The sequence below is a fragment of the Lacerta agilis genome, chromosome 16, assembly GCF_009819535.1.
Source record: "Lacerta agilis isolate rLacAgi1 chromosome 16, rLacAgi1.pri, whole genome shotgun sequence".
NCBI classification, from domain to species: Eukaryota; Metazoa; Chordata; class Lepidosauria; order Squamata; family Lacertidae; genus Lacerta; species Lacerta agilis.
This window is the reverse complement of record NC_046327.1, coordinates 22,708,919-22,944,853: the sequence shown is the minus strand read 5'-3', so window position 1 is coordinate 22,944,853 and position 235,935 is coordinate 22,708,919. Positions and strand designations below refer to the sequence as shown.

The window sequence follows — 235,935 nt, the reverse complement described above, 5'->3', positions numbered from 1 at the left end:
CCTAGCATATATTCGAATTCAGATATCTGTTAATGGACCAAGTGAAGGACTGAAGGATTCATATATACATGCACGCATTCTTTCTAACAGCAGGGCTTTCACAAAAGCAATAATAAATAAAATAACTATCATTTAGTTGATGGGCGTTGCTTTTCAAATAAATAATCCCAAAGTCTGCTCAGATTCATTCTGGGTGGGTGTCACCGAAGTGAAGTCTAGGAATAGTGTGATGTGAGCTTATTTTTAATCTTCTTAAAACCAGACTCTAAGCACATTAACAGTAAAATGGGACTAAAATAGGTAATGTATTTAGGATCGAGTTGTTGGGACTGCAGTTCTAAAAATATTAGGGTGAATATATTCCACCGAACATACTGAGATTTCCTTACAAAACCCGAATTAGAAGCGTATTTATTGGGTATTTTTCTGTTTACTTGGAAATCATTCCCATTTCTTTCTAGATGTATTTACTTCCAAGTAAGTGGCTTGAGGCAGGAATTCTGTATCTATTTCCAGAGACGAAACTCCACTGTGCTCCACTTTTGAGTAGATAGGATTGTACAACAGTCTGATCCTATCTTTGCATGTTCAGCCCCACTTGGATCAATGGAGTTTATGTCCAAATACTTTTGGATAGGATTTCAGCCCAAGGCTTACGTATGCGACAAAATACCTTGGAGGAAACTTACTGAAAATATGTTTAGGACTAGGATGCCAAGGCAATCGACAAATCCAACAAAAAAAGCACCCGCCCCACAAAAAGGTACTGGGATTAAGACATTTAAATTCCTGTTCCAAATACTTTTCCTTGATTGGTTTTAATGGCATTTTCTTCCATTGTTTGCTGAAAGAATACGCCTCATTGTACTCAGTACTGATGTCAGGGGACTAACGTTAGAGACGCCGGATCAAAGCCGCACTAAGCCACGAATTTCAGGAGGTAACTCTCAGCCTAACCAACCTCACAGGTTTGTTGTGAAGATGATAAAAATCTAATCATCATCATAAGCAAAGTTTCCCCTACATGGACAGGACTTACTTCCAAGAAAACATGTCGAACCTCAGTCTGTTAATCGCTTTAAATCTCAGAGTGATCCTAACCGTGTTTACTCAGAAGTAGTCCCGCTAAATTCCACGGGGCTTAAATCCAGGGCTCAGTGTGCTCTAAAGATCGAAGTCTTTAACTAAACAATTTATTAAATCCACCACCTTGAAGAAGAACCACATTTATGGCAAGGGAATTCGCATCCAGAGGAAAAGGTCTTACTAAAATAATTTAAAAACCAGACCAATCCCTTTTAAAGCAGATTTACCTATGCCTTAGTACGAACTTTACATAGAATTGAACGGAACGATTGGGGGGGGGGGCGTTTTAAAATTGCAGTATGGCTTGGCTGTTTGAACCCATACTTACCTCGAAAGTCTACTACACTCAACGGGGCGTGTCGGTAACTTTCGGGCAAGATTGCGATCCTAAACACACGCGCACTCCCCCCCCCCCCCGCAACTCACACGGATATTTTGGATCTGGTGTGCCTAAAAAAGACTGCTTTCTTCCTGTTTCTGTCTTTCTTTTTAAGAGAGTAAATCCTATTGAAAACGGATGCGATTGCTGGTCAGGTTTCGCCGTGTTTACTCGGAAGTAAGCTCCTTTCATTTAAGCAGGACTTACTTAAGTACGAGACGAATTGCAGTTAAAGGCAACTTTAGGAAATTAAGCTGTAGAGTCCTACTCCTGACCCTTTTACTCTGGTGCATTTGAAAAATCGCATCCTGTCGGCTATCCATTATTTTAAATTAAATGAATTTCGTTTCCCGCGAATCCACTTCCGCCGTCGCCCCCGTCACCCTTTTCGGTTTCACAAAATTTGTCAAATGTGCAGATGATTATTCCACTAAAACAGATTAAGCGGGTTGCCTTTTGGTACAGAACTGATATTTTGAAGCGAGGGTTTGTTGTTGTTGTTGTTGTTGTTTTTGGTTTTTTTAAAAAAAGAAATTCATTGTGGTGGCAAATAAAAGGGAACGACAAGACTGTATGGAGATGCCTGCCGGGTCACTCTGTAATCTCAGCTCCTGCTTTACCCATAAGTAAATCCGCTAAATTGTTCTATGGGATTTACTTAAAACGTCCCTCATGTCACAGCCATGGGCACACAACCCCCAACCTGAATCTTACGTTGTTGTAGTTTTTTAAGCCCCGTTTGTTTAAAAAAGCCCTATGGAGTCCAAAGAGACTTACACTCGAGTAAAAAAAAAAAGTTTAGGATCAGGCTGCGCGCGGTTATTTGATCCATCTACGTTCCGTTGGAAGTCACACCTGACATTCTAGCGCGCTCCATTGGGAATCAATCTCATTGGAATCAATAGGACTGACTCCCGAGTAAACACGGCTGAGTGCTAAGAGCTGCGATACAGTGCTGGGGAACCTCCTGGGTCGCGTTGCAATGTGCAGAGACCACCTGGATGTTCTCTTGCGCAAACCCACTGGAATGAATAGAGAGTAATATTAGGTGGCAGCTTGCCTACAGTGCGGGTAGATTTGCCCAATATTTTTATTAGGGGAAATCTGGTCAGAAGTGGCACAGGAGGGCAGTCTAAATAGGCTTATTCAAAGTACTTAAATCGAAGTGCATTGAAGCTTTGGGCAGCAGGATGAACACACTTTATAGAAGAAAGTGGGAAGAGTTAAAGTAAAACAAAACAAAACAACTTTTTTCTTTTTAAGTGCACTTTATTTATGTTTATGGTAGGCTACTGTATACTGTTCAAAGAGCTTCGGGCACATTCGCAAGAATCCTTGCTAGGGCTGTTAAGTATGGGCAAGTGTACTTGGAAGTAATCCCATTGAACTGTGGAGGCTTACTTCCTTGGAAAGGATCGTAGGCTCTATAGTGGCTGGGGAATGGTCGTTGTATTAATAATAATAATAATAATAATTTATTATTAGCTGCGCGAATCTTTCTCCCACCGCGTCCCGATCCATTTCACGTTTCTTCGGGAAAAAGCCCAGTTGCTCTCAGTGGGATTTCTTAGGGTTTGGAGCATTGGTTAGAAATGTTCTTCCGCTCCCAATCTCCTTAAATCTTGCTGCTCTTACTTCTGTTTTTTCTTCTTTGAAGTGTTTCAAGCACCCTGATTTTATACTACAAACAGGCTCAGAGGAAAAAATACAGTAAATCCATTCTTGGACCGGACGTGTGGATTTTCCTGGAAAGACATGCAACTCGCTCGAACCTGCGCCGTGTTAACTTCTTCAAGTGCCCAAAGGAGAAGAGGCGACCCTACAGACGGTCAAGGCAGCGACTTGACTGCGTAAAGTGAGCAAGGAGGAAGGGAGGCAGGCCCCAAGGAAGCTCGTCTTTGTGCGGAAGGATTTGGTGACTGGCCAGAGCTCAGTGGAGGCTAGCGAGAAGCGAACCCCAGGCAGCAGGAGGAAAGTGGGGAAAAAGAAATAGGACCGGCGAGTGAAAGAAAGTTCATTTTCTACAGCAGAAACCTATAATGCACTGCAACTAATCTCGCTAACTCTCTGAAGCTGAAGAGCTCAGATTTCACTATTTTCTGTTTTCAAATTCTGCACTCTGACAAGCCGGATTACAAAAATGGTTTTGGAAAGGCAGGATCTGAACCTTGTTTCTGGCAAACATTTTGCTATGTCCATATCCTGGATTATCTGGCTAATGCTCTGGATTATTATTATTATTATTATTATTATTATTATTATTATTATTATTATTATTATTATTAAATTAGTTTCCAGTATGGGTAAACAGCAAGAGAGAATCAATTGGGGGCGGGATTCCATAGTTTTGGGACCCCCATGGGAAACGGCCTGTCCCTTTGAAGTGAAAATGCAAAGCTTAATTTCTGCCATTACAGTACTTATTCTCTTCATTTCACTTCCCTTATTTAGTTTGTATTTATTCATTTAAAATTATTTTAGACTGCTTTCTGTTTAAAATCTCAAAGGTGGCTTACAAAAAAATAACATAAATAAAACAAAACAATTAAAACATCATCAGTATAACAGTGAGGGCAATTAAAACTGACACCAGTGATTAGGAAATGTTTGGGTAAAAAGGTGGCGTAGAAATATGAAATGATAATGATAATGATGTGTTTTTAAAAGCCCCCCCCCCAACAGACAATCATTGGTGTTTGTTGTGTTGTACTGCGGAATTTCGTAGGAAGGTACCACCCAGGCCCATCTCCATGTTCCTAGAAAAATAGGTGCCAGAACTTACCATAAACACCTCTCTCATTCTCTTAGAATGGCAATGGTGCCCACCAGAGAGGTGCTGGAACTGCGTTCCGGTGAGTTCTGACTGAAAAAAGTCCTAGCTTTAGATAATATAACTGGGTAATGAACTTGTAGTTCTAATATACAGGGAGGGGAGTTTCAGGGGGGGGGGGAAACACCATGCAATTCTCCTTCACCCTGCCTGTGAAAGTTATCAATTTTGCTTCACTAGATGCCCAAGATCAAACACCTGTTGAGCTGAATGACTTGCAGTAAAGCAGCAAAAGGCATATTAGACACCTTATCCATCTAAACACGAGTTATTTGCAAGCTATGGGCCATTGACTGAGTGGACCTTATTTCCATGTATTCGTCGCAACCAGTTAGGTATATTTTTATCCTCATTGACTTCTACTTAACTTTTAACTTCCCCTCATAGGGTTGCCATATGTCCGGAATTTCCTGGACATACCCGGAATACTGTTGCTAGAAGCAGTGTCTGGGCAGAAATCAGCAAATGTCTGGAAAAATCCAGATGTCTGCAGTGCCATTTTTTTCGATTTTACTTAAACTCAACAACTAGGTCAAAACTGAAAAAAGCTGAACAACTTTTGTGTCCGGATTTCCCTTTTTTAAAATATGGTAACTCTACATCTGGTGGTTGCAATTTAGAACCAAGTGCAGATTTTTAGACATTTTAAAAGTGAGATTCAAACTGTGTGTTGGTTTGCAACCCTCAGTTCTGATAACACAACAGGAAAGGTGTGTGATCCTTGCACATTGCTTGGCTGTTTAAATCCTGTTGTCTTCAGCAGGATTTAAACAGCTAATTAGGTGAAAAAGTTTCAGACAATGGACACAATCCAGCCCAAAAAAAAGCATTCTGAAATCCAAATAGTTTCAGCAGGAGAACTGGGCAACAGACTCCTAAGCAAGTACACTTTGAAATAAGCACCAATTAGTTCTACAGGAATTACTTCCTAATAAGTGTACCGGTATTTTGAACTGCAGCCTTAAGAATGTGATTAACTCCCACACAGAAATCAATGGAATTTAAAAGTGTTTAAGTGAGACTGGCTAACATCATTTGCCTCTAGGATCAAGTGTTGGGTGATTTATTGTGGTACAAATGACTTTCCCCGGGCAGTTTTATTGACTGTTGTTTTACAGACTTCAGTACAATTGGCACCCTCATTCTCAATAAATCTACTAGGAACCAAGTCCTGTGGATTTGAATGGAACATACCTCCATGCAAAGGGCACGCCTACACTAAATAGAAACCCCTTTCAAACTGGGTAAACTGATGGTTCATATCCAAGGAACTCTGGGAATTCTGTGAAGGTTTACTGAACATTAACCAAGCAGTCTTTCTCAGTGAAATGGTTTCAGGCAGCTGAATCAAGTATGTGTATAGTAGGAATTAAGTCCCACTAAGTTCAACAGGTTTATTCCCAAGTAGATGTGTGTAGGCTTGCATCTTAACAGTGCAATTCTACACATCTGCTCAGAAGTAAGTCCCTTTTAAGTCAATGCTATCTACTCCCAGGTTGGTGGTATAGAATTGCAGGTTTAAAGCTAAGAGGTCTAAAATTGAATCTATCACACCTACTGTACTTGGAAAGTTGTCAGTGGGACAGACTTTCAAGTGGGACAGACACTAGGAATGTGGTGTCAATCATAGCAGGGTTGTGGATTAGGTTGAGAATTTAGGATCATCTTACTGGAAATATTTACATAAAATACATATTGAGTACAAGAAACGTATTTTACATCCTTTTTTTGCCCCATAAAACCTTGCTTGAATTAGACACAAGCTATTCTATCTCACTTAACCCCTTATTTCCTATGTTTTCAAAGCATCACTCACAATAATTCCAGCACTAAAAGCAAACATGTGAAGTTGCTTTGTTTTTTGTAAATATAACTCAATGGGGTGGGGGTGGGGAGAATTGTGCCGCTTGAGAAACCTGATGATGTTTACAGATTCAGGGACACTTTTCTCGTGGCCTAACTAATGGCAGGCTGTTTAGATGGCTCTTAAACCAGGCCTGACCTTTTGTCTTTTGACCTCCCATGCATGAAATTAGGTAGCAAAAGAAAATGTGGAGGAAAGGATAAAAAGACACTTGGAAAAGCACAAACACTCGACAGTGCTCATTGTATCAGCTCACAGTCAAATGACTGGCAACATCCAGCATTATTTGTTTTGTTTTGTTTTTCAAACATTTGACTCCCCAACTACATGCTTGCTTTCATGCATAGGAAATTTGTATTCATTAGGAGGGATTATTCTCCCTTAAGGAACGAACAGCAATATTGCACTGGTGCATCGGCAGTTTAATGCCATTTTCAAAGCATTTGATTTCACTAATTTTCTTGGGAATGTTAGGCTAGTCGAGAGGTGCATGGATAAAACATGGCCACAGGATTATAGGATCTGTCTCACATTTGGAACAAGTCTGCACTTTTGTGTGTGTGTGTGTCCTCACAAGCCACAGGAAATCCAAGCACAGGAGACATTAGTTCCCCCTAGCCCAAAGTCTGCACAGAAAAACAAGGGAAATGTGGAATATGAATATTATCTTGCTGCCTCAAAATAAAGGTCCAACTAGTTTGGTTCTATCTCTTCAGAGGAATATGCCTTATACCAAGTCTGTTCATTAGTCCACCTACTGTAGCTCAGTAATGTCTACATTGACTAGGAATTATTCTCAAGGGTCTGCAGAAAATGATATAATTTGCAATGCTGAACATGAATTTCCCACATTTACTGACACAGAACTGAAATTCTCTTGTATTCTCAAGGGTCTTTCCCAATCCCAGCAGGAGAATACAGGGAGAGGGTACCTTTTGCATGCAAGGTACATGGCCCGCCACTGGGCTGTGGTCCTTCCCTAACCTTCAGTGCTGAAAGCTGGATGCCCCCAGAAAACCACAAGGAAAAAGCAATGGAGATAGCCATTCCCTCTTGTTGTTCTTCCAGCATCAGCAATGGCACAGCCCGTGCAAGGGAAGAATGTATCTATTCTTGTCCAATATGTTGTTGTCCGTCTGTCTCAAGAGACAATGGAAGAGTGCGCCTTTGGGGGTGAAGTTAAACCATTGAAGAGTTACATTGCCTGCTGTGGCTGCAGAGACCATACACAAGATACATGTTTTATTGCAGGTGGGGCAAATGAAGGTGTCTGGTTTTTGGTGCTACAGGTGCACCATGGCATTTTACTCTCTGCATTCCTCCCAGCAGTCATTCCTCTTCTGGTCACTGCTGTAGATACATGACCGACCTGTCTGTCTGTCTGTCTGTCTGTCTCCAAGCACTGCAATCATCTGCAAGGAATTCCCAAATGGCAGGGTTGATGTTGCCAGCCTCCATGTCATGTCTGCAGATTTGTAATGCCGTATTGGTCTGCCAACAGGCCTAGTGCCTGCCAAGATTGTAAAATAATTCCAAGTACTCCTGGCTGCACTTCTGGCTTTAAGGGAAGATTCCTTGGAGACTTGCCCTGGGTGCAGTTATCAAAGTAGACAGAGAAAACTTTTTCTTCTTCGTCATCATTGGTGCCATCCAATTAACTGGAATGTTGAAAGATTCAGGAGAGTCTAAGGGAAATAATTCTTTACACTGCACATAGTTAAAACTATGGAATTTGCTTCCACAAAATGTAATAATGGACACCTACTCGGAGGACTTTAAAGTGGATTAGGCAAATCCATGGAGGAGGGCTAGGCGATATCTGGTTTTCAACATCAGGATATACCAATATATCACGATGTCTGTGTCAGGGACTGGACACAGGAGGAGGAATGGAGGAGACAGCCCCTCTTTCTCCTGAACCTTCTCGAGAAGAGGAGGGCAGTACAGTGGTACCTCGGGTTACAGATGCTTCAGGTTACAGACTCCGCTAACCCAGAAATAGTACCTCGGGTTAAGAACTTTGTTTCAGGATGAGAACAGAAATTGGGTGGCGGCGGTGCAGCGGCAGTGGGAGGTCCCATTAGCTAAAGTGGTGCTTCAGGCTAAGAACAGTTTCAGGTTAAGAATGGACCTCCAGAACGAATTAAGTTCTTAACCCGAGGTACCACTGTATAGATTTACAACAGTGATTTGCATAATGTTATGCTTAGGTTTGACTTGTGGGCTTACCATGGGCATCTAACTGGGTACTGCAAGAACTCAATGTTGGACCAGATTTACCTTTGGCCTCATCCAGCAGGACTCTTCTTAACCACTAAATACCCTTTTCCTTGCATTTATACCACATTCAACAGCCAAAAGGGCTCCCAGAGCAGGTTATATGCAGTCAATCAAGACAAGACAGCCCCTGTATGCAGGTTTACAATCTAAAAGACACAGTATTAAAGGCAAAATAGAAGAGAACAAGCAAACTCAGACACAGCTTCTTAAAGTAAAATAGCAGTTCTTAGCTAGCTGGGATGAAAATTGACTAGCTGGAATGAAAATTGTTCAGGGATAGACAGAGGTGTCAAACAGAACTGGTCTCTCAGCTGAGCTGATAGAGTAACTCTGCTTCCCATCTCTCCCTCTGCTGCAACCTAATCCAATGGTTGCTACCAATTATGGAAGATGGAGGCTTTGGCTAGTCAAGGTAAACTGACCAAGGTTTATAAATCCAGACAATACTGGTCACTGCCACCATACTTGGTCTCTGCTTCCTCTCTTTGCCTTTTCTTTTACATTTAAAATATGAAACGTAGTAATTGCCTTTAATATATCAAATATATTTTGCTGCCTGCTCATCTCTTACACTTCTGCATGTTCAGCTGCATGCACAGCTTGATCCTAAGATTTGCCATACAGTATTACAACAGGCAAATGGTAGATTGGTAATGGACACTGCATCCTGACCACTGAACATGCCTGATATCCCAGCTCATGATAACTTTGTTGAAGCTGTAAGGGGTGTGTGTGCATAATTACACTGTTGCAGGTAGGTATCCCAGTGTGAATGTTGAATAATGAGATACAAGTGACCAGGACCCAGTACTACGGCAGGCATCCCTTTCAGCCAAGTCCAGGGAATATAATAAGAACCAGGCCAGTTGAGAAAGGCCAAAAATCGAGGACTTCCGGTGTGAGCGCCATTCCGCACAGCAGGGAGCCAGATCGGCTCCGGTGTTCTCAGGGATTTGGAGTGACCGCAACCGTGCTGCAGGCTCCATAAATCCTCGGGAGGGGCGTCCCGAGGGCAGGTTTCTTGCGGGCACTATTTGCACTGACCTGACTCTCGAGCAACCCTTGTAAAAGGGAGGCTCGAGTGAGACAGGCTCTGGTGTGGTGCTGAAGAGCCATCGCTAACTGAGACACTGAACAGCGGACCAACTGTCAGATTTGAGCGCTCCGCTTTTCCTCTTATTTGGACCTAAACAAGGACTCTGTAAGTACGGAGCATAATTTGAACCCTAAAAGTTTAAAATTTAGCTTACCGAGAGAGATTAAAATGAGGAAGTCCGTCACTCTCTGACAGCGGCAATATCACAGTAACGTCAAAGAACTGCTGCCGTTTAACATTTGCTTTGAAGTTAAGTGCTGATTTCAGAGACTGCTGAGACCCCGGTTGGGGGGGAAGACTAAGATTAAGATTGATTGCTTTTTATGGATTTACAACTTCGTTAACTCTCTGGCAAGGAATCTGGGACAGACTGAAAATGGTGGATACCGGGAAAGATTGGTATGTGTAGATGGAAAAGTACTGAGACCCTGTAACTCCCTGCCCACTCAATTCCCACGGTCTCCTAGACTTAACAATGGAAAGAATTTGGTTCCAATTGAACTTACTTCGACAGAATGTGGTGGAAAAGTTTGTCCAGATTGATGCAACTGTTTCAAATATCCACTTGTCAGAAAGGAGGAATATAATGTTGATCCAGTGGAAATTTTTGAAGAGGACTGTGCTCAAGTTGATAAACAGGAAAAGTTTCCCAGGCGTGAGAGGCGGGAAACTTTTATTTTGGAAAGTACAAAGAGCTTTTGGGGTGGCAGCCCAGGGGCTTATGAATTGCATTGGAATGTGCAGACTTTGTGAACTTATTATAACTATTTGCCAAGAAGACTGCTACATTCTGGAGAAGAAGAAGTTATATTTCAAGTTATATCAAGAAGAAAGTTACAATTTGAAGAAGAAGTTACAAAGAATGCCAAGTGCTGAGTTGGACATGATGGAAATAATAGAATTTCAAGAAGGAGCTGGAAAGGATGGATCTTGGGGAGGGGAAACTGTGGGGGAGGGGAAGGGGAAAGGCAAGGGTGGAGATGGTTAGGAGGGGTGTGGGGTAAAGGAGGAAAGTATAAAGGGAATGGATAAAAAAAGGCTGACCACGGATTTCCGAAACCAGAGGGAAAACGATGTTTATGAAATAGAAATATATAGATTTTTGTTAAGATAAGATTTATTAATAGATGTATTGGAATCAGAGGATATATTGGCTTCAGTAGTAGAGGTTAAGTAAAGAGAGGATATAAGAGGTTGTCTAGGTAATATGATGTTTAGTTTGTTATATTAAGATATGAAATTTGAGTATGGATGTAAGATTTAGTTTAAGCGTGTGAAATAAGATTTTACAATGTTACAAAGTTACTGAAAGAAGATTAGAAATGAACACAGAAGAGAGAACGAGAGGAAGTCCATTAATTAAGTTTAGAAATAAGATTAAAATAGTTAAATTGCTGTGTTCTTGTAGTAGGTGTATTGTCAGGTAATGTATTTGTCTTTCTTTGTTTGTATCTTGTATTTTCTATTGTAGTTTGTATGTATTTTTGTAGTATGTAGGTATTTGGTTTTTGTTTGTTATTTGTCTAAATACCAATAAAATTTTTAAAAAAGAGAAAGGCCAAAAATCAACAGAATTACTCGAGGCCTCAATGTACAAATATATAACACTATGTTTTCCAAAATGCTTCCTTAATTAACAGATATGCATTTGTTAACCCATAAACTAGTACAGTGCTACCTCGGGTTATGTACTTAATTGGTTCCGGGGTGCAGGCCTGACCTGGAAGTCAATTTAAGCTGCAGCAGAAGCAGAGTTATGTGGGTAACTGCAATAAAAGTATTTATTACAATGCAATCCTAATCATATCTAGTCAGTAGTAAATCCTACTGAATTTAATGGGGCTTCCTCTACGGCAGGGGTGCCCGAACCTTTTCCAAAGAGGGCCAGATTTGATGAGGTGAACATGCATGATGGCCAACCAAAGTTGTTGAGCTTTTTAGCAATTTTACCCCAAAGTTGTATTTTTAGGATTGAAGTTGTTGAGCTTTTTGGGGGATTTTACCCCAGGAAATATACTGCTACAGAGGCCAGATTAAACCGACCGACAGCCCCCAAAATAAACTTTGGACTTTGGGGGTTAGGATTGCCACCTGTGTAGCATGAACTGGCAGGACTACAGGGAGGAGGAAGGGGATCGTGGCAAGGAGTGTAGTCAGGACTGGGACACACTGGGGCAAGCAGGGGATGGGGAAGGAAGTACTCACAGGGTGATGGAGGATGGTAAGGGGTTGAAGGTCAAGCACAGGAACCAGAGCCACAGAACCCAGAGCCAGAGGGGCTCCTATCCCCACAAACATGGCGAGCTCTGCACTGGCAGAGGAAGAGGGGGGAGCACCCCACCCCCGGCAGTGTGATCCCAGCAGGGTGTCATCGCAGCTCCTACCCCGCGCTGGGCACCCCACCCCCACAGGAAGCGCCCCCGGTCCCAGGACGCGCGCCGCCCCCGCCCCCGCCTGCTCTCTGCCACTGGGGCTCTGAGGTGTAGGGAACAGCCGGGAGTGGTGCTCTAGGACGCTAAGGCAGCCAAGGGTGCATAGCCCAGCTCCCTAGCTGACTAGGTGGGGAAGGAGGGATGTGATTCCTCAGCTGGAGTAGGCTTGGAACAGGTGAGGGACACATGCCTCATCAAGCACAGATGCTGCAATCAGCATGCAAAGTACACAAGGGGACCAGAGCTGAGGTGCTATGCCTGTTTAACTGCCCATTGTGGATGGACTTTGGGTTGGATGCTCCTGGACATCTATGGGACTGTGCTTTGGGTTTGTATTCTGACTGCTGGACTACAGACTTGGCTACTTGGCTTGACCCTGGACTGTGTTTCCTGACCTTTGGACTTTGCTTGTCTGACTTGACCTCCAGACTTTGAACTTGACATACTGACTTGCTGCCAGGTAGGCCAGGGGTTCAAGACACTTAGTCTCTGTCTTTTTTATTAATAAAATTATATCCTGCCGTAAACTGCAAGCAACCTCAGGCTGGATCACATAAAAATAATACAAAAACATAGAATAAAAGTGGCTAAAACTATCCTATAATATCATCTGCTCCCTATAGCAATGCCAAGGGGCTCAATATCTCAACCCCTATCCCCACTTAAGCCTGGTGGAAATGAAAGGTTTACAGCTGGTGCCAAAAGGTAAACACTGCTGGTATCAGTCACACATCAAGGGAAGATCACTCTGCAGCCAGGGTGCCACCAACAAGAAGGCCCCATTTCAAGCAAAAGCACATTGGACTTCGCTCTGTATGGGATAATAAAAGGGACATCCCTGGCAGATCATTAAGCCTGGGTAATGCTCCTTCAGATAACTGGGTCCTGAGGCATTCAGGACTTTGTACATAAGCATTAAAACCTTCAGCTGGGCTTGGTAGCAAATAAGCAGCAATGTAAACTGTTTAGAACTGCTGTTACATGGTTCTGACAACCGTATCAGTCAACACCCTGGCTGCTGTATTTTGCATCACTGGACTACTGTGATCAGAGGGCAGGAGCCTGTAAAAAGTTGGCGACCCTATGCCAGAGCCGTCTCATCCATAGAGGCCGGTGGCGCGGCGCGCCAGGGCGCAGGGCACCCCAGGGGCGCCCCCGTGAGCCCGCCGGCATACCGGGCTCCCCCTCCCCAACCCGCCCCCGCCCCCATGGGCAGGCAGGCACTCGCGCGCCGGCGGGCGGGCTGTAAGCCGCCCGCCCTCGCCTCCCGGAGCCCCAGCTGGAACGCTGAAGCGGCACGGGGCTTTGCGCGACCTTCCAGCACTCCAGCTGGGGCTCTGGGAGGCGAGGGCGACCGGCTTGCAGCCCCCCCCCCCGCCGGCTTGCAGCCCGCCCTCCCGCCGGTGCGCGAGCGCCCGTCCGCCCGCCCCTCATCCTCCGCCCGCCGGAGCGCAGGCGCCCGCTCCAACGCCACGCCTCTCATCCCCCGCTCGCCCACCCCCCTCCCGAGGGGCGGCCAGCGCGGGAGGGAGGCGGGCGGAGAGGCGGCAGGTTGGGGGCGCCGAGGGATTGCTGCGCCAGGGCGGCAGATCCCTCTAAGACGGGCCTGCCCTATGCTTTAGTTCTGATATCCTCTAAGAAACAGAGCCTGTTGCTATCCTGCATAACTGATTGCCTTTAAAGTGGATCAGCTCAGAGCACAAAACCAAGTTACTTTATGAACCTTGGAAAAAGGTTTGCAGCACCTGCACCATGGGGTGCAGGATATTTATCTGCTCAGATAAGATGCAAATAGTGTTCCACCTCGAAGACAGCTAAGCTAACTGCTTAGGGATCACCTTTTCATATAGAAACTAACAGATAAGAATGCAGACAAATTTAACCATGCTGACTTTTAGCCAAATGCTGTGTTTCTCGTGGTTTCATGAACCCAATTAAAATACACAATTTGGATACAGTCCATTCTGGCACACTTCCTCTTTGGATACCATGTGTGTTAAAGTTGATTAGTTATTCATATTGAGGGGATTATGAGTCAAAAATTCCACCTTCCCCTGCAGTAAAATGGAAAGATGCAAATCAGCACACCACCCTTCAGAACTGCTTGTTCATTTGGCTGCCAACACAGTGGGTACAAGGGTGGAATTTTCATTTGTCTTCAGACTCATTAAGAGGAGATAAAAGGAAAGATTTCAGAATACAAGCAGAGTGTTTGAATGTCCATTTCCTTTCATCTTTTCCATTGTTGATGGCTACATGGTTGGATTACACATAAATATGGTTCAAAATTGTAATATATTTTTAAAAATAGCATATTCCCCAGCTTTGTACCACACGTTTCATGTACTGCTTCTCCTGTTTCCCCAAATACACATAGACAACCAAAGCTATTGCGCAAGTATTGTTTCCTCAGCTATTTTGAGACAATGGAGCCATCCTTGTCACAAATAATGCCCACAAATTCTAACACACTGTTGAGGGTATTTCTTGATGCGTTTTTTTTTCCAGGGGAGACCTAGGATGTGACTAAACAATGAATCCCTTTTCCATTTCCAAGATCAATGCAACAACAAGAGGAAGCAGAAATGAAAGATTTCAGCTCAAGAACATTCTGCACTTGAACTTTTGTTCCATCGACTATTATCACTCTGAAAAGGTAAAAATGAATTCCTTTGCTTCATGGGGGGAAAAAAGAACGATATGAAGCCAAATCTCCAAACAGCCTGCCTCAGAAAATGGCAGGCAAAGTGGAAAATACTCATGAAGAAAATAGAGTTTTGATTAAGGAGAAGTTTTGCTGTATTGATCAAAGTGAAAATGCTAGTAAAAGAAAAGCACCTGGAAAGAAGAAATACAAACAAAATCTAAGTTATTTACAGTGTCATTTGTGTATAGACCTATATTTACAGTTAAAGCTACTCCAGACTAAAGGACTTTAGCTGATTAATTTCCTGCCTTTCAATTGATTAAAATTCATTGATCTATTTAAATGTATTTGTAGATCACCAGAACCTCCTGCCCACCTAGCAGTTCAAAAGCACGTCAAAAGTGCAAGTAGATAAATAGGTACCGCTCCGGCGGGAAGGTAAACGGCATTTCCGTGCGCTGCTCTGGTTTGCCAGAAGTGGCTTTGTCATGCTGGCCACATGACCCAGAAGCTGTATGCCGGCTCCCTCGGCCAGTAATGCGAGATCAGCGCCGCAACCCGAGTCAGACACAACTGGACCTAACGGTCAGGGGTCCCTTTACCTTTACCTTTAGAACCTCAATACTGGCACCTTTTCAAAATACTGAAGGAGTACAGGATAATTTCTAACTGAGATGACAAACCTGTCTCTGGGCTGTACCACTTCAAACTGAAGCTGATGGCTTGCATGACTTTTCAAGCAAAAAATAAAAATATCCATCCACCTAGAAAACTGGCATGGTAGGGGAAATGGTACTAGCCTAACCTTCTGCCTGACATGTCAGCTTTCTATAGGCAATAAGTTTTGTTATGTTTATCTGAAGAAGCAGTCAGTCAAATAACTTCCTACTGTAATCTCAAGTCTACATTGGTATACATCTCTGAACATTTTAAAAAAGATATCATGGCTAATAGGTTATCCTAGGAGTGGCTATGAACTTCAAAGGCTATCGTCTTTAAAATTCTGAAAAAATAAAAAAGGCACGTTTTTTCCTTTGCTCATTCATCTTATGATTTTTGCAGCACATGTTACAGCCATGCATTCCAAATGTTTCTGTGCAATAACCAGAAGTAGAAACTTAACCTCTTCAAATTGAAATTTCCATAATGTTTGTGGTAGTGAGGGACTAAACCACACCTGGGCTCAGATATCATACAGTGGGGATTCTTGTTTCACTCAAATATTATTATTTTTGAAAAACACAAATGGTTAATTAAAATGAACACAAAAGCTGATTTGGGCTGTAATCCTAATCCAATTTACCTAGGAGTAAGACCACTGAATTCAATGGGATTTACTTCTGAGAATACATGGTTAGGTTTACAACTTTAGTAAGGCATTTTATCAAACGATTAGTAGTTTTCCAGATATGTATACCTAAGGGCAAAATACTTTTTTGTGGCAGTTTAATTTTAGCATAGAAACTTCGGTATTCCTTAAAAATTAAGAAAAACGTACATATTGATAAAAAGGAAAGACTTCTATATTTTCAATCCAGACAGCCAAGGTTTTTTTCAGTGTTATAGCATAATGTCAGAAGGGGCTTTGTGCTGCACAGCTGAATACTCAGCCAAACTGTGACTGACACATTCAAATGTATTAAATATTATTATTTTTTGTCATGAAGCCAAGTGATTAACCACACTGTTGCTAGAAGGCAAATTAGACCTTGGCAAAGAAGATGGCAGGGTTGATGGTAGGTCACTGAGCAATGGTTTCACCTAGAATTAGAATATTTCTTTTTTGTTTTATTCGCATGATGTGATAGGTCTCTGTGTGGTTTCAAGAATGCATTTGTACCAAGATCTTGTTTTGCTTTATTGCATCATTTTCAATCTTTTCAAATCCTTTTGGTTTACCGGTATATTGATTTGCTCATGTGAGTGTCTGTTGTATGTATGCTCATACAAATCTGCACGCATGTTTACTGCCAAATGATTGGAAGGAAAATATCACACTTTTTTTTTTTGGAATTCCAGTTAATCAAAGACTTTAAGAATAATGTAGTGAAGCGACACTTAACAAAAATCAATTTCATTAATTCCAGATCCTCTTTAGCCCCATTATACAGCTGTATGAAAACTACTAACTGTGAAATATAAAAAAGATTATTCTGTAATTGAAACCTTTTTTGTTTTTAGTTAAATTTTGAAATCAATAAAATTCAAATTAAAATACAGCAATTTCATAACTCTTCCCCTGTTGGCTCAATATACAGTCATAATTGCTGTGAAACAAACATATTCAGAAGAGGTGAAAAATGATCGTGCTGGCTTCTTAATAAACTGTTATGAGTCTTGCTTTCTCTAGCGAACTCTGAACTCAAGCAAACCTGTAAAATAATATGGCAAATAGGACACAACCATGGCAAATAGGAATGTAATGAGAAGGGGATATATCCCCTGGCCCTGCCAAATTGACATGAGCAGACAATGAAAGGCAACACATAGACCAATAAATAGTAAAGGCGCTAATTCTTTAAAAGCAACAAACATAACATAATTTGAGGCCAAAATGTAAAAAGGTAAAGGGACCCCTGACCATTAGGTCCAGTCATGTCCGACTCTGGGGTTGCGGCGCTGATACATAACACAAAGTCTCTGAAAGTAATGTAAGTCTTTAAGTAGCCATCAAGACAATATTCGTCTGTCGATAAATAAATCAGTCTTTAGATGCACGTAGATACACGTGGAGTGGTGCCAAGGTGGTAGTGTGCAGGACAGGACAGTGATCCAGATAATCACACAGTTTCGAAATAATATTCCTCAGCACAACTACAAAAAGAATAACAACAATGACCTGCATATACATAAATATAATACCAACCACATCCATTACAAACCATATCTCATAAGAATAAGAACAAAATACGTACCACAACAATTAAAGGAGTGAATTTCTATGGAACAGTGGTAATAAGCATATGTAACCACTGCTACTGGTTCCAAGAAACCCAAGGTATAAAAAACCAATCAATCAAACAAACAAACCCAGGTGGCACTCATTACTATAATACAAATTTAAGGGAAAAGGATTTAAAGGTACAGTACAATCACGGTGTTAAATATTAAATGAAACAATTAAGATCAAGTTCAGAATTGAGTCCATCCGGATGGATTGTTTTAAACATAAAAATAATTTGGGATTCTTTCTGTCATAGCCGTCTTACATGATCTTGTCTAACATTAATGACTTCAGTTAACCCACAACACTGTAAACAATAAATCCATATCAGAATGGTTTTTAGACAAAAAATGTTCAACAAGAGGTGCTTCCAAAACTGCATTCCGGATGCGGGAACGATGTTCCCCTATCCGTATACCAACCACACGGGTGGTTAAGCCAATGTACAATAGTTTGCAAGGGCATCGTATTAGATATACCACATTTTTAGTTTGGCAAGTGCTAAATTGATTGATGGTGAATCTAAAGTTGGTCTTTTCGTTATAGCTCTCCTTAGTTTGTAGGGCTAAAGGGCAGGAAGAACATCTGCCACATCTAAAATGTCCCATGGGTCCAGAAGGTGCAGAAGTACTGATTGTACGAGAGACAATGTTGGAAGGGTTTGTGTCAGTGTGTATTAATGAATCCTTAAAGGATCTGGTTTGCCTAAGGCCTATTAAGCGGAATTCCAAACACCCTGGAATGTTCCAGAGGACATGCCAGTGTTTTTGTATTAATCTGATGATCCTGTACGCATAGGGGGTGTACTCGAAAGAACCTGTAATCCGATTGAGTGTACGTGAGGTGTAAGTCGGGTTGAGGAGCGTGCACCGATCCTTAGTGAACGATTTAATCTTAGATCTATTAACTGCATCAATAGGATATCCTCTGGCGAGTAATGAATCAGCTAGCAAGTTAGCATTCCTATGAAAATCATCATCAAATGAGGAATTCCTCCTGAGACGTAAAAATAGTCCATAAGGCAAATTATTCCTTAGACGTTTAGGGTGGAAAGAGGAATAATGTAAAAGCGAATTACAGTCAGTGGGTTTTTTGTGAGGTTTAACAGCTAAAAAGCCATTATGTTTAGTAACCTCAACATCCAAAAAAACACATGATACAGTACTGTGATGACCCGAGAAGGACAGGGAGAAATATAAAGTGTTAAACCAAGTAGAAAACCGCAAAAACTCATACTCATTGGTAAACAGAAAAAATAAATCATCAATAAATCTGTAATAAAGCAACAAAGCAGAAGCGAAGGGATTGTTGTTTAGAATATGCATTTTTCAAATTCACCCATAAAAATATTTGCTACAGAGGGGGCTATAGGGGAACCCATAGCCATGACTTGAGTCTGAAAATAAAATTGATCCAAAAAACGGAAATAATTCTTTTCAAAAATGATGTCCAACAAATCCAGGAGAAAATCAGAAGGGGGAGTAGGATCAGTACGGGACCGTAGCAGGCGGCAAATAATAGAACGTGCCTCATCCAACGGAATATTGGTATATAATGAGGCAACGTCCAAGGCAGCAAGAACCATGGAATCAGTGACTTTTGTGTGTTCTACGACTCGGATGAAATGGGCCGTGTCACGTAAGTACGCAGGTGAGTCCTTCGCAAACGGTTGCAGAAAAAAATCCAAATATTTAGCCGAGGGTTCCAAAATGGACCCCGAGCCAGAGATAATGGGTCTACCCGGCAGGGAATGAATATTTTTATGAATTTTGGGAAGACAGTAAAAAATTGGAATGCGGGGATAAGGAGGTAATAAATACTCAAAAGTTTGTTTATTAATATATCCCACACAATATGCTTCTTGTAAAACCGTCTTCAAAATAGTAGTTATGGAGTCCGTGGGATCCCTGGTTTTCTGATAAAACCTACCGTCAGATAACAATCTCTCAGCTGAGTGTTTTGAATAACTATGCCACCCCCTGCAGGCTTGATGGTAATACTAGGGCAGGCATAGGCAACCTTCGTCTCTCCAGATGTTTCGGACTACAATTCCCATCATCCCTGACCACTGGTCCTGTTAGCTAAGGATCATGGGAGTTGTAGGCCAAAACATCTGGAGAGCCGAAGGTTGCCTATGCCTGTACTAGGGTCATGTGACAAAGTTTTCAAACTTTGATTGTTAGTAACTTAAAATTGAGATGAAGCAATTTAGATTTAGGGACACCAATATTGTATTGGCTCTGAATAGCAGGTCCAGTTTGTATTGATGGAGGAAACATCTTTCTAAAGATAGTTTTCTGTTTAAGTTACATTATAGTCCAAAGGCTATTCATCAGGAAATAAGGATTTGTTTTTAATTATGTAGCATGAGGCTTTATATGCAATGTTTAAATTTTTTGGTAAATGAATTCCATTAATCCATTCACAATGCCATGCCTTTCCAGAGGTTTCTGTAAGATTATCTGGGGCAGTTTTTCTAACGAGAAGATATCACAGATGCTTGTTTTTGCAGTTCTCAAAAGTGTGAATTTGTGTCTGCAGAGATAACATGCCTTTTCTTCACAGCAAAAATGTTATAAAATAAACATACAGAGTTGAGGGAAAAACCTTAATCCCATTGTTCTTTTGCAAATTTATATACATAGAATCATCCCCTTACCTCTTAATGCTAAATTCCAAGAGGTTTAATGAATAGATTGTTTGGAGTAGATTAGATCTGCAGAAGTACCTAAGTAAGCAGTAAAAATGAAAGTGCAATCTTGTGAGCAGAATACTCCACAAGTCTTGGGATCTTTATGTAATAATTGTGAAAGTCAGTTGAATGTCTGTGCAACTCAGACTTGAGGCAAGTGCTGAAGGCACTTCAGGGCTGGCAACCTCTTCCCAATCCCAGAGGTGTAGCAAGCCCAGGTGCTACCCAGTGCATAATTTTTTTGTCACCCCCCCCCACCAGGGGCGTCGTAGGGTGGGGGCGGTGGGGGCGGGCCGCCCCTCGTGCCGCCCCTAGGCGGGTGTGTGCGGTGCTGCTGCTCCCGGGGTGACGGAGGGAGCGGCGGCGCGTCCCACCACTCCCATGCGCCGCCGCTCCCTCCGTCACCCCGGGAGCAGCAGCGCTGCACGGACGAGGCTCCCGAAGTGGCGGCCCGGCATACCCCAGGGCCGGGGGTGTCGCTGCGCGCGCGTGCGTCATGACGCATACGCAGCGATGCCCCGCCCCCTGGGATGCCGGGCCGCCGCTTCCAGAGCCTCGGTGGGCTGCAAAGAGCTCCGAAGCCGCAGCCTGGCAGCCCTTTGCGCTATGGCAGCGGCTTCGGGGCTCTTTGTAGCCCGCCGATGCCCCCAAGCCCCCGCCCGGCATACCCCAGGGGCGGGGGCGTCGCTGCGCGCGCGTGCGTCATGACGCACACGCAGCGATGCCCTGCCCCCTGGGATGCCGGGCCGCCGCTTCCGGAGCCTCGGTGGGCTGCAAAGAGCTCCGAAGCCGCAGCCTGGCAGCCCTTTGCGCTATGGCAGCGGCTTCGGGGCTCTTTGTAGCCCGCCGATGCCTCCAAGCCCCCGCCCGGCATACCCCAGGGGTGGGGTCGTCGCTGCGCGCGCGTCATGACGCACACGCAGCGATGCCCCGCCCCCGGGGATGCCGGGCCGTCGCCACGCACGTCATGATGCACGCGCGCGCTGCGATGCCCCGCCCCCAGGGGTGCCCCTTGGCTTCCGCCCCGGGCAGCCAAGGGGCTAGGAACGCCCCTGCCCCCCACACACACCGCTTTGCTGGGGCGCTGGCAATGCTGCACCCTCTTGGGAGCCATGGCTCCCGTCCATCCCCCTCCCTCCCTCGGGCAGGACGAGACAGAAAGAGGAAACAACCGTCAAGCAGAGGAAGCTCTGAGAAAGAATGGGCACTCTTTCTGTGGAATATGCTCAAGGTCTAAACCCTCTCTCCCTTATTTAAACAGTTTAAAAACTCTTCTTAGAAGGTGTTTGCAAAAAAAACAACACAGTGCCATTTTCCTCCAAACCCGGACCCCACTCCAGAGCTATGCCATAAAAAGCCGTTGGGCGCGCGATGCAGGGAAGCCTCCTCTGTGGTGGGAAAGGGAAAGGGCTTCCTTCCCTCACCCTCCGAACATCCTTGAGAGGCGCCTCTTCGCCTCTCTTCCCACCTTTGTCTTGCTTCCTTGGGTGGGGGAGCCATACACTGCGGGGAGCGGCACTTATTGTACCCGAGCCTTGTGTTTCACCCGGGAGAGACGTGGTAGCTTGAGCGCCTGCAGGCTCTGCACTGCCCAAGAGGGCACCATGGTGCTTGCATCTGCCCGCTGCCTCTTCCTCAGGCTGCAGCCCTACAGCTGAGTGGGAGGTGGCGGGGCGACTCCCTGCAGGCTCCGCGCCACTCAAAAAAGCAACGCAGGCCCTAAAGGGCGTCGGAGTGGAATGTGGCTCGGGCACCGGGATTCTGGCATGCCCTGGCCCATCCTGCCCCGAGGGCACCTCACCCCAGCCCCCCCACACAGGGAGCCCAAGCGGGTAGCTACACCACTAGGGGCGGTGGGCACCGGTGACATGGAGGAGGCCCCTCAGGAGCCGCTCCCGCCACGGGCGGCGACTGAGGGCATTCCCGTGGCCAAGGGAGAGGAGGCGGCGGCGGCAGAGGAAGAGGCGCCACAGGGTGCAATGGCTGCTTGTGTCGCCGTGGTGGGGTGCCGCCTTGTCACCCCTGGAGACGTGTCACTGGGAGCGCACCGTCCCCATCACCCGCCCCATTGCGACACCACTGCCCAATCCCACTGGGTTTCAGCAATTGCACTAACACTTAACTGTACAAAATAGACACCTGAATGTAGAAACAAATACAAAGAGGGGTGTGTGTGGAAATAGTAACTGGGATCTGTAAGTCCTTGGCGAGACCTTGAAGTGCTTGCCAGTCAACTAATAAGAGTTCACTGGTTCCAGGCCCTTCTACCCAGGGCTCGCCTGACATTGTCCAAACAATAAAGTTTTTACCTGGAACTTCAGTCCTGCAGCAGGAATCCCTGAAGTTCTCTGCTCCAGTCCTTGGTTCCCCTTTTCCAGCTTTCCACCAGCCTGTTTCTCTTTGGCCTGTTCCAGCCTAGGCCTACCAACTGTATCTCTCCTCTCCCCTCCTCTCTAGAAAAAGTACAGCAGAAAAGTTGTCCAAATATGAACAGTTAACTTATCAAACCTCACAAAATAATCTCATAATTATCTCTCTATGTATTTCTTATAGTACAGCCAAATCAATAATTTTTGTCAGCAGCCACTACTTCTCGCTGCGAGGACAGCAGACGATCCACAGCCCCCGTGCCTCTGACCTCGCCCGTCACGTCAGCCCTTACTAGGGCTTACCAGAGAGCAAGGAAGGCGCCCCGGGGGACCAGCCGGATCCCATGTCTCCAGGACACTCTACCTGGAGTTTCTTGGGGGGGTCGAATCGCAGTTTCGACTCCCCCCTCCCCCGCAGCGACGGAGAAACCTCGGAGCCAAGGTTTCTCCTGACCGAGCAGAATGGCGCCAACCGGAAGTCCGATCTCTGGGTTATTTGTGGGGCATAGGAATTCGTTCATTTCCCCCCTCAAAATATTGTCCAGCCCCCCACAAGGTCTGAGGGACAGTGGACCGACCCCCTGCTGAAAAAGTTTGCTGACCCTTGGTCTAGTCCTTCCCTTGCCTACCCCCCTAATATTCTTAAGAGTGTCTCTTCTCCAGTTTTCTGAGAGTAGCTAGAAGTGGGGAGGCAGAAAAAGGTCCTCCTTTCCTTCCAGTCTGCAGTTTTAATCTGAAATCCTAGGCACAGTACTACACCCAGAGCTCAGAAACTACTCACGCTAATGAAATTCCCTGTTGCAAAATGCACCTAGAACAATGTGAGTTTTGAACACTGGGTATGGGAGAGGGCTTTGGAAGAAGGAGAAGGTGGCAGAAATTGCTGCCTCCCTTACATGAACTTAGAATTAAAATTCATTCACAGTAAGGTCCAATACCACATTTTTTAAAAACCAAAAACTAATAACCTTAATTTCCTGTGACCGGACACACACGATGTAGCTGTTAATCTAACCTTCAAAATGTTAATTGGAAATTTCTTTAGAAGATACAAGAAAAGTCTTCAGATAAATTCTTCCTACATGAAAATTACAAATGATTTTAAAGAGGGCCTTATATGTATATCAGATACCATTTGAAGCAATGCCTGCATTTGTTTAATCTTTCTGGTGTCAAACTAACAGCCCATTTGCAATATCATGCATAATTAATTTGTTTTCCATATAGTAATACGATTAACAACTTCACATTTTACACGGGGTACTGAGTCATGTTCAAATAAAACAAGTTCTAATGAGAAAAATTGGATGTGGCAGCAAACCAGTGTTCCACTAAGCAATCCAGATTCAGATGTGTTTGCCTCTCTTTTCTGCATGTATTTTTGTCAGGATTCCACTGTAAACAATATAATTTCTTTTGTGTCAGGTTATCCAGAGTAAATGTGTTTTAATGAACAGCTCTTTCATTGTAAATATTGCAATATGTTGAAAAGGTATTTACATATTATGTTATGGATATTAAGTACAATCTGCTACATATGAAGACAGATATGCTCAATGAGGACTGCTAATGTTAGCCACCTATGTTTTTAATTCTTAAAGTCCTATATGCCAAATACATCGTTCATTATTTCAACAGAATGAGTCAATGTTAGCCCTTCTTGCTTGCCTAAATCTCTCCTAGCTTCCTTTCAAATGTCTCACCTTCATGCAAGTCTTCTGTAAGAGAACACCACCTTTCAAGCTTGCTTTCATAGGCCCTGTTTCTTTCACCCCTCTTTTGTAGGATCTTCTACCTACCTGGACTTCCTAAATTCAGACCATCCAATCTACTGCCAGAGGCTTATCTCACTGGTGAGCCCCTTTGGCACAAGGCTGGTAGGTTGCACCTACAACTGTCAGGGAGCCTTCTGCTTAGCCAGCCAAACTGAACCAAATCTCTTCCAGAGGTTTAATCACCACAAAGTGCCCTAGTGTCCCACAATACGGATGTCAAAACAAAACACAAATGATGTGTTATTTAAGGACACGCAACGTGGCAAGGCCAGAAGATAAAAATAGATGTCAAGAGCAGGTGGTGAGCAATTCTGTTACAGATGTAAAGCAGGTCTCGCCTTTCTCATTTAATCCCAACAACAACAACCCTGTAATGTAGGTTTGAATGAGAGGCAGTTACTGGCCCAAAGTAACCCAGTGAGCTTCATGGCAAAGTGGGGGATTTGAACCCTGGTCTACCCAAGTCCTAGTCCGATGCCTGGTCTAACCGCTACACCACACTGACCACAACACATTATCTTAGAGCAACAGCTGAAATAAGTCACAGCAAGCAGGGCCAATGTCAGGAAAGTGCATTGATGGACACCTGCCAAAGCCCCTCGCTGCAGAGTCACCCACTGTTAAACCACAGAACCTCCTGACCCTGCTGCTCCTCTTCTTTGCTGTCTCTGAGCTGTAGCGATGTATTGAAACCAGGAGAGGATATATTAGTTAGATATTAATTAGATATTATCTTCCTCACACATGTTTGTGAGTTTAGCATACGTCCCTTTGCAGCTCAAAATAAAGAAGCTGTTGATAAACTAGCTTTAGCCTTTTAGTTAAGTAATCCAGGATGCTTTAACGCAGACTACATTTCCGGGTAATTTGCCTTTTCTCCCTTAAAAACAATAAACACGCAAAACAGTCTTCTTATAAGTAAAGAAAAATTTACTCATTCAGTTTCACAGAAGCAGTCTTGAGACAGGCCTAAAAGTAGTTGCAGACATATATTGTACTCAGGGTCGTCTTAAAGGGATAGGCCGCCCTGGTGCAACGATCCCTCGGCGCCCCCGTAGGCCGCCTCTCCGCCCACCTCCCTCCCGCGCTGGCCGCCCTCGGGAGGTGGGGTGGGCGAGCGGGGGATGAGGGGCATGGCGCTGCAAGCCGGCCGCCCTCCGGAGCCCCAGCTGGAGGGGCGGCCAGCACGGGAGGGAGTTGGGAGAGCGGGGATGAGGGGCGTGGCGCTGGAGCGGTGCGGGGCTTTGCGCGCCATTCCCAGCGCTCCAGCTGGGGCTCCGGAGGGCGGCCCGTTGGGGAGGGGGCGCCCGGTATGCCGGCGGGCTCGCGGGGGCGCCCCTGGGGGGCCTGGCGCCCTGGTGCACCGCGCCACCCAGTCCCTATGACGAAACGGCCCTGATTGTACTTTAGATTAAAATGGAATCTGAACTGACCTACATCCTTAGTTATGGATAAGCCAAGAGAAGAGATCTGAATATCAAGAAGCAGAGAAAAGAGAGAGCAGGCCAGGAACGTAGCCAGCTTTTAGAGCATGGACCCCACTTACCTGGCAGTACACAATGCGAGTGGCTCTCACATGTAGAACTTCCAACTTCCTTTGTGTGTGCTTTTCTAGTGAACATGTCTTGTTGGTTTGAGTGCATTGTAAATATCCCACATGAGCAAGCAGTGGCCATACTGAGGAGATGGATAAGTTTTTGGCCTCACACAGGGTGCCATATTACGGAAGATTACCAAAGTTTGCCCCTGAGGAGGTGGAGCTACTCAGAAAGGGTGGCCTGAGCACCTGTTCCAGCACTGATGACAGGCTGTATCTGACCCCTCTAAATTGTGCCCAGTAATTTCCTTCTAAACAATGTGCTACAGAAGAAATCCCAGTCCTTATTGTCACATATAAACAAGTATTGAGTCAAGCTTTCCTACCCTTTTAAACCACCACTCTCTCCCAAATTGGGTCAGATACCCAGCTGAGTTGTAGGGAAGGAGCAATGCTTAATTTACTGGAGCTGTGCCAAGGTATACCAGCTGAAGATCCTGTACAGTATCTTTGTTTAAAATCAAAATACTTTAAAAAGCAAATAGTAATAAGATAAGGAAAATCTGCTTTAATGTTCCTGCAGTTGGAGAGAGGAATAAGTTTGCATTAAACATTATCATGAATGGAGGTTCTTAAAGCGGTGGCAGTGTGACGGTGCAGCTGTTGCCCTTTGAGATGCCAAAACTTAATGAAGTAGGATAAACCTTGCCGAGGAGACAAACACATAAATGAGATTTATCCCAAGAAGGATTAACTTCTGTACTTACACATTTCCAAGGACAAATAGCGAGGAAAGCTTTCCACATGCCATCAGACGGTGGGCCTGTGGGGGGTGATTTGAGTTTCACACACGCTGAGAATGTCACAAATCCTCTGGAACATGTTAGAATCAATGTTTCTTGTTGATCCAAGCAGAAGTCTCCAGAGCCCCCAAGTGCAAGCATGTTAACAAAATCCTCCGCTAAGGGGTCATTCAAAGAAGCAAGTCACACATCTAGGGGGAAGGAGAAGGTAGCAAAGTGGTGAGAATTTGCAACAAGCAAGAGAAATGTGGTGGTCTTTCCAGCACAGTCACTTAATGTTGGTCAACATGATGCAATCAGAACAGGGATAATTCCAAGAATTGCATCATCAGTGGGAGCTCCCCACTGTGGGAGGAATTACCCCCCCCCCACCTTAGTCCTGATCTTTCTTGGAATGCAGCTGCAGCAGAAGCTGCTTGGGTTTCCCTGACTCTAGCCTTTCAGTAGCTATTGAACAGGAGGTTGTCAGAAAGCTGTCCACAGCGCCAGTTAGGGGCTCCCTGACTTCACTTCAAGCATACTGTGTTTCAAACATAAAAAACAGCAAAAAAGCAAATCTAATCTTTAGGGCAGATGCAAGGCTTTTTGCTGCCCAAGACAAAGAACAAGATGGTGTCTCCCTCGATTCCATACACAGAAGCCGTGGTAGATTATGAAGGGTTGGTTTTGACCTATAAATATTAATAATAATTTTATTATTTGTACCCCACCCATCTAACTGGTTTGCCCCAGCTTTAAATGGTTTAGGACTGCAATACCTCAAGGTCTGCCTCTCCCTATTTGCACTGACCCGGACCCTGCAATCATCATCTGAGGCCCTTCTTCATGTGCGTCCCCTACGAGATGTCCAGAGGGTGGCAACATGGGAGCGGACTTTTTCCTGCAGTGTCTCTCTGCTTGTGGAATGCTTTCCCCAGGGAGGCTCACCTGGCACCTTCATTACATATCTTTAGGTGCCAGGCAAAAACGTTCTTATTCCAGGCTTTTGGCTAATTAAGCAGTATATGACCTTCTAAAATGTGTATTTATATTGGATGGGGGATATAGTTTTTGCTTGTTACTATGTTATGTATTTTTGTATTTTTATATTGTAAACCACCATGTGATCCTTGGATAAAGGGAAGTATAGAAATGTAATAAAAATCAATAAATGAATGCAGGAATGATAACATCATATACTTTTATTGGCTTTTGGTGGGTCTTGTTGTCATTTACTAATCATGAGGAATGCACCATTTCTGGGCAAGGTACTGGAGCCTGTGGTAGCATCTCAACAACTAGGATCATTAGATTGAGCATTTTCTTATCCTTTTTCCGCTACCCCACCATCCCCTGGTGCTACTTTATTTTTAGAAATACTAATCCTCCCCCAAGGTTACAGCATTCTTTCATGGCAATCAACATAGAATAACACACTTGTAAACTGTGAGCAGATTTGATTTGGAACATGCTGATAAATTTGGCAGTAGAAAATAGGTCACTGATTATATTTCCAATTTGCATTTGGCTCTCGTTGACTTTCTGCTAAGTGTGCCAGACACACAGGTGCTTAAACGGCGTGTTGCAGTCTTGGAGTGATATGGTCTATCTTGCTTTCATCACACCATGCCTTAGAGTTACCTTGTGCTGTTTTGATAGAGCTATTAATTTAATTTCTTTATTTAAGGTTTGTCTCTCCTTAAAAAAAAACCTTCAAGCAGATTTTCGCATATGAATGGAGTGAAACAAAGAATATAATCTTAACCCCAGTGAATGGTTTTCAGACTGACATCTGTACATTAAGAATATGTAAAAATACCAATTTCATGCTCTGACAGCTTATTCTGCATTGGTGGTGGTGGGATAATACCATGGGAATGCGAAATGTCAAAGCATTACATAATGTCAGCCATTCACATGTTCGCCTGATGAGCTATCATGGAGTGTTCCTTAAGGGACATTTCCCATCCTGAAAAATGAGAATGAGGGAGGAAAAGAACCAACAAAACAACAAGAATAAAAAAAAACTCAAAACATTCTCCAAGCCTGGGCAGTGTGTATGGTGGTCCTGGGCTGTCCAGATGACAAATCCCCCCTTAGCCTTGCTGATGTGGTTCAAAGTAAAGCAGAGCAATGTTTCGCTGCAGCTTGGCTGCAGGAGTTGTCAGAAGGAGGCATACAAGGCAACATCAAACCATTTTAATGACTCCACTCCAGATTTGTGTAGGGTTTACTCCTTGGCCTTTTCTTTTCCCGATGATCTCCCCCAAAGCAGCAGAGGTTTAGGATCAGAGTTTCTTCTAGACTGGCTTCCTTCTTCTAGACTGGCTTCCTTCCCATCTGCCTCTCATTTCCCTTTACAGCACATGCACTTCTCGACCACGATACCCACTATTGGTCTTTTCCACACGATCTGCTGGAGCCTGTCTTTGCATGCAGAGGAAGTCCCTAACTCCCTGAGGGTTTGAGACCCTTGGCTACCCCTCACTTGCTTTAGCCATCCAGCCAAAGCCGTTTCATAGGGTCTGGCTGCTGTCACATGCTAATAGCTTATAGGAACCACAGATGAGAGGTGAATGCAGGGTGGGGACCAAAGGTGGACAAACTACCCCAGAAGGAGCATGATGTGTTCCCCCCACCAGAGATACTACCCCTTCCCTAATACTCCATGCACCCCTTGCACGGACTACCTAGCACTTCAGAATATTTGTCCAGGCTAGTACTGGGTGCTTGCACTGTGGGAAACTGCTGAATCCTTGCAAACTCGACTAAGTTGAAGGTGTTTATTCCAAAACAGCAAATTTACCCCTTCAATCTGAAGTGTTTCCATTTCACTGCTTTCTACCTTGATTTGCCTTGTTTTAAGTTTGGTGGCGCTTCTTTTATTACTCATCAGCCACTGTTAATGGTCATAAAAAGTGTGAGAGTGAAAATAAATCCTAAAGAAATGTACCGTAATTGTATTTGACTACATAGTAAAATACAACTGCAGGTCTCTGTGCAGCTGCTGCAGGACAGTGATTCCCTATCCCTGCAATAGACCAATTTCCACAACTCCACTCAGCCCAATCCTCCTCCTGTAGCAGTATTTAAAGGATTTACTAAGGCTTGTGTTTCATTTAGTTACTTTAAATAGGGTTACTGTTCCTTTATTTTATTAAATTTCTATACTACCCTTCATCTGAGGATCACATATAACCATTAAGAATGTAGTTATGGACAAAGGACGATGGCAATAATCTCTCTCTACACACCAGGTCTGGGAACAGAGTGTTGGAAGGTCTACACACACGAAATGGATTTTTATATGTTTGGGAAACAACAAAGGTGCTGATTGTAAGGAAACAAAAAAGGCCAGCTATGAAAATGGATTAAAATTAATAGAAGGATGAGAAGGTGATTAAAGAAGAATGAAGTGGCACCAGGAAGCATTTGGCCTTATGTTTGTAAGAGGAACGGGAAACCTAATTATTTTTTAAAAAAATTGTATTAAATTTAAATAATTTGGATTGATTTGGAAAACATGTATATACTGGTATATAGGTAGGTGTGTGTGTTTGTGTGTGTATGTATACCAGGTTAGTTTTTCCCTCTATTCAAGCCATGGCAAATTACTCTCCCTCCCTGGTTAACACACAACTCACTACACCCAGAGACTTATACAGTACAAGTAGTTCTTTAACTTGGCACTCACGTCCTTCACTCTTGGGTCCCTTCAATCTTCTTAGGGTTCCTGTTCACAACAACCAGCTGTCATTTGGCAATAGCCACAAAACCTTGCTCTCCTCCTAGCAGACCTTCAGCTCTTTGCCCTGGCAATACCAGTTCCTCGGTTACATCTCTAACTTCCCTTCAGAAACAAACCTCTTCTCCTAGCTCCCCTAAGCCCTCACTGTTCCACTCCAACAGCTACTCTAGTCTGACCAGTACTGAGCCTGGCTTTTTATCACTACCATCTGAGTGAAATCCTGTCCTGATTGGTTTGTAGTTATGGGCCAATGAGATGAGGCGGAATGTCCACTTACTGACCAGTTAAAACAGCCCCCCTTTGGTTTTGAATATAAAGCCAGAAACCTCCCCCAATATAGCACCTGGTTGACAGTTTAACTGAAACTTTGCTGCTTGCATGTCTGCATTCAGTTCAGTTAACTCTTTACATGCCTCACAGAATCATACAATAGTAGAGCTGGAAGGGATGAGAATAATCTAGTCCAACCCCCTGCAATGCAGGAATCTTTCATCTAACATGGCGCTCAAACCCATAACCCTGAGATTAAGTCTCAAGCTCTACCAACTGAGCTATCCTGAGTTAGCCTCATGTTGTTTAAAAATATATGGGCATTTTAATAATAAAACTTTCCTACATTGGAGGCTGGTTTGGGTAGAAGTATTGATTCCAGTCCAAAACGCAAATAGATTCCAGGCTGGTGTGCAACAGGTACTTAAAGTGAAACTGATGAAAGGTGTAGAAAAAGTGGCATTTCCCAAGTGATCCTGGATTTCAACCAGGAACTTCACGATCCAAGACCAAGGCTAGTAAACTAAGTGGGTCTGTTTTTGTTGAGGCCTCACAGGCTTTAAAATAATATAAGTAAACAACATCAGTTCCTGTGACTGGCATTGTTGTTTAGTCGTTTAGTCGTGTCCGACTCTTCGTGACCCCATGAACCAGAGCACACCAGGCGCTCCTGTCATCCACTGCATCCCGCAGTTTGATCAAATTCATGTTAGTAGCTTCGAGAACACTGTCCAACCATCTCGTCCCATCGTCCCCTTTCCGTCAATCTTTCCCAGCATTAGGGTCTTTTCCAGGGAGTCTTCTCTTCTCATGAGGTGGCCGAAATATCTAATACAGACATGCCTGGTTTAATTATAGAAGCCTCACTTTCTGTCCTTATGTGGACAACAGGGCAGAGCTTTCAGATGGTTTCACCTCATCAAGTAAACCCAAAGACTTTTCTGGATCCAGCTACAAATGTCCTGCTTCTTGAAACATCTTACATGCACTTTTTAAGGTAGAATGTCATTAAAACAACATTGTCAATTTGATGATCAACAGTTTATTAAAAACCTTTCAAAAATTTAAATGTCCACTCAACATGCCAAAAGGTCACTTAAAAAGCATAAAAAAGAGGGCAGCTTCAAAGTTAGGTGGCAATATGGTCTGCCATTTAAAATGCCCACAAAGCACACAAAAGGCTTTGCACCTGCCTAGTTTTAGTTCCTGGCCTTTACTATCATGGGGATGTTTATGTACATGTACTTGTTACATCCCTCCCCTCCCACAAAGGATCATTGCCCAAGCAAGCCTCCTTCTTCATTAGCCATTGCTAAAAGGTATTCTGGTATTGTATATTCTTTTTTTTTCTGCAATAAGCCTAGTTAGCATTGGCTTCAGAAGCAGTGTATGTTCATAAACTGACCATCACAACCATCGCTTTCAGCTCAGGATGATGCAAGAGTGTAATAATGGCTGTGACCTTATGCACACTTACTTTGGTGCAAGTTCCATTGATTTCAGTAGGCTTCTCTCCAAAACACAGAAGGTAAGGACAGTCCCAATTACAGAATTAATGTAATTTGGCCCTCACTTGCCTGGTTCTCAGATCTGTCCTTCTAATTCTATCATGCATTTTTGGTTGTGTTATTCTGGTGTTCTGAGAATATACACTGCACAATTTCCATGAGGTTCTGTCTTGTAAAGAATAATTAGGTGAGGGTTGGGAAACCTTTTTCAGCCTTTGGGGGAAACATTTTGGGGGGTGCATGCCACTGGTGGCTGGAGCAACAGATGAGCTTATCTTTGTGCAGTAGACTGCAGTCCAACCATGCAAACATCAGAGATCTCTACACGCGTATCTCTCAATCCAGGCAAGCAACAGGTATTTATACATTTCAAAGACACATCCCAGCCATACAAAAGTTCAAGGTGGATGTGGAGCAGGGAAAATGACATGTGTAGTCTGAGGAGAGTCTCAAGACTCCATAGAGGGGCCTGGTGCACCACATTTGGGGTTCCAGGGCTGAGGTCCCCTTCCCCAATGTAGGAATGCATCAGGACAAATCAAAGCACGTGTAGTCATTCAACCAAATGAGATCAACCCCAAATTCTACCTTTAACCCAACCTACAACTTATATTTCTGTTTTCCCCATACTAACTTATTGCCTAGATTTTCTTTCATTCCTTTATTTTTTAAAACAACAACAACAACTAAAGTCTTTCCACTGGTCCTTTGTGGATGTGACTAATACACGGGTTATAAAAGGCAGGTGGCTGTAGGCAAAGCAAGCCAAAATGTGATCTGCTGAAGTTCCTCCTCTCAAGAAGATTGGGATCTGATGCCCCCCTGGATCCTGCTGCCTGAGGTGTTCTGAATAAAGATCTACACCGTCATCTCCTGCTGCCTGAGTCGGTGAGATAACCTTACCCACATGGGTGGGACGGCCTTGCATGAAGCACAAGCGCCAACAAATTTTCTTAAAGCGACAACTCTGGTATCGCTCCAAACCCCCAAGCGCTACCTTCTCGTCCCTTTTCACGATAAGGCATCCATGGCGCGCCCCTGCCCCTCTTTTCACCTCCAGGCCGCCCAGCCCTTCTCCTTCGGCCGCTTCCTTTCACAAACAAGAGCGCCGCCACCTTCTCCCTTCCACCCCGCCCTCGGCTTCAAGGCAATGACCCGTGGGGGGGGGGGGCTGCGTGTGTGTGAGAGATACGGGGCGCCTGCGCTCTGGCCTCCGTGGCAAGACGGGGCGCAGGCGCGGCCATTAGCGTCACGCCCCGCCCCCTTCTTTGCCTCCGCGGGCGGAAGCGCAGCTCGACGCGAGGGGCGGGAGGAGGAGGTCGTTGGAGGCGCCTGTTCCGGTCGTGAGGGGCTTCCTGGTCGCAGCAGGCAGCGCTAGTGAGTAACGTGCGCGAGCGAGCTCGAGGAATAGGTGGCCTTGACCCCCGGCCTGGCCCGGTCAGCTGTTGGCGCACCCGCTTTTATCTGGCCCCACCTCACCCCCGCGCCGACGTTACCCAACTATCCTTTCCTCAGGTTGCCCGCTCGTGTGTGTGTGTGTGTGTTTTGTTACGTTTTTACTTTTGTAAAGGATGGTTCTCTGTGGGGGTGGGGAGCACTCTGCTCATGTTCGAAGGCGTCGGCATCCTTAACGTCGTTCTCTCCCTCCTGCTTCCCGTCAGGAGGTCAAAGCATTGATTAGCCACAGCCTCTCTCAAACTTGGGTCCCCAGATGTTGTTGGACTACAGGTCCCATCCTCCCCGACCGCTGCTCCTGCTCGCAAGGGTTGATGGGAGTTGTAGTCCCAGCAACAACAGCTGGGAACCCAAGTTTGAGAGAGGCTGTAGGAAGGGATACCATATCGCAGCACTGTTAGGTCTTGTTTGCCTGTTGCAAGTTGAAGCTTTGTTCTGTTCAGAGAAAATGTATTTTTCACATGCTCTGAGGGGGACAGCGCCTGGGATGTTGGGATGCTTGAGAAAAACTATTTGTGGTCCTGTTCAACTAAAAAGTGTGGAAAGATTGTGTTGGCCACCTGGTCTCTTCCAACACAGCACAGTTGGCAACTGATCTTGGGGAAGGGGAGTAGTGCCATGAGGCAGAGCTGTAGCTACGGAGAGGGTGAGGGGCTAGCCAAGTTTCTTGCCCTGGGTGAAGCCTCCATAGGGGCGCCAAATTTAAAAAGCCATAGTGGCCACAACTCTATCTTATGGAAGCAAATGCCATAATTTAACTATGCACTGTGTGGAGAAGTACTTTCCATTGTCTAATCCGAATCTTCCTAAATTAAGCTTCATTGAATGTCCCCAAGTTTTATGTGAGGGAGGAGAAAAAAAATCTCTCTCCATTTTCTCCACACTGTTCACAATTGTATACACCTCTATCACATGGCTTCTTACTTGCCTTTTCTGTAAACTAGAAAGTCCAAAACGTTGTTTCCTCAATTCAAGGGGAGTTGCTCTGACCCATTGATCACTTTGGTTGTCCTTTTCTGAACTTTTCAAGCCCCACAATTAACGTTTTAAGGGGAGGTAACCAGAACTTTACACAGTATTCAAAATATGTTCATGCCTTAGATTTGTGTAATGGTATTATGATACTAGCAGTTTTATTTTCAGATCCATTCCCAATAAACCCTAGCATGGAATTCTCCTTTTTCCACAGCTGCCCCCCGCTGTGTCAGACTTCATTGAACTATCCACTACAATCACAATGTCTTGTTCCTAATCAGTCACTGCTAATTTAGAGCACATGAGTATATATGTGAAATTAAGGTCGCCCCCCCCCATTCATCCCTTTACACTGACTTACACTGAATTGCATTTGCCATCTTACTCTCTGTTCACTTAGTTTGGAGAGAACCTTCTGGAATGTTTCACAATCCTGTTTTGTTTTAACCCCCTGGACAATTTGGTGACTTGGCTACTTCGTTGTTCACCCCTAGCTCTTAAGTAATTTATGAAGATGCTAAAAAACACATCCCAGTACTGATCTTTGGGGAACTCATTATATCCTTTATTGGGAGAATTGTCCATTCTACGTACACTCTGTTTCCTGTTTCTTAAGCAGTTACTGATCCACAGTAAGTTCTTTGTCAAAAGCTTTTTGAAAGTCTTAAGTAAGCAGTGTCAATTGGATCACCTCTATCTATATGCTTGTTGACATTCTCGAGTTTAATGACACAGGATTTGCCCTTGCTGAAGCCATGCTGCTTCTGGTTCAGGAAGACTTGTTCTTCTATACTGTATGCTTGTTAATTCTACCAGTTTCCTCAGAACAAACATTAAGCTAACTAGCCTTTAATTTCCAGAATCCCACTTGGATCTGTTTTTCAAAATTGATGTTGCATTGGCTGCTTTCCAGTCATCAGGTATGGAGGATGATCTTGGGGAAAGGTTACATATAGTTGAAACTTGAAAAATTAGAATATCGTGGAAAGGTTCATTTCTTTCAGTAGTTCAACTTAAAAGGTGAAACTAATGTATGAGATAGACTCATGACATGCAAAGTGAGATATGTCAAGCCTTTTTTGTTATAATTGTGATGATTATGGCATACAGCTGATGAGAACCCCAAATTAACAATCTCAACTTTGGGGTTTTCATCAGCTGAACACCAAAATCATCACAATTATAAAAAATAAAGGCTTGAAATATCTCGCTTTGCATGTCATGAGTCTATTTCATATATTAAACTCCAGTAGCTAATGAAAACAGTTGCTTACATAAATGAACTTTTCCATGATATTCTAATTTTTTGAGTTTCACCTGTATTTTTGTTAGAAGACCAGCAATTTCACATTTGAGTTCTCTGAGAACTCAGGTGGACATCATATGGCAATTTGTCCATTTTTATTTTTTCTGTTAGGCCTAGAGAACGCCATTTCTTGCCACCCCTTTCTTCCTCAATTCCTCAGACTCCTATCCTGTGAATATTAGTTCAGGTACGCAGTTCTGCCCTATATATTCTGCTGTGGAGACATATGCAACAAATTCATTCAACTTCTCTGTAATCTTCTTCAGTACACATTTGATTCTCTTATCATCCAGAAGTCCAGCTGCTTCTCCACCTGATTCCTGCTACAAATGTATTTGAAGAGTTTTTGTTGGTGGTGTTTGTTTAGCATTGTGCTTCTCAAATTATTTTTTAGCATCCTGTTGGCATTTCTTTTGCCAAAGTTTGTGTTCCATTTTGTTCTCCTGTTATAAAACCCACAGAATAACACTTTTACGTAGTGTATTTCAAATATTCATAGTGCTTCGTGCACAATAGTAATCCTTGCAGTACCCCTGCTAGGTGAGCCAGTATTATTATCCCCATGTTGTAGGTTGAATGAGGATGAGAAAAAGTGGTTTGCTGAAGTCTGTCATTTGTGGGAATTAAATTAGTAGAGTCTTGTTTATGAAAAGTATGCCACAATACATTGGCTGCATGGTGGTGTGTCACTATAAGCCATAAGCTGTGGCTTACCATGAGTGAGCAGTGTGCAAATGAATACTGTACTGCTGAATAGCTCCCATTTTGCCACCATCTTGTTTTGCTGGGAGCAACAAAACATGAACGTTGCCTTTATGTGTGAGCCAGTGCTCATAGTTTGCTCCTCCCAAACTGTTTGGTAAACCAAGAACAAGCCTTGGCTGAACATCAGAAACAAGAAACAAACAACAGATGCTAGTTACCATGTCACACTAAGCCAAGGCTCATGATTTGTTGGTCCTTGTTTAGTGAAGAGAGGTGCAAAATGAGAGTGATACTGTAGGATGCAGTAGTTCACTGTTCACAGCAAGCCAAAGTTCATGGATTACTATGGCATATAAATTTGGTCAACAGGTTGGTGCTAGATTCTTTGGTGTTTTGTTTTGTTTTTAAAGAAAAATAGAATTCGTTATTGTAATAAGATACAGATTTTGTCCACCTTTCAACTGGAGGTGGGAAGGCCTGGGGTGGTAGGAAACAATGCAAAAATGGGGAGATGCCCCAATTTTTCTGTTTCTCCTCTAATTTGTTCTCAAAAATAAAAAACCCAGACAAATTTTGAATCACGAGTTTTCTCTCTGTTTTTCCAGTTTCCCTCCCACCTCAGGTCCTTGCATCTCTCAGATAGGGTTATTGCTTTTTAGCTTGGCATATTGCAGTTAGTCCAACCATTTACCAGGTCCCTGGAGAAAAACAAGAGTTTATTGTGATCAGACTGTATTATAATTACAGACATGGTGACATCATTTTAATTGTTTTAACTATTAAATACAGAGTTGAAACTGGTAATTAATAGTTAAAGCAGGCATTGGCAAACATTTCAGTCTAATGCACTTGCATTTGCTGTTGCTTCCCCCCCTTAAAAATACTGCTATTTTCACCTAGATTTGGAACTTCTTGCAAACCTGAAACCTGGTTGGTGCCTGCAGTGTTATCATTCAGATGGCATCCCAATTTTTTTTTTTACATTTCCTTTGGCAATTGTTACTGTTGTTCAGCTGAGAGATGGCTTATATATTTTGATTTTTTATGCGTTTTTGTGATTCTATTGATATTAACATTTTATTTTCTCACAGTTTGATTATTACCCACCCTGAGATCTTACACAAAATAGAATAGAGTGGAACAGAAACAGGTTGATGAAATGCCACTAAAAGAAGTTTGTCTAGTAAAAAAAATCCTATTTCCTTGTCTTTAAGAAATTTATAGCCTTGGACACTTTCCTGGCTTCTTCAGGTAGGATTCTGAAAGACCCCCAGCTGAAACGCTGAAGATCTGCTGCCAGTCAGTGTAGATAGTACTTAGCTAGATAGCCTTATCCCAAGTCATATTGCTGGTCTATGTTCCTATGTACTGTTTGTGACTTGTGATTTGTGACTGCTTTCCCCCAGTATGTGCCAAGATTTTCTCTAGGCATCAAACTTCTTCATATTTTTCTCTGAGTGTAAATCTTCTCTGTTCTTAAAAACTGTTGTGCTTTAATGAGGAGCCGGGGTAATTCCTTGTCTCCATCTTACACTGGTTCACAGATGTTGTGCTACATCTGTGTAGCGTGGCAATATGGCTTGACTTGATAGCCTTGAGTCAACAACCACCCCTTCACCGTCTGCTTTGTATGAAGGGGTGGTTATTAAGTTATTTCCTGTGAGAAATATCCCCACAGTCTAAGGCTCGTATGAATGAGCTCAAAGTGTGGAAAATTAAGCCCCTCACAGCATGCATTGTGTTCTTTTAACTCCAAGGCTTCTGCTGTTACTGTGCCAGGGCCTGTTAGCTTTACTTAAGATATGAAAGTGGTCCTTGGCTTATTAATGTTGTGTCAGTTTATGGATTTTGTTTGCTATGGAATGAGGAAAGTGCTTTCTATTAGGGGGTATGAGTGATGTTTTAAAAATGCCCAGCCAATAGTTTTTTGTCAAGTGCCTCAGATCTACAGAAAGTGAAAAGGGAGAACAGGCTCTGTCTGCAGGCTTACACGCTGAAGTATTGCCACACAGCTGAAATTATGGTACTATCATTTAATATTTCACCATTCTTCCCAGCTCTATGCATTTATATTTACTACTTTTATTGCAAAAAATCAGTTTATGTGGAAATTCTTTTGATATTTTCACTGACTGCAAACAGGGTGGTGTAGTAAGCATGATTATTTTGTGATATCTTTCGGTTACTGCCAGCTGTGCATCATCTGGGTTCTGTTGGTTTGAATCTTATTTCTTTATTGAATTTATTGAATTTACCTATATACCGCCCTATACCTGGAGGTCTCAGGGTGGTTCGCAGAATAAAATCAAAATATAAAACCACAAAATACATAATTGAAATAAAAACAACCCAATAGCCCCCACCCCCTTCTGAATTTATCATGTTGGCAATTGAACTGCATCTTTTAGAAGTAAGTGGAAAAAAGCAACTTTGTTGATCACCAACCGATATGTCTTGTGGCAGCCATTTCTTTATTCCCTGGGCTAGCTGCCTCTAGTTCCCTTCTTTCCCTTGGAGGGGGACAGAGCATTCAGACAGTTAGTGTGCCACTTTCCTGTGGCAAGTAGCATTTACCCCTTTGTAAGCCTTTATCTAGCAAAGTGTAAGGATGCCTGGTTGTGTACCTAAATAACTTGTTCTGACTCTTTAAATCTGGGGCTGGCAGTGTGAATCATCCCTGGGTGCCTGTTTGCCAGCCACAGACTCAGTGCACCTTTGTGTCGCCTGTGTACATACTCTCATTTTTTTTTTAAAAAAGAGGCCAGTATGTGTTTAAAAGTGAGATGCCATGCCTTGTATAAGCACACAGCCTTCAAAAGTGTGATACTTACACTTTTGTACTCAATTTATTGATAGCTGAATGAGTACCAAATGTTTCATGTGACTTGGCTGTGAGTGGCTAGTGTAGTGGTTTCTGTATTCTTGAGGGACTCATCAGGTATTCAGAATGAAAGTATAAGAAAAGGTGAGAGACTAGTTTGGAAGGTTTCCAGAATGATTTGGGGTACTTAGGTGGTACCATTGATGCCTCTCTTGTTGCACTAGCAGGATGTGAAATGGGTTTGCTGGTGCTATAGGCAGGGATGCTCCCTGATGCTGTGCATTTCATTGGATCCCAGCTTCCTATTTTAATGAGGAGCCAGGGGACCTGAAGTATACGGAGATGACTTGAATGCCAATACCGGAAAGACCGTTGAATCTAACCAACCATGTCATAGTGTCCAATTGCAGACTTGTGTTGTGATAGCAACAAAGAGGTAGTGTTTCTCTCTTTCTCCCCCCTTTGTTTCAGTGAAATTATGGCCATTTGTGTTCTTCCAGGTGGTGAGGGTCTAAACCCTAAGGTGCACCAAAGGCTGATCACTGCAATGTCTTGGCTATATTATTTGCTGATAAACTTGCTGACATTAGTCTGACTTGGACACAGCCATAGGGGCAGAATTGAAATTGGCAGTGTTGGACTTAGTCCTCTTAGTGCAGTAGCTAGGATAATTCTGATCTGTTCTACCTTGAGGATGTTGTTCATCTTAGCTAGTGAAAACCTGTCAGTTGCAGCTGAGTAGACCCGTGGCCAGGGTTGTTAATGGTTCATTATTGGATGGTGAATTACTTCCATTTCTGAAGGAAGCGTTATTTCAAATGTTTTTAAAATAGCTTTCATCAAATTGAATTGAGACGAGTTGGAGGTGACGCTGGTATAAAATTTAAAGTAGTTTGGAGGGAGACCAACATGATTGGACTCCAGTAAAACTCCTTAAAACATGCATAGGATTGCACTGTTAAAGTGGTTGGCCTGAGGTTTTGTGCATGTTAAAGGTTGGTACTTGCATGTAAATGAAATCTTCATTTTGTATTGATTAGCATCATTCATTATTTTGGTTTGTCTGTTTCTTTTGCTAGATGCAAAATACTTTCCACAATGCTTGGTGGATATGATGATATAGAAGCATTTGAAGATGATCTCTACTGTGAAGAGTCTTCTAGTGAAGAAAGTATTGATAGCGAAGTAGAATTTCACCTTTATAGCCAAGTCCATTATGCACAAGGCCATGAGGATGCCATTGGAGAAGAAACTGAAGAACATGGATCTGGGCAAAAGCAGAGTTTAGTTAGTAAAGAGCAAAAAAACAACAACTTTATTATAATTTCAGACAGTGAAGTCACTCACGTTTCTGATAGTCCAGATGTTATCACCTTGTCAGACACCCCTGATGAAGACAGCATTTACAGAAGCAGACTCCAGAAGCGAACAACACCAGAGGCTCCAGTGCCAGGGAAAACATACAGTCTTGCAGAGCTCACCTCGCCAAAGCCCACTAGACATTCTTCTCAGATTACTCCAAATTCAAAGGGATGGACCACAGGAATTTCAAAGAAGGAGAAAAGGACTAGTGAAAAGTCTATCTCCTTTCACCATGAAGGTGTTCGCATGATCCACAAGATTTTAGTAATAGAGGATAGCTCTAGTGATGAGAATGCAGTTGATGTGAGAAGCATTGCCTCTGAAAGTGATAATGTAGAGAGCTGGATGCTGCTGGGAGGTGCCAGAGAGGACAAAGATGACAACATCCTCTTAAACCTTGAGGGCTGTGGAACATTGGCCAGTGAAGGTTAGTATATATTTTTAGGATTATAACTCCAAATAGACCTCAGAACTATGATGAAGATCTGGCTGTTCTGATGGAAACAATTAGTTATATCCAGTTGTAACAGTGCACTTGTGTAATGGGCATTTTGGCAGCAGAAGTCCCATTCTTAGCATAGCTGTTATCTGCTGAATATAAAAGTTCCTTTCAGGACAATTACTAAAGTGTGTTATTGCTGTTTATTATTATTATTATTATTATTATTATTATTATTATTATTATTATTAAAAAGCTTTCCTTATCACAGTTTATCATTCTAATACAGGTTACCTTCCAAAAGCTGGAGATTTGCTCAAAGTACCCACTGGTAACTTTATTATAAAGTATTTATTATTTATTTACTATCCGCTGGGGTGTAAGGAGTGTTGGGGGAGGCATAGTACCTCTGGTGGGGAACATGTTGTGCTCCTTCTGGGATAGTTTGTCCACCTTTGGTCCCCAATCTGCACTCAGTTCTCACCTGTGGCTCCTACCAGCTGCCAGCATGCAACAGTAGTCATACCCTGGGAATGGCTTTGATTAGTTGGCTAAACTAGGTGAGGATAGCTGATGGGCGGATTGAGTGGAAGAGACCAATAGTAGAGGGAAGTGAGGGGCAAATGGCGCTTGTCAACCTGCGAAGGTAGCCCATCTAGGAGAAGGAAAACTCTGATCCTAAACCTCTGTCTTGGGGGAGATCATTGGAAAAAGCAAAGGCCAAGGAGTAAACCTACACAAATCTGGAGTGGAGTCCCTAAGATGGTTGGATGGTGCCTTATACACCTCCTTCTGGCAACTCCTCCCGCCAAGTTGGTGCCAAATGTATTGTTCTGCTTTCCTTTGGAGCGCATCAGCGAGGCTGAGAAGGAGGTTTTGTAATCTGGGCAGCCCAGGGCCTCCATGCACACTGCCCAGGCTTGCGCTGCTAACATAGTGGTTTGATTTCACTCCCAGAGGCGCATTCCATTGTCTCTCGAGACAGACTGATGTCAACAGCAGCCACCAGCCAACTTTATTCCTCCCATTCCCTTACTTTGTTTACCATATAGCCCAGCCTTCCTCAGTCCAATGCCCTTCAGATGTTTTGGACTACAGTTCACATCTGCCCCAGCCAGCACAACACAGCCCCATTCTGAGTGAGGCTGATAGATTGTAATCCAAAGTATCTGAAGGGCACCAGGTTAGGGAAGGCTGATCTAGCCTGATGACAAGTTCTGTAACTTGCACACTATTCTGTGACTTTTTCCTTGGCCTAATAAAGGTATTGCTCCAATATGGAATTTGAAATCCTTCCTGAAGTGTGTCTTTCATATGATGCACCCTCAGCTCCTACTTTCAACATCCTGTAATTTGTAACACAATTTATAACAAAAAGAAGGGCAGTCTGCGTACCTGTTATATCTATACTTAATATATAATATATAATATATAATATATACTTAATATATAATATTAAGTATATTTCAGATATTTGATCTTTATTGTAAATTGCTAATGTGAACATTTCCTAATTTTCAGAAGTCTTTTGATTTCGTTGGGAAGCAAATACCTAAGTGTGACTTCAGAAGACAGTTTTTTTTAGGTATCCTGGTCCCAAGGTGTTAAGGGCTTTAAAAATCAAGATCAGTGATTTAACACACACCTTGGGACCAGGATACCTGAAAAATACTGTCTTCTTCTACATACCATATGAGCTTCAGAGGCCCTGCTCTTGAGTGTCTGCACCAAATAAAATGAAGGGGATGGCTACCAGAGACAGAGACTTCTCAATGGTTGCATCCAGGCCATGCTATTCCCTCCCCAGAGAGGGTTGGCTGGCACCAACTTTATGGTCAGTTTGGCCATAGTTAAAGACTTTTTAAAATCTCTCAGTATTTAAAAAAATCTATTTTTAATGTTCTGAACCATTGCTGCAGATTTTTGGTAGGCTGTTTTTATTCTTTCTCTGTTTTTATGCTGCTGTTTTTATGTAAACTGTTATGGTATAATATTGTGTGTTTAATTACATTTGCATGCTTTATTTGTGAGCTACCAAGAGAACTATTTATTTTATGATTAATTATATAAATACGGAGTTAATTTTTGTTTCTTACTTCGAACTAAGGTTTTATATGTTTCAGCTATACAGTGGACGCTCGGGTTATGGACGTAATCCGTGACGGAGGCACATCCGCAACCCGCAGCGTTCGTATCCCGCAGTGCACGCACACGCATGACACAATTTGGTGTTTCTGCACATGCGTGAGCGCCGAAACCTGGAAGTAACCCGTTCCGGTACTTCCGGGTTTGGCGTGGAGCGTGTGAAAAAACGTAACCTGCAACGGCCGTAACATGAGGTATGACTGTGCATGTGTCAAGTTTCCCATGGCTTGTTTTCTGCTCAATATGTTAGCCTTTGAAAAATAATGGCTGCAAGCCATGGCAGTGATCCTAGGCACACCTTGGGCTCACACATTCTCCCCTCTTCATTTGTGAGCCCTGAAGAGATCAGAGGTTTTAACTCCTGCTTTCTGTTAACAACAGTTCAGCGTTGCATCCAAATCCTAAACTGTGGCTAATCTTAACTGTGGCTTGTTGAAATAAGCCAGCTCCATAACCTATTGTTCAAAGTCTGCTTTTTTGAAAAGAACCACTGTTAAGACTAACCACAGTTTGTTGTGTTCAGATGAAACAGCAAGCTGTGGTCAATCAAAGATTGATACATATGTTTCCAAACTCTTCACAAGTTCTGCAAAAAGAGAGTTAGCATTGTGCATGCCCCAGGTACAGGCTGAAACTGGGATGGTTAATCTCTTGCAGCAGTGAAAATATGTACCTCTCCTCTTATTAGGTGTAATTTTTTACCAAATCCCCACCCCCACCCCCTGCTACTGTGCTGATTTTCACATTTTTAATATTGGGCAAAAACAGTTTCAGTGCACTAGCAGGCCTGTCCATCTTCATGATGAAAGCTGCTACAACTTGTTTTTCTTTACAACTAATAGGATGGCTTTTGTAACATTCTCATTCCCTGATGGCATGCAGGAAGGAATATATAAATCAAAGCTTTCCAAACTTTTCATTTTGGTGACACAATTTTTAAACATACTTCATTTCGTGACACAACAATTCAGTTTTATTAACCCCTTTCCAGCCCCAGGAGGAGCACAGGGAGTGTTTGCGTGACACACCTACAGACTGTAGCCAACACACTAATATGTCGCGACACACAGTTTGGAAAGCTCTGATCTAAATGTTTCCAGAATAATCTCAAGTTTATTTCCTTCTCTCCCTCTCTCTGTATGATTTGGGTATTAATTTATCAGCAATACGGTGAAATCCAGTTGTGTCAGTCTGCTAGTGAAACACACTTCTGATTGTTTGATGGGACTGTTCTGCTCTCTCTTCCCTCCTAAAGCTCCCTTTGTGCTATCAAAATCTGTTCTAGAGTGTTGGGGGACTTAAATTTGGGTGTGTGTGCACAAGAGGGAGGAGAAATCCCATTGTGTAAGCAGAAATCCGTTGGTGTGACGTTGGGTCACACTGGATATATACCGGATGCTACTGAATTGTGCTGCATTTTGCAGCAATCGCTCAGCAGATTGTATGCCTAATTAAAAGCTTTGGAACCTTTATTGTGGCTTTGGCTAGCATTTCAATAATTCTGGAAATTGATGCATTTAGATACTGCAACTAGTTTACATGTCCTTTCCATGGTGCAGTCACTCTTGCTTTCGCAGGATTTCTGACATCTACCTGCTAATTTGGAAAGTGACTAGCTTTAAATCCTATCCAACATTAGTCTTGTTCCAGAAGTGATAAATGGCTAAACAAAAAAGATGTAATGTTTTTGGAATAATGTTTTGCTTTAGAGAAACCATTTTTGTTGTTGAGATTTGCACAATTTCCCTTTTAAAAACTTGCCGTTAGGCAGTAACAATGGTCAGAATTTGTGACGGTTTGGATCACAGTGTACACTTTTTCCAGCCTAGCTTTTGAAGAATGAAAGGGTGTGAAAAGAGAAATTTGAAGAGCAGAATTTGTAGGAAATGACCAGTCATGTAAGCAGATGCGCTTTAGAGCAGTGTTTTTCAACCTTTTTTGGGCAAAGGCACACTTGTTTCATGAAAAAAATCACGAGGCACACCACCATTAGAAAATGTTAAAAAATTTAACTCTGTGCCTATATTGACTATATATAAAGTAATTTCCCACGGCACGCCAGGCAACATCTCGCGGCACACTAGTGTGCCGCGGAACAGTGGTTGAAAAATACTGCACTACATTACAAAATTGACAAAGTGTGGTTTTTAAAAAAATATAATTGGCTTTAAATATTACACTGTGTTTGGAACAGATTTGCTTTTTATCTAATGTTAATGCTATCTAAAAAAAAATTCTTTCCAGTAGCACCTTAAAGACCAACTAAGTTTGTTCTTGGTATGAGCTTTTGTGTGCATGCACACTTCTTCAGATACCAAGAACAAACTTAGTTGGTCTCTAAGGTGCTACTGGAAGGAATTTTTAAATTTTTTAAATTTTGTTTTGACTATGGCAGACCAACACGGCTACCTACCTGTTAATGCTATTTGTTCATATCACTTTTAATCATGAATTAATGAGAGGAACACACTCTTCTAAAAGGAAGGAAGGTTTTTAAAGATAGGCACTCATTTTTAATAAGCCCCCTTTACTGTGTATATGGTGGTGTTCAGTACTTCCCCCCCCTAAAAAAATGTTTAGGGGTACTCTCATTTTCCTATTCATATTGAAACACTGCCCCTCAATGTGGCCAAACTTAGATTCACAAAATATTTAGGGGTATGCGTACCCCAGCGTCCCCCCAGGAAAAAAAGCACTGGTGCTGTTTATTCCACATGCAGTGTAGCTACTAGGCACACTCAGTGTTAGGAAACTAAATGTTGATTCTGTTAGGTTTCAAGTCATTAATGTTAACACTGGAACTTCAGGTGATGTTTTGGCAGTTCACTACCTATGTATGTAGCTGTTGGGAAAATAATCTAAAATTTTGGCATAAGTCATTGGTAAAGTTAAAAACCTTCTGCTGAGCAGCTATTTTTTAAACAACAGCTTTTTACCAGTAAAGAGAGAAGCAGAAAACTGAACTAGCATGTTGGGAAAACAACATTTTAGTTCAAAATGATTTGTTTCCCTTACTGATCTTTTTGTTTCCCTGTGGTGGTAATCCGCTTTTTTTGATCCTTGAATATTGTAGCAACATCTAGTATAGAACTGATACTTTCTTAGTAATGTTTTGTGTATGTTTAATTTGATAGGAAGTCATTTTATTGCTGTAGTAGAAAATATATATTTAAATGCTATGTCTTTTAAACCTTGGGACTTTTTCAGAAAGCATCTATTTTCTTTTATTAGGAATCTTTAAAACGGTTTTTCCATCTGACCAATAAAACTATTTTTTGCTTACATAGAAATTAGGTAAATTTTATGTAAGTTGAATTTATACTGAAATTGAACCATTCACGAAAAAACATTTGCCACAATAGGTGGTTAAAGCATTATTCCTAGAACAGAACTATTAAATGCTGCAGTTCTTAGCACTTACTGTAAGAATAGGTAAAGTAGGTATTTTAGTAATTTCTGCTATTGTTGCTGTCAAAATGCTACACTTTCAGTTTACTGAGAGGCTGATCTTTGCCACAAAATATTTTTGATGCTTTTCAGAACGTTATTTTCATCGTATTAAGGCAAAAATAAATGAAACCTGAATTTTCTTGTAAAATGGGTGGCATTGTGCCTTGTGAAATGATATTTATTTGTACATCTTGAAGAAAATGTGTACTTTGCTGCACCACTGTGTGAAGGTCCGCTCGTAAGAGAACTTTAATCTTACATATATGTAAAAACATTGGGCAAGATTTAAACAGAAAACTGTTTTAATAAGTATAGTTGAGATCTATTAGGAGCTCTAAAATATACAGAGAAAGTTCATGTAATCATCCTACCATTAAAAAGCTGTACTCAGTTCTTGTGATGATTGTTACAGCTTTGTATTTCAGAATGCACAGGTTGCATATGGCTGTTATTTTCAAAGATAGTTTTTTTAAATTATTATTATTCCACCATTTGATATTCTCTAAAATAGATGGGATTTTCTTACTTCTAAGTCCATAGATTCAAAATGAAATATTGATTTGACAATGTTAACATACATATTAAGTTGATAAGTAAATTAAGTTACAATTTTCCAGAAGGATAGATTAAGTTAGTCATGCCACACCAAATTAAATTCATAGGTTGGTGTCAAAAAAAATATGACTTCTGTCCATGCACTGCAGGACCATTGAATTGGTGAATAACTTTGGAATGATGTAATATGTTCTGCTTTTCATGGAGAAGAATGCACCAAGTTTAAAGCTGCTGCTGCTTTATTTTTAACTTTTCTTCTTGCTTTTGTTTATGGGAACGTTAACATTATTTAAACATAGGAAGAGCTTTTTGTGCATGAATTATTATAACACTGTGCACCCTGGAGCTGTAATAAGCAATGGGAATCCTTCTACCCCTCTTCGCTAGGAACAGCACATGCATATGGATATTTGATTAAAGGAAAAAAAGTTAATCTTCTTTACGGTGTAATGTGGATACTCTTGATTCTCTTGATTATTTTAAAAAAATTAATAAAACTAATAAAGTTTGTGTGGAAATCTCTGGTGATCTAGGCTAAGTATACCTGCAGCCTTCACAGCCTCCTTTTATCTGTGCAGATTTCTCTGCCTATTGTGGACCATGGCTTTAACTAATTTAAATTTCCCATGGCTTTGGGTTGCAGACTAGGTTTTCTGCAAGAGTGCCCATGCTTACATGGTCATATATTCTGGGTGACTTTTTCCACTTTCCCCCCTTTTTGTCATTTTGTTGATTGTTAAAGGGGGATTTTTTTCCACTTCCCTCCTCAGTTTGATCTTTCTTCCTTATCCCCATCTATTAATGTTTCTTATAGGTTGGGAAGAAGCTTTGCATTGTTGTTTGAGCTGTGAGGTTGGGTGGGAAAAGTAATTTAGTCTGTTTTTTTGGGTTTTTTTTTACATAAAATTTTATAACAATTAAACGGAGTGCAGATGTGCCCCTTTGGAAAACAAGATGATGGCAACAATGTGTCAGATCTGCTTTAGCATTCAGCAAAAGTCAGTGTGAGATAAATTTAAATTATATGTAGACAGTAACAGTGTTGTCATTATAATTTGATAATTTGTTTGTTGTCATTCTGGCCAAGTGGTGGCAAAAGCAAAGTGAGGAATCTTAACTATGTATATATGGTATGAAAATAATCCAGAACATTATTTGAAATGAAAAGAAGATGTAAAAAGATTGGAATAGCAATCCTTTGAACATGCTAAACATGAAATATTAGTGTATGAGAGATAGTTAATAATCTAAATTATTGTGAAATATAAGGTGGAAGGAAGTAGTTAAACCTCGGTAAGCCTTGGCATTATTAGATTTACATTTGTAAAAAAGTCCCGATGCATTGTGACATACAATGCCTGACTTCAATACATTTATGATAATATCTCCAAACAAGGGTGGTAAAAGTTTGAGTTTGTGTGTTTACCGGTATTTCCCTGCCTTTGTTTCAATAGTTATTGGTGAGTAATGGCTGCTATAGAAGCTTACGAAAGAGAGACAAGCAGATGTAGCCCCCATTTGCTTCACTTTGGCCATCAAACAGCACCCTAAATAATCACATTCTGATAAATTTTTAGTTGTTGATTTAATTAGTTCTGACTAATATTTAATAGATACAGTTGCAAATAGCTGTTGTGAAAACCTGTCTTTAAATAAACATTCTTGCATCTCATGCCTGAAACAAGCTCTGCCATAATAAGCTGGTCTTAATTTCAAATAAATTCATGACCATGGTTTTGTTATGTACAGTTACTTTGTACACTGGCATCTTCTAAAAATAACATCAGTACTTTGATCTTACTGCATTTATAAATGTAGTGATAATTATTGGGGTCTCGACATTTGCATAGTTGCCTGGAATAAAATAATAATCACTTCCTCATCCCCAACCTCTGGTGACATTTTTGTTCTTTAGCATGTTAGAATACCAAAAGTCAGAGTACTTGACATTTTCACTCTTATAACCGTACGTTTGTCTATTACAAGCCAGTTTGTCTATTTACACCAGCATTTGGCTAGCCTTGCCATTCTATCTTTTTAGCCCCGCCTCAGAACCCCCCCAACCCCCCCATTAAAATTGGAGAAGTCTTATGTCATCCAAGCAGTGTTTTCATTCTCAAAGTCCCATGACTATGGAGTGTGTTTTAATATAAATATACCTGCATTTTGCTCAGCTTCCCAAACTATTTTATTTGTACTTTGCAAAATTTGGTAGTTCTATTTTGATTGATTATTTTTGCATATGGTATAATTATAGTATTGAAAATGAGAGGGGCAAGAGTACTGACAGAGTATTCCAAGAAAACCTAATAAGATAATTTCACTCGTAACTTTTAGAAATCCTGACTCATATCTCTTGTGCAGTGCCAATCTGATTAAATTCTGGAAAAAGAAGAATGCATGGCAAAATCTACCACAGGTCCTCTAAATATTATCTTTTACCACGCACCCTTCTGCTATGTGTGGCCATGCTAATATAAAGTTATGACATCACAATGCTTCTCGCTATAAAGTTTACTTGCCCTAAGCCAAGCCTGGAAAAGCCTCTCTCAAGGGAATGTCCTTCTTTCCTTCCTCATATGTAAAACGGTGGTTTGGGAGACCACATCCGGGCCAGGGATTGAGCACACCCTGCTCCTGAATGATATGTTTGCAGCCAGGAACACACCCAGTGATCCATTTTGGGGTGTGTGTGTGCACGCGGGATTAAATGCAGGCAACCCCTTCTTCCCCTCATCCTTGGCCACAGTAGGGGGTAAAAGCTGCTAAATTCCTACTTTTTTACCAGAAAAAGAAACCGTGAAACAGTGAGAAAATCTTTTCTTTAAAACGTTTTAAAAAATATAAAATGTAGCAGTTTATAAACGTTTTCAATCCAAGATACGGCAATCACATGTGAATGCATTTTCTTTTTTCCTCTTTTTTGCATATACTTGTGGGCCCTTCAGCCTTGTGAAGTAAATCAGTCTCTTGACAATTAAATTATGCTTCTATATAGTATGCACAATTACAATAATGGGGGGGGGACTTGCTGTGTAATGTAGCCCTGGTGGTCATTATTTTATTTATCCAATGTCCACTGTTAGCCTGACATGTATTTAACAGAAGAAAAAAAGTTAAAAGGATTAGATAGGGTCTGCGCACTGTTCAGGGAGACAATGATAGGATATGAGGAACAACATTCAGGGCAGTTCACTGAAGCAGAGAGAGAAATCAGTTTACATTTGTAGTATGTGACTTCTTAAAATATTCTCATGTAAAGAGGATTGCTGCCAATTTGTATAATGTTATGACTTAGATTCTTTATGGTGCAGAGCCCTTAAACACATCTCTTTCAGACATCTGAATTGATAGAAGTTGTGGGGTGCATGTGCAATGGTGAACATGTTATCTAGCTATAGAATACAGTTGCAAGATTTTCTATATTTCTCAGTTTTAGATAGATTACATTTACTCTCAAAACTATTTTCATCATACTGAAATGGGTGTAGTGGCAATTCTGTAGATTAATCTTCGTAATCCAATGATGGAAAATATCATCGTGAACATTATACATTTCTGTTGCTTTTGTTTTTCTCTTTGCTAATATTGTCCCTTTCTTTGCGGGAATTTGGGTATAAGTTTCTGTTTCAGTTGCACTAAAAAACAACAATAAATTGCTGACTTCATGATGTGATTCATGAGAGAAGGTCTAGCCATATCCTGAAAGTAACCAGAAATAGCACTGTCCCGTTGGTTTGAAAATGGGGTGTCATGACAGGTTAAAACAATAAATATGAACCTTGTGCTGTTGCCCTCCTAAAATATGTGCCTCATCATAAAGACTTAACTGGATTTTCCTGCTAACTATAACTTATTGCAACTTTCAGGAGTGTTTTTTGGCTGTTGCAGCAGTAACCGAACTCTGTAAAGGATGTTTTTATATTAAATATTTTAATGTACTGTTTCCTGTAGCTTTTGAGATGTTTTAAATCTAGTGTTAGATCACTACAACAACTAGAACAAAGTTTCTGTGTAGCCATTCTTTATTCTACCTTTCTGCAAAAAGACTGTCAAATGTATGGGACTAGCCCACTCCTTTGGAGTTGTTGAGCAGGGGGTGGTGGTGGGAGGACATGATCTCAGAAGACTCAAAGGAATTCTTTAAACTTCTAGCAGGGCCAAGGGGTCAATGTCAGATTTAGTCATGCTGTTATTTTAGCCCAGTCGTCCAGAGAGATGGCTGAAAAGTGAGTCTTTTATTTCTTTTTTTGTGTGATTATTAACAGGATTAAATGTAAGCCATTGTGTACTTAGTACCAATTAGTTTCTCATCTGAGAGGTTCATTATGATTTTTTTTACCCAGTACTCGTCTTGTAATATTTTTTTAGTGTCTGATTATGTCTGAGGGTGAAAGGAAACAATTCTAGAGCTGGCTTTACTGCGGTGTTTGATTTTTCCTTTACATTATGTTACCAACATCCTGCCTTATGAAAAGTTTTGCATTGAAATGTCTTAAAGTTTTCCTCTTCTGCCCCCATCTAAAAAACACTTCAAACCAGAAATATAACATTTGTATTTGTGGGAAACCAACAGTTCATGAGGCTGTATATCATTTGCCCAAGCTTTATTTTTTTAATACAGTTAAGTTTTAGAGCTCAGAACCTAATGTTAAAGGCAAACTTTACTAATTTATTCCATTTTAAATATCTTATGACTGACTTGTTCCACAACTTACACTTGCATTAGAAGTGTTTAAGGATTTGTTGATTGCTATCTAGTATGCTAGCCAGCATTGTGCTTTTAAGAAAATAGATATGTATGTGGGTACGCAGGAACATGTAGGTTATATTCTGCATTTAATATATTTAAGTGATATGTGGTTTAACCACAGTTTAGAAAAGTAAAATATTGTCAATACCAAACTCTGTTCTGCAACTTTGGAACCACATTATTAGTACAGTATCTTAGCTGAAACTCAGGGTGCTGGTGGTTTGCTCCTGAATAAATGGTTTCAGGGCTGCATCTGCCTTAAACTGTTTTAAATGCAAAAGCTTTATTTAAAAAACACTTTCTCTTTTTCTGATTTGTGGAAATTGATAGCCATACTAAATTGAGATAAGAAGTAAATTGAGAATAAGAAGTATATTTTGTCACATAGTCCAGGAGTTTTAAAGATGTCTTGGTGAACTGGAAATTTTTACCAATTGCATTTTTTAAATCTATAAAACATTTTTGCTTTGTTTGTTATTTTATATTAACATTACCAGCATGTAAAATGTTCTTCCAGTCATCAATTGATGCTATAAATTCAGAGATTAACTAGATTTGTATTCCTCCCCACCTTCAAGGGTGCAATTCTTTGTCATTCAGTTCCACTGAAATCAAGAGAAATAATAATTATAGCCAGAGTAGTATTTTATACTTGTACACATTTTCAGAAATAATAGTAAATGGATTATGTGTAATGCTCTAATCAGTGCTTCTGTGTATAAAATGGGAAGCGAGATGTCTTTGAAAGACTATCCTTAGATGTAATCCTTTCTTCATTTTTAACTAGCTATTAAAATATTCAGTAGTAGAATTTTAACTTCTGGAGAATTGCCATTTTATTCCATTCTTTCTCTTTCCTCCCTCAAAAGCCAAAGGATTTGTCCACATGAGATACTGACAAAGACTCAGACCTGTAGGCTTTTTAGAAGAAGGCTTTATGTTTATTGTAACAATAGGTAAATAACCTGTTTCTCTTGTGTCTTGATAGGTTGAGAGAGAGAATAGCAGGAACTATTTTGTGTTTCTAAAACATGCCAGCTGTTAAATGTTTTCTGCTGTTATGCACTTTTATGGAACTTGTGCCTCTTCGGTAGTGTCTCTAAACTACAAATAATATTTTAGGTGTTTGCCTATCAAACGTGTAATTATAGAGACTTCGTTGTACAGAATAAAAAATCTTGAAATGATCAAATCAAATATTTGCCTCCCAGTCTTAATATTTGAATGAGTATACCTTTCTGCCAGTTCTTGCATAAAGAGATGACCTATGACACAGTACTGGTACTGCAGTTGGTACATCCCCTTCAAAGCGCCAATCTGTTGGCATATCTTGGTATTGTATTACAAGTTAAACATAATGCTAAATATGTTTTTCTTAAACATGCTTGCAGTGTTTTTCTTTGACAATATACTTCAATTACAAAATAATGGATTTTAGATAGTAACAGTGTCTGTGAAGCTGATTCTAGTTTTCAGAGCATCTTGAAAGCACAGTAGTAAGGTGAAGGTTTTTTTTTAAAAAAATGCAAGTGAATAGTAATGAATATGTCAAATAACTTGATGACATAATGACTTGCTAATATAAGATGCCCTGATGATGACCCATTGGCCACATTCAGAGAATTCTGTCCGATTATTAAGCTGAGATATGCACAAGGGACTGGATTCAACTAACTGGGGTCTCGAATGGAAGCCCACACAAAGACTTATGCTAGTAAAACAGGGCTTCCCTCCATATCCCAAATTGGCTTAGGGGAGTCTGGAGAACCCCTAGAATAGTGTGGAAGTAGGAGAGAGGTGATTGTTCTATCAGGCAATCAGAAATGCTTGTGCTGACGGAGCACACTGAATACCTTCCAAGATTATTGTCTATATGTGTAGCCTCTTTTCTACAATTAAACAGAAAGTTTTCAATGCACCTTAATATCCCACCTCGTCTGATCCAGGAAACTGTGGTTAGCAGCTTCGGAACAAGCTAGGATCTTAAAGCATGGTTTGGAAGTTAGTTTAAGATCCTGGCTTGTTCCCAGGCTAACCATAGTTTCCTGGTTGGATGCAATAGGACACTATGGTTCATTGGACACTTCCTGGTTTATTTGCTGCTAGTGTGAAGGGTCTTTTTGTAGAGGCAAAAGGCTTGTCTGTATCTTGGCATAATAAGCTGGGAGATGATCATCTGAAGCAGGCCACTATGACAGGTATCTTAGAGTAGAAGCAGAGCATCTTTCAATAGCAGCAGACATCCATCTTCCATTTGGACAGCTCATGATTTTCATTATAGAGGATAAGAATATGTATAATTATAATAGAGTGTTAGAAAATACTTTTATCAGAAAATATATGGAGAAAATAATATCATTGGCCAAGTTGGTACCCAGAACATGAATTTTGGCATAGGTGACAGTAACTGTAACATTTTTGATTAAAATGCTAATAAAATTGTTGAGTTACCGGTATGTAGAGCTCTTAATAGAGAAAGAATAATGGAAGACATGTAATCTTTTGGAGTTAATTCATGATGATCCCTCACTTGTCATCATGTGCATAATTTTAGTCCAAAAATGAAGTGGAGTAGAACCTGCTTTACCTTACTGGCATGGTCTCTTCTGAATTTAGGTATCTCCCTCCACTCCCTACTAAAACTCTTCAGGCAAGACACTAACTGAGAGAGCATTATGAACTGACTCAGATGCATTTGTATGTATGTTTAGTACCGAGTCAAGAGATTTGCTATGTTCTCACTATGTACTCTTCCAAATTTTAATGGTGGTGATACAGAACTCTGGTCTGTTAATAAAAAATGGTTAAGTAAGGCCAAATTAAGGAAGTATAACTAAATAGTGCAAAATGTAACTATTTTACAAGTCTCTATGGATACAAATGATGCATAACCTACTACAAAATCCTTTCTTATATCTTTGGCATACTTTTAGTTCGGTTTCTTTTAATTCTGATGGTGAGTAATCTGAAGAAAGCATAAGTTCATTATATCACATTGGGAGAGAACTTGGAAGAGCTCCATATTTGTGGATTGGTGGTATTCTAGCTAAGTTAAAACATTCATGATAAGCATAATAAAATTGAGTGGCACCGTATTAAAATTATGAGAAAATGTGAAATAGCTATGAAATTTCCCAACAGACCTTGTTATTGTTAACTAAGATTTTTAGTTAACAGTAGAAGTGTACCTTATTAATGGCAGTGTATTTCAGTCAGTTCAAATGGTTTACTTTATTCAGTTAAAACGGGGAATTTATAAGTTGGGGTGGAGAAGATTAAGCAAACCAGTATAATTTATACCTCCCTGACTAATAATACATGGTCAGAATATAAAATTTCTTTGGATTTTTCAATGCTCTGAATTTTATGATACAGTTTATGGCTTAAAATGTATCAGAATTAGTTTTAAAATTATTTTAGAGTTAAAATAATTTAGCAACATGTACACTGAGGTAAAATTCATATTTTTACCCATTTTTGTACAGATTTTTTTAAAATTAAGATTAATGCAGGAAAGGGTTGGAATGTGTATACGAATGAGTGCATGTTAAATTGACTCATCTCTCTATTGCTATTTGTAAGGTAGTATGTCTGTTTTTACCTCAATGAAGGCAAGGGTCATTTGTATGTAGTCCATTTCCAAGGACACTTGAGGGCTGAACTGGTATATCTGTGATTGGTCTCGTCATCCCCCCCCTTAATATGAATGAAAACAGCATGGGGGCTGACTAAATCCTACCCCCATTTTCCAAACTGCAATGTGCTCCATGAGATTAAACTATGAGCATGATACAGGAGCTGATATTTCAGCCTTCCCTAAATGCTGCAAAAACCTTGAGGGGCAATTTACATTACAGTGGTGCCCCGCTAGACGAAAATAATTCGTCCCGCGAAAATTTTCGTCTAGCGGGGTTTTCGTCTTGCGGAGCGGCAATGGGAGCCGCGCTCCGCAAAACGAAAAAAAAAAAAGACGAAATTTTTTCGGCTTGCGAGGCAGCCCCATAGACTTTTTCGTCTAGCGGGGCAGCCTCCCGCTAGACGAATGCTTTCGTCTAGCGAGTTTTTCGTCTAGCGAAGCATTCGTCTAGCGGGGTACCACTGTAGTAAAATAACATAGAGGAAAGGTTAAATGTCCCCAGCCCCCATGTTGCTTTCCATATCATATTAGCTCCCCAGCCCCCATGTTGCTTTCCATATCATATTAGCTCTCTGGTGGTCTGTGTGAGGCAAGCTGGGTGATCAATCAACCAATATAATACATAGGTGGCTCTTAAACAAATAACTTACTTGAAGGTCATATCCAAGATCCACTGAATAAGGAAAGTAGTTGCGTGAGTTCAAGGGGGCAGGCCTCATGCCATGTGGCAAATGGTTTTGAAATTGAGGTGAATTCCAAAAGCAGCCTGTGAGGTGTCTTAAAAGGCCAGCTGTTTAATTTTTTTTTTTTTTTTAAATCAAATAGTCGTAACTTGCCCCAATTATATATTACAATACATGACCAGTCATCTTTATTATTTTTGATATCAAGGTTTGCTCCAGTAATATATTTCCCTATAATGAACTTCCTCCTATTTTTATTTATTTATTTGACAAAGTAATCATCATAAATAAATAAGAATAAAAATGTGCACCCCACCACCGAGACCATTCCATTGTAACTATCCAATGGTCTTTTATATAGGAAAAACAAGTTTAATTCAGTGTAATTAGTAGAGGATCATGGATTCTGTTGAAACAGCTTGTATGGTGTAGGTTTTATTTACATTAAATCAAGATTTCATTTTAAGACAAGCTACATAACAGTGCTTCTGAGCAGTGCTTCTGAGAGGACTTCTGCATACTGAAAATCCCTGCATTAATGTTATAGGCTGTCATGTGGTAGAAGTCAGGTGATGGAAGAACTGAGGGGGAATACCAGTTCCAAAACAATCACAGCCATGAGGATGCTTGACCATGTTGAGGCATGCAGATACAGCAGTAAATACCTGAAATAGTTTCACACAGCAGAAAAATTGTAGAATTGTGATGATTAAAATATATTGCACAAATGCAAAGTAAGTTTATCAGGGTGATATATAAAGGTAAAGGGACCCCTGACCGTTAGGTCCAGTTGTGGATGACTCTGGGGTTGCAGCACACATCTTGCTTTACTGTCTGAGGGAGCTGGCGTACAGCTTCCAAGTCATGTGGCCAGCATGACTAAGCTGCTTCTGGCGAACCAGAGCAGCGCACAGAAATGCCGTTTACCTTCCCGCCGGAGCGGTACCTATTTATCTACTTGCACTTTGACATGCTTTCGAACTGCTAGGTTGGCAGGAGCAGGGAGCGAGCAACAGGAGCTCACCCCATCACGGGGATTTGAACTGCCGACCTTCTGATCGGCAAGCCCTAGGCTCTGTGGTTTGGACCACAGCGCCACCCGTGTCCCAGGTGATCTATAAAGGTAAAGGTAAAAGTACCCCTGACCATTAGGTTTAGTCGCGGACGACTCTGGGGTTGCAGCGCTCATCTCACTCTATAGGCTGAGGGAGCTGGCGTTTGTCTGCAGACAGCTTCTGGGTCATGTGGCCAGCATGACTAAGCTGCTTCTGGTGAACCAGAGCGGTGCATGGAAATGCCGTTTACCTTCCCGCCGGAGCGGTACCTACCAGTATTTCCTTGCACTTTGATGTGCTTTCGAACTGCTAGGTGGGCAGGAGTTGGGACTGAACAACGGGAGCTTACCCTGTCGTGGGGATTCGAATCGCCGACCTTCTGATCGGCAAGCCCTAGACTCTGTGGTTTAGACCACAGCGCCACCCGCTGTATAGGTAGGGCCAAATAGGTCACCAGTCAGTTTTCTGAGAACACCAGGGTAATGGAGGTAGTGAATAGTGATGTCCTTCAGGCTGGTTGTGTTCCTGTGGTTGCTGCTTCCAGCCATGGTTCCGTAATTACTGGAGTTCTGCTTGTAGCTCATTTATTTCTTTGTTTGCCCTAATGATCACTATTCCGTCCGTGATATTTCTGTTGATTTTGGAGAGAGTAGATCTTGAGATTGATCACAGGAGCAGTGGAGCTGTTTATCTTTACCTGCTTAACAAAAAACGGGAATCTAGTCTTTTGGTGGAGTTTAAAGGGCTTCTTGTAAAACAGGATTGGGGAACTGTGGTCCTCCAGATGTTGGATTCCACCTTCCAGCAGCCGCAGTCAGCATGAACAGTGGTCAGGGATGAAGTAGTCCAGCAATAGTTGGAGGTCCACAGGTCCTGCACCTCAGCTGCAATTGCTCGGGATTTTCAATCCGGTACTTGAATCCTTTGCATCATTTTTCAGAGCCAACATGACTGCACAGACTTTCACTACAAAATACTTTAACAAGCAAGCAGCACCACACAACCCTAACCCTCCCCATGAAAATGGATAATGCCACCCTTCAAATTAATGGCAAAAAATGTGGAGGAAAATGAAAAGGCTTTGTTTGCCTGGCACCTAAATTGGCATTGAAAACCCATGAAATGGGGTTTTCCCAGTTAAATCTGTTGTCAACCAATGCAGAGTGCCCCAATTTTTGCAGCAGGGCAGAAAAAATGGAGAGAATTGTTTGGGGATTTATCTGCATGGACCCCTGCATTCTCTGTGTAGCACCCCCCCCCCCAAAGTTATTTCTGTTTAATCTCTTGAATTCTGCACAGGTTTTGAGAGCTTGCCAAGTGCATGATAGTGGTGGGCTGGATTTGAGAACTGCTCAACTTGCCAGAAGGAATTTCTGGTAATTGTGACCAAAACCAGATCTTCTTAACAAAGATATCATTCTCCTCAATTCCACTCCTTCAATAGTAAAGGGCCAGGCCAAGATAGCTTTTTGCAATCTGTCTAAGGAGAGCGTGTCTTTATACCTCAAAAGAATCAGACTCTTGCAAGTCTTGGATTATTTGTCTACCATACATTCAGCTAAAGAGACTAACTGGGTTTCTTGTGGCTGTCATTTGAGTGGAATTTCAGTTCATGACACCTGCAAATTGCACCTGGTTTTTCACTGTAGTCTTTGGAAAGCACTATGCATGAAACTCTCTAGAGAAGAGATGCTACAATTGGACATGTAGTTTGTGTAGTATTTCTTTAGTAAAGCAATATGTGAGATTGCTTAGAGGCAACGCAGAAGAAAAATAAGAGTTGTTTGTCTGTAGGCATGTTTTGAGTTATCCTCTTTGTACAGGCAATGACCGATTAACATGTGTCTGAAAGATGTGCACGTGTGAACACCACCGAACCCGGAAGTGACCCAAAATGCCATGAGAAGGGCATAATGGGGGTGGAGCATAACCGAGCGGGATGCTCTTATACGTGTTCAGCTGACATGTCTGGGGGCAGGAATGGAATCCATGCATGAAATGGTTGTCAACTGTAGTTACACATTCCATCCTCATTTCCTGCTGTAAAGGGAAATTCTAGGCTTTTGCAATAGTTGGAACCTATAAATGATTATGGCTTGGTTCTGTGCTTCATGTGTAGTGTGTCAAGCAAATGAGAGGACCACCTCCTGATTTTGTGAACTCTGGAAATTCTTCTAATTCTATTGCACAGAAGAACACCAAGAGCACCAGTTCTAGGGTAGCTACCCGGTACTTTGCTTCTCATTATTTTAAAGCTTATGGGAAAACAGCCACCCAGATTCATAGAACGTTGTATCTTAAGGATTTTATTTCTTCCAGAAGCGAATCCCCATCTTTGTGAACGTATTTTAGTAGAAATGGCCTTGCAGTATATAGAGTGAGTCTCCACATCACCTCCTAAAGGTGCAGAGCAAAAACTGATTGCTTAAAGAAAACCTTGAAAGCCGTGTTTCAGTAGAATTACATGAGTGTAGTTTTCCCCGTTCATTACTGTTATGTACAGTACTAGAAATAGCATGGGCTTTCTCCAGTTTTCATTACAAGAAGTGAGCCTTGTGTTAGCAAGCTACTGATGCTGATGTGAACATAGAATTGCTCTAGTCAAGCAATCTTAATTTCCAGAATTCTGTAATGCAGCCTTAGGAGACTTTAAATCTAATGATAGTGGTTTTTTTTTAAAATCCACAGATCAATTTGAATTATAGATTTAAACTATTGCCATTGAATTAATTCCCAGATACACACATTCCTCTTCACACTACAGCCTTCTAATGATAAATTACCATTGAATTTGGTGCATTCAAAAATCTCCTGCGTTCAATGCAATATTTTATTATGTGCATCCCATCACAGAAAGAGAACTCAAGAAGATGTGTTATCAGAAAAAAATAATACAGTAATATATCGCTGGGTTTTTCTGTTTGTCTACTCAGTTTTGTACCTTTATTCTTAGAAAAAAATATGAGATGATAATGCATATTTGTGGTTACTGGACTAACATAAACTAGTCATTGGAAACATAAAATGAGAATAGCTGGGAAATGGTGGAAGATTTGATCACATACTGCTAAGTTTTCAGTGTGTTTCATTGTGGTAGTGAAATATGAAGTGCAGTAATTGCATAGACCAGGGGTCAGCAAACTTTTTCAGCAGGGGGCTGGTCCACTGTCCCTTAGACCATGTAGGGGGCTGGACTATATTTTGAAAAAAATAATGAACGAATTCCTATGCCCCACAAATAACCCAGAGATGTATTTTAAATAAAAGCACACATTCTACTAATGTAAAAACATGCTTATTCCCAGACCATCCGTGAGCCTGATTTAGAAGGCAATTGGGCCGGATCCAACCACTGGGCCTTAGTTTGCCTACCCATGGCATAGACACATAACTCTTTCTCACTTGGTCATATTCAGTTTGAATGGTTAAGCCCCATATAAGGTCAATGTATTGCCAATAGTAGTTTATCTTACAGAAAGATGTGTTTTCTGGGAGAGGGCAGCAATTTTTACTTTTAAATGGAATGGGGTGGGGCAGGAGGAGGAGGATTATAATCATACCTCCCCCCCACCTGACCCTCAGATTTGTGCACACAATTCTTGGAGACAGGATGTCCATCCTCTGTTGGCCCTCAGTCCCCTGACCAAGGGCAAATACCATAGTATGCTTCTTCTCAGTTCTGCAGTCCTAGGGTCACTGACAGTTGAAGCTCAATCGTCTTTCTGGCAGTAGTGAGGGAATTGGAAGCAAGTTATGACATCTGGGGCCTATTGCGGGTCTACCCTTGCAAGCAATTTGCAATGTTACATTATTTAAAGCACCGGCAGTGCCTAAAATGAAGTTAGATTTACATCAAAAATATGTGATGCTAGAGCTGTAAATATCCCCAGAATTACATGTGTAATTGCCATGCAGCTTGGTTTACAAGCATGTTCTGTATGGAAGTTTGAATTTCTGATGCAATTTCATTTGCAAAGATTTGCAAAAAGGGCCTGTTCACTTAGTTCACATTATCACCAGTTATGTACCAAAGGTCTCGGAAGATCAGCAATAGATTTAAAATCTGTTGATTTAAAAGAAATCTAGTATTCTCTTTTAAAGTGATGCCAAAGGTGACAACAGCTGATCAAATGCCTAAATTAATTGTTACCTGCTACAAAAAAACTTCCATAAGTTTGTATACAGTGTTAGAAATTAGTTTGGAGCCAGGCGTTTCTTGCTACTGTCGTGGATCCAATTGTGACCACTTGGAGATCTCTGGATGCCAAGTTGGTGACTGATATCTTTATCTGGCTGGCCCCTCCAGCTTTCTTAAAGAGAAGACCTTATTTATTGTGAGCTTCATGACTGAGTGTGGATTTGAACCCTGATCTCCCAGCTTCTAGTTCAATACTCTAACCACCATACCACACTGGCTTTCTTAGAGACATAGGAGAGACTACAGCTTCTGTGGGGCAGCTATAGAAATTAAGTAGGTAAATAATTATGGGGAAAGCAAAATGTCACTTTGAGAAGGACCTGAAATATTTCCTTTGAAGCTTGAATTTGTTTATTCTGGATTGTTTTATTGAATGTTTTAATGTGTTGTAAACTGCTTTAAGATTTTTTCTTTAAAATATAAAGTGGTACAGAAATGAAATGAATAATAATAATATAATAATTAATATTGACATTATTATTTGCTGTAAAATTAAAAGATGGCACCTAGACATTCCGTTGTGGCGACCGTAACCTAGCTTCAAGGTGCCATTTGGCAATTAGCTTATATATTAATTTCTAACACTGATTGTATATGCATGGAGATATTTTGGATATATTTTCAGACAGTCTTATCAAATAGGGTGTAAAAGAATCCACCATGTAATTAATTTCTAATCCTAGCCCTAAAGATTCTTATTACTAACTGCATAAATCCTCATTGCCGCAGTATGTTTATGCCATAAACAACACACAGCTATGGAACTCTCTCCCCTTGGGAACTCACCAAAGCTTGAGCATCTTTTAGAAGCATTGAAAACCCATTTATTTAGGCACAATAGTGAAGCTGGGAAAGGTATCACAATTTTGTTTGCTGAACGCACACAAGTGCCATTAATGTGCTTAATTTTGAGGTAAAGTACCAGGTTAATCACTGTGTATGGCCACAAGCAGAATATTCATTCTGTTTGGCAAAGTAAATAAATAATGACATGAAATATATTACATTCTGAATACATGGGCAGATTTGTGACCTTTGCTGTCAGATGAAAGTGCACATAGCAATACAGTCCTGTTCAGACCTTTCAAGTGGGGAGCTCTTAGATGAACATATGCATTCATTAATGTGCTAAATTACTTAAATGTACAGGCAAACGTGTTTCATGAGGTGAAAACTTATTTTGTTCTTACAGAAGTTTTCAGGATCAGCATCAGCAAAGGCAAAAAAAAAAAACTTTTATTAGGAGAGAATAAATATTTCAGAATATTCTCCTGTGTTTGAAATATTTTTGAATATAAATATAGAATTTATATTTTGTCAATTTTTGAGAGATGAATTTCATATTCAAGATATTAGTGGTTTATTGCTGCTCTTTTTGTAAAATGGCAAGGTCAGGTCAGTAGTTCATTTCTTTTCAACTGAAATTCTGTATTGTATTTTCAGAATACTTGAACTTGCAGGTTGGGTCCAGGTACTAATTATGAGGAAACCCACCATCATATTAACTCTGAAATAGTCACCCCTAGTTTCTTTGCTGAGAATTTTTTTTAAAATCCACTAATCTATTACTATTGTGGAGATTAATGAATATTCATAGCACACAAAATTAGAATTTCACAAATGCATACACAGATATGTACCCAAATAAATAGCAAGAGTGTGTCCATTCAAGATCTGTTTCTGAAATTAGCTGGAAGGTGTTTTTGTGCTCCAATCCCAAAAAATGGAGAGCAGGCCCCATCAATTTAAGTAAAGTTTTGTTGAACGTAGTCAAAGTTTGAATTACAGCCTCCATCCCTCTTGGTAACTTTGCTGTCATTCAGCATATGTTGTATATTTCATGTTTACTATGTAGACCAGGCATATTCTGGATCTAGCAGATTCTTACCGGTAAGTAAGCAAAAAACTGAAAAGTTGTCTTTTTAGTTGTCTCTGTAGATTGGTTTGCTAAAGTTGAGTTTAAAATACTTATTTCCATTATATATTATTTTTTTAATTTGTAATTTCATTTCTGACAAGCACTACAAATTGTGTGTTAATTTATTCTATATCCCCCCCCCCCAGGAAACAAACTCTTTACAATTCCCGAGCGTCTGATTTTATTTTGTAGCTTGGTTGTGGGATTGAAGCCTGAATGTGAACTTTATTTTGGAAGCATACAAACGAAGGAATGAATGAAGTTTCTTTTAGGCCTGTGCAGTGAATATCTACAGACTTTCTCAGATCTTTCTTGCCATTAGGAGTTGAAATGAACGTGTGTATGTGGCATGAACAGAAAGCTATGAAAATAGGTCAGACATAGTTTTGTTCCTTTGTTGTGAACAAATTGTGACAGTTTGGAAATATATTGTTGTTGTTTCGTTCTTATCATTATTTGCACTTATTAGTTGATTTTCTTTACCAAACATAACCCAAAGTGACATAAAATAGTACAAAGATTAAAACCATTATAAAACCAAAACAGAATAAAAACCTAAAAATAGATCCATACCTATAATGGTAGATCTAACACATTCTACCCACTGGAAGAGGCCACAAATGTTTAAAAACCCTTCAAATTAAGGGCCAAAGGCCATTATAGTATTTCTAATTGCATGGTATTGCTGTAGGATGGGAAAGCAAATGTACTGTACAATTTTATGTATGTATTCTCAGTACTGTTGTGCTGAGTGGGGGTTACTCACAAGTAAGTGTGCATATAGAATTGGAAGAATTGACTTATTACTCCCATTGCTTTTAATGGGACTTAGTCATGAGCAATTTTAGCTGGTTCCAGAGCTTCGTTATTAAGGAGCTTTGTGCCTTTCCTAGGAAGCATCCTATTTTTATGATATTTACATAGTAGCAAATATTGCTTTCATTTTGGAAATTGATTTTTGTTGTGCAAATTGCTCATGTGAAAAAGCAAAGAAATATTTAATATGTACTTAAGGCCCTGAAACACCCCCCAGTGTTTTTACATTCTGTAGTGAAAAGATAGTTGAAGTAAACTGGATTAAAGTGGTCCTAACCACATTTACTCAGAATAAGTTTTTTTAAAAAATTTGTAGTGGTACTTCAAGAAAGTATACTTACTAGACTCCATTAAGCTGGGAAAATAAAAGATACTTAAAGTGAATGACTTATTTGAAATACCATTTTCTTAAATACCTACTAGAACTTGCACCATACACAATGCAAACATTGACTAAATCTTTTTTTATCATTAGTTAAAACTGTTCTAGGGAGCCTTAGGTGTACATATTGTGGTTTAATGTACTTGCTTAACTATTTTCTTAAGATCCTGTACCTTCTGCAGTGGCTGCATAATATCAAAGGAAGTGCAATGTAGGTGAAATTTATCCATAAATCAACCTTTAAATAAATTTTGAACCACTAAAAGCTATAGAGAATTAGTTCTGGAATCCTAATGGTTTTTTCTGGATTTTGGGCAGAAGCAGTGCTTGATGGGTTAATCCTCATGATACTAAGACCAACTTTACTACTACTACTACTACTATTACTACTACTACTACTACTACTACTGTGTTCCATAGATTTATACTGCTATTCATCTTAATACCCAAGTAATGATTCACGCATTGTAATGCTCAGCCCTATTTTCCCCCTTTAAGTACTTTTCTAAATCCAAGGTATGAGAAGGGTATGAAATAGTATTTCCTAATAAATTGTAGCTTTTAGTTAGGATTGAATGATGAAAAATGCTTTTTATTTACTTACACACTGCTCAGACACTCGTTTGTTGAAAAATGGTTCTAAAAGTGGGTTAGAATATTGTTTTTCTTATATCAGGGGTCAGCAATCCTTTTCAGCCGTGGGCTGGTCCACTGTCCCTCAGACTATGTGGTGGGCCGGACTATATTTGGAGGGGGGGAAAGAACGAATTCCTATGCCCCACAAATAACCCAGAGATGCATTTTAAATAAAAGCACACATTCTACTCATGTAAAAACACCAGGCAGGCCCCACAAATAACCCAGAGATGCATTTTAAATAAAAGGACACATTCTACTCATGTAAAAACACGGCGATTCCCGGACCATCCGTGGGCCGGATCGAGAAGGCAATTGGGCCCCATCCGGCCCACGGGCCTTAGGTTGCCTACCCCTGTGTTATATTGTAGTGCAACCCCAATATGCTACTTGCTGTATGTATATTTAACTTGCCAGTGAGTTGACATAATGTATTAAGATCAATGCAGAACATTTAATAGGATACTTTGTCTTTTAACCTCAACATAGAAGATGAGATGTAGAGAAAGGTCTAGGTTATTTTGGTTTATAGTGGGATAAGATATAAAGCTTGCAGAAATTAGAAGAATCCAAATATGGGAGGTGTGATAAATGAGGTGGTATAACCCATTAACTATTGTATTGGAGAAACAGCAGTCCCTTCAATGTCAGCATTGCAATATTAGTAGCCAAATAAGAAGCTTGACAGCCATCGAAAACTAGGGAGCCTGACAGTTGTCCAGATGAGCACCGTGCTGCCACTCATTTTAATAAGATGACTGAAATAAGCTTAGGTATACATAATTTATAAATGTCATGTATATAGGTCAGTATGGATTTTGCTATACACTTAAGATGAAACCATTCTTACGGGTGTGATTTCATTATTGTAACGTTGAATGTCTGAAGCTTCCATCTTGTATATATGGTTATATTTAACTGTTGGTTTGTAATTTAATAAATGCAATTATTATTCTGGACAGTATTATTGTTCATATTTTACAGATGAGTGTTCATATTTTACAGATGGCATGGAAAAGCACAGGTAACTTTAGGCTGCAATCCTAGACACATTTTACTGGTGAGAAAGTACCATTCAACTGTATTGTGAAAATACCATTTAGTCTTTAATGTGAAAAATACTATAGGTTTCCATGGTTTATTTTAAATACCAAGGTACGTTATTTGTACTAGCATGAATCTGATAAGAGCAACCAATGTAAATATTCATTGGATTCTTCATAAGAGAGCAGCTGGTATTTTTTCCATTCACTATCAACCATAATATTTTATAATATTATGGATTTTTAAGTATGGGTAACAAGCCTTTGCCTTTTTGTCTTACCTCTGCTTCCAACTGCAGATGCAGTGACTGCACAATAACTTCTGTGGTGTGACAGGTAAATTTTTACAATTTACCTGCTGTAGTAGTTTATTCTGTAATGCCATTCAATCATCTTGGAATTTTGCTTGCCTGATTTGGTGAGCGCAGCAGATTTTCAATTTAAATATAACTTTATCTGTTTGATTAAAAATGTAACAGGACATTATGTGTTGCAAATAAAGTTCAGAGAAAGAGATGATTTTACCTGTTTTAAAGAAAATCTGTTTGTATTGGTTGTGAACGGATGATTAATACCTCTCTAATTTCGAGGTTTACCAGTCTAGCTCACCTGTCTTTTTGCATGAATAGTTGAAATTGATGGCTGTCGGGTATAAGCATTTACCTGTTGATGTTTAGTGGATGGATTTCTTTAAGGATAATGCAGAATCCCATCATTGGGCATTCATTTATTTGCTGTTCATCAAGATGATTGACAGGTTTGCCAACAACTTGGGCGGAGGAATTTTCCTCTCCTTTGTGTGTGTGTATGTAAGAAATTTAGCTTTTTAGTGATAAATACTGCATAGAAATTAGGTTTCAGGCATCTAGACTTTAGTTACCAGTATTTGTGCTTTAAAGGTACATTTTGAATAAAGCAAAGTTATTAGACAGCTTAGCAGGGAGTCTATTTTTATCAAGTTCTAATTTGATGACTAAACAATGCAAGCATAAATGCCTGAAACATGCTAATTCTTTAACAAATAGATGTTATGGATTCTAACCAATATTAAGCCATATTCTTAGCAAACCCACTGAAATTATTAGTCGTGACTAACTTAGATCTATTAATTTCAGTAGGTTTCCTCTTAAAACCTTAAGTTTTAAGGCACTGTGGTACAGAATTTGGAAGTTATCTCTTGCCTTCTGCATTTTATTTAGAATCTGATTTAACAATAAGTTGTGAAACACTTCTGTTGGGATCACGTTAATTTTAAAAGGCATTTCTGAATGCTAAGCTCCTCACGGTTTTGTTTGTTTGTGTTTGGTAAGGAAGCATTTAATACCAATTTTAAATTGTAAACTTTTGTCTCAGGACTATATGGCCCAACTGAGAGGGAGCCAATAGGTTTAAAAAATTGACTTTTTTGGCCAGTGACTAGTGGAAGCAATTTTTTTAGACAAGACCCACAGTTCTGTTGATTTTGTTCTTGATGCCAAGGGATCTTTAGACTTTTAGAATGTTGTAAAGCAGTACTCCCAGTAATTTTGGAAGTGAGTTATGATGCTATGGCACATGAAGTCAGCTGTTTGAAGAAATACAGGAATAAAAAATGATTTGGGGCTAACAAGCCTCTAGGCTGAGTCTAGACTGCATCTTCAATCTGGGCATAACATCTACACTGGACTCGAAAAATATGTCACAAAAGAGTGGCTGGGGAAACCCATCCAGTTAGGTGGAGTATTAATAATAAAGTTATTATTAAGATTATTATTATTATTAAAAGGAAGAGCAATATTCCCATTCTCTTCTTCCAGGAGAAGGAATGAGTGTTTTGGAGAAGCAAGAACTCTGCTTCTCCAGTGCTATAGAGCAGGCCAGCATGAGTTGTGACCCACCATGCTGAATGCAGCCCACCAACCATGTATGGCAGTCTGCCAGAAGCTTAGTAAACCTCCTGTTCTTGCTCCTTGTTTGGAACTGCACAAATAGGGAGGTTATCTGCACTTGGCAGGCACAATGCATAGCTTGTGAGCTATATTTGAGTGAGCAATATTCGACTTGGTAGGTCACAGGTTGTGCAGGCTTTTCGTAGAGCTGCTAAGCATGGAAAGTAGCTAAATACTATTCCTTGCTGTTTTAAAACCATGACTCTGTTATTGGGAGAAATTATGAAATTCCACTGCACAATTCAGTCGGGAATAGTTGTGACCCCCAAAATATTATGGCATTGGTTTGGTATCCACTGCCTCCCTAGGTTGCTTTGTTGCCTTTACTCTATGCATTCCTCAGTAAAGTAATTAGAAAACTTTTAAATATCCTAATGTTGTCTTACTGCTGGTATGTGGCCCACAGAAGGTTACCCAGAAGGAAATGTGTTCTTTAAGCTGGAGAAGATTCCACATCCATATCTTTTGTAGACCATTTTTATCTTGCCTTTCATCATCTAGATAGATGTGCTCATTGTGGCCTATACCACAAAAAATAAAAGTGTAAAGTACATTGGGTTGCATCCAAAGGTTTTCTTCCTTTGATGAAAGAACTCTTGACAGAAGGCGGAACCTTTTGAGATCCAACCCAATATAAGTAATAAACAATAATTAAAGCAATCAAGCTACAGAGGACCAGATAAAAGCAGCCGTTCAAGCTCTCTGTCAGTGCAAATGATTTCCTTTCAGAAGGAAAGGCTGTTCAAATGTTTGTGGCTTTTGTTTTTGTAGTTCTGTAATTTTATTGCTTTGTTATACTTCAGTATTTTTTTAAAAGGTAAATAAAATAAAAGCTTCCACTGATGATGATTGAACACTTGGCCAGATGGAGCCAAACTTATCTCCCAGGGGAAAGTGTTCCACATATTGGTGGCCATGACAGAAAAGCCCCCCAGCATGTTCCTGTCAACCTTACTTCATAAGCTGATAGATAGCAGCTTATGGATAGCAGAATGCCCTTCCCAGAAGATTTTAGCAACCAATCAGATTTGTTTTGGGAGGTGGTGGAGATAATCCTTTAGAACAGTGTTTCCCAAAATTGGGTCTCCTACTGTTTTTAGCCTACAATTCCCATCATCCCTGACCACTGGTCCTGCTAGCTAGGGATGACTAGAGTTGTAGTCCAAAAGCTGGAGACCCAAGTTTGGGAAACACTTGCTTTAGGTGAGACAAATACAGTCGTACCTCTTGTTACGAATGCTTCAGGATGCGTACAACACGGGTTATGAAAGTGCCGAACCCGGAAATAATGGAACGCGTTACTTCCGGGTTTGGCAGTTTGCGCAGACGCCTCAAATGACATCACACGCATGCGCAGAAGCGCAGAATTGCGTCGCGCACATGCGCAGAAGCGGCGCTTCAGGTTACGCAAGTCACGGGTTATGAACGGGGCTCTGGATCGGATCCCGTTCATAACCAGAGGTACCACTGTACTCTTGGTGGCTTTCACAACTTTTACTTATGGCAAATGAACATTGGAAGTCTGCAAAAGTGGTTTCTGTTCCTGGTTTGAATGAGTGTTTCCCTCCTACCAATGTTTGTTCTGTAGGGTTCTGAAATTTTTAAGCTCTTAGGGCCCCAGAATACATTTTTATTTTCTTTACACGGCCACAGCTCCTCTTCTTGTCTGAACCCATCAACTTCCTGAACCACTTCTCTATACTCCCTTTCCTATACAGTCATCTTTTTCCTCTTAATTTTTTCACACCTCTAGATTTTGTTTGCTGATTTCTCTTGCAAGTTGTTGTGCACCAGAAAAAGACTCTTAAAAGCACTTAAATATAATCCAGCCAAATTGGAATTTTTTAAAATAGAAATTGTAAGAAGTGAAACGCTAAACAATTTTGCTTAGGAATTTCCAAATCTCCCATTAGAAAAATCAGTCACACAGTACGAGAATATTTTCTTTGAAATATCTGGTCAGTTTTCTTGAAAAACTCTCCCTAAGATGGACCTTAAGCATATATATTGTCCCCCACCCCCACTGATGTTTGGCAGAGCTGTGTTAATGTTTCTCAAGTGGACCTTATAAAGAAGAGCTCTAATTACCTTTAACTATCTGGGGTATTCCCAAATGATCCTACATTAGATGTGAATAGTTTCAGGGTTTGTGTCCATTTGTGATGTGAATGTCTTCCTGTTTTATTTATTTTTTAGTTAAAAATACAAGTTTGAGATACAATCAGAAAACACTTGTAAAGTCTTCAGATTCTTGTAGGCCCTGGGTTTTTCAGTAGCAGCCATATCTTGTGATACTATCATTATAAAGAACTTTTAAAATACAGAACACATAAATAAATATTTATGGATTATTTTCTTTAGAGTGACATGAGAAAAAAAGGTTATTGTATTTTTCGATTTCGAAACTGTTCAAAAAAATCTCTTGAGACTAATCCAGTCTGTATGGAAAACAAGGGAGGGCACTTCAGAGGATTTGTTGAAGTTGTGCTATTGTCAGCTTTTGAGATTTTAGAATGCTCTTTCAACAGGTCAAGATGACCTCATCTTTCCATGGCTGCTAATCCACAGTCTCCATTTTCATAGGGTTTTAGGGTAATTTTTCTTGGAATAATTAGCTGTAATTTGCATGCACTTTAAAAAAAATGGACCAATTTTGTCACAGTTTTGCTGCAGCGTCTTGTAAAATGTGTTTTCGTGTGTTGCTTATAAATATAAGCACCAGTTGCATCTACTGAAATGTTTTAAATGATCCTTTGGTAGTAATTCCTAGAATAAACTGCACAATACCAGTCTTGCAAACCGTGAAATTCTACACAGACACTAATAAGTGTTTCATTGATCCTGATGGGTTTTTGTAGTAAAAAGTTAGTAATGGTACTGGCATAGAGGGTCTGTTGGAAAGAATTTGGCATACATGTTACTGTCATGAGTGGCCTCACTGGAGACTCCAAGCATGCAAAGGAGGGAGAATGGCAATTTAAGGTGTGGTGATATTATAGCATCAGAGCCAGTATTTCCCTCTACTTAAGAGTGATTTGCTGCCTCTCCCAAGTGTCAGGTGCTTTTAAACAAATGCAGATGATCTCATTTGCAGCTTGAGGAGGCTACAAAACCCTTGGCTCAAAAAGAATTATTACTCTTTATTGATACTGTGGGAGGAAGCATATATTGGATTTTCTTCACAGTAGATATCCTGAGCTGTGTACAACTTTCTTCCTGTGGTTGACAGTGAAGCATGTACCAAGCATAGTTCTGCAATAGCAGAGGATGTCTTTTTCCTGTTGTCATTAAGAAGTTATTTTTTCCTAGCATGTGGCTGGTGACCATCTCTGTAGAAGTAACCAAAAGGTATTGGTTCTCTTAAAGAGCTCCAAATTAAAGGTTCACGTGGACTTGGTAGCCTGCCAGGAACAGAAGCATGCTAAGATCTCCCCGGAAGAGGAAGGTTTTTTACTCAGTGGTTGTTTGACAACATGGTCTGAGAGAAATCTGAAAATGTTCTGACAGGTCACTTTTTCTTATCAGCTAATTAGTAAATGCTAGTTGAATGTCAGAAGGACCTTCAGATGTTGTCAGTAGTTCTTTTATAAGTACTGTAGTTATTATTTGATTCTACTTGTAACAGATGCACATAACTGCTGCCCTCAGTAATTGTGTTTCATATCATCGTGGATCATTAACTCTTGCCACCTTAAGCAATTACTCAACAGTGGAGCTTATTTGGGAGGTAAAAAGTCAATCACAGATTATTTTAACATATCAAACAACAAAAGGGTGCACAAGCACAGATTATCTTGTTTTCTCATGATAGATTTCTATGTTGGGAAATAACAGATCAGATGTTCCCCCAGTTGTAAATGAGAGATGGCTAAAGTAACAATGGTTCCAATAAATAGTAATAATTTATGTCACACCCCACTCTACTCTGGAATGTTCACTTGGATTGGTTTTATAGATAAGATAAAGGTGACATTCGTTGTTGTTGTTAAAAATTGTATACCAGAATCAAACCAATACCCTCAAAAACTTTTTAAAAGCCATCAAATGTTAATCAGCTGAATGCCTAGTTGAAGAGAACTGTTTTTGCCTGGCACCCAAAGATAATGAAGGTGCCAGGCGAGCCTCCCTAGGGAGAGCATCTCACAAACAGAGTCACTGCAGAAAAAACCCATTCATGTGTTGCCATTCTCCGGACCTCTCGTGGAGGAGGCACACAAAGAAGGGCCTCAGGTGATGATTGCTTGGTCTGGATCAGTTCATATAGAGATAGGAGGTCCTTGAAGTATTGCATTCTTGAGCCGTTTCGGGCTCTAGCCAAATTCTGAGGGAAGGCAATCTGGACCAGAAGGCAAGAAAGAGCCTCTGGTAATAATGAACTTGCTTGCAGGCAGATGGTTAGTCATGTATCCTGAGACCTGAGAGAGATTCTGGGGTGGCCAATAACTGAGGTCTTCTATGCCCAATTGGGCCTGCAGGCTATCAGAGCTCCACTCCTCAAGTAAAGGTGCAGGTTATTTGAAGTAGAAGTGCCCTGGTAAAGATCAATACAGTAAGATGTCATTTAATTACCTTGTGAGTTTTTAAAACACATTTCAGAGGTTCAGAGCCTTCTAATAGCAATTTCCTCCCCCAACTACTTTGTTACAATTATTCATATCCCATGTTTCAAGATAGAAATCATATCAAGGCAGCTTATAAAGTAAGTAAGTAAGTACCGTGTTTTTCGCTCCATAGGGTGCACCGGACCATAGGGCGCACCTCGTTTTTAGAGGAGGAAACAAGAAAAAAATATTTTTCTGCTTTTTCCTCCTCTAAAAGCCCTGTTTTTTTTTGAGGATCAGCTAAAAGTTTTGCAGCTTTTTTGCAAATGGAAAAGCCCTGGTTTCTTGAGGATCAGCTAAAAAGTTTTACAGCTTTTTTGCAAAGGGAAAAGCCCTGTTGTTGTTTCTTTTTTTTGAGGATCAGCTAAAAGTTTTGCAGCTTTTTTGCAAAGAGAGAAAAGCAAAGCTCCTTTTGCAAAGGGGAAAAAGCAAAGAGGAAAAGCCCAATTTTTTATGGGGTTTAACTCACATTTCTGCAGTAGAGTAGGTGCTCCATCACTGAGCTACAGCTCTTCCACCTCCATGTAACCTATTCTCACAGGTAGGCATTGTTATAGACACAATGCTGATGTAGTCCACATAGCACAAAATAAAAGTATGGGGGGAAGCCCCACAATGGGTTGTAGCCATTGCTGCAAGGTCAGGGTTTCTCTTCCTGTTTTCTTTCTGAATGCCACCAGAATCTGTTCCAGAGCGCCCACCAATCTCCTGGAGCAGATTTTGAGGGTGTGTGGCCCAGGGGACTTGCAGGACAGAGGAAAGGAGAGAAGAAGGTTTCATTGTGCAACTGGAATGCAATCTTGGATAAGACCCAATGAGCAAGAAAGCATGCTGAGCAGGGAACCTACTCAGCAAATGCCAGGCTTCCACACATTCCAGATACAGTGGTACCTCTAGTTACAAACTCAATTTGTTCCGGAGGTCTGTTCTTAACCTGAAACTGTTCTTAACTAGAGGCGTGCTTTCGCCAAAGGGGCCTCTTGCTGCCGCTGCGCCGTCGGCACACAATTTCTGGTCTCATCCTGGGGCAAAGTTCTCAACTCGAGGTAACTCTTCCAGGTTAGCGGAGTTTGTAACCTGAGGCGTTTGTAACTCGAGGTACCACTGTATTGGCAGGAAATAGGATATTGATGCCTGGAAGTTCTAGCGCTGAAGTAGACCTTTACATACACCCACAAGACTGTGTTGCCTGTGTTACTAAGTGGACCTGTGAGTGGAGATCCAAATATGTGCGCTAGATTGAATAGCAGATTGGGACAATCCATTGCTCACCCCTGCCTTTCTTGTGCCCACATAAATCTAGTAGGGCTGTACTGAAATATTTTAAAACAAAAAGGTTTGAAATTTTGGGAAGCTGGAAATAATAATGTGATATCCATGTTAATTATACTCAAGGTAGAATTAATTTCAATTAATTGATTTCAATCTGTCTACTGTGTGTATGATTAGCACCGAATATCATCCTCTATTTGAATCTCTGCTGCTTTAACAGGGTTTTCTTTTAAAGCAAACAGTAAATAAATAAATTTAAAACTTAACTATTGTGATTTTTAAAAAAAAACCAAAAAAAATCTCAATCTGTCATCTAAAATGATTTCCTACCAATTTATTTCTTATATAACACAAATCTTCAGATATACCAGTAAATACAGGAAGTATTCTTGATTTTGGCAGTAGAAGCCCTGACTGCCCGGCAGTCAATGGTATAGTCTTCTCATTGCACAGATTTACATTAGTTTCCATATTATATGTATGGGACTGAGAGAAGGTTCACTCATCCATTGCAAAGAGGCCCTTTATACAAGTCTCGTATTCTTTTATTTCCGGGGGGTTGCTTGTTGCTATATAACAAGAGTTCTACAGTATAATTTTTTTTAGTGTGCTCCTCTTTTATGGGAAAGAAAAAACCATGTTTTAAATCAAAGAAACTTCTACCAGGCTGCTTCCCTCTTTTCACCATTTCAAACCTGCTGCTTGTTTTAATGGTGAATGCAATTTTTGTGATTAGCTTTGGAAGTATATGTAATACTTGCAGTACCTTAAAATCTACCCACTGAGATAATCATTCAGGTTTTTTCCTCCCGCCAGTGGCATTAGTCAGATTATTCTATGTATTCATCTGTATTTGGTATTCAAAGTATCCAAAATATAATTTCTATTCCCCACTCCCTGATGTTCACATAACAGTATGCCATGTGAGTAAATCCTTAAAATGGAAAAAGTAATCCAATGCTAAGGCTCACAACATTACCAAAGTAACTGATTCTAAGGATGAACAGAATACATTGCTTTGAACAGCCTTGAGGAATGGATTTTCATAAACTTTTATCCACAGCAACTGGTTTCTTATATGTAGTATAAATGGTGTTATGGAAAATATAAAGTTCATTAATACACTGTGTATTTTTATCCCCTTTAATGTAATTTGGAGATTATACACCATAATAGGATTTATTACATTATACTGTTTAATCTTTAGGGTGCTGCAAACACACCAGAGGTAGCTGGCAGAAACTCCAGGTTGCCTGGTATCATTTTAAAACATAAGGGTGTGGTATTAGAACATAAGTAGCTCATTCATTTTACCTAACATTAAAGTTTAAACAAGATTCATTATCTCTATTTTTAATGTATCCTGCTCTTCTGTCACTGATGGTGTACACTATTTTGTACTTCTTCTCAGTGACACCCACCCACCCCCGGCCAATTCCCAATAGTTGATGCCTAATTGTCAACAATTCTCCCTATACACTGCAGCCCCCTGCCCCGTCTCTTGAAGGTTGAGGGATTCTCCAGTAAAATATGTTATATTGTGCAGAGGGTGCAGTGGACTAGGGAAATTAGCAAAAATCAGGTGCTTGCTTTGCATAAGCAGAAGTGCTTTCACTTGCTCAATACTACCATTGGATACAACCCATAATCTGTAGAATTCTTGTTTTCCCTTCTCTTCTCTATGAGTTTCTTGTTTCAGTGGTAATCTGTGGTTGTTATTCATGGGTTCTTTGGTGTCCATTCTTATTTTACAAATATTTCCCACTCCCAATGGCAAGCATGATGTCTTTTGAGAAATGTATTTATTGTGGTGAAAAAACCAAAACTGGGCTCATGTTTCTTGCCTTGTATAAATAACCTCGTATGATGTTTTCAAGCAGTCTCATGGAAGAAGATCTCTTCAAGTCATCAGTGATTTTACTTCATCCATCCTGTCTGTCTTCAGTGTCCCAGGACAGTGCTTCTTTGTTTTCCTGGACTTCTGTATCTGGTGCTTCATTGTACTTGGCTTCACTGTTGGATGTGTTTTAAGAATATGTCCCAAAGCCCTAAACATTTCAGACCTACATTTAAAATTGATGTCCCTTGAGTTTCCCCGGGGCTTACTTTCAAACAGGCCATAATCAAACCCTTATCCTTTGCTTTTGATTCAGGAGCTCTGAAGTTTGTTGTTCAGACTGGTTTTTGCCAAGGATTGGCCAACTAGTACTTAGTCTTCCTTAACTGGACCCAGACAAGATGCTGTTTCCCATTTGCCTCCACCCTTCTCACAGCTGCTGAATACTGCACCTCCTAAAAAGTAGAAAGTCCCTCACTTTACTGCTGTCTATTTTTTCAGAGCTCTCAAGACACTTGCCTGACTGTTTGTACCATGATTCCAACAGCATGTTCACGGGGGAAATAATTGATTAATACCGACTTCAGTTAGTGTTCTAAAGGCTTCCAGAGTATCTCTACTGGCTGTCATCAGCACCATCAATTTCAGTTTTCTTTCAAGTCTCTCCTCTCCAAACCATATCCAAGGACACTCAATAGCAGCTATCTCCCATGTACTAATTCTGATTTGTTCCCCACTTCCCTGCTTCAGTAGCTCAAGACACCTTTGTCCCTTATTTCTGAGTCCCCCTCCTCTGGTGCCTGCCTTCTCTGTTTGCTTCCACATTTTCCTTCCTGTTGGAAATAGATCCATTTAGGTCTTACTAATTTGTTTAGCATGTCTATGCCATATATTTCTGTTGGGCAAGTATATAGCTTCCAGGACTTCCAGTTTCTCACACCAGAATCCTCCCAACTCCCCCAGAAGAGGATTGTCTTATACCTCATTGGAATAGAGTCAACTGTTCTGCAACCGCTTATGGTTCCAAAAGGGCATATAGGGTTATTTTCCCAGCATACACACACACACACACACACACACACACACACACACACACACACACACTAGCTGGCCCGACTACTCGTTGCTATGGCTGATTTGGTGAAACGGGGAAAGGGAGGTGCAGTGCAAAAGTGGAAGTGTATGCTTACTGACCCTTTCTTGTTGAAGTTGAGGATGCGTGGTTTCCTTACCGGTTCTGCAGATGCTTTGGGTGCCGCCATAAATGGCGGTCATTTCGTTTCCGGGCGTCCAGACTCTCCTCTCAGTGGAGACGGAGTCCTGGAAATGACCAGTTTTTTTGTGGCTGACTCTGCAGGCGCTACGGCAGTCTTGTTAGTGGAGGCACCGTCGGAAACTGCTTCTTATCCGACTGGCTCTACAGCCGCTACTGCTGCCACCGCAAATGACGGTAAGTTTCGTTTCCGCCCGCCCTGGCTGTTTTGTAAGTGGAGGCGGTGGCGGAAACCTGAAAGGTTTGAGAGTGCAGTTTCCGCCCGCCCTGGCTCTGTAGGTGGCCGAGGTAACACCGCAGATGGCGGAAGCGACGTTTCATCTCTCTTTTCCTCCCCACCTGATGGAGCCATGGCCGCCAACCGCACAAACGATTGTTCCTGCCTGCGTGGATCTACAGCTGCCACCAGAGACAGCAGCAGCGTTTGTGAGCGGCGTGCCCCTCTATTGGCTGGAGGTAGTGACGTAGTAACAGGAGGAGGAGGCGGGGTTTGAGACGTTTTTAGTGTGTTATGCTGTGTTCCATCCACTGGAGGGTGCTGTGTTTTTGTTGCACAAAATCCAATTTTTACCTGGGTTAGGTGTATTATTTTTGCAACCTAACTACGTAAGATCGTTCCCATATGCCCATGGAATGCTGTGTCCAAATTTGAACGGAATCGGTCAAGCAGTTGTGGAGAAAGGTGGTACAGCACAAACAAACACACACACACACACACACACACACACACACACACATATATCAATACCTGCTTGTTCATAAGTTCTGTGTGTTGTCCTTTAGTGACAATCTGACAATTCTTAAGAAAAAATATATTGCCCATCTCCCCAGAGTTTTGGATACATATTTTCATATTGACATTTTTGAGAGACTTGGCTGCCACTTTTGAATACGTATGACCATTGTATCTACAAACCTCCATTTTACAGGATTTGGGGTATTTCCTTATGTGGGTGATCAACTCCTGATTTGTGTGCATTCTCTGCTAACTTAATGCTACTTGACTACTCAATGTATTGAATACTTCCAGCTAAGTACATGCGTAGCAGACATTAGCTTCTTGAAGCTTCAGACATCCAGCAGCTATTTCAGGTCTGGAAAGGAACTAAGACAGGTGTATGTCCAAGTAGGGGCTATAGGCTATCATCCATCTCAGCGGACAACAATCCACTTAGTGTTGAAAGGCTAAAAGAAGCCTGTTGCATCCCAGAGCCTTCCCATCCAACTTCCTCCATGATAGTTGTCTCTCCCCCCAAAATTTGATATTCAAATGTAGTCATACCTCATGTTGCGTCCGCTTCAGGTTGTGTGTTTTCGTCTTACGTCCCGCGGCAACCCGGAAGTACCGGAACGGGTTACTTCCGGGTTTTGTCGCATGCGCAGAAGTGCTAAATTGCGCCGCATGCATGTGCGCGCAGACGCGGCTCTTCTGGATGCGAACGTTTTGAGTTGTGGACGTGCCTCCGGGATGGATTATGTCTGCACCTCAATGTTCCACCGTATATAAGTGGAAAGATGTCCAGGTTGCAGATAATGAATTACTTATATCAAGTTTCTCTGGAGAATATGTTGGACATTGTGTGAAACAGGGGGAGGTGGAAATGAAGAAAAACCTAAGAGGTGGCAAAATTGAAGTTTTAGAGCAAAACGTTAACCAGTATTATACAAATATAATAAATGAGGCTTACCAATAATAAAGCAATACCTAAACACAACTAGAATGGTCAAAATGTCTACAATAGGATATTAAAAGCCATGGCCAAACAATAAAAGTCAATTTGGAAACAGCAATATTCTGAGAACACCTGCTGAAATAATAGGGTGGTTTGTTTGTTTGTTTTACTGCTCTGCTGAAACTGAGCAGTTATGGGCCAGGTGTACCTCTCATGGAAGACGTATCCATTTCTAAAGTGCAGACAGAAAATGTCCCCATTGTGTTAATTAACCAAGCACTTAACAACAAGGGGATATGGAGAAAGGACTCAAAAATAGAAAAAATGGTATTGGACAGGCTGATATGGGATGAGGTGATTCTCAAGACATGCTGGTCACGGAGTATTTGGAGCTTATAACTGAAAGCAAGCAAACCTGGAAATGAATTAATTGGCAGCCAATGAAACCAATAAACCTAATTAGTCAAGTCTCTTGGCAGTCACATTCTGAGCCAGTGGAAGTTTTTGGATGGAAATTGCAAGAGCAGCCCCACAGAATTCATTAGAGCAGGGTTTCCAAGACTTGGGTCTCCAACTGTTTTTGGACTACAACTCCCATCATCCCTTGCTAGCAGGACCAGTGGTCACGGATGATGGGAACTGTAGTAGAAAAACAGTTGGAGATCCAAGTTTAGGAAACGCTGCACTCGAGAGTTGATTCAGAATGACCAATGCCAGATCGTATTATTCTAGGAAAGTGCACAGTTGATGTACTGGATGAAGCTGGTAAGATACTCTCCTAGTTTTTTAGATCTGTTAAAGGTTGGGGAGATTTACATAACACTCTCTACTATATTTAGAACTTACGTTTTGATTTCCTATATATTCTGTACTTAGTATAGCTGCCTACACATGACCAGTTTTACAGTGAGGGAAAAAAGTATTTGATCCCCTGCTAAATTTGCCTGATTGCCCTCTGACGAAGAAGTGACCAGTCCATAATTTTAATGGTAGGTTTATTGCAGCTGTGAGAGACAGAATAACAACAGGAAAACCCCCAGAAGACAAAAGTCAGAGATTGATGTGCATTATAATGAGTGAAATAAGTATTTGATCCCTTTGCAAAAGATGACTTAGTACTTGGTGGCAAAACCCTTGTTGGCAATTACAGAGCTCAGACGTTTCTTGTAGGTGGCCACCAGGTTTGCACACATCTCGGGAGGTATTTTGTTCCACTCCTCTTTGCAGATCCTCTCCAAGTCAGTAAGATTTCAAGGCTGATGTGTAGCTACTCGAACCTTCAGCTTCCTCCACAGATTTTTGATGGGATTAAGGTCCTAGGCCACTCCAGGACCTGTGTGTTTTGGGTCATTGTTATGCTGGAACACCCATCCTCGACCCATTTTCAATGCCCTGGGTGAAGGAAGGAGGTACTCACCCAAGATTTGACGATACATGGTCCCATCCACCGTCCCTTCGATGCGGTGAAGGTGTCCTGTCCCCTTAGCAGAAAAACACTCCCTAAGCATAATATGTCCCCCTCCAAGTTTGACAGTGGGGATGGTGTTATTGGGGTCATAGGCAGCATTCCTCCCCCTCCAAACACAGCGAGTTGAGTTGATGCCAGAGAGCTTGATTTTGGTCTCATCTGACCACAACACTTTCACCCGGTTCTCCTCTGGGTCATTCAGATGTGCATTGGCAAACTGCAGATTGGCCTGTACATGTGCTGTTTTGAGCAAGGGGACCTTGCGGGCTCTGCAAGATCTCAGCCAGTCACGGCGTAGTGTGTTACCAACTGTTTTCATGGTGACTATGGTCCCAGCTGCCCTGAGATAATTGACACGTTCCCTCCATGTAGTTCTGGGCTGCTTCATCACCGTTCTCATGATCATTGCAACTCCACAAGATGAGATTTTGCATGGAGCCCCAGACCAAGGGAGGTTGACAGTTATTTTGTGTTTCTTCCATTTGCGAATTATTGCACCAACTGTTGTCACCTTCTCACCAAGCTGCTTGGCAATAGTCTTGTAGCCCAGTCCAGCCTTGTGCATGTCTACAATCTTGTCCCTGACATCCTTGGACAGCTCTTTGGTCTTGGTCTTGGTCATGGTGGCTACTTTGGAATCTGCTGGATTGATAGCTTCTGTAGACAGGTGTCTTTTGTACAGGTACTGTAACGAGCTGGGATTACAGGTAAATCCTCTCCTTTACAGCAGGTGCTTCTAATCTCAGCTCGTTACATACAGTGAAGATACCAGGTAGCCTGACATCTGGCTGGTTGATAGGGGATCAAATACTTATTTCACTCATTATAATGCATATCAATCTCTGAATTTTGTCTTCTGGGTTTCTGGGGGTTTTCCTGTTGTTATTCTGTCTCTCACAGCTACAATAAACCTGCCATTAAAATTACGGACTGGTCATTTCTTCGTCAGAGGGCAAACGGGCAAATTTAGCAGGGGATCAAATACTTTCCCCCCTCACTGTAGTTATTTCCTGTAAATATGCTTTATTTTTGTAAATAATGCTCATTTTTTGTGTTTTCTGTGCCTTCAGTGTGAAACCAACATTGGCAAAAGGGCATATTTTGTGAAAAACAGCTTTCTGTGTAGCTTTGTATTCTGCATTTGCAATATTCACAAGTGATATATTCCACCTTAAAAGGCATTATTAGCTTCACTCGTGAAAATGCCCCAAAACGTAGGATAAGGACACTGAATTGATTCTAGCTATATCAAGTGGCTACCACTTCCACAAATAGCTTTCCATACAAATAATCTATTTATCAGCCATGTAATGAGTGAACAACTAACTCATGTGCAATTGCCCATTTCCCTCTATGAACTAAAATATCACCGATAGCTGGTGTGCTGGTTGCTCGGTTAATTCACTGCTCACGTGACCACACACCTGGTGTGATCAGTTATTTGCAGAAGTGGATGCCATTTTATATCATCCAAGTCAACTCTTTGCTAGTATTCAGAAATTTCAAGGCATTGCTGAGCTTGCTGGGTGCAAGTTATGCTTAAAGCCTTATATAAATCTGCTGCACTGCATTTTAGGAAGGAAGCAGCTTTTTTCTTCAGACATCTGGGATGACCATTACCAGAAACAGATTACAGAAATAGACAGCCACCTGTTAACTAGTGTGACAATAACCTGAGTTCCTACCAGAAATGGGGAGTCTCACAATGACTTGCAATATGCTTTTTCTCCTTGCTGTTCCCCAGGCAGAGCTTGTCATTGCTTAAAACGTGCAAGCTGTGGCTAAGCCCCCAGCACCAGGGAGAAAAATGTTGTTCTGAGAAAGACATCCAGAAATAAAACAGACATTTGGACACTACTTCTTTGACAAAGATATCCATTAGTCGATAGATGTCGCCCATAAATCTGCCTAAAATGTCTGTTCTCTATTCTGATCTCTGCTATAGATTTTCTTCGTATAATTTTTTTACTTCATACAAAGTGTGAACTTTTTAACATTGGGATTATTCTTTGGTTTAAATCTTTTCATTGCACAAAATAAGCTTTGGATGCTTATTTAGACGTTCAGTGAAACAGTGTGGAGAACAGTAATTGTGATGTACTAAAGAATTAATCCATTTAGTCATGGGAAGCCTTACTTGCCTTTTCTTTCTTAGCAGCTGAATTGTAGTATACGTTAGTCTATACTTTTACTTTAAATGGTCAAACTTAACTGCTGGAACTTTGTTTTAATATTATTCCTGGCCAAGTCTGATTATATGCCAAGTGACTGGTTTTTGTGAAGCGAGTGCTTGCATGTGACAATTTTTGACTGCTGCTAGCTTTTGTATACTCATGCTTTTATTTAGTTCCTTCTGTAGAGGGACACTGTCACATCACAATTATTTATTTTAATGTTATTCTCTGACCCTTTTGTTATAATACATAAAATGTTAAGCCTTTGGGAGGGGACTTGCCTATATATGCTTTTCAGTGTAAGACTCTAGTTTAAGTTGGCTTTTAACATTCTTTTCCTGTTAGCTTACTTGATATGCCCTTTACTTCTTTTCATCTCCCTTAGATGAGCCTTATGACTTCTGCATTTGTCATGGTCAAAATACTCCCCACTTTCCGGTCATGTCACAATTACTTGGATTATAGAGATAGCCTGGAGAGACTTGTATATTAAACTGGGAGAACTAGTGAATGTGGATTCAATTTACTAGTTTTCAGAAGCCGTTTTCAGATCTTTGTGTACTAAATGTATTACACTAAATTGAAGGTGCAACTTAGAGTATTTATAAGAGTGTTTATGACAACACCCCAACTTCTAGGCTGTCTGTTCTGGGAACTGTATACTTAGCAACAGGGGTTCAGGCATTTTTGGGATGTTACCATGGTCTTTACATCCTCCCTGAGTCATCTGGCTGCCACATAAGACTTTGAGGTGGGGTGCAGCCTTTTGTTGATCTTACGTTTTGAAGGAATTTGGAGTTTTGTCCAAAACCAATCACCAGATCAGAAGTGAGATCTTGACTCTCACCTGAGCTATAGGAGGATGGGGGCTTGTTGACTTCACACTGTATTTGGGAGGTTCTGAGTTTCCCTGAAGTACAGCATGAAATCTTGAGAGGAAGAAAGGTATCATCACTAGAAGTGGAGGGTGCTTTCTATGGTGAACTGAATTTTGACCTTTGGCAACTGCAAATTGCAGAATATTCTGAATTTCATTGGGACAACAGGAGGAAGGTTTACATTTAAGCCAGCCTTTGCCAACCTGGCAGGAGCTGATGCAACTTGTCCAAAATATCCAGAGGCATCAGATTGATAAAGGCTGGTATTGTCAAAAGGTGAAAATTAACTAATTAGACCCTAAATTAATATAGTGTTAATGTAAAACTCTTCCTTTGAGCCATTTAATTTTATGCAGAAATTTGCTTATTATTATGCACTGTGCAGTGTTGGTAACTATAATTTATAAAAATGTTCCTTCAGCCATCATGTCATGGAAACTTTACTCTCAAAAGAGTTAATACTAAGTATTTTATGGAGCACATTCACAAAAGTTGCTGGTAATCTTGTTGCCCTATTTGTTGTTAATATAATATGCATACTTTTGTAGTCCTCTTGGGTTTTGAGCAGGGATGCAGTTTTATATATTCAGAAAGTAGAGAAAAGAGCAACCAATCAAGGACTTGAAAAGAACACCTTCTCTGCAAAGAAAGGCTATTCAAGCAGCTTGCTAGGGACTTAGGCACATCACTTCCTACAGAATACATTTTTCAGTGGAGATGCTTTGGGATTAAACATGGGCCTATAAAGCATGTTCCTTGCCACTGAACTGGGCTCACTTCCCCATAACAAATGGTTGTCAGTGGTAGTGGAAAATTCACATGAATGAGTGAAGTGTGTGTGCAGTCCCATAGCCCACTCCTAATACTGTACCTTACTCATGATCAGGAAACTTCATATCTGTAGCAGCTCATAGACTCTCAATCTGATAATGAGGATACTCCCCAAGCCACCACCAATGGCCTGAAACAACTTTAATTATTTAAGTATTATTAAAACAACTTTAATTATTTAAGTATTGAAATACTGCTCTAGTGGTGGTCCTTACAGCATGAATATTGTTTGACCTTTTCTACAAAAGAGCTATATATGCTGTCACAAGATTTAGTCCTTGATGCCAAGCGATCTCCTTCTGCTAGGCTGTGCCAGTAACCTTATTGGTACATAATGCTATGAGAATGAGCCTCAGCATGGTGTAGGAGGAGGAGCCAAGCCAATCTGCTCCCAGTACTGCCCTTGCACCATGTTGAGCTCATTGCTGTCTTGCCCCTACTTTCTTGGTAACCAGCAGCAACAAGTGGCTCGGGGAAGACAGGATAGCAACACAGCTCCACAGTGGCGTAGCTTGGAGGGCCCAGGGTCCCAGCTGTGCACTTCCATCAGTAGGCTCCATTGAAAGCAGCTTCTCCAACACTGGGCTCCATGCAAACCCGGAAGTTACCTCTCCAGACAACTGTCAACTCTTCTTATGGCTGCAATGTTCTGAGTGATGTGGCCACTGTTAGGCAGCCGAATGTGCATGCGTATTCCATCCATTTCTGAATTAACTCACCAGTCGCCCAATGCAGTTTCAGTTAGACAAAGTAAATGGAGTCATGCGTTCCAGCATGGGTAACTTTATACAAATAAATTGAAGTAGCATTGAGACACACAACTGTTCCAAATTCAGCCATAGAACCTTATCTCTGTTGCTTGCACCATGACCAGAGGGTGAATAAAGACTGAATAAAACCCATGAATAAAATCAGTGCTACTAGATGGATGTCTAAATATTAAGTCTAAAGCACAGTACAGTTTTTAATTAAGGTATGCATACTAAAAGGCAAGTCTTGTGGCCTGCTGGTGTCATAACAGAAATTTTAAATGCTTTAGCCAGTGGAACAAGTTAGGTGACTTATACTGGCTTAACTAAATTAATAAGCTATTCATTGTAGCTGATATATGGTGGTACTTATTTATATTTTAGCGGCATTGATTTTATTTTGTTTTTAACTGCAGTATATTGCATCACTAAATTTAATAGCATGAGCAAAATAAAATGGTGTTCAGGGCTTTGTGTATGTGAGATCTATTCAGTAGCAGGCTATAGAATACTTTTACAGTAAAATGCAATAGGAAGCCTTTGTTAGTAAAGGACTTTAATACTGGAATAGATATGTGGGAATAGAAGCCTACTAATCAAAGCAGTGTTAATAGATGCTTACTGTCCTCTTAGCTGACCCTGTTATGGGTCTTCTATTGGTGGCTGACTTACAGGGTGGACGAATAAATATTTCAGTAAACTGTTACAGCACATACAGTGATTGATGTATATCATTACCATTTTTCAATCACGTTTGCTTCAAAATAGAAAGAAATGTTTCTAACTGTGGAATATATTGGTCAGCTCCCTGCAAATTACAGCTGTCAAACAGTGTGAATATGCACTCCTTTCTCTTCTACTCTTCAGAACAATTTCTCCACTTCATTGTTTATCATACATTTTTATTACATGTGCATTGAAGTAAACCAGAGATTGTATTTATGGTTTGAAGAGGGTTTTAAAACCATGGTTATCAGTGAAACTGTTTTGCATTAACAATGGTTTGCATCGTGCCTGAACACCATAAAACCTGAAACTGGGAAGAGAAGAGTCGGAGGATCACTTTGAGGGAGGAGCTGGCTCCCAGGTTCACTAGTGTGGTTCCCAATTTCCTGAGCTGATGTCAAATTAGTTTAAGCTTCTGGGAGAAATGTCCTTTCCAGTATTTTTATGTTCCTCATCTTGAAAGGAATTAAGTTTAGCAAGTTTTTTCTCGTTAAATTTAGAAAAAGGATTTCAGTAAAAACTTAAGTTTCTCTGTTAGCTGAAATATATTTGTGTCCTTCATTTTTAATAACATTGGTATTCCTCTTGCTTTGTGAAACCTTTTATTACAAACAGTTATGAATATGAACATCTCATTTGACTGTTGATGAACAGAAGAGGAAATCTAAATTAAAACTTTAAATACCACTATTTAATTACCCAAATGGCTTTGACTCTGTTAAAGAGTGCCTGGGATTATTCTGTTTTTCAATTTGTTTTAATGCTTCCTTGGTAAAAGCTGATGGATTCCCAGGCCCATTGCTGTCACTGATGAACTATATAAAGATAAATGACATTATGGTAAATTCCACTTAATGACATATTTTTAATTTTCTGAACACAGTCATTTTCTGGCTGCTGAATGAAGGCTAATTACCTCAAGATCAGAACAAAATAACTCCTCATTTTGAAAGATAATAGAAAAGAAATGTTGCAGATTAATGATGCTATTTATCTTTAAAAGAAAAAAAAATTCTATCTTTATCCAGATACTACTGCTCCCCGAGGAACGTGATTATAAAACGAATCTGAAGTCGCAACTTAATAGGTTATTAAAATTGTTTGAGTGCAGGCTTCTCTGGTTCAGCTTTTCTATAAATTTAAATTGAAGGCCTGCTGTAGTACTTAAAGCTGCAGCCTGTTTATGAGACCACAGGGAGCAATGTGGGTTACTAACAAAAGATGCACTTAACTTCATTCTGAATCCTGCTTTCTCTCTTTTTCTGAATGAAACTAGAATGTCTTGAGACTTTAGAGAAATGTACCAGGTACCTTAATTACACTTAAAAAAAATATGTCCACATACGTAATTTTGGCGGATGATATTGACAGTTTACAACTTAATATCATTTTAAAAAGGAGAACTTGACCTCTGACACATTCCATATCTCTTTAGCATCAAAATGATTTGTGTACTAGTTATATTGAATTGCTTTGTCATGCTAGTGTGTCTTAACACAGCATAAGCTAAGTTGCATGTGATATAAATGGTCAGTCTTTAAAAAGGGAGATGCGAAGGTCATCTAGAAGCTGCGTGGTGAAACACTGGGTTGCATCCAGTGGTGACTTTCAGTTTGCAGAAGGACTCTTGATCTAGCAGAGGCTAATGGGAATGGGATGATGGGAATTGTAGTCCAAAACATCTGGAGGGCTGGAGTTTGGGGGTGCCTGGTCTAGGAATTGTACAATAGCATACCTACACATGTATTCTTTTAACCCAAGGTTTCCCAAGCTTGGGTCTCCAGCTGTTTTTGGACTACAACTCCCATCATCCCTAGCTAGAAGGACCAGTGGTCAGGGATGATGGGAATTCTAGTCCAAAAACTTGCTGGAAAATCAGGGTTGGCACACCTGAGAATCAAGTACTTAACTAATTCTGATGACTCTTGAATAAAAAATGGTAGCGGGTTGATTGGGCTTAATTATGTTAATTTATGTTTCTTGTTCCAGAATTTGTGTACCGGTTTTGGTTATTGCAACCTAGAAAATTGCTTGTTGCCATTTAAGACTTTTTCCTTGCATTTAAAATTTAGGCAGGTTTTTTGCTACAGTGATAATTTCTGGAGTTTACCTTAGTCATTCTAGTAGTTGAAAGTAACTGAAATAATTTACCACTGTGTAGCAAAAGAAGCATTTGGAACTAGAAATACAGTGGACGCTCAGGTTGCAAACGTGATCTATGCGGGAGGTGCGTTCACAACCCGTAGCGTTCGCAACCTGTGCCGCTGCATCTGCCCGTGATGCAATTTGGTGGTTTTGCGCATGCGCGAGCGCCGAAACCTGGAAGTAACCCGTTCCATTACTTCCAGGTTTGGTGCGGTATGCAGCCCGAAATCATGCAACCTGAAGTGGCCATAACCCGAGGTATGATTGTAATGGGTCTAAAAGAATCACCCCTAAGCTTAAAGTATGCTTTGGGGGAGGGGGGAGGTACGTCAATGCAAATTAAAAGAATATCTTGCGTTTCCTGTTCTGAATAACCATTTTTTCTCTTGTTCTTTTTGCTGATTCAGGAAGTTAAGGTTGCCACTACAGCTTCTAATTTCATCCATAATAATCACTTTTTACTTTTGAACAGTCCTTAATTCTTGGCAGCAGTATCTCCTAATACAGTCCATTTGGGATGTGTGAATCTGTTTTTCTTCAGATAACATAGAAAGTAAAACTATTGGAAGCAGTTTTCCATTTATTTCTTGCCTTCAACATATGAAAGGAAAGAAGAGCATGTCAAAGTAAAAGTTGGTGATGCCACTAAAACATCGTATTTCAATAGAAAATGAAAAAAGAAACTGATGGTGCATAGAAGTGGTTATATTAATAGAACTGTCAAAGAAAGACTGTAATTGTAGCCTAAATTGGTAGCTAGTGGAAGTCACAAGACATTGGTACTATGTCTTCACAGCCTTTGACAATTACACACACACACACACACACACACACACACACACCCCCTATAACGTTTAAGTGTGCTTTCATTCTTTTGCTGCTTGTGACAACAGGTAAAATTGGGGCAAAAATATACTGTAATTGTTGAAGGGAGATAGTGACTGTGTTTGGATGTCACACTAAACCACAGCTTGTGACAGGAACAGGCCTGTGGAAATGTCACATTCACCCATCTCCCCAGGGGTGTAACAAGAACTAGAGCTTGGGACTGAAGCCTAGAACTCCACAGCCTGGGTAGCCCCCAAGTGACCTCCCATATTATGACAGGTGATGGGGGATAATAGGTCTTGTGTAACCACCTGGGCTGGGCTGGATATGCCAAGGGATCCAGGGCCCTCTGTTGGGCACTGCAGAGGACTTCCTTATTTTTTAAACCATTCTGTAGTCAGGAGACAGCTGGCTGGATAAGTACATGTTACAGACACTCGTTTTCTTTTCTTTTTGAAAAGTATGTCTTTCTTCAACAAAACATTGTTTATTCTAAAGTAAATGTTCTTAGCATCGAGGCAGCAGAAGCTAACATGTTTTTTATTCCTGACATCTAAATGGTGCTATTGCTGAAGTGAGTTTAAAATGAGAAACTGCACATGCTCAAGAGTTTCCCCTTAAAAAAGTCACCTAACTGTACAACTGTTCCTTCTTCCCTTTCTTCCATCTTCACAGCTTTTGCTTCTGTGTGTGTGTGTGTGTGTGTGTGTGTGTAAAATTAACTGCAGCTCATCCCACAACCCATCAAACTGTATAATCTTAACTGGTTTGTTTGAAATGGGCCAGTTTCAAGTAATGGAATATTAAGCTGACTTGCTTTAGCCAAACCATAGTTAAGATGAATCATGTTTTTGAGTTTTGACAGAATGCTAACTGTGGTTTCGAATGCTACCGGTAATCAAAAATGAAACGCAAAAGCTTCTCATCAGCAGAGGGTTGCTGACAAGCCTGAGATTCACACAGGCTCATTCCTGTCACAGTAAACCATGGTTTATTATTGTGACATCTAAATATAGCCTGTGTAAAGGTGTGTTGAAATATACAGAGACTGGAAATGTTTTTATTTTTATAGGAAAAGAGTCTATAGTTGTCCAGGCCCACCCTAGCTAAGGAAGGAACATGTCTGCATTTCAGTGTATTTCAACATATTGTCATAATTTTCACCTTCAGTTCAAAAGGTCATGCTTGTATATCTTTGAGTGTGTTCGCAGAGGCATATTAAATCTTTTCCAAAGTGGTGTTTACTTCAGTAAGTGTCCCATTTGGTGACATTCATATGTGAACATGGTAAATGCTCAGATGTGGATAATTCTATAAACCAAGAGATCACGTGATCTCTCTCTTTTCTAAATCAGTGCAGGAATGCCTGCGCAAATACCAGTCCAGTGCCATGAAGGGAAGGAGAATTGGAGATCTTCCCTGTTATAATGAGTTTAGGGTTGTAATTGATTAGTTTTTTTAGTTCATGGATCATCTGTTTTTAATACATTAGTTATATTTACATACATTTTTATATGATCAGAATCACAATATAGTTACAATTTTGAAAATACTGGACATGATGTTTTTCTTAAGAGTGAGAGGACTTATGATTAACTATGAGCTATGAGCTCATACCAGCCATGACAGGTTAGTACTGTGGAAGATCCAGATTTGGCATAGACTTCACTTGAGACACTCCGCTTCTGTTGCCCTTTGTCAGGGCTGGAGTCAGATGCAGGTCACCACAAAGAAGCAGAGTCAGTTGTCGGCGAAGTCAACTCTTTATTCTAGGAAATGGCATACAACTCAGCAATACTTCCCAGCAGGTCTTGCCCCTGTAGAGCAGTTGCTAGGACTGAAGCTCCATGCCGTCCACCCCTTCTAAGGCGGCTCCTCTCCCAGATGTTTCCCAAGTTCTGCCCTCCTCATTATCCTGCACGTTGGAGATCAGGGGGATGGGAGCTTGTCGTGGAAGGACAACTGTCCTTCTGCCTTGGAATATATTTGTAAACTGAAATCTGTAAAGCTACTCCTCTCTGGTATTGTGTCCAATGGCAGCAAACCACATTTGTCTTGCTGTTTTCAAAATGCTGTGCACTTGAGACCTGCACAGGTATTTCCCAAGCCTTCAGTGAACGTACAGTATATATGTGTGCCATCACATTGACAGATTCTGCCCTGATCTACACACATTCATAAGAGCCTCTGCACCGGGCTCCAGCATGCATTGGTATAAGCATGGAAGGTACTCTTCTCAGGTTGCTGTTCAAGTACTGTATTATTATTATTTTTTTGCTGCTCAGGTATTTTTGATCACACAGAGAGCAGTATGTGTGGGGGTACTCTTCTAACAAATGCACATAGGTTGGTGGTGGACCTTGCTTCTGTGATTTTCTCACCTGCATCCATTGAATGTGCAAATAAAATATGTGAGGGTCTCTGGTCAGCTCTGCTGTATGCTAAATGAAGCCTCTAGATGAGAACATGTAGTCTCAGAATGTGCGCTCCTAACACCGAGCTTGAATTTTGTGCTCCACCTGCAAGGCTGGAACTGTTAAAGGTTTTGGGTAGACACCATAAAAATAATATTATAGTGCACTTCATGCTATAAAATTTATCTACCAAGATCTTGCCTTGTATTGTATACTTTAAATTTTATAATGTCCACACAAAGTTAATTAGGTACACAAGTTTGCAATCCTGCACCTAAATATGTGAATCTGTGTGAAGTTACAAGCATGTGAAAGGATAGCTGCCTAATTAGCTAAGCAGTTCACCTTTGGGGGGATCATCTGAGCTCTGCAAAGCTTTTCAACTTTAAGAGTAGTAACTTAACTTGATAGTAAACTTGATAGTAACTTAGAGTTTAACATTTATTTATTTACTAATTAAATAGCTTAAATTCATTCTGTTAACTTTTATCATTTTGAGCCTTTCTATTTTATAAATTTATTTTAATAATAAAAGATATTATCCAAAAAGCTGTGAAACTAATTTTGTGAGCCTAAGGAGACTTTGGGTGGAATCCAGTGTAGAGCTAAGGCAGTCATTCTGCCAGTGCAAGGATTTCTGCTTGTGGAACAGAATGTTCTCCCCCTGCACACTTCCTAAATCCAGGGGTTCCCTCTGGAGCAGTTTTGGGGAAAGAAGATCCCACACACTCGCTCAGTGCCACAGGGCAGACACAGTAGAGTTATAACTGAGTAGAATTTCAAAATCAGTTCGTGATGTGGCATAGGAGCCAGCTGGTCAAGGAGGGAAAAAAGTCAACTCCATTGTAACCCAAGCAGCCTCTCTGAGCTGAAGTAGTAACCTGGATTCTGACCATAGTTTTACAGGTATTTCTTGCATCCCAACCCTATCTAGCTATTTGAAAGTAAGTCCAATCTAGTTATTTGGAAGTAAGTTCCATTAATTCCACTGAAGCTTTCGGTCCATCTAAAGAGTTTAGGATTACAATGTTTGTCTTGAGTTTGCACTCTGTTTCTTTAACCAAATTTATTCCTGCAAAAGTTGCTTCTTATTATTTATTTATTTTTTAAGAAAAATGCTGCTTTGTCCTTACCAGTGTCATGGCCTTACATTGCTTGGTTAAATGCATGTCCCTAAATTATTGTTATTCTGTAATAGTTCTCCCCATCCCCCCCAAAAGCATCCCTCTTGTATAGCTATTTGTTGAATTGTGTACGTACTGAATTAGTCAAAAGACCTGGCTAAAACCATTTTTTCCTTTCCTCCCCCTCCCCCCAAACTTGCTTTTGTTATGTATTGGCTTGCTAATCCTTGTGTTGAGCAGTATCAGACATCACCTTTCTTGGGGGCAGTTAGTCCACTCTTCCGCTTTCTTTGTCAAAGGGCTCCCTTAATAGGAGAAGTCAACAGGGAGGACAAAAAGGATTGAAAGTTGTATTTAATCAGGGTCAGAGAGGTGGTGTTCAGAGTGACGGGCCCACAGGCAGGCTGGCCTTTTATGCTTACCGACGCAGATGGTCCCAAAGCATTCAGCTAAGTGAAGAGAAAGCTGCCCAGTGAGCTATTGTAGGGGCAGAGCATCGTTACAGTTGAGAAGGGTTGCCAAGGGTAACTAGAGAGTATCACCAGTATCGTGTGATCACTAGTCTGTGCCTTTGAAAACGTTAAACTGAGAATTGCTTTGGGTCTCTTGGCATCTGGATGTTCATATGTAAGCGGTATTATCTTACATAAGCTGTTGATTTATTTTACATCAAGGAGTCGGACAAATGAAAAATTATTTTACTGTTTAATTTGAGCGAAGTTACCTTCCAAAAAACTACATATTTTTAATAGCATATCAAGTTTTCAGCCCAATGCAAGTTGCAGTAATATATTAGGGAAATACATTTGTGAGGATTTAATCTTAATGCATTGGTGCAGAAGCTGTTTTAAAAAAATATGGGGAAAATTGTGTATCACTACCCAAAAGCATCCAAAGTCTATTGAATGTAAACAGAGAAGATTAAAATATACATATGATAAATTGAAAGACAGTGCTTTGGTTCAGTACTATTCTTTTTTAAAACCAAAGTCTCCTTCTAGTCCCACATCTCGCACTCTTAACTGTAAGCAAATATATGCTAAGGTCATTAATTAATGGTGTCAATCAGTTCACCATATGCGTGGGGAATGATATGACTTGATAAGATGCACCCTAGAATAGCAGTTTTAGTACTCAAATGTAACCAAGTTGTGCTTAGTGCAGCCCAGGGGAGTGGGGGAGCAAGCAAAGATGGCTTCCTGCCAAGCTGTGCAAGCTTCCAATTCTTTCAGCTGGCCAGGGGCAGTTTTAGCTTCTAATGCAAACTAAAATGTGTCACAGAGCCCAAAGGATCTATGAAGCTCCCAAGCATTCCCTTCTATAGGGAAGTCTCAGCTGGTTGGCTAAAGTTGCTGAACTGCCCCTTTTTGCATCTTGCAAAATGATTTACCATTCCTTCCCCCTCCCTCGCTTTTTACTCTTGGACATATTGAAAAGAAGCAGCTATTGTCTTGCTCTTTTTGTATGGAAGAGAGCAGCAGCCATCTACAGATTTCATAGCTGTAGTTTGATAGTTTTACTTTGAGGAATGCAAGAAACAATTTTACAATTTGAATTTAAAATAAAGGGGAAAGTGCACTTTCCATGCACACTTTTGAACAAGGATTTGAATAGTAGTGGATTACTTGCAGTTGTCATAAATTGTGAAAGACCTCTAAGATAGCTATGCAGTTGAGAAACTATTTGAGTTGTGTGGTGCACTTAAAAATTGTCATAATTTTGCTGGAGACGGAAGTGAAATGTTAATCAAAATATGGTGCCTTGGGTTTCAAAAATGTGTTCTTTCAGTTTATGTAATATTTTGACAGCTTTATGTCCTGAAAAAATAGTGAGCAAGTTGCTTTAAAGCATGGCACAAGATAACACAAGCTCAAATATTCATTTTAGACTTGCTTTCAAAAGCAGTTGTGCAAGGCTCTCTACAAATTGAGAACCCCTGCTTGAGAGACATAATCAGGGGTCCCTTTCCTTTTGCATTCTGTGGCTAGATTCTAACTATTAGATGAAAAATTGTTGGTAATCTCTTTGCAGGCAAGCCAGAAACATGGTTTTCTGTCTGTAAAAAGTAAACCCGAGGAGGGATGGAAGAAATAACCTGATTCCTTTTCTTAGAAGGTCTCTATTTTTGGATGCCAACCATTAAGGAGGGGGAAAGAGGCAAAGAAATGGCTGGGATACACAAATAAGTGCCCTTTTCCAAGTCATAACAGCCTGAATAGGGAGAATTAGTGAGTAATTTAAAGAAAAATTCGAGTCTTTTGAAAATCCAAAGTACAGTACCTATGTTTCAATTTTTCTTTGTTCTATTGATGATAAAGAAATAGTTCTTGTTATTTATATTGTTCCAGTTAGGCTCTGTAATAGTGTAAAAGACTGTAGGCGTCAACATTTATAGTCTTGACAGCTAGCTCCTCATCCTAATGCAGGAACCCATCCTGAGGGTAGGTAGAGGCAGGACAGATATGGGAGAAAGAGCTAGGGATTCACTTTACATGCTGCTGAGCTGTTCATAAACTGTAGTCTGAGTTTTTGAAATGAGAACAGCAGGGCTTATCCAGCTGATTTTAATATGAAGAGTGACCCTTTCTAAGATGAGCAGGTTTGGCACTGTAAGCTAGTGAGATGGGCTGCTACCTAGGGACAATAATACATAAGACAATATATTACATGTGTATTTTTGAAAGCTTAGGGATAGTGCTTATTTTGGCCCTGAATAGTTTTGGAGGAACAGTGGGAATATGAATGTAATAATATGAATCTTCTGCAGCACGACTTTACAAGGGTGTTTGATCAAGACTAGCACCTTTAATTGTGCTCAGAAGTGAGTATCATTGCAAGAACATTTACTGTGTTCTAATTTCCTCATCCCTACAATGGTACCTCTGGTTATGAACGCTTCAGGTTACGAGCTCTGCTAACCTGGAAGTAGCTGCTCCTGGTTGCGAACTTTGCCCCAGGTTGCGAACGGAAATCGCGCGCCAGAGGCCCCATTAGCAAAAGCACGCCTCAGGATAAGAACAGTTTCAGCTTAAGAATGGACCTCTGGGACGAATTAAGTTTGTAACCAGAGGTACCACTTATATAAGGAAACAGGTGGTGCAGTCAGTTCGATTCATTAGCTCAAGTGTGTGTGTGTGTGTGCCCCTTTTGCTACACTAACGGTAATCTACCCTCTTTCTCCCAGGATCAGTATCTCTCTAAACTATGGTTGCACCATTAATGAAATGATGAAAGAGGATCCTCAGGACCTATCAGATCAAGAGATTGACCCATATTACCAGCTCCTTAGTTGTTATCTCCAATTGATACATTTTCAAGAGTTCTGAAAAGTGATTGGTTCCGTGAATCTCAAATGGCAAACCATCTTTATCAGTCCATAACTCTTGTGGAGACCTTTGAGCTTCAAGAAACTGCACCCCTATTGGGTAATGGTTTGGTCATGACAAAGGTCACATAGCAGCACATCCCACATTTTAATCATCTGTATCACATCTGTTTTTAGAATCAGAAATTCAGCCTGTGACCTGCATTGTATGTTAAACCTATAGGGCCCTATTCAACTACCCAAATCTGTTAGTGGACACTAGTACAGGTACAAGGACTCCTGTTTGTGTAGCAGGGCTTCCCTTTTCTCCTCCCTCACCTCATGGGTCCCCTGCACTTCCCCCACATCCACTATGGAGGTTCAGAAGAACCCCCTGAAAAGTGGTGGGGAGGCAAAGGAAGATAGTTTTGTTAGGCAAGTAAAAATGCTTTTACTGGTGGAACAATCTCTTTAGCACTAAATTGAATGCTACCCATAATTATTCTGGCATAGGCATATTATTGGTTTAGCTGTCTTCTGACCAGGTGGCCTTTCTGAAGTCTCCTAGTGCTAGTAAATTGGGGGTCGCCAAGGCCAGATTCTTGGTTTAACCTAGGAATCTGTTAGGCAGCAGGATACTCAATAAATTAACAGAATCCCTAGTGAATTCCCAGCACATGATATAACCAGATCCTCTAGATAGTGTATTTGGAACACCTGGATGGTATTCTTAGCTACTGTTGTAACCTGGACCACCCATCTGAGATGGACATTAAACTACCGGTATGTGCCTAGGCAATGTGGAGCCAATCTTATGTAGTTCAGGTTGAAAGCTGCTTCCATTATTAAATAATAAAAATCGATGTGCCGTCTTATCAGCTTGGTGTTAGTAAAAATTAATGTGACTTGTGGAATTGCTTGAGGGCAGATTTTGGATTAGAATAGTGGGTGGAGAATAGTGGGTGGAGGTTTGGGCTCCACCTGTTGCCACCTAATTTTTTGTTGGGAAGAGGAGCTGCTTTTTTTTTTTTTTTAAAGGAATTAGGTGAAGACAACTCCCTATTCTCCTCCCACCCCAATCCTAAGTCTGTCTTCAAGCAATTTCACTAGCCACACAAATATCCAGTAGTGGCCATGACAGGCTTTGGCCAGTCCTCTGCTCCAGCAGCTTGCTGGCACATTCTGCAAAATTGCTGCCACTCCTACGCTTTTGAGTTCACAGAACCTAAGTCCCCATGATCAGTAATAGGACTCCTGCACCCACCAGGTGGTCTCTCTCTCTCTCTCTCTCTCTCAGAACAGCCAGTGGATTTTTTTTGTTAAAAAATGCTATTCCCCCGTCTTGATCACAAAGAATAACCACAAGGTGAAGGGTTTGGAGCAAAGGTTCTTGTTCAAAAAAGGGGGTAGTTTTGTTTTGGTTGGGCTTTTCAGTTTCAAACAAAAGGTATACAACTGGAATACTTGATTGCGTATTATATCATTTATTCTCCAGTGGGGCTGAAATGTTTGGGGGGGGGTGAGTTTGCTGTGAACTCTGGGGGAAAAAATAACATTGAAGCTTGGCTACTTATTTTTTTTTTAATCTATTCATTTTATACTTCTCAGACAGATTTTTCCCTGGGGTGAAACAAAGGTTAACTGAAATTTCCTCTGTTGTGTACCTGAACGAATCAGCAGTTTGAGAAGGAAATCCCATTGATGGGCAAAGAGAGTGACAGGCTCTATTTAAAGAATTCCCCCGACTGTGTGGTAGACCAACCATGCCCTGAATTTAACTGTTCCTGTGGTCCTCATACCCACCAGAGAGAGAGAGAGAGAGAGAGAGACCTAGTTTGTTCTCTAAATGTTGCACTCAGCTTTGAAAAAATCAAGAACCATTGACAATTGAGAATTAGCATTACTAACAGTGAATCAACTGAAATGATGCAGAGTGTAATGTTATAAGAGAAAATATGAAGCAGGTGGAAACAGAAATGTGTACAGTGAGCTATTGCATGTATTTTGATTTTTTGTAAATCGTGTACACTTCTAGAATGCAGTAAAGTTAAAATATATGTGGTTTGGGTGAGAACAATTTTTGTTTCATCTATATTATAGTTCCAACATATTATTTGGCACTCTGGAGAAGATAATGAAGTGGAAAGGGCATAATAGAAATGATAGATGAGTAGAAAACAGCAAAATACATAAAGGCCTATATATGAAAAGGTGGAGGGGAGGGTTCCAGTACATGACAAGTTTGCTTGTTTGTTTGTTTTTGCATTTGAAACAAACTGCTTGAAATATAAAAGCACACATCTTCATTTGGATTAAACAATTTAAATTCTTGTCTTGTAGATCTCCTTAAAGTCTAGCATTAACTCACCATAGTCACCAAAAGGACAGAGGCTTCAGAGATTATAAATTCATGTCATAGCTTCTAGCTGTCAAACTACTCTTCAGGTGACAGCCTACTCCAAGGGTTACCAATGGTTTAAACAGATTTAGATGGCAGTTAATTTTTTCATTGCTTTTTAAATAAAACAAAAAGCAAAAACAAATTAATAGCTATTGAATCAACATTAAAATGGGAAGCAAATTTCCTTTTCCCCTTTGGATTGTGTTTTTCATGATAGCGACATGATAGGTTTCGTCAACTAAGGATTACTTAAAGGTACTGCGGTGCATCAAGATAAAAGAAGAATTTGTAGTGTGGTCAATTATGTCAGATAAGCACAGTGATATGGTATGGTTGCTGTGAGAAGGAGGTCTGTTGCTTCATTAGAATGGATCTGTCAAAAACTGCTTCAAATAATTCCTTGGGGGAAGTTTATGGATCTCTTCAGAGTTCTTCCGCTTTTATGGGATACTGACAAATAATCCATTCCATCAACGGGTTTCATCTTTTATAATAAATGATCTTCTCACTCACCAGGACAATAGTAAGAAATCCCTTTAAATGGCTACAGGGGTTTGGAGTGCCTTCATGATAAAAAATTGATTTCAGTTTTATCCAGAAATCATTCCATCATCTTGGAGAGACTGAATGATTTATCCCGAGCAACTTCTGTTGTTTCTGTAGTGTTCCACCTTGATCCTGCTGGCAATTTATTCATCCTCAATTGCCATAAATGTGATTCACTAACAGTTTGATTACAGAATAATGTCTGGTTGAATGCTGTTCCAGTATGCACAAAAAGACAAAAGGCACTATAGGCCAAATGTTCTCCTTTGTCAATAAACAGCACAGAATAGGTAATTGGAGATCTTACTGCAGTTTTACAATTAACTACACATTTGTTTTGATTCTCGAGTGATGTAGAGTAGTCCTGTGTTATCTAATTCACATACTTTACAAAAGATTTGTGCTCCCCCCACAGGATAATTAGCCCAGAATAATGATCATCCTTGGGTTCCTTATAATCACTTTGCAGACTCTAGTGTCCATTTCACACACATAGAAATATATAAGAAGGGAAACTCACCTTTTCAATAACCTCTATGTACACAAAACTAAGCTTTTGTAATTGTGTGACTTTATAATTAAACACTGTTTGTCAGAAAGTCTCAACTAAACAACTTGTTCAGAACAGCTCATACAGGATCCAAATCTACACCCATCTTTGACAATGTTGCATAAGCCACACATTCCAACTAAGTATTTTCATGTGTATGCATCTGGGGCATAGTTGTAAAACCCACCTCACGGTAATGCAAAACTTTATTAAAAATTGCCCCATGGTTTTTAGAGATCATAGATGGCTGATAATGTGCATATTCAAGAATTAATGCAAATATGATATCTGTGAACACAGTATGCTGATGCATGAAGGAATTGCAATAATTGTAGCCATTTTCTAAGCATGAACTCTTGGCATGCTATCTGTACCATGCTTTGTGGGGTGGAGGCAGTATAAGAGGGCAGCTTTATGAAGAATCTTTCCCTTAGGCCAATAAATCTTTTACCCTGCTGAAATCCCACAAGGAATTTGGTTTTTGCTCTGTAAGATGTGCCTGGAAGAAAATTCAGAGGTGATTGCTTAGTACATAGTGCAAATTTTAGAAATACATGCCAGTTCAGACTAATCTCCGTCTTTCATAAGGTAAGTGGTTTAGTGGATAAAGGGAATGCAGTAGATATAATCTTCAGCATAATCAAATTTAGCAGTGCTTTTGACACAGTTCCACATGACATTCTCATAAGTAAACTAGTAAAATTTGATTGTAAATGCTTTGGAGGATAGGGTTTTGGATTGGAATGAATTTGGTAGTTTAGAGAACTGGTCTGTAAGCCACAAAATTAATTCCAAGAAAGATCAAATGGAGTTATGCAGATCATGAAATGTCGGATAACTGAATGGTCGTGCTGGGAAGGCCATGATTAATAATAAACTGAATATTTTTTCAGTAGTGTGTGAACTGCTGTTACTGTTTTTTAAAAGCTAGCTAGTCCTTTACTAACAAAACTATTATCGTATTTTTCGGAATAAATTCAGAAAAAAGACACTATAGGACAAAAAGTTGAAAGAAAGCAACTTGGACCCCATCTGCACTATGTATTTAAAGCAGCCTGATACTACTTTAAACAGTCATGGTTTCATCAAGAATCTGGGAACAACAATTCTCAGAGTTCCCTGGGAAGGGACACTGAGTGTTACACCACGCTGGAAATTGTAGCTCTCTGAGGAGAATAGGGGACTCCTAACAACTCTCAGCACCCTTAACAAACTACAACCCTCAGGATTCTTTGGAGGAAGTCATGACTGGTATGAAATGTGCTTTAAATGTAGAGTACAGATGGGACCTTGGATTCAGATTGTGTTGCCACTAGTGGGAGGTGGGATTTGTTAGTTCCCCTGCAGCTCTCTGTGTGCTGTCCCAGAATCTGTACTGACGGGTTGGAGAACCCGCTGTAATGATGTGAGAGGTGGAACTGACAATAGTCTCCTCCTCTTTAATTCTTTCAACAGTGGGATTCCTCCACTAGATGATGGAAAGAGCCTTTGTGTGTGTGGAAAGTGAAGTGTTTGCTGAGAAAGAGATATCAACTTTATTCCATTGCACTGTTTGCCAACCTAGCAGTTTGAAAGCATGCAGTGCAAGTAGATAAATAGGTACCGCTCTGGCGGGAAGGTAAACGGGGTTTTCGTGCACTGCTCTGGTTCACCAGAAGCGGCTTAGTAATGCTGGCCACATGACCTGGAAGCTGTACGCCGGCTCCCTTGGCCAGTAAAGCGAGATGAGCGCCGCAACTCCAGAGTTGTCTGTGACTGGACCTAACGGTCAGGGGTCCCTTTACCTTACTGTTAAGTTTTATTGGACTAATTACTTGAATATATAGAATCATTGCAATGTTGGTTCCATAAAAAGTTACATATGTACCGGTAACTTACATTTAACTCTTATTGAGGTACAGTGCCAGTTACAGGTGGGTAGCCGTGTTGGTCTGCCATAGTCAAAACAAAATCGAAATTCTTTCTAGTAGCACCTTAGAGACCAACTGAGTTTGTTCCTGGTATGAGCTTTCGTGTGCATGCACACTTCTTCAGATACCTGGTATCTGAAGAAGTGTGCATGCACACGAAAGCTCATACCAGGAACAAACTCAGTTGGTCTCTAAGGTGCTACTAGAAAGAATTTTCGATTTTGTTTTGAGGTACAGTGGTACCTCTAGTTGCAGACATGATCCATTCCAGGGTGCCGTTCGCACCCCAAAAAGTCTGCAATTAGAGAGTGCGATAGAGTTCTTCTGCTCGTGTGCACATGTTGAAACCCAGAAGTATACACTTCCAGGTTTGCTGTGTTCATGTTGCTGAAAAGATGCAACATGAACCTAACGCAACATGAGGGATTCACATTCACCACCGCCTGGAAAAGTTGGATTAATTACAGTAACTGACATCCACCTAGCTGCTTCAGTGGGTAATACATACAGATCGTCATTAAGCAACTTTGTTGACGGCTTTAGAAGGAACAGATTTCACTGTGGCATTGGATTGGTTCTGTTAATAAGGCAAGTATTGTTGGCATTTGAGAGACAAAGGAGTGTGCCTTTGGGGATAAAGTCAAATCGCTGCATTACCAGTGCTGAAGTGACTTCCCCAGGACACAAACCTGGGTGGTGTGTATGGAGGTCCTGACTGCCCAAACGACAACCCCAGCCTTGCTGATGTGGTTCAAAGGAAAGCAGAGCAATATGTTTGGCACCAGCTTGGCTGTAGCAGTTGCCAGAAGGAGGTGTACAAGGTGCCATCCAACCATTTTAGGGACTCCGCTCTCTCCTGGCAGCTTCCAGCAGAGCGCAATGACCACCTGCACCATGCTGCTTCAGGGTTGCTTATATATGTGAACTTATCCCGAGTTTGGCTGCAGCTGCACACACTGCAGAACACACTGAATGTTCCTTGTAAAAGTTGAGTGGGCTCCTTCTTTTTTCCTTTTTCTACTTTGGTTTCCTCTGCTCTGGGCCATTATTGGGATCTAAAGGTCACACACAGAGAGGTGGTAGATGGTTGGTGGAAGGACCTGGGTGAGAGGCAGGAAAGTGAAGATCTCCCAGGGTTAGAGACTGGGAGTAGAAAGGAAATCTTCCAGGTGAGAGCTGGGAGGGTCCACCACTTTTTGTAGATGACAAGGGTTGAGAGCTACCTTTGAGAGAGACTCTGTGTTCTTTTTCTTTCTTTCTTTCTTTCTTTCTTTCTTTCTTTCTTTCTTTCTTTCTTTCTTTCTTTTATCTTTTAATAAAATCTTATTTAAAAAATAAGGCAAGTATAATGTATATGTATTGACACAAGGGGTCAGCTCTACTTTACTGTATTAATGTCATAAAATTGTTTCCTAAAAATACAACATTCACATACTGTAAAAAAATTGCTTATGGCTCACTGCATCAATATGGTATTAATTGCCCTTTGGTAGACATGATATACATAAATATGCTTCAGAAAAAAATCTGATCCAATTGATGAAACATCTGTAAGTTTAGGCTTGAACTAAAAGCCTTTATAGGAGCTGAAAGGAAAGATAGTGTGATTGATACCAACTCAACTGCAAGTAGAGAGAAACTAAGGAATTAATTCGCTATCAGGAACCAGGGAATTGTGCTGTCAGGAACCAGATAATCAGAGATGGATTGCATGCAGAGAATTAGGCATTTCTTATTTCTCCCTTTCCCGACATCAGTTGGCCATTGAAAATGTAGTTTAATGAGCCAGTCAGATACTGGATGTTGCTCACTAATAGGGCTTTGGAGCTGTGTCTGAAGACTGTTGTCACATACATCTGTCCAGGCCACAATGGATCAAATTTTGAGATTGGTGAGATAATTAGATGCACTAAAAAAAATTGTGCTCAGTATATGCAGTGTTCGGTATTACAGGACAGGATATTCAAGAATTCTTTAAACAGATTGAAAAGTCATTGGGCAAATATTTTTCTCATTGTCTAGTAGTTAGTAGATTCTTGTTAAATGACATTGTTGGTTCACAAGGGGAAAAAACTATAGCTGGGCCCCTGCAACAATTACATTGGTTATTTATTTAAATGAGCAAATTGTGAATCTGGAGCAACACAAAATTTGGCATCTATTTCTTTGTGGGTAATATCATTTACAACTTCTACATTAAGAACTTGGGTAAAGCAGGTGAACTCTTCTCTTTAAAAAGCAATAGATCTAGCAAAAATTACCACTGCAAACTACTGTGTGATTATTTGTAAAACTTTGTGGGACAAAAGGTATTTTATTCGTTACTAGTGGCTATTTGAAGTATCAAGCAGATACTTCTTTTTTAACAAAAGTTTCCTGATAATAATATTAGATGTTCTTATAATTTCTAACCATGAAATAGTAAATGACGGAAGAAGCAAGTTCGGGACTAATAAAGATATTGGCAGTCCATAGGTAAAGGTAAAGGTACCCCTGACCGATAGGTCCAGTCGTGGACGACTCTGGGGTTGCGCGCTCATCTAGCTCTATAGGCCGAGGGAGCCGGCGTACAGCTTCTGGGTCATGTGGCCAGCATGACTAAGCCACTTCTGGCGAACCAGAGCAGTCCATAGATGGGGCAAAAAAGGAGAAACAGCAAACTATTTTACCAGTCTTTCACCGGTGAAATGAAAATATATGAGTCGTGCAGGACATAGCAATCACTACAGCATTAATGAGCACATGCTGCAGCAGTCAGTTTCAAATTTTCCATATTACTGGATATTATTTTCTAGAGTGGGCACTCTGTTCATGTGATGTGCTGGCTGGACCTGTGTGTATAATTATAACCCACCTGTTAAAATATTCAAGACTACTTACAACAATAGTTAAAATAAAAAAATAAAAGTATTGAACAGCCCAAATCACTCCAACAATGATAAAACTCATGAAGCAGCTACTGTGGAAATTAAATAAATAAATAAATAAACACACCTCAAAATCTGTTGGGCCTTCCCCTTGTCCCACACGAACTGAGCCTCTTCTCCCTTGAAGCTGCACATTGCAGAAGATGACAGTAGTGGTAGGGAAACTGTTTCAGGAGACTTTGTCTACTATTCCTGCTCTTCTTCTTAGAAAATCTCCAGTAGCTTTCAAGGAGCCCCAGGGTTCCTTAGAAAACACATATGCTCATTGCTCATACTGGAAAAAACTGCAATTTTCACACCATTATTTACACATGGTAGATTGTTGCAGATCCTGATCCTGATATGATCAAGCACCAAGGTGGGTAAAAGTATAAACTAAAAGTTTGGGCGTGTCACTACTGAAGTTCATTTTTTCAGCTTTTTAAATATAAGATTTACAACTTTTAAATGAGAAATTAGACATAGTTTTGAAAATCAACTTTAATGGTTTTTCAAACATCTTTTTCAGGAGAAGGTGGAGAAGACTGGAACATCAGTGATAAAGACTTGGAGGTAAATTGATAACATGTTGCATATTCTTTGGCTGTTCTTGTGAATGATCAACAAACTCTGTGGGTGCCTCTCAAAATCCCTTTATATAAGACATATTAAAATAGTCTAATGTGTGTAGATGTGTTGCTTTTACAAATGCAGGGTGTATTGTCTTATAAATTGTGTTGTTTTCCTTACATTTTGTAAGAATTAAAATTCAATTTCCCATGATAATTTGTAACGCAATAAGCAGCAACCAATTATTATAGGAGGAAGAAAAAGATAATGCTCGTCAGTGGATATAGTTATTTTCTTTTTAATCAAGATTTGGCATTCAAGTGAACATTTATGCCATTCCATAATACCTTTCACTGACGATAGAATATACAGTAAATCAAGGAAGTGTATTTTGGAAAAGTACAGCTATGGGTACATTTGCAGTGATAAATTTATGTATCCTCATAATAACTGGAAACATGAAAAACCAAGAGATATAAGAACTAAAAACTTAATAAAGAATTAGATACAGTGGGGTGGTTTGGTACAAAGCAGCCTCCTCACCTTACACAAATGGATTTGAAGTAGCTTTCTGTGAGTTAGCTGTCAAATTTGTATAGGGAGAATAAGTATATAGATTTCCCCTCTTCATTAAAAGTTGCCCTGATCTAACTAAACTCCCTGTTATCATATCTTATAGTACCTGATGGTCCTGAAGAAAGCTATTACTTTTAAACTTTTCCCAAGCAAGTATCCTCATTAAGCGTGTGTGTGTGTGTGTGTGTGTGTGTGCACGCGCACACAGTGAATAGATTCATAAATAATTGTTCAGCCCCCAAGTTAAACACTGGGTCATCTGGGTGGTAGTGGGTCATCACTACCACCCATGATCAGCTAGCACAGACCAAGCAGAAAAATGCCACATGCAGGTCCCATCAACCCCACCCAGCATGCCAGTGGCCAAGTTTGATGGGAGCTACATCACTAGAGTCACATCTTAGCCAACCTTTCTATAAAGGTTGGTATAGAATCTGAAACAATGCAAGGAACCCCTTTCTTTGCTTATAGAAGCTTAACAAGCCAATACATTTTTTCTTTTGCACAACTCCATTAGCAGCAGTATTTGAATTTCCAAATGTAAAAAAAATGTTTTGCTCATAAGTACTTCAGACTAATGGTTGACTTGGTTCATAATGGGGCCTAAGCCAATTTTGTCACACCCTCCCCCCCCCAAAAAAAAACTTTTTTGCTTTTCTCTGAGAGTTGAAGATGTCATTGGGAACTTAAAATACCTCCCCTTCCCTGAAAGTCCCAGAACACTAACCATCCTCCCACTTATTCCTGACTGCATCTGTGATGTCCTTGGGAAATAACATTTCCAAGGGATCCTAACATCAGAAAGGGAGGCCTTTCAAAGATCATCTCTAATCATGTTTGATATTACCAGAAAGAGGGTTAGTGGATGGAGACCAAGACAGGAGGGAGTTACCCAGCTTGAATTATGATCTGAGCTGGATAAGAATTTGTGGGCTGTATTATGGCTTAGCACAGTGTTTTTCAACCTTTTTGGGGCAAAGGCACACTTGTTTCATGAAAAAAATCACGAGGCACACCACCATTAGAAAATGTTAAAAAATTTAACTCTATGCCTATATTGACTATATATAAAGTAATTCTCTTGAATAGGAATCAAATAAACACAAAGAAAGTATTTTATAATTCTTGGACTTAAGAGCAGGGGTCCCCAAACTAAGACCCGGGGGGTCGGATGTGGCCCAATCACCTTCTAAATGCTGCCCGTGGATGGTCCAGGAATCAGCGTGTTTTTACAGAATTGGAACCTGTCCTTTTATTTAAAATGCATCTCTGGGTTATTTGTGGGACATAGGAATTGTTCATATTTTTTTCAAAATATAGTCCAGCCCCAAGTAAGGTCTGAGGGACTCTAGTCTTGTACCTGAGTGACTTTTTGTGACAAAGACATGAGTGGAGAAGCTCCTGAACATCCTGACATGATATAATTAACTGCCATGCCACACTTGAGAGCCCAGCCAATGTGGTGATTCCCTTTTTTGTGATGATCTTGTGCTTTGGGAAGTTCAAAGAGGTTGAACCAGCAAGTGCAAAATAAATGCAAAAGGAAACCTACACATCCTAATTATTCATCATTTATTAGCAAAGTGCTCTCACCCAGCTGAAAGGAGCCAGGCTGTTATTTCCTCCAAACAGCAAAAGAATTCTTAATTTATGTAGGTTGGAGATGACTGCACTTTGGGAAACGTTTCCCTTGAGAGGTTATAGATGCGGTTTTGCATCCGATTTGGTACTGAATCCTCTCTCTATCTCCCCCCCCCCCCCGGCCTCCGCCTCGCGCGCGCCATTTCCAAGCCCCCACCCACGCCCACCGCCGGCTCCCTCCTCCTCATCTCCGGCCCGCTCTTTCCACCCCCCTCCCACTTCTAAGATGTGCGCACCTACATTGGCCTCGGAACCCCACTCGCGACAAGGGGCGCGCGGCGCGCAGCGCGCAGGACCCCTTCAGGGCCACACCGACAGCCGAGGAGACAGGGAACTCCGACGATTGGCCTGACGATTGGCCGGCGGGAGGGCGAAGGAGGGAGGGAGGCGCTTTTGAGGCGGCCGGCCCGGCTGCCGCGTCCAGGGCCGTGCAATGCAGCCTCGGCGCTGCTGGGGCAAGGCGGGTGTCTGTTTTCGGCTCTGTGTACAAACGCGGGCTGACCCTGATTGGCTGAAGGAAGGCAACAACAACGGCCGGGACGTTTTTCCCACGGCACACCAGGCAACATCTCACGGCACACTAGTGTGCCGCGGAACAGTGGTTGAAAAACACTGGCTTAGCATTATGAGCTGAGCAAATTTGGTGTTACAAACTGCCTTCCAAATTTCAGGAAGACCACTCAGTGCAGTGAAGTATACAGTTGTTTTAGAAGAAGCTTGCAGTATGAACAAGCCCTTCCATTTAGATGTTATTTTTAGAATCATAGAATTGTAGAGTCAAAAAGGACCCTGAGGGTCATCTAGTGCAACCTCCGCAATGCAGAATTTGCAGCTAGATCGTCCATGACAGGTGGCCATCCAACCTCTGCTTAAAACCCTCCAAGGAAGCTTAGTCCACTAACTTCCGAGGGAGTCCATCCTACTGTTGAAGACCTGTTTAATATCAGAAAGTTCTTTCTGTTGTTTAGTCAGAATCATATTTCTTGTAACTTGAAGGCATTGGTTCAGGTCCTATCCTCCAGAGAAGGAGCAAACAAGCTTGCTCCATTTTACATGTGATAGCCCTTTAGATATTTGAAGATGGCTATCCTATCTCCTCTCAGTCTTCGCATCTCCAAGCTAAACATATACAAACATATGCAACCATTCCTGAAAGGCTTGATTTCCAGACTCTTGATCATCTTGGTTGCCCTTCTCTGTACACATTCTGATTTGTCAATATCCTTCTTCAACTGTGGTGCCCAGAACTGGACACAGTATTCCAGGTGTGGACTAATCAAGGCAGAATAGAGAAGGACTGGTTTTTTCCCTTGACACCATACTTCTGTTGATGCAGCCTAGAATAGCATTAGCTTTTTTTGCTACAGCATCAGAGGGTTAGATAAAACTAATTAACATGTAATTTCAAGTTTGCTTTCTTAAATTTTACTTTTAATTGTACTGGAACTAGATGCAGAACCCAAATTTTCTAATCATTGCTTCTGTTTTTCTGCCACATACCTTACTAATTTGGCTCTGAAGAACCTGATTCTTGAAAGTAGTTAGTGAATATATAGAAAAGTGGTTTGGCCATGGTCATATAAACTATAGATTCTGAACTGACTGAACCCAAAGATTGCTCACTAATGTATTGTTGAGGCAGTGAACACTTGGACATTTGCACCAGTTTTTATCATTTTTTAAAAGATACTTTATTAATTTTTAAAATGAAGACTAAATACAAGGAACATCAAACATGCAGATACAAAAGGAAAAGAAAGGAAAAATGGACTGAATACCATTGAAAATATTTTACTTGTGTGGCTGGTCACCATTTTTGGCTTGGTCACTGCTGAAAAATGCTAAATACAGTATTCCAAAGCCAGAAAAATTGTGGCTAAATAGGATTTTATGAAAAGAAAACTGTCAAAGTAGAATTATGAAATTTTATCACGAACAACTGCTTTTCCAAAGATTGCTCTCTCCTTATGTTTTTGATATTCTACAGTTCTTGCACTTAGATTTCTTATTACTCTTGCATATCAGCTCTCGCAGCGGCTGCCTTTTACATCTGTGCACAGGTTTACTTGACCTTTAGCTTTATCCACAAATAGCTGGTGCAATATGTGCTCCTCTAATTGAATAACATGGTCACTATCAACTGTAGTCTTCAGCATTAGAAAGACAGTAGGTGCCCATTACTGCCATTGACTACACTGTATTCAGCCAAATAAATAAGGAAATGACCGTGTCTCACTGCAAAATCATTTCACAGATGGTCTAAGGATAATAGCAATATTAAGAAAGAGAAGGCTTTGAGAGTCTCTTGATTCCAAGTTCTCCCCCCCCTTAAAATTCCATTTTCTCTTTTTCATATTCACATACCTAAGAATTTATAGAATATTTGTGAGGTCAATGTTTTGGTTTTTGCTGTTTCATTTATGTTTTCTTGTTGCTTTTTTATCTACCCATTCACCCACAGAATAAAGTGCTTCAAGAGATTATATATCCATGAATTTATTCATGGCAAGTTGTTTTTGCAATTATTTTTGATGCATTTTGCAGAATTCTTTATTGTGAACTAATGCTGACAAAGGTTGGCTTAACTACGGAAAAAGAGACATACCATCTTCTAAAAATGCTTTCCCCCTTCTTTCTTTCTTTCTTTTTTGACGGGAGCTTATCCAGTTACCAATGGGTAAAAGGCTTACCAGGGATTTAGATGACTTTGTTTAAACAAGTATACAAATGCAGAGCTGAATTTTTGACTCAACCTACTAGCCTTAATAGCTACAAAGTCTAGAATGGCAAAACAATAAGCTTCAAACTTCTAATGAATTTTCTTTTCATTTCTTTAGGCACGGATTGGCAACTATGTTACAGTGCGGCACAACAACAGATACTACATGCCAGACAAAAATGTCACTTGCAGAAATTGTGATAAACGAGGTCACTTATCAAAAAATTGTCCTACCCCAAAGGTAAATACAGTATTCTGATTTGTCTATGAAGAGAGCAATTTATTCTGTCAGTTGACAGCTTTCAGACTTTTAAAGCTCTGGTAAGAAATAATTGTTCTGAAGGGACATTTTGAGAGGGGGAAGGAGGAGATGATCGTTTCCCTCCCTCCACGCATGACAGTTGAGAAGACAGTTTTGTCCCAGGGATCAACAGTTGCAGACTCTTTTGAAGTTTGCACCCTATACTTGGGGGGGGGGGGTGTTCAAAAGGCATGCTGCACTTATGTGAGAGGAATTCCCTTGGCGTTGGGGGCGGGCAGAGGAAATAGTTCAAGGACAGTATCTCCCCGCCTCTGATTTTAGCAGTAAATTATGGGCATGATCCCCATGCAGAGGATTCCCATATGCTCACTGTTAATTGGTTTCTCCCTCACATCACATTGCTGCATGTTTCCCATATCCACCTACCATGCTGGCTCTGCACAGGCAACTTGCAGAAAATCTTCATGGGCTTCCCATTGCCCCCTTGTGCTGTCTGTATGGAAATCTAGACTGGGGGTAGGGGAGTGAGGCAGATCTTCTTTCTGCATGCAGGTATGGAGCTCACAATAGATTGGATCATGCCATATGTATGTGGTGGGACAATGAACGGCGATAATTTAGAATGTTTCGACAGTTAATCTTTTAGTACATATATTTTCTCTCATTTGCATTAAATGGATCATCAATTTGAACACAAAGATAGATTAAGCTTCACCATGAGAGCAATGTGTCCCCGTGGCCCATTCCCCATTAGACAAGTTCCATGTTGGCTGAATTAGGAAGTGAAGTCACTGGAGAGAAATCTTTTTAAAAAAGTCTCTACCATTCTTTGTCCACCTTTGGCTGATGACAGTGCTGATTGTCTGATCAGTTTCAGCTCAGCAAACACTGAACTGGAAGCATCAGCTTTCCAGTGCTTTATTTATTTATTTCTGGTATTTTTACCTGACCTTTCTATTAAATTAATCAATGTATCTTACAATCATTAAGACGACCATAAAAACTAAGTTAATTTTTTTTTATCAGCAACCATTTTAAACCACCAGCAAACATCCTTGCTAAATGCAGAGTCTCTGAAAAGCCTGCTGAAATAAAACAGTTTGCTGCTTGCTTTTTGATGAGCAGCAATGAAGCCCGGCACACCTCTCTTAGGGGTCAGTTTCAGATTTGGGGTACCACAACTGCGAAGGCCTTATCTCTAATGCCCACCTGCCACACCTCCAATCGTGGGGGGCCCCAGAGAAGGACCTCTGAAGTGGAACCAGATGCTTGAGCAGGCTTGCATAAGGAGAATCAATTATTTTCTGGTTCAAGCTGTTTAGGGATTTAAAGGTCAAAATCGGCACCTTGAATTGAATCCAGAAACAAATTGTTGGTCAATTGTTAAAAGACTGGTGTGATGTCATCTGCTCTACCTGTTTCAATCAAAACCTGATTCCTACGTTATCTTCTGGAGCAGCCCCACAGATTCCACCGCAATAATGCAACTATTAACCTGGAATTGGAGCGAGAGTGTGACTGAGGACAGGTCTCACAAGACTGGTGGATTCACCATAAGTTAGATAAATCTTTATCAATTTGTGAGCTAGTTTTAGATTTCTTTATAGTCTTTGTATTTTATTTGTTGCAGTGCATGCGTGTGTGTGTGTGTCCGTGTGTTTTTTTTGTGCTGATCCAGGTCTGTGGAGAATGGTTGTTAAAATAATTGAAGTAGAAACAATATGGTTAAAATTGGTGTATTTTGTTAGAAGGGGGCAATTTTTTAAGGGAAAGTTACAGGTTGCACTTTGTGTATTGAAAATTTGTTTATCAAACTTTTAAGACAATCACATCATATAGAGAGCTTGCAGAGAGATTATTGCACTGTGGCTACAGATTCAACAGGATCGGTGTAGGTAGGCACCAGAGAAGTAGGAATGAAGGGAGGGAGAAAAATATTTTTAAAATACCAGCTGCCAAGAAAACCAGTATGGGCATGGGTAAGAGAGTAACTAACCCATTAACCAAAGGCCTTGGAAATGAGAATAACTACTGGATTCTAAACATGCCGAGAAGGCACTATTTATTTCCTCCTTGGTTAACTGTTGTTCACACATGGAAATATCAGGACTGAACTCTCATAAAGAGCAACAGCAGGGAGGAGCTTCTCTGGAAAGTTATCGGCTGCTTGGTGTTCATGATCTTTGCTTCACTTTCTAGGCGATGAACATGTAACAGGTGCCTGAAGTTCTGTGAAAACTTTCTGAAAATGCTAGGAAACATTTGTTAATATATACAATATGCATGCATGTATTGCATTATCACAAGGTGACTAATATATATAATTCTGATTAAAGAAATAAAGCACACTAAAACTAATAAGAAGCTAACAAACATAAAAAACAGAATTACCCCCAAGCCCTTTCAGACTATAACTATTTTATCATGGTGTAAAATAAAAAGGGGTTGTTTTTGAGTGGCTGCTATTCCACAGTCAGAGTGCTACCACATAAAACAACATTCTCTGGTACCTAGCTGCCTAACCTCTGAAGGTGGGCAGATATTGAACAAGTCCTGGTTTGATGACTTCAGTAAATGCCAGGCTCATTTGAAAAAGGCTTTGATGCCTTGGCTGGTGTTAATGGCACACAACATTTTTTATTTCTTTTGAGAGACTGAAGATGCAGCACGTGCCGCTCTGGTTCATTGCCTTATAAGTCATAAGAAAAACACCAAAATTCAAAACCAGTTTTTAAAAATCATTTGCTAAAACAAAGATTAGCCTTTGTCAGCCTGCCCAAGCAGGTACTATAGACAGGGCTTTCTCAGTGGAGGCCCCAACATTTGAAACACCCTCCCCAGGAAGATATTCAGAGTCGCATCACTGCTGCTGATCTTTTCAAAACAACAGCAGTGACTTATTTCTGTCTGCATTTGTTTGTATTGTGCTGCACTTCAAAAAACAAAACAAAAAGTTTAGTGGTTGAAGGTATATACTGCATGTATGTATTTTATTTTATTTTCAGGTGCTTTAGAGTTTTATAAGCAACCTTGTGTGGGCAGTGTGCCCTGAACGTTTAAGGTGGCAAATTGGGTGAAGCATTGGTACCGCAGAATGCTGCAATCAATTTTTTGACAGGGCCAGTTATTGTGAGAATGCCCCCCCCCCGAGTTTCACTGGCTACTGGTACATTTTGATGCACAGTTCGAGGTGCTGGTTGTGACCTTTAAAAGCCCTAAATGGGACTGGGTTATATAAAATATAATTTTCTCGTATATGAGCCTGTCTGAATCTTAATGTGTTCGAGAGAAACCAGTTTTCTATGTTCCACCAGTTTCCGAGGTGTGTTTGGCAGGGTTATGAGAAGGGCCTTCTCAGTGGCAGCACCTTGGTTCACAGGGAATTGAACTTCCATTGACGGAAAAAGTATTCACACAGAGATGGATAGATATAGATATAAATATATTGACCTGCTAAGACAATTTGGGTTTTGGTAGATAATTTATCATTTATTGCTGTTTTACATTTATTTTTTTATCTGCTTTTTATGGCTTTTAATGATTGTTTCCTTCTATATTGTGTTTATATATTACTGTTAGCTACTTCAGGCACCTAGCATAGTATAAATTTAAATAAATCATGTAGGAAGGAAGCCTTAGGGAAAGTGATAATGGTTTGTTCTGACTCTCAGTGTGATTTTGCCATAGTTTCCTTGTGCATTTTACTTAATTTAAATTCTACGGATGCTTCAGACATTTGAATTTCATGTCTTTGTATTTCTCCCTCAGAAAATTCCACCTTGTTGTCTGTGTTCCGAAAGAGGTCACTTACAAAACAGCTGTCCTGCACGATTTTGTTTAAATTGTTGTTTGCCTGGACACTACTCGAGAGAGTGCCTTGAGAGAACGTACTGGAAAAAACATTGTAACCGCTGTGATATGAGAGGCCATTATGCAGACGTGAGTACACAGTTAACCAAAGCTACCCCATATTTCTTTCTCTGTTTCTCTCTTCAGAAACACTTGTGTTTGTCACAATTTGTTGGGGCAACCACCTAAATTCCCACTTTTAGAACTGTGTTTAGTAGGCGGTATTTCTGTGCACACACAGATTTCTATGTAAAATTAATATTTTCTGTATCTTCGTAATGTTTGGATTGATGATAAAGTAATAAAAATAGATTGTTAAAATGAAATCTGGCAGCGTTGCCAGGTAAGGTCTATATTCTTCTTTTATATTCTTTCTGTGTTAGACCCTGACGGACTATTTTGACTTGAGTATGAATACAGAGACAGATTTGAGGGTCATTTGGGACGTGAATAAAGCCGTGATGAGAGGATTCCTGATACAGCAAAATTTGATTGGAAAGAAGGCCCAGAATGACAAAAAGGATCTAATTCTGTATCAATTGAAGGAGAAAGAAAGTTAAGAAGTAACCTGAAAAATCAACAGATTCAGAAGGAAATTAAAGTTTTACAGCAACAGTTTTCGCAAATTATAAATCAAGAAATTTAATGGAAGATTAAAATGGTGAAACAAAGGACTTTTGAATCGGCAAATAAATGTGGAAAACGTTTGGTGTGGCAATTGAAAAAGAGACAGAAACAGAATACTGTTACACACATAGAGGTCGATGGGAAATCTATTGAGAACCCTGCAGAGATCAGGAATTTTTTTCAAAAATACTATAAACAGCTGTACAAGAGAGAAAAGGAGGATAATGGTAAAATCCAACAATTTCTGAACTTAAATAGTTTGCAGAAAATACCCACAGAGAAAAAGATCCTACTTAATGATTCAATTTCAAGAGAGGAAGTGGAAATGGTGATTAATCAGATGGAAATTGGCAAGGCCCCAGGACCAGATGGACTATCAGCTAAATATTACAAGACTGTGTAAGAATGGTTGATATACCCGCTGAAGGAAGTTTGTAATAAGATTTTAAGGGGGGGCAGGCACCTGAGACCTGGAAGGATGCTTATATTACCTTGATCCCCAAGCCTGACATGGATAGAGCTCAAGTGAAGAATTACCGCCCAATCTCGTTACTAAATGTGGATTATAAAATCTTTGCAAATATTTTGACTAGAAGGCTGAAGAAGGTTTTGAATGACTCATTAATAAAGACCAGGCAGGTTTTCTGCCTGGGAGACATATGAAAGATAATGTTTGCAATGTTATTGATATCTTGGAAATGTTATACTTTAAAAAATTGTAAAGCTATATTTGTTTATTGATGCTGAGAAGGCCTTCGATAATGTGTCCTTGGAGTTTATGAAGATGAATTTGCAAAATATGGAGGTTGGACAAAGCTTTTTAAATGGTATCAATGCAATTTATTGTGAGCAAAAGCAAAAATTATTGTCAATAATGTGGTATCAGATTTACTTAGAATTAAAAAAGGAACCAGGGCAAGGGTGCCCCCTCCTACTTTTTATTTCAGTACTGGAGGTATTGCTAGATATGTTAAGGAAACATGAGGAAGTCAAAGGTATTAGAGTAGGTTCGAAGCAATATAAACTAAAAGCCTTTGCAGATGATTTAGTGCTGACTCTGCAGGACCCTGAAACCAGTGCATGCAAAGCACTGGAAGTGATACAAGATTTTGGGCAACTCTCTGGTTTTAAACTGAATAAAAGTAAAACCAAAGTGCTGAATAAAAATCCAACAACAGAAGAAGTGGAGAAATTGGAGAAAACCACTGGTTTGAACCTTGTTAAAAATGTGAAATACTTAGGTATAAATATGATGGCAAAACATCTGAATTTGTATAAAGATAATTATGAAAAATTATGGAATGAAATTAAGAGAGAGTTAGATATTTGGTCTAACTTGAAGTTATCTTTGTTAGGTCATATTTCTGCTGTGAAAATGAATGTGCTGCCTAAAATGTTGTTTTTATTCCAAGTATTACTGATCGTGGACAATATGAAATGTTTCAGAGAATGGCAAAAGACGTTATCTAAATTTATCTGGCAGGGGAAGAAACCTAGAATTAAGTTCAAGTTACTAACAAATACTAAAGAACTTAAAGCTATACTTTGAAGCAGCAACTTTTTGTTGGTTGAAGGAATGATGTACACTGAAGAATGCAGATTTGTTGGACCTAGAAGGTTTTGATAATGTTTTTGGATGGCATGCATATTTGTGGTATGATAAGATAAAGGCCCATAAAGGTTTCATGAATCATATAATTAGAAAATCATTGTTTAATGTTTGGATCAGATATAAAGACTTATTAGAAAGGAAAACACCTAGGTGGATTTCACCACTGGAGGCTAAGGCCTATAAAAGATTAAATAAGGAAACCAAGTGGTTGAAATACAGTGATCTGTTGGAGGTTGAAGATAAATTTAAATTGAAATCATATGAACAGCTTAAAGGTAAGTTAAATGATTGGTTACAATACCATCAGATAAATGAGATGTTTAAGTATGATAGTAAAAACACAGGTTTTCAATCCGAGAAATCCAGACTGGAATCGGAGTTGATGGAAACAAAGACAAAAATATATATATAAAATGTAAAATTTATTACTGGAGTGGCATACAAAAGAGGAACAAGTGAAATCTGTGATGATTGATTGGGCGAGAGATTGGGCAAGAAATTTATTGCTTGTACTACTTTGAAAGAGAACATGATGAAAATGATGTATAGATGGTATTTAACATCTGTTAAATTAGCAAGAATGTATCATACTTCTGACAACAAGTGTTGGAAATGTAAAGAAGAAGAAGGAACCTTTTACCACATGTGGTGGACTTGCCCCAAAGTAAAGTATTACAATGTTTAGAATTATGGACTCTTAAGAGGAGGAGAGATAGGCTTATAGGATTCAGTTAGATCTTAGTTTAAAATTTAGAGTGTAGATTTATAATATAGCTAAAATATCACTTTAAATTGTAACTGTTGTTAAAATGTTAGGTATTATGATAAACAAAATTGCTAAGGATGATTTAAAGTGAAACTCAGAAGGAAAGGATCGAGGGAAGTCAATTAACAATGTTTAAAAAAAAGATAGAGGAGTAACAAGAATTTTCCTTTGTTATGTTTTTGTTTTTAGTATTTTTGTTGTATTTTGTATGTTTGTTTGATTGTTTGGATGTATTTTTGTTTACGTGAAAAGAATAAAAAATAAAAAATAAAAAAAATATTCTTTCTGTGTTAATTGCATTTGAGCATTTCTTTGAAACGTTAAGCAAATTTTGTACTTCCTTAACAATACCTGACTATTCAGGATGTGGAATTATGTTTTTCCTTGTTTGTTTTGTTCATTTGTAAGCATTTTCCCATTAAAAACAAATGTCGTAAAATTCATGAAGAATTGCTGACATTCAGTGGAATGCCAATACATTTTTGAATTTGTTGTACAGGTTTGGGAGTGGGGACTTTGTCACCATGGACACAGGCATGAAGTCTAATTATGATAAGGTGTTGCATGTACCTAACTAGCTTGAGTTCTAGTTAAGTATAGTGAATAAGAGACTGAGAACAAAATTAGGAAATTCCTGGTTCAAATTTTCACCTTTGCAGGGTGACCAGAGGAATGCTCCCTGCGCCTTTTGATCCAATCAGTTAAAAAGAAAGTCTCCTGTCTTCTCTGCCTTGTGTTCTGTTACTTGGTCACACTAGAGTGTGATGGAATGTCGGGACTAACGTGTGCATGATTGTGCACAGCCTGTATATAAATTTTATAACCAAGGTTCATTTATGTTAGTGCTGAAGCATTCTTAACTACAGTTAAGTCAAATGGCGATAAATTGTCCTGGGGAGGAACTGAGCAGATATTGTATGTGAACCCAATCTTTTAGCTTTCTCAGCTAAGTTACATGCACCAGAACCTACTTAGTATATTAACAGCAATGATATCGGGATGATGTCTTCATGAGTTGCGTGTCGAGACCCCAAAGCCGCCCTCCCGGGAATGAAATAAAGAGACCAGGACACAGAATATAAGGTTAATGATGTTGGGAAAAAATTTGGCCACAACTTTATTGATTACAGCATGTGAGCGGTATTGGCTTAGGCATTGAGTGGACCTGACTATATCTGACTCCTGCCCGCAGAGCAGGAAGTCCAGTAAGGGTAAACCACTGATAAGGGGAGCCCCGTCGATTCAGACCAACTCGAGTTCCCCTTGGGTTCCAATGGGGTCGTGGAGTGGCCCTAGCCCCGCCCCGGGCTTCGGACAAGATCCCACACCCCCCGGATTCCTTTAACGGACTACCCTTAAGCTTGGAGGGGCAGGCGATGGCCAGGCCTCCCCTCCCCCAACAATAGGTCACTCAATGCCTAACCGCCACCTTACAAAGTTGTGACGATTGCTAAGTGGTAGGCGAAAACCAAATGGCCCAGCCAATCTGCCAAGTGGAAAAATTCCTACCAGGCCCCTGACAAGGGCAGGCGACCAACCGAAGTCCAAAGCAAGGCCATAGGGTGAAACCTGCCTACAGGGAAGGGAGGGAGGGTGGGAGATCCGAGGAAGCGAGCCGAAAGGGAGTCTCTCGGCTCGCGCCTCTCTATTTGAAAGGGAGCCCCCGGCCACGCCCCCAGCCGGCTGATTGGCCGGATGCCTGCTGACGTGGCCGGGGACTCCCTAAGCTGCGAGGGACAAAGTCCCCCGCCCACAGGAAGTGGGGAAGAGCGGCTCTGCGGTCCACCGCAACTCCTCCCCACCCGGAAGTGGAGCGGATTTGCGTGTCGAGACCCCAAAGCCGCCCTCCCGGGAATGAAATAAAGAGACCAGGACACAGAATATAAGGTTAATGATGTTGGGAAAAAATTTGGCCACAACTTTATTGATTACAGCATGTGAGCGGTATTGGCTTAGGCATTGAGTGGACCTGACTATATCTGACTCCTGCCCGCAGAGCAGGAAGTCCAGTAAGGGTAAACCACTGATAAGGGGAGCCCCGTCGATTCAGACCAACTCGAGTTCCCCTTGGGTTCCAATGGGGTCGTGGAGTGGCCCTAGCCCCGCCCCGGGCTTCGGACAAGATCCCACACCCCCCCGGATTCCTTTAACGGACTACCCTTAAGCTTGGAGGGGCAGGCGATGGCCAGGCCTCCCCTCCCCCAACAATAGGTCACTCAATGCCTAACCGCCACAAGAGTCCCGAAAGGGGCTCGCCGCCACATACCCTCACAGCTGTAACCAATTCTTCAATCCCTCCGCTAAATCGGCCAACCAGATGTCATTTCCCCAATCGGAGAGGTGAACCCCATCGTTACGAAACAAAGCCATCTTGCTGTACACTATGTCGGGATGCGTAATCACTTGGCCACCAAACATGTGCACCTTCTGTGCCACTGCGCGATTTATGCGCTTTCGAGCATAGTCCGTTGCAGCTGGGTTAGTACTGTCGCGCCAGAAGCGCCTCTCCAACATCTGCGACCAGATAAGAGTCATTTTTGGGAAGGTCACAGCCAAATAGTCCAAGTCCTTCTTAATATTCAGAAGCAAGTCCACGCCCTTTCGGCCAGGCAAGTCGTTCTCTCCCAGCTGCACAACCAGAGCATCAGGGGGGCCTTCAGCATCAGCCCTAGCCATCACAATTGGCAACATCTCCCTCCATAGCATCCCTCGTCTCGAAATCCATGAGATATGAACACCTTCCGGAAGACCCAGCTGGCACCCCAGGCCACTGGCAATTGCTCTCAACCGGGCCCAATGAACAATGCTGTGCCCAACCATCCAGATCTCATAGCCCTGGGTCCGTGGAAAGGAAGGAAATGAAAAGAAGGGATCAGCCATGCATTGTTCAAACCGATGAGCCAGCACGGATGTAGCTTTTGAAAGCATTAGAACTCCATCGCCCCAAGGTCTTTATTCTATCTGTTGACAATCCCCAGTGAAAGGGAGTCTCTCGGCTCGCGCCTCTCTATTTGAAAGGGAGCCCCCGGCCACGCCCCCAGCCGGCTGATTGGCCGGATGCCTGCTGACGTGGCCGGGGACTCCCTAAGCTGCGAGGGACAAAGTCCCCCGCCCACAGGAAGTGGGGAAGAGCGGCTCTGCGGTCCACCGCAACTCCTCCCCACCCGGAAGTGGAGCGGATTAATCTAAAATATGCTAGATATACCCAAGAATGTGGGAGGTCTGGTTGTAGGAAGTGTGATGTCTCTTGTTTTTTTCATAAATATGAGAAATTCGGATGGCTCCAAGATGATTTTTGTGGGCAGTTTCTGTTTATTGTGCAATTATTTAACAAATGAATAGCCTTTTGGATCAATGGTCTCGTCCAGCATCCTATTCTCACAATAGCCAACCAGGGATCTGCAAGAAGTTCGCAAGCAAGACCTGAGCACAACATAGCTTTTAAGCTATACAGGCAAAATTCATGCAAGTCTGAAAATGTTGGTTGTCTTTCTTGACACCTGCCCTGTTATGATCTTAAACTTCTGCATGGTGTTTGCAAGGTGTCCCTCACTTGGGATATTGGAATCTACATCAGGCTCACATGCTGAGGAGGAATCTAAAATTGTCTAGGTCAGAATTTCCATTTCTGAAGAGCCCAAAAAATCCTGTGTGTGGAGACTAACACACACACAATTTTCTGGCAAGTGCATGTTTTATAGGATAGTGCAACGTCTCTTCCTTGCCATATTTATTTGGGGTCCCATTGGCAGCCAACTTGAATAAAATATTGGGGGGACCTAGGTAAGCCTCACCCCACATAATCAATCACATGGTGTGGTTCACACACCCCATTTGCATGGCAGTGCTCATTAACTTTGAGGGCCTGCCCCCTCAATATTTTATTGGGGGGGGTGAAGGGACCCCGGCCCCTAGGAGTTCGCTCATATGGTTGGAAGCAATATGCCTCTGAATGCCAGATGCTGGGAATTACAAGTGGGGAGAATGTTGTGCTCAGTTCCTGTTTGGGGGCTTCCCATAGGCAGCTGGTTGGCCACTAGGAGAACAGAATGGACCACTGACTCAAGCAGGCTCTTTTGATCTGGCACTTTTTGGAAACACCTCCCAGACTAGAATTGAGGTATCAATAACCTCAAATTGATACCAGTTATAAAAAGTAGTGATTTAATATTATTGGGGTCTAGTTTTAGTGTACATTTTGAATATTACACTGTTTTCATTCAGTGGCTTGGAACCAAAAGTACCCTTCCGGTATTAGAATGCCCCTTTTACTCACAGTAGTTCTAACCTAATGGAAGGATACTGAATGGGAAACATGACCCTAAATACAGATACGTTTTTCCATGTGTTCAGGCTCTTGTGCAGAGTGGCACAAGCCCTTTATTCATACCTTTTAACAGCCCACTAGGGTTACTGTAAGTTGCCACAGCCTATATCTTCCTTATTCTCTGTGTCTCCTATTGTCTGATGTGGTTCTACACTGCCACAGCACTAATACATTTTCTCCTTTTGCTCTTTGTTCTTTGGATCTAATCCAGTGTACTTAGGTTTGTTTCCCCCCCAGAATGCGGACATTCTGTTACTTTCTTTTTTTCAGCACAGTGTATCCCCATGATAATTTTTCTGATCACTATTTTGTCATCAGCTCCTGTGTGTTGCAATGGATTTGGAGGAATGTGGTTGTTGTCGCAGTCCAAAACACAAATGCTAGCAGAGTGAATTTGACATGGATGAACTGAGAATTCTGTTGTGGAAATTTATAACTCTTTTTAACCCTTCTGCTCTTAAATATGAAATACTACTTCTGCTCTTTTCTTTGAAAGTTCAGAGTAGTAGGCATGGGCTTTCTAGTGAACTATCATCCAAGCATCAAACAAGTCTGAACCCTCTTCAGAAGTTCTCTAGAAGATTATAGGCTAAGACCTTTCATTTCTTCCTCACACCTGTTCCTAAATAATGCTTTAGCCCCACTTTCCCCATATAGTTTCATAAAGCTTACCCTGAAGATCATCTATGTGTCCAAAATATAAGAATGATCATGTTCCTTGACTTGAGTGGAGGGAAGAATGTTGGGTGGTGACATGAGGGGGACATGCCATTTCCAATAACGGCTTGGTGTGTTGTGCTCATACAACACCACGAGGGAGGAAGAGAAACAGGTGCCTGTTTCATTATGCCCTGTGGGGTCCCTCCATATATGGGAGCTCATAACATGGTAATTAAGTACTGTTAAGGATACTTTATAATTTCTGGTTCTTGCAGTGGACGTTAGTTGAGGAAGGGTCATGTGGGGCGAGCTGTTGATAAGAGAGTCACTAAATGTTTTTATCGATAGGTTTAATCAGCTCCTTTTCTGTTAACTGTCATACAGTTAATTAATATGACTTGTGCCATTAAATCTTTTGTTTGCTGCAGTGGCTTGCAATGGGGCAGCTCCTAGCAGCAGCTTTGACAAAGCACCAGAGAATTCTGTTAAAAAGTTGTGTTTAGTAATTGTAGTCATCGTGTCAGGCCATAACTGACTTGGAGCTGAAGGATTTTTGTGAGATGAGTAGTTGTGCCAGCAGGGACCCAAGTCTCTTGGGCCAGCCGCACTCTCATTAAGATTTGCCGCTAGCAGTGGCGGTGTTCGGCAAGTATGTGACGTGCATTCTGTTATTGTATGCTTGGCTTGTCAGCCTGCAGCTTTCTGACACTCACTTATGTCACTCTTTATTCAGAGAGGAAGAAGCTTTTGATAATTTGACAAGACAAGCTCTTAAACGATCTAGGTCATGGCCTTCACTGTCTGTGATTGTGAACATATTTCCTGAAAGCCCTGTCACTCATCACAGCTACATTTTCTCCCGGGGAGCCATAGGCCTGTCCTGGTCGCTTGTCAGCTCACACATTTTGGTTATTCATATACCAAATACAGTCTTGGTTGAGGGCTGTTTTTTCCCCCCTTCACTTTTGCAAATGCTAGCATGTTAGTAAGGCTAATCCTTTCTCCTGTGTTGTGTTCCCAGCAGGGTTGTGTTCAAGGGTTCTCTCTACTACAAGGCAGACAACTGGCCAAGGGGAGCTGAAAAGGAGGAAAGGCCGCTTAGTGCTGTTTTTGTGTTTGTTCATTGTTGTGGAAATATGAGAACTGGTGGCAAGGGCCTTGTCTATTGAGCACTTGAGTCTTGGTCTGCTGTCAGGGGCTGTTTAAGATTGAGTGTTTTATTTTCTTTGATGTTCACATTTGAGAATAGGGAAGTGGGAATTAAACAACAGATGCACTAAGCCGTTGTTCTCGTAAAACAATAATTAGCACATGATAAAATTCAATATGGGTCAAACGGAACAATATAAACTCTTGATTCATCTGGTGTGGCAAAGTGGGTTGATTTGTGTTTTATTTTTTATGAATACTCATCACTCCTAGTTACTGATAGGATAAGTGTATGCGGGGTGAGGGGGACACACATCAATTTTGCACAAGTTAAGAATAAAGCTATGCTGGCCATACTAAAAAGATTTAAAAGTGAATTCATTGTAAAGAGTGGAGTGGCCTCTTTGGAGAATTGGCATTTCATGTTCGTACATCTAAATGTTAGAATGGTCTGACTGCTGGTCCAGGAAATAAATGCAATATTCTTCTAATGTAGCTATATTCCACCAGAGGTTTTCTTTCTTTCTTTTCCTAAATGAAGGCAATTCATGGTTAAATACTTATAAATAAGAGAAATCACAAGCTCAATTGTTGCTGAATTTAGTGATGCTCTCTTCCATATCAAGCCATTCTGCTTCATTTGAGCAACCAGTATTCTGTAGCAATTGTTAATTAGGCTTTTTGTCATTCATTGATAAGGAAAAGATATAAACTAGCTGTAAACTTTGTGCATCAGTCAGCCATCTCAATATTTAATGGGTCCTTTTTCAAGAACTTCTAATATCCCCAAACATTAATCCTAAACATGCTTGCATGGAAGTTGATACCACTGAATGTAATTGCAATTGTAGTTTTGTTTTAACATTGAGTCACCATTTGATTTTAAATATACACACCAGGCAAATTTTCATTTATATATATTTTTGCCCACAGACTAAAAATGAGCACACAGTTTTGAGTGAATCTTGGTCCTGTCTTCATGAATACCTCATTAAAACAAATAAATTCTATAATAGTTGATGTTCAGAGTGACACAGTTATTATTCTAGAGCCAAATAATATTTTTAGTAAGCTCTATAGGTGAAGATTATATAGTAGCAAAATTTCATTCTTGCATGACAGTTCTTACTGACTACAATTTTACAACCACAATATTCTGGTAATACCATGGTGGTAAGAATCTACACAAACTCTATCCCTGCGGTAAGCCATCAGAAATGTTGCATAAAGAACTTCATTGGTGTTTGCAGCTGGCAGTATTTTTTATAGAATAAAATGAGAACCGTTGCTTAACTTGTCAGTTAATGGCAGTTTTAGGAAAATGAGGAGACAGTTTTAGGGTATGATGTGGAATATTATTGTAATATGTCCTGCATCCCAAAGGGGCACATTATATGTAATTAATTTGCCAAAAATTGAATTCAATGTTACCTCTAGTTTTTCTTACAACATGTGAAGTCTGAAAAACAAAGATTACTTAAAATACAGACTGTAAGATTTCTGTCAACTAGAATAACTAGTGCAATTTTATGTTCTAATATGACTATTTTATGAATCTAATGAGAAAGCTGGCATATTATTTTCATGACAGACTCTAATAATAAAGAAAATTAAAGACTGGAAATTGCTAAGTTAATAGTACTTTATGATGTAAAATACAAAACTTATGCTTCTATTTAAACACTTTACCTCTTCCTGTCACTAAGGTAGAACTATACTAAGACAAAAACAAATACTTCTAGTTGAACAGTGCTTGAAAAAGCTATTAATAGGTACCTTTGTTATTTCATTAGCACAGTGTAACACTGTGGTTTAGTTACAGCATCAGTAAAGAACAAATAAGGCAATGTAAGTTCTTGTAAAAATACAAGCAGTAAAGCATTTTGTTATGTTCCTTATTTTGTCATTTTGCATTGCTGAGGATTAACAGGCAGGGATTACATTCTGATTTGTTTATAGGTATATATATTCAAACATAGAAAAATTGTTGTATGAAATTATAAAGTAACTTCCAAATAATAGTGCCAAGCTTAAATGTTGATAAAGCTCTGTTAGAGCACTGTTTGGCATATATTTACATTTTAGGACCTTTACGAACTTGTCTTCAAAACTTCTAAACTTGAGCAAAAGAAAGGGAAAAAGAAAACTGTTACTGGCTTTCTGACAATGGCAGGGAGTGTGTTAAACCAGTGTAAAATTCAATTAAACTGTCTAGCCAGGTTTTCGAAGCTGAAATGCAGACCCTTTCAGTTAAGCTTCTTATTTTCCTGTGACCGACACCAGTGGATACTGTGTTATGCCAAAACCAACAGGCTGTAAAGCACCTTGTTTCATGCTCCCAGCTGATCAATATTTTTATTTTCCAGGCTTGCCCAGAAATATGGAGGCAGTATCACCTAACAGTAAGTAGAAACACCTTTTTTATTTTCTTCTACCCCCAGCCTATTTACTCTTCAGTGGACTGCTGACCATAAAATATAGACAAGAATCTTGTGAAGGAAGATAATAAATATCTAAAGAGGTTTTGCACTGAAGAATGCAAGAATATACTATGCTTCTTCCCCCAACTTTATTTGAAAACAGTTTATATAACAGTTTTATTTGAAAACTGTATATATAACAGAAATCATTCATGTTGGCATCGTGTCACTTTGCTGCCTATAACTTCATCAATAGTACATAATAGTATAATAATATCTCATGGAAGCACAGCAGTACTGTTTACAAGTATCATGATCATTCCCAAGTACCAGCATCTATTTCCACATTGTCCAAGGAAAATGATTTTTACAACATTTTTACAACATGGATAGAATGGGAAACTATCATACGTTTTATCAGTTGAACCTTGTTTAGGAGCCTTTACTTACAAAGATAGCTGCACAACAAATAATCTTCAGTCTTCCTACTGAGCTTGTTAAACCCAGACAGAAACTAGGGTAATGCAGACCGTCCACTTGGTTTACGACAAGATTAAATGTTTTGTGTTCCAAAACTTAATGCAAGTTTATATTTGGCTTCATAGTCCATATAAATACTGAGATTCAAGTTGATTACTCTTGCTTTCAACAGATCATTAACTGGTCAACAGGCTCAAACTTGCAAACATCTACCTTCTTAGGTTATTTCATTTAAAGAAATACTGTTGGTACATGTGCTTTCCAGTATGTTTCTTTTGACATTTTAGGATAATAAATCTTTCCCAGTTTCTCCTTAGAAACAGTTTACTCAGTTTAAAATACTTTTTGAAATAAGTAAATATTCGAGGTTTCCTTTTTTATTTACACATATTCTTTGAGTTATCAGTGAACTTCACAAACCATTATATGGTGTAAGTCATTCATTATGTTTCAGGAAATTTTTATTCAGTATCTTTACTCAAATTGAGCTTTAAACAGGGAGAAATTACTTCAATATTTCAAAATATTTTTTCTTTAGTCCCACTTCTGGGTACTAATCAGTTTCTCGAAAGGGATTTTTATCAAGGCAACAGGAAATATAAATTCTTACTTAAAAGTTCATAGTAACTAGTTTGCAATAACTATAACTATTCAATAATTTTAGACCAATTTTGTAACTTCTTTCTTAATGTCTATACTTCCTTGTAATGTCTGCAGTATGTACAGGATTCCCCTAAATTGGGGCAATCCTTTATAGATCATTTTCTTTATGGGTTCCAGTGTTGATGATACTTCATTGCTACAATAGAAAATTCATCTCATGGTTAACTAACTGGTTTTTGATTTGTTTTAAAAAGTCTACCTTATTTTCCTTAAAAGTTTCTATTTCAGTATTGCTGCAAAAGAAATCATATGAGAACATACCCAAAAAAGCACAAGTAACCATATGATAGGATACAGTAGGATACAGTGCAACAAATCTAAAGTACTGTAATGAAATGCTTAATGTAGTAGCTACTCAAAAAAGATTCATGAGTAAGTAGTCATTTGTATTTTTGTTTAGATACATACATATACTAATACTAAACAGTTTATTCCACACTTGTCACAAGTTTGGTTGAGCCTAGTTGTTAACGTCTCTTAATAAACCAGAATGTGAAGTATATATCGAATTTGCATAAACAGAACATATTTTGAATATTGTACAAATATATATCATGTAGGTAATCTTTTAATCCCACTTATTATGCATGTTTGTCAAAGGGTTATATAAAATGTGTGGTTAATTTTTCATGCATAAGCAAAGTGTCCCTAATTAATCATTGTGAATGCTTGTTCAGATCAACAGAACAATATTTGTCACTGCTGAGGCTCTGCCTCTTGGTGATTTTATTCGTTTTGCCCATTTACTGAGAGATTGGGGTGCCATCTATCGACTCATTGAAACTATTGCACTCACATCTATCTTTAGTGCAGATAATGATGTGTAAATAGTGTAACCGATGGTTATGGGTTGTTCTTAGGTTTTGCTTGTGCTTAAGGTCTTTGAAATTTTAGCTCTTTGAAAAAGCTGGTGTCGTAATGTCAGGCATACCTTTTCTGTATCCAAATGTGCTGCCAGAAAGAAGAAATTGCAGGAGATTATACGAGGGAGTGAGAGATTTAAAGCAATGTATTAATTAATTTACTGCAAATGTCTTGTTAAATATCTCAGTAGTTTTGGGCTTTCTCATAATAGCAGTCTAGGTGTACTGGTTGCTTTGCATGCAATGGTTTCTTTAAGTTGGCAAATTCATTTCCTTTTAAAAATTATAACATAGCCGTTTATACATTAAAAGTACTACAGAACTAATCATATTAAATTGTCATTTCTCTTTCCATTTTTTTAAATAAAGCTTTTCCTTGGAAAGTAGATTTTCCAGGTGGCTGTTTTATTTTTTTGAAAATCAAGATGTTGTTTTAAATGCTCTTAAGCCTAGAGTGGCTGACATACTGCACCAAAGAGTTCACAAATTCAGAGTCACTTTAACTGAAGTTAAAGTGTATGGTTTGGTATACAACGAATTCCTTGTTTTATCTGTACTAAGTTCATGAATTATGCCCCTTTAAAGCTTCATATTAATATTTTGCATTTTGAGTTGCAAATGTATCCTTGCCACATTTTCCTTGGGAATATAAGGCCTAACTTGAAGCTCCTTCTGTTGTCTAGTCTTCATGGCTCCAAATATATTGACTTGGAAAGAGTGAGAGAATTGCAATTTTGCATGTAGAAGATGGTCCCATGAAGCTTTAACATTGGCCCGGTGTGTGTGTGTGTGTGGATAATGCCCCCATTACGTTTTCTGAAATGTACCCAATACCAACTAATAATGTGTATGATAACTGTTAGTAATGGGTGCATGTTTTTAGTTTTTTTAAAAGCTAGCTGGGATCCAAAGTGATCTGGGTCAGTGGCGGGGAGGAACCGGGAGGTGGTAGATTTTTCTTTCCAGTAGCAACGCTTCATAGGATACTGCTCTGGATGATTTTGGGCAGCTGTTTAGGGCGCATGGGAGGCTGTTGTCTGAAGGATGGAGATTAAAAGCTTTGGATCTCAACTATAACGTTTAATGTATCTTTCAGAATATAGTAGAACTATTTTTGCACTGTAATGTAACATGTTTCTAGTAATAAATCATTCATTGCAATTAACAATTAATAAATAACTTTCCTTCTAATTTTCTGTTTTCCACCCAGAGAACAGCTTCTTTTATTTGACTCTATCTGTATTGATAAAAGTATGTGTATATATGGGGCAGATTAACTGCTCGCTAATATTGTCTCCATAAAGTTACAAAATCTGGGAATATGTATAATGTACATGGATTCCTTGAAATGCAATTAGAACATAGCCTATAAAATGCAGGATAATACTGCATGGGGTACAAAACAATTGGACAAAACATATATGGTGTCTTCATTGGAACAAACCAGGGTCGACATACTTTCTTGAGGCTTCAAGTATATCAGGTACAGTATGTCTGGCATAAAATGAAACTATGTAACTGTTATAACCGTGTAGCAAATCATGCTTAGGAATAATGTTCATACAAAAGTATATATATCCTGGCCTAAAATCTATTAAGCCTGTGGTGTGCTATATATTATTATGGACATTGCAGATGGAAAAATGTGTTTCATATAGTGTATAATGCGATTGTTTTTCTGTATATATTTTAACAATATATTTCTTTGCTATGGAGCTGGGATTCTTCTTCTTCTTCTCCCATTGCCTTGCTCTGTGCATGCAGTGAGTCCCCCTCCCCCATCGCCTGCCTTTTCTCATTTATATCAAAGCCCCTCGCCCCAAGATGGCCACCAACAGAGTTTTACAGCCATCAGACTTTAACCACCAAACACTGTCATTTAACACGCTTTTTGACAGTTTGTTAACCTTACTTTTAATCCACTTACATTAAAAAGGTGAACCAGGAATTGCTGTTTTGGTATGCATATCTAAAAGACATGAAGGCACAATACCTCTTTTGTGCTTAAATTTTGTGCTTGTATTTCTTTGTAAATGATCATTAAAATTCTGCTTGGTGTCCTACCTTTCTTTGAAATAAAAATGTAAGTATGATTACTTTTAAATCTGAGCTGCAAAAAGCAGCTTCTGAAATTAAGCACAACTACTGAGGGTGTGTGTGTGTGTGTGTGTGTGTGTGTGTTTCCCTCAATTTAAAGAAATTATAAGAAACTTTATCGTCCACAAGGCCCATTCTATAGAAGAGCAATGATTTAGCTTTTTGGCTGAATTACTCAGAGATTGGTTCCTCATAATCGCACCAATGCCTATCCTAGTCTGAACATCAACATTTGAACATATAAGCCTGCTAATTGTTGTTATATTATGGTGATGTTAAAGAAGGACGGACTGGGGTTTCCTTCATTTGCTTTATTTAAAATAATCTTTAAAATAGTTGTATGCCATTTATGTAATTTCCCCCCAATATTTTGAAAACATACACAGTATTTTGCCATCCTGTTGCCCAATCCTATTCATGTTTACTAAGAAGTAAGTCCTGTAGAATTAGGTTGGATGTGCTTGGAAGTGTTAGCTTTAAGAGCTTTCCAATTGTAGTATTTACAATTCGTATAATCTATTTTAAAGAATGTATGTCATAATATTATGTATAATTTGGAGACTTTATCATATTTATTCTAAGCTCATGCCCAAATATGTCTTTCTGACTAATTAAAATTCATTTGAAACTTTAGTTATCTTCACTTTGTATGTGAATTTATGAAGAAAGAGTCATTTGTAGTTTGGGGGTAGAGAAAATTGTCAGATAAAAAGATAATTTATGCTAAAAATAAAACCTGGTTTCACAATAAATTTTACCTCTTTATCCAGTTGGGGTAGATAGTTATAGATAACAAAAGCTGCATTAGTTGACATTTTTAGAATCATTTTGCTGTTTATTTCCTGGAAGGCAATATTTGCATTTTACAGGTTTCCATTTAATTCATAAAATGTATACCTGTCAAATGATAAGTAAACTAAGTTGAATTTATTTTGTGTTGATTTGTTTCAGGGTGCTTATTAGTTTTTGTTAGAAAAACTTGTCACACACGTGTAAATAGTGAACATGCACGAATAAAGCAACACTGCATTATCTGCACTGAGAATCTCCACTTATCCATAATCTATCTTTTTTTCCAGAAAATATCAAAACACCAAATATATTACTTTTTATTATCATATGACAGACAGCAGCAGTAACTATCTGTAATCTTATCAAATGCAGCATTAAGTCTGTAATCCTGCACATATATACTAGGAAGTAAATTCAGTGGAAGTTCTCAGCTAACATACATAGACTTGGTCCATATGGGATGTTCATGTTTCCAGCTGCTGAAATGCAAGATGTTACTTTTCTTATAAGGTGCTTTTTCTGGAGCAGTTTAACAAAACTTAATTCTCACTGAGATTAGGATGACTTCCATTTAAACGATTACTGGGGGCCAGACTAGATGAGTCTCAGGGTCCCTTCCAGCTCTACAATTCTATGGTTCTTTGTGTTGGATTGTATCCTCTGTGATTCAAATATTCTCTAACTACATAGTGATTTTAATATATATGGTTTGAAATATGAGTGTGATGTAAGTGCAGATGTGGAGGATTACATCCAATGGTAGTCATACTTGGTGTAGTTTGATTGATTTCAGTGCTTCTCCTCTGAGCATGAGTTGGTTGGTTATCTCTCCCAACCTTATTTTTTAAAATTATACACAGAATATGTGTATAATATAGTGTTGCCTTGTTAAAAATTGTTGATGTTTCTAAATATTTTTACGGTCAGGGTATTACAAAATACTATAACAAAAGCATTACCAGTAAGCATTGCTAGTTTACATATTTTTGATATTTACTAGTAAGAGGCAGGCTATGTGAAAGGGGGGTTCTCAACGCAGATGATATGTTTATGTCTGAATGTTAGCTATTTCCCTTCATGCTTTTGTTTCTGAACTTGGCATATTGGACCACAGCTTCTGCATCATGCATCTGTTGTACATCCTTACCTATAAAAGCTCAGAAACAGTCACCCAAGCCATCATGCTTTTAAAAGATATTTACATGTGACTTGTATTGAAATAATGTGGATGGGGGCAGGCATTTTGAGTTTACGTTCCAGTGAAAGCAGTGCAGTGTGGATATTGTTGCAATGACACACAAACGTGCATTCTTACCTAAATCCACCACAGAGTTAGGCATGTTGTAGCCCACTGAAACATCTCTCTTTGTGCCAAACCTAAAATACAATTAATGAAGAAAAATGTTTATAAATGTTGCATTAAAGTTCTAAATTGCATTAACTTGTAGAAGAATATAGGATATAAAAGTGAAATTGGATGATGTTGGTCTGAAATTGCAGGATTGATTATTGTTGCTACACTATTGTTCCTTAATAGTGGAAATGAGATACTCAATACCTAAGTTTCTTGCTTGAGAAAAGAAGAACCTTGCAGAAACTTCTGTATCAGCTGCTATTAATCAAATGAATATTTTGTATTATTCATATAAGAATTGCTGTAGAAATAACTTGTTACAAACTGTACAGGCAACAGTTAAATTTTCTACAACTCTTCAACATCTCAATTGGAAGAAAAATTTAACAATTTTAAACTCTGCGGGCTGTTTGGTTCTAAAAACATAACTAACATTTTTTAATATTTTAAAATAATTCCTAAGCTATGTAGGCACCAGTTCTGAAATACTGACCACGTGAGAGTGTCTAACAGTATAATCCTATGCATACATATTCAAAAGTAAGTATCATTGAGTTTATTGAGGCTTACTGCCAGGAAAAAATGTCGCTTTCTCTGGGCTTATGACTTTAGATGTTTTCAGAGTTAAGAGTAATTGAAATTAGTGGGACAAGTTTGCCTTGAATCCACATTTGTAACTTGCTGTATAAGGCATGCAGTGTGAATTTTGTGCAGTTAATTACAGATTTGCATTCTGCTTAGTATTTTCTTTTGCACAGTTTAAATGAGAATTTTTAGAGGAAGATTGGTCAAAAGCTTGCATAGATCTGAAGCATTCCATCCATTAACTTTTATTGAGCGTATTTGCTCCCATGCTAGGTTGCTTACCCACACACCTTGCAAGCCAAAAAAGGGGGTGTTGATTGCAGAATCGGTTTGGCATACTCCTGCCTGACTCAATAAATCCTTCCAATATCACTGTTTTTCTTATGGAGTGACTTGCTTATGCAATTTGGGGAAATAAGGTTGTAACCACGGCCTTTTAAGAGGACGTGGCTGCCCTTTCTTTGCCTTTGAAAGCCTTGACTGAGCATTAATTTAGCTCATTTTTTTCCTGAAAGGTGGGGCTTAATCAGATTTGTGATGTTTTCTTCAAGTGTGCAGTATTTTCGCTAAAGTAAAAGAGGTGTGAAATTATGCATGTTTTATGCTTCCATTTCTGTAAATATTTGCGCTTTGATTTGTGTACAAAACATCACTGAACAAATTTTACTACATCTTGTAGAGGCTATGTATTTTAAACGGGTTGTATTTATACTTTAAAGTTTACGATAGAATTGTGGCTTTAGTGAGGTGTATAAAACCACTTGTGACATGAGCCTTGTTGATATTTGTTTCGTCTCCAGCTTCCAAAGGGACTGATGACATTATTTAATTAATATATTTATATACCTCATTAATTGGCACCAATGACACTTAAAGTGGCTCAGCACAATGAAACATAAAATAATATTAACAAATACACCAGACTCAATACACCAGCATATGAAAGCAGAACCATTAAAATATATAAAATATCCAACTAACAGTTACATTAGCAGCCAAACATGGTTAATTCAAAATATTTTATTGAACAAATACTGATGTGTGGAGGACAGTGGTGCAGTTGCCTCTTGAATATTACTGGGATAACCTTCCAAACTTTGGGCACAACTACAGAAAACACCCTACACCGTGCCCAGGCAGAACAAACCTGCCTACATGGAGCAAAACTTCATTTTCAGAATGTAACCAATAGAGGAACCATCAGCCTAGCTTGTTTGCAGCATCTTTTATAAGTCCCCTCCCCCAGTAGTTAGGAAGGGCCTCAAAATATGATTCTAGAATAGAAGAGGCATGGCACCCCATTTCCAAATTCTTGAACCACTGTAATTTCCTTCAACGACAGTACAAATTAGGATTTTTGTTGTCAGAGGATCAGTTAATGCAGCACATCCAAAACACAAGAATATAGTACTCTTCTGGGCACCAGGGTTACTGGGTTCATATTGGGCATGCTAATATTAGCTGTGCATTATCATTGAATGTGAGTTTTATGGCACTTTAAAGATACGAAACAAAAGGAAAACACAGGCCACAATGAATTTCCATAAGCAAGATCAAATGCATGAAATGGAAAGTGAAAGGGTTAGATTCTCTTGTAAATAAAAATCTGATTTTGAGATGTATTCCTTTCACTTTCAGTTCTGTATTATAAAATGGAGGAGAGCAACATGGTGACCCTTCTAGAAGCTAGACTTTGGGATATAATCCCATAGCTTACATTTTCATTCCCCTTAGAATGAAAATGTAGACTATCTACAGAATCCTTTACTCATTCATATATTTTGTCTTTACTTTAAATTCATGTCCTGACAGTTGAATGTAGTGAAATACACATTGAACTTTGAAAACCTTGATTCATATCATTGCTCAGTCATGAATCCCTTGATGGCCTTGGGTTAGTCACTATGTCTCCATCTAACCTACTTCCCAGGCCTGTTATGATAATGTCCATGTTCAGCCCAGACCTCTTTGGAATAACATAGCAATTACGAGGGGGGGGGACCCAATAAAAATAATAGTGGCTTCTCAGTTGTGTATCAGGATACAAAAGTATAATTGCTGGTTGCATAAGTACAATAAGTACAATGAGGTTCAAGTTAACAAACTGTCAAAAATGTTTTTTTTAAAAATACAAACACTGATTCCCCCTCCACCCCAAATTTCTTTCACCAAAATTCAGTGCAAATGTAACTTAACTTTTTTTTTTTTTTACTGTTGATCAGTTCTCTCATTCTTCATGCTTGCTTAAATAGGAGAAATTTGAGACACAGTCATGGGGGTGAAAGACAGAGAATGAGGGAGAGGTATAAACCTAGGGGAGTTGCTTAATGTGAAGTGTAAAGGTGTGATCTTTATAACCATTACATTCACTCTAGAGTGAATCTTCAGAATCGACCATCCTAGATGAATGAATCTTCAACACATGGTCACTGCACTTTTGTGCTTACCTGGGTATTCAGAGTAGCTAAAGGATGGAGCTATAGAATGTAGTTTTAAACCTGAGCGTGAAACAATTTTAGGTTTCCTTCCACTTTTAAATCTACAATTGCTAGATAATAATATTGCATGAAATCATACACAAGTATTTTCTAAATGTATATTATAAGCTTTTTGTGTTGTGAAACTACTCATATTTCAGTTTTTCGTATAATAAAATGTTTATATTTGTGGATGTTGAATAACTGATGATCACCTTCTGTACCCCCACCCCAAATATACTTTTCAAAGTTCTGAATTAACTAGGAAGTTTCGTACTTACCGGTAACTAGGAAGCAGTTGAGTGGGCACATGTGGAGTATGGCAATCGTGCAAGTAAACTGGTCCAAAGCTGTTAAGGTCTTCATATACCAGTATAACACCTTGAACTTCGCCCACTAACAAATCAGCAACTCATGCAGATTATATTCTGACTTGGTCCCACTCCTGTCTGCAACTGTGCTGCAGCATTCTGCACTAACCGAAGTTTGCGGGTCAGTCACAAGGGAAGCCCCACAAAGAGTGCATTGCAGTAATCCAGTCCATAACAACAATAACAACAACAACAAAAACAACAACTTTTTATTATTTATACCTTACCCATCTGGCTGGGTTTCCCCAGCCACTCTGGGTGGCTCCCAGCAGAACATTGAAAACATGATAAAAGATTAAACATTAAAAACTTTCCTAAACAGGCCTGCTTTCAGATGTCAGATACAGTGGTACCTCGGTTTACAAACTTAATCCGTTCCAGAAGTCCGTTCTTAAACCAAAACCATTCTTAAACCGAGGTGTGCTTTCCCTAATGAGGCCTTCTGCCACTGGTGCCCTTCCACCGTTCGGATTCTGTTCTTAGACCGAGTTGAAGTTCTCAAACCAAGACACTACTTCCGATTTTGTGGAGTTTGTAAACCGAATCGTTCTTAAACTGGACTGTTCTTAATCCAAGGTACCACTGTAGTTGTTTATTTCCTTGTTATCTGATAGGAGGGCATTCCACAATTAGGCCCTCTGCCTGGTACCCAAATACAGCTGGTAAAAGGCACTTCTAGCCAGTGAGGCTATCTAGGACTCCAGTGACAAAGCTGGATCCAGAACCACCTTCAGGCTGTGTACCTACCTACCTCAGGAAGAGTGCAACTCAATTTAGGGCAGGCAGTTGACGGATTTATCAGGCATGGCAACCACTCGCCCATAACATGCCTACAAATTGGCAGAATTCAAGCTCAGCTTCTTTTCTCTCGATCTTTTCCACCACTGCATCTAGGCACTGATCCAGGACCCACCCACCCACTCGTGATTCAGCTGTTATGGAGTAGAGCTGAGTGCCATTAACATTCCAATGGCACCTTGTGCCCAAACGTCTAATGACTTCACCCAGCAGCTTCATTTAGATATTAAATAGCATTGGGTATAAAACACTGCCCTGCCAGCAGTCCAGAAAACTCTCCCAGTGCTACTCTCTGGACCTGGTCCTGTAGTTAGGAATGGAACCACTGTAACACAATGTCTCCCGTTCCTATTCCACAAAGCCAGTCAAGGGGGATACCATGAACAACAGCACTGAAAACCGCAGAGAGATCGAGTAGCAGGAGAAAACTTGTACAGTACTCTATTTGCCCTGCTCTCAGTAAAGGTCATCATCTGTAAAAGAAACAAAAACAAAAAACGAAAAAACACCTATTGCTGTTATTAGTGCAGCCGATATTTTGTTAGGAATGAGACATGTATATTGATTTTGAAATCCAAAGCTGCCATTATTATTATTATTATTTTTATTATTATTATTATTATTATCAGCAGCAGCAGCAACTGTACAGTTTAGGATCTCATTTACACTTCTGCATTTCCCCCCTTAAAATGAACAAGTCCTCTATCTGCAGTAATGTACAGGCTTTTACCAGATGTGACGTGATTTACACTTATTCATTGTAATACAAGAGAAAATTTAAAATTAAACAAAAATTTAGTGAAATTTCATTCAAATCCCAAAAGGATCATATGAGAGTATACAATACTACGACTGACTGAACACTATCCGATTTTCATGTTGAGTGTTATGAAAGAATGACTGAGTGACTAATGACACACAGGGGCGTTGTTACAGGGGGTCCAAGCTCTGGCTCTTTTGAACCAGGCCTCAGATCTCCTACCCCTTTCTCTCCTTTTAAACTTACGTGGTGTTTTATTTTGTTTTTTTAAACTTTGCTTATATGGTGACTGAGCATACAGCAAAGTGCAATGCTGGTAGGATGCCAGTCACCCACTATCTTAATTTGTCTAGAGGCACCTGTGCATCTAAACAGGCATGTGCCTATTTATGTCATGGACCTGTGTCCCAGAATCCTTGAAGGACGCAACAGTGCTCCTGATGACACAACACCCGCGCCAGTGGCTGGGGAAAATGTGCAATGCTTTTGGTGTTTTTTGCAGCTTTTGCTACTTAAAGAAGTAAATAAATTCCGTTCTTTGAAAGATCTTCACTCCTTCCAATGCTGCATCACAGATCTCATCTCTGTGTTTTGTCTTTTAAAGTGGTGAACAGCAATTCACCCGGAAGCCTAGCTCTGACCCCTATTTTGTAACAGCAGGATGTATGATTACTCCTGCAGGATTTATGGCAATGTGAGCATATAGCTGAAGGAAGAAATGTGCCGTATTAATCATTTGGTAAGCTCCTAGGTAACGGTTTGTTAGCAGCATGTAGTTTGGCATCATTTGAAACTTCTGCACTGTGACATTAAAAATTTCACAAGTATTCAGCAGCACAGTGGGAGAGGAGATGTTGTGTTACACATGTTTCACTGTTCTCTCTCTGCATCCAAAATACTTAGCCACTGATAGTTTCTGTTATCAGTGATCCACATATCAAGAACTGATTAAATGCTCATATAGATTGAACTGATATTTTTCTAAATATTACACTCACTATAAGGCTCAGAGTGTTTTATAATAATACACGATGGTGTTGGAGTTAAGAATTCAAAGACTAATTCTCTCCTTATTGTTCAGTGGTATGCTGTCACGTCTCTAGCAGTTACTACATGCTGGTGGGATCTGACATGGTGGGGAAGTAGTTATTACTTCTTCCTGATTTTTAAAAAGCTTTTTGTTACATTAGTGATTCTTCTACTTTGCATGCAATCTTCAGAAGTCATCGGTTCCAGATTCTTTAGAGGAGATGTACTCAACGTGGCTTGGAACCAGCCCAGTCAGTCCCAGTCGATCATTTCTACCTTCTAAAAGCAGAACGGCCAGGGATATAAAAATTATGGCTGGGTTTTGTATTTATCAACACTGATGCTGTTTGGTGAAATCGACTCATACTTTATGTAGGCTGATGAACGCATGAAACTACTTTTTTACTTTTAACCTATGATTTATTCCATAGTTTTAGATTATCTTTTCCCTTTCAGTTTTTTAAAAATATTTTTTTAAACTATTTTTCTTTCCTAGGCCCTCAGCACATACAAACTGGCCTCAGCAGAACAGAATTCTGTTTGTAGGGCTCTGGGCTGCTGAATGCTTGATTTGGATGCTCTGGCACATAGTCAGAGTGCCAGCAGTTTGTTCTGAGTTGGCCTAGAAGGGGAAGAAGGTTACACCTTGCTATCTACACACACAGTAAACATGATTATACCCCAAAGCAAATTAATGTTAAACCATCTCAAATATTTCTAGTTAAAAGAGTTAATTTCAAGGTATAATGCAGACAACTTTTTTTAATTGAAAAAAATGTTTTCCAATTAGGACAGTGACTGATTTAGCAGTATATTGCCCAAATGCAGACAACATTAATTTGTGATAACATAAATTCTTTTACCTTTTAAAGACAGTTCCAAAAAGGCATGAATATGTAACACTCAGTAGTCTGGTTTGGATGTAATGCTAAAGTATGATGTGCTAGGTGCATGTGTGCAAACATGCACACACATAATCTGCTTGATCTGCTGATACAACAGCAGAATAAATAAACCATTCATGCAATAATCCACCATACAATAATAAAACACCAGATCAAAAGTAAATGAAGGTGTTTAAGATAACACAGCAAGTTTTGTTAACATTCACATCAGGTAGTCTCTTAATAGTATTTTGAAACTTCGATAATATTTTGAATCGTTGCTAACGTTCAGCAGCACAACCCAAATATAATACAATGTATGATTTAAAATCATCAGGAATTTTTAATGACAACTTTGGGAACTTTAAAAAAATCAATTCTGTATATTATAAATGGTTCATAAACAATACAAAGTAATAATTAAATATGGAAACTAATAGGGACTCTCCAAATGAGTTTTAAGAAATAATTTAAAATTCTGTTACTTAACGTAAAGTCGACAATAACATTCACAATTAAACAGCTTAATTCTCATAAGCTGTTGTTTTTAAAAATATGATTTTCTTCTTCTTCACTTCTCACTTCCCTCTCTTGAGTGCTTCCAACAAAAACTCCCATTCTATAATATCGAAGGCCTTTTCTGCATATACAAAGGGTAATTTTACTTGTTCAGTTTTAATAAAATATTTTTTATAATATTATTAATGCCTGTTGATCCAGCAACACAGCTTTTCTGTTATGCCATTCAGCCGTTTTTAAGGAAATTGCAGTGTTGGCTGAGTAGCAAATACTCAGGTCTGCTTTTCTAATAGGAATTTCTAGAAGGGGAAGACATACTGTCATCTTTTTGCTCCTCCATCTTAAGTCTCTGATCCTCTGCTTCTGAGCACAAGGAGTCAAAAGGATTCTGAACTGGAGTTGCAGATTTCTCAAGGCCAGGATTGTCTTTCCTTGGCAAAAGATATTGGCCCAATCTGCTTTGTTTGTTGTTTGGATACACCAGATTATCATCATTATAAAAAACTAATGGGTCTTATAAGTCGCCCATCTCCACTGTTGTAACGAGCAATTGCAGTTAATGGGGGGGGGGGCTGTAAAAAAATTAAACTAATGCAAATGAAAAGGAAAATATTTTAATTGCATATGCCCAAACTAAAAACTCTTATCACTGCCAACTTGAATTAGCATCACCCTTACACGTTTGTTGTTCACTAGTAATCTTTCTGCCCTCTATTGCATATTTATCAATTACATCCTTAATCTTATCCGCTACTTCCTCCTGCATTTGGACCTGTTTCTGCATATCTTGAATTATTTTATCATTGCTTTTGAATAATTTTCTTGAAGTATCTGGAATTCTCTGTGCCCTGCTTTAATTTTTCCTCTGTTAACCTCATTAGTTTCTTTTCTCTTAACAATTCCTTTCCTTCATATATTTTTAATTCATTAGAAAAAATGTCCTTCATATCCTCTGTTTGTTACATGCCTACTTGCCTCCTCCTATCCAAGTTTTTCTCTTTTAATATTTCCCATTGCAAGCTCCTTCTCTCCATGCACTTTACATAACACTATTAATTCAAATCTTGAATTCATCCCTCTCTATAAGCAAATGATCCAATTCCTGAATCAAAGTTCAATAATTATTTAATTTGTTCTTTAGGCAATTAATTTTTTAACTTACAAACGTATTATAAAAAACTGATTAGCCTATTACTCTTATTAAGTTAGGGCACTAGCTGCTGTCTCGAAAGGGGAAAGGCACACCACAGGGAGTTAATTACAATATCAGGAAAGAAAAAAAGGGGGTAATATGAATACGAATAGGCTTCTAATACAATATAATTTTCCAAATTGCACAGGTTCTTTAATCATCATCATTAAACCTTTTATTGGCATCACATACAAACATCCAAAACAAATCAATACAGAATTACCACTTCCCCTGTGGCACTAGGTTCTTTAATGAGAAGAAGTCTTGAACTCTGCCCAGATGGATTTGACCCAAAGCTTACACTCTTTTTGACAGTCTTTCCTTTGTGATCGTACAGGTGTCGATTAACTTAATCTCAGGTGCAAGAATATAATAACATGGCTAGAGCAGTTACCACAGTTGGTTCCTTAGAAGCAAGTTCAGGCCGCCAAGAACATACAGAAACTTCCTTAAGGCTGAATGATTCTCTCCACTGATCTACATTAGTGAAGCTTCCTTTTTTGTACTTTCCTTTGATCCTTTCTCTGAGAACTGTGCAATCACCAAGGTGGGGCACTGCCTCAGCATCTGCTGGGAAGATACACACTCCCAATCTCATCCCAGCCCTTAAAGGAAGTAGAGACAGTCTATCCCTTCACTGCAAGAGGTCTGATGAGGTGGCAGCTGAATAGCAACCCTTGCCCACACTTCCTTCACTATCCACCAACAAGGACCCTTCCCTTCCCTGCCTCTTCCCAGTCCTTCAGTTCCTTAAAGGGACTAGACTAGACTAGACTAGGCTGTCCATCCCATTCCTGTAGGAGGTCTGGTGAAGCAGCAGCTGAAGAGCAACCACAATCTTCTCATCCACCAGGGATCTATTTGTAGGACAGCACTAAAATGCACACACATACATCATGTTTAAATTTATTTTTACACTTTCTCAACACCTGTTGTTCTGTGGTTTGTTCGTTGTGGTCTGCTCATTATACTGTTTTCTTATTGCGGACAAAAATAATATATTTCATTTAATGCACAGTTCCTTTTTTAAAACGGTGCAAGCACTTTAATGTTGCAGGTTATTTTGGGCACTTCCTGCATATTTCAAGTTGGTTAAGTGCAGTAATAAAGATCAGAAAGTGAAGCTCCTCAGCATGTTACTAACAAATATAACTGATTCAGTGATATGTATCTACTAGGTTTATAAGCAGTGCTTTTCTTCTAGAGAAAAGGGTGCCAGTAGCCACCATGAAGTTGTTGCAGTAAGTGCCACACATTTAACCAGTGCTTTCTTCTAGGGAAAAAAGAGCTGCCATACAGCATACCCTTGAGTACCCCGAGAAAAAGCACTGTTTATAAGTACTGCAAATGTGTCCATACAGGTTAATATACATATATGCACACATGTTCATAAGCATGCAGGACTCTTTATCATATGCCATTGTACTCAGGCTCATTTAGAAAAGTATGCTAGCTTCCCTCATGAATGTCCTGATAAAATTAACATGGGATCTCCTTTCCCCCCTCCACTCCCAATCATCATCCAAGCTTGTGGTTCCTTTCCATCCTTTTAGCTAAGAGGTTTCTTTGTGAGCTAGGCCATTTGTCCATCATTGTTTGAGGTCCAAACATTGGCAAAATACCCTGTCACTGATCCAGAGTGTTGTGAATGGTAGCCCCCCCCCCCGCCGACAATTGGTGGAGGTTCCTAGAAATATTCCTGAGAGGATTATTTAACCTTTCAATTTAGGGGGCACAAAGCCTTGCTGATTAATGAACTTTCTGATGGATGCTGATAAGCGGCTCTGTTTCTTTATTTCCTCTAAAAGTGATTCCTCCTTCTGCCCCATATTACTGTAATCTTAAACATAAAATGTGGCAAATAGATTAAAAAAAAAACAGCACTGAAGAGTTTATCTGGTTGGCAAACTGAAGGAGCTAAATTAAAATTGGTAATGAAAGCAGTGGCTGAGCCCTGCGTATGGTTTTTAAAATGTGCTCTGTATTTTGAAGAGACTTATTCTCTAGCTTGCCTAGTAATGACTCTGCTTTTGGTGCACAGTCCGGGGCTGGCTTCTGTTATCCCCCCCAAAAATGAGTTGTGTTATCTGGATGACTGCAGACACATATGCATCCCCCTTTCTCACTGCATGGGCAGACAAGGTCGATAGCATTACAAGGTATTTGTGGCAGTGCTTGTTTCAGTTTTCAGAGCTGCCAGTTTCCAGCCAGATTTGAATTACAAAAGAAGAAGCTGGCATGAAAATTGAAAGGGTTTATCGGCTAGTCTGAAGCCTCATAGCACATTGCTTATTTATGCAGTCCATTTGCACCAGGAAATATAAAAAAAAGAAATACATTTTTAAAATAAGGCCATAAAGACCCAGATATGTTTAAGATGGCAAATAAAATATAGATACCTATAATATCTTCCCAGGAAACGATTTCACTTAATGTTGCACATTACTTTAGAGGAGCATTTATGTTGCTGTCATAAATTTGTGTGTTTATGTCACTGTACAGGTAGTCTCTGGGGATTAAGCAGGAAGCTTCTGCTAACTTACTTTAAAATTAAAATAGAGGAAAGATAGGTCTGGAGCTTGAGAGCTCCATAGGAAATGGTTGGGAGTTTTATGCACCACCCTATTTAAATAATGCTTTTCATTCCATGTAAAATTAGCTATGGACCAGTGAGTATGTGGCACGATCTTTGGGGAAAATTAGGATGCTTTTTAAGCCATGAAGATTTTGGAGCGTTTAGAAGTTGGCTTGCATTTCTCAGTCGTGTGTTTGTGTTTGTTTTTCTCAGTCGTGTGTGTGTGTGTGTGTGTGTGTGTGTGTGATATTGCGAATCAATATTTGAGAGTGCTACATATATGTAAGTTTCAAAAGATTATGTTCACAGTGGCTTTTTCTCTGTAGATTTTAACATTTTCCCATAGTAGTAGCTGCTATAATTTGCATCTATTTACAATTCATTATGTAATGTCTATTCTGTAGAAGCTATTGTGTCATACCACTTGTACTATGTATTGAACAACTTACATGTCATTTTTTCTGGCCATTTGCAAGTTCTAGCCCAATTAAAAAGCCTGCCATTTAAACAAAACCTAATATCATACTCCACTCTATGACAGTATTCAGGTGCATTTAAGCATTTCCCATAAGAGCCCTTTACTTCTGTGATTTGGTCATAGCTACATAGAACCATTCCCAGCTTTAATCTTCAGATCAAAGTTCACAACCAGAATACAATCTATGAAGGAAAAATGTAAACCTTTCTGGAGAATAATTTTGGGTTTTGTTGTGTTTACTTAGAGTAAAATAAAAAAAGTTTAATTTAAATACGTCAAACATCAAGTCTGTTAACATTTTAAGTACTTTTACCTTAAAGTCAAAATGTTGACGTTCACAATTCTATAAATTAGTAGTGTGTGCTGCTCTTTTTCATGAATTTTCAAAAGGATTGTTATTTTGTAGCATGTGTGACTTAATGATGCAATCACTCAATAGGACTAAAAAAGAATAAGAGAAAAACATCCAAAGGAGCTGTTCCGGTCTGTTGTGTACATAATACATGTTTCAAAAATCTGCCTAATTAAGGAATTACCCAGTGGAGTGGGAATCTATTGGGTGCGTGACATGATTCAAACCCCCACCCGACCAAAGAAAGTACACAATTATGACATTAAATTATATCTGGTATTGGCAGTTTTTAAACTGGAAAAATGACCCATATAGTATGTCTCCTAAAAAGGATGAAATAGTTCATCATCTATTCTTAATGGAGTGTTATTTGAGATAAAATAATTTGCTTGTTTCTACTTTCCATGATATGGTGCACCTACCATTAACATGTATGGGTCACAGATTTGTCCTTCATATAAGAGGCAGACCGTTTTAACTATTAGAAAGTTGCTTCTTAAACCTTGCATCATCTTAATTGTTATATGATGGTTATGCACATTTCAGGTTCATTTACGTGTGCCATGTATCAGCAGGGCTCGTAACCACAAGCTCCATTCTGCAGAATTTCTGCTCGCTGTTAATTGCTTGCACCTGACATCAGCTACTAAGATATTGCTTGATACTTAGCCATACCTTAGGTGCTCTACATATAATGTATATCGGGTGCATCGCTAGTTACATTACCATAATAGTGTGTGTGGAGTGTCTTTGATGATTCAGAGGCACCTTTGCTTGCTTCAGCTTGTCTCAACCAATCTTTTTCTCCTTATCAAGTCAATGAAAGCTATTCTTGAACCAATCAGCTCTGCAAACCAGTCCTCAAGAACTAGACCTATAGTCTAGTTTAAAAGGTCGTGGAGCTTTTCACTCCACTGGGGAGATGAATGGAGCAACTGCTTCAAGATGAATACTTTATATCAGTTTCAAGGGTAAATTATGTAGTTTCCACTGAAGGTTCAATTATCAGGATGGAAGGGAAAATAGCTGGCACCTTTGGACACCTTTAAAAAATTGTACTTGGTGACTGGCACCCAATTTGCTGCATATATTAGGAAGCAGGTTTGTCCTCCTATTTGGTGTCTAGGAAATGTTGATTAAATTTTTTTTTTAAAAGAGTTTTGCAGCCCTGTCCAATAATCTTTGAAATGGTGGGGAAAGTTATAACTTGGGACTCCTGGTTCCAGTGACTATAGCTATCCAGTTCTTTTACAGCTTCTCCCCTCTTTCCCATTCCAGTTCCATCTTTTACAGCAACTTCACCACCATACATTCGCCTGGCCAATGCATAGCCACTGCTTCTTCTTTCTCTCTGCCTATCACACTCAGATTGGAGAAATGGAATGGAGAAAGTGCATGAGTCTATATTGTAGTGTGGCGTCATTTCATTCAGGCTGTGTGGTCTGTCCCGATTAATCTTCTGGAGAAAGGAGAGGGCTTACACATGACAGTCACTGCCTCCTGCTCAGAGCCCTTCTGAGCAAATTCTCTTTCAGCTGAGGGCCATTTGGTTAGCATATAATGCTTAGGATTTTCCTAAATGAAAGGTTGCAGTCTCCCCGTGTGCTGTCTACTGCCTCCTGCAAATCTTTAAACATGATAGCAATGCCAGGGAAGGAGCTCACAAAAAGGTGCTGCTACTGTAACGTTTTAAGGATTCTCGGGAGAAAATACCTTATAAATGAAGTGAACGCAAGGAGTTGTGGCTGGTGGAATACACGGTTTTAGATAGAGAAATCTGCTACCGGTATATTTTGGAAAGTTGTTTGCTGTGAATCTGGACACTTCTTAAGATACTGCAACCAAATTTTACATGATGGTTCCTGAGGTCAGGGAGCATGCTTGCCTATGTCTAGATAAAATTGGACATCATTTTGAATCAAGATTGCAGACTGAGTCTTTCAGAATTCCACTGATTTTAACACCTAATTTTAAAACTGCACTGATTTGGGAGTTTCTTAGATTTCCCAAACAATGCCAGACATGAAGCTGCTAGCTGACTATAATCCCAAAGCTATGGCTATGTTACATGCTACTTCACTCCAATCTTGTGTGCCATCTTAGCTGGTCATCTGCATCTTCCTGGGCCTGACAGGTTTGTCTTCTTAAAAACATTTCTGTGATAGGGAAGAGCAAGTTTACTTTGGGATGAAGGTTCTCGTACTGAAGATAGTGCCAGAGTATTTTGTATATTGGAAGTGAGAGTGAGAAGTAAAAAATGTCTGGTCTGATTTGAAATGGAAATTTATGAGGAATGATTGAGGGAGTTGGATATGTTTAGCCTGGAGAAGAGAAGACTGAGAGGTGATAGGATAGCCATCTTCAAATATCCGTAGGACTGTCACATGGAAGATGGAGTAAGATTTTTTTTATGGTTCTTCGGGGGGTAGGACCCAAACCAGTGGATTCAAACTTTTCCTGTTTTTTTGTTTAACTGTTAGTCATTACAAGTCATGCTCAGCTTCTTGTCTGAAGGAAATTCTGGCTCTGCCTGTGGCAGTGGGAGTTTTACCCCGAAGTGAACTACTTTCCCCTCTCCAACAAAAAGGAAACTTCATAAAGTTTTCTGTTCCTGGAAATTTTTTTGGATTCATGTAATGAATTTCTGAAATTTTCCAAAACATAATCTAGAGAGGAGAAATAATAACCCACAGGCCTCACCTTTGAAACCAGGGAGATGGGACAAGAAAGAAGCCCAAGTAGGAAAGGAAGTTTGAGCAGTTCTGTATGTAGGTGACATTCACTATGTCCCACTTGTGAGATTTCTGTCCACATTACAGGAGAATAGCTGCAGTGGAGAAATGTTTTCTTTTGAAAACAGGTACTTAACCTCATATCTTAACACTACATAGATTTCAAGATTGTTCCAGTAAAGGATGGTGTAGTTCAGATGCATATTTGTTGGATAAGATAAGCAAAAATTCATAGCAAAAATTCTGATGCAAACAAAGCCCAGGTTTGGGCTTATGGACTGTATCCAATAATATAGCATTAAGTAAGCCTCCCATCAGTACAAGGATTCCCTGTTGCGCAACAGGGCTTCCCTCTGCATGACCCTTAAATCTGTTCTGAGGGTTCCACCAACTGTCCACAGCAGATTTGGAGAGGGCACAGGGCAGGAGAGAGGGGAGTCACATAGCACAAGTGGAAATGCTTTCACTGACATTTTTATGTAGAGCAGAGATGAGGAACTGGATCTGGTATATGGATAAGATTATTATCTCCCTGCCCTTAACATTTCCACCACCTGACTCACAGTGATGCCAGGTGACCTTTTTATACCAGCAGAATAATAGCTGGTATAAACTGATTAATGTCACAAGACTGTAACCTCAGAATCAGGAGATCTTGGAAGATTAGTAAGCAATTGCAGCTTTTTGTGTTTTTATTCTTTTTTCACAGTCTTCCCATTAAACATTTCTCTGCTGCATAAGATTGGACTTTATGAGATTTGGGTATTATTATTATTATTATTATTATTATTATTATTATTAAATTTATATACCGCCCTATACCCGGAGGTCTCAGGGTGGTTCGCAGAATAAAATCAAAATATAAAACCACATAATACTTAATCAAAATAAAAACAAGCCATTACACCCCCCCCCAAAAAAAACCACAATTTTAAAAGGACATAGGATGTCAATCAAATCAACCAAAGGCCTGGTTAAAAAGGAATGTTTTTGCCTGACGCCTGAAGGTGTAATAATGAAGGCCCCCGGCAAACTTCCCTGGGGAGAGCATTCCACAGATGAGGAGCCACCGCAGAGAAGGCTCGTTCTCGTGTTGCCACTCTTCGGACCTCTCGAGGAGGAGGCACACAAAGGAGGTCCTCAGAAGATGATCTCAGGGTCCGGGTAGATTCATATGGAAAGAGGCAGTCCTTGAGCTTTTGCGGTCCTGAGCCATTTAAGGCTTTATAGGTCAAAACCAGCACTTTGAATTGGGCCCGGAAACTAATTGGTAGCTAGTGCAGTCAGACCAGGATTGGTGTAATACAGTCAAACTGTCTTGCTCCAGTGAGCAACCTGGCCACTGAATTCTGCACTAGCTGAAGTTTCTGAACCGTCTTCAGAGGCAGCGTATAATTCATTGCAGTAATCTAACCTTGAGGTTACCAGAGCATAGACAACAGTAGTAAGGCTATTCCTGTCCAGATAGGGGTGCAGCTGAGCCACCAGCTGAAGCTGATAGAAGGCTCTCCGCGCCACTGAGACCACCTGAGCCTCCAGCAACAGCAAAGGTTCCAGGAGTACCCCCAAGCTACAAACCTGCTCCTTCAGAGGAAATGTAACCCCATCAAGAGCAGGCAATCTCCCACCTACCCGGTCTAGGGAACCACCCACTAACAATGTCTCAGTCTTATCTGGATTGAGTTTCAGTTTGTTGGCTCTCATCCAGTCCATTACCCAGGCAGGACACTGGTCCAGCACTTCCACTGCCTCACTTGCAGATGTAAAGGAGAAATAGAGCTGAGTGTTTTCTCAAAAACAAGTTGCAAACTTGGTGGATCAGGGGAATGCCCTGGATGTAGTGTATCTTGAGTTCAGTAAGGCCATTATATTCTTGTGGAGAAGGTGGGAAAATGTGGACTGTCTTCATGTGTCCTGTGGATGATTTTGCGTCTCTCCCCACATCCTGGCAGTAGTACACCTGTCCCTCCTCATACCAACCTGCTTTCTGAATTCCAGATAATTTCAAAAACAGTTTGCAGTGTGACACAGGAGGCCATGGTTAAGTGGGAAAAAGTCAAAAGTGCAATCCAGGTCATTGGAGTCTTGGATCTCACTAAAGGAGCTTTTTGGATTCTGGCCAAAAGTGTTGTTCAAATCTCATACTGCATGGTCAGCTGTGGGAATATTGTAGTGTGCTTTCACAGAGTGCTGTGGGAGCACTTAAAGCTGCAGCTAAGTGGGTATGTACCTGAACAGAAATCTGGATAGGAGACTGTTTGGGAGTGACTCATAAGAGCAGGGTGTAAATATAATAAATAATTTTTAGCATCATTCTTGAGCATATTTCTCCCAAGTCACATTTGAATGAAAAGAAATTAGTGTTCATTTCATGTCATGCTGTTTTTTTTCTTGTGTACGTGTGTAGTTGGAAGATAGAACAGGGGGAAAATGTGAATAGGCAATTCCTTTTAATTAGTGAAATTTAAGTCAGATGCATATCTTAGGAAGTAATGAGCTTCATAAAAGCAAGACCTCATTGGATCAAAGTCAGTTTAAGATAAGGGCATCTCAAGGTCACAGAAAGAGCTGCCCAGCAGTTCCATTTGCATAAAAAATTACTGTCAGAAATAGGCGGTGGAGGAAGCCCTGGCATTTTGATCTCTTGGCCTTTGTCATGGAGATTCCTTGCAGAGAAGGGAGGAAGGCCAGTGTCCCAGATAATGATTAACTGTTTTAATGGCATTCATTCATTCATTCACTCATTCCGCACTAACTACTCATGCAGAAAAAAGGGTTATGTAAAATGACATTAGAAGAAAATCATTTGTAATCGTTGCATCGGGGCTGCACTTTGAGGAGACATTAGGAGTAAATCCGTGGCGTGGTAGGCTTATGCTTTATCTTCTGATATTTACTGAGTTTACTGGTGCATGAAAAGCTTTCAGCAAGAATAGCAGATGGGATGGACCTTTCATAGGTAATGCTATCTACTGGGTTATTACTTCTATATATTGATAGTGAAGTAATCTTCAAGATATCACCCTACAAAATATAGATTATTTAAATGTTTGTAACAAAAAATCCTATAACACAGAGCAGCTACTATCATGAATACTTCATTTTGTACCTATTGGATCAGAGGCCTTAAATGCTTTTTAAAATATGAAATAATGAGAATATAGTGAGCTTGACAACATATTGGGTTTCTTTTCTTTCTTTCCCCCCTCTCCTTTGCCTTTTGGACAGCTGTAGGGAGATATGCATAGTTAATCTGAATAGCAAGTATTCAATTTAATTTGTCTCCTTAAATCTGACCTTTTCTATTACATAAACAAAAGGAGGTGCCCTGCAGACATCTTTTGATGTCGCATGAACACACATTCTTCATGCATCCAAAACTCCTTAAGGATTTTTGCAAGATTTATAGAACAGAAAAGCAGGCTCCCATTGTTTCTACTTCCAGTTGCTGATGTACAGTCATGTCCCAATGGAAAAAAAATGTTGCTATACTTTCTATATGTTGGGGAGCAAGATAATATTGGTTGGAAGTATTTCCGATCATTATTACCAATTTACTAAAATAAGCAGCTCTGGAACAGAAACATTGATAAGCAGCATTTTTTAAAAAATCTGTCTGCTATTTGCACTCAATAGAACATAGAATCATAAAACTGTAGATGTACCACAAGTCTACAGAGGTAGGTTTATTTACCCTTTTTATATTCCACACGATTATTTTAAGAGTTTCTAAGAGAATTTTTTTGGGGGGGCACCTATATATCATGCTGATGATTAGGTTCGGTGATGTATGTTTATTTCATAAAATAGAAGACAGATGATTTTTCTTTTCAGTAGGTTAATATTGTGTTACCCCACGCATTATTTTAAGAAATCAGAAGTTGCCTTCCACAAGAATAGCCAATGTAGTCCCCTCTAGATGTTGATGCATTCTAACTCCCATTATCCCTGACCATTGACCAGGCTGGCTGGACCTGATGAGAGTTGGAGTCCAATAACATCTGGATGGCCTCACATCGGTTACTCCTGTCTTATCCCAAGTTCAGCACATGGTCTTTCTAGTATTGTGTACCTTCACTACAAGGTTTTTCCAGGTCGTCAGAAGTAGTTCTTTCTCACCCTTGAATCTAAGGACCTTTTCATCAGAGACAGCTAGTGCAAGCAGATAACTCTGAAAAGGTTATGGATCTAGCTGTAAGTTTGCTAAACACACATTTATAAAGATACTTAGGTCACAGTTTTACACAGCTTACCTGGGAATAAGCCCCACTGAACTCAACAAGACTTGTTTCCAAGTAGACAATTTAAAGATTGTGCTGTTAAAAAAATGCATCAAGACAGATCTTAAGAACTTCATGCACTTTTAGCAGAATTTACACCTAAGCTAAGACCCCATGAACACAATTAGTCCAGCTTCCAGATAAATGTGTATGTAAATGCAGCCTTAGCTGATAAATAAGGTCAGTTCAAAATCTAGAATTGGGTGACATCTCTAACTGTACTGTTATTGATTAGGTTGTAGGTGTGTATTGCTAAATTGCTACCTCTCTCGCCCTGATCTGGCCACAGTGATCCATGCGACGGTCACCTCCAGACTTGACTATTGTAACTCGCTCTACGCGGGGCTGCCCCTAAAGCTGACCCAGAAACTCCAGCGGGTGCAGAATGCCGCGGCGAGGCTCCTTACCGGGTCTTTGCCGCGGGACCACATTCATCCAGTGCTTTACCAGCTGCACTGGCTCCCGGTGGAGTACAGGATCAGGTTTAAGGTGCTGGTTTTGACCTTTAAAGCCCTATGCGGTTTGGGACCCTCGTATTTAAGGGACCGCCTCTCCTGGTATGTCCCATGTAGGACCTTAAGGTCCTCAAGTGATAATCTTTTGGAGGTCCCAAGCAACAAAGACGTTAGGTTGGCCTCAACTAGGGCCAGGGCCTTCTCAATATTGGCCCCGACTTGGTGGAACAGCCTATCACGGGAGACCAGGGCCCTGCGGGATTTGGCATCTTTCCGCAGGGCCTGCAAGACGGAGCTGTTCCACCTGGCCTTTGGGTTGGTTTCTGTTTAATATTTATGCTTCATCTTTTATTGGTGGGTTATTTTGAAATTGAGACCTGCAGTTTTGATTGAATTTTGAATTTGTGTTTTAATCTGTTGTTTTGAATTGATCGTTTTTGTGTTTTTTGTTGTGATTTTGGTTGATGTTGGCCGCCCTGAGCCCGGTTCTCTGGCTGGGAAGGGCGGGGTATAAATAAAATTATTATTATTATTATTATTATAATAATAATTATAATTATTTTAATTAGTTGTATTTGGGATCTTGCTATGTGTAATTCTTGCTATTTTTTCTGTTGCAGACCAGGCCGGGACCACTGAAGCATGCTGAAACACAAGTTGAGCATTCTGCTTCTGTGTACTGTTACAACTGTGCAGAGAAAGGCCATTATGGATATGTAAGTCCTAGCAGGGTCTAACTTTGCTTCTGATTATTCTGCTAAGAAGAAAGCATTGATCACATACCCCTACTCAGTAGTTTGGAGACTTCAGCCACTTGCAGAACCCAGCTTTACGCACTTGGCGGCCAGCTAGTTGCAATTGCACAAATGTAATGCACATAAGGTGGAAAGCTCAAAAGCGCTTTCTGCGCTGGGTTTTCCTGCTGCAGAAAGAACTTTTAAGTTCTCCGTCTTGCTTACTGGGTTCTGGGAAGCTCTTGTGTGGACTCTGGGAGGCTCCCACGAGAATTTCCAATACCTCACAAGGCCCACCGGCTTCAGAAAAGTAGGGATAGTCACCAGGAGTGGTTCTGGAGTTGTTCTGACTATATGCAATTTTGGCTTTATGCGCAATCCCCTGGAACATGACTCCTGTGCAAGTTATGAGTCTACTTACTGTATTTTATAAATAACACCTGATCTTACCCACAGGTACCGGTAAATGTGATCAACTCTGGAGAGAAAGGCATTTATTTCACTTCCCCTCCCCCTGTTACTTCTGAGGATGGGAGAAGTTGAGAACATAGTGAGGTTGCAGCAAATGTATGTGCAGTGACACCAGAATAGTTGTGCATGTCCAAAATTTGCTAAACCACAGTTTAGTATGATGTGCAAACAGCCTGTTGCTGGGAGGAATAAGTGGGGGTGACCTTGCATGGATAGAGTTGGCCATCTAGGGTGGGTGGACAAAGCTGTGGTGGAGCTATGAGCACTGTCATGCTTGGGAGCACCAGCAAACCCTGATCAGAAGAGGGAAATAAGGTGGAAAGTGAAAAAGATTTCTCATTTTATCTCTGTTGCCGTTAGCATAATCACATCTGCCTAACCTGTCCAAGCACCACATTCTCTGGAGGTTAAGCAGCACCAGTAGCTGATTGCACAAATGCCTCCACAGGTTTCCTGCACTTTCCCATAATTTGCAGGGGTGCTGCATGTTGTCTCAATTGCATCCCCCATCTCCCACAATGACTCATGGCTCATGGGCGAGATATGTCTGATGCCCATATTGGCCTGTTGGGTCCAGGCAACTTAACCTGATGCTGCAGCCTTGCTCATCTCACAGGTGAACTGGGAAGAAGTGAGTTCCCCATTTTCTGTGGTTGATCCTGGGGTGGTGCCTGCCCAGAGGGAATTCCTCAAGTTCACGCCCTGGTTTAAAGGGTTTATTTCCACAGATATCAAGGAACCTGTCAGTATTGCCCTGCAACCCCTCAGTGGCAGGTCTTCTGCCAAACGATTGCATAAGGAGCAAGAAAAACTTAAGTCCCAGGGGCAGGCTCTGTAGCCTGTGCACCCTGAGCCTTCATCCTAATATCTGGCTACAGGTGCTCTGTTTTTTCCCCCTTCGGTTCCCGCCAACCTACACATTTTTTTCACTAGCCTCCTATAATGCTTGGCAAGCTGAGTGAATGTTTTCCAATGTGATAAAATTGGTTTCTGGCTTCCTGCTTTAATGGCTGAGGATATGTCCCTTTTCCCCCAGTCTATCAGCTGGTGCGAGGAATTTTAATCAAGGTTTGGGGAGGTTGTGTTCATCACTCAGGACTGCGGCAAATAAAGTCAAGATCCACTACAGATGGCACAGTACCCTTCCCCCTTTTTTCCAGCCCTGAAATGCCAGGATTTTAGGTCAAGGAGCGGAGCTATGGATTTGTGTAATGTAATCGCTCATGTGGGATGGCAGGTGGTGGTTATCTGGAAATCCAGTGTGTTCTTCTTGTGTTGATGGGATACACGTTCCTTCAGACCTTTGTCAACTTTGAGGTTATCTGTCAGTTCCCTCTCCCCCTACTCAAACCATAAGGGGAGAGGTGTTCGGCGGGGAATTCTAATGAGTTTCCTATCTGTTTCTGTAGAAAGGCTCAACATTTTCTCCTTAGAACAGAGATCTGAGCAATCTGGGCAGAGAATAGGAGTGTTCCTATTTGAAAAGCAACTAGAGGGTTAAAGGGACAAGCCAGAGACAGTTGTTGAGAAGAACTAACATTTCTGGAACATTTCAAAGATATGCTCAGAAACGGCAAGACTATAAATTGAAAGAGCCACCCCAACATTTCCTAAATTGCAAAAGGCCTCTTTTAGCAATTCAGAGTTTGTGCCCACTGCTGCTAAGCTAAAGAAAGAGGATTTGTAGATGTGCCTTGCATTCACATTCCAAGCTGTCAGTCAGATAGAACGCTTCTCAGGTGTGTTGGTAACAGGCTGAGCTTTCCGTCCTCTGTGTGTTGGCTGTGGTGCTAAGGAGCATCCCCCAGAGTATTTAACAGTACAAAGTGTGTGGCAGCTTCCCTGAAAGAGAGAGATCTGAGAAAGTGTGTGTCATACACTATTGAGATGGTTGTTCAATGCAGTGATTTATTATTTTTTAAAAAGAAAAGAAAAAAAGCAGGAGTTCTTGCTTCTGGAGGCTTGTGCTTTTTTCACCCACTAGGGCTTTACTGTCAACGTATTGAGGGGCACAAAGGCCATCTGTCTGTGGCATAAGTTTTAGACTTCGTGCAACATCTCCAAGAAGACACTGGGAGAGGGGGGAGCGTGTTCCACAGCCATCAGAGATTAGCCATGCTTCTTCACGTAGCCTTATCTGAAAGTATTCAGGGGAGAAGGGGTCTTGGAAAACATGTGGTACAAACAGATGGAAAGTCACTGGCAATTCTTTCTTTTCAGAAACACTCAGCTGTAAATTCCCTACCAACTTTTTTTTAAGTTCTCAAATGTTTGAAACATGGTTTTCACTAAAAAAAACAAAAACAAAAACCTGCTACATCTTTCATTCCACATGCCCTTTGCTTATTGATGGTGACCTATCAGGGAGAAGCATAGAGTATTCAGCATGAAGAGGGAGATGTATTCATCCAACCTGGTCTGCATGTTCTTCTTCCTCCAACCCCAGACATTTGAAACACCTGGCCCTTCAAGCCAATTAAGTGTGTGTGACCTGGTGTATGCCCTTCAGCAGCAGCAAGATGATGTAGCCTGTGCTCTCAGGAGTGATGGGAGGCACTCCACGTGCCTCAGTTCTCTCAAAATTCCCAGTTGCCTTTCTCTGCAAGAAGCTAGAGTACAGATGGTTGGCCTCAGACTTCCAAGTAGCTATGGCTGCAGGCTATTTCTTCAAGGATTCCAGAATTTTTTCTGGCTCCCATCAGTCTCTTGGGGCAGACCACTGAATTTGGTTCTCAACCCTTGCGGTACTTACAGGTAGTTTTGAAGTCAAACGACCTCAGGCTCAGGTATCAGCTCTCCTGTCTGTCAATTGTTTTATAATACAGTGGTACCTTGGAACGTGAATGTAATCTGTTCTGGAAGACTGTTCAACTTCTGAAACAGTTAGAGTTCCGAGGCGCGGCGTCTGATTGCCCAGCAGCTAGATTTTTACACAGCAGAAGCCGCATCGGACATTTGTATTCCGAGGAACGTGGAAAATTGGAGCACTTACTTTGGGGTTTTCAGCGTTCAGGAGCCGAAACATTTGAGAATGGAGCCGTTCGAGTTCCAAGGTACCACTGTGGTTTGTTTTTAATGTGAACTGTTTGTGTGTTTTTTGATATCAGAATGTCAGGATATTTTAAAAAAATCTTACTGTCCAAGTTCACCTCCTCCAAATTATGCACCAAATATTACCCTTACAGTTAGTTGGTGATGATACTCAAACAGAAACATAAAAATGTATTTCTCTTGTAGACTAGCCACCTCTGGTTTCACATAAGGATATTACCGTAGCTAAAGTCAGTTATCAACCATCTCTTCACCCCCAAGTCAGCAAAACCAACTGATACTGGTTCATTTGGCTTGTTTTCCTGGATAGGATTTGAATTACTGAATCTAGCAGAAAGAAAAAATGTGCCTAAAAGTTGCCATTAAAATATTACTTGCAGGAATGTTCAGAGAGGCGGATGTTTGGAGGGACATTTCCTACTTCCCCCTTCATCTATTACTATGATAGCAAATACGATATCAAGAGGCGTGGTCAGAGAGTAAAGAAAAAAGTGCAAGGTATGATATAATTTTATTGAGCTTTCTAAGTCCACATTTTTGTTTTGTTCCTCTTTAACCTTGGCTGCTGTTAGGTTTGCTGCTTCTTGACTTAATCTGGATAATTTAAAGGAGTAGAAGTTGAGATATTTCAGAACTAGGATGAAAGAACCAGTATTTACCTTCTCTGATCGTATGGCTCTAGACAGACCTGCCTGAAATTCTGGCTTCAGAGTACATAAACAAAGAGGGGAAATACTTTACAGTTATGGGATGATTTACTGAGCACTCAAGCCACATTTGACCTTTAATTTACTGAGAAATTGTGGTTCTCTTTTAGCTTCATTCAACCAGTGCTCAAATTTGTGGCTTTTTATTACCAAAACACTGGAATGCAGAGTTGGCATTTTGATAAAAGGTTAATCATGTTATTTGAAACCTGTCCATAACTTCCAACTACTTTACTGGGCGATATTGGCAACTGTTGCCATTACATTTCCTATTTCAGGTTGAACATATAGCTCTAACAAGTTATAAAGCTTGGGGGACTTAAGATCAGTATGAACTCACTGATACATGTCTGTAAAAGATTTTTAACATTGCTCATAGTTTCTGGCTGCAGCTGACCTAAAAAATGGATGAGTATCCATATTTCATCAAACTGCTTAATTACTTTGCATGCAGGGTGCCTTTCAAATTATAAACAGTAATAGGAGTGTGTGTGTGTGTGTGTGTGTGTGTGTGTGAATCCTTTGACCTCTTAAGTATCATCAAATGTCTTGGTTTTTACAGAACTTCAGGATGCAGGCCTTGTGCCAAAGGCTCTGAAGAGACCACGCATAGACAATGGCCAGAAACTGCACGGCCATAAGAAAAAGAAGAAAACATTAAAGGACCATGACAAGAGAGGAGATAAGCATCATAAAAAGCTGAAGAAAATGTCCCAGGCCAACATACTCAAAGGAAGGAAGGATAAGAAGGTGGTCCAGAGTAAGTCTAACATGGAAGAGGACTTTCCCAGAGGTGGTAACAGGGATGCTCTTAAAAAGAGCAGGAAAACCAGGGCACATGGCACGTTTGGCCTCCCAGCAAATGGAGGCAAAGCAGAAATCCTTCATGTTTCTTTGGAGACAGCAAAAAAGAGGAAGAAGAAGAAGAAGTGGAGAAACTACACAAGTGGTAGCTCTCCCAGGGATGAGAGTTTATTCCTGATAAAACAGAGGAAGAAGAAATCAAAACAGAAACCCAATTTGTGACAGAAGCGGGAGTGGATGTGGGGTTGGGGGCTCAGCTTGAGACAGCTTTCCCACCATGACGCACCCACACCCCGTTCCGATGTGGAACATAAAACCATCCATAAGTGCAGGCTGGGATACAAAAAAACCAAAAACAAAACCCAGTGAGTTTGCCTGTGCCATTTCATTTGGTTTGTGACAAAAATGTATACAAGATTATACATTGTACGTGTTTTCTACAACTTCTGTATTTGAATTGGACATGGGGGGTGCAAGGGGTTGTGCTACAGAGTCAAAGCAAAATGAGGATTGGTCCACTGTGTTGCATACAGTCTTTTCTCTCTTTTTTAAAAAATAAATCCCACTGTTTGTTAGAGCACTTCTCTTTAGCACGTGATTTATTTGCATGCAGGTTTTAGAGAGGAACTTCACAGAGGGCATGGATATTGAACAGTTTGCAGAGCGCATGGATACTGAACAAATTGACTTAAAGCTGCTTCACATGTTTGACAGAAATGGGAACAGAATTGCATTACATAAGACCTGACAACAGGAGTCACTTTGTGCTGTTTCTGTTGGTGCTTCTATAGGATGTGTGAAACGGGTCTAGGAAACAGGATTGGAGACTGAAGAGAGTTCTCATCTACATCCTAATTTATTTTTATCCCAGAGTTGATCCATGATGTCACCTTCTTGTGCATTCTTCTGCCTTGAGGAATATGCTGAAGTGTCTTTAACTTGTCATAGATGCATCACCACAAGTTGGACTGGCAAGTGGTTGTAAGAGCTAGTCTTTTATGTAGGAAGGCTTCAGTTCTGAAATCTCAACCTCTCAGGTGCTCTCCTGCTGAATTTCAAGGGGCTTACTAGTAAGTGACTTCATGGTTGTCTCCTAATATATTTAACTTGCCAACAAGTTAAATTATTATTTTTTATTTTAAAAAACCCAATTTAAATAGTTAATTAAATCTTCATAGAGATAGCTGTTCAAGTTATAAAGATAATGATTGTGTAAGAAGTTTATTGACATTTATTCAGTTGCTTTAAAATTAGGTATTTTTGTACTTTAACTGAATTACAGTTAAAATTTTAAGGTAGGAATAAAATGCAGTATTCAAGCAGGAAAACAACAATTTTAGTGCCTTCCTTGTTTCTTTAAAATCACACTTATGCTATCTTAACATGAATACTGCCAACCCATGTTAACTCTAACTCAAGGATTTTGGGCTGTTTCACACACTACTTTTTCTGAGCCTAACATTAATCTCCATGTTGGTAAAGGTAGCCTTGGTACTATACAATAGCACTGAAACCTTATTGTCATGATAAACCACTTTTCTAGTAAGAGCTGTATCCAATTATATCCCTCCCTCCCCTGACAGAATGCTCTTTGATTCAGCAAAGGTTTCTGTGAGATGAAAGGGGGGGGGTGATTTTTCACTGAATTCTCTTTTCCTCTCCAGCCCCCTCCCTCAACCTCTGTTCACAGGGTTGGAGGAACCTTTAACAGTGTGGAAAGGGGCACAGTGGACTCTGAATGAGAGAGGAAGCTTTTGTAGGGATGGGGAACCCCAACTCTTCTGTCCCTCCCCCACCCCTTCCTGCTCATGGAAGCATCTGCTGAATGAAAGATCCATCAGTGGAGGGTGGGGCACAATTGCCTAAGCCTAAGCATTTAACATTAGCAGAATTCTGCTTGATCAGTCCAAAGGGCCATCTAGTCAAACATTCTGTTCTCAATATGGCTAGCCAGTTGGCTATGGGAGCCCATAAGTGAGGCATGATGGAAATACCTCTCTTCTGCTTAGTGACCCCAGCAACTGACACCCAGAAGCCTATAGCCTCTTATACTGGAGGTAGTACTGACTATTGGCCATTGATGGCCTTAGCCTCCATGAATTTGTTTAATCCTGTTTTCAGATCAACCAGATTGATGGCCATCACTACATTTTCCATAGTTCTAGCTATGTGCTTTGTAAAAAGTATTTCCTTTTGTCTGTCCTGAGTCTTCCAGCATTCATTGGATGACCGTGGCTTCAATTATAGGAGAGTGTTCCAAACTTCTTTCTTTCCAGTGTCTCAGCACCATGCATAATTTACACACCATTTTTTTCTAAACCAAAAAAGCTCCAAGCTTCATATCCTCATACAGGAATTTCTCCAGCAACTTGATCTTGTTGGTTGAAAATGAAAATAAATATAAACCCACTGCAATATAATCTTATTGGGCAAGTTCTGTTCTGGTGCCTAGACAATCTAATAGGATGGTCTACCCAGTCTGTGAGGTTGTAGAAATTGACATATAAATGTAATTGTGATTATGCAGAACACCATGTGTGCAAGTTACAGGAGTGAGGAGGCAGAGTCGAAAAAAAGCTTAACAACTTGGAGCCCATAAATAAGAGACAAATAGTGGAGCTATGTGACAACATATTGGCTGACTTGAAAAATTAGATGAGAAGCAACTTTCAGAACAGTAAAAAAGAACAAACATGTCAGTATATAGCAATAATCTAAGCAAGGTAGGATGATAAACCGCAACATTTAGGCAATATTTAAACTGTATGACCATCCTGCACAATTCTGTTCAATGATATGTCTGTCCTCTACATGTTTATTTTGGGTCAGTATAAATTACCAGTTCCTATTTTATCTCTTCAAAGCTATATGTCATCCCCATGTGTTTGGTTTTGTTTCTTTTTAAAGAACTCTTAGTCTTTATCCTGAAGTTGCCTGGGACTGAATAACATTCTTATCCCCGGAGAGGAAGATGTCTCAGGGTTGCAGTTGATGTGCATTGGCAAAGTATCACGAGGGACTCTCCATTGTAAGAATAAATAAGGGGCTTCTGTTTAACAAGAGGAGTTGGAAATGCAGGAATGATCTGGTTCTGCAGTGGTTTGGGTGGGGAATTGTTCCAGGTATGAACAAGTGGCAAGAATATACTTAGTTAATTATTTGCTGTGGGCTTCAGGTGGATAGGTCTGTAAGAGGAAAACATGCAGCAATTTCTGATGTCTGCTTATCTTCTGCTTGTAGCAGAATATGAATTCTGAGGAATTGAATTGACAAGGAGGCAAGAAATGCTAAGGAGTCGGAACACTTACTTTCAAAGCTGCAGAAGTTTAATACTACAATGCACATACAACAGAAATGACGAAGGCATCCTGTACCTGGCATTAACATTTCAGTATGATCAGGGTTGACGAAAAGCAAGGTAGAAAAAAATTTCCATGCCATAATGGTCTAAATTCCACATCAAGGAGAAGAAGCTGTCTTCTGCAAACTCTGTTGCTGATGAAAGTTCAGCATATTTTCATGATTCATCTAATTTTGTATAATTTGGTTTCCCAAACTTAACCCAGAAATGCAGAGTGGGAGAGAGTAAATGACATGCTCAAAGATGGTGAGATATGGCAGTCTGAAAAAAGGCCCTGCTGCACAGAAAAACAAACAAACTGTGATATGTCAAAATTATGCACATTGAAATCTGCATATTTTGGGTTATTTTACATAATTTATTTCGCATCAGATAGTGATGGGAGAAGGCAATAAATTGTTACTGAATTGTTAAGGCTAGGCTGACACTTTGGGCCACTTTAGATATAACAATCTTGGTTTAATATACCATAGTTTATTAAACTGAGAATGAATGCCATGCCTGTGCCTCTTTCACCTCCCTCCCTTTGACACTTCTATCATGGTTTGTTTAAGCCAGTCTCCTCTGACATCCAGACCAGGAAACTAGTTTAATCTCAGATTACTAATCAAGATACGAAGCCAGGCTCAGAAAGCTGGCTGCCAAAAGAAACTTTATGGAAAGCAAATGCAAGTTCCCCTTCCCAACAATGTTTGCATTGCAGCCCTGCCAGGTCCCAATAAGGAGCTGAAGATGCTTCTCCAGTCCCTTAGATAGGAAAGTGGTGGAGATGGCAGCTAATTGAAGGGGAAAGGGTGCAAGAAAGTCTATTGAAGAAGAAGCACCACTTCCTCTCATCTTCCTGTCATCTGGAAACAGTGCTTTGCTTCTTCCACAATCTGAGGTGATGGCATAACAACTACAGTTTCATACATGGAGCCATTTTCATGAATGTCCATCCTTTGTCTGCTTTATTCAGGATCAGTTCTCGGGTAGCACTGAACATCTACTGATCTTCCTTTGCATACCCTTCTCTCAAAGGCACATACACAATTTGCCACATATCATCCACTTGTGAGGTGTAGCACATAGTTCAAGCTTGGTGTTATGTCAGAACAGTGCTCCCCTCTACCTTGTTTTTCTTCAGGAAGTTCAAGAAGTTCTTAATGTGCAGAACTGAAGGACCCAGAGAGGAAGCCCTCAGCCATCAAATCCAGACCATTCAAAATTATTTGTTTAAATCCAGCTATAAGTCAATTAACCATGAAAGCTATGTGGGCTGTTATAAGCTGTTTTGACTTGCAATCTCAACAAGCATACTTACTTTAAAAAAAAAACAACTTTTAAAAAGGCAATGTTAATTAGGACTCTGGTCCTTGAGGTGCTGAATCTCCCATAATTTGACTTCCTAATCATTCCATAAAAGAGGTGACGCTTACCTAAAAATACATTTTTTTTATCCTGTTGCTTAGGGCTTACACAGATTCTAAGCTTCAGGAGCCATAGTGTATGGCAAATTCACCACTTGCTGAGCAGCATACGTCTTAAGAAGTTCTATTGAACTCCAGCTGGATTTTCTATGCACTGTGGATTTTCATTTTGCCTTTTAATTTTTTACTTTAATGAGTTACTTTTAACAAAAGAACAAAGTAACAACCAAGCTTTTAAAAGAATAGAAATGTGTGGACCTTAAGAGAGAGAAATTAAATTGACTTCGGGAAAACTAATTAAAAACTTGAGAAAATTCCATCCAAAATGGCTGGCCTGTACTTTAAAGAACATAGGAAGCTGCCTTATATGATTGTTCCATCTAGCTCAATATTGTCGACACTGGCTGGCAGCAGCTCTTTGAGATTTCAGAGTGGGTATTTCCCAGCCCTACCTGCAGATGCTGGGACTGAACCTGGTGTAAACAAAACCGCTCACAGTATCAACAAAACCACAACATCATCCATTAAAATTAATCTAAAAACTAACAAGGCAGAAGAGAATAAAAACAGCAGCAGCGACGTTCACAGCAACATCATCATCATCATCATCATCATTTATTATTATTTATACCCCGCCCATCTGGCTGGGCTTCTCCAGCCACTCTGCACAGCTCCCAACAGAACACTAAAAACAGAATAAAACTTCAAACAAAAACTTCCCTAAACAGGGCTGCCTTCAGGTGTCTTCTAAAAGTCAGTTGTTTATCCCCTTGACATCTGGTGGGAGGGCGTTCCACAGGACGGGTGCCACTACCGAAAAGGCCCTCTGCCTAGTTCCCTGTAACCTCACTTCTCACAGTGAGGGAACCACCAGAAGGCCCTTGGAGCTGGACCTCAGTGTCCAGGCTGAATGATGGGGGTGGAGACGCTGCTTCAGGTATACTGGGCCGAGGTCATTTAGGGCTTTGAAGGTAAGCACTAGCACTTTGAATTGTGCTTGGAAATGTACTACTGGGAGCATCCCAAAAGTCTCTTGTCTTTGCTCTGCCAGATAGCAAGCGGCAGTGAAGCCAGCTGGACTTCTCTCAATCTCTCTGTTACTTTCTTGGGAGGCTTTTCCTGAAGTATGTACACAGTGGGTAGGAAGCACGGTAAACATATGCTTAGCTGAATTTGTGGCCTCTGGGGTGGTGGTGGAATTGCCTCTTGATAACTATATTGTTGTGGTTTGATCAGTTCCTCAGTAGTCCTGTAAATATTAATACGAGGTACCACTGTACTATGACTTCCCAGGGCAGATCAGGTGGTAGTTTTGCCAAGAAGGAAGTAATTTCAGCCAAAAACACAAATTAATCGCTTCTTACTAAAGCCACAGCTATCCAGGGGCTAGTTTGGTGTGACCTGAATCTGTTCCTTACAGCAAATGTGCATGTTATATCATGGTTAATATACCTGGGATGAAAGGTGAATGAGAGCAAATGTGAAACTTTTTCCTGAACTTGGGTACCCTCCTGTTCTTCATTCGGAATGAGAGTCTCTGCTCAAAGATACAGAAAAATCTCTGCCTCCTGCTGTTACTGTGATAAAACCCAAAGCATGAACCTCACCATCTAAAGTGTTTTGCTGGATTTCACAATCTCCCTATTATAGTCAATGTACCTTGGAAAACGAGTAACAGCAGGAATCGGCACTGTATTGTGTGACAGTCCGTAATTAGTCGTTTTGCATTGCAAAAATGATTATTAGCACTTCAGTTCATTATCAAAGCAAATTTAATTTTTATATGTAGAGGGAGCTGACTGTATTTAAAAATGAAGTTTTGTTTATATAGCCTGAAAAATTAATTCTAACAAATGTGAAGGAAATGGATAGATTTTAACCAGGAATATATTTGTGTATGCCTAATTGTCCTTTGTGAAAAGTATCTGCTCTACATGCCAGCATAGATCTCTATTAGAAATGAGTAATTTAAATTATGGTGTTTGGGGTTGGGTGTTTTTTTTTTAAGCTACCTGATCTCATATTATAGCCCATTAAATTCAACATGGTTTACATACATGCTAAGCATGAATAGGATTGAACCCAAGGTATTTCAAAATGTAAGTTAATTTAGCAAAGGGAAGCATCAATCACTTTTATCAAAACTGTTATCCTGGTCAGAAAAAAAAATGCAAAAAATATTGGTAAATGTGATGTCAGGCAATAGCCTTCTGAAATTAAGAAAGCTAAAAAATAAATCATCTTCACATTTTATGTGGCAGCTGTGCTCATTAAATGATCTTACACCAGTAATTGCTCTCTGCTCAGCCCAACATATGTGAGTGTTACAAAAATAAAATGGAAGAATCCTCTACATCGCTCATCCAAGTGCTTTGAGAATGCTTACCATCAATGCATAAAAGCAATGACTATTCCCTGTAGTTTGCCCCCAGAATATGATATTCAAAGAAATACCACCTCTGATCATGAAGAAGACACCATTTAGTTATCATGGTGGATTCATCCTCCATAAATCTGTCTAATCCCATTTTGAAACCACCTAATCTCTAAGAGGAACTACCATTCCATAAAAGGATTCTTTCCTCTCTCTTTCCTCCCACTTCCTTTTCGTCTCCCCTTATAATTCAGATTGAAATATAGTTTATTTTTGCTGATTTTACTCTATAAAGGACCACATGGTACTACGGTATATAAATATGACTGCCCTTGAAACGTTGCCCTTGCCTTTAATTTGGCCTATGCATCGCCTCTGTTGCATCTTTTGGTTTGCTTGTTTGTTTGTAAGAGTATAAGAATCTCCTTTCTTGTATCTTGAATCCATTGCTTTGGGTCCTAGCCTCTGGAGCCAAGAGAAAAGAAGCTTGCTCCATCTTCTACGTGACAGTCCTTTAGATATTTGAAGATGGCTACCATATCACTTCTCAGTCTCCTCTTTTCCAGGGTAAACATCCCCAGCTCCCTCGACCTTTCCTCATAAGACTTAGTTTCCAGACACTTTATCATCTTGCTCTCCCTCCACTGCACATGCTCTAGCTTGTCAATATCCTTCTTAAATTGGCTCTCTCCACCTTTTAGATGTTTTTGTTATGTTATGTTGTTTAGTTTAAGATTGTGCCTGAAGAAGAGTAGCACGAAGCTCAAAAACTGTTATGTGACTCTTAACCTTCATGTCTTTTAGGGTGCTGTATTTGTTTACATTACTTTGAGTTGAAATCATATATTGGGTAATTGGAGGTATTGTTTCGTTGCTATGGTTGTGAGCAGCCCTGAAGGCTTATTTGACCATTAAGGAGGGATATAATCATAACGGATGCAACCCCAACATGGAAAACAATGAAATAATTGATGGAGGAAAATGTGTTGCCTAGTCCTTTGGCATCTGCCTGTTAATTTAAAATTAAGCAAACTTCATTTTTCCAGTTGTTTAAGTATTAAGGCACACTTGGATGTTGTTTTAAACTGATAAGGGTGACCCGTTACCTTGGTCAGCATGATTTTTAAACCGGAAATGTAGCAGTATTGTCACTGAAGTGTTTTATTCTATCAGCCACTGTGTCCAAGGAACTCAGGGTAGTGGCACAGATTCTTATGCTCACTTTAATCCCCCACCTTTGGCCATGCTGTCTGGGAATGATGGGAGATGTAGTCGAATGACATCGAAAGGGCATCCAGTTAGCAATCCGACCTGAAAGGTAACAACTGGGTCAAGATCACCCAGTGAGCTTCATAACTGAAATGGAGTTTTTAACCTGGTCCAACATTTCAGCCATGAAACCACACAGGCTCTTTGAAAAAGGCAAGCGAAGATCTGTTCATTGCTGTGGTGCCTTTCATAGTGCTGTGGTCTTCATGAAACTGTTCTCCCTCCCTTTACCACATTACTTCCTCCATCCCCACTCTACTATTCCTAGTGCTGCTAATAGCAACACAATGTTCTACTGTTTCACAAATCTGAAGACTTGTTTCCTCCTCTGGATAAACTATTTGGCCTCTGGACAAGATTATTTCCATATGGAACAGGATTGTTATCACTTAATAGAAAATAATTATCCAATGCAAATTGACTTACGGGTTGTCGAGCTGGCTAGAAAGCAGCAAGCTTCACGGAGCATTTTAAAGGCTGCCTTGCTGGCTGTTTAAGTACATGTAACTGCAGAGATAAAGCCTGATATTTATTTTTCCTGAGACTGAGGGGTATTAGGAATTCAGAACATAGACGCAAAAAAATAACCCCCAGTGCTTTGAAAAGTATGCGTATTCAAGAATGGAAAGTAATGGCAAATTTCAATAAAGGTGGCATAGACAAGAGTGAAGGCAGCTAACCTGTGGCACTTTCAGAGCTTGCTGTACTCCAACTTCCATCAACCCTGGCCATTGGCCCTGCAGTCTGGAGTGACTGCCCCTCTATTATTGTCCATGTCAGGTCACTCAACAATTGCTACTGTGTCCTTTCTTTTAGCAGATCAAGATGATCAGGTGACAGCAAAAACTGCAAGGTTTTTAGCAGGGGCAATTAGAATAAGATATATTATTTGATTGTTGATGTAAATCCCCAAAATGTATTTTCTATACGGGTAGTTAAGTTTTTACCTCTATCTCCAGTACATTTTATTTTATTTTATTGCTTTGGCTAGTGGCTGATGCAAATAAAGATGATTCTGATTCTGGAGAAGTTCCCCCAGTGTGCAGTTTGCAATAGTCAGAGATTTTCAACTTAGTCCACAGCTCTCTTGACTAACTACATTCTTTCTGCGGCACCCCTGCAGTCTGTCTGCTGCTTCGGCTCCTAAGGCCTGTTGGGGTAAGCGAAAAGGGAAAGAAAGCATTAGGGGAGGGAGGAGGAGAGGAGAGGAAGGGGGCAGCTGCACACAGCATGGGAAGCCAACCCACTCACTGTTGAGGAACAGGCAGGACTTGGCCGAGGGAGTGGTGTCACTCACACTGCCTGCCTGCTTGCTTACTCACCCACTCACTTACTCCTTTGCTCACTCTTCCAGGCTGCTCACTGGGAAGCAGGATGAGGGGGGTGGACAGAGACCAGTGCTGCTCTCAACTCCCCTGACAGCTGCTCACGGCTCTGTGCCGCACACGGTGCTTGCTGCTCCCTGCATCCCACCATTTGCCCCCTGAGGGAGCTCCCTCACTCTGCCTAATGGTAGGGCTGTCCCTGTGAAACAGGACATTTTTTTAAGGCAAGCAGGGGAGCGACTTTGTAATGACTGCTTCAGTCCTTAGAAATTGATAGGAATGGGTTGTGAAGGTGTGGACATCCAAAGTGATGTGGATAGGCTGGCAGACAATACAGGGGAGGAATCAAAGTCTGTGGCATATGTAGACATCAACAATATTAGGAAATGTAGCTGCGAAGCTCTGGAAGAGGGGTGGTGGAATTGGTTGCAGTTACGATATTGGAGATCCTGGACCTAATAGTAGTCATTACAGGGATCTTGCCTGTTCCAGGGCCAACTATACAAGCAGATTTGCTGGGTCTCAGTTCATGGATGAGTCTGTGCTAAAAGAAAGGGTTCGCTTTTGTTGCTGACAGGGAGATATTTTGGAGCAAGACAATCCTGTACAAAAGCAATAGACTCCACTTGTACCATAATACTCATATTTGTAAATTAGGGATGGACAGTGCTTTTTGTCTTAGGGGGTACTCAGGGGTACATAGTACCGGCACCTCTTCTTGTTAAAAAGTGTGGCGCTTACTGTAACAAATTTATGGTGAGTATCAGCACCTATTTTTCTAGAAAAAAAAGCGCTGGGGATGGAGGGATCAGCCCATTCTGTTTCAGGAAAGTTTTGCATGCACTCAATCATAGGTCTGTTCCCTCCCATGTTTTTGCAGATTAAAAAAGACATGAATAATTTAATTTGTACACATTTTGTATGCATTTTACACACATTCTTCCCCTGGACTATGCATTTTTTGTATGCTTTTCAGTGCATTCCCCCCTAAGATAAGCATTTCTGTATGCACTTTCCCCCATAAAATGCACATTTTTGTGCACAACGTTTGAACTGAAATAGTACCACAAAATTCACAGGTGTGCATAATCCAATCAGTGGTTGTATTCCACCCTGCATAAAAGTCCACAACTGAAAAATTAGCTCAGTTCATTTAAAAATGTGGGCCAAATGAATTTGCCCTCCATCCCTATTGAAAACACTTTGGTATTACAAAATGCCTGGATTATTCCAGTATTTACAAGGGAAATGACTTTGACAGCTATCCAGAAATAATTGCCTTCCTTTGCAAGGGCCAAAGTCATTTAGCACAACAACAACAACAACAAAAAAGCTGTGGCCATAAAATATTTCTATGGAATTACTGGTAGTTTGCATCTAACTTTTCCCCATGTTTGATCTAGGACTGCAAGATTTATTAAATTAGAAGTACTCCAAAGGGCTGGAGCAATAGGGGGCATTTCTTTTTCTTTCCTTTTTTTAATCGGAACATTTTGATATTGTTTTAAAGATCCTGATCACTCTCATTTTTCTCCCCTCCAATTTGGATTCCAGTAATTAAAACACTTTTGAGGATGCTCTGCTCCCCTAAGTAATAAGTAGTTTACCCAATTAATTACACTATTAGTTAAATATGTATTTTTGTAACATGCATATTCACCCAAGTATTTACTTGAACTACCAAATGCATATTTAAACATGTATCATACATTTTAATGCATAATAATTATTTGGGTGAAAGCGAGAATCCTTCTGAGACATACCTGTCTAGGGAACAGAAATGCATACCTGCCAGTAGAGTTTTGCCTCACTACAAACATGGCTGCCACTCTTGTTTTGAGGGTCTTCTACAAGTATCTGGAAATCTGAACCCATGACCACCCCCATCCCCACCTCCCTCCCTCTCTCTCTCTCTCTCTCTCTCTCTCTCTCTCTCTCTCTCTCTGTGTGTGTGTCCTATGGAAAGTAGATGGCATTTTAGTCAGTTTCCCCCCTCCATGAAAGCCACCACACAGGAATTGAGTGTCACATGTAGCAAGTAACTCAAGTCTGTGAACTGAGTATTTCTGCTGCACTTAATCTAGGACACTGGTTCTTGTTCCCTGTTTCCCCAACTTGTAACACAATCCAGGACAAGTTTCCTTGACAGCAGAGAGGTGTAGAAACTTAGGACTGTAGTAAGCTGTGCAGGAAGTCTGCAGGAAGCAGCGGGACTAAATTCATTCTGGTGGTTTAAGCATGAGTTACTGATCTTCATCCAGGTCCCCTTCCAAATCTGCATCTTCCTGTAGGGCTTCATCCCTTCTTGGTCTTCCTTAAAGCCCAGTCCCAGAGGTATGTTTCTGCACTCATCACCCAACAGGGGACAATAAAAAAGGAATAGCAGTACCAAAAGAAGGTCAGTTGTTCAGAAGACATGTTTGAAGACTAAAAAAAAAATGTCAACAGGCCTATTGGGTGGTTTAAATTGTTAAAATGAACCAATAATTTTTATGACTCCCCTGTATTTTTTTATGGCAATGTATCTAGTTTCGCCAGAAGCGGATTAGTCATGCTGGCCACATGACCCAAAAAAACTGTCTGCGGACAAACGTCAGCTCCCTCGGCCAGTAAAGCGAGATGAGCACCACAACCCCAGAGTCGTTCACGACTGGACTTAACTGTCAGGGGTCCTTTACCTTTATCCTTTCTGTAAATCTTGTACATCTCCCTGGTGCAGGATTGTCTTTGAAATAAGTAAAACAATGTGTTAGGGAGCAATGGATTCAAACTACAAGAAAGAAGATTCCACCTAAACATTAGGAAGAACTTCCTGACAGTAAGAACTGTTTGATGGTGGAATTTGCTGCCAAGGAGTGTGGTGGAGTCTCCTTCTTTGGGGGTCTTTAAGCAGAGACTTGACAGCCATCAGTCAGGAATGCTTTGAAGGTGTTTCCTGCTTGGCAGGGGGTTGGACTGGATGGCCCTTGTGGTCTCTTCCAACTCTATGATTCTATGTGTAAATTTTATTATTTAATTTATTTATAAAAGAATTCATAGTGATATGTTACAAAATGCTGTAAATAGGAGACAGTGCAGCTTAAACAAAACGTTCAATAGCTAGTGCTATTGAGTACCGTTGCCTCTGAAGAAGACTCAGGAATGCAAAATAGCCATGCGACCATGTCATTTACAGATGTAGGTGGGCATTTTGCTATTTCTAACCAATTGCTGGCATACTTGACGCTGAAATACATGCCAACAATTGCCACCAAAACAAAACACACACCAAAAAAGCCTAAGCCACTTGGGGCACCCCCTTCACAGTGTCACCGAAATAAATGGGAGACATGCAACCCTTGCACCATCCAGTCAACTTCCAGGGGAAACGGTCCCAAAGAAATATTCTCATTATTTTGCAGCCTAGTTTGCTTTCCTTTACAATATCAATTTTTCAGTGTGGATTTTGGCTCTGGGGAAGCCCACTGAACTGATGAATATTCAACATGTGTATATTTTCATAAATGTTAATTCCACACTTAGTCACTTACAAAGTATTGTCTATTCACTGAATACAGTTAACTGATCATATTGCATCTCTGTTGATAGATCTGCCCTGCAGTTACACAAAGTACAAGATCAGTGGAGTGGGTCGCCTCTACTTTTAATGACACATGTTTTCTAGGAAGAGCCCATGTGCAATGAAGGATGCAGTGCAGGAGGCAACATTCTCCCAGTGAATACTCCTTAGCCGCCCTGGTCAGTCTCAGAGACTTCATAAGAAACATACAAGCAGGCAATAAAATGAAAAGCATTCATGTGAAACAGCAGCCCATAGGTTTCTCTGATGTCCGCTGCAGACGGCTCAATTACCCCTGACATTGTCTCTTGCAGGGGAACAGAGAGAGTGAGAGACTAGTTTCCTGATGGGGACTGTCTTCTGCAAGCATGGGGCAGGGCTTGTTTTCACAAACTCCTTACATTGAGATTTCCTTCTATCAGGCATTCTCAGGTTTCGGTCCTACAGAGCCTTCTCAAGCCAAGGAACTGTTGACTGTCCTCCTATTATAACGAAAAGCACATTCATATTACATCTTTTTCTCTCAAGTTGTCTGGTTTTGACTCTACACTTGCAGACCTTCCAAGTGTCCCTATTTTCCAGGAACAGTCCCGGACTTACAGAAGCCACCCCAGTTTCGATCCCAGAATGTCCTGCTTTTCCTTAGGACGTCCCAGTTTTCATCAGCAAAATGTTGGAGGGTATGGAGTTATGCGACCCCCAAGCCAAGGACTGCCTTCAGATGACTTCTAAAAGTCATATAGTTGTTTATAATATAATATTTCCTTGACATCTGATGGGATTGAGTTCCACAGAGTGGTCACAACTACCAAGATGGCCTTCTGCCTGGTTCCCTGTGGCTACACTTCTCACAGTGAGGGAACCACCAGAAGGCCCTTGGAGCTGGAACTCAGTGTCCCGGCTGAATGATGAGGGTGGAGACACTCCTTCAGGTATACTGGGCCGAGGCCGTTTAGGGCTTTAAAGGTCAGCACCAACACTTTGAATTGTGCTTGGAAATGTACTGGGAGCCAATGTAGGTGTTATATGGTCCCATTGACCGCTCCCAGTCACCAGTCTAGCTGCCGCATTCTGGATTAGTTGTAGTTTCTGAGTCACCTTCATAGGTAGCCCTACCCCATAATGAGAGAGCAGACAGCTGCTGTTCATACATGCCCCAAGACAAACATTTTGGCAGGCAGAGCGACAGCAGCATTCTTCAAGACAACTGGCACTGATAAATAGTGCTGAGTACAGTCCAGACCACTAATACCCTGTACACAACTGTCTATAAAAATTAAAAAGGTCTTCTTAGAAACATTTGTAAAAAGGGAGTGAAAGAGTTTAATCATTGTAGGAGACTATACCTTAAGGGTATCGTTTCAGAAATACAGGCAGAGATTAGAGGGGATTTGTGAGATGGTGTTTATTCCCAATTTAGGTGCTTTCCATAAATTAATTATAGAAGCAAGCCAAAAACAAGGGAGAAGTACACTGGGAAATTCTCAGTGTGTTAGTCATTTTCATACACTAATATTCATGCCATCTGCCTTGGGGTTTTTCTCACTCTCTTTTCTCTGAATGTACTATTGTTAATTCGAGGTTGCTTTCTTCTGGAGAGATCGATCTCTCTAGAAGCGCCACACCATGGGCAGTTTATTAAAAGTACAAATGGTTGATCACAGAGACACCATTACATAGCAAGCAGTTCTTCAATGGAGTTCCTTGCTGAGATGTTTTCTCATTCCCCCCCCCCCCATTTATGAAGCAGTGGGAAGTTTGGGGCAACCTTTGAAAGATCTGTTTCCTTTGAAAAAGGGAATTCCAGAGTCTTAGGCCTGTTTTGGATATAACTAAGTGTGCGATGAATGATTGAGCCTTGGGCTTGTGCACTTCCCCCTCCCCTTTCCTTTCCAGCATGGCCATGAGTATGAAATTTGGAACATGTGCTTCCTGGTTCAAATTAACCATGGTATATTGTTATGCCCTCAAAGGGCAAACTGTGGTAAGTCTAAACTATGGGTTACTAAAACAAGCCCAAATCAAACTCTGGTTTATAACTCTAGCTTGTTTTTTAAAAGCACAATAGTTTAAGCTAACCAGAGTTTCCAGCCTAAACATATGCTTCCAATCTCCTCCTTGTGGCTGCACCTGAGATTTCCTGGTACTTGTTTCCATAATGCTGAAACATGGTTTAACTTTACGTCTGAACCCATCCATAATGTGTTCCTGAAAGGTATTTAGACATAGGCTCCAGTTGCGCACACACTGCACATACAAAGTGTGGCATACTCCCCAAAGAATCTTGGGAGCTGCAGTTTTCCCCTCACAGGGGTACAATTCCCAGCACCATCAACAAACTACAGTTCCCAGGATTCTTGGGGTGTGCATGCTTTAAATGAATAGCATTTGTACAGCCTCCACGTACTGGTCAACTGTCCCAGAAAAAAGGGACATTTCATTTTTTCTCATGAGAGGACCATGGCCCAAATGGCCACCACGGCCTCATGCAATTTCAGACCACATGCTTACTCTGAAAAAGTGCTTTTGGGGGGTAGCAATCTTGCATGGTGCCCCAAAATATGTTTTGGGGTGCTATGTCTGAAAACAAACCCTTTTGGGGGGAGCTGCGATCTTGCACAGGTCACATGACTTGTGCAGAGTGCGGCCCCAGAAGATGCCCCAGTTTTGAGCCACTTCCACAAAGCAACTGATAGGGACACGGGGGGCACCGTGGTCTACCACTGAGCCTCTTGGGCTTGCTGATCAGAAGGTCAGCGGTTCAAATCTGTGTGATGGTGGTGAGCTCCCATTGCTCTGTCCCAGCTCCTGCCAACCTAGCAATTCGAAAGCACGCCAGTGCAAGTAGATAAATAGGTATCACTGCGGCGGGAAGGAAAATGGCATTTCCGGGCGCTCTGGTTTCCGTCACAGTGTTCCATTGTGCCAGAAACAGTTTAGTCATGCTGGCCACATGACCCGGAAAGCTGTCTGTGGACAAACACCGGTTCCCTCAACCTGAAAGCGAGATGAGCGCCACAATCCCATAGTCACCTTTGACTGGACGTAACTGTCCAGGGGCCCTTTTCCTTTTCCTTTTTTTTTTTTTTTACAAAGCAGCTGGTGGTGCAGTCCCTCCCAAGGCAGAATCAACAAAGTCCCAAGAGTTTAACAAACTTAGAACAGACCGGCTTCCTTTGTGAAACCTGGACCTCTGGGCAACTCCAAATATTTCCTGTTGACAAGTCCGTAACCTGAAACACTTTTGAATTCCAAGGAATAGTGAAAATTGCCTGGCTGGCCCACCAAAACAAATATGGAGGATTGCTGTTCTCAATCTAGCAATAAATTAATTCAACTTGCTTGGCCTGGTCAGAGATTGCCAATCCCTGTGTAACGGAGGGGAGAGGGAAGCCCCATTGCCAATCCCTGGCAATAGTATTTTTAGCATACACAATTTCTAGCTCTGCACTGCCACCCGGGAGTTCTGTTCTTTTTATATATGTACATTGTTTTGTTAAGTACTGAATCTGCATTTTACTGCAAGTCAGATCCTAATTGGTTTGGCAGGATGGTAGAAGGCACGATGCCATCTCTGTTGTGTAGCCACGCTGCCAATGCCCGTCAGCCTGGACCCAGTTAGAAAGACAATCTGCCAGGACTGTCTCTCTGAGAGCAAGCAGCAGTGGGAGCTCTCAGACTTGAATGGTGTCCCGTCCTGCACATGTCAGCCCTATAAAAAGCAAAGATGGGCATCCTAAAGCCTCAGAACACCGGGACAACTGCCTAGAGGAACTGTAGCATTCCTTCATGGGAGATAATTACAGAAAAGTTAATTAACTATTTGGCTGGGGGAAAGCAGGAAGTTGGACTGAGATGGTCCATTATAGTCCCCCACTGTTTGAAATATGGCAACCCTAGTCTCACCATTAACACCAATATCATCTTTTGGAAAGGGAAAGGGTGGAAGAACTGTGAACAGAGTAGGAGAAAGACTGATAGAAGCAGATAAGAAAAGGAGGAGAGGCTTTAGGCATACATAGTTGCCAATATTTTTAAAGAAAATTTAGAAAAGCAGCCCCTGTACTGTAGGTTGTGGTCAAAGGTGGGACCTCCTGGGTCTGGAAAAGTTGGAAGATGGCTGCTGTAAGGAGCTGAGGAGTGTGTGGGCACGGGAGTGCTCAGGGTCGGCCCGAGACATTTTGGCACCTGAGACAAACCACAAAATGGTGCCCCTTTCCCCACCAGAGAAGAAGGAGGTGAGTGAAGATCTCATCAGGAACAAGGAGGGAATAAGGATCTACATCAGGATCTGCTGACCCTGTGGATCCTGCTGCCTGAGGGGTCCACTCACCTTGCCTTATGGGTGGGCCAGCTCTATGTGTGTTTAAGATGACCCCCAGCCCAGGCACTGAGCAGGCCTAAACTCAGTGTTGTTGTTGTTCAGTCGTTCAGTCGTGTCCGACTCTTCGTGACCCCATGGACCATAGCACGCCAGGCACGCCTATCCTTCACTGCCTCCCGCAGTTTGGCCAAACTCATGTTAGTAGCTTCGAGAACACTGTCCAACCATCTCGTCCTCTGTCGTCCCCTTCTCCTTGTGCCCTCCATCTTTCCCAACACCAGGGTCTTTTCCAGGGAGTCTTCTCTTCTCATGAGGTGGCCAAAGTACTGGAGCCTCAGCTTCAGGATCTGTCCTTCCAGTGAGCACTCAGGGCCGATTTCCTTGAGAATGGATAGGTTTGATCTTCTTGCAGTCCATGGGACTCTCAAGAGTCTCCTCCAGCACCATAATTCAAAAGCATCAATTCTTTGGCGATCAGCCTTCTTGATGGTCCAGCTCTCACTTCCGTACATTACTACTGGGAAAACCATAGCTTTAACTATACGGACCTTTGCTGGCAAGGTGATGTCTTTGCTTTTTAAGATGCTGTCTAGGTTTGTCATTGCTTTTCTCCCAAGAAGCAGGCGTCTTCTAATTTCGTGACTGCTGTCACCATCTGCAGTGATCATGGAACCCAAGAAAGTGAAATCTCTCACTGCCTCCATTTCTTCCCCTTCTATTTGCCAGGAGGTGATGGGACCAGTGGCCATGATCTCAGCAGCGTTACTACCCACCAAATCCTTTCTGGCTGTTTTGGGACTAGGTGTTAGACCTAATGGTGAAATTGTCACATGTGAGGTCTGAAAGATTTTTTAAAAAAGAAAGGGTAGCGTCTTGCTTGCCTTACAAAAGAAAGAAAAATAGAAGATTGCTCCTTACGATATAATTGCCCCAAAATGTTGTTTGCAACTAGCTAATTACAAAATCTCTGTAATGCTGAGCAAAGGATTAAATGATCAGGTTAATATCCCCAGTGGAGGCAACACATTTTATTTTATTTTATTTTATTTTCCCCCTACAGGAAACTTTAAACTTATTAGGCTGAGATTATTTCTGTAACCTTTCAAACAGCCCCAACACATACATTTGCACTCCAGTGAGCACAGGCTTCCATCTGGGTAATGGACTTCTGAGTGTCACAAATTCCCAGACAAAAGGTGCCAGCTTTCTGATTCTGTATGCAAAAATCTCTGGCAACGCACACAGCGCAGAATGCCACCGCTCAACATGGTGTGTGTCGATGCTTTAACAAGGCAGACTTGATGCTGATTCTTAGAAGCAAATTTCCCATTTGAAAGCTAAATTAAAAGGCTGACTTCCAGCCATCCCTAGAACCAAAGTAGCTGCACTCTCTCCAGTGTCCTTGTGTGCTTCCTCTCCCACCTTGCAAAAGAGGCAAGGTACCGGTAGTTTCCTTCTGTGGGGTTCTGCTGGCTGGGGAGCCTACAGCTGCTTAGCTGGAAAATGAAGGTACTTTCTGGTGTTTAGACGAAATCTCCTTTCCTGTAACTTGAAGCCATTGGTTCAAGTCCTACCCTCCAGAGCTGGAGAAGACAGCCCTTAAGGTATTTGAAGATGGCGGCAGGCAGTGAAAGATAGGCGTGCCAGGCATGCTCTGGTCCATGGGGTCACAAAGAGTCGGACATGACTGAACGACTGAACAACAACAACAAGTCCTATCTCCTCTCAGTCTCCCCTTTTCCAGGCTAAGCATACCCAGCTCCTTCAACCGTTCCTCACAAGGCTTGGTTTCCAAACCCTTGATCATCTTGGTTTCCCTCCTCTGCACACATTCCAGCTTGTCAACATCCTTCTTAAATTGTGGTGCCCAGAACTGGACGCAGTGTTCCAGGTGTGGTATGATGACCAAGGCAGAATAGAGTGGTACTATTGCTTCCCTTGATCTGGACACTATACTTCTGTTGATGCAGCCTAGAATAGCGTTAGCTTTTTTTGCTGCTGCATCACACTGTTGACTCATGTTAAGCTTGTGGTCCACCAAGACCCCTAGATCCTTTTCCCATGTAGTGCTAGTAAGTCAGATGTCCCCCATCCTGTATTTGTGCATCTGGTTCTTCCTGCCTAAGTGAAGAAAGGAGGGAGATTCAAGGATGTAGGTGTCACTGTCAAGTGTTGATGTTTTGACCCATGGGCTTCTGTAACTGAAGTGCTTGTTCCAATAGCCGGTTAAACTGTAAAAAGGAAGGGCAGGGGGAGGGGGGTGGGATTTCCTGCACACAGCACTCAAAAGAGATAAACACAAAGATGTCACCAAGCGGATATACACTTCTGACATAAATCCTCTCCTTGATCACATAGGAAGATAAGCTCCACACTACACATCCCAGCCCCATTTTTTGAAAATAATCAACTTTTAAAGCAATTATTAAAAATAAAAGGCTTAAGTCTGAGTAATCTGACAATGTGCAGGATGGCGGAATAAGTGATGGATAAGCGATAAAACGAAAATCCTATCAGGAGGCTTCAGTCTCATTAGATAAGCTGATCTCACACATAATATGTGCAATTCATAGTGGGGGGGGAGGAGATATACTACAGTAAGCCTATGGTCTCTGAGTTTATTAAAGCTGACGAACACTTTACGCTGTAGACAGACCTGTTGTTAAAAGCTTTTGCCTGGTATCTGATGCTCTTAGGTGCTGGATCAGCGTCATAGAGAGGATGTCCAGAAATTGGGTGGTAGATAGTTATTTCCTTTTTCCTGACATGTAGGAACAGAGGATAAGTCCGCATTTGAAGGTGAACATGCCTAAAAAGGACATATTCCAAAGCAATATGAAAACACAAGCATAGCCCTCCTTCAAAATCCATTTTCCCACATTTTGCAACACAGTTCTCAATCCAGCTACCGTGTACAAAAAGGCACATACTGAGCTAAAGTGTGCATAGAAATGCATTGACTGGTGAAAATAAGATGCATATCTACATTTTATTAGGGGAAACGGCGTTGCGAAAACATGTACAAATTGCGTACAGATATGTGTACATGAGAAGAAATACACACTAATGGATTTCTGATTATGTTTCGCGAGTATATTTTTTTTCAAAAAAAAAATCACAAACAGATGTGTATCTGAAGAAGTGTGCATGCACACGAAAGCTCATACCAAGAACAAACTCAGTTGGTCTCTAAGGTGCTACTGGAAAGAATTTTCTATTTTGTTTCGTCAGATGTGGAATTGTGGAGGACTGAACTTAAGAATCAAAAAATGAAAAAAGGAGAGAAACTGAAATTGACAGGTTTGCCCCATTCCTTCATGAAATGGAAAAGAAGTTATGAGCCTGGGTGCTTTGATGTTTTAATTCAGGCATGTCCAACAGGTAGATCGTGATCTACCAGTAGATCACTGGACGTCTGTGGTAGATCACTGGTAGATCAGTGGCTGCCCCCAAAGAAGCTAAAAAAAACCTTGGCTCCCCTGAAAAAAGCTCCATGTCTTTGCCCTGCACCCCTAAAATGACCTGAACCACCAAAAACAGGGCTTTCCTTCCTAAAAAGAAAACCTCAATGTCGCTTTCTTCTTCCCCAAAGAAGCTCAACAACTTTTACACGAACCCCCCCCCCCAAGGGGGGTAGAGCACTGCCAGTTTTTAACTCTGAGTAGATCACAGTCTCTTGGAAATTGGCCACCCCTGTTTTAATTTATTGGAAGTCACCCAGAGTGGCTAGGGCAACTATTTTTAAAATATTATTATTATTATTATTATTATTATTATTATTTACTGTATTTTTCCATGTATAACATGCCCTCATGTCTTTTGGGGGACTCCAAATTAAGAAAATGGGGGGAGATTGCCCAGAGTTGTTGAGCTTTTTTTCGGTGGGGTGGTGCCCCCGGGTTGTTGAGCTTTATTTAGGCAGGATTGCCAAAAATCGCTCACACGCCTGACCTACACTGCTACTTGCACGCGTCGCAAAACCTACCTATTGACAGCCCTTGCCACAGCCACCAATAACATGCCCAATATCCGACAACAATCTATGGCTCACAGCAGCAACCAATCCCACGTCCCCTATGCACTATCTGTGTATAAGAAGACCCCCAATTTTTAACATTTCCCCCCATAAAAACTCCTCGTCTTATACACAGAAAGGTATGGTATTATTAGGTGGTCAGGTTGCAGCTCCTGTCTTAAGATGTCAGAAGCAACTATACCTCACAAATACGCCTCCTGCTTCTGGACTTCCCTCTGCCACAGACTCTCCCTTCTCACCTAGCCCTGTCAATTCTTCAGCTTCTGACACCTCCTCTCTTGCATCTTCTCCCTCTGACCACTCATCGTTGTCCCACCCCCAATCCCTGGACTCTGAGCCTTCTTCCCTTGGAGGTTCCCCAGCTGGTTCTCCCACCATTCCTCTCCATCCAACCAGTCAATGGCATTCAAAGACTCTTTGTCCAAGCCCCGGCAGCTCCTGATAAAATCGTAATATGGTCACAGATTGTAATGGTTGGGTCTCTCCCACAGAAGCGAGACAACTCCAGCAGCAATTAACTCAGGTTTACTGCTCAAAACACACAAATCACTCTGGAGCTCGGTCACTCAGCGTCTGCTTCCAAACTAGCTGTTGCCGAGTCTGAGTTCTGCCCTTTCCTCTTCCCCCATTTAAAGCCCCCACCTTCCTTTCCTGTTCACGTCTCTCATTAATTCTTGCTCACCTGCGCGTCATGGGATGGGCTATTTCCGGTGGCCCTCCCTCTGAGTCCGAGCTTAAACGGTCAGTCTGTGCCTTCCCCCTTGAACTCCCCCCTTCCTTCTCCATGTTCTCGGAGCTCAGGCTTCTACTGCAACTATATATGCTTTAAATCATCAAAGTGCTGGTACAAAGTGCAATCTACAAAGTGCAAAATACAAAGTGCCATATAATGTTCAGTATAATGTTAAAGATGGTATTGCAAATGTCTATGAGACGCGTGGGTCCATCCTCCCAATGTTGGAGAAGGTTAAACAAAGTCACTCCAACATGTGGGTGTGTTCTCCCGACGGGTGGCTAGCTTCAAACTTCCCGTTTCACCAGCAGTTTCTTCAAGGTCTGGACTTTATCATCAAATCAGAACTAGGATATAAAACATAACTAAGCTATTCAAAGTGCCTCAGACTCCCATCATTCCAATATAGCTAAGTTTGAAGCTAGCCACCCGTCGGGAGAACACACCCACATGTTGGAGTGACTTTGTTTAACCTTCTCCAACATTGGGAGGATGGACCCACGCGTCTGATAGACATTTGCAATACCATCTTTAACATTATACTGAACATTATATGGCACTTTGTATATTGCACTTTGTACCAGCACTTTGATGATTTAAACTTAGCATATATAGACTTTGCCTCTGAGGAAGTATCTATGAATGCTTTTTGTATGATGATATTGTCAGTTTAGCTTCATATTAATACAATTCTTCCAGTGATATACACGGTTTTGTATTTTATCTGAGGTACAGATACCGTGACTGTCTGTTGTTGTTTCTACTGCAACTAGGCTGCTCCTCCCGCATTCCTGCCTAATTACCTCCTCCTGTCTCTCCACGCCCTCCCCCTCTGTCAGCAATGGGACGCAGCTGACACAGATCATGTGAAGCTGGAAAACCAACCATTATTGCCTAATTGTAAGTACAGTGGTACAGTACCTTGGTTCCTGAACAGCTTAGTGGTCAAACAAATCGGCTCCCGAACACCGCAAACCCGAAAGTGTTCCAGTTTGCGATTGTTTTTCAGAAGCCGAACATCCGACACGGCTTCTGCTTGAGTGCAGGAAGCTCTTGCAGCCAATCGGAAGCTGTGCCTTGGTTTTCGAATGGTTTTGGGAGTCAAATGGACTCCCGGAACAGATTAAGTTCGAGAACCAAGGTACCACTGTATGTATAATTCCTGTTATCTGATATAGTAATTCAAGTTTTTGAATGGGAGTGACATAAAAAAGAAACCCACCATGTACTACACACACAATTCATTTCTTAGAAAAACGCACTTTGTTTCTCCAGGGGTGCCCCCATCCCCAACCAAAAATACACACCTTCAAAATGGAAGGCAAGATGGAATGAGACTACTTTGGGTGCACTAGACAGTTGCCTTGATTTTTAAAATAAAATGTCAGGGGAATAAAGACTGTTTCAGTATCTCCTGAACAAACCACCAAACACAACTGGTCCATCAATGGATAACAAGCATGCATTCAAGATGGTGCCACTCTTTGGAGAATGGAAACGGAAGGGCTGGTGGAGCAAGATTTGGTCCGATAGACTCCAAACCCAGACAAACATCTTGCCTGGATTAATGCAGTCTCTCATTGTTGCACGGCGTTTGAGCTGCAAAGGTCCCGTGACATTGTGGTAATGGGGGAGACCTGCCGCCCATAGGTTTGTGTTCATTTACATTTTGCTTTAATGACAAGCTGTCAGACCAGCTGCTGATTGAAAGCACCATTGTTTCCTTAATCTAGAGAAAGAATGGGCTGATTCTCAGAAGAACAGAGAATGCTTTATGGCCACCGGATCTCCTGTGTGCTAGTTCTTGTGATTTAGCATGGCCCGACTCCTCCCTTAAACCAGCCTTGAGTTTGTCCATTTGCTTATTTAGTTAGGGGTGTGTTGCTGCTCTCTTGATCCCACAAAAGACCAAAGCAATGGAATAGGTAGCTAGAAATAACTGCAGGATCCCATATTGTGTAGCTGGAGAGGAAAGGTGGGGAACTGGGGAGGAATCCAGTGGGGAAAAATAACTTTTGAGTAGTGACTAGTGATAACCAACAGCTGCCATCATCATCTTTTCTAGGTACACACTGGATATTGGCCTGGGTTATTTTATCAAACCTAAGTAGAACATGTCTGAACATTCTTAGCCATCACTGGCCTTCAGAGAGCTTAGAACAGAGTTTCCAGCTAAAAAGAAGCTATTGACACAACCAGAACTGGAGACTTGAGTCACTTGCAGATGGTCTGTTTGGTGGGTTTCCATCCTGATTTTTTGTACAAAGTATGTGGAGAGGTTAGAGGACACAGGCTGTTTGCTGAGCATTTGTTTGTTTGTTTGTTTGCAGGGAGGTTATATGACGGGTGTGGAATTTGATTTGACTTGAGGTCTGTACCCCTATCTCCCTAACCCTACATGGGCTGCCGCCCCCTGTCAATCACCTGATATCACAGTGAGTGACACCTGACCTATTTTTGCCTGCACAGCAGAGGCACAGCCAACAAACCACAAATGACCTGCTGATCACTGGAGGTTGTGCAGCCAGGTGCACAACACTCCACAACCCTGGTGATCAGCAGATTTGATTTTAGCTCCTAGAGTGGGATTAAATCCCAAGGCGGAGCTGGATGTATGAGCAAGAAAAGCAGGGATTTAGATTTTGTTGCGGGGCGAAGGAAGATAACATTGGGGACAGAGGAGCAAGAAGCAGGAGTGGAAGAATCTGGGAAGAAATTGGGGTATTTTTTGAAGTGGAATTAATTCCATGGGTAATTTGGGTGGAACATTAATGTGAGGGAATTACAAAGAATATGAGATCTGGGAGAAAATCTAGGAGGATAATAAATTTGTGGAGGGGACTCTAGAAGGAACAGTGAACCTATAAAGAGAAAATATTCCCAGTACCTTAAAAAAAAAAAAGAACGAATATACACCAAATGCCTGAGCCAACAATCTACCTATATCTGCAATCAATAATGTTGTGGCCATTTCTAATCCAGATAATTGTCTGCTTGAGTTTATTAATCACATCTTACATTTAGCCACTGTCAGGGCAGGGGGTTGGGTGGCACTGCAAATGGGCACGTAATAAATAAACAAACAAACAAAAACAAACAAACTTTGTGGTGAGTTCCCCCCTTCCCCCCCCCCCGAAAAATCCCCACTGTCTTTGACTCTCCTCATCTGCCTTAGAACTCAGGGCTCATGAAACATATTGGCAATAGAATCATAGAGCTGTGGAGTTGGAAGGGACCACTAGGCACATCTAGTCCACCCACTGCAATGTAGGAATATTTTGCCCAACGTGGAACTCGAATCCACAGCTCTGGGATTCAGACTTTCATGCAGGCTGTCTGCATATGCTGTGTGCACTTTGCTGAAGTCCCTTTGAAATAATAATAATAATAATAATAATAATAATAATAATAATAATAATAACAACCCATCTGGCTGGGTTTCCCCAGTCACTCTGGGAAGCTTCTTTCCCCCTTGGGAGGAAGGAATTTTGCCTGTGCTCAGAGGCACTCTGCCCTGAAGTGCCCCAATTTTTGTAAACAAAATCTGGCAACTCCACAATATGTATGTATGTATATATATATATATTCCAGGGAGCAAGCGTAAAATATTTCCAATAAGTATCCCTGAAGTAGCATTAAAAAGGAAGGGGGGAGTAACAGATTAACTCATACAGGCCCAGATAACAGTGTCTTATATAGATAATGGATGTAGAAAATCACTGAGCAGCGGTCAAGGAGGCTGGAGCAGCTCCTTCCCGGCCGTTTTCCTTGCCTCTTGGCAAATGATGAATCCTATCAACCGTAACTTGTGTTAAACATAGCTTTTTCTAATTAATTACATATTGCTCTGTGTCTCTCCAAAGCTTTTAGCCATGCCGCCAGGCCTGTAGACACAGGCTCTGACATTAGCAGTGATGTTGCTGCTGCTGTTCTGCTCATTGTGGAACATGAATGTCACCGAGAGATAAGCAATCTTTTTAGAATGTGACCTTTTTTAAAAAAAGAGGGGGGGAGAGAGAGAGAGAAAGAGAGAGAGAGAGAGAGAGAGTGAAGAAGAAAAAGCCAACTTGGCATTTGCGAAGGGGGAGCCGGTTCATTAAAATTATCTGTATTTCTTACTGAGCATTAGGGCAATCTGCAGGGACGATCTCCCATATATTTGCATTTAAAGAATGGGCACATTCCCAGAAATAAAATAAAATAAAATATTCTACATCTTATCAACCTTGGCACTTTTTACTTTCCATTTTCTTTGTGTATATAGAAAGACAATTCAGCTAATGTTCTCTTGCAGGGGGACTTTCAAAGAGCCTTTCCTTGCTGAAATACAAAGAGACCTTGGGGTTGTCTCCTGCATTAAAGCGCTTTGCGAAACCTTGAAAGTCCCTGGGTTTCATCCTTTAAATGAAACCAAAAGATCACACTATCTTCTTAAGGTGGTCTTCTGTGTACACTTGCTTTCATAGCAATTTGCCCCAGAGGGTATAAAAGCTATGCCTGGAAATTTAGCTCTGTGGGGATTATTTACATTATGAAGCCAGGATCTCCCTGAGTCCCGTTTGGGTTTACAGGAGAAGAAGTCTTTGCTGGATATTAGACTGAAGGACCATTAAGCAAAACTTACTTTTTAATAACAGTGACCATCCAGAAGTGTCTGGGAAGTTTATAAGCAGAGCATGAACTCAACCATCCTCTCCTGTCATTAATCCCCAGCATCTGGTATTCTGCCTCTGAACATGGAAGCTCTTTTAAACAACATAGATAATAGCTATTGGAGGCTGTTCCACCGTGAATTTGCTGTCCAAGGCTCCTTGGCATGTCCTCCCCAGTGGAGGAGCGATTTCCAGACACCACACACTCATACACTGCAGAATTGTGTGTGTGGATAATCTCAGTTTCGTCGTGTAAATAAGCATTGGGTCGCATCCTACAGTCTGCCAGCAGAACAGGGAGGGAAGCAAGTTTCATTGATTCTGCCCCCATCCCCGCCTCCCCAATTGCAGCTCCTCACCCAAATCTGCTGTGGAGGGTGTCCCAATTCTCCAGACCAGTTTTCAGTCAGTAGGGGTGGGTTTTGCTGCAGGTGCAATTTTGCCATTTGCCAAACATTGCTTCCCTCTCTGTTCCCTTTACAGAAGCCTTTCTGTAAACTCCGCAACACCGCTGATAGAATCCATTGGTTCCCTCGCCATACCAGCCATGTATAGGGAAACCTTTAAGGTGTAATGTTTTATGATGTTTTTACATACGTTGGAAGCTGCCCATAGTGGCTGGGGCACAAATAAAACAACAACAACAATTACCACTCATAATTTTATACCACACACACGCACCTTGCCCTGGTTGTCATTTATCTAAACCCAAAAACCTCTGGCAACAAAGGCACCAAGTTAGGGTGGGGATGTCATGGAGACACCTAGTGGCTGATGGTGTGAATGTTTACTTATTTACCGGTACTTACTGGTCTTAGTGTTCTTGAAGCTACTAACATGAGTTTGACCAACTGCAGGAGGCAGTGGAAGGCAGGAGTGCCTGGCGTGCTCTGGTCCATGGGGTCACAAAGAGTCGGACACGACTAAATGACTAAACAACAACAACAAAAAGGAAGGGGCACCAAAATTACTGAATAGCTAATTATATTGAAATATCGTTCATTGGTTCAGTCCTTTGTTCTTGTTACATTAAAAAGCCCATATATGTGTGTGTGTGTGTGTGTGTGTGTGTGTGTGTGTAAAGGAGTACCAAATTGCTGTGAAAGCACTGTTGTTGTTGTTTAGTCGTTTAGTCGTGTCCAACTCTTCGTGACCCCATGGACCAGAGCACGCCAGGCACTCCTGTCTTCCACTGCCTCCCGCGGTTTGGTCAGACTCATGTTGGTAGCTCATGTTGGTAGCACTGTAACTCCTTCTAATTTGTTTTATTCATTTCATTTTTCTCAGCTCTGTCTTTCCCCTATTTTATCTATAGCTATTTCCCCCCCCCCAGGCCTTTTCTTTTAAACGACTGCAAACAAGCTTTGCCACATTTTGTATGGACAGGAAGACCAGCTAGCACTGAGTTAAGTGTGCAATGAATTTGGGGATTTGTGAGAATAGTTGTGCCTTGGATTATGACTAAGGTTTATCAATGCTTATTTACTGTGTTTCTCTTTTGTTGTTGTTGTTAATTTTATTCCATCCCTTCCTTCAAGGAGTTCAAGGTGGCATATATCTCTGCTCCCTACACCCATCGGGACTCATGTCTGAACCCTGGAGAGTCATTGCTGGTGTAGATGAGCAATGGGGTAAGAGCAGAACCTGCGGTCATCCGGAAGTTGTTAATGTCTGATGTTTTATTATATTTTTAATGTTTTGTTGGAAGCCGCACAGAGTGGCTGGGGAAACCCAGCCAGATGGGCGGTGTATTAATAATAATAATAATAATAATAATAATAATAATAATAATAATAATAATAATAATATTGAAAGATTCTGAATATTGAAGGATTCAGGACAGGTAAAATAAAGCAGCACATAGTTAATTATGTAGTCGCTATCAGAAGGTGCAGTGATGGCCAAATACTTGTATTGCTTTAAAAGAGGATTAGACAAATTCATGAAGGATAAGACTATAAGGATAGCAATGATGGCAATTGTCTGCCTGCATGGTTGGGAGACAATATATGCCTCTGAACACCAGTTTCTGGAAAACACAGGAGGGGAGAGTGCACTTGTGCTCAGGTCCTGCTCTCTGGCTTCCCAAAGGCATCTGGTTGGCCATTGCTTTTATGTTTTTACCAGGCTATTGTTTTCTGCACTTTTTCGCAATATCATGTATACCAAAACCAGAACTGTAGTTGCAGGGGGCGGGGCTAGCCAGGAACGCGCTCCCATCAGATGTCAAGGAAATAAACAACTGCCTGACTTTTAGAAGACATCTGAAGGCAGCCCTGCTTAGGGAAGTTTTCAATATTTGATGTTTTGTCGCTTTTTTATTATCATTATTAATAATTCTGTTGGGAGCTGCCCAGAGTGGCTGAGGAAACCTGGCGAGATGGGCAGGGTATAAATAATATATGATGATGATGATGATGATGATGATGATGATTTTGCCCTGGGTGAACCCTCCAGAGGGGCACCATTGAGGCTCCCAGCCTGTGTGTGTGTGTGTGTGTGTGTGTGTGTGTACGTGTGTACGCAAACACACATAGCTGCCTGCCAAACTGGGTCTTTGACCCGGGTGAAATAAAGCCTACTTTGGCCTCTGACCAAACTCTAATCAAGTCCCACATTCTAGCCCCCTGCTACACCACACTGACTATATGACAGACCCGAAGCTCTTATTTGCACCCCCCTTTCTGCAAACAATCCTCATGCAATTCATTCTTAGCGGGGCAAATATGCGTGACATTGGGATTTGCAAGTTGCCTGCCTGAGATTTCTGAGGAAACAGATATGCTACTATAAATTTGTTTCCAGCAAAAATCACTTAGCGGCGCAGCGAAACCACTGAGCAGCAATCTGCCACAGGGAGACCCTGACCAGTCATGGCTAGCCGAGCTATATTTGAATATTCTCCAGGGATGCTTCGCAACACACCAAGTGAAAATAACTTGCGAAAACTAGTCGCTGAATGTTTGCGAAGACCAAACCTTCGGCGACACCAATCTGAATACCTATTTCCTTTATGAAATATGTATGCATATGTATTCATGCACCACACACACACACACACCCCTCCAAGAGATTTGCTCCATGCTAGCTCTTATTCAGAATCCAAAGTGCTACCTGGCTCACGTATGAACCTAAATAGGGTTGCCTGCTTCTCTCATGTAGAAGACCCCAAGTTCAATCCACCATATCCAGGCAGTGCTGGAAGTAAATCCTGCCTGAAATCCTGCAGAGTAGGGCTGGGTGATGTATCACATCAAACCAGCTTGAAGTCTATATTGTAATTTTTGACATGGCAATATATTGTGAATCATGGTGTGTGTGTGTGTGTGTGTGTGTGTGTGTGTGATGCAAAAATCATGATGCAGGGGAAACTGTTAAACCAGCCGATGCCACAACATAGCTCCATCCTTAATTCAGACGTTGTGATAGATCGGTATACCGTGATGTTTAGCTGGCGATACATCTCAAAGTTGAAAACCAGATATCACCCATTCCTTCTGCAGAGCCACTGCCAGTCAGCACAGACCTGGAATAGAAATCCTGTGGCTTTCCAGGCATTGTTGAACTACAATTCCCATCATCCCTGACCATTGGGCATGTTGGCTGAGGATGATGGGGGCTGGAGTCCCAACAACTTGGAGAGTTCTGGGTTTCCCGCCTTCTGCACTATGAGGTATGGTATCGAACTAAATGTTTGTCCATAGACTGAGCATACATAATCATGCGGGAAATTACCTCTGCATCTCCCGTCTCCTATTGATGTAGGTCCTCCTCTTTTTTCGTCCACAAATTTTTTAGTGATCAAAAGCCTCCTGAAATGGGGGGTGGGGGTGGGGACACACCTCAGTATTTATCAATGCTATTTTCTTTAATTATATATGTCATTTGTTTTTCAAAGGCAAAAGTTTAACATCTACTTAATTCCTGGCACAGCCCTGGAAGGGCTTCGTTTAAATGTATTCCCTCTGCATATTTTTCGCTCGATGGTGCTTTGTTGTTTTTTTTATTCATCACTGAGGAAACGTCAGATTTGCCCATGTTTAATAGCATTTATTAGTCACTTTCCAGCTTGCTCAGCATTCCTCCACCAATTGGATCCTGTCTGTGGTTATTTGCATAAACAGCAGCAGCTTTGTTCTAATATGATTTATGTATTGCTTCTGAATCCTATCAATGCCTATTCCCCGTTTCTCATCACAGCTGTGTAGGCACCATATATATTCAACCAGGCAGGAAGAGAAACAGGAGAGAAAAGGTAGAAGGGGTGAGGATTTGGAAGCCACAATATCGCAGAGCTGATTTACTTGCCGTCACTTAGCATTTCCATCAATGGAAGCAAAGTGTTTATTTACATTATAATCTTCCTCGTCATCTAATTTCAGTGTGCAGGTCACCGCATCCTTGCCCTTTTAGTGACATCGGCAGAAGGATGTTGGCCTCTTGTGTGTGCAGGTAAATGGGGGCGTTCTGCTAGGGAAGGGGCAGAAATTTGATTTGGTTCACATTTTAATGGCAAACTACCTAATTTGCACCTCTCAAACCAGTTTGCAAATGGCAACACAGCTATTCTTAAAATCACACTATTGTAGATTGTGTTCTACTATGATAGTTTGACATTGCGGTGGGCTAACAGGTAAAGGGGGGGGAAGCAGCAGTGGATGATTTGGGGCCCTCAAATTTCAGGAGCACCCTGTGCGGTGCTAAAATTTGGTGCCCCTTGCCCCCTACATCATTGTCGCTGTGCCCTCTGCAGCGCTGGCAGCCAGTGCTGCCAAAGTAGTCATGCTACCCTAAAACCACCTCTGGGTCCAGCCACCTCTGGCTATAAGTATAACAGGGACCATGACTCCACTCAGGATTACATTTTTGTAAGTCTGGCAAAAATTTGTATATTAAAACAAGCGTGGGTTTACTGGGAGAAACGCACACTAAAACACTGATATCTTCTCATGTGTTCTTTTTAAAGTGTTCAGGGCAGAGTGCTCTAAATTAAAATGTACTTACGTTGCTTCCCTGTTTTAGTGCCTCAAAGCTTCAGCTAGTTTCTTACTATAAGAAGGCACCTTGAAAGCAGCAGGAACTGTTTCCAGCTTTTTGTGGGCAGCGTGGTCTCAATAAAAGATTACTTGCAAGGGGGATATCCCCCCCCCCAAGGCAGACTCAGGAGCGAGTGAGGCTGTGTGTGTGTGTGTGTGTGTGTGTGTGTGTGTGTTTAAATCCTTTTATCATACAGCCCAGTGTTCAGAGGAGGATGTTCCAGATCTACATGCTTCCCCCTCTGTTCGTGTTATCCTCACAACACCCCTGTGAGGTAGGTTATGCTGAGAGACAGCGACTGCCGTAAGGTCACCCAGGGAGCTTCAGGGATGAGTGGAGATTTGCACCCCGGGCTCCAAGGTCCTAGTTCAAAATACTCTCACCACTGGCTGTTTCCGGAAGGTTCTCCATCCAGATGGACAGAGAACCAGCTCCACCACCAACCCTTTAGAAGACATCTGAAGGCAGTCCTGTGTGTAGGGAAGATTTTAAAATGTTTAATGCTTTATTATGTTTTTATATGTTGGAAGCCGCCCAGAGTAGATGGGGCAACCCAGTCAGAGGGGCGGAATAATAATAATAATAATAATAATAATAATAATAATAATAATAATAATAATATAGAACATCCCTATTTTTATCAGAGAAATATTGGAGGGTATGTACTAGTGCTGTCCTCTAGCCTCATGAATGCGCGATAGAAAGGACCAAGCAACAACAAGAAGTTGTTGTCTGTGTTTGCTTGTTACAAGGTTTTTTTCCTAAGAGAAGGGAATGTTTATTAATTTGTGGTGGTTTTTTTTTTTTTTTTAAGTTTGCTGTTATTTACACCTCTAAAGATAAGAACCCACATCAGAGAATGCTTAGGAAGTTCTAAGCGGGAACAAGCATATAATCTGTTCTACGGTACAAACCAGGTGAAAGTAATTAAAATATGAAGACTGCCCCCCCTTGCAAATCCAGGTTGCATATGGGTTCGCGGTGACTATAAGACTGTTGGAAGGACAGTATCCCATCTCTGCCATCGTTGTCAAATTACAAGGAAAGTCTCCATTAATTACAAAACTAAAAAGCTGCCAATTCTTTCACTCCACAATAAAAAGCCAGCCAATAAATCACCTTACAGGTATGAAGGAATTGGGAGTACCACTCCCAATACGCCACTTGCAACCACTGCCGGATTTACGTATAAGCTAAACAATCTATAGCTTAGGGCCCCAAAAAAATTAAAGGAAAAAAACTGGATGTACATTTCCAAAATATAAGATAAAAAAAACCAAATAAAATGAAATAAATAAAATGAAACCTACATAGAGCAACAGTGTTTTATGTTGTGTAGGCTCCTATGATGTAAGTAATGGGCCTTTGTAAATTGTGCTTCTAAAGGAATTTTTGTTACTGCCAAATGGCCAATGTGTTTGCATTATCAAGTTTGTTATGAATCATTTTAAGTTAGAGCTTAATAATTATTTCACTATTAATATACTTCTTCTTAACTGTATTTCAGTTCAACAATTACTTCGATAAAATACATAGCTAGATACCTATTAGGTCCATAAATTACCATATATAGCATATAATAAAGACAAAAAACAGCGACAATTTGTTGTTGACAAAGGACAGCTGGACATATAAAGGGCCCCATTACCTTCAATAGCTTAGGGCCTCATCAACCCTAAATCCGGCCCTGCTTGCAACCAGTGCTTTTTTTCTAAAAGAATGTTATGGGCTACCCTCATTTTGAGTCAAGAAAATCACCATTTCATAGTTCAAACTGGGAAAAATAAACACAGTAAATGAACAAAAATAGATTCACAAAATGTTTAGGGGTATGCGTACTCCTGCTTACCACAAGGGGAAAAAGCGCTGCTTGCGACAAAAAGACATTGCCCTTTGGAAAAGAACCTCACCAATGTTATTTTGCTTAGTCTCAGTCCCATTCACCCGCAGGATTCATACAGTTACAAGGATTTATTTATTTTTATTTTTATTTTTAGAGAACACGCACCGACACATCTGGGCGAGGCGAACAGACTGCCGGCTTTGGACGTGGCCAAGGATGGGCACCAGGGGGCGCTGCCGAGTAAGCCGCTCTCAGCCGGACGCCGCCCGGGCCAAGGGTTAGGGGGCGTGGAAGGAGCCGCTTCGCCCGGAGTCTCCTTTGCAACGCGGGCGCATGAGAGCGGCGGGGCAGCGACTCATGAAGGTGTTCGTGACGCGGAGGATCCCCCCGGAGGGGCTGGCGGCCTTGAGCCGGGCCGGAGAGTAAGTGGGCTGGCTGGGAGACGGGCTGGTGGTGCAAAGGAGGAACCCCCCCCCCCTTCTCCCCTTGGGAAGGTTGCCCGGCTGGCTGCTCCCCGGACTCTCTTCCCCTTCTGCGCTTGCTTAACACGCACGTGTGAACCCCACGACCGCTTCTCTTGCGTGTGCACCTTTGGGAAATCGTGTGTGTGTGTGAGAGAGAGAGAGAGAGAGAATTTTTGTTGTTTTGTTTGTTGCTGTCTCTTTTTTGTATCCGGATCTCGTTGTGATTTATGATTGTGCATCTTTTAAATGTTTTATTTATTGTTTAGGACGACCTTTGTTACGTTGTGCCTATGTATTTCCCCCCCCCCCATATCGTAAGCCGCCTCAAGCATGGTTTGAACTGTGGAATGGCAGCGTACAAAAATAAAATTGTGGGTGGGCGGCTTACTAAGCAAAGGAGGCCTGTCTGTAGCATTAGACCAGGGATAAGAAACTTGCAGCCCTCCAGAGGTTGCATCCGTCCCAGCCAGCATGCCCAATAGTCGCAGACAACGGGGTCGATGGTCCCAACAGTAGTTGCCGGGCCATTGGTTTTCCATCCCTGCATTGGACCCAGGGTGCATCTATAGTAGTAGTCCAGATAAAGTGGGTACCATCTCCTGACACCATACTTAATAACATTATTGAAAGTGCATGCACACAAACACACACATATAAACATTACATTTTTATCCCAAAAAATTAAAATAAACCCTTATTTCCTGATGAATAGCATTTGGACAATAATGTAACTTAAATAGAAAACTATCTTTAGAAAGATTTTATCTCCAAAAGCATTTTTTAAAATCCAATTTAAATAAAATCAATTAAAAAATTGATTTAAATAAAAAAATGATTTTTTATTTTTTAAAAAAACATCTTTGAATTTTATCCACCCTGCCTTGGAGTAATTTTGTCTGTTTAAACTGTTATGTGTGCTGACCAGCCGATTACATTAAAATAAGAGTGCCATTATTCCAGGCCAGCTAATGGTTAATCCTTTGTGCAAACCAGGAGAATAAAATTGTCTGGGATCAGTACCTAGGCCATAACATGTGGTCACTATTGATGCTTCCCCTCCATGCCACCCCTGGGGTGGGTGGCCTTGCTTCTGCATCCTGCCGCAGCTCAGGGTGATGTGAATCCCCTACCCCAAATCTCCCCCCCCCTCCCGCACATGCTGGAGTGTTCCTCATGTTGCACTGGACTTCATCACAGGCAGAAGTAGTGCAAGAGACTCATGCTGCCCTGGGCCACATGAAAGACCTCATTGCCCACTCCACAAATCCTCCACATGCCTGGCAACTCAGGGGAGAGGAGGAGGAGGAGGAGATCTGGCTGAAAACCTCGGCAAGCAGCCGTTGTGGAAGTGGAACAGCTGGGCATTTACCTGCCAACTCTCCTCTCCATGCTTGCTGATTCTCTCTTCACATGCTGCTGCCCACTTATTTTTAAAAAATTTATTCATTTGGTTTTTCAGATTAAAATTTTGACCCCGTTTTATACATTTTTGCTAATTTACTAGGAGTTAAATACCAATGGTACATCATTTTCATATAATTTTCCATCAACGTGTAACATGCTGTGAATTTTACATCCCAATTCCATAACTTCTTCCATGCTGCAAGTTGTATATTACAGTATACCCAAAGTCTCTTGCCCAACTGCTGCCCATTTCAAGGAGCGCTAGGATCTACTGTGTCCACAGATTGCCAGGGCAGTGATGGACCTTGGCATCTCACATTTCAGCAGTGACTTGTGCAATGCCAAAATTGGGCAGTTTCCATTTCTCTCGGCAGGCAGCAAAAGCAGGGGCATGTGGGCAGAGCCCCCTTCTCATTGAGGTGGGCACATGCAGGAGGGTGTGGGCAGAGTGTTTTTCTTCCTGAAGTGGGCAGAGGTAGTGTGTGGCCGCTGGAAGCCAATGGGAGGTGCTGTTTTATTTGGTGAAAAATGCAAACACCCATTTCCACAGCCTTGGGCTTTTGGAAATGTTAAAGGGTGTGTGGGATAGTTTCCTATTGAATTACAGCAACCTTTCTCAGCACGAGTGATATAATTTCATATATTCATTCGTCCCCTGTTACAATACACAACACTCCTGCAACAGAACAGATTCCAGGTTAAGCAACTGGTAGCCAATCTTACTAAAGTTTGTCCTTGCCAATTAAAACCGAAGACCTAAAGTGGCGAAAGCTGTGCAGCCTCTAGCACCTCCTGTCGACTTGTGATCTGCTCTGTGTGATTCTGCCTTTCCTGCTTCCTCTGAAGCTGCAGCGTCCAGCAATGGGATTCAGATGAACCAATCCCAAAGTCTGAGTTGCTGGCGGGGGTGGCTGGTAAGGATGGTCTCCTGTGCCTCTTGTCTGACCGGATTGACAAGGAAGTCCTGGATGCTGCAGGTGAGACCTCAGGTGGGAGCTCAACAGAATGGTGTCAGGGTGGGCTGTAGAAACATTAACATGGCCAGCGGCTGCTGCTCCATGTGACAACCTGGGTAGGCAAAGTTTGTGGCTGCTCCCCAGATACTGGTGCGAATGCAGACCAGAGCCCTGCATCTATCTGTATGAGGCTGAAGTCGGTGCCTAATTCATTTCAAGAGGTGGAACTGGAATAAATTCATGGGGCTGACATCACCCCAGTCTCATTCTTCTTATCTTCTCTTGGTGAAGGTTTGCATTCAGCTCCTCAGGATTATCTGGCCAAACAATCTGTATCTGGGGGGAAAGTTCCACGAGCCAAATGTGCTGTTAAATCCCATTTTTATACTGTGTTTGTATCTGTGGGTTGTTGTTTCCCCACTGATTAATTTGGGAGTGTGAATCTTAATCTTCAATGCAATACAGTGGTACCTTGGTTCTCAAACTTAATCTGTTCCAGAAGACCATTTCAAAACCAAAGCGTTCCAAAACCAAGGCGCGCTTTCCCATAGAAAGTAATGAAAAATGGATTAATCCGTTCCAGACTTTTAAAAACAACCCTAAAACAGCAATTTAACATGAATTTTACGATCTAACGAGACCCTTGATCCATAAAATGAAAGCAATAAACAATGCACACACAATCAATGATCAGTAGCTGAACTGGGTTCCGCACAGTCACAAAAACAAAAAAAGAGCCACAAAAACGCAAAATAAAAAGCAAAAACAGACACACCTCAGCATAACACTCAAATTGGAAGTGTAACACTCAAAACCAGAGGTCCACGAAGACCGTTTTACCAGCCCACGAGCCACCCGCAAACCGAGCCGCCTGCTCGGCAAGTCCCCCGCGCATGGGGCGGGGACTTGCCGAGTGGTGCCGGAAATGGCATCTGCGCACATGCAGATACCAGAAACCACTTCTGCGCATGTACAGACGCTGAAAATCGCTTCTGCGCAGGCACAATTTTCAGCATCTGGGTATGCGCAGAAGTGATTTTCGGCACCACGGACATGCGCAGACGCGATTTCCAGCATCGCGCTGTGCCAGTCCAGCCCACAGACAATCTCTGTGGGATTGATCCGGCCCATGGCCGGTAAACCTTGCCAACGCCTGCTCAAAACGGAGCATGTTCGGCTTCCGAAAAAAGTTCGCAAACCGGAACACTTAACTTCCGGGTTTGCAGTGTTTGCGTTCCAAGTTGTTTGAGTACCAAGGCTTTTGAGAACCAAGGTACCACTGTATTTTGTTGATCAATTGCACAGATAAATGAATGAAAGCTCACAGCCTTTTAATGGCTCAAAAGCTAGGTTTCCATTCACAGCTGACATTCTTTTATTATTTTGTTTCTTTTCAAGCAGGATCTTGTGAAACCTCATCGAGGAATTGCCGCCTTCATTTCTGTGTGTTTATTAGTAACCAGACAAAAACCTTGACAAGTCTGTTGCTGCCAACTTCTTTAGCTTTTAATGCTTTTTTGAAGCTGGTCGGAGCTTTGGTGTTTGAGGTGAGCACTTCACTGCTTTCCCCTACAAACTAGTTGTTGGGAATCTCAGGTGAGATATCCACGCAGTGCAAGTTGCTCCCAGTACCAGTCACCACACGGAAAAAGCATAAGGTCCAGATAGTTTACTGTTGCAGAAGATAAAGCTCACTAAAACAGTTCTGAATGTAGATACAGACATATGCAGATACATGCAAGTACAAAATATTTCCATTGCTCCAAATAAACTCCAGCAATTCAAGATGTAACACTGGACAGGTAACACCAACAGACTTGACAACTCGCAGACTAACTGCAAACTAACAGACTGAGGGGCATTAATCATAGATATAGTCGGGGCACTGGTTCGTTACCATAGCAATTGGCTCGACTGACCTTGCACCTGTGATTAACTCATCCTTGGGGTGATTTATGCATATTAAAGGAAATTAACCCCTTCTCGTGCCGTTATTCCAACCCTAGTTGCCTTCCTCTTCATTACCTTTTGATCTGAGCACATGGTCTTCATCTTTTTCAGGACCATCCCTTAAGACAATCAGTACGTTGTCCGTGGGATATGACCATCTTGCCATTGAAGAAATAAAAAAGCGGTAAGACTCACATCTTTTAAAAGGTGATTCTTAGAGGCAAACTACATCTTATCCTGACAGGGAGAAAAGAGAGTTGTTGTGGAAGGGCTAATAATCACTCCAGCCCTATATAACCCACCCTTGCTGTTCCCCAGAGGCTTCTCTGCTGAAAATCGCCTCTTCCCAGAGCAGCTTTTGCCAAAGGAAATTAGCGGCTGGGGTTTAATTGCATGCCATTGCCCATCTGGCTTATGGACCAAACAGTTGATGCTCAGGCTACCCCTGTGTTGAAGGAATGATGAGTACCACAAAACTAGTCAATAAGTGCCTTGTGGCTCAAAACACAGAAGATCTGACTGCTTTTTTTAAATTCTAGTGGGATCCGTGTGGGATACACGCCAGACATCCTGACAGATGCCACCGCTGAACTCACAGTAGCTTTGCTCCTAGCAACGGCCCGCAGGCTGCCAGAATCTGTGGACGAAGTGAAGAAGTGAGTGTCCACAGTGGTATTTATGGGACTTCCACACCACACTGATTGGACTGCTTGGAGGGGGTGGTCGTGTCCTATTTTGTCTTTGCGCCTCATTCAGCATATTAAAAAAGGCAACTGTGACTCACTGGAAAGTAGGAAGGTGCCTTAATCAAAGTGGTTAGTCTGTTCAGTTGAGTGTTGTCTACTCTGAACGACCGTTCTCCAGGGTTTTAGGTAGGCTTCTCAGGCACCCTACCTGGAAATGCCACTTACCTTTTGTATGCAAAGCAGATCCTCTACTCTACTTGCTTCACAGGAACTGTGGATGCACTTATACAACCATTGCTGGACTGTGCTAAGGAGGAGCTCCTTGTACACACACACACACACAAATGATTTAAAAATATATGCACATTGAAAACTTGTTGCCAGAAGGTGACCAAGTCCCCTGAACTTTGGACTTCAAGCTATTTTGTCTTTGGCATCTGGTTTTATTTCCATTCAGCTATACAAGCCGACACTTGCAGCAGAGTTCAGTTGCACTACAACTGCAGTCTGAACCAGGTCCCCGAGGCTGAACTGTGAAGCGGGAAAACCCCGATCCAAATCTTGCTTTTTGCCACGAACCCATCAGATAGCCCGCATGCAGCATCTTGAACTCTCAGCTTCACCCTGTAATATGAGGAGTAATAATAGTGACCTACATTACAGGGTTGTTGTACGGATGAATGAGAGGGTGTGCATGAAGTGTTGCTTTCCTTTTAAGCATTCTCAAAGAGTATATAATAATCTTAGTTACATTTGAATAAATGCTTTAGTTATATTGTGGTGACAGGCTGGTGCAAATCTACAGCTGGAGACCCAAGTTTGGGAAACAATGGATCAAGGTATCTAAGTGTACACTGCTGAACCTCTGATAGCTAGATGTGGGCTACTCAACTGGCAGAATTTAGCATCTCTCCCTGGACATTATAAGACGTATGTTGGTTCCAGTGTTCATTTGCTATTTGTCTGCTATTTTCCGGAGTCCACCCAACTGATACGGGGATAGAGAATAGAGAATGGGATTAGGCCTGAAATCATTGTGGGCCTTGCAAGATAAAGGATGGATCAAAGCTTTTAAAGCAGGATTTCTTCCTTTGTCTAAGGTAACAAGATAACAGTGTCTTTGAGTTGTCATTGTCCACAGCTGCTCATTTCTGGAATTTTAGCTAAGAGCCTGTCTAGCCAATGCAGCTTTTTCTTGCCATTATATTCATGTTTGTCTGCTAAGCTCTGGGGATGTTCCTTAGCTAACGTCCCATTGTAATTTGGTGTCTTTTTCGCAGCGGTGGCTGGACCACATGGAAGCCTCTCTGGATGTGTGGCTATGGACTTTCCGGCAGCACCGTTGGGGTTATAGGGCTAGGAAGAATAGGTAAGCTGAGTTCTACATTCATTTTCAGCCTGCCCTTCCACCATGGTGCTCACAGCTGGTTGGACCATCACAACATCTTTGCAAGGTAGGTAGGTTGAGAGAGAAACAAGCATTACGCGCGTGTCCAGGTCCAAACCTCAAGTTGCGACCCCAAAGGAGATATCTGCTGCATCTGTGTGGAGACATTTAACTGAACAATCTCTGCAGAACTGAGCCCCTGAGATTAGGCTCAGGTTATCAGTCCTAAAGCTTGTACTGTTCACTTTATTGCAACGTGGACTTTCTACTATTGATTGTCTCTTTGAACAAATATCCATGACCCCAAAAGGAGCCGTGCAATGTTTGATGTTGTCTCTCTCACATACCCTTGAGATATATGGTGCCGTAAATGCCTTTAGTGCAGCCATTGCTGTCGCCTTTTCAATGTAGAGCTGCTGGTAACCCGCCCATTCTGCTACCCGTCTGTACGATAATCCACCGGGAACAGCAAGAGCTTAAGTTCTGCTCATGGCTCGTCTGCCATTGGACCAACTGGGGAACTGGAGAAACTCAGTTCAGAATATTTGTGGCCTCTAACCAGGAAAGATTTCCCTCAGCATTCTGGGTAATAGTGCAACTCTAGATGTGTTTACTGAGAAGGAAGTCCCATTGTATTCAGTGTAGCTTACTCCGAGGCATGGCTAGGTCTGCAGCCATGGGGCAGTTTTCCAAATACAGTGGATCCTCGGTTTTCTAGCGTCTCGGAAGCCAAACGATTTGGAAGCTGAACGCTGAAAACCCGGAAATAATTGCTTCCGTTTTCAAATGTGCCTCGGAAGTCAAACGGCTTCTGCTGCATGTTTTTCCATTTTTTCAATGGATTTTGCCAACCACCCATTGATCCTTGCTTTTCGAACGTTTCGGAATTCAAACGGTCTTCTGGAATGGATTACATTTGAAAACAGAGGTTTCACTGTACAGTTTGTGTGTAACCATGTGGCAAAGTTATCCTGTTGCCAAATGGTAAGATTTAACCATGGATCAGGTATACAGATGTGGTAAAATAATTCTTTGTATCTACCCCGATTTACCAATTTTTCTCATCTGCTCCTCTGAGAATGCTCAAGTGCTAAGTTTTGATTTGGGCACTCAGTGTTAAAGAAAGCCTTTGATTATGTGAATTTTGCATGTACCTGTGAAGTGCTAACACCATTTTCAGAAGCCCCATTTCTTTGTCTTGAAGGATGAAACATCCTTGCCTAGTGAGTGATGTGATGTCCTTTGGTTCCTCATGTTTCTAGGGCAGGCTGTAGCGCATCGTCTGAAACCATTTGGAGTCAAGAAGTTTTTGTATGCAGGACGTCACCCCAAACCTGAAGCTGCTATGGAACTGAAAGCTGAGTTTGGTGAGAGTTCTATCTTCGTATTGGTGGAATTTCTTTATGTGTTCAATGCTAAACCCCCCCCCCCCAATTGATGCGGAGTAGAAAACTGAAGTTGAAGTCCTATCAGTGGCTGCTGGGCACAATGGAGGCTGTTCACTGCCTCCATAGGTCAGAGGCAGCATGCTTCTGAATAGTCATTGCTTGAAACTGTAGCAGAGGAAGTGCCATTATGCTCAGGTCCTGCTTGCAGGCTCCTCCCAGGGATATGGTTGTCCACTGTGAGGAAAGGACATTGGGACTAGATGAAACAGGGGCCTGATCCAGTATGGCTTTTTGTAAGTCACTTCAGTGAGGAAAAACTATATATATGAAATGAGAAGACTTGGTGTTACATTGGTTGAAAACTGGATTCACTCTATTCCTGCAAATGAGAACAATTGTTTCAGTTTGACAAAATCTTAAGATTTATTCGTTCCTGTTCTCAGTGACCATAGTTAAAGTGAGGAGTATACATCCCTTCATGAATGAGGGCTATGCATCCCACCCCCTAAGTCATTTGGTCATGCAAGCATTGCCAAAGCAGGGACCAGTTAACCTTAGTCTCGCTTAGAGAACAGCAATTCCCTTCTGGAGACATGCTGTTTATAATGAGACGTACTGACTGCTGCACCAGGATAGCACCGCAAGAGTCAATATGGAACAGATATGGCAGCCACATGCACCTTGCGCATGTGTGTTTTGGAAGATCAGTCATCCATCCCTTCAGGCAAAGTACAGCACACTGGATGGTTGTTAGGTTTTTGTTCAGAGCAATTCAGAGCCCACAGTGCCACGGAGTTAAACAACAAGAGTCAAACAGGATCCTTTTGAAAGAACAGAACACTTGGATATGCACACATCGCTGTACATCATCGTCCTCATGGTGGTGGGGAGAACAGTACACTCTGAAAACAGAAGTAGGGCAGTTCCTCCCATTTGCCTTGGCTCATATGAATGCCGCGACAGGGTTCAGGGAGTGCCAAAAAGCATAATTGTGCAGACTCAAGCATGCCTGAATCATCCCTGCTCTCCTGACTCTATTCAGAAGGACCCTTGCTGTTTTGGTCAATAGGAAAAGCTAGCGAAAGTAGGTAAACCTCTTAAACAGACCACAGTGAGTTTCCTCTTTCTTTCTTTTCTCCAGTGCCCCTTGCCAAGCTAGCAGAAGAGTCGGACTTTGTCATTGTGACATGTTCTCTGACACCCGACACTCAGGGGATGTGCGATCGGGACTTCTTTTCCAAGATGAAGAAGACGTCTGTGTTCATCAACACAAGCAGGTAAAACCAGATGTGGCCCAGAGTGGAGGCTGGGAATGGGGGGAACATCCCCCAAGACAATGCCAAGTCCCAGTGCTACTGGAACTGAAGTAACATGACAGTATGTAGGAGTGTGAGCCGAGAGCTGCAACATACCCTTGTCTATCATGAGTTTTTTTTAATGCACAAATCATTCCCCCTCCCTGTTTTAATTAAGGGCCTCCACCGTGTCCAAATCTTTTCACTGTACGATAAATACATTGCAGTACAAGACGCCACATCTTCCCTTGCACCCATGCTTCCTTTTTTGAGATATCTGCCCTGGTTTTGTAAAGAAGCTGCACTTGTGGAAATAAGCTTTCATATTCACAACACTTAACTAGCTGGATCTCTGAGGTCTTTCACTATCAAGGCCTGCACCACTCAAAACTAATACAGTGGTGCCCCGCTAGACGAAAAACTCGCTAGACGAACGGCATTCGTCTAGCGGAAGCTGCCCCGCAAGACGAAAAAGTCAATGGGGCTGCTTCGCAAAACGAAAAATTTTCGTCTTTTTTTCCGTCTAGCGGGGCACCACTGTATTCTGCAGTTCTTCCCTTAGACAGGAGATTCATTGCTCCTGTGAGTGCTGTATATTGCTCAGTCTATCTAATAAGCAGTTGCCTAGCTCCATACCTATTGCATTTCTAAAGCAGCAAACACCAGCCAAAATAGAAAATTTAGCATGTACAATATCAGCAGGTTGTATTCTGCATAGTGCTAAGGTCCCAATCAGTTCAGTTATGTTTGCCTGACATAACAATCTCCCACCCACCCACCCCAAGAAGCTTGGGTGCAGGGTGCAATGGGAGGAGGGGTAAAGTCCTTCCGTTAGTGCAATGAGTTGAATAGTAAGCAAATGACCCTGGGAATCATTTAATCCTTAACACCGTTTCTATGTCACTGCTACTTGCTGCCCCCCATATGATTTCCTAGAGTACCAGAGTGATGGGGGATGCAGCCCAGCAAAGCAGCACCCTTGCCATTTCAGGCAAGGCATAAACAGTGTGGTAGTATTAAGCTGTCAAGAAAAGCCACAATTCATATTTCCCCCATGAGAGTCTTGTTGAATTATTTACTGCAATGTGCAGTATAGGCTCAATAACACCTTCACACCCCACGTTTTCTCACTTTGCTCTGTTAGGGGCACTGTTGTCAATCAAAAGGACCTTTACGAAGCTTTAGTCAATGGCCACATCGCAGCAGCGGGCTTGGATGTTACAACCCCAGAACCTCTGCCTACTGATAATCCGCTTCTTTCCCTCAAGAACTGTGGTAAGCTGACTTAATTTCATAGAATTGTAGAGTTGGAAGGGGCCCAAAGGGTCATCTAGCTCAACCCCTTGCAATGCAGGAATCTCAGCTAAAGACTTAATGTGCACATAGCTACTTCTGCACCGTCTCCTCCTGGGGAATTAACGGCTGCCTTTCAGAAGTAGACAGATGCTGCTCAAGTCTCACTTGCACTGAGCCGGCAATGCTCAATAGCAAGCAGAGATTATTTCTTGTGGAAATGTGTCAAAAGAACATCTTTGCAACCATAAGGGCTAGAAAACCACAAGGGCTAGAAACTTGTGGGTCGTTCTTTTCTAAATTGGGAGCTGTTCTTAAAAGAAATCTATGCTTGCTGCCACATTCTGTGGCATTTCTATACTCTCTCCCAGGATGTTGCCTTAAGTATGTGCATGGGTAAAGCAAGAAATGAAATGCAGAGGGCATCCTCTGAATTTTGCACTCCTGCTCCTCTCCGTAAGGCAGGCATCTTTGGGCTGTAATTGGATTGGCATGCCCTGCAAAAGACAGATAATATCATCTTTAAACACTGATTTAATAGAGGAGGGGCCCTGGAAATAGAATACAGAGGGAATGGGTTGGCCTGACAAAGTGATTTCATTAATCAAGATATAGTATCTGATAAAATGATATATTCATGAACTAGTGATTACAAGTCAATAAAAACTATACTTGCTTGTTTCCTAAATTGCTTCTCTCCCCCCCCCCCCCCGCCTTGAGCAGTAATTTTGCCTCATATTGGAAGCGCCACCTACGCCACAAGGAATGCCATGTCAGTGTTGGCTGCCAACAATCTTCTGGCTGGACTGAAAGGAGAAAGTATGCCAAGTGAACTCAAGCTGTGAGAAGCAAGACTGGAAGAGTTTTGAAGGATTTTTTTTTACTTTTTGCCCCAAATGGATATTAAATGGGACAAACTGTCTTTCAAATAAAGCATTAAAACAGTGGCAGACTTTTGTGTATTATAGCAAAAGGTTCCAGTTCACACCTATTTTTAAAAGCAATATTCTATATCATATACAAAGTAATTAAGATGGTGTGTACTGGAATGTTTTCTACAACTGTTCAACCAGAAGCAGACAGAAAGCAGCAGACTGAAAACAATGAGCTTCTCTCCCTGCTCCCTCCTATAGTGGCCTCTACTGCTGTAAGTTACTTTGTCATAGGCTTCAGTGGGGGAGCTCTTACCACGACCTGTTTTAAAAGGTAGAGGACTTCCAGGCTTCCCCAACTGTAGCCAATCCACAAGTTACTGAGACCTGATGGTTTCTCATCCTGCCTTATTGATATTTGATTAAATGTAAGGAAACAAATCTCCAACTGTCATGGCAGTTTTTTATGCTGTGGTTCAGCCCTCTGCCCACCCCAAGCAGCTTCTTTGGTTCCTGAGGCCTCAATGCAACTTGAATTCCATCCAAATGACAACTTCCCCACTCTCAGAAGCAGTTCCAAAGCATTCCCCCAAAATGGTTGTGTATCTGTTTTCAATAGCCTGAACTTAAAAGGAGGGTGTGAGTGCTCTCCTACTTGTTGAGGCTCTGGTAGCCTTAGGGCTAGGGAAGGCTGAAACCAAACTCGGAAGCTCTGCCCCCTACATACAGGTGAAACTCAAAAAATTAGAATACCGTGGAAAAGTCCATTTATGTAAGCAATTGTTTTTATTAGCTTCTGGAGTTTAATATATGAGATAGACTCATGACATGCAAAGCGAGACATGTCAAGCCTTTTTTTGTTATAATTGTGATGATTATGGCGTACAGCTGATGAAAACCCCAAAGTTGAAATTGTTAATTTGGAGTTCTCATCAGCTGTATGCCATAATAATCACAATAATAACCTTTTAAGTTGAATTACTGAAAGAAATGAACCTTTCCACGATATTCTACAGGTGAAACTCGAAAAATTAGATGTGCAGAGAGTTATTGATGTTTTTCAGTGGTAAGACAATGGCACTCTGCACTTGGTGTAATGGCACACGTTCCTAAAAAAAAAGAAAAAGTACCGTACGAGTCCTATTGTGAGGAAAACAGCAAGATTAAAAACTGTAGCCCTACCACATCAAAATGTTACTAGCCACCACTGACTTTTAATATTAAAATGCACATTAAAGGAAAAAAATATTTGAAAATGGTACCATAAATTCAGATGAGCTTGACCAGCAACACCTGAAAAGGCAACTTTCATTGTCAAAGGACTTAAAAGAATGCCTTTTGAAATAACAACAGTAGACAGATCATTTACGACGTAATGTTGAGTTTAACACATGAAATACAAATTGATTAGAAACACTACCAAGCATGACACAAACTTCACTTTTCAGTACAAGATCTTACAAAAAGAGAAACTATGAAACACCTAGATTTTTCTGTATTCAAAAGTATATACACACATACATATATCAGACAGTCTAAAAGTTACTTGCATTGGACTCAAGGTAAGCACCTTCATTACACAGTGTATGTTACTGCAAAACAACCAAAAATACATTCAGAACCCCTAAAACTATGTTATTCTAGAACACACTCCAAAAGCACTTTGAGGTGCAAAGATCATTTCTCTTCAAGATAAGCCATCTCACAATAAAGAGCTCTTAATAATGTTGTTCACACACTCCATGTAGCAACCTATTTTACAGATAAATGCTTTCACATCATTTTTTAAAAAAACCATTACAAAGTTTGCACTTCAGCTTTTTGAAACATGCTAGTTAGTTATGTGCTAGCTACACTTTCATTCTTCCAACCCTTCTCCTACTCTTAGAACTAATGACACTAAGGATTGTATCCATATATAATACATGCAGTCCAATCCTAAGCATGTTTATTTGGGAACAAATCCCACTTGAGTTCAATGGGGCTTACTCCCAAATGTGTGTTAAGACTGCATTCTCAGAACTACATTTGTGTCAGAGCTGGAGAATTTCAAAGCGCTTTTTAGAAGTTGTTTATGCCTCACAACACCCCTGTGAGGTAGGTATGGTACAAGTATTAAAAAGAAGCCTTTTTATTTGCGTGTGTGGCACAATCACACTGCAAATGTTCGCCTCTTGTGTTCCATGGATTATTAAAAATCTGTATTGGCATCATGGAACTGAGGAAGAGAGTTAGAGCAAAGTGCTGGGTAGATTGCTGCTTTGCCAGCGTAGGCAAGTAGTTTTGGAATGTTTATACAAATGGCTTGACTGACTAAACCTCTTGCCACACTTTAAACAGGCATACGGCTTCTCGCCTGTATGAACACGGATGTGCTTCTTGCAGTCTGTTAAAGTCAGAAAAGTCTTGCAGCAGATTTTGCAGGCATACTTGCGGGCACCTTCTACTACCAAGACGTTATGTTCAGATAAGGCTTTCTTACATTTTGAAAGAACATCAGCAGATGCTCTGGTCAGCTGCGGTGGGCCAGGTTGGGAAGAATGCCCATTTTCAAAAGAGGAAGTGGCTCCGTTCATCAGCAGCTGAGAATTCTGAGCATTGTCCGGAATCTGAGAGCTCCGAACAGAGGTCACTACAGGCATTTTGGGAGCTATGCGGCGATACCCAGGAAAGGTGGTGGCACCGCCTCTCGAGTTCATGACTGCCCTCGATAAAGAATGCAACCCCAAGCCAGATCTTGGGAAGTCCATTCCAAACTGCTCTGCTGCTCGGTAGCCGGAAGTCTGTACACAAGGAAGACCCATTACATCCTGCATAGGCCTGACAAAATGGGAGTCTGCACTCTCGTTGAACGGATTCTCTACATGAGAGACAGTGGCAGAGGAATGACCATTAGCAGGCCCAGATTCTTGGCTAATTAAATAAGAGGCATCACTATCCATTCTACAGTCACTGGTTGTATTTGGAATGTTGTCCTCATTATTCGGGCCAGCACCAAAACTGCTGGCTCTGCTCTTATTCAGAAAATTTGAAATACTGAAGGTAGATTTGTGTTCCAGGTTATTTGCTACTTCCATCATATGGATATCTCCCACCCTGTCGGTACTAGACTGTGGGTCAGAGAAGCTACGGTCGCTACTCTCGGGGCTCAGTTCTATCTTTTCAGCACTTGGTCCTCCTCCTTCCACTTCAACAGACTCACTTCCCTCTGCTTGGGAAGTCACATCACTCACTTCATCCTGGGGTTCTGGAGAACTCAAAGGCTCAGATTTCACCACTACCCTCATGTGTTCTTTTTCATTTAGTCCAACCTCAGGATTCTCACATTGAAAGTTATTTTTTTGGGAAGCTGTTTCCTGATCAAAGCTAGTTTCCACTTGAGTTCCCTGTGATGCCATAGACATTTGAGAAATATTTCCCCCACTGTTGTCTGACTGGCTTGGCACTTGTGCATCTTCTTGGGAACCAAAAGACTGGTCAAACATAATAGTATTATCTTCCTGGTTGTCAGTTACACCATCGGGTTTAGAATTGTCTACAATTTTCAGCGAGTCTGGGGAAAAAAATTCATCTCGTGAATGAACCACAGTCTGTGCGCTCTCTGGAGTAACATCTGACATGATAGAATCATCTATGGGGGCCCTAATGCGTTGTCTCGCTCTTTCTTCAGAAGTCTGCTTACGTTTATGGAGACGTCTGATCGGAAAAGCACTCCGTTGCTCTATGTTACTTCTGATTGATGAGCTCATAGAATTTGCCTGTTCTTCTGTGCTTTGGGTAGAAGTTAATGCAGAGCTCACTATGCTCAATCCCAGCTGCTGAAGCATGAAAGACCGTTGCATGCGTGCATTCTGCTCCTGCACTCTATCGTTTGGTGGAGACATTGGTAGTGTCCTTGTTGTAAGGTAGTGTTTGCAGGCTTTAACCACAGAGTTCAAATGGAGGTGAGAAGCTGCTAGCAACACATCCATAACATTGCTCTCTCCAAGCATGAGTGTGGAAGTGTACATCATATCAATGAGAGCAGCAAAAGCTTCAGCTGTCACTACTTCACTATCCAACTGGATCATGTTCATGGTCTGATCTCCTTCTGCTACAGTGAAAAGAGCACGGAAGTGTGTGCTGCATGCTGCCAAGACTGAGCGATGTGCTTTGAAGTGCCGGTTCCCCACCACAATGACACAGTCACACAGCTGACCATGAAGCCGCTGATAGTTCAACTGCTGAAAGATTTGCTCAAAGTGCCCTGGAAAATCCATGATCCTATGAAAAGAGAGAATATGATGTAAAAACAAGGACCAAACTTCTGGTTTTTAGCACACAAATGGGGCACAAAATATACCGTATTGTCCCAAATATAAGCCACACCTTTAAAATTGATGGGGGGGGGGAGAAAAAATACCCAAATATAAGCCGCTCCCTTCCTCGCTGTTCCTGGCTGCATACTGGGGGGAGGGGCCACGCTGTGTTACCAGTGGCCTTTCCCCTTCCTCACTCTCCCCCTTCCCAGCCTTGTGGGGGAGGATGGGGAACTACGTGTGGGGCGGGCGCCACTTTGCTGCACTCCTGGCGTTGTTTGCCTTGCGCTCCTGGCTGCATTCTGTAAGGTTGCAAATATAAGCCGCACTTTAACTTTTCACGGTCAGAATTTTTTTTGGGGGGGGGAGTGTGGCTTATATATAGGCCAATACGGTAGACATTTGATAATAGAAGCTCCTGTAGTAGGCTTGTTTTTAAAACTTATCACCACCATATTGAAATACACATGATTTCCTTAGTTTGTAGGAATGTGAATGCAACAGCTTCAGGCCTGAGACACACAATGGGATTCTGCTTGGAAATGGAAACCAAAGTTTAGACTGCAATACAAAAGAGCTGGGCAAGTCCAGAAGATCAGTTTAGGAGCATGTGGCTTATTTAATGTTAAAATGCAGAGACTGTGCTGGGGAGAAGTATAAGATACCTATACAAAATACTCAGATGCAATTAGTTGAAAGAAATTACAGGGGGATTCCAAGAAGGGGAGGAATGTTAACAGCTGAGCAAGCAGACAGATGAAACACACACAAAAGAAATGTCTGAATTCCCAGCACACTCAATAGCTGCATATATAACAAGGCCATAGGACAACTAGCAGCTTGAGCTGCATGGGCTGCAACAGGTTACCTTATCCAGCACTCAGCAGACCCAACATAAGCCTGTCTTATGTCATGGTTTGCTGTACAATCTGGCCCTGAGGCTAGATTTGTCACCGCTCGTTAATAATCATTTCTTCAACTCTGAAGAAATTCTGAGATTAGCCAACAGAGAGAGAGAGTAATTGAGTGCAGTTTTGCAGTTTGCCAGTGGCAAGTAGAACTGGCTGCCCAGGAAACACAGCACACAACAGGTTTGACTCTCTACTGCCCTTGTGGGCTCCTACTCCACAAAACGTGCCAGAACCTGGTCAATTCCTGTGATTAGATGCTCCTTGTGCATGTCAGAGAACAGTGAAGACCAATTACTAAAGCCACTTGGGTAGTTGGGAACCCCCAGGGAGGGGAACCAAGGCCATGAAGATTGAAGACCACTTTCCAGCTGTTTCTAGAAAGAGGCTCTTACCCTGATAAGAAAGGTAACAGGTTTAGTTTTGGCATCTGAAGTATGTGAACCGTTCAAGATCTGCTTATACTCTATGCTTGTTGCTTATGCTTCGTTGAGTCAGTTTATCAAATAATTTCTTTTAGTTTGAAAATATTTTGAATTATTTTTTAAAATGAACAATTCATACGCATAGCTAAAAACTGAAATTTTAAAGGTATTTTACCTGCCACCTTCCCCTTTGAAAAAGTTTTTCCCTCCATCTACCGTACTTTGGTCCAAAATATGCCTATTCTTAGCTTTAAAGGCTTTAGTGCTCAGCAAATTGCCATCAAGTCAGAGAACAACAACTGAATTCTCTTTCAATTGCCTTTTTTGAAACTGCCAGTTTGAAGTCTTTTTTTCAACTGGTAAAAATAGTTTTGGTAAAATGGCCAATTTCCTTTATGCCAATCATTAAGTTTCATTTTTGTTCTTATTCAGAAAATATTCACCAGGCCTTATTCATGAACAACTAATACTGTATTTACCACTTCTGTCATTCAGTTAAATACATATGCACTAATGGAATCAAACAAATAAGTCTACTGATAACTATACTTAATATAAAAAGCAGATATGTTGATTCATAAGATTTCAAAATCCAAATTGGGCAATATTTTTATTAGGCTGAACAAAATGTCAAAAGAAATCAAAACTGAATGAACCAATTATTTCCTCAGTTCAAAGTGGTAAGAATAATTAAAGAAATACTGTGACAAACTGAGGGATGCTCCTCCATTGGGTGCTAGGAACTCAGTGACCATAATCTGGAATGACCAGTGGGTCCATGGCTGCTTCCATGTACTCTGCTTGTTTCTGCAAGAAGGTCCATCTAATCCCATTTCCAATAGTGGCCAAATGTCTCCAAGAACAACCTCTGGATAATGCAACAGCTATGCCAGCAGTAAGTATGACAAGATTTAATGCAGAATTGAAGACCCATTGTGTTTACTTTTTGACAAAAGGATTCTATCTTTAGGAATGGAAAGCTGATGCCCATAATAGTTAAAGGGACTGACTCATTCATGGATGTTATTCCATGACACAGCCAAGTATTCTTACGAAGTATCCATTTGCTATCTTAAGATACTGTTAACTTTACACAGGTAACTTGCCAGAACTATGGTAGCCATTCCTGTTTTGTAAAAATTTGGTGCCTAATTAAGGTGGAATGGATAGTTCGGTACAAAATTACTTATTTTTGATGAAAAGGGGTGGATGTGGCCTCTGGACATCTGTTGGGTAGGGAATTTGGCCCTTTAATCTGTTTTGAATTCAACTCTCCTGCTTTAGGGAAAAACAGTAAGAGAACTAGTCTTGCTTAATCATGTCCAGCTCTCAAAGGGGAATGCTTTGTGACTCTTACTAAGATTAAGTGTGCTCCAAGCATTTCAATTTATAATTCAGAGTGCTAAAAAACTATCTAAGGCATTGTGAGCTAGTAACTCTTACTTGGCTATGTGCAACAGTCATATGCTATAATTCACTCTTCCCTAACCTGGTGCCCTCCAGATATTTTATACTACAACCACATTAGCTAACCATCTGAAGGCTACTATGAGTTGTAATGCAAAACATATGGAGGGAACCTGGTTATATAAGTTCCAGAGATCAATTGTGCTATTAGCGTGTAAAACATGTTTGTTTAAACTTAGTAAAAGTCACCCTAAAAAAGAACATTATAATGTTACAACAGTAAAACACAATCACATTTTACAGTTTGTTGTGGCTTCCAGCATCTAACTTAAGGCCACATTTTCTAAGCTGATAAAAAAAGCTTAGAAAATAGCTTTTCCCTGCTCATTGTTTTGAGAGATAAACTACAGCTAAAGACACCATGAACTGCACCATGGCTAAATCATGAACATTTGTTTTCTATACTTTCTAGTCTTTTAGGTCATTCCTTGTGTTCCTATTTATGCAGTTTTCTCATTGTGTCCACACTACTACCAAGTTCTGCTCCAAAGGTTTATTATGTTCTCTTCCCTTTTTCTTCCTGCAAAGAAAAAATTAGTAGCAGCTAGGGAAGAGCCATTGCTCAAAGAGTATATGCTTTATACAAAGAAGGTTCTAGGTTCAATCCCTAGCACATCTAGGCAGTGTCTAAAATACTCAGGAGTTGCTGCCAATCAGTATATACAATCTTGAGCTAGATAAACCAATGGTCCGATTTAGGATAAGGCAGCTTCTTTTTCAAGTGACTTTTTATGTTGCAAATTGCAACTGACATTCAGTGATAAGAACTTAATTTCATAAAGAATTTCTAAGAAGTAGTATGTTTATGGACAACATATCTGAGAAAAGAGGCAACATAGCAGAAATTATTCTGAAATAGTTTCAGTCCTAGATGAAAGGAGACCTTTACATCCAAAATACCCCCATGACAAAACTTTAAGATTTATAGTTACCAACTGGTTCTTGGGTACCTCGGTATAAGTCCACACATGACAATCCCTGCAGTCTCATCTGGTGTCTTTCCACACTTGAAAGAGATGTGTGGACAGTTCTAGAACAGAATGCAACTATGCCTGTCTTCTTGGATAATGGCAGTAGAGCAGAGGGCTCTTTTCAAAGGCAGCAGCACCAATACTTATTTACTCCATGTAAAGGAATCTGGGGTGGCTCCTGTATCTTTTACTCGGGGCAAACGAAAGTTAAGAGTAAAGCGCCACTCTTTCCAAAACACTGAACACACTCCAAGCTGATGTCAGCATTGGGTCCTGAGGCTTGTTTTCACAAGGGCCATGCTGGCCTATTTATAGTCCTGCCATGCCCTTATGAACTGCAAGTTACAAGGCACCCAAGCCCACTTGAAATCAGGCCTGCCAACTCCCCTGTCCCCAATTCAAGCTTTTTCTGCAAGGAGGGGGGGGGGAGAGAAGTGTTCAAAGACAACTGTGTCCTGAACAGCCTTTACCAAAGGTGTCATGGGTTTTGAAGACGCTTGAACACAGGATGAAAGGGAGAAACGTGCTAAGAGGAAGGCACACTTGGCAAACCCTCACTGTGATCAACTCCCACCTGGAAACCTATGGAAGGACGTGTGGATCCAGAATTGGTCTCCACAGTCACTTACAGACTCAGTGTTAAAACCATGTTCATGGAAGACTATCTTACTTGGCTACGAGTTATCGCCAAAGAAGACACTTGATTTCATGCATCTGTTTAGATCCTGCCTTTCTAAATTAGCATTCAAGGCTTTTTTTTTTTTAAATTAAACCCAAACACTAAACGTTTCACAGCACCCTCCCTTCAAAGAGCAGAAGAGCGACACAATGGAGGCTCTCAAGTGCAGCCCCCTCCCACCCCCACCCCCGTTAGTGAGGCCTATGCAAAGCGGGCCAATGACAGAGAACGGGGGGAAGCCCACCCGTCTAGGGCATGAGGCGCCCCTCCTCACAGGCCACTCACCAGTCCATGCCCCGCCCTCGCCGGGAGGGAGCCCAGGGAAGAGAGGGGAGGGAAGAAAGGGGGCGTGGCGGCAGGAACCTCGCGCTCCCTCTCCGTTGACAGCCTAGCCAACGTCTGTCACGGAATCACGCCGCCCCTCGGACCACCACGGAGCATGCGCACCAGCACCGAAAGAGCCCGCCCCGCCCCCCTTCGCTTTCCTCTCTCTCTGAAACAGGCCGCGCTAAGAGGGTGGAAAGCACCGGTCGGGCGCTCTCGGCCAACCGCCCGCAACGGGCTCCTCTCGCCCAGGCGGCAAGTGCGCGTGCTCGCGAAGGAACACCAACCCCCCCCACACCTTCCGCGACCCCGCGGCCACCCAACCGCAGCACGCCTCGCCTCGCCCCACCCCCGCCGCACGCCCCGCAGCCAATCGCGAGGCTGCGCTCCCGCCGCCTCCTGCCACGCCCCTCCCTCGCGCGCCCCCCAGATCCTCGCATGTCATGGCCCAATCACGGCGCAGCGCGCGCGCGCGCCCAACGACCGTTCTCTCCTGCTTTCGCGGCCTCTCTCACCTGGGCTGTGTGGTGGGCGGGGGGGAGGAAGGGCGGCGGCGACGACAGTCCCCTCCCGTCCCGAGCCCCCGTATCTCCGGGAGGGAGGGGCGCCCGTTGTTCTCGGCTCTGGCGCTGCCCGCTTGTCCTTCCTTCCGCTCCTCAGAGGCGGGAGGGGGGCGGGCTCAGTAGTCCACGGAGTCTCCGCCTTCGCCGAATGGCTGCGCTTTTCTCCCCCTCAGCGGATTCTGGACGGAAGTGACGTCGCTCCCTCAGACGGCAACCCAGAACCCGTTGAACGCTGAACCGTCGCAACGGCTAGCTACCCATGCTTGGGCTTCGGCCAATGGGGTGGGGAGTTCGGGCTGGTTGCGAAAACTGATTGGGAACCTGCGAGGAGAGGGGCGGGATTCCCTCAACAAACAGCTCGATGATTGGACAGAACGCAGACACTTAACTTACTTAGAATTCAGTACGAAGTGAAGAAAGATTGGCTCTTGCGCATCCCCGTTTGATTCGCTTTATAATTTGGCGGCTGTTGCGCGTCCACAAACTTCAAAATTAACACCATAAACGGCTAAAGATGTGAGCTGGCTATCCGTGCCTGTTACATTGAGTATATTCTATGATTGGTATTAGTAATTGTATTATAATTTGGTATTGTTATAATGAGGCTATTATTGGATTGTAATTGAAAATTAATAAAAAAGTATCAAAAATATTGAGTATATTCTGCCACAACTTGGGTTATTTATACCCTGCCTTTTTAAACAAGGTATACAAGCTAGCTTGCGAAGATAATATAATAATTCATAATAAAATGCAACTAAAACAATTTACAGCTCCTGTCAAGAATCTCTGCAGCTGCATTCCAGATGGGTTGTAGCTTTTGTCTTCAAGAGTAGATCCTTGTAAAGCACATTACTGTAAGCAATCCTGGAGATGACAGGAAGTCAAGAACAGGATTGGCTGAGATCAAGTCAAATTTCTCCAGGAAAGCGAGCTAGTGACATGCAAGACCAGGGGTGCCAACTTCAATAAAAGGCGGGGGGGGGGAAGAGGTAAGTCCCCGCCCTCCTGCATAATTGATCACATGTTGCGGTGCATGGACACCATTTGAATGGCATTGCCTATTGACTTTGGGGGGGCCCGGCCCCCTCAAATATTTTATTGGGGGGAGGGCCAAAGGCCACAAGGAGTTGGTTCCTATGTGCAAGATGGAGTTGGTAAAACACTTGTGACCATTCATTTGCACGTCTAGGTCCAAGAAATCTTCCAGACTCCAAACCTGTTGCTTAAAAATGACTGCAGTTCCGTTCAGATCAGGCTCAATCCAGGATCACCAGTACTAAACCTGCAACTAACGGTGCTTCTATCATGTCTAGATTAAATTTTAGTTTGCCCATCCATCCAAAAGACACTTATTCAAGAACTTCTGCTTCCTCCTTGGGACTGAGAGAGCTGGGTGTCATCTGCTTATTTATGATTGAAACAAAATAGGAAATTCTTTCCAGTAGCACCTTAGAGACCAACTGAGTTTGTTCTTGGTATGAGCTTTCGTGTGCATGCACACTTCTTCAGATACCTGACTTCCATTTCATGCGGCTCAATGTGGTGCCTTCCATAGTTCCAGTTACAGGTGGGTAGCCGTGTTGGTCTGCCATAGTTGAAACAAGTATCTGAAGAAGTGTGCATGCACACGAAAGCTCATACCAAGAACAAACTCAGTTGGTCTCTAAGGTGCTACTGGAAAGAATTTCCTATTTTGTTTCAACTATGGCAGACCAACACGGCTACCCACCTGTAACTTATTTATGATTGTTGTTGTTTAGTCATTTAGTCGTGTCCAGCTCTTTGTGACCCCATGGACCAGAGCACGCCAGGCACTCCTGTCTTCCACTGCCTCCCGCAGTTTGGTCAGAATCATGTTGGTAACTTCGAGAACACTGTCCAACCATCTCGTCCTCTGTCATCCCCTTCTCCTTGTGCCCTCAATCTTTCCCAACATCAGGGTCTTTTCCAGGGAGTCTTCTCTTCTCATGAGGTGGCCAAAGTATTGGAGCCTCAGCTTCAGGATCTGTCCTTCCAGTGAGCCCTTGCCCAAATCTCTAGATAATCACCCAGTAGTTTCATGTTGCAGCTGTTAAAAAACAAATAATTTTTATTTTTCCCTGTGGAGGAATATTTATGTTTTAAATTCCTTGGTAAATCATAACTGTTTTGCTTCAAGTGGTTTTTGGTCTTTTCCTTGGTCTGGCTTTAAAAGTAACTTATAAAATGGTCTTTATATAATCAGGACTAGAGATGTTTAAAAATCCACGCAGAAAAGCTGAATGCCGCAACGCAACCTATAGAAATGATGCCGATTTATATATTTTTACTTATTTTGCATAATTTGTTCTTCAGCTAGTTATGAGAAACTGCAAGGGGTACCACAAACAAGCCAGCTTTTGTATCCATAAGGCAGCTTTTTCTTTTTAAAAGCCAATCTTCTCCAGAAACAATGATGTCCTGGGAATCGAGCAAAGAAGACTGGACGGAAGATCTCAGAATTGAGTCCTGGATAGAGATGTGAAGGCCTGGAAAAAAACCCAGAAAAATTCAGAAAAAAAACAGTTTTTTCCTGTTTTTTCCCTTAAGCCTTTTTTGTTTTTTCCGAAAAATTGGAAAAATTGTTTCAATCCGAGCAAACATTCAGTTTTTAGAAGTCCATAACAACTGTGATAATGACAGACACAACAGAGTAGATGCAGAAGCAGAGATTGAAACTGATACAGATCATTACAGCTCAGAAAATGATTCTGATTAAATTTCATGCCCATTCATTGAAATGTAGTCCCACTTCCTTCTTCAGTTCTTTTTATGAGAATGTTTTTTTAAATACTGTGGAGAGGAAATATGAATAATTGTTACTTCTGGATTTTTAAAAGGTGTTTTGTGGAGTATTTTTTGTTTATTTGTTTGTTTGTTTTTGCTCCACATAAACTAGTAAACAGTTCAGGAGATTGTTGCTCCATTTGTTACAAATACAAATAAATATTATTTTAAAAGTAAATTCTGTTTGTAATAATTGTTTGGATACACTATATATGCTAGTTGTGATAATTTTATGCCCATTAAAATTGTCCATATTTTATATTTCTAAAGTAACAGAATGACTTTCAATCTGGAAAAGAAAAAAGAAATGCTAATGTAGCAAAAAAAAAATTTCAATTTTCCCGAAAATTTCCGTTCCCCCCCGAAAAAAACCGGGGAAAAACCGGGGTTGTTTTTTTTCTGAGCTTCAAAATTTCCGGAAATTTTACATCTCTAGTCCTGGATGATCCTCGAGAGGGTCTAAAACAGGAACTACTGTACACGTGAGCGTGATCTCCTTTGGGAAGGGATCTGGAGTCAATCTCTTGCCAGTTCAGTGGCTCTTTCCCGTCTGCAGGTGGCGAGAGAGGCTTCCGTGAGCAGCACAGGCGGAAGAACCTCGAGTCAGATCACTCCTCCTCTTCCTGGAAGCTGGAGAAAATCAATCGGGAGACCCGGGAGTTCTGGCGTGTTTTGCCATGGCAGCCGAGGCCAGGTGGTGCTACCGGGGGGATCCCCAGGAGGAACAGCGCGCTCCGCTCGGTAAGGCCGGGGGGAAGGAGGGAGAAGCCGAAGAAAATGCTCTTGTACCCCCTTCTGCTTCCAACTGCGCGATGATAACTTTTCCATCTTCCTCTGCTCCGCGTGCGAATGTGTAGCTTGGCAGCGTGCAAGAGATCTGGCGTGTATTTGCTCGACTCTCGGCGCCCCTAGGGCAGCCGGCAGCTGAGCTTTCCTCCTGGGCAGGTGGAAATGGAGATAGAAAGCCGATTGAAAGGGTTAGGACCAAGAATCGCGATTAAGGTTTGCGTTAGCACTTGGCAGGAAATTTACGTAAAGGTTACGAAGATGTTCCTCCTTGAGTGTGCTTTGGCGTTGCAGCAAGAACTTCGATGTTGGACACAGTTAAAAAAAAAAAATTAAGCCTCTTCAAGCCCTCTTCTTTCAATAGGTATAAGAATGGCAAATCTTGTGTTGTTTTGTCCTATTATATTATATATTATTTATTTTTATTAGAATCTTTATTAATATTACACAAAATATTACACACAAACATTAATAACATAGATAACAAATCATACAAAACCAAAAACATTACAGTAAGAGAAATAAATACACAAAACAGAAAAAAACAAATACTAATAATACATTACATTTAACTAACAGTTTAAAATCAATGACTTCCAATCGTTTTCACTATACTATGATGCTATCCTAATTTTCTTACACAGGTTTATGAATTATATAGATCTACTATGTTATGTGCTCTTGTGCATTATATTATTTATTACCGGTATATTATATTGATGTGGGTGGTGCTGTGGTCTAAACCATGGAGCCTCTTGGGCTCGCCAATCAGAAGATTGGCGGTTCGAATCTCCGCGACGGGGTGAGCTCCTGTTGCTCTGTCCCAGCTCCTGCCAACCTAGCAGTTCAAAAGCACACCAGTGCAAGTAGATAAATAGGTACTGCTGCGGTGGGAAGGTAAACAGCGTTTCCATGCGCTCTGGTTTCTGTCACGGTGTCCTGTTGCGCTAGAAGCGGTTTAGTCATGCTGGCCACATGACCTGGAAAGCTGTCTGTGGACAAACACCTGCTCCCTTGGCCTGAAAAGCAAGTTGAGCGCTGCACCCCATAGTCACCTTTGACTGGATTTAACCGTCCCGGAGTCCTTTACCTTTTTACCCCTGATATTATATTATTATTACTGTGTTTCTTTCCCATCCTTTCTCTTACTCTAGACTCATTGGTTTGTTCTCACCATTTGTTTACAGTTCAGTTTACAAATGGGAAGTTGAAGAGTTCGGAAAATATTAATTTTACCTTGTACAGAAACAAAGACAACAATAACCCCAAAAAGAAAAATAAACGAATGTTGGTAAGTGACATTCCCATAATACAGGTTCTGTTTTATGTTTTTGTGCAACTGTGTGTGTGTGTGTGTGTGTTTATTATTAGTTTTATTGTGTACATTCTACTTTTCCTTTATTAAGCTTTCAGAGGTTTATGTAGGGCTCCTGTGATTTTATCATGAGGCTTTCTTTGTAAAAATCTCTTTGGCCACTGGGAAAGGCTTTGACTATAACATTTCTGTTATATTCCATTGATAGGAAGTTGGGAATGCGGTCCAGGGTAAGATCTGAGATCCTGAAACGCAACTTCACAATACTTTAAAAAAAAACACAGCTGCGCTGATATAGGGCACATCTTAAGATGTGTTAAAAGGAATTGATTCATCTACGCACACATATTGCCATTGCTGTGTTATTTGTTTGTTTGAACATGGTAGTAATACATGAGCCTGCACATCTTCATAGTTGTATAGAAAAGACAGGTTCAGGAGGTACATTTTCTCCCACCATAACAAAGGGACAAGTTGCAATTTCCAAAAATCTCATTTTTGACAGATTTTTCCAGCTCACCCATGTCAACGTTCCCTCATTGGGAAAATGCAATTTCCAGAGAAATTTCTAGCATTGTGTCAGTGGATGTGATGAGACTTCCGCTTCCTCTTCTCTCTGCTGCATCACTGCACCTCTTCAATCCACTGCAGAAAATCCTTCAAGTTTTTGGAGCAGATTTTGGGAGTGTGGTGGGTGGGAGGAATAAATAAATAAGAATAAAAATGTGCACCCCACCCCGAGACCATTCCATTGTAACGATCCAACCTCCCAAAATTTCAACACCTCTTGCGATGGTTTGACCCCTTTTGGTTTTAACAGTACAAATTCTACAAACACCCTCCATATCTCCTCAAAATCGTTTCTCCTGCATCTTCCCCATCTTACCTTAATGGCACATGGCACATCTTATCATTAATAGCTATATCCCACACCTCATTATACCATTCTTCCATTTTATATTCTGCTTGCCCCTTCCACTTCCTAGCCATCATAATTTGTGCAGCTGTCAATAAATTTGTGAGCATGTCCTTCATAGCCTGCGAACCTTCCACCCCATCGTAAATGGATAAATAATGCTACCTCTGGAGCGAGGCTTACAAAATCTAAAACCCACAGGAAAATAACAGAACCTGTGATTGTTTTTTGTGTGGAAAGTGGCTGCCCAAGAAAGGGTCCATGCCATCGATGGTGCCAAGTACTGGCAGTTCTCTTGCCAATGCCATTTTTGTCAAAAATCTAAAGTTTTCTTTAAAAAACTTATTTATTACTTTGACTAAGGGTCTGCAGCCTATGGGTACAACCTGGCTCAAGGAGGGAGAACAGCTGGCTCCATATTGCTACTACTTTACAGTGCCAGGGTAACAACAGTTGTGTATCTTTCCAGCTAATCTTCTGACTTGACTCAGTAAGCCTCTAGCTCAGGGGCCCCCAAACTAAGGCCTGGGGGCCTGATGCGGCCCAATTGCCTTCTCAGCCCAGCCCGCGGACAGTCCAGGAATCAGCGTGTTTTTACATGAGTAGAACGTGTGCTTTTATTTAAAATGCATCTCTGGGTTATTTGTGGGGCATAGGAATTTGTTCATATATTTTTTCAAAATATAGTCCAGCCCACCACAAGGTCTGAAGGGCAGTGGGCCGGCCCCCTGCTGAAAAAGTTTGCTGACCCCTGCTCTAGCTGGAAGGAAAGGTGAAATAGGAGAAAATCATGTGTTTGATTACTGGGCAACCACATGTGTTATCGTTTATTGGGAACTTTGTCAGTCTTGAGGTTAGCAAATCCCCATTCTGAGGTGGTGGTGGGGAATGGAGCTTTTAGGAGTATTTAATCCGGTGTGGAAATCTGCTTTCACCTAGAAAACCCGCACCCAGAACTCACTCTTTCTTGTCTTCCTTCCTGTTTAGAATGCGGAAACAGAAAGACTCTCTTATGTAGGAAATAACTTTAGCACAGGAGCTATGAAAAGCAGGACTTCATGCAGGTATAATTTGTGAAGCTGTCTAAAATTCATGAGTATAGCAGTATGTTTGCTTTCTGTAGACTGTCAGCATGATGCTGGTTGTAAATGTTAAGGAGATTGTAAGTATGAATTGGTTCAAGTCGATTGCAGTCTTTGTTTCTTAACATTTAAACTGAGTGTTTTTGAGTCACAAATGCAAATAAACTACAGACACCATAGACAGATAACGATGCATGTCTTAGAGCATAATACCATAATGGTGCTTATATTTATTCAGTAGTTCCCAGCCCCTTGGTAAATTACCAGTAGAAGTGACAAATGTAAAGAGCCTTGCAAGTTTAGGGGGTCCACCAATTTAGATTATTATTCCTTTATTGCTTCTGGTGGGTTTGCTTGTTTATTGGCTAATTGCCTGTTTCATTATTCTGTTTGCAACATTTATATGCTGTCTTTCTGCCAATGCATTAAATGAAGGTGGGTCACAGTTCAAAATAATTGCTTCTAGTATAATGGTTGGCAATACAAAAGGGAGCAGGGACAGAGAGGAAGAGGAAGGTAAGTACAGCTGTAGTCACTCTTAAGACGCAGCCGAGGAATGGGAAGAACCAAATACAGTAATAATTTTAGCCAGCCTTTTGGCACAGAAACGGGTCCTCAGGAAACTTTCAGTCAGTGGCGGAGCTTCATGCTCCGGCACCAGGGGGCGGAGAGCAGGCAGAGGCGGGGCTGGTGCATGTCCCGGGGCGTGGCACACCGCCCACAGGGGCGTGGCACGCATCCTGAGGGCATGGCATGCCGCCTGCGGAGGCGTGGCGCCCAGCGTGGGCGGGAGGGCAGCTGCGATGGCACCCCACCGGGATTGCGCTGCTGGGGGGCGGTGCGCTCCCCCCGCACTCCTCTTCCTCCGCCAGTGCTTACAGTACGGTGATCTCAAGTAAGAAATACTATTTGAGTCATAGACGCAAAACCCGCTAAAATAATATGTCTGGCTAACAACTACAATTGCTGTAGAGAACAAAAGATGTCCTCCCAATGCAGTGTGCTAGCTATTACTAAACTAGGAAGCCAGCTAGCTTTTGAGATCAAATATTATCTCTTCCATTAGATACTTTGTTGGTGTATTAGACAAGAACTCTGGACAAATGGAAGTCTATAATGCAGAGTTATTCAACATGCAGCCATTGATTTCAGGTGGGTAAAATATGCTTCTTCATATTTATAGTGGATTTGTGGGGCACTGCTTATATTCCTGGTGGCCTGTACTAACACAGTGTCAGATGATTTACTGAACGTTGCATTTTGATCGCGCTTCTCAAAGAAAAAGTTGGAGCTTTCTAAGAAGCAAGCTGCATCATCACCCCAACTTTATGACACACTCCTTGCCGGATTGTTCTGGTTTGAATGCTGTTGTTGCATGTTTAAAAATAAAAACCTAGCCTGTCAGGGAGAGAGGCTAGTAAAGAATACTTCTCCCTCATATGCGAATTTTCTGTGTGCAGGATTCCTTTAATATGAAGGGACATTCAAGCATGTGATTTCCCCCTCCCTTCAGTACTGTGAAGCAATACAATCTAGCCAAGGTGTGTCACATGTGACTGCTGACAATGTGGCTCAGCGCTAAAGAGGAGAATGCAGCCTATGAGGTGCCATTACCTCCAGTTTCAGGCTAGAATGCATGGTTTGGTGTATTTCCTTTTGGTTTAAATGAAACCCAGATACACTGCTGTTGCCTCACTCCTGCCCTCTTGGTGTTGGGATGGGTTTCTGTGGTCAAATATGGATTACACTCACACAGATGCATCAAGCCATGTGAGAAGCAGTTGTTGCTTCATGGTATCTTCTTCCTGCCCACTGCTTGGAAGATTGGAATGACTTGTTTTGGTCTTCTCTGGAAGCTTGCTGAGAACCAGCCAACACATGAATGCAGGTGGCAAATCAATCACGTGGACCTTGCACATCAAACATTGCCTGCCTGAGAAATGCAAGCATGTGAGGGACAAGGGTTCTAGGCTAGTTCCCCAGAAAAGCTAATATTCTGCGCGCTAAAATTTAAGAAGGCTAAAGCTGGAACGTGGGAATAGGCAGGCAACCATGGTAATCAAGGGTCTGGAAACCAAGCCTTATGAAGAACGGTTGAAGGTGTTGGATATTTTTAGCCTGGAGAAGAGAAAACTGAGAGGAGATAGGATAGCCATCTTCAAATATTTAAAGGGTTGTCACATGGAAGACAGAGAGAGCCTGTTTCTCTTGCTCGGGGCGGGGGCTTGGACCCAAACCAATGGCTTCAAGTTACAAGAAAGGAGATTCCGACTGAACATCAGAAAAAACTTTATGACTGTAAGAGCTGTTTGACTGTGAAACAGATTCCTATGAGAGGTGGTAGACTCTCCTTCCTTGGAGGTTTTTAAGCAGAGTTTGGATGGCCATCTGTCATGGATGCTTTAGTTGAGATTCCTGCATTACAGGGGGTTGAACTAGATGACCCTAAGGGGTACCTGCCAACTCTACAATTCTATGATTTGGGAGGATATTGAAACATGCACTTCCTAATCCTGGTTAAGTACATGCTTTTTCTGAATGTTTAAGTTGGTTCTTGGACAGCCCTTTAGAACCCCTTATTGGCCAAAGAGAACATGGTGTCCTCACTAACCTCTGATTGGCAGAGCAAAGAGATCCTACAGGAAAGCCATTTCAATGAGAGGACCTGTAACAACAGCTTCATTGTGCTTCGTGGTGTTGTAATGTAGATACTTTCATTTCTCCATGGTTCCAGTTCTCTTTGGTGGGGATCAGGACCAGACTGACTTTTAGGGCTGTCAGTCCTGATTTTGCTAAATTGTTCTCCTTTTCTTTTCTTTTAACAGATGGTGCAGCTGATGATGACCTGTCAGAATATTTGACTAAAACCTATCGAGAGAAGGTACAATTTACAAAGTTGTCTGTGGACAAATGCCGGCTCCCTCGGTCTGAAAGCGAGATGAGCACCGCAACCCTATGGTTGCCTTTGACTGGTCGTAATCGTCCAGCAGTCCTTTGCCTTTACCAGATAGACTCATAGGTTCCTATAAAAGTATGCAAATGACCTCTCATTCCTACTTTTGCCCTCACACAGGGTCTTCCTGGAGTGTTTAACTGCCATTAATTTCACAGTCTTTGATTCTAGCAGTAGAATCTCAATAGAATCTCTGGCAATTGTATACATCTGCTTATAGTTTAATGGTTTAATACTCCCTTTGTTTTTTAGTGGATTATTGCTTCACCAATGTTTCTAGAAATCATCACATAACAAGCTGTTTTTATGTTGCTGAATCTAAAAAGATGATCCAGCTGTAACTGGGAAGAGAAGGGGTATGTTTAGTGTAAACAGTGTTTGCCAGATAATTTGGAATAATTTAACTCCCTGGTTGCCTTCTCATAATTCCACTGCCTTCAGTGGGTTTGAAATACGAGACTTATTATTAGCACCTTATTAGCTGCCCCCCAAGTGAGGTTGCCTTGTGACTTATTCCAGTGAGACTAGCCTTGTGGGGCTGGTAGAGCAATTTCTCGATGATGCTATTGCAGATAGATATGTGCATCGAAGCCTTTGGAACCAACAAGCAGAGAAGAGCCCTGAACTCTCGGAGGATGAATGAAGTTGGCAAGGAGGTGTTGAATAAGGCTGTAACCAAAGCAGCAGAAGACATTATTGAGACAAAGGGGGTTGCTGGTAAGTAATGGCAGCTTTGGAGAAGGAAAATTGGAGCACCAAGCCTGTCTAATAGATTTCCCAGAGTCCATTTCAGTCTCTGAACTTATATATTTGATCTATTAACAGACGTAGTTTACAAGAAGAAAAAAACAGTGCATAGTTGAAGCACACAGATAATACAGTCAATGCATTTCTGATTATTTACATTAAGAAAAAACCAAATCCGTATTAACCGTATCCATAACCATATGACAGAAATCAAAGGAAATTATTAGGCAGCATAAACACTGTTCACACAACCACTTTCATAGCATCTCTCTCACCACCCATGCAATTATTATTATTATTATTATTATTATTATTATTATTATTATTATTATTTCTACCCTGCCCATCTGGCTGGGTATCCTCAACCACACTGGGTGGCTCCCAACAGAATATTAAAAACACAATAAAACATCAAACATTAAAAACTTCCCTAAACAGGGCTGCCTTCATATGTCTTCTAAAAGTCAAGGAGGTAAACAAGTATCTGACATCTGATGAGAGGGCGTTCCACAGGGCGGGCGCCACTACCGAGAAGGCCCTCTGCCTGTTTCCCTGTAGCTTCACTTCTCACAGTGAGGGAACTGCCAGAAGGCCCTCGGAGCTGGACCTCAGTGTCTGGGCTGAACGATGGGGGGTGGAGACACTCCTTCAGGTATACTGGGCCGAGGCCGTTTAGGGCTTTAAAGGTCAGCACCAACACTTTGAATTGTGCTCGGAAACGTACTGGAAGCCAATGTAGGTCTTTCAGGACCGGTGTTATATGGTCTCAGCAGCCACTCCCAGTCACCAGTCTAGCTGCCGCATTCTGGATTAATTGCAGTTTCCGGGTCACATTCAAAGGTAGCCCCGTGTAGAGCACATTGCAGTAGTCCAAGCAGGAGATACCCAGAGCATGCACCACTCTGGCAAAACAGTCTGTGGGCAGGCAGGTTTTCAGCCTGCATACCAGATGGAGCTAGTAGCTAGTAGAGAGCTGCCCTGGACACAGAATTGACCTGCGCCTCCATGGACAGCTGTGAGTCCAAAATGACTCCCAGGCTGTGCACCTGGTGTTTCAGTGGCACAGTTACCCCATTCAGGACCAGGGAGTCCTCCATACTTTATTTATTTATTTATTTATACATACATACATACCCTGCCTAACTAACCACTCATACCCAAATTGCTCATGCTCACCAGAACTACAGGCCACGTGCTCACTGCACATTCACATTAGTTGGGAGCCAATGCACTGGCGGACCACGGTGGCTGTTGCAGCTATTGCATTTCAGTGTTGCATATTCTCCCTGCTTTTCGGATAACATTCTGTTTGCTCTCATAGCTTTGGTCAGCGATGCAGCAGAGGGTGATAAGGCCGATGTCTCTCTCGTTCTTCCCCCATGCCACGAAGATGCTGGCAGACCAGAGGATGTCTACAAGCTCGAGGACAGTATCCTTTATAAGATTGCATTGCAGTGTGGGCAGAAGCTAACCTTAATGTAAAGGAATAGGCTTCAGTGTCGCGGGGCAGGAGAAGAGAAAGTGTGTGTGGCCGAGAGTGTTCCTAGTTTAACCACAGGTGGCTCATTAGCCTGTTAGACTTACAAGTTGGATCTCTTTGGGCGTGATAAGATAGAGTGGACTAATGTGTTGGCGATCTCAGAAGCTCAGTTTTAGTGGGAAATGGTACGATGGTAGCATTGAACTAATGTGTAGGCTAGAGATTTGGGCACTCGTGAAGTCTGATAAAAAATAAGCCTAACCATTGTAAGGGAGGAAGCATTTTTCTCCTTACCTAAATAGTATCCTTGGGGGAATCCTGCCTTGGTTTGGCAGGTTGAATATTCTCTCAGCTTCCATAAAATCCATCTGCCCCAGATTACCCTCCTTTACTTCACTGTTCCGTAATTATGGTTGATGCCAGTGATTGGATAGCGAAGTGTTCCCCCCCCCCCATATATAGATTTTATTGTGTGTGAGAGTGTTGAGTATCCCAGTATCTTGCTAGATGGCTCTGTCTTTTCATAAATCTTGCAGTGATGCTATAGCTGAAACTGGTTCTATGAGGGATGAGGCCTAGATTCTGGTAAAAAGAAATGACACTGAGACGTTAGCTCAGAGTCAGAAATATACTGGAGTTCACTTATGGTTGTGCTATAATCTGCTTTGCTATAGGGTCGTACCTTGGTTGTCGAATGGAATCTGTTCCAGAAGCCCGTTCGACTTCCAAAACGTTCGCAAACCAAGGCGTGGCTTCTGATTGGCCCCGGAAACAGTGCAGACAGACGTTTGCAAACCGGAACACTTACTTCCGGGTTTGTGGCGATCGGGAGCCAAAACGTCCAAGTTCCAAGGCGTTGCAACAACCAAGGCACGACTGTAATAGAATAGAGTACTTAGAAAGGATTTTTCATTGGTACAGTAGAGAGCATCCCTCCCTCATAGGCTAAATAGATCTGGCTAAAGACGTTTTGTTGCCCAAGTGGAAAATACATTTCCCCACTAATTAGAAAGTTCTCCTACATGTGCCTAGCTGAAATGAATGGGGATGGTGCAGTCCTGAAAGGCTGGCTGCCATTCTTAATGGTGTCCCACCTCACTTTACTTTGCCTCATGGTAGGGCTGCCTCTGGGAACTAAACCTTGGTTAGCATTTGGAGGGCCCCAGGAAGTCATCAGAAGCCAGCTGTGATGTTGTTGTTTTTCTGAAAAAGGCTCTAGTTATTACACCTGCTGTGTATGAGGCACTTCAGGCTCCTGCTGCAGCTTTCATGCATGTAACCTCAGAAGAAATCCTCAAAATGACAGAAGAGAAAAGGTATGGGCAGTCTTAACATTTTGCTGAGGAAAGTAGGTATTGAAATACTACCTTGCGCTAACCAAAGAAGAGTGGCAGCTTAAGTTGACCGAATATGTGCAGCCTGCAGGCTTAAGATATAGAGTAAGAGAACAAGAAGAACAATTTAGAGGAGACTGGAAAACTTTTATTGATTATACGGGAAATAACTGTGCACAGCTGAAAACTCTGGCAGAATTAAGATAAATTCAACAGTGTAGATAAGTTTTGATGGATGAAATAATGGAATACTGAATGGTTTAGTTTATGTAAAATATGCAGGGATTTATGATATGCAAAATGAACAGTGGAAAGAGAAGAAGGGAAGTTATTAACATTTTAAGGTTGTCAAAATGAATATTTAAATTGTAAAACAGAAAATTTAATAAAAATTACACACACACACACACACACACACACACACACACACACACACAAAAGGACAGGTAGACTTTCCTTTTCTCCTCCTAGTGTGGGTTTATGGCAAAATTGTCATGCAATGTTACTGTAGGCTTTCAGAATAGTTAGGGAATCTTTTACTCTTTATTGTGATTTACTACCTGCTTACACTGTAACTTTGCTGTCTAAAGCAGCATTTTTATATATTCTGTCCCTCCTATTTTCTGTAATAAACCAAGCTATCTTAAAAGAAAAGAAAAAGGAATTGGGAATAGCCCGGTGGGAGCTGAGCAGCATAGCGGGATGAGGAACGCTATACAGGAGGGCATGATTACAGGGGTACAATGAGCTGGATATCCATCCAGCTTCTTAAATCTGTGTTCCTTAGTCCTAATTATAGAGGGTGCCAGGGCATAAACAAGCAATAGTAAGTTTCACAGAACAGTAAAGGATGTCCAAAGTAAATTCTAATCTGAGTATACCCATTGAAATTAATAATAAGTTCATTCCTTTCAATGGAACTACTCTGAAAAGGACTAACATTGGATGCAACCCAGTATCTTCGTTTTAACAGGGCAGCTTCTGTTGATGTAAGACACTGCTTGCTTTTAAATCACACAGAATTCTGTTAATTTGCAGTAGCCGGAGAAGCTACTTCTGTTGCCAGATGCATTTTGGCCTAATGACAGCCTCTTCTGTCTTCCCTAGATACTGCTCCTTTGTCCTGGATGAACTTAAGGCCATGCCTCTGGATGAGAAGAAGCGGGATCACAAAGCTCGGTGTCTTTGGTTTTTGGATTGTCTTGTCCAGCTGAGCTCGCAAAGAGTAGTTAAAAAGAAACGTAAGATTTCCCTCCTTGTACCACTTACTTACCTGAAAGATAATCGATTCATGTCGCCTGTAATCCTTTTAACCCACTTGGCTTTTGATTCATTGAGAACCACACCTCATCTACAGAGGTGCCATGGGCAGCGTGAAAAAAATCTCTTTGCCGTCACGTATCGCATGCTCTTTTGACATGTTTGGCAACTACTTGTACAGTGGTACCTTGGTTCCCAAACTTAATCCGTTCCGGAAGTCCGTTCCAAAACCAAAGCGTTCCAAAACCAGGGTGCGCTTTCCCATAGAAAGTAATGCAAAATGAATTAATCTGTTTCAGACTTTTAAAAACATCCCCTAAAACAGCAATTTGAAACAACCCCTAAAACAGCAATTGAACATGAATTCTGCTATCTGACGAGACCATTGATCCATAAAATGTTAGCAATAATCAATATACTGTACTATAAAATAAATAAAACAGTATCGCAGATCAGGCATGTTCAACTTCAAGTAGGCTGTGCAGGATGGGTGGGTGGATGCTGGCTGCTTCCCCCGAGGGGGCTGGGGTGGGTGCGCGCGCTGCTTTCTCTCCCCCCACAAACCAGCGCACGATCTCTCCTCAAATCAGCTGGGCTGCGGAGTTCTGCCAGGACGCTTCTCCCCACCTCCCCAATCAGTGCGCACAGTCACAAAAACAAATTAACCAAAAAGGCCTCAAAAACAAAAACGCAAAATAAATAGCAAAAACGAAAGCGTCAAATATAAGCTGCAAATATCACCTCAGAACACGGCAATTACAATTGGGAGGGGGGGCGCAAATTAGCAGCGCAACAGTAAAGACGGAAGCTCAGGACTCAAAACGGAGCACGTTCAGCTTCCAAGGCAAACTTCACAAATCGGAACACCTACTTCCGGATTTGTAGCGTTCGAATTCCAAGTTGTTCGTGAACTAAGCTGTTCAAAAACCAAGGTACCACTGTATCAGCTGTGCAGTATACCAAGTATAGAAGGACGAATGTCTTGCTTTTTTAAAAAATGGAAGTTGAGATTTTTCTGGATATCCCATTGTCTGCCCGACAGCTCATTCTGTCCTTTTGATGTGCATGCTCAACTCTGCAGTGAGCACTGCCAGGTTGTACCTTACATTATTTGTATATACAATATATATGCCGTATATCCAGATAAAGTCGGGTTTTTTGGGGGGGTGAACTAATTTTACAATGCTTCTTGTTCTAGTTCCACTGGGACCCGGTTGTCCACACATTGTCAGCAACCAACTTGTGAAAACCTTTACAGCACTATCCTTTGGCAACGGCAGGTAAAACATACTACTTTGCTCTTACGTCTATCAAAAAAAAATCCCCCCCTTTTGTAAATTAACATCTTTATTGAAAGTTCAAAAAGTACATAACTGTATACTGGACATGATGTATTCAGGCCTGTATGTGGGCCAAGATTTCACACTTCAGGACAAAGCATAGAGCAAACGAAGTAAAAGAGTAAAAAATGCTGAACACTTATGCAAAATGGGGGAAATGATTCAAATTTGCAGCTGCAGAATTCATCTTTCATCCCGGAATTTAAGTTTTTTTTATGGTGAAGGACTTCCGTTTTGTTCTTTGAGCGTGGGTTGGCCTGTAGGGTGTACACTGCCCTGATTCACTCTCTCCTCTTTTGGTGTCTTAGGCTACAGAATCAAGTTTCTGCTTCCATGAAAGTGAAGATTACGGCCTATGCCATAGCGCTGGCTTTGCATATTAACAACTTCCAAACAGACCTGACAGTGTTACAGCGGGACCTGAAAATGCGGGATTCAAGGTGAGAGTAACCTTGACTGTACTCATGTAAGTCCTTCATGATTTCTGTAGCATCTCCAGTTCTTCCTGGAGAACCTTAAAAGACTCTCTTTCCACACACCACCATTGATTTCAGTGTTGGTCTCAAAGCCTATTATCTTCTGATCAAGATATGGGGATTTTTATTTATTTATTTGAAGATTTTCTCTATCACAGTTTTCAGCCAAAAATGTCTCTCAGAACAGCTTACAAAGGGTGGCACTGTGGTCTAAACCACTGAGCCTCTTGGGCTTGGTTTGCTTATATGGCTGACTTATGGGCTTGCCAGTTCGAAGGTCAGCAGTTCGAATCCCTGCAACGGGGTAAGCTCCCGTTGCTCTGTCCCAGCTCCTGCCAACCTAGCAGTTCGAAAGAATGCCAGTGCAAGTAGATAAATAGGTACCACTGTGGTGGAAGGTATACGGTGTTTCCATGTGCTCTGATTTCCATCATGGTCCTCCATTGCGCCAGAAGCAATTTAGTCATGCTGGCCACATGATCCAGAAAACTGTGGACAAACGCCGGCTCCCTTGGCCTGAAAGTGAGATGAGCACTGCAACCCCATAGTCGCCTTTGACTGGACTTAACCGTCCAGGGGTCCTTTACCTTTACCTTTTACAAAGATTAGGAATAAGGCAGTCCCTGCCCTCAGGTTTACAGTCTTGAAAAGCTACAACACAAAAGGAAAAGGCATTGGAAAGGAGGAGGAAACAAGCTTGGGCACTAGTTCTTAGTTACAAAGTTCAGCCAGTAGTAATTTATGGAGCTAGATCCAAGCACAGGGGAAGGGCTGCTGGTTCCTTTTCTTTTGATGGCCCCAGCACGGCTGTTGGTAACTCTGGAGAAAAGGGTGCCCTCGGTCACAGCTGTATCTGAGCATGATGAAATGTCTGGTTTCAGGCATGTTGGATGACCTCCCCTCCCCAGGAATGCCCATTGCTCCGAGCTCAGCGAAGGAATGCTTGTGAAATATTTTATTGACCTTGTGTGTATGTATGTAAGCCGTTTCTGGCCCCTGGCATGCTAGAGCCAACATTGCACCCTCCAGATGTTGATAAACCACAACTCCCATCGTCACTGACCATGCTGGCTGAGGCTGATGGGAGTTGTAGTCATACAAACACGAGGACACTGCACTCCCTGTGCTAAAGTGGCCAAAAATGGAGGTCAGTGAAGGGGTGGGCTGTGCAGATAAGGGCTGCCTCAATTCTCAGTGGCCCCCATTTGGTTCTGTGGGATAAAAAAAAAAACAACGGATTGCCATTTGAGAGACCATTTAAGAGGAAGGATAACCAGTCACCCTGGACAGGAGGGAAGTGGAATTCCCATCTTAAAAAGATCCTCTTGGTGCAGTGTGTCCCTTCTTCACTTTATCCTATATAAGAGAATGATTGGGTGTTTTTCACTTCTTTGCGTGCGTTTGTGTGTGTGGAGAGATGCAAAGGTGGTTCTTTTAAAATGGGATTCAGAAGTAATACAAGACACAAGTGAGTGAGAAGATTAAAGATTTTATTCTAAACAGCAAGCAATATGTACATAACAAGCAAACACTTCAATCTGCCCCTTGGAAGCCCTCAAGAAGCGCAAAGTGACTCCCCCAGGTAGCCTCTAAAACTGCCCACAGCCATCCGATTTATAGATTAGCTAGCCTGTGTGGTTTGCCCAACTGACTATGTGCAGATTATTCATTACTGGCTATGTGAAGATTATTCATTAGCCACCCCTTCCCAATGTCTCACTTTCTCAAAACAATGTCCAGCATCAAAGAAGGTACCTAGCACTATCACTTCCTCCTCCCAACTGATTAGGACATTAAAGGCTGTTCTCGAGCCATCAAAGGACTTAACAAGAGACAAGAAGGGGAAGGAACAGAGGCAGGAAGAAGGCAACCGAGTCAGATCACTAACTCCTCGAAATACAATTTATCTTCCGGATAGATTGCCCATACAAGAGGATGCAGCATCACCTCTGTTTGTTAATTCCATCTCCGTCCTTCCTTTGGTCGGTGGTGCTGATGGCGGGAACAGTATCGTTCCCAGGAGGCATCCTGCAAAAGCAATGACTGTACCCAGAACTTGCTTTGCTTCAGCAAGGATCCTGTATCAGGTGTTTTCACATATGCCATTAAGACAGTATTGCAGAATGTTGTAAGAATTTTAAGGTCTTTTATTTATATATAATGATTGTTATTAATGTACCAAAACAAATAAGGCAACATGTCTGAAAACCAGCACAGGAAGACAGGCCTGACTCCCAACTGGCCAAGTATTTCTTTGTCTCAGGAACAAAGGGGGGGGGGGTTGCCCCTCCAGCTACTCAGCAGCCCTCTGCCTGAGTGATAATCTCTGGCATCCTGATACCTGTGTCAGACAAAAGGGTGTGATTAATTTGGCTGGGATATAGGGAAATGTAAATATCTTTTGTTTCACTTGATGGGTTTTTTGTGGAGGGCAAGAGGCATGGGGGCAGGGTCCAAGTTGCCACCAGACCCTCCCAATTTGTGATGTAATTCTAATGTATGGAGGGGTGGTCTTGAGCTGGAGGGGGGGAATTTCAAAAAGTCTATATAGGAGCTGGTGTACCTTTGTTCGTGGTCTTTGCTTGCAAACACCCTGCTGCAGCAGTAATAAATAAAGGGCTACCGCCTTGCTTTGGGAGATTCTGTATCGTCTCTATTTTATTCATAAGTGCTCTTGAGAGGAGGGGAGCCCTATTAAGGCTCTCCCCCGGGTTCGTGGACTCCCTTCTGGGGTTGAACCTAATTTTTATAACACAGGGAAGGATAAGTTACCCCTTCTTTCTGATGCTGGGTGTTTGGCCTTAGAGACAAGGCTAACAAAACAATGTGAAGGTGGTGGAACACAAATATGAGTAAAACATGCATATTTTATTTTCTCCTGTCAGGATACTGGACATTGCCAAGGCAATGAGGCTGAAGATCTCCAAAAGCAAAAGCCTCTCTGGATTTGATGAACACAAACTGGGGACACTATCTTTGCCCTTGCCTGTGTACAAAATGCCATCAGGCGGAAGGAAACGCAAGGCGAACTAAATGGCGACTGTCGCTCTTTGTCGAGCCCCGATGTTCTCCAGTGTCACACCAGGCTGAAGGAATGAATTGGTCTTCCGACTGTTGCAACTGAGCACCTTCTTGAACTGGACAAGGCCTTAATAAAGGATTAGACCGACACCTGCTCTTGTAGAGTGAGTTGTAGTCCAGCAACAGCTCAGGACCCAAGTTTGAGAAACACTGCCAACTAGCAGCACTCAAGATTCTCTTGGTCAGGAGTGGGGAAAGCTGAATACCCCAACTGTAGCTGGAAGGCCAGGAATTAACCATCCCTGTCCTAGACCCCGGTCAGTCTTTTGCCATCACTTTAGCCTTTTCCACACTATACCCCAGGCCCCTACCCACCCCACTCCTGGTGCTTAGAGAGGCTCTCCCCTGTACCCCTAGACCAGGCACGTCCAACAGGTAGAAGAAGAAGAAGAGTTTGGATTTGATATCCCGCTTTTCACTACCCGAAGGAGTCTCAAAGCGACTAACATTCTCCTTTCCCTTCCTCCCCCACAACAAACACTCTGTGAGGTGAGTGGGGCTGAGAGACTTCAGAGAAGTGTGACTAGCCCAAGGTCACCCAGCAGCTGCATGTGGAGGAGTGGAGACGCGAACCCGGTTCCCCAGATAACGAGTCTACCGCTCTTAACCACTACACCACACTGGCTCTACATCGTGATCTACCGGCAGATCACTGGAATCTGTGGTAGATCACTGGCTCCCCTCAACAACTTTTGCTCCCCTAAAAAAAGATCAACAACTTTGACCTGAACCCCCCAAAAAGGACTTTCCTTCCTAAAGAAGCACAGCATCTTTTACCTGAAGCCCTAAAAAAACGGGGCTTTCCTCCTCCCTAAAAAAGCTCAACAACTTGACCAAAAAGGGGGTAGATCACTGCCAGTCTCTTGGGAGTTGGACACCCCTGCCCTAGACCATGCTTTCCCACCTCATCGCCTCACATAGTTGGGACTTGTACCAAAACATCCTTTTACCCAAGGACCTCTGTTCCACTCCCTCTAAGAGCTAACTTCTATAAGGTCATGCTTTCTGGTACTCTAACAAAGGTGCCTACTATATGCAAGTGGATTGGAGAAGTCTTATTTTTCTGTTTTGAGTCTTTGAAAAAAGAATAGCTATCCATTTCCCAGGCAGAAAAATGAGAAGCATCAGCATGCGTCACTCCACAGCTGTAATTATCATGCCACAAACAGCGGCTGATGCTATCCTCCCACTGACTCTGGAAGCTGTTCACCGTGTGCCTGGCTGTTTTGCTGCTGGCATTTGACAGCCGTTTTCTGCAAAACTTTTAACAGCAAATACCTTTAAAAAAATCAACTTTAAAAAATCCCACTGTTTTGAATGGAGCATATGGAACAGCATGTTTCAGGCCCTCTGTGTACCCGCCCTTTATTCCAGGGAGGCAAATTGCAACAAACCAGGCTGTCATGCTTTTGATGTAGAAGCAGCCATCAAAATGTAATCAGAAGTGGTCTTGGTGACCCCCTGCACACACAGCCACCCCCCTTGACACATAAACAGAGATACATGTGCCTGTTGTATATGATCAGAAGAGCCCCGCAGAATCAGGCCCGAGGACCAACTAGTCTAGTGTGCAGTTCTCACAGGTGGGAAGCCGTCAAACAGAACCTGAGTGCAGTGGCACCCTTCTTACCTGCAATTCCCAACAATTGGTGTTTATTTGCTCTCGATAAACCAGAAGCAAAACATAGTCGTCCTGTCAAAGAGCAAGTCAGCAGTAAATCACACCGTTCAAGTTGGAGTTAACCTTTTACAGTGATACCTCTGGTTACGTACTTCATTCGTTCTGGAGGTCCGTTCTTAACCTGAAACTGTTCTTACCTGAAGCACCACTTTAGCTAATGGGGCCTCCCGCTGCCGCTGTGCCGCCAGAGCATGATTTCTGTTCTTATCCTGAAGCAAAGTTCTTAACCTGAAGCGTTATTTCTGGGTTAGCGGAGTCTGTAACCTGAAGCGTATGTAACCTGAGGTACCACTGTATTAGCAAATCCCCCCTGATCTTCACAGACTTGGATGAGCACCAGGCCTAATGAGCCCAACAGCTTATCCCCTGGTAGGTCTTGCCCCATGGATCAGTTGCCAAGATCAGTTGCACCTCCCCACAGCCATCCTAAGTCCCCTCCTCTCCAGGACTTTTCCCGAGCAATCTGAGATTGCACCTATGTGAAGCCAACCTCTCCTCCGCCCTTTTCATGCCTCTTCTGGTTCTGGGAGACCAGCAGGGAGGGTCGCTTGTTGCAGTAGGAAGTGAATCTTCCCCAGCCAGACATCTCTGCCTCTTGGCCTCCCTCCTCTCCTGCTTCTGCTTCTGCCTCTTGATTCTGGACTTCTGTCTGCCACAGATTCTCCCAGATTACTTAACCCTGTTACCTCTTCAGCTTCCAACACAACCTTTTCCCCCATCTCCTCCCTCTGCCCATGCATCGTTGTCCCACCATTGCTCCCCAGGCTCTGAGCCTTCTTCCCTTGGGAGTTCCCCAGCTGGTTCTCCCACCATTCCTCTGCATCCAACCAATCCATGAGACATGCTATCTAGTAGTCCAGTACTGATCTCTCCTCCAAACAAGGCACACTGAGTTTGAATGCTGCTGTCACCAAAAAATTCCATTTTCACCAAAGCATCCACACTACTTTGTAGAGATGGAAAGAGCCTGTCCAGATCCGGCCTGCTGTAGCTGAGCAGATCCCAGAGCACCTATTCCCCCACACAGCTCGACCCACATGCTTGCTGCTGACATTACAGGAGCCATGCTGCCCTTTTGCATCTAGCCGTCCACATGTCTAACAATATCTAACAAGCCGGTTAATTAAGAAGGGTTTGGTGTTTAAAATAGAGCCTTTTATTCTTGCAATATACAGGTTTTCCTTCATAAAACTTTACATATAATGTTTAACTTCTGTTTTTAAAAAAGGAACATGTAACACATAATCCGACAAAAAGTTAAAAGCCTTACAAAGTTCTTAGAAAGGTTAGTGGCCTTCTGTGATTGAAATCCAGTTGCTTTTAAAAGGGATGTCTGTGGCCCTGATCCAGCCAAGGTTCGTCGTGGCAAGCCTCTCTGCATCTACTCAGAAGTAAGACCCACTGAATTTTGTGCAGAGGCTTACTCCTGGAGAAGCGGATATAGGATTATAGCCTAAATATCATTAAAGCAATGAGGATTCATTTAGTTTCAATGGGTCCATTACAAACTATCTTGATCTGCATTGGAGGACCTACCGGTATTTGTAATTTGTAGCTTGGTTTGCTTATATGGCTGACTTATGGTCTGGTCTAGTGCATTTTTATTCCAAAATATATGCCACTTGTTTCAGTGGGACTTCCTCTGGAGTAAGTAGAGAGAGGATGGCAGCCACATCCTGCAAGGAATTTCTACAGAAGCAGTTTCTACACTGCACATGTGTACAGGTGTTGTTTATGTACGCATTGTTTTAATTCATTTTAAAAAAATTGCTTTGTTTTTGTTTTGATGAAGTCGATGTCCAAGATATCACCTGGAGGGTGACAGGTTACCCGGCCCTGGAGTAAACAATCTTGGGCTTGAGGACAAATAGCCTGACCTGGAATAAGGCAAAACAAAATAAAATAAAAAATTCCTTCCAGTAGCACCTTAAGAGACCAACCAAGTTTGTCCTTGGTATGAGCTTTCGTGTGCATGCACACTTCTTCAGATACACTGAAACGGAAGTCACCAGACCCTTAAATATAGTGAGAGAGTGAGGAGGGGTATTACTCAGAAGGGTGGTGGGAATGGGTGATCAGCTGATAGGTGTGGAAACAACTCAACGATTGCAATTGGTCTTACAGGGAAAGGCAAGGGGTGAGATGGCTAAAGATAGCTTTGTCATGTATAATGAGATAAGAATCCAAAGTCTTTGTTCAGACCAGGTTTCTCCATGGTTTTAAGTCTGGTGATTAGTTGCAATTCAGCCACTTCTCTTTCCAGTCCATTTCTGAAATTCCTTTGCATTAAGACAGCTACTTTGAGATCTTTTATAGAATGTCCTGGGAGATTGAAGTGTTCTCCTACTGATTTCTCTGTCTTGTGATTCCTGATATCAGATAAGGTCATAGCTATTTATTGTCGTGGCCTGTTGGCTACGCAGTTTGGACTTGCCTTGGATGTAGGTCTGCTAGTGTTTTCGCTCAAGAGAACTGTTCCTTGTTGTGCCATCAGAATAAGCCAGACCAACTTGCACACTGATGAGATATAAACCAAAAAGGCAATTCGGTCCTTGTTCATGCGTGTCACTGGTATGTGTTGCCAACCAAAAACTAATGCTACCATCTTTGCTCTCTTAGCGCACAGCCCATC

At 41.3% G+C, this 235,935-nt stretch overlaps 4 protein-coding genes and 1 long non-coding RNA gene across 9 annotated transcripts; 3 read left to right on the top strand and 2 right to left on the bottom strand.

Annotated features, from left to right (window-relative positions):
- Positions 1-26,484: 26,484 nt before the first annotated feature.
- On the bottom strand, positions 26,485-30,760 carry LOC117060641. The gene is made up of 2 exons (XR_004428017.1): positions 30,408-30,760; positions 26,485-26,925 (listed from the first exon to the last, which is right to left on the bottom strand). It is a non-coding gene; the product is annotated as an uncharacterized LOC117060641 (long non-coding RNA).
- Positions 30,761-33,504: 2,744 nt separating this feature from the next.
- Positions 33,505-157,137, top strand: ZCCHC7 (zinc finger CCHC-type containing 7). Of its 2 annotated transcripts, none has more exons than XM_033173034.1 (9): positions 33,505-33,616; positions 40,581-41,290; positions 104,641-104,684; positions 109,736-109,858; positions 113,648-113,818; positions 125,236-125,271; positions 151,646-151,741; positions 155,662-155,779; positions 156,551-157,137. In XM_033173034.1, exons 2-9 carry the CDS (start codon positions 40,600-40,602, stop codon positions 157,012-157,014), a joined length of 1,743 nt encoding a protein of 580 aa, XP_033028925.1. In that variant the 5' UTR covers positions 33,505-33,616; positions 40,581-40,599; the 3' UTR covers positions 157,015-157,137. The 2 variants fall into 2 exon arrangements, with proteins under 2 accessions (XP_033028925.1, XP_033028926.1); XM_033173035.1 differs by lacking the exon at positions 33,505-33,616 and adding an exon at positions 33,682-33,754.
- A 33,847-nt stretch (positions 157,138-190,984) lies between these two features.
- On the top strand, positions 190,985-202,484 carry GRHPR (glyoxylate and hydroxypyruvate reductase). Of its 2 annotated transcripts, none has more exons than XM_033173501.1 (9): positions 190,985-191,136; positions 193,435-193,559; positions 195,600-195,672; positions 196,028-196,144; positions 197,455-197,543; positions 198,824-198,928; positions 200,091-200,226; positions 201,389-201,519; positions 202,261-202,484. In XM_033173501.1, exons 1-9 carry the CDS (start codon positions 191,048-191,050, stop codon positions 202,380-202,382), a joined length of 987 nt encoding a protein of 328 aa, XP_033029392.1. In that variant the 5' UTR covers positions 190,985-191,047; the 3' UTR covers positions 202,383-202,484. The 2 variants fall into 2 exon arrangements, with proteins under 2 accessions (XP_033029392.1, XP_033029391.1); XM_033173500.1 differs by having other exon boundaries at positions 191,012-191,136; positions 193,429-193,559.
- Positions 202,485-204,537: 2,053 nt separating this feature from the next.
- On the bottom strand, positions 204,538-212,213 carry ZBTB5 (zinc finger and BTB domain containing 5). 3 transcript variants are annotated; one of them, XM_033173498.1, is made up of 2 exons: positions 211,997-212,213; positions 204,538-206,672 (listed from the first exon to the last, which is right to left on the bottom strand). In XM_033173498.1, exon 2 carries the CDS (start codon positions 206,666-206,668, stop codon positions 204,641-204,643), a length of 2,028 nt encoding a protein of 675 aa, XP_033029389.1. In that variant the 5' UTR covers positions 206,669-206,672; positions 211,997-212,213; the 3' UTR covers positions 204,538-204,640. The 3 variants fall into 3 exon arrangements, with proteins under 3 accessions (XP_033029389.1, XP_033029387.1, XP_033029386.1); XM_033173496.1 differs by lacking the exon at positions 211,997-212,213 and adding an exon at positions 211,443-211,461; XM_033173495.1 differs by lacking the exon at positions 211,997-212,213 and adding an exon at positions 210,440-210,786.
- A 3,133-nt stretch (positions 212,214-215,346) lies between these two features.
- On the top strand, positions 215,347-231,712 carry POLR1E (RNA polymerase I subunit E). Its single transcript, XM_033173499.1, has 12 exons — positions 215,347-215,593; positions 216,826-216,929; positions 218,857-218,933; positions 220,018-220,103; positions 221,777-221,832; positions 222,477-222,621; positions 223,973-224,080; positions 225,351-225,447; positions 226,573-226,706; positions 227,924-228,005; positions 228,374-228,505; positions 231,427-231,712. Exons 1-12 carry the CDS (start codon positions 215,530-215,532, stop codon positions 231,572-231,574), a joined length of 1,233 nt encoding a protein of 410 aa, XP_033029390.1. The 5' UTR covers positions 215,347-215,529; the 3' UTR covers positions 231,575-231,712.
- The last annotated feature ends 4,223 nt before the right edge of the window (positions 231,713-235,935 follow it).

Coding starts and splice junctions, on each gene's coding strand:
- ZCCHC7 (XM_033173034.1), top strand. CDS start 40,600: ATGCTTGGTGGATATGATGATATAGAAGCATTTGAAGATGATCTCTAC. Junction 104,685..109,735: donor TCAGTGATAAAGACTTGGAG/GTAAATTGATAA, acceptor TCATTTCTTTAG/GCACGGATTGGCAACTATGT. Junction 125,272..151,645: donor GGAGGCAGTATCACCTAACA/GTAAGTAGAAAC, acceptor TTTCTGTTGCAG/ACCAGGCCGGGACCACTGAA.
- GRHPR (XM_033173500.1), top strand. CDS start 191,048: ATGAGAGCGGCGGGGCAGCGACTCATGAAGGTGTTCGTGACGCGGAGG. Junction 193,560..195,599: donor GGAAGTCCTGGATGCTGCAG/GTGAGACCTCAG, acceptor CATCTTTTTCAG/GACCATCCCTTAAGACAATC. Junction 197,544..198,823: donor TATAGGGCTAGGAAGAATAG/GTAAGCTGAGTT, acceptor TCATGTTTCTAG/GGCAGGCTGTAGCGCATCGT.
- ZBTB5 (XM_033173495.1), bottom strand. CDS start 210,477: ATGTGTGGACTTATACCGAGGTACCCAAGAACCAGTTG. Junction 206,673..210,439: donor AGGTACCCAAGAACCAGTTG/GTAACTATAAAT, acceptor CTCTTTTCATAG/GATCATGGATTTTCCAGGGC.
- POLR1E (XM_033173499.1), top strand. CDS start 215,530: ATGGCAGCCGAGGCCAGGTGGTGCTACCGGGGGGATCCCCAGGAGGAA. Junction 215,594..216,825: donor GGAACAGCGCGCTCCGCTCG/GTAAGGCCGGGG, acceptor ATTTGTTTACAG/TTCAGTTTACAAATGGGAAG. Junction 222,622..223,972: donor TGAGACAAAGGGGGTTGCTG/GTAAGTAATGGC, acceptor TTGCTCTCATAG/CTTTGGTCAGCGATGCAGCA.